This window comes from Hippopotamus amphibius, chromosome 17 (assembly GCF_030028045.1).
Source record: "Hippopotamus amphibius kiboko isolate mHipAmp2 chromosome 17, mHipAmp2.hap2, whole genome shotgun sequence".
NCBI classification, from domain to species: Eukaryota; Metazoa; Chordata; class Mammalia; order Artiodactyla; family Hippopotamidae; genus Hippopotamus; species Hippopotamus amphibius.
Window position 1 is genome coordinate 38,295,167 of NC_080202.1, and position 267,712 is coordinate 38,562,878.

At 49.4% G+C, this 267,712-nt stretch overlaps 9 protein-coding genes, 2 long non-coding RNA genes, 7 other non-coding genes and 3 pseudogenes across 37 annotated transcripts; 5 read left to right on the forward strand and 16 right to left on the reverse strand.

Moving 5' to 3' along the window:
• Positions 1-23,534: 23,534 nt before the first annotated feature.
• On the reverse strand, positions 23,535-93,324 carry LOC130839873 (uncharacterized). 2 transcript variants are annotated; one of them, XR_009049919.1, is made up of 3 exons: positions 93,279-93,301; positions 34,583-34,631; positions 23,535-23,829 (listed from the first exon to the last, which is right to left on the reverse strand). It is a non-coding gene; the product is annotated as an uncharacterized LOC130839873 (long non-coding RNA). The 2 variants fall into 2 exon arrangements; XR_009049918.1 differs by lacking the exons at positions 23,535-23,829; positions 34,583-34,631 and adding exons at positions 53,152-53,436; positions 87,228-87,396 and having other exon boundaries at positions 93,279-93,324.
• On the reverse strand, positions 26,090-26,516 carry LOC130839872 (mitochondrial pyruvate carrier 2-like; annotated as a pseudogene).
• Positions 37,444-37,516, reverse strand: TRNAR-UCU (transfer RNA arginine (anticodon UCU)). The gene has a single exon. It is a non-coding gene; the product is annotated as a tRNA-Arg (tRNA).
• On the reverse strand, positions 53,430-55,114 carry EPOP (elongin BC and polycomb repressive complex 2 associated protein). Its single transcript, XM_057714492.1, has one exon. The coding sequence runs from the start codon at positions 54,674-54,676 to the stop codon at positions 53,537-53,539; it is 1,140 nt and encodes a 379-aa protein (XP_057570475.1). The 5' UTR covers positions 54,677-55,114; the 3' UTR covers positions 53,430-53,536.
• LOC130839870 (protein AF-17) lies at positions 79,298-105,283 on the forward strand. 11 transcript variants are annotated; one of them, XR_009049917.1, is made up of 22 exons: positions 79,298-79,728; positions 80,957-81,036; positions 81,531-81,585; positions 81,837-81,946; positions 82,928-83,031; positions 83,287-83,380; positions 85,645-85,800; positions 86,447-86,545; positions 88,992-89,217; positions 89,758-90,372; positions 90,828-91,009; positions 91,240-91,348; positions 92,550-92,616; positions 92,811-92,956; positions 93,435-93,632; positions 93,737-93,825; positions 94,924-95,273; positions 95,708-95,798; positions 96,833-97,189; positions 102,710-102,745; positions 102,894-103,053; positions 103,296-103,415. XR_009049917.1 is itself a non-coding variant. In XM_057714484.1 (22 exons), exons 1-22 carry the CDS (start codon positions 79,620-79,622, stop codon positions 105,105-105,107), a joined length of 3,486 nt encoding a protein of 1,161 aa, XP_057570467.1. In that variant the 5' UTR covers positions 79,298-79,619; the 3' UTR covers positions 105,108-105,283. The 11 variants fall into 11 exon arrangements, 10 of the variants coding, with proteins under 10 accessions (XP_057570467.1, XP_057570468.1, XP_057570471.1 ...); XM_057714484.1 differs by lacking the exon at positions 102,894-103,053 and adding an exon at positions 104,928-105,283 and having other exon boundaries at positions 88,992-89,130; XM_057714483.1 differs by lacking the exon at positions 102,894-103,053 and adding an exon at positions 104,928-105,283 and having other exon boundaries at positions 79,299-79,728; positions 96,857-97,189.
• A 1,428-nt stretch (positions 105,284-106,711) lies between these two features.
• Positions 106,712-117,441, reverse strand: PCGF2 (polycomb group ring finger 2). Of its 6 annotated transcripts, none has more exons than XM_057716749.1 (10): positions 117,286-117,441; positions 110,892-111,041; positions 110,110-110,206; positions 109,754-109,809; positions 109,620-109,670; positions 109,279-109,387; positions 109,054-109,108; positions 108,867-108,962; positions 107,708-107,788; positions 106,712-107,255 (listed from the first exon to the last, which is right to left on the reverse strand). In XM_057716749.1, exons 2-10 carry the CDS (start codon positions 111,001-111,003, stop codon positions 106,878-106,880), a joined length of 1,035 nt encoding a protein of 344 aa, XP_057572732.1. In that variant the 5' UTR covers positions 111,004-111,041; positions 117,286-117,441; the 3' UTR covers positions 106,712-106,877. The 6 variants fall into 6 exon arrangements, with proteins under 6 accessions (XP_057572732.1, XP_057572728.1, XP_057572729.1 ...); XM_057716745.1 differs by having other exon boundaries at positions 108,867-108,965; XM_057716746.1 differs by lacking the exon at positions 117,286-117,441 and adding an exon at positions 116,964-117,123 and having other exon boundaries at positions 108,867-108,965.
• A 3,528-nt stretch (positions 117,442-120,969) lies between these two features.
• Positions 120,970-121,043, reverse strand: TRNAN-GUU (transfer RNA asparagine (anticodon GUU)). The gene has a single exon. It is a non-coding gene; the product is annotated as a tRNA-Asn (tRNA).
• Positions 121,044-121,834: 791 nt separating this feature from the next.
• Positions 121,835-131,521, forward strand: PSMB3 (proteasome 20S subunit beta 3). Its single transcript, XM_057716838.1, has 6 exons — positions 121,835-121,989; positions 122,318-122,502; positions 124,594-124,701; positions 128,616-128,793; positions 130,248-130,342; positions 131,428-131,521. Exons 1-6 carry the CDS (start codon positions 121,987-121,989, stop codon positions 131,474-131,476), a joined length of 618 nt encoding a protein of 205 aa, XP_057572821.1. The 5' UTR covers positions 121,835-121,986; the 3' UTR covers positions 131,477-131,521.
• A 1,139-nt stretch (positions 131,522-132,660) lies between these two features.
• Positions 132,661-136,619, reverse strand: LOC130840948 (uncharacterized). The gene is made up of 2 exons (XR_009050097.1): positions 134,613-136,619; positions 132,661-134,208 (listed from the first exon to the last, which is right to left on the reverse strand). It is a non-coding gene; the product is annotated as an uncharacterized LOC130840948 (long non-coding RNA).
• Positions 136,620-136,667: 48 nt separating this feature from the next.
• PIP4K2B (phosphatidylinositol-5-phosphate 4-kinase type 2 beta) lies at positions 136,668-159,459 on the reverse strand. 3 transcript variants are annotated; one of them, XM_057715632.1, is made up of 10 exons: positions 159,163-159,459; positions 149,213-149,310; positions 146,454-146,550; positions 144,184-144,336; positions 143,157-143,303; positions 142,094-142,132; positions 141,495-141,608; positions 138,014-138,272; positions 137,422-137,525; positions 136,668-136,829 (listed from the first exon to the last, which is right to left on the reverse strand). In XM_057715632.1, exons 1-10 carry the CDS (start codon positions 159,319-159,321, stop codon positions 136,749-136,751), a joined length of 1,251 nt encoding a protein of 416 aa, XP_057571615.1. In that variant the 5' UTR covers positions 159,322-159,459; the 3' UTR covers positions 136,668-136,748. The 3 variants fall into 3 exon arrangements, with proteins under 3 accessions (XP_057571615.1, XP_057571617.1, XP_057571616.1); XM_057715634.1 differs by lacking the exon at positions 159,163-159,459 and adding an exon at positions 152,192-152,230; XM_057715633.1 differs by lacking the exon at positions 159,163-159,459 and adding an exon at positions 149,398-149,572.
• A 922-nt stretch (positions 159,460-160,381) lies between these two features.
• Positions 160,382-184,580, reverse strand: CWC25 (CWC25 spliceosome associated protein homolog). Its single transcript, XM_057715631.1, has 10 exons — positions 184,369-184,580; positions 181,932-182,104; positions 172,869-173,105; positions 170,002-170,071; positions 169,176-169,303; positions 168,462-168,525; positions 167,298-167,509; positions 166,834-166,932; positions 162,344-162,505; positions 160,382-161,862 (listed from the first exon to the last, which is right to left on the reverse strand). Exons 1-10 carry the CDS (start codon positions 184,384-184,386, stop codon positions 161,748-161,750), a joined length of 1,278 nt encoding a protein of 425 aa, XP_057571614.1. The 5' UTR covers positions 184,387-184,580; the 3' UTR covers positions 160,382-161,747.
• Positions 165,457-165,604, reverse strand: LOC130841104 (U1 spliceosomal RNA; annotated as a pseudogene).
• On the forward strand, positions 173,939-175,222 carry LOC130840233 (mitochondrial import inner membrane translocase subunit Tim17-A-like; annotated as a pseudogene).
• A 15,793-nt stretch (positions 184,581-200,373) lies between the features above and the next one.
• TRNAC-GCA (transfer RNA cysteine (anticodon GCA)) lies at positions 200,374-200,445 on the reverse strand. The gene has a single exon. It is a non-coding gene; the product is annotated as a tRNA-Cys (tRNA).
• A 697-nt stretch (positions 200,446-201,142) lies between these two features.
• On the reverse strand, positions 201,143-203,946 carry SPMAP1 (sperm microtubule associated protein 1). 2 transcript variants are annotated; one of them, XM_057716774.1, is made up of 3 exons: positions 203,740-203,946; positions 202,260-202,359; positions 201,143-201,394 (listed from the first exon to the last, which is right to left on the reverse strand). In XM_057716774.1, exons 1-3 carry the CDS (start codon positions 203,944-203,946, stop codon positions 201,237-201,239), a joined length of 465 nt encoding a protein of 154 aa, XP_057572757.1. In that variant the 3' UTR covers positions 201,143-201,236. The 2 variants fall into 2 exon arrangements, with proteins under 2 accessions (XP_057572757.1, XP_057572758.1); XM_057716775.1 differs by lacking the exon at positions 203,740-203,946 and adding an exon at positions 202,811-203,186.
• A 2,646-nt stretch (positions 203,947-206,592) lies between these two features.
• Positions 206,593-211,244, reverse strand: RPL23 (ribosomal protein L23). The gene is made up of 5 exons (XM_057716776.1): positions 211,159-211,244; positions 210,487-210,570; positions 210,052-210,180; positions 206,834-206,947; positions 206,593-206,723 (listed from the first exon to the last, which is right to left on the reverse strand). The coding sequence occupies exons 1-5, from the start codon at positions 211,169-211,171 to the stop codon at positions 206,641-206,643; spliced, it is 423 nt and encodes a 140-aa protein (XP_057572759.1). The 5' UTR covers positions 211,172-211,244; the 3' UTR covers positions 206,593-206,640.
• LOC130841106 (small nucleolar RNA SNORA21) lies at positions 210,320-210,455 on the reverse strand. The gene has a single exon (XR_009050147.1). It is a non-coding gene; the product is annotated as a small nucleolar RNA SNORA21 (small nucleolar RNA).
• A 5,130-nt stretch (positions 211,245-216,374) lies between the features above and the next one.
• Positions 216,375-216,446, reverse strand: TRNAC-GCA (transfer RNA cysteine (anticodon GCA)). Its single transcript has one exon. It is a non-coding gene; the product is annotated as a tRNA-Cys (tRNA).
• A 3,225-nt stretch (positions 216,447-219,671) lies between these two features.
• Positions 219,672-219,743, forward strand: TRNAC-GCA (transfer RNA cysteine (anticodon GCA)). Its single transcript has one exon. It is a non-coding gene; the product is annotated as a tRNA-Cys (tRNA).
• Positions 219,744-221,404: 1,661 nt separating this feature from the next.
• Positions 221,405-221,476, reverse strand: TRNAC-GCA (transfer RNA cysteine (anticodon GCA)). The gene has a single exon. It is a non-coding gene; the product is annotated as a tRNA-Cys (tRNA).
• A 620-nt stretch (positions 221,477-222,096) lies between these two features.
• LASP1 (LIM and SH3 protein 1) lies at positions 222,097-262,348 on the forward strand. The gene is made up of 7 exons (XM_057715845.1): positions 222,097-222,417; positions 229,524-229,618; positions 238,357-238,441; positions 245,624-245,731; positions 255,762-255,906; positions 256,260-256,363; positions 259,275-262,348. Exons 1-7 carry the CDS (start codon positions 222,349-222,351, stop codon positions 259,446-259,448), a joined length of 780 nt encoding a protein of 259 aa, XP_057571828.1. The 5' UTR covers positions 222,097-222,348; the 3' UTR covers positions 259,449-262,348.
• The last annotated feature ends 5,364 nt before the right edge of the window (positions 262,349-267,712 follow it).

Sequence of the window (267,712 nt, forward strand, 5' to 3'; positions counted from 1 at the left end):
TGTTAAAGACAGATCCTAGACATTTCTGATCATCTTCATAGCAGGGAGCTCATTTGACCCCCTCCTCTTCTCAATGCAAGACAGTGGCCTCCATGGGTCCCATGGAAGGGTGAGAAGGGATACAGCTCCTGAACGGGAACAAAGACCCCTGAGGCCCAAGTTGAGCCAGAGGGCAGATGGCCTGACACCAGCGACCCTCGTTGACCCCACCTGAACCTCTGCCCCACTCACCAGGGAAAATAGGTGCCTCCTCCCCCTCCTATGGGATCTCAAAAGCCAAAGCTCCTGGCGTAGAGAGAAGGCTGAGGAAGCCATCCCCGCTGATCAGGGCGAGAGAAACACAGGTATTATTTCTCCAACCGAGAGACCAGAATTGCTCCTGGAAGCTGGCATGGTGCCCAGGCACAAGCAGTGTGCCAGCTGCCTCCACCTGAGACGCCTCAGGTGCCACCCCACCCCCACTCTCATTCCTCAACAGGTAACTTCCCTCTGGCCCTCCTCCCCTGAGTCTCTGGCATTCAACTTGGTTGGGAGGTGGCTGCTGGCTTGTTTGAGGGATTGGAACAGCAGACCGTAACCACCCACCTTGCCCTTCTCTCTCCACCCAGCCTGCTCTCCTTTTCCTGGGAGCCCGCAGGAGCAAGTTTATGAGGGAGCACCCTAGAGGTGAGAATTCTCAGCCTCACTGCTCCTTCCCCAAGGGTGTTTGGGACGGGGGTTGCACCTGGACAAACATCTGGGTAGGAAGAGGGAGAGGGGGCTGACCTCGGGTGGCCTTAGCCTGCAGTAGCTTGAAGCAAGATTTCAGTTCCCCAGCCAGAGACTGAAGTCAGGCTGCAGCAGTGAGAGCACTGAATCCTAGCCACTGGACCACCAGGGACCAGAGGCCAATGACAAGGCCTCTGGTCCTTTGATTTTGTAGATATGAATTTCCACAAAGATGGAAAGTAGTGAAACAAGTAAAGTGCTTATTAGGAGAAAAAGAGTACTTGTGGATAGACACACGGAAGGACTCAGAGAGAGAGTCGTACCCACATGGTAGTTTGAATCACTTATTAGGGGAATTTCTTCTGAGTTTCCTTTGGCCAGTCATCTTGTTTTGCCTGGTTCTGAGTTGTATTGTGTTTATCTCAGGGTCCTCCTATGTGTGTGTGCATCTCTTAGCCAAGATGGATTCTAGAGAAGAGGCCTATGGGTAGGTTGATAGAACTCCCTTTTCAACCTCCAAGGAGCCTTTCTGTGCATGTGTAGTCAGGAAGGTCTCCTTGACATCAAGAATGAGGAATACATGGTCTCTTAATCTCTTATCCGGGCAGGCCTCAGCTCTTCTCCTCTTCGTCTTAGAGTATCTGTCCACAGGGGACAAACTCCAGCTGCTCTGCCTGTCTGTCTCCCACCTCAGGGCCTGCGGTGGGCAGAGAGGTGCACATGGGCCTCTAGGGAAAGCCACAGGGGAAAAGGTGATGTGAAAATGATACTGGGATGCCCCAAACTGCTCACTCTGCCACCTTGGAGTCCCCCACCCCAGATCCTCGGGAAAGCATCCTACCAGGAGTGTTATTGTCTGGCTAGGGCATTTCATGAGCTCCATTTGGACCATCCACACTCCACCGAGGGTAGCCCAAAGGCAGTGAGGGGGCTGTGGAGGGCCCTCTTCCGCGGAGAGAGTGACCAGGGGCAGTGACCTGGCCTCTGGGGCTGCTTTGGGTTGGGGAGCTGAGGCGGTGGAGGCTGCTTCCCTCTGGCCCAGACCTGCAGACTTCTGACCACCGCCCTGAAGCCTCTCTTCTTGCATTCCTCACTCTCCCATTCCCCCTCCCCTGTGTAGGAGAGGAGTAAAAGGCAGCGCGTTCCCTGGCTTGTTATTGTAATGAATGCTAATGAAGCTCAATAATTGATGTCCTCATTAGCACATCAAACCCACTTTCTGAAGGATGGAGAGAAAAGGGGGAGGGGGTTCTCTGAGGTCCTAACTGCAGCCGGCCCCTCCAAAGAAACTCGTCCTGGTGCTTCCAGCAGGGGAGGGACCCCACTGGAGGGACTTGCATTGGGAAACTTCGATGTCCCCCTCTGATTGAGAATTTTCTGAGCACAGGGCTCTGCCTTCCCTGTCAGATAGCAAGCAAGGGTCTTGTCCCTCCCATCAGACTGAGAACACTGAGTCCCCCTCATTAACTAGGGCTCCGCCTCCGGGCAGGGCCGTGGTTCTTAAACCAAAGCAGGCATTAGAATCCCCTGGAGGCCTTGTGAAAACAGGGGTTGCTGGTTTCCAGCCCCCAAGTTTCTGATTCGTTAAGTTTGAGGAGGGGCCTGAGAATCTGCATTTCAACCAAGTTCTCAAGTGCTGCCGCTGCCGCTACTGCTGCTGGGCAAGAACCACACTTTGAGAACCAGTGGGGTAGGGACCACCTTCTTGCTTTCCCAGCTTCGGGCTTTGCCTGCTAGTGGGGCTCAATTGGCAAGTCACTGCAGGGCCTGGCACACAGGCAGTGTCCAGGAGAGCTTTGTGACACGGATGAACGTACCTCTCCTCTCCTTTCCTTAAACCACCACCAAAGCCAGTTCCTGCCACCACAAGTGCCCTGGTATCTCCTTCATCCACTAACCTTGACCTTTGAGGGCTGGAGATGGCCAGAACCGGATCTCCTTCTCCCCCAGTTGCCTGCCACTATGCTCAGTGCTGCAGATACCAGTGGGTCTCCTCTCCTGGGAGGAGGGAATAAAGGCTACAGAGAGGGTTCCCAGTATCCCACATCACTGTGAGTTGACCGCCCAGGGCCTAAGTGGGGAGAGGGGCTTGTGGATGTAGTCCATGAACATGCATGCAGCCCCCCACCTCCTTCCTTCCTACTCAGTCACCTAGGCATAGAAAGAAAAGAAAGATGAGGAGAAGGGGTAAAGCAGGGAGAAGGAAGGCAGTTTGTATTTATTCTTGAGAGGACATACTGTGAAACACTGGGGCCCAGGTGGACCACAAACCCAGTTCCGGCAGGACCACACCCCTCTTGGCTTTGAGGCTCTAGATCTCACCCTCTGATCCACTTGCTTTGGAAAAGAAAGGGAACACCCCCCCCCCCCCCCCGCCCCGCTGCAGCCAGCAGCCTTGCCAGGACTGCTCACCAGGCTTATAAGCCTATGGAGGGCAGTAGGGAAATGGAACAGGTATCATCCTCACCTATTTTATCCATGTTAGCACCTGGTAACCATCTCCTTGCCTTCCAGAGTCACAGCAATCACCTGTTTAATAATGAAAGTGGGTGGAGGACTTCCCTGGTGGTGCAGTGGTTAAGACTCCACCTGCCAATGCAGGGGACACAGGTTTGATCCCTGGTCCGGGAAGGTTCCACATGTCGTGGAGCAACTAAACCCATGTGCCACAACTACTGAGCCTGCGCTCTAGAGTCCACAAGCCACAACTACTGAGCCCACGTGCCACAACTACTTAAGCCCGCGCACGTAGAGCCCATGCTCTGCAACAAGAGAAGCCACTGCAATGAGAAGCCCACGCACTGCAACCAAGAGTAGCCCCCACTTGTCACAACTAGAGAAAGCGCGTGCAGCAACGAAGACCCAATGCAGCCAATGAACAAATAAATAAATTTATTTTTTTAAAAAAAGAAAGAAATTGGGTGGAACCCTCATCTATTGCTGGTGGGAATGTAAAATATTTCAGTAGCTGTGGGAAACAGTTTGGCAATTCCTCAAAAAGTTTAACATAGAATTACCCTATGACCCAACAGCCCAAATGTCCTTCAGTGGGTGAATAGACAAACAATTTGTGATATATCCATACAATGGAATACTATTCATCCATAAAAAGAATGAAGTACTAACACAAACTTCAACATGGATGAACCTCAGCATTGTGCGAAGTGAAAGAAGCCAGACACGAAAGGTCATGTGTTGTATGATTCCATTTATAGGAAACATCAAGAATTGGTAAATCCACAGAGATTTGCCTGGTGGGGGAGGAAGAAATGGGGAGCAATTGCTTAATGGGTATGGGGTTCCCTTTTGGGATGATGAAAATGTTTTGGAACTAGATGGAGGTGGTGGTTGCACAACATGGTGAATGCACTAAATGCCACTGAGTTGTTCACTTTATAATGGTTAATATCATGTTATGTGAATTTCACCTCAAAATTTAAAAAAAAGTAATAATGAAGTAGGCGTTTTCCAGGGAGTTGATTAAGTAGACCCATCTGCAGATTTCAGAATCTACTTTCTTTGGAAACAGGAGCTTGTGCCCACGTGAGTTACCACCACTCCTCATGGACTGGGGCACCAGGCACCCGCTCTGAACACTTGGAAGTTGCTCACAGGACCCCAGGATGCAGTTTTCTGGATCCAGACTGCACCCTGGCAGCCTCCTGTTATGCCTGGCTCCCATCCCAAGGGAGCCTCCCTTTCAGGTTCCTGCTTCCCGAGCAGGCAGCAGACACCCAATCAAGCGCTGAGGAGCTCAGCTTCCCATCTTCAGCTAACATGGTGCCATCTGCCCCAGCGGCAGGCCCCCCCCCCCCCACACCCCCGATCATCTTGCTCCAAACATAGCTTTAAAAAAGCCCTCTGGTTTTCTTTCCCACAGATTATTTTAATCACCCCCTAAGTGGGCCCCTTGCTTTCTGGAATCTCTCACTCCCCCCAATCCTTTCCCCCTGAGCTTAGCCCTGGGCTAGCTCCTCTGGGTGCAGGTGGGGAAGGGAGGACTCTCAGGATGAATCAGGCACATTTGTTGCTCCCCTCGACTCTAAAACCCCACTAAATCATTCCACTCAAAGACCTTCAATGACCACTCCCTACAGCAGAGGATTGTGTCCTTTGGAGACCTTGAAACCTTTGAGGTCCTGACAAAAGCTTTGCACCCTTTCCTAAACAAATGAACATACATGGCCAGCTGCAAGACATCTGTGGGCCTCCCTGATCTCCGCAGCCCACCCAAGGACCCCTAGAGCAAGGCTACTCAAAGTGTGGTCCACAAGATGAGTACAGAAATGAAGAGTCATCTTTGAGAAACCTTTATAGCAACTTGACATTGCCACACATTTCTGGGCATGGTCATTTTTGCTGTTTTTTATAAAAACAACATGGATTCACAATCAATTGCAAATTAAAAAAGAAAAAAAAAAGATTCTTTACCACAGAAAGTTTGAGAAGCACTGCCTTGAGGATCCAGTCACCTCAGGGGAGAATGCCTGAGCCACTCAACGAATTTGACGCCCTCCATCACCCTATCGCCCATCCTTCCAGCCTCATCTCTGGCTGCCTCCAGCAGCAACACACACACGTATACGCACATATACTCACACACATGCACCCTGTGTCTCCCCTTTACTCTCTGTGCCCTTGTCCATACTGTTCCCCACTTTGGGGTTGTCCTTTCCTTCCCCTGCACCTGTGGACACTGGACACTCACTTCCAGGCCCAGTTCACATCCCATGTCCTCAATAAAGCCTTCCCCAACTCCAGCCCTGCCCTCCTCACACACATGCACACAAATACATTCTAGCTGACGTTCCCTCTCCCCTGGGTTTTCTGAACACCCACTTAGCTTTATTTGTGACCATCTGTCTACTCCTAGCGGAGCAGAGCTTTCGTCCTCTTGGTCCCCGTCTTCTCCACTCTCCAGAGCATCTGTGCTTATAGATTTGGGGCCTTCTGCTACCCTGATTCTCCTGAGCCCTCCTGTGGCTGCTCCTCCACGCTCCCCTCTTCCATGCTGGGGGAGCTTCGAACATCTTCCCAACATAGGACCCAGGCCTCTATACCACTCCCTGCCCCATCCATCCTTGGCTTCACCCCCCTCACCCAAGTTCGGACCTTCTCAGTAATAACCACTGGTATATGATTGGAGCCAAAAATTAGTACATATAAGATTTTAAGGACTGGAAAAAATTAATGACTTATTTTTTAATAGGAAATTCCATTTGCATGTGATGCAAAATTCAAAGGCTGCAAAAGGGAAAATTTGGTTTCCCCATCACTGCTTCCGTTCCCGGCCACCCATGTCCAGCTCCAGAAGCAAACACCATTCCCAGGTTCTTTGGTCTTTCAGGGCTTGGCCATGTGTTCACAAGCATTTCCTTTGTGTTCTCTTACTCAAACGGCAGCATGTGATCAACATAAACTAGAGATTGCTTTGCAGCAGCACATATAAAGGTGCCCCGTTGATGGATGTTTAGGCTGTGGTACAAGAGGTATCCTGTTAGTTACTTTATTTTACACAGTATGAGTTTGTATGTAGAATAAAGTCCTAGAAGCAGAATAGCTGGATAAGGGGTACATGCATAATAAGTGTTTTAAATATGAACCATTATCTCTTTTTTTTTCTTTTGAAGAGTTTTATTGAGATATAATTGACATACAATAAACTGTATATATTTAAAGTGTACAGTTTGATTTTTTTTCTTATTAGTCATCTATTTTATACATATTAATGTATATATGGCAATCCCAGTCTCCCAATTCATCCCACCCCAACCCCTCCACCCTTCGCTTCCCCCCTTGGTGTCCATATGTTTGTTTTCTACATCTGTGTCTCTATTTCTGCCTTGCAAACCAGTTGATCTGTACCATATAGATTCCACATATATGCATTAATATACGATATTTGTTTTTCTCTTTCTGAGTTACTTCACTCTGTATGACAGTCTCTACATCCATCCATGTCTCTACAAATGACCCGATCTCATTCTGTTTTATGGCTAATATTCCATTGTATCTATGTGCCACATCTTCTTTATCCATTCATTTGTCGATGGGCATTTAGGTTGCTTCCATGACCTGGCTATTGTAAATAGTGCTGCAGTGAACATGAGCCATTACTTCTGGTTTTGCCCTGATCAGTGGCACCATAGCAACTGATTTTTCCCAATTTGGCCACTTATTTCTCTTGTGGTGTGCTAGCTGGGCAAACAGAGGCAGAGACATAGACAACCCCGACACCCCCATCCCACACCCCCCTGCCATTTGGAAGAATCTGAAGTTGGGCAAGGGACCTGTAAGCAGGAGGAAGTCCGGCTTCTCAGAGTTAGAAAAATGCCCCAAGGATCCTGCCCATCTTGAGAAACAGGGAAGGAGGGGATGCCTAGCCTAAAAAGGGAAAAACTAAAATAATGATCACCTCGTGTGAGAAGGAGGAGAACACTCAAGAGGTTCCACGTCAGCAAGAGAGACTGAAGTTAGGACTTCCGTGGCGGCGCAGTTGTTAAGAATCCACCTGCTAATGCAGGGGACACAGTTTCGATCCCAGGTCCAGGAAGACCCCACATGCTGTGAAGCAACTAAGCCTGTGTGCCACAACCACTGAGCCCACACGCCGCAACTACTGAAGCCCGTGCACCTGGAGCCCGTGCTCCGCAACAAGAGAAGCCACTGCACTGAGAAGCCTTCGCATCTCAACGAAGAGTAGTCCCTGCTTGATGCAACTAGAGAAAGCCATCGCGCATCAATGAAGACCCAATGCAGCCAACAAAAAAGAGAGAGACTGAAATTAACTCCCAGTGTGAATTTGCTGCCCAACACACAGTCCTGGCACCAGGCAAAAACTGTGGGTAACTCCCTACTCAGCGATCATTAAGCCAGGATTAAGGGTGGAGGCCTTGCCAGGCCTGCTGGGAGGCAGAAGGCTGGAGCAGGTGACCACTTAAGCCACCATGTGAGGGCACAGCCTAGCCAAGGTGAAAAGGCTTCGAAGTGGATTAAGGCAGGGCCCTTTACAGTCATCAAAGAAATCCTATAATCAAGTCTTTGAGGAGGACAAGCAAGGATTATGAGTAGCCCATTCTGCTTAGGAGAAAACTGAAGTCCAGAGAGGTGAAGAAACTTGCCCGAGGCTTCACAGGTGAACCAGGACTTGAATCCAAGCCTTCAGCACCCAACTCCAATGAGATGGCCTCCACTTCCCTGCCTCCTGGGCTGGAAGCTTCTCAAGATAGGACCCAGGCCTTGGTTCCTCCACCAAGCTCCCCAGGCCCCCTGCACCCCCACTCCTCCATGCCGCCTCCCCACCGACACCCTAAACACAAGGCCCCAGCACAGGGCGGAGATGGCTGGGAGAGGCTGCAAATCCCTCTCCTGTCTACCAACCGAGCTGAGGAAGGAAGAAGGAGGTGGGAACAGGTCCCAAGCTCCCATCTCACTCATCCTCGCCCGTCTCAGTCTCGGCCTCTCTCGTGATGGGAAAGTAGGCCAGTTTGGAATATGTCACGGATATTTTCAACATCCCCATCTGTACTATACAGCTTTGCACACAGCCAAGTGGGGTGGAGTCAGAGCCTTCCTGCCAGATGAGGGGTACACCTGCTACCTCTGGGCCTCAGAGCCCACGTGGGGGCTGGGGACCAGCACAGGATACTGTGGAGGGCACTGGGCAAGTGTTCAGCCACCTGGACAGGGTGGGACAGGAGGCCAGCTGTGTCTACCCTCTTCTCAGAGAAGCGGGAGCAGAACAGTTGTCATTGTCACCTGTGGACACCATCCCATGTCCCCATGAGCAGTGTGCTGGGGGTTGAGCAACTTCCTGCTGGGAAATGGGTCTGAAAAGCTTTATGGGAGAGGAGATTGATATTTGAGGTGGACCTTGAAAGGAGAGCAGGACTTTGCTGGGTGGAGAAGATGGGGGAGCGTGTTCCCAGCCAAGATGTGTGCTTGGGGTGGGGGGTAGGGGCATAGAGGGCTGAGCAGTGAGAGAGACTGGGCGGGGGTGGGCTAACATTGGAGAAGGAGCTATTAATGGTGAATGCCCAGCGAAGAAGCTTGGGGTGCGCCCTGCATGTACCCACGAGGCTTTCAAATGCCATGACTCAGAAAGAACCTGTAGCGGTGGTCAGGGAGGAGTCACCTGGGGAGCAGCAGGGGTGCAGGGGATGAGTGAGCATTCTCGTCCAGCTGCCAGCCACCCTGACCACGTCCTTCTCCAGTTTGCTGGCAGGGGCATCTCTCCTGACTGAGGGAGGGAAGACCAAAGTGAGAAATGGATGCAGAGCTGTTAGAGACTTGTCAGCTGAAAGGGGCCAAGCTCGGGGTGGGGGTTGCATTTCAAGAGATTCTCCTGGAAAGGCTGGTAGAGGGCAAAAATGGACACTGTGTTTATTAAGCAACTACTATGGGCACTCTGCAAGATGGCCTCGTTTAATCCTTACAGCAAGCCCAATAGGTTCCCCCCTTTTGACCAATGTGGAAACCAAATTTAAGTTTCAGTAATAAAGAAGTAAGGGGAAGTGTAAGCCCCTTCCCTAAGGTCCCATAGCGTGTAAGTGGAATAAGAACTGAGGTCTGTCTGTCCCCAAAGTCCATCCCCTTCACCTCTCACCACCTCCCAGGAAAGAGGCAAGGCTCCCTCCCAAAGAAATGACTCAGGCCCCAATCTTCAGCCCTCTCTCACTGCCTCCACCCAGGACCAGGCCTCCAGGGTCCCATACCAACCCCATGAGATGAGCCACTCTCAGATGAGAAAACTGAGGCTCAGAGGAGTTAAGTGACTTGCCCAAGGACACAAAGCACAGAGGCAGAATTCAGACCCAGATCCCTTCTCATACCTAATCACTCTGCCGTCTTCCTTTCTAAGCACTTAGCTTCTTTGGTCCCTGGTTTCATCTGTAAATGGGCCTGGGAGGATTAGAGAGAGCCTGCACAGATGTAAGCCACTTGGCACAGTGCCCAACAGTCCTTCAACGGTCAAGAAATATTTACTAAGCACCTACGAGGAGCAGGACCCTCTTCTAGACGTTGGGAGGTAGAGGAAACAGAAGCCAGCCTCTGCTCTCCCGAGGTGGATACCAAGGCAAGGGTTGAGAAAGGACTGAGCCATAGGTGCAGAGACCATGCTCCATAGTTGCTCCCACTAAGTGCTTGGGCAAGTCACTCTGAGGTTCTCTGCTTCTGGATCTAGAAAAAAGGACGAACGCAGAGGGGAGATGCTTCACACAGAGTAGCCAGCCATGTACTCTGTCACTGCCAGCCCCCTAGGTGAGCAACCCCTGTGAGACCAGCAAAGCCCCTTCCTCCCCCACCATGCCTGGCTCAGGCCAAACTGGTGGCCTGGAGGGCTCGCTTTGCCTCCTGCTCCCTCTCTTCCCAGGACCTGCAGCCTCTGCTCCTTGTCCTGCGGCAGGCTGAAAGTTGCTCAGCCTCCACCCAGGTCCAGCCCTAAATCTGACGCAAGTATCTTAGAGGTTGTAAGAGCCTGTGGTTCAGGGACCAGCGTCAAGGCCCTGAGGAATGTGGCCCAAGCTCTTCATTCTCAAGGGCTGAGGCAGATTCAGCTTGAGTCAGGAGTGAGTGGGCTTCTGGTCAAAATCAGGGAGCTCCTTGTAGGGAAACAGGGAAATCAGAGTGTAACCTGAGGCATATAAGATAATCATAGTTGGGACCATTCTTAAGTACTTAGGACATCATTTCATTTTATCCTCTGTGTATATAAAATCCCATTTAATTTTTTTCTTTTTTGGCTGTGCCACTCAGCTTGCAGGATCTTAGTTCCCCAACCAGGGATTGAACCTGTGCCCACTGCAATGGAAGAACTGAGTCCCAAACTCTGGACCTCCAGGGAATTCCCTAAAATCCCATTTTAGAGTTGGTAAAACTGAGGCTTAGAAAAATGAAGTGAGTCACCCAAGGAAAACCAAGGCCCCTGCTCTTCTCTACCTCCAGGCTGCTGGCTGGCTGAGCTCAGCCCTGTTGCCCCCGGGCTCTGAGTTAAGGTTGGACTTCAATCCCCAAGTGTAACCAGAGGTAGGAGAGCTGTGACCCAAGAAGTAGGGAGAAAGTCTTGCACCTCCCCTGGGTCATTGCTGGTCCTGTTACCCCTTCTTGGGCAGTCGCCCACTCAACTTCATCGCCAACCTCGGGGTCAGCAGGTAGGGCCAGGGTTGGGCGGTGGGGTCAGGTCCTTCCCAGCTCCCCATTGCTGCTTCCATTACTCTGTCACTTTCTTGCAAAAGGCCCACTCTATCCACCTGTGCCACCCTCTACCCCCCTCATTGGTGGTGTGCACTGACCTTGCCTTCCATTTTTTGAAGCCTTTTGGCATCCCACCCCCTAGTGCACCCTGGGTAACTCTAAAGTCCCAGCCTCTCTGTTCTACGACCTTCACATGTCTAATCACTTTCTCCTCTGCCCACACCCTAGTTCACATCCTGTACATTGTCATCACTTGTAAGTGCTTACATGTTCCTCTCTGATCTCATCTTCTGCTCCTTTTGTTCAATTATTCCTCAGACAACTGTTCTTCAATCCCTGTCAATTGACCCAGTGATGTTTTCCCCATCCATCAGCTCCATTCTGTCTTCATTCTCTTTCTTTTTGAGCCCAGTCTCTGCTTTAACAGATCATCTTAGTTCCCTATCCTCAGTCTTTTGTGGTTACCTGGCAAAACCCTAACACTGGACTTCTGATTCAGGAAGGCTACATATGTTTACCACACCAACCCAAAAAATCCCTCTGAAATGACAGAGAAAAAATATACTGGAGTTTTAAAGCAGATTACATTGTATTAATAGGAAAACCCAACAGAGAAGAGGACTCCAAGACCCCATAGAGGGAGCCACTCAAAGTGTGAATTTTCTTAAAAGGATCCTAGATTTCCTGCTAACATCAAGAACAAAGCAAGGATGTCACTCCCATCATCACAATTCAATATTGTACTGGAGGTTCTAGCCAATGTGCTAAGACAAGGGGGAAAAGGCATCTAGAACTGAAAGGAAGATGTAAAACTGTCTTTATGTGAAGACAGTGTGAATGTCCATGCAGAAAATCTGATGGAACCTAAAAAATAGCTACTAAAACTAATAGATGAGCTTAGCAAGACTGTAAGATATAAGATCGATATATGAAATCAATTATATTTCTATAGACTAGCAATGAACAATTGGAAATTGAAATTTTAAAAAATACCACATACAGTAGCATCAAAAAATACGAACTACTTAGAGATAAGTCTGACAAAGGATATATAAGACCTGTACACTGAAAACTACAAAACACTGCTTAGAGAAATTAAGGAAGACTCAATAATGCTAAGACATACCATGATCATGGATCAGAAGACTCCATACTGTTAAGATATCAATTCTCCCCCAGTCGATCTATAAATCAACAGAATCCCAGTCAAATTCCCAGCAGGTCTTTGTATAAATTGAAAAGCTGATTCTAAAATTCTTATGGAAGTACAAAGGACTTAGCTGAAACAACTTTGAAAAGGAAGGAGGGGAAAACATTGGAGAGGCCTTCCCCCTGGCTTGCAGCAAGGAAGCCACAGGGTGCCTGAAGTCACTATAAAACATGTGAACCAGCAGAAGTTCATCAGGTCTCTGGCAGCCTTCCTCAAAACGTCTGGGAAGCTGATCCCTGGTGGCACAGTGGTTAAGAATCTGCCTGCCAATGCAGGGGACACGGGTTCGAGCCCTGGGCTAGGAAGATCCCACATGTTGCAGAGCAACTAAGTCCGAGCGTCACAACTACTGAGCCTGCACTCTAGAGCCGGTGAGCCACAGCTATTGAGCTCACGTGCGGCAACTACTGAAGCCCGTGCGCCTAGAGCCTGAGCTCCACAACAAGAGAAGCCTGGAAGGGCTGAAAATGGTAGACAAGGACCAAGATATAGGGGTCGCAAGCAGACACCTCAGAGACAGAGAGATCTGGACAGAATTGTCAGATAGGTGGCATCTGCCAACAAGAAGCATTAGAATAAATGCTGGGTTAATAAATTGCCTCATTCTTTAAAACGAAAACAAAAACAAGTTGGAGGACTTACATTATGTAAACTCAAGGTTATTAGAAAACTATAGCACCAAGTCAGTGGGTGTTGGCATCAGAACAGACAAATAGACCAAGGGAAGAAAATACAAAGTCTATAAATAGACCCACACGTATATGGTCAATTGATTTTTAACAAAGATGCAAAGGCAGTCTAGGTGAAGAAGGATATACTTTTGAACAAATGGTCCTGGGAGAAATGGATATCCATATACAAAATAAATAAAATACACCATGTATAAAAATTAACTAAGGGGACTTCCCTGGTGCCACAGTGGTTAAGAATCTGCCTGCCAATGCAGGGGACATGGGTTTGATCTCTGGTCCAGGAAGATCCCACATGACGCCGAGCGACTAAGCCATGTGCCACAACTACTGAGCCTGCGCTATAGAGCCCTGGAACCACAACTATTGAGTGCATGTGCCACAAATACTGAAGCCTGCACGCCTAGACCTGAGCTCTGCAACAAGAGAAGCCACCGCAATGAGAAGCCCGTGCACCGCAACGGAGAGTAGCCCCGACTCGTCTCAACTAGAGAAAGCCCGTGTACAGCAATGAAGACACAAAGCAGCCAAAAATAAATAAATAAATATTTTAAAAAAATTAACTCAACCTGGATCCTAGATCTAAACATAAGCCTAAAAATATAAAATTTCTAGAAGAAAACATAGGAGAAAACCTTTGTGATCTTGGGGTAGGCAAAGATTTCTTAGATGAAATGCTTTAAAGGAAAAAGTTGAAAAATTGGACTTTATTAAAATTAAGGCTTTCTGCTATTTGAAAGACACTGCTGAAGGAATAAAAAGACAAGCCCCAGACTGGGAAAGAGTATTTGCAAAGCATGTATGTGATGAAGGACTTTTATCCAGAATATATAAAGAACTCTTGAAACAATAATAAGAAAACGAGCTAAGTTTTTTAAGGGCAAAAGATTTGAACAGACACTTCAACAAAGAAGATATACAGATGGCAAATAAGCATGTGGATGGATGCTCATCATCAGTCATCAAGGAAATGCAAATGAACCACATTAACCACAATGAGATATCAATACTGGAAAAGCTAAAAAAAAATTTGTGACTATAGCAAGTGTTGGTGAGAATGTGGAGCAAATGGAACTCTGGTATACTGCTGGGGGAAATGTACAATGATACAACCGCTTCGGAAATCTGTTTGCTACTGTCTTAAAGTGTTAAACAGACGCCTACCCTTATGACCAGCAATTCCACTCACAAGTTGTCTACCCAAGAGAAGTGAAAGCATATAACCACACAAAGCCTTGTATGGAAACATTCATAGCAGCTTTATTTGTAATAGCCAAGAACGGGAAACCCAAATGTCCATCAATAAGTGAAAGAATAAACAAATTATAATACCCATACAATGGAATACAACTCACCAATAAAAAGTAATGGACTATTGATACACACAACATAGATGAATCTCAAAATGATTACACTATGTGGAGGAATGCAGACAACAAAGAGTATACACTGTATGATTCCATATATATATATATATATATAACATCTAGAAAATGTAAACTAATCTATAGGGACAGATAACACATCCGCGGTTGCCTAGAGATGAGGGAAGGTGGTGGAGAAGAGTAGGAGCAAGAAATTATGAAGGGGAACTTTCCTGGTGGTCCAGCAGTTAAGACTCCACACTTCCAATGCAGGGGATGAAGGTTCGATCCCTCATTGGAGAACTAGGATCCCACATGCCATGTGGCACGGCCAAAAAATTAAAATAAAAGTAAAAATGAAAAGGGACACAAGGAATCTTCTAGGGGCAATAGATATGTTCATGATTTTGACTTTATTTCACAGGTGTACTCATATGTGAAAACGTATCAAATTGTACATTTTAAATACATGTAGTTTCTTGTGTCATCAATTATTCATCAGTAAAGCTACACAAAGGTCAATAAAAAGAAGCAATAATCAAATAAAACAAAAGAGTTAATCTAAAAAAAAGAAATGAGATATAGATATCGGAAAAAGAGTAAAATCATAACTATAAGCAGCTTATATTATTATCTACTTAGAAAAGTCAATGATTCAACTGAAGCCTTGTAGATCTTATCAGCAAGTTCAGTAAAATGACCAGTTAAAGGAAAAATTTAGAAAAATCAATAGCCTTCTTTTTTTACCAACAAAAACCAATTTTAAAATGTTAGAAAAAATGATTTTATTCATAACAGCAATTAAAGCTATGAAATACAGAAGAATAAATTTTACCGAGGACATACAAGAAGATGTGAATAAATGGAGAGATGTACGCCACTTGCTCACAATGGAAGACAACTTTGGTAAAGCTGTCAATTCTCTCCAAAGTGCTCTATAAATCCAATGCAACTCCAGTTTAAAATTCCAATTCCTTTGACAAAAACTAGAAAAGATAACTCTAAAATTCATCTGGAAGAGTAAATGAGTACCAAGAGAAAAAAATGCTTAAAAAAAAAAAATGAGGATAACGGGCTGGGTGCAAACTGCTTGCATCACCACTGATGCAAAGGTACCATAAAACAGTTGCTTTCACGGCAAGAATAGGATTTGTCTTCACCCATAGTAGGTCCTTCACAAACATTTGCAGCATTGATACCTACCAGGGTTCTTGGCTTCCTTAATCAATAGACATTGATTACAGGCCAGACAAGAAATTCAGGCAAGGCTTTACTGGGGCCCCTGCTGCAGCAGGCGGGGGAGTGAAAACAATTAACAGGTTCCTTTGCTCGCTCCCTGGATGGGAGAGGGGGCAGCTGGTTCCTTATATGGGGTGAGGGTAGGGGTGTCCAAGGATTGGGCTGGAGGGGTGGTTTCGGTGGTTTGCCCACCCCTTTGGTGGTGCTGAGTGCAGGGGGCATGCACAGTACCCTGCTTTTGCTTCCAGCTCTTCAAAAGCGGCAGTTGGGGCTTGTGGGGGTTTTTTGGGGGGTCTTTCTGTATCTTGTTATCCAGAATTTGCCCCAACTGTGCATGCCTGCAGTTATTTTTAGTCTTTTAATTTCTTTGTATTTTGTTGCTCGAGGAGACATTTGTCCAGGTGCAAGCACTGCAGCACTGCAGCAAAGGGTCCCAAGTCCCAGGTTCCAGCCTGTCTCAGAATGACCAAGTAAATGAAAAAGGTAAATAGATCAACAGAACAGTCCAGAAGCAGTCTGTGTATAGTGAATATTGTAATATAAAGGTATATCATGTATTCCTATTAAATATGTCCTCCATGTCCATGAGCACCTCAAGATAACATGCCCCAAATTGATGTAAGCACCTTACTCCCCTTCCCTGTTCCTGCTCCTCTTCCTACTTCACAGTTCCACACAATCACCCAGACAGGAAAAGTGGTCGCCCTGGACCCCTCTCTCCCTCTCCCTCTCATTCAGTTTACCTTCTGAAGTGTCTTTCAGTCTCCGCCTCCCACTGCATGGGAATTTAGCACAGGATAAAAACAGCATTCACACCAACAAGGAAAGGAGACAGTGCTAGAACAAGTGGCTATCACCAATGAGGGGATAAAAAGTGAAATCCATACATAAAAATGAATTCCAGGTGGATTAAATATCTGAGTGTGGAGAGTTAAACTATAAAAGCACCAGAAAGAAATACAGAAGGATGTTTTTTATAATTTGGGGATGGGAAGGACTTCTGTGAGACATGAAATTCATAAACCATAAAGAAAAATATCAACAGATTCGACTACAGTGAGAGGCACCACAAAGTTAAAAGTTGAATGCTAAGCTGGGAGTATTGGCAACATTTAAGGCATAGATTAGGTTAATTACTACCCTTAATATATAACAAGCTCCTATAAATCAGTAAGAAAAAGTTAGAAACTCAATTTTAAAAAAGGGCAAAAGTAATAAGACAATTTATAGAATAAATGCAAAAGGCTAATAAACATACAAAAAGTTGCTGACATTCACTAGCGTCAGGGAAATGCAGATTAGGACAATAACGAGCTACCATTTTTGTGCACTAAATTGGCAAAAAAAATTAATACAGCTGATAATGTTTAGGGTTCACATGAGTGAGGATAAAAAAGAACACTTACACGTTGTTGGTGGTGAGAATACAAACTGGTACAACTGTTTTGGAGGCAATTTATTAGTACTCATAAAATGTCAAATAAATCCTTTGAGAAAACTACTCCACTTTTCACGGAAATTTGTTGTTTCAGCACGTGTTACCCTTTCTTCTAGTAATAGCCCTCCCCCACCTCACATTCTCTGGAGAACCCCTACTCTCCTACTCACTGGCACCACAATTTGGTGGGGTTGGCCCCGCCTCCCAGCCGCAGGGCGAAGCATGTGACTTCAGCTTGATCAATCCATGTAGTCATCCTCCCTCAAGCAAATTGAATGGTTTAGGGCAGGGTGTGTGATCTGAATGAGGGTCAAATTAGAGAACACCCTGTGACTTTTCCAATCTCCTAGAAAGAAGAGCTGGTGGAGTGTGTCTGGAACTTCTATGGCCATCTTGACTTCACATGGAAGAGTTGATCTGAGAAGCCAAACAAAGGAAATCAAAGGCCATGTATTGGTGAAAGATTCATGAAGACAAAGTTTGGGCACCTGGACCCAAACATGCCTAAAGTCAGCTGTCCCTAGGAATTTAGTATGTGAATCAAAAAAACCCTCCCACCCATCTTTTTTAGCTGAAGCCAATTTGAATTACATTTCTGTCCCATGCAAACCAAAACAATTCTAATATTGAATTATCCTTTAAAATATTTATTCAGGGACTTCCCTGGTGGCACAGTGGTTAAGAATCCACCTGCCAATGCAGGGAACATGGGTTCAATCCCTGGTCTGGGAAGATCCCACATGCCACAGAGCAACTAAACCCATGTGCCACAACTACTGAAGCCTGTGCACCTAGAGCCCATGCTCCACAACAAGAGAAGCCACCGCAATGAGAAGCGCACCTCAACGAAGAGTAGACCCCGCTCGCTGCAACTAGAGAAAAGCCCGTGCACAGCAACAAAGACCCTATGCAGCCAACAAATAAATAAATTTAAATTAATTAATTAAATAAAATATTCACTCAACTGCCATTGGGGAGGGGGGAGTTTCAGAAAACTGTATAAATGTTCTGTTTTTAATTTTAAAATATATGTGTGCATATAAAAAGATCTGAAAGGACACATGCGCGCACACACACGCACATGATTGTAATCCCTGAGAAAGTGGCAATGAGAGCAGAGGGAATCCACTTTTAATCTTTAAGCACCTATTCTGACCGATCATTGTTCTAGGCTGGGGGTATAGCATTAAACAAACCAAACAAATCCCTGCTTTCGTAGTAAGTCGAGGCATCATTTTTAAAAAAAAATCTAAAAAATGAATGAATCCAACTCTGCTTGCCCTATGCCTATATCGAAGCAGCTGAGTATTACTGGAGAAAAATACACAGCTGAAAAGACAGGGACCAAAAAAAAGAGTAGTTTTTTTACGTCATATGCAGTCTGAACATGGCTTGACAATCCTCCTATTAACTAGCTCTCCTGATCTCTAAAAAAGTTTCAAAGTCTCGCACTTCTCTTCCTTAAACTTTTAGAAGAGTGATCGCAGTTGTCATTAAGGCAGTTCATCACTATTCTGTGTCTCTTCCTTCCTGGTACATGGTAAGATTCCACTGCCCTGCCCTCTGACATTAGGGATGGCCGTGTCACCTGCTTTGGCCAATGAAAGGTGGGTGGAAGTTATATGTATTACTTCCAGGTGGATGCTTTTAAGAACTGGTGCCCAGGGACTTCCCTGATGGCACAGTGGTTAAGAATCCGCCTGCCAATACAGAGCACACGGGTTCGATCTCTGGTCCAGGAAGATCCCACATGTCGAGGAGCAACAAAGCCTGTGTGCTAAAACTACTGAGCCTGTGCTCTAGAGCCCCCAAGCTGCAACTACTGAGCCCACGCAACACAGCTACTGAAGCCCACATGCCTAGAGCCCATGTTCAGCAACAAGAGAAGCCACTGCAATAAGAAGCCAACGCACCACAATGAAGAGTAGCCCCTGCTTGCGGCAACTAGAGAAAGCCCGCTCTCAGCAATGAAGACCCAATGCAGCCAATAAATAAATAAATAAACAAATCTTAAAAAACAAACAACAACAAAAAAACTGGTACCCAATTTGCCATGTTCCATTCCCCTTGCCAGAGTGACCATCAATAATCTAGCTGGTGGAGACTCCATTCAACCTGGGTTGATGTGAGGATGATGTGAAACAGAGCCTCATGTCGACCCATGATGGCCCTGTAGCCCAAGCAAGAAACAAGCCACGATGCTGTGGTAGTTTAGTTTCTCTAAAAAGCAGGGTTCTAGATAGGGTTAGAGGTCTGAGACATTTCTTGGGGCAAATGCCTGTGAAGGAGAAAGGGTTAGGAGCCAGAGTAGGCATGAAGAGCCATCAGACCACAAAGTCTGATACCTTGAGAAGAGAGAAGGAATGGGGAGGGTTGGGTAGGAAGACAAGCTTTCAGAAAGGCTGATGGAGGGACTTCCCCAGAGGTCCAGTGGTTAAGACTCCGCACTTCACTGCAGTTCATTCCCTGGTCGGGGAACTAAGATCCCATATGCCTCGTGGCCAAACAAAAAAGAAAGGCTGATGGAGATAGTCCCCAAGCCAAAATTACCCATTAGAAGAGTCCCAAGTTCCACAGGAATGGGCCAGCATTAGTACCCCAATGGCTGAGCAGCACAGGAGAAACATGGCCTCACCACAAATGCAATGAAGGATTCATAGGGGTGGCAGCTGGGGCTGTCGTTCATCTATGCTCCATGTGGCAGGTTTCCTTGAAGGAAATCTGAGCAGCATGTTTCAATGACCTTCAGAGTTCTTTAACCCAGGGGTCAGCAAACTACAGCCCACAGGCCAAGTCCACCCTGCTGCCTATTTTCTTAAATATAGGTTTGTTGGAACATAGCCACACCCTTTAGTTTACCGTTATTTATGACTACTTTTACATTAGATGGCTGAGTTGAGTGGCTGTGACAGAGACTATAGCCTGTGATAGTACTTGCAGCTTGCAAATCCTAAAATATTTACTAGCTGACCCTTGGCAGGAAAAGCTGCCAATTCCTGCTTTAACCTCCTGCAATTTGAGGGTGGTTTATTGCCTATTCTGACTGGTATAGTGATCTAAATGTATTTTCTTTCCTCAGCTCCCACTCCACAACCTACTCCAATCTGGTGCCACACCTCCCCTCCCCCGCAACTCTAATTAAACTACTCTTTCTAATGCTGTGACATATCTGTTTTAGATTTTTTTTTTTTTTTGGCCGTGCCTGGCGGCATACAGGATCTTAGTTCCCCAGCCAGGGACTGAACCCATGGCCCCTGCAGTGGAAGCGTGGAGTCTTAACCACTGGACTGCCCGGGAACTCCCCCGATTTAGTTCTTATCTAATTCGACCTCTCAGCAGCGTACAGCAGTTACCTATTTCCCCCTTCTCAAAATATACTCTCCTCCCAGTCTCTAGGACACTACACTTTCTTGGTTTTCCTTTTATTATCCCTTCAACCACTTTTCCTTAGTCTCCTTGGCTCAACCCAACTATTAGACACTCCTCAGGTTTTTGTTCTAGCCCTGCTTCTATCCTCACTCCCTAACATTCTATGCCTTTAATTACCATCCATATTCTACAGTTCCCAATTTAATATCTCCAGCTCAGATATAAACTCCAGTCCTATATGTTCAATTGCATATCAGGCCTCTCTCCACTAGGCTGTTGATTTTTTCAAAACTGATCTCGTCATCTTTTCCTTAGTTCTTGTTCTCCTCATGAATTTTTTAAATAAATGGTAGTATCATCCACCAAACTGCTTATACCAGAAATCTGAGCATCTTCTTTGATTCTTTATTCTTTCACCCCACACTCTAAATCCAATCACTAAGTTCTGTTTTTCCTACCTCTGAAAAGCTAATTTGTCCACATCTCTCTATCCTCATTGCCACGAATCTAATCCAAGCTGCCCTTTTTATTCACCCAAACAACTACTACAGTTTCTTAACTGGTATCCCTGTTTCTGTTCAAGTGTTTCTCTAATCAAATCCTCACACTGCAATCAGTGACCTTTGCTAGTAACAATACAGGAACAAATAGGAAACAAATAGAACATGGCAGATTTAAACCCAGCTATATTAATACTTATGTGAAATGCAAGTGGGCTAAATACTCCAATTAAAAGAGAGAGATGTCTGGGGGGGAGTCGAGGGAGGGAGGGAATACGGGAATATATATATAAAAACAGATGATTGAACTTGGTGTACCCCCAAAAAAATAATAAATTAAAAAAAAAAAGAGAGAGATGTCAAACTATAATAAATAATCCAATTACATGCTATTTACAAGAGTCATATCTTAAATATAAGAACACAGAGAAATTAAAGGATGAAAAAAGATACAATGCAAGTACTAATCAAAATGATGTTGGTGTAGCTATATTAATATCAGACAAAGTAAACTTTATGGCAAGAAGTACTACTAAAAACAAACAGGCACATTTTATGATGATAAAAGGGCCAATCCAACAGGAATACACAGCAGTCCTAAATTTATATGCACCTAACAATATAACCTCTAAATATATAAAGCAAAAACGGACAGAATTTAAGGAGAATTAGACAAAGCTTCAATTATAGTTTATATTTTTAACATATATCTCCCAGAAGCTGATAGAACAAGTCCACTCTTGCCACTACTATCCAACATAGTTCTGGAAGTCCTTGCCACAGCAACCAGAGAAGAAAAAGAAATAAAAGGAATCCAAATTGGAAAAGAAGAAGTGAAACTGTCACTGTTTGCAGATGACATGATATTATACATAGAAAATCCTAAAGATGCTACCAGAAAACTACTTGAGCTAATCAATGAATTCAGTAAAGTTGCAGGATACAAAATTAACACACAGAAATCGCTTGCATTTCTATACACTAACAATGAAAGATCAGAAAGAGAAATTAAGGAAACAATTCCATTCACCATTGCAAAAAAAGAATAAAATACCTAGGAATAAACCTAACCAAGGAGGTAAAAGACCTGTATTCAGAAAACTATGAGACACTAATGAAAGAAATCAAAGATGACACAAACAGATGGAGGGACATACCATGTTCTTGGATTGGAAGAATCAACATTGTGAAAATGACTGTACTACCCAAAGCAATTTACAGATTCAATGCAATCCCGATCAAATTACCAATGGCATTTTTCACAGAACTAGAACAAGAAATTTTACAATTTGTATGGAAACGCAAAAGACCCCGAATAGCCAAAGCAATCTTGAGAAGGAAAGGCGGAGTTGGTGGAATCAGACTTCCTGACTTCAAGCTATACTACAAGACTACAGCAATCAAGACAGTATGGTACTGGCATAAATACAGAAATATAGATCAATGGAACAGGATAGAAAGCCCAGAGATAAACTATGGTCAACTAATCTATGAGGCAAGGATATACAAAGGAGGCAAGGATATACAATGGAGAAAAGGCAGCCTCTTCAATAAGTGGTGCTGGGAAAACTGGACAGCTACATGTAAAAGAATGAAATTAGAACACTCCTTAATACCATACACAAAAATAAACTCAAAATGGATTAAAGACCTAAATGTAAGGCCAGACACTATACAACTCCTAGAGGAAAACACAGGAAGAACACTCTTTGATGTAAATAACAGCAAGATCTTTTTTGACCCACCTCCTAGAGTAATGGAAATAAAAACAAAAATAAATAAGTGGGACCTAATGAAACTTCAAAGCTTCTGCACAGCAAAGGCAACTATAAGCAAGACAAAAAGACAACCCTCAGAATGGGAGAAAATATTTGCAAATGAATCAACAGACAAAGGATTAATCTCCAAAACATATAAACAGTTCATCCAGCTCAATATCAGAAAACAAACAACCCAATCAAAAAATGGGCAGAAGACCTAAATAGGCATTTCTCCAAAGAAGACATACAGATGGTCAACAGACACATGAAAAGCTGCTCAACATCACTAATTATTAGAGAAATGCAAATCAAAACTACAATGAGGTATCACCTCACACTGGTTAGAATGGGCATCATCAGAACATCTACAAACAGTAAATGCTGGAGAGGGTGTGGAGACAAGGGAATGCTCTTGCACTGCTGGTGGGAATGTAAATTGATACCGCCACTGTGGAGAACAGTATGGCGGTTCCTTGCAAAACTAAAAATAGAACTACCATATGACCCAGCAATCCCACTGCTGGGCATATACCCAGAGAACAGCATCATTCAAAAAGATGCATGCACTCTAATGTTCACTGCAGCACTATTTACAATAGCCAGGACATGGAAGCAACCTAAATGTCCATCAACAGATGAATGGATAAAAAAGATGTGGTACATATATACAAAGGAATATTACTCAGCTGTAAAAAGCAATGAAACTGGGACATTTGTGGAGACATGGATGGACCTAGAGACTGACATACAGAGTGAAGTGAGTCAGAAAGAGAAAAACAAATATCGTATATTAACACATATATGTGGACTACAGAAAAGTGGTACAAGTCAACTGGTTTGCAAGGCAGAAATAGAGACACAGATGTAGAGAACAAACATATGGACACCAAGTGGGGAAAGCAGGGAGGGTTGGGGGGAATGTATTGGGAGATTGGGATACCAAACTGTACACTCTAAATATATGCAGTTTATTGTCTGTTAACTGTATCTCAATAAAAGTTCTTTTTTTAAAAAAATAAATTTACTTATTTATTTATTTTATTTATTTATTGGCTGCGTTGGATCTTCATTGCTGCACACGGACTTTCTCTAGTTGCTGAGAGCGGGGGCTGCTCTTCTTTGTGGTGCACAGGCTCCTCATTGTAGTGGCTTCTCTTGTTGTGGAGCATGGGCCCTAGGCGCATGGACTTCAATAGTTGTGGCACATGGACTCAGTAGTTGTGGCTCACGAGCTCTAGAGCACAGGCTTAATAGTTGTGGTGCACGGGCTTAGCTGCTCCGTGGCATGTGGATCTTCCCAGGGCAGGGCTCGAACCATGTCCCCTGCATTGGCAGGCGATTCTTTACCACTGCGCCACCTAGGAAGTCCAATAAAAGTTTTTTAAAAAAATCAGTAGAGAAATGGATGATTTGAACAACATAATTAATGAATTTTCCTAACTATTTATAGAATACTATAAAGGGGGGGGGAACTAGCTACAGAATGCACATTCTTCTCAAATATCAATTTTGACACTTAACAAAATTGCCCATATGTTGAGCCATAAAGCAAGTCTGAACAAATTTCAAGTTATTAAAATCATGCATAGTGTATTCTTTGAACTCAGTGAAAATGAAATCAGTAACTAAAAGATAACTAGAAATCCCCCTCCCCCAGAGTTTAGAAATTAATTAATAAGCCTCTAAATAACAAATGGGGCCAAAGAAGAAACCACAGTGGAAATTACAAAATACTTTGAACTGAATAATAATGGGATACAGCTAAAATCATACCTAAAGAGAAATATATAGACTTAAATTTATATATTAGGACAATATAAAAGAAAAAAATCAATGACTTAAGCATCCATTTAAAGAATTTTTAAAAAGAACAATTAACAACCCCTCCAAAAAAAAAAGCAGAGGGAAGGAAACAGTAAAGATAAGAGTAGAAATCAACAACATGGAAAAAAACACAATAAAGTCAACAAAGTCAAAAATTGGCTCTTTGGAAAGACCAATAAGATTGGTAAAAACCTAGAAAGAATAATAATGGGGGTGGGGGGGTGGCACAAATAAGTCATATTAGGAATAAAAATGGAAACATTACTACAGACCCTACAGGTGTTAAAAAATGATAAGAGAATATTACAAACAACTTCATGTCAACATTGGAAAAATTAGGTAATATGGGAAAATTCCTCTAAAAAAAACATGATTTGCCAAAAATGTCACAGGAATACCCAAAAATATCACAAAAATACTCTGAATTTTGAGTTCACAATAGGCCTATATTTGGTAAAGAAATTGAATGCTTCATTTAAAATCTTCCCACAGAGATAACTCCAGGCCCAGATGGCTTCTCTGGGGAATTCTTTCAAGCATTTAAGGAAGAAATATTACCACCTTACACAAACTTAGAAAATAGAGAAAAAAGGAACAATTCTCATCTCAGTTTATGAGACCTGAATAACCTTGATACCAAAACCCGACAAGCTGATTGATTACAAGACAGGCTAGTTATGGCTAATATCTCTCATAAACAGAGACACAAAAATCCTACACAGAAATACCAAATCAAATTCATATATATTTTTGTAAAGGTAATCCATAACAATGACCAAATGCAGTTTTGTCCAGCAATGCAGGTTTGCTATTCCAAAATCAACCTATGTAACTAACCATATTAACAAAATAAAGTAGGAAAACTACCTGACCATTTATAATAGGTGCAGAAAAAGCATTTGACAAAATTTAATACCCATTCATGACCTTTAAAACTCTCAGGTAACTAAAATAAAAGGGAATTTCCTCAATTTGAAAACTGTCTCAGAAAAAACCCTACAGGGACTTCCCTGGTGGCACAGCAGTTAAGAATCCATCTGCCAATGCAGGGGACATGGGTTCGAGCCCTGGTCTGGGAAGATGCCACATGCCACGAAGCAACTAAGCCCATGCGCCACAACTACTGAGCCCATGCACCGCAATTACTGAAGCCTGAGCGCGTAGAGCCCGTGCTCCACAATAAAAGAGGCCACCACACTGAGAAGGCTGTGTACCGCAACGTGGGATAGCCCCCACTTGCCACAACTAGAGAAAGCCTGAACACAGTAACAAAAACCCAACACAGCCAAAAATAAATAAATAAAATAATGAATAAATCTTTTAAAAAAAGAAAAAACCCTATAGGTGACATCATATTTAATGGTGCAGTATTGAGTGCTTTTTCCCTAATATTGGAAACAAATAAGGATATCTACTCTCATATCTTCTATCTCAACTTTATTCTAGCTAGCTCAATAAAGAAAGAAAACAACTTGAAGGTATAATGATTGGAAAGGAAGAAGTAAATCTGGACTTGTAAAAATGGTTGTGTACATATAAAATCCTAAGGAATCTACAAAAACTATTAGAGCAAACTTAGCAACAACATTGTCGACATACTAAAATCAATTGTCTTTTTTTTTATTAAAAGTTTATTTTTCTGTTGAATCAGGTACTGTTTCCCTGTTACAGTTGCATTTTATGCCTTACAAATGTTAGCACAGTTAGCATCAGCTCATCAACAACCGAATAATAAATCGAACTAGGTCCCAGTGGTTATGTCCACATCTAGGTTGTCAGGGTGATCAAGAACTCTTATTTGCTTGCTTTAGCTTTTACTTCTTGGTTATATCTCCAAATATGAAAGGACTGAGAGTCTCCTGCTGTCCTGACAAAGAAATGAACAGCAAACAGACTCCAGTTTGGGGGAATAATTACAAGTATCTTGACCAAATAAACCCTGTAGCCATCAAAACAGGAGACTGGGCTGTGCCGAGTTTTTCTGCAGGTCTGGCCATGTCAGCCAATCCAGCAACAACAACACCCATTTCATAATTAGAGCCCAGAAAAATACTGTTCTGGGACCTGCCAAGTGGTTGTACAACAGCCTCAACATCTCAGGCAGCAAGAGCTCCACTTTATCAAGGACCCGGTGGTAGGTGGCCCACAGGCCCTGGGCGCCGGCGGCTGACATTTCTGTGGGCAAGTGATTGTGGACAGCTGGGTGGAAGAGTGGCTGCATGCTCATCCCTGGCTGGCAATGAAGGGCAGCTCCTCACTTTCCCCTGCCTCAACGCCTCCCGCCCTTCTCTCCCCCAGGGTGCCCTTCCCACAGCTCAGCCTGCCCTCCTCTGTCTTTCTGTATATTGACAACAAACAACTGGAAAATTTAAATTTAAAAATACCATTGATGATGTCAAAAAGCCATAAAATACTAATAAATAAATTTCATGCAAAATGTGCAAGACCTCTATATCAAAAATACAAAACACTGCTTAAAGAAATAAAAGACAACTAGAGAGAGGCCTCATGTTCATAGATTGAAAGACACAACTTTGTTAAGATGTCATGGTTCCTATGTTGCTCAGTAGATTCAATGCCATCATAATCAAAATCTTGGCAGGTTTTTTAAAATAAAAATTTACAAGCTGATTCTATCATTTGTATGGAAATGCAAAGGACCGAAAATAGTCAAAACAACCTTGAAAATGAATAACAAACTTAAAAAACTTACACTATTAGATTTTGACTTACTACAAACATATAGCAATCAAGATAGTACAGTAGTGGGACTTCCCTGGTGGCTCAGGAGTTAAGAATCCACCTGCCAATGCAGGGGGCAGACCCCACATGCCTCAGAGCAACAAAGCCCATGTGCCACAACTACTGAGCCCATGTGCTGCAACTACTGAAGCCCACCCACCTAGAGCCCATGCTCTGCGCAATAAGAGAAGCCACCACAATGAAAAGCCTGTGCACCACAATGGAGATCAGCCTCCATTCACCCCACTAGAGAAAGCCCGTGCACAGTAACAAAGACCCAACGCAGTCAAAAAGATTAATTTTTTAAAAAAGCATAGTAGTGGTGTAAGATAGACAAATAGGTCAATGAAACGACATGTTCATAAACACACAATGACAATCAATTTTTGACAAGGCATGAAGGCACTCCAATGGGAAAATGAAAGTTTTGGTGCTGGAACAATGAGAGAAACCCCAGCCCTCACCTCACACCATGCACAAAGATTAATTCGAGATAGATCATTGACCTAAATATAAAAAGCTAAAATCATAATGCTTCTAAAAGAAAGCATAGGAGAATATCTTTGCAGCCTTGGGGTGGGAAAAATTTTCTTAGGACAAAAAAGTTCTAAGCATAAAAGTAGAAAATGATAAAATGGATTTCATTAAAATTTAAAACTTCTGCTCATCAAATGAGATCCTCATAAAATGAAAAAGTAAGCCACTGAGTGATGATATGATTATCAAAATAATCATAAATATATCTGATATACATTTCTATATATATAGGTTCTATATATATAGAATTTATATACAGAATAAGTAAATAAGTTCCATGGCTCAGTAACAGAAAGACAAACAACCCAATTTTTTAAATAGGCAGAAGTCTTGAAGAGACACTTCACAAAAGATACTGGAAAGGCTAATAAGCAAATGAAAAGATGTTTGATGTCCTCAGTCACCAGTGAAATTCAAACTAAAAGCACAACAGGATGCACATTAAAATAACTAAAATTGCAGTCTGAAAAATACTACATATTGAGACGATGCAAACAAGTAGAACTGCCCTACATGTAAAACTGTACAACCACTTTGGAAAACAGTTTGGCAAACAAACATACATCTACCCTATGACCCTGCACCCCTAGGTCTTACCCAAGAGGAATGAAAATATGTGTCTGCACAGAGACTTATGTAAGAATGATCATAGCACCTGTATTCATAATAGCTCCAAACTGGAAACAACCCAAAGGTTCATCAACAGGTAAGTGAATTAGTAAATAGTGATATATCCATATGATGGAAAACTACTCACCAATAAAAAGGTGATGCATGAAAGAATATGATAAATCTCAAAATATTATGATTAGTAAGGGAGCCAAACATAAAAGAGTACACATTGAATGATTCCATTTAAATGAAGTTCTAGAATAGGCAAATTTTAATCTATGGAGAGAGAAATAAGAACAGTGGTTGCCTCTGGAGATTAACCAGAAAGGGGCATGAGGGAACTTCCTGGGGTGATGGAAATGTTCTACATTTTAATGGGGGTAGTGGTATATATACAGGATATACTTTTGTCAAAACTATATACTTGAGGACTTCCTAGGTGGCACAGTGGTAAAGAATCAGCCTGTCAATGCAGGGGACATGGGCTCGAGCCCTGCCCTGGGAAGATTCCACGTGCCACGGAGCAACGAAGCCCGTGCGCCACAACTATTGAGCCTGTGCTCTAGAGCCCATGAGCCACAACTACTGAGTCCATGTGCCGCAACTATTGAAGCCCATGTGCCTAGGGCCCATGCTCCACAACAAGAGAAGCCACTACAATGAGGAGCCTGTGCACCACAAAGAAGAGTAGCCCCCGCTTGCTGCAACTAGAGAAAGCTCATGTGTAGCAACGAAGACCCAACACAGCCAATAAATTAATTAATTAAAATAAATAAATAAAATGGGAAATAGAGCCTCTTATAGAAACATGAGGTGTCAGAAGGCCAGCCTCTTTCTAACACCCCAGCCAGCATTATGTGTGTACAAAAACTTATACTTGCAAGTACCTACTTAATTGGGAAAGTTATACTAAGGGAAATCTCAACCTAAAATGACCAAATTGGGGTTCTTTTGAAATTCCAAAAAATATTTTTGCACGCACAGTTAGAAGGAAAAAAAAAAGCTGACAGTGAGATCAGACTGGATGGAATGCTTACTTTGATTGTCATATCTAGAACCTTCTAAAAGAGGAAACCAAAGAGTAACGTCTTTGCAGGAAACCCAACAATTAATTACTTGAAACTCTATCAGACCAACTTTTCAAAACCATTTTAAAAAAATAGCAAAAGGGGGTTATCTTTGAAAATTATGAACCTTCAATTGTATCAATTAAGTACACAATGCCAGTTGAAGATTTAATTGACCCCCATTTAATTCCCAACCAGTAGAAAAAGCTAGCTTGAAGAAAAAATTCTCTGTAGAATTCTGACCCTAAAGGAATAAGTCCTACTAGGGAGATCCTGATTTTCTCTCCCTCAGCCTTGAGACCAGAGCTCTCAGGAACAAATATCTTATCTAAACCATCTCTAATTCTTGAGATTGAAAAGGAAAAAAAACTGGAAGAAGCCCTTTAAAATTTTTTGTATTCAACTGTTTATAAACTAGTGAGTTTTTATATTGTGATATCTAATTCATGACTAAGTTTGGAAAATGAAGCTTTGAGATCTCTCGTCTGTCTGGATATATATATATATATATATATATATATATATATATATGTGTGTCTCAGTGTGTATCTTTGTCTTTGGATATTGATTATTGTTGAGGTTAATTTGTAAATGGGCTCTATTTGATTGGCTTAAGGAAAAACAGGTGCTTACAATTCTAAAGTACAAGAGAAATTAAGCTAATTTCAGGTTCATGTGAAAAAAAAATAGGGACCATAAAATTCCATAATATGAAATTCAATAATGGGGGGGATAAAAGAACAGAGAAAACAGATCCATGGTGGTAGAAGTCAGAAACATGATTACCTGTGGAAAGTGGTGGAGGGACATTGACTGGGAGGGCTTCTGGGGATTGGAAATGTTCTATTTCTTGATCTAGGATTGGTTATACCATATATTTAAGGAAAAATCCATCAGGCTGTAAGATGTGTGCACCTTGCTATGTGCATGTTACACCTCCATTAAAAAGTTTTAAAAAGATAATGAGCATGTTATTAATTACTAAATGATTAAATTTGCAAATTTGGAAGAAGTGAGAAAATTATTTAAAAGCACAACTTACCTAAACTGAAACAAGAATAAATTAAAAAATCTGTCCTGCTCCATATCTATTAAGGAAATTGAATCAATAATTGAAAGCCTTGTCGCAAAGAAAACCCCAGGCCCAGATGGCTTCACCAGTAAATTCTTCCAAATATTTAAAGGAGAAATATAAAACTTATACAAGAAACTCTTCCGAAATAAGAAAGAAAAGAAGCTCAATTCACTGTACAAGGCCATTATAACCTTGATACTGAAGCATGATAAGCGGATTTCCCTGGTGGTCCAGTGGTAAAGAATTCATCCTGCAATGCAGGGGACTTGGGTTCGATCCCTGGTTGGAGAACTAAGATCCCACATGCTGCGGCGCCACTGCCCTGGAGCCCACACGCCACAACTAGAGAGAAGCCCAAGAGCCACAGGGAAGAGCTCCGCATGCACCAATGCAGCCAAAAATAAAAAATAAACAAACAAATAAAATATTAGAAAAGGAAACCTGATAAGGATATTCCAAAGAAAATTACAAGTCAGTCTCTCTTGAACAGAAATGAAAAACAATTTAAACCAAATATTAGCATTTCTAATATAATAATATATAAAAAGAATAATATATAGCCACCAAATAATATATAAAAAGAATAATATATAGCCACCAAATTCCAGGAGTGTAAGATTTATTTAACATTAGAAAATCAGAGTTATTCATCTCTTTACCAGAATAAAGTACAAAACCCATATGATTATCTCAATAGGTGCAGAACTTGAAAAAATTTGACACCAATTCATGATTTTTAAAAAAGAAAACTCTTAGCAAAGTAGGAAGAGAAGCAAATTTCCTTAATCTGATAAATGCCAAACTATTGAAAGCCTTCCTCTGAGATAGAAAACAAGACAAAGAAGGTCTCTATCACCACTACTTAACATTGTACTAGAAATTCTAGTCAATGTAATAAAGCAAGAAAATTATATAAGTACAAGGATTAAAAAGGAAGAAATAATCATTATTTTTCACAGATAATATAACAGTGCACATAGAAGAAATACATATAATATGTATATGTACTATGTATATAGGTCAAAGTAGTTAATAGTATTGGTCAAACCTTCTACATTCTTACTGATTTTCTGTTTTCTTTTATCACTTGTTGAGAGAGGAGTGTTAAAATCTCTGATCATACTTGTGAATCTGTCTATTTCTATCAGTATTTGCTTTATGTATTTTGAAGCTTTGTGAATAAACCTTTAGAATTATGTCCTCTTCAGAAGACCTAAATAGACATTTCTCCAAAGAAGACATACAGATGGCCAACAGGCACATGAAAATATGCTCCACATCGCTAATTATTAGAGAAATGCAAATTAAAACTACAATGAGGCATCACCTCACACCAGTCAGAATGGCCATCATCAAAAAGTCTACAAACAGTAAATGCTGGAGAGGGTATGGAGAAAAGGGAATGCCCCCTCCAGACTGTTAGTGGGAATGTAAATTGGTGCAGCCACTATGGGAAGTAGTATGGAGGTTCCTTAAAAAAACTAAAAATAGAGTTACCATATAATCCAGCAATCTCACTCCTGGGCATATATCCAGAAAAGATGAAAACTAATTCACAAAGGTACACTGGGACTTCCCTGGTGATCCAGTGGGTAAGACTCCACGCTCCCAGTGCAGGGGGCCTGAGTTCGATCCCTGGTTGGGGAACTAGATCCTGCATGTCACAACTGAGAGTTCACGTACCACAACTAAGAGTCTGCATGTTGCAACTAAAAGACCCCTCATGCCACATCTAAAGATACTGTGTGCTTCAGCTAAGACCTGGTACAGACAAAATAAATATATATATATATATATATATATATATATATATTTAAAGTCCTTAAAAAAAAAATACAGCAATGTCCATAGCAGCACTATTTACAACAGCCAATACATGAAAGCAACCTAAATGTCCATCGGCAGGTGAATGGATAAAGAAGATGGGATATATACATATACAGTGGAATGTTACCCAGCCATAAAAAAGAATGAAATATTGCCACGTGTAGCAACATGGATGGACCTAGAGATTATCATACTAAGTGAAGTAAGTCAGACAGAGAGACAAATATTGTATGATATCACTTATATGTTGAATCTGAAAAAAAATAATACAAATCATCTTATTTACAAAACAGAAACAAACTCACAGACACAGAAAACAAACTTATGGTTACCAAAGGGGAAAGGGGAGGGGGAGGGATAAATTAGGAGTATGGGATTAATAGATACATTCCACTATATGTAAAATAGATAAACAAGAAGAATTTACTATATAGCACAAAGAACTATATTCAATATCTTGTAATAACCTATAGTGGAAAAGAATCTGAAGTTGAACACCTGAAACTAACACAATATTGGAAATGAACTATAGTTAACTTAAAAAAATTTTTTAAGTAAGAGAAAAAGAATTATGTTCTATTATGGAAATGACCTTATTATAAAACGGCCCTCTTTATCCTTTGTGATAATCTTTACTCTGAAATCTGTTTTGTCTGATATTAATATAGCCCTTTTGATTAGTGTTAGCATGACATATCCTATATTAATATAGCCACTCCAGCATTCTTTTGATTAGTGATAGCATGGTATAACTTTTTACTTTTTACCTACTTGTCTTTATTTTAGACAGCACGTAGTTGGGTCTTTCCTTTTTATCTGCCTTTTAATTAGGTTGTCTAGGCCATGTATATTGACTGCAATTATTGATATGGTTGAGTTTAAATCTACCATCTCGGGTGCACAACTGTATAAATTTTCTAAAACTCAGATAGACCACCAGGCTCTGCCTGAGTTACCCCTCCCTGTGCTGTGACCAGGAAACTCACTACAGGCAGTCGGCTGGAACAATTGTAGAGTTTATAGCTTTGTTTCTCTTCTCTCAGAGATCACTGTCCTATGCTGCCCGATTTCTAATGCCTGAATCTCATTGTTTCATATATTTTGTCTGGCTTTTTATTTTTTTTTTATTTTTTGGCTGTTTTCGGTCTTCGTTGCTGCACGCAGGCTTTCTGTAGTTGCAGCGAGCGGGGGCTACTCTTGGTTGTGGTGTGCAGGCTTCTCACTGTGGTGTCTTCTCTTGTTGCAGAGCATGGTTTCTAGGTGTGTGGGCTTCAGTAGTTGCAGCGTGTGGGCTCAGCAGTTGTGGCTCGTGGGCTTAGTTGCTCTGTGGCATGTGGGATTTTCCTGGAGAAGGGCTCGAACCAGTGTTCACTGCATTGGCAGGTGGATTCTTAACAACTGCGCCACAAGGGAAGCCCGTGCCCCGGCTTTTTAATTGTGTCAGATGGGAGAGTAAATCCATTCCCTGTTACTCCATCTTGGACCAAAGTAGAAGTTCAGATCATTCATTTCAGACACTCATGTCCCTCAATCCTGTGAAATTTTCTTGTATTAACTTTTTGTCATTTTCCTGCCCTCTTCTTTTCTGCCTTCTTTTTCTGGAACTCCTATTAGTCAAATATTGTACCTAAACATTTGGACTGGTCCAGCTAAATATTCAATACTTTTTTCCCACGTATTTCTCTTCTTGGGAACCTCTCTAGAGCAAGGGCTTTGTGAATATTGTCTGCTATTTATCATCAGATACTAGCACCTCGCACATAGTTGAGAGCTCAACAAATTTCATTTCTTTGTCTTTTCGTGCTGCTACTCTCCAAGTGATTTTTTTTTTGTTTTACTTCTCCAATCATTCTATTACCTATTTAATTAAAAAAAACCTCATTCTTCTATAGCTCACTCTTTTTTTCACTGCATTCTATTCTTTTAAAAATAACTATTAGAGGATATTAATTATCAGGAGGGGTGTGTTTAAGTTGTTCTTTTTTTTCCTGTGTCCTTTGCTTTTCTTCTACTTTTTTTTTTTATTTTGTCTTTCTCTTTCATGCTGGGATTGTAGCAGCCATGGAAATGCACCACCCAGATTCCACTTCAAGCAAGCATTTGTCATGAAGAGTGCTGTCAGCTGACAAACTTCAGCTTCCACAATTTCTGAATCAACTTCAGTGTTTGAACTGAGGACATACTTTCCCCAGGCAACTCCAGCCAATTACTAAGCATGGTGGGGGGTTTTACCACCCGGTCCTTTCAGCCCAGCAGGGTCTCCCCTAGTGGGCAATCATCGTCACTCTGAAGCTCTGGCTGAGACTCTTTGTACCACCGCATGGCAGACTAAAACTCATCCTCCTCAATCCTCCTTCCTTCCCCCTCTTCTTTCTCACATGTCAGTCCCGCATCACAATCTGAAGACTTTCCACCAGCATTACTCACAATATATCTCACGCCCTTCTAACTCCATTTGATGTCTGTTTCCCAGCATCTGAAATGACACAAGAGTTTTCTTCGTTTGTCAGGTGATCCTTGCTCAGCCATTTGCATTTAAGGAAAAGCATTAAGAAGCAGACTGGAAGTTCCACAGGCATGCGTGAGGATTCTTTACTGGTGGATTTTGCTTTGTCGTGATTGGGCAAAGAGCCAGCTGTTTCACTGGAAACTGCAGATATTACTATATGGAATTTTTCTTCAGAGATTTTCAGTTTCTCCAGGTAAGAAAATTCTAGTCTTCTGCCTTTCTGTGCAGGGCAGTCGTGGAGAAGGTCAACTGTTGGTCCAGTCCATGACTCACCCCTGCACCTCTACCTAATCTGATGCCTCCAAATCCCCTTTCCCCTTATTATCATGTCTTCCTCTGTCCTCATCACTAAATCTATGACTCTTCCTCAATCCACTTCTAATCTGCCAAAACATTGCCGAAACCCTTTACCTGCTGAGATATCATTGTCTCTGTCCTTATAGATTTATGCCTGCCTTCTTTCTTTACTACCGTTTTAGTGGGATCTTAAAAGGGAAAAGAGATGTAGTTCATCATCATTAACTAGAAGCCCTCACATGTGATTGTCCCACGGCCATGCTGGCTGCTTTGTGGAGAATGGATTGTAGAGGGACGTGAGTAGAAACAAGAAAGTCAGTCAGGAGGCCACTGTCACTGCTGAGGTGAGTGATGAGGGGGACTAGGACTGGGACGGTGGCAGTGGAGATGGAGGGAAGTAGATAATTCAAGATATATTTAGGTAGTGGTTTTAAAATATGCCCACAAATTCTTTGATATGCCTCCCTTCAAGAGATGGGACTTAATTCTCCTCCCCATGAACGCTCGGGCTGGACTTAATGACTCATATCTAACGAACAGAACATGGCAGGAGTAACAGCGTGAGACTTTCAAGACCAAATCAGGAAAGGGATTATGGCTTGCTCTGCTCTCTCTGGGATCACTCATTCTGGGGAAGTCAGCTGCCATATTATGAGGACACTCAAGCAGCTCTGTGATGTCCACAAGATAAGGAATGCAGGCTTCCTGCCAACCATCAGCACTAACTTAACAGGCTTGTGAATGAGTCCCCTTGGAAGCAGATCCTCCAGCCCAGGCAACCCTTTTAAATGACTGCATCCTCACTGACATCTTAACTGCAACCTCATGAGAGACCCTGAGCCCAGCTAAGTCACTTCCGGATTCCTGACCAAAAGAAGCATGTATTATGTAAATAGTAAATGCTTATCACTTTAAGCCACTAAACTTTGGGAATACTATGTTCCATAGCAAGAGATAACTAAAGCAGGGGGTGAGGGAGAGAGAAATCAAAGACTTATTCTGAGTTTTGGGGCTTGAGCAACTGGGTAGATGACAATACCATTTCCCTAAGTAGGGACACCTGGGAGAGGAAAAGAAATCACAACGTTGATTTTAAGATGCCTTTTGGACATCAAGTGGAGATATCAGGTAGGTGTGGATTATAAGTCTCCAGGCTGGAGAAATAATTGAGAGTCCCTGGCATGGGGCCAGTGGTTAAAGCCATGGACTCCCAGGGAGAAAAGGTGAGGGGTCCTGAGACCAAGCCCTGGGACTCTCAAAACTTTAGAAGTAGACAGAAGAGAAGGAATCAGACTAAGAAGGAGTGGCCAGCAAGCTGGAAGGAAATCCAGAAGACAGTGGCACCTCAAAGCCAAGAGCAGAGAGTTTCAAGAAGGAAAAAAGATCAGCTAAGGGAGGAGCAGCAGAGCAAGAATTTCAGGAAAGCAGCTCCTCCTGGTGACAGCTGCTTCAGAGAAACCAGACTTAACAGTAAGCACAACAGTTATCATTTCTTGAGTGCCTACCAGATACCTGGCACTTTAATAGATTTTCTTACTGAATCATCACTGTAGCTCCATCGTTACTCCCATTTCATAGATGAGGGAATTAAGGGGCAGAGAGATTAAATAACTCCTTAAGGTCATCCAGTTTGTGGAGCAGCAGAGGCCGAGTTGAAACTCAAGCATGTGGGACACCAAAGGCCAGAATCTAGACCACAAGATATGGGCAAAATGCAAGGGGTCTGCCTTTTTCTTTTTTTGCATCTCACCATGAATGGGTTTCCTAAGTTTTTTGTGCCAGGCCCTGGGAAAGCAAATGTGGGCCCAACAGGTGGATATTCCCCAGAAAGTGAGCCAAGAAAGAGTAGAGGGACGGAGCTGGGAAAGGCAGGACCAGGCCGGGAGATCTGTGCCTTTTGACTTTAAAGGAGCAGTATGCAAATCATATCCAAAGCAATATGCAAATGATATGTAAATTTCATTTTCAAATGATCATCTGTTCTTTTTGAGTCAACAGCTCAGGCACTTTTGGGTGAGCCCTCCCCAGCTTTCTCCCAGGGTTGCCCAGGGTCAGCATCCCTTGCAGGATCTATTAACTAAACTGAAGAAGTAGCATGTGCCTCCCCCAAGGCAAACCCAGCTCTGGACTGAAAGAAGAGGGCTGCCTACCATGTCCAGGTAAGTCATTTATTCATGCATTTACCTAACATACACTTGTAAAGCACCTACCCCACATAAAGTCCAGGGGCAGATGCAGTAGACAAGTAGAAGACTCATTATTTCCAACTTCTGGGAATATATTCTGGAGGGGGCAATAAATAGATACAGTAAAGATTCTGGTATCATCTAGAGTCTAGACCAAGTTTTCTCCCCCTCAGCACAACTGACATATTGTGCTGGGCAATTCTTTTTTTTTTTTAAGTGATTTTTTAATTTTTTATTTATATTTTAAAAATTTTTTTTTAAATTTTGGCCACCCCACGTGGCATGGGGGATCTCAGTTCCCTGACCAGGGATTGAACCTGTGCCCCTTGTGGTAGAAGCACAGAGTCCTAACCACTGGACCACCAGGGAAGTGGGCAATTCTTTATTGAGGGGGGACTGCCCTATGCATTACAGGATGTTTAGCAGCATCCCTGGTCTCTCTCTATCCCTTAGATGCTGCATCTAAGGGATAGCATCTCCCCAGTTGTGACAACCAAAAATATCCCCAGACATTGCCAAATGCTCCCTGGGGTGAGGGGGACCAAAATCACCCCAGCTGAGAACCACTGCTATGACTCTTTGAGTGAGTCAACGTGTTCCGTAAGTTCAGGGTTCACGTTCAAGGACCCAGGTTGTTTCATATTTTTGTATTTTAACCATGGTGAGGGCAGGCAGTCTTTCTCAAATTTCTCATCTAATTCCTTTCCACCAAGCATAGCCTTCCCTTGGTGTCTCAGGGCCCCACTCTGAGCATGAGTTCAGCCCCCGGAGATTCTTGAGGAGCATCGAGGACACCCCCAAACTAAATGGCCCCATCCTTGAGCCCTTCAGGCTTGCATATCTGCTTTTTAGCATCATTCTAACCTCTTCTTCCCTTGTCATCAAGCTGTCACCTGAGGGACTGTCACTTATACTCCTATCTCTGCTGGGCCCCATTCCCTTTGATTGGCAGCTTCCAGGAGTTAAGAAACTAGATTTTGCAGATCAGTGTTTTTCTAACGGTGCTCTGCCAGGTGCTGGGAGTCCTGCAGGAACTCTCTGAAGTCCCCAGGGGATGGCAGGAGGGGTTGGAAAGGTCTCCAAGGAGCAGAGCAGGAAGGTCTCCCTGGCCCTCCACCCCTGGCTTCCACTGCAGCAGCTTGACTTTCCTCAGTTTTGTTTCTCTTTGCTTCTGTGTGATATCCTCTGGACCAAAAGTCCCAGGGCTAAAAGGCATTTGCAAGCTGCTGACCTAAATGGGGGGCATTGTGAGCACAGGGGGCACCCTAACATGTGAAATGTCCATGCTTTGGTGTGCAGCTTGGTGGTGTCCATCGTGGTTGTTTGAAGGTCCTTTAAGCTTCCTTCCCAGTTCCTTATTAGTGGGTGGATGGTGGGGATGCTGACAGGAGGGTATCACTTTATGTAGAGGCCAAGCCCTCTAGGTATGTTGGGTATCCATACACAGAGAATGGACCAGAGAGGCAGACCAGGCCTCCAGGCTTCCATATCAGATCAGGATGCCTCTTCCTGGGTCGAGGATGTAGCACAAACCCCAGGAAGTAAGGGCTCTAATCCCACCCCCCATCCCTGCAGACAGCAAAACAGAGAGTAATTGCACTGAAGTGGCAGCAGGAAGAACTGAGGCAAGATACCAGGAAGAACTTTCCAGTGCAGCCCCTGGGGGAGGAGCAGTAGGGAGCAGCTGTGGAGCAGGCAGCTCTGGGGCAGAGGGGTGTCCCAGCTGCAGGCTGAGGGTCAATCTCACACACACACACACACACACACACACACACACTCCTTCCCGGGCCCTGCCCCCAACCGGGGCTGAGTCCTGCACAGATAAACCTCCAGGCCCCGCAACTTGGCAAGGGGTGGGGGAGCAGGGTCTGGGGCCACGCCCCATCCTCCCTTCTCTAAGAAGCCCTTTCTATCAGAGCCTTGCCAGACTGCACAGAATGTGTGGGGATCTTGTTCCCGAGGGGCTTAGGGGATGGAGCAGACTCTCCCTCCCCTCCCCACCATGTCCCGACCTTCAGGCCCCACTGAACCCTCAGGACACAGGCACAATCAGGCATTTCATGCCTCCCAAGGGTCAGAAAGAAAGGCCTGTGTCTGTCTGCTCTCCCCTCCCCCTCTTCCATCTTCAGATTTTTCCATCTGCCCTAGAGCCAGTGCCTCATCTTTCTCCCTCCTCTCCCCCTCCTGCCCACTAAGTTCTTTACAAATATCTGGGAACAGAAGGGATTGCTGTCAATATTCTGCGCTGCTTGCCACTAACTCAGATCTCCAACATGCCAGGGAGGGAAGGAAGATGCTGATGATTCTTCCCTGTCACTCACAGAAACCAGCCAGCTCAATGACACCCCAAGGTCACACAGCACTGGCCAGACCTGCTGTTCTCCTGCCTAGCTCCTCCCTCCCACTCTGTCCTCCTCCATGGTTTGCCCTGGGTATGGGGGAAACCAGGTAAGGGGAGGAGTTCCTCGCCACTTCCCCATGGAGCCAAAGGGCTTCGCCCCACTGGAAAATCCCCAGACACTGATATGGACTGAGACCTGGAAGAGTCATGAACTCAAAAAGCAAGTTCACATCAGAGGTCAATGGCTGTGCCCCAGGAGGGGGGGCTCTCTGTGCAGGCTGCAGCTGCCCATCTCTGATGTGTTCTCCCCACACCCATCCTGATACTGACGTCTAGACCAGCAGCCAGGAACTGGCGTCACCATCCTCCTGTCCCCCAGACACTCGTCTCACCGCCACCACCCGTGAGCAACCATTCCGGGGCCTGACATTCTGTCGGCTTCACACCAGCTCCCAGGGCCCAGCCAGGAGCGCTTCCTGGATAAAATATTAAACATGCAAATCTGAGACAGTGCCTTAACGAGCGACAGACTGCACGACCACAGCCTGGCAAAGGAGACGCACGCCGTCCGGGGGTGGGGGGGTGAGAAGTATATATAGATATAGACTTTGGATCTATCTGTGCAACGTGTGTATAAGGCAGAGAACAGCAGGGATGGAAAACTACAGCAGCAGCTTCCAGCTCGGGTGGCCTGAGGTCGGCAGAAGGCTGCTGGGGAGGGAGGGTCAGGAGGGAGGATCCCCAAAGCCCAGCTCAGAGTGGAGGATGACAAAAGCCCTTTGTGCTTTGATTCTGCGCAGAGGGGGCCAGAGACTCAGGGGAACAAGCATTTGGTTTTGGAGAAGGAAGTTGGCTAGAGGCAAGGTCTCAGGGAGGAAGTAAAGAAAGGTGAGAGACGGAGGAGGCAGAGGCCTGGGGAGTCACAGGGAGAACACCTCAACTCCCCCGTGGCACTGGGGGTTCTTTAATACACTGTGCACACTGGCCGTGGGGTCATGGAGCTCATACAGCATGGTGTCAACGTGGCTCCACCTTGATCTAGATGGACATGAACTTGACGATGGTGCTGCTCACACTTTAATGTGTATATGCATCAAAGGCCTTGTTAACAATGCAGATTCTGATTCAGAAGGTCTGGGTGAGGCCTGAGATTTTGCATTTCCAGCAAGTCTCAGGTGATGCCAGTGCTATTGGTCCACTGACCCCAACGGAACAGCCATGATCTACAAGGAATTAGAACGTCGAGCTCAAAGAACCCACAGGAGTCCCGAGGGGCCCAGGGTGCTGATGTAGATGGTGTCTGTCCACGGTGTCCAGCGGATCAAGGAATTAGAACCATGGGGCACCTGCCTGGGCCCAAGCTGCCATGGAACTCCCAGCCCAAAATGTCAGGGAGCCCATGGCAGCCCACACGAAGGTACCTACGGGGCCTGGAGTTGGCATGGAGCCCAGGGGTTCTTAAGCTAACTAATATAGGGCCCGCATTGCTCCAGAGTATCATGCAGCCCACGAGGAATCAGATGGAAGTGGAGCCCGCTTTGGCCCAGAGTGAGATGGAGCCCACAGTAGCCACAGGGGTCTGCACTGACTTGCAACCACAAAGGACTAAGGTGATGCCCTGGTGGCCCAGGGTGACATGGAGCTCACAAGGGCTTGGGCTGATGTGGCCCTCGAAACAGCCCCTGAGCTAAAGAGGGCTCCAGTGGGGGCCCCGGACAGAGCAGGGGGCTCTCCACAGCCTCTCCAGGATGCAGAAGGCAGGAAAGGAGGGGCTGCAGGAGGCAGCAGAGGGGAGGGGCAGGAGCCAAGGAGTATGCCAGCTCCCGGGCTGCTGTGAGCCTGCTTGCTGTGGGCTGGGTGGTACTTGGCTGGGCCCCGGGTTGGAAGGTGTCGAGAGAGAAGGTGCTGCTGCTGCTGCTGCAACAGCTCAGATGGAGGAGGAAGTGGGAAGCTGGAGGCAGGGCAGGCACGGGGCCCTGACACGGGGAGAGCACATCCTCCCTAGAAAGGCCTGGCATCGGGAAGGGCCCACTGCCCTCTCCAGGGCCCTGGCATTCAGACTCCCTGTTCCCATTATACCTGAGGACATGGGGGGTTCTGGGGTTAGGGCTTAGGGATCCCAGCTCAAGGGGTGTCTAGCACTAGGGGAGCAGATAAAAGAGCATCTCCCTGGTTTGGGGGAACTCTGGTCCCAGAGGAGTAAGAATTCTCACTCCGTGGGGTAAGAGACCCTTCCCATGCAGCCAGGCCCCTGGGCAGAGTGCCCTGATACTGTTGTGTCCTTGCCCAGTGTGAAAAAATGCCAGTTCCCCCTCCCCATGTCCCCAAAGACCCCTCAGCAGTATCTGGAGACAGATGCCCTCCATCTTTTTCTTAACCAAATCTAACTCTCGCTCTCCCATCTGATCAGACATCCCTCAGCCCTCTTCCCTACCCAGGTGAGGAACTACTCGGGGTCCACCTGCATCTGCTCTTTATGTCTAGGTGGAGGAGAGGAGGAAGGGATGGATGGAGGGGTGTTGCTATGGCATCTTGCTACAGCAGATCTCGTAGTATCAGGCAGGAGGAACACCAGGCTTTTTAACAAGGTTTTAGAGAGATTTTTCTTAACCAAAGCCCCACACACAGCTGGCTGCTACATGCAACCTCTGGCCCCCCCAACCCACCAGCCTCAGGCCAAGAGACCCCCAACATCCAACCTCTCCGCCTCTCTGCCTGCCTCCCCACCTCCATTCCCGGTCCCTGGGTGATAAGGTTCTCCACATCTCTCACTTCTTTCTTTGGCCCCCTCCCTCAAGGGCAGGTATTCTGAAGAGGCTGGGGGCTTTCAGGTCCAAGGGTACCTTTCCCTGCCCTCTCCGCCCCCTCCACCCCTGCCCCCTTTCCCCACTCAGCCTGTTACTGCTGAAAAATCGATCCCTAGCTCCACTCCCACCCACGCGCTGACCTAGTTTCTGCCTCGTTGCAGAGGAGACACGTCCTTACACGCTCCTGGACGCAGAGCCGTGCATGGCCGAGACGCACGCTCCACGCGCTCGGGATAGCCTGACGCAAGAACTTACGGCGCTGCTTCCCAAACACGCTCAGACTCACGCGCGTACGCGCGCACATCCATAGACCCCCCCTCCCCAACTCAGGAACCAGTCAGTGACCCACTCACAGACACACACACAGGACCAACGGACACATGTGGACAGACATACAGGCGCTCACAAGCCACAGACAATTCCCCACGGCAGGGGCACCCCACTGCCTCCACCTCCTGCTGCTGGGTCCCCATCCTCTAGGCCAAAATAACACCCAAGGGGGCTCCTGGCTGCCACAGCCACGAGATCGGGATCACCCCCACCCTGAGAATGTATCCTGTCTCCCCTCCTCCCTCCAGGGTGCCCACCTTCCGGAACTGTAGGTGCCTTATTTCCCTGTGACAGGACCCTGTACTTCCACGGCAGGGGCCAAAGGCGGGGGACACTCCCCATCTGTTTTCACAGCCACAAACAAGGTCCTGTGACCTGGGTCTGTGGAGATCACAGGTTGTGGGTAAGGCATCCCCTCTGTGGGGCCTTTAGAATCTTAATCCCTCTCAGCTGTTTCTCTTAAAACAAATGCTGAATTGCACAGGTAGGGAAATGAAAGGCTTTGTAAATGGTCAAGCTCCACGACATACATGTAAGAGGTCGTTGTTTATTCGGCCTGCTGATGTCTGTGTGCTGGGCAGAGGGAAGGCTCAGGCCGCCGTCCACCCTGCTTTTTCTGGGAGATCGCCCCGCCCACATCCCTCATATTTCAAAGACTCTGGCTCTTGGCTCCTAGAATGCCTCTCCAACCCAAGTCTTGCTGTCATCTTGGGCAGCTTTGGGGTCCCTGCAAAACCCAAAGAGTAGGCAGCCTCCATGGGCCAAGCTTCCCTTCTTCCAGGCCTCAGTCTCCCTGCTTCCACCGCCTCTGCTCTGTGCCCTCCTGACCCCTTCGCGCTCTCACACTTCTCAATTTTCTGCTGAGATCTTGCCCCGACCCCGCCTTCAACTTCGTTCCCCATCCAGCCCCTGGATCCACCCCTTCATACCCTCACTCCTGGACTCCCTCTGCCTGCAGTGGAAAGAACTCCCACCCTGGGCCCACCCACCTGCCTGCTGCACTCCTGGACCCCAGCCTTAGAGGCTAAGCTCAGCTGGAAAAAGCCCCTACACCCCAGAAGTTGGTACCTCCACCAATTCCCAGTTTCCAACTGTCTCTGTATTGTAGGCAGATTCCTTCTGTCAGCTTTACTTTCTCTGAGCAGCTCCATCCTCCACCCAACTCAACTAACTCTTCCCCGCCCCACACTGTGCCCCTCAACCTCGTCCTGCTTCTCAGAGAAAAGGGAAGCTCTCTAGAAAGGACTCCCTTCCTCTCCCACAGCTGCGAACACGCCTTGGAACACAGATTTCCTGCCCTGTCTACCTAGCTTTGGGTCCCAGCCCCTCCCCCTCCAAGGAGGCCTCACTCCCTCACTCATCATTTTTCCAGTGTCTTCAACCCCTCCCTCTCCCCCAGCTCCACTGTAATCATGCTTGATCCCGAGTCCCCTTCTAGATCCTTCCCCATCTCCTTCCTTTCCTTCACATCCAACTTCCTCAAGAGACGCCTACACTTGCTGAATCTACTTCTTTATGGCCCGTTTCACCCATCCATCCCCCCAGCCCACCCCCCCACTGCTGCCCTGGAAGAGCCACTAGAGTCACCAGTCACCTCCTAGTTACCAAGGCTGGTGGATGTTCTTCACCCCTTATTTTATCTGATCCTTATGCAACATTCAACGCAGCTCCCACTTTCTCTTAATACACTCTCCTCCCTTGCTTCTCATGCTAGTTAGGATAAGTGATATTGCATTCGTCAGGTTCACTTTTTATTTTATTGTATTTTAATTTTATGTTGTACCAGTTAAGTTAATAACTTTTATTAGGCTAATTAGTTACATTAGTTGGGTTAGGCTAAATTGTATTAGCTTAGCTGAGTTGTATTAATTAGGCTAAACTCCCATAACGAAGAGATCCAAAAAAGACAGCTGCTCAAAGAATATAAAGTTTCTTTCTCGTTCTGAGTGAACAGTCCAGGTCCATGAGGACCTCCCCTGCAGTCATTTGGATATCCAGGTTACCTCCGTGGTGTTGCTGTACTGCCCCCTAGGGCTTATCCGTGACTGAAAACCAAAGCTCGGGGACTGCCTTGTGGTGTTCCAGCCTTGGCAAGGGGAAAGGGAGTGTAGAGGGGATATACCTGGGGTCTTAAAGCCCAGGCGGAGAAGGCTTCACTCATCATTGGCAGGGCTCGCTTCGCCTTGGCTTCCCACTGCTGGGGATGAAAGCACACGGCCACATCTGGCAGTGGGGAGCTGGGAAGCGAGTTCACGCACAGGAGCGCAGATGCTGGGGGATGACCAGCAGGGCTCGCCAGAGCTTCGATGGCATGTCTCCGACCTCCCGGCCCTTACTCTCATCTTAGTTAATGTCCTGCAGGGTTCGATTCTTGGATCTCTTCCCACTAGACACACATTCCCTGATCATTCTTGTCCAGTCATATGCTGATGACTCCAAACGTTTCCATCCCCAGCCCAGATCTCCCTCTTGAACAGCAGACCCACCTGGGTACCAGGGTCAAAAGCTGGGATTCAAACTAGACTCCTCCCTGCCTTCACCCCACACTCCATCCCTCACCAAGGCCCGGCAATTCTGCTTTATAAAGGCCTCTCCTCTCCTTCTCCCTGCAGACTCCCTCGTTTTCTCTCACAGCCTCCAAACTCATCTCCTGGCCTCCGCCCACCCCACAATACTTCACACCATCCTCCAGTGATGCGTGGGGCTTCAAGGTCCAATCCTGACCCTCTTCTCGTCCCACTTCTTAGTCTTTCCCTGAGCCCCACATCCAGCCTCCCCACCTCCATTCCCAAGGACACCCAGGTAACTCACACAAGTACATCTCTGACTCCCCCCACTTCCCTGAGCATCAGACCCACTTGAATGCCTCAAGGGCACCTTGGACTCTACATGCCCAAATCTGAGCGCAGAAGGTTCCCCTTTCTCCCACCCAGCCAGTGTTTCCTGTCTCACTGCCGATCCAGCATCTAAAGCCAGAGTCCCAAGGCTTGCTCTTGTCACCTCCCTCTCCCTTATCCCCGCGATCTAACCCTCACTACATCTGGTCAATTGCACCTTCATCCCCTTTACTCGACATCTGCATCCCTGTCCCCCCCACCCCCCCGCCCAAGCCCCGCATTAATCCTCCCAGCCAGGCCACCATCACCTCTTGCCTGGACTCTGACAGTAGCCTCCTCACCAATCTCCCTACATCTGCCTTTGTCCCCGTTGTCCACACTGATGCCACAGTGATCCTCTCCAAATGCCATAAATTTGATTGTCACAGCCCTACTTAAAAGCCATCTCTGTCTTCCCATGCTGTCAGAACGGGTCACAGTCCTTCCCTTGGCCTACAAGACCATACAGGACCTGGCCCCACCTGGTCTCTCCCCTGACTGGGCTCTGGCCACACTAGGTTCTTTGCTGTGCCTCGCTCCCTTCAGCCCAGGAACCATTACCCACACTGTCCCCTCTGCCTGGAACACTCTTCCCCTCTCCTTGTTGTTATTCCAAGCTCATCTCAAGGATCATTTCCCCAGAGAAGCCTCTTCTGCTCTCCCTGACCAGGGTGAGCCCTCCTGGCACAGCCCCTGGCCCCTCGCACTTGTCTGCTTCACAAGCGTAGTCTCAGCTGTGTAATCATTGATGATGACCGGTCACACACACACACACACACACACACTCCACAAGAGGGTCGGGACCCTGCCCATTCTGCTCTCACTGTTGCCCTCATCTCTTGTCACATGCGCCCTGTGCTCCAGGCAATAGGATCTGTTCAAGAGGCCCACTCACACAAGTCACGAACGCCTCCCTACCTCTCAAGCCTCCACTCACATAACTCCTTCCTGACTTGCTCCATTGTCCCCTCAGCCGCACGAATCTCCATCTCCAGGCTGGTCATGCTGTCCTATGACTGCTCACTTGTCTCTCTCCCTTACTAAGCTGTGAGCTCTGGGGAGGGAAATATGAGGGTTTTGTCATTTCTTATCTCTAGCCCTTAGCCCATTGTCCAGGACAGTTAATGCCTGAGTAAATGTTAGCTTTCTTCACTGCCCCTCCCAATTCCTTTAAAAGCGTGCCACACAGCTTGATACTCAAAGCTAAAAACTGGAAATGACCCAAACATCCATCAACAGAATACATCAATTGTAGAATATTCATACAATGAAACCCTACTACATGGCAATGAAAAGAGTAAACTACTGGTACACACAACAGCATGATGAAGCCCAGATGCATAAGGTTGAACAAAAGAAGCCAGACTCCCAAAGTACCTTCCATTTCTACCAAGGTCAAAAACAGGCAAAAGAAATCTGTGGTGACTGAGGCAGTGTGGTGTTTATCTGGGGGCAGGGGGGGAGGTTGGAGGGGATTGACTGGGAGTGGTCCTGGCAAAGCTTCCCAGATGGCTGGAAATGTTGCTCACCTAGACCTGGGTGGTGATCACACAGGTATGTCCATATGTAAATTTTAATCAAGCTGGATTTTTTGTGCGCTTTAAAGTAGATAACTTTACCTCTTTTTTTAAATTGAAGAGGTAGGAATTTTTTTTTTTAAGAAAACTTTAGCTGTATTTATTATTTTGTGGCTGCGTTGGTCTTTGTTGCTGTGCATGGGCTTTCTCTAATTGTGGTGAGTGGGGGCTGTTCTTCATTGTGGTGGCTTCTCTTGTTGCAGAGCACGGGCTCTAGGTGCGCAGCTTCAGTAGTTGTGGCTCACAAGCTTAGTTGCTCCGAGCCATGTGGAATCCTCCCAGACCAGGGATTGAACCCGTGTCCCCTGCATTAGCAGGCAGACTCACAACCACTGGGCCACCAGGGAAGTCCCTACCTCTATTTTTTAAGTGCTATAATTTCACAACAAATCATGGATAACAGACTTCTTGTGTCTGACAGTCACTTCCTGGTACAGAGTCCCTTGATTTTAGGTGGTGATGGCTGAAGCTCAGAGAGGATAAACCATTTAGGTGGAGTCACCAAGCACATCTGTGGAAAGCCCATATCCAGAGGAGGGGTCTGCGCATGCAACCAAAGTCTCCTCAGGGGCAGGCTCTGTGTCTTTGTGTTTCTTGCACAGAGCTCTGTGGTCTCCAAATATTGGTGGGGGGCTACCCCCGGTCTGTAACTGGTTGCTACTGGGATGGTCAAACATGGCAGCAGTGTGGTCATTAAAAGCACCAACTCTAGGGACTTCCCTGGTGGCGCAGTGGTTAAGAATCTGCCTGCCAATGCAGGGGACAGGGGTTCGATCCCTGGTGCAGGAAGACCCCACATGCTGTGGAGCAACTAAGCCCATGTGTCACAACTACTGTGCTGAAGCCTGCGTGCCTAGAGCCCATGCTCCACAACAGGATAAGCCACTGCAATGAGAAGCCCATGCACCGCAATGAAGAGTCGCCCCCACTTGCCGCAACTACAGAAAGCCCATGTGCAGCAACAAAGACCCAATGTAGCCTAAATAAATAAATAAATTTTTAAAAAAAGAGCACAGACTCTAAGGGCACAATCCTGTAGTTGTGTGGGCTTAACCTCCCATACCTCAGTTTCCTCATCTGCAAAATGGGGATTATTATAGTACCTACTTCATGTTCTGAGGATTAGATGAGTGACTAAACGTAAAGCCCTTAGAACAGTGCCTGGCCCCAAGCCATGTAAGTGTTTGCTACGATAACCTCTATTAGGGGAAAACCCAGACAGACAGTCCAGAGTTAAGCTCTGCTCTGCCACTGGCTGTGCCACCTCAAGCAAGTGGATTAACCTCTCTGAGCTTCCATTTCCTCAATTATTAAACAGAGCTAATAATACCTATGTAATGTTACAAAAGCAAAATAATGTATGCAAAGCCCCCAGCTAAGTTCCTTGTGTGCAGGGATCATGTCTTACACATCCCTCTTCCCAAGCCCCAGCACTGGGAGGTGCTTAATTGCTTGGAAGAGTTATCCCTTCCCCACTCATCCTTCTCCTGCATCCATCCTCCTTCTGGCGCTAGCAGACAGCAACATCTAGTGGACAACTCTAGAACTTCATGCTGGCCAAGTTCCACTCGCCAAGCTGGGAGCAGTCCTTTAAATAAGCCTTTTAAAATATGCACTCTGCATTGGACAAGTATTCATTAGGCACTTGCTGTGTACAGGACATGGATCAGGACCTAAATAAAATGAAGCAAGAGATACAAGACGACTGTAGAGGGGTGCAAGAAAGAAAATCACACCCGATTATAACCCTATCATCAATACCCTAATTTTTTATCGTAAAGAAAATACATAGGGGGACTTGACACACTGAACAGTGTCTTCTCGGGAAGTTTTTGCATTTGCACTAATGATTTCCAAGTGGCTGCTTCATGTCAATGACTCTCAGTTAAGGCAAAAGCAATGAAATGAAAACTTAGGTCAGAAAGGTGATTCCCTTAGGGTAGCCTGACTAGCTTCCCAGGTTCTCCATGGAGAGGAGGAGTGGGAGTGTTTGGCTCCAAAGCCTGTATTCTTCCACCACACTTCACTACCCCTCCCTCAGACATAAAAGAGTGAAGGGGGTCTAGTGGTGACACAGATGACATCCAACCGCAGAAATCAAAGAAGACTTCACGGAGGAGATGGCATCTCACATGGGGAATGAAGGCAGAGAAAGGGTAGGTGACCTGGGAAGGAAGGGCATTCTGGTGTGATGGACCACACGGTATATAAAGTGAAGTAACAGGGAAAGCCTGGACAGGAGAGTTAGGTCCAAATCATAGAGGGCCCCAATGACAGGCCAAGGAGGCTGCATTTAATAAAATCAGGGGACCCACTGAATAAGAAGGTAACCTGATCCTAGGGGGTGGTCAGAGAAAAACCAGAGATCCAGAAACTAGTTAGGTAGCACTGCAAGAGTCCAGACCAGACTCGTGGGAGTTGCACCATGATGGAGAGAATAAGAGATACTGGTGAAACTAGAAGAAGGGGGAGGTTCAGAAATTGATAGTAGTAGGTCAAGTGGGAGAACCCAGGGGAGAATTCAAGGTGCTGAGTCTTGGGGAGGTGATAAGGAGAAAGGCACAGCTATACCTTGAATATGGACTTGACCAGGAAGGGACTGAGGTGAGCATGGGGTTGAGACAGCGAGCTGGGTCTTCAACAGGGACAATGTGAGTTGTGAAGACTTGGCATCAAAGTTCAGGGGAGGAGCTGGGCTGGAGGGAGAGGAGGCAGGTACAGTCATTTGGGAGTCATTTACCTATGCCTGTGCCAGCTGAAGACGGGAGAAGACAAAAGAAATCATGTGGGGAGTTATGGGGGCAGAGAGTAGACGCCACTTGGACATCATTGGTCTGCCTCTTTTTAAAGCTTCCTCGGGACAGAGGAAGATGAGGAGGCACCGAAGACAGAGGGAACTTTGGAGAGAAAACCAGGAGACACTGGTGCACACCCAGCAGTGTCACAGGTCATGGAGTGATTCAGGGGTCAGGGTGGCCGGGAGGCAACCATTGGATTTGTGGTTGGGGGTTGTCATGGGTGACCCTGGAAAGAACAGTTTCGGGGGCAGAAGTCAAGCCACAAGATTTAAGAGGCAAGAGGCAGAGGGTGTGGTGCAGCTGAGGCTCCCAGGAGGAGGAAAGTGATGGTGAGCAGAGCTGGATTAGGGGGAGGCAGGCGAGGTGCATTGGGAACAAAACTTAAGGAGGCTCTCCCTCTCAGGGTCCCCAGGTGGTCCTGATGAGGAGCGGCAGACACCTGGTCCCAGAGGTGTTGAGAGGTGGAGACCCTCTGAGACTAAAGGAACTGAGAACGCAGGAAGGGAACTTAGAGACCCAGACAGAACCTAAGATCGTCCGACCTCCACATCCAGGCAAAAACATAGTGACCAGTGGTAGAGCCTCGGAGGACATGAAGGGTGGGGGAAGGGAGGGATGGAAGGAGGATGCTCTGAGAATCTGGGATCAGGGGCTGGGAACACTGAGAGAGACACACAGAGTGGAGGAAACCAGGGAGGCAGGGAGAGCTTCCTCCGGACCCTCCTGGGGGGATTCCCCCTACCCTGCCTCCGTAAGTGTTAGGAGAGAGAGTCCCGGCATCCTGGAGTCAGCCTGAGGAAAGCAAGGGGTCCAACTCTACCTTTCCCCAGGCTGCTCCAACTCAGGGAGGCTTGTGGCCCCAGCTCAAGAGGGGCTGTACCCCACACCCACGCAGCACACCACAGTACATGCTTCCTTCCCCCAGGAAGTCTGAGCAAGTTCCTCCATCCTGGGACTTAGTTTCTGTAGTGGGCTGAATGGTGGCACCCAAAAAGAGAAGTCCCCTCCCTAACTCCACTGCCCCCAGAACCTGCGAATGTGACTTATTTGGAGAAAGGTCTTTGCAGATGTAATTAAATTAAGGTTGTTAAGATGAGATCATCCTGGATTATCCACGTGGGCCCTAAATCTAATGACAAGTGTCCTTATAGGAGACAGAAGAGGGGAAGGCCACGTGAAGTCGGAAGCAGAGATCAGAGTAAGGCAGCCACAACGCAAGGATACCTGGAGCCACCAGAAGCTGGAGGGAGGCAAGGGATTCTCCCCTAGAGCCTCTGGAGGGACCACAGCCCTGCAGTCACCTTGATTTCAGAGTTCTAGCCTCCAGAACTGTGAGAGAATAAATTTCTGCTGTTTCAAGCCACCAGGGTGTTAGCAGTTTGCTGTGGCAGCGCTGAGAAACTAATATAGTTCCCTATTCTGTAAAATGAGTAGAAAGATTCTAGGGACACCTCCAGCCCTAAGATTCTCCAAATTAAACCATTCAGCAAGGAGAGGAGTTCCAGGTCTGGCCAATAGGTGTGTTTTTTTTTAACTCACTGCCCAGCCCCCTTCCGGGTTGAGGATTAATACTTTGACTTGAAGGAGGAGGGAAGCCAAAGGAACTGCATCCCCTCCCACTCCTCAGAGAAGAAGGAAGAGTCCCAGAAGGGTATTTCATGACCCACCACTCCTCTCCTTCACCCAGAGCTCACGCCATCCCGCCCAGGCTCGTCGAACGGGCCAAAACTGACCCAACCAAAAGCAAGGAGCTCTTTAAAAACAGGAGTCTGTCTTTCTGAATTTCTCCTTGCAAACCTCGCCCTCTCTTCTCAGCGACTCTCTCCCCACCCCTCATGTCTGCCTTCTTCTTCGGCCTTCCCCATTCTTGGGGGGCAAGATAAGATGGATACCCCTGAAGCAGGGGAATGGAAGGCACTCCCCCACCCTCCTCCCTCCTCCCCATAACACAGCTGGAGGGGGAGGGGAGGTCAGCAGGGTTCATAAAGGCCAGATGTTGAGGAGAAAGAGAGCAGTGCCCAGCCCACCCCCACCCACCCCACCCCCACCCTCAGCAAAAGAAAAATTCAAAGAGACAGCTTTTAAAACAAACAAAACTTTTGTGCTTCAAAACAGTTTTTCTCAAGAATCTGCTCTATGCAAACATTAACAACTTTTTACAAAGCATTTTCACAGAAAAGGAGACAAGTCCTTCCCCAGGATCACATGTGGGAATTGTTCCTCCCTTGTCCTGTCCTGGGGAAAAGGGGACGATATTCACTAGTATGGGCAGAAGGGTCACTGGGTCCCGCAGTTGTTGTGCAGGTCGGCAACCCCCAGGTTCCCCTCACACCTAAACTTGGAATGTCCCTAAGAGCTAAACTCCCCAGACCTCACCTGGGTGGAGGAGAAAGCAATTCCACTCCCCTCTGACTCGCTCCCCTCCCCCAGGAAAACAGAACTTCTGACCTCAAAACTAATCCCCTGGCCCTGCCCCTTTCGGATCCATCAGGTCCCTGACAACTCCTAAACTGCCTGAAGTTGGGTGGGGGGAGGATGCTAAAGGTTCCTCAGCCCAGTTCCCATCCAAACCCAAACTGTGCACCTTCAAACCCCACTGGACCTTGGGGTTAGGCCAAGAGCCCTTTCATTTACCCTCTCCCCAAGGAGCAGCTTGTCTTGTTTCTAGCCTTGAAGGGGGCTGAGTTTGGGTGTCCAAAGCATGGACCCAGGCCTGCCCTCTACCTTCAAGTGGAGAGGACCTGGGAAGGCAACTTGTTTGGTCTGATTTTATTGATTACTTCCACCTTCCATTACTTTCCCTGGGATGGTCTCTGGCCCCTTCCCCAGGCAAAGTCTGCACTTTTGAAGGGGAGGAGGTCCCTCAGCCCTGTGCCTCCTCAAATGAGGAGTAAACCGGGGGAGGGGGCTGACTTATGGGGGTGAGGGCGAGTCCTTTTTTACCTATCAGACCTTATAACCTGAAAGCAAACGGGTAATATTGAAGAGGGTAACTCCAAAACTGGACAAAGGGAAAAGGTTGGTGGCTGAGAGTGAAGATCAGTAACTAGGGGTCACTTGACTTGGGGGTCCCTAGGAAAAGAACCGGAAGGGGGTAATCTTCCCCTTGCCTAAGCTGCTCCCTCCCCCATGAAGGCTGCAGTGGTGCTAGGAGACTAGGGAAGGCTTGAGGGGAGTGAAGGGTTAAAGGCCTGGGATGCCCCCAGGGAGCTGCCAATCACCTCCCCACCCCCACCCCAGCACCCCCCCCCCCCCCCCCAATCCCCAGGCTGGCCCACAGAAACAACCGGTTTGTCCATCACCAAGGTCTCTCTCCCTCTTTTTTGCCCCTTGTCTTTGAGCTGTAGCCTCCTCGGCTCCCCCTAGGGTGAAGGCCCTGCCCCCAAAGATCCGAAATGGAAGAGGGGAGAGATTGGAATCTATGTCTTTAAGCCTTTTTCGGTTAAGCTTTCTCCCTTGGTTCGTCTCCGAAGGATGAGGGGGAGGGGGTGTCACCCCAACCAGTTAGGTGCTTGAAGATCACTGTCATCTGAGGTCCCTCTGACCGCAGCCCATAAAACCTAAAGAGGACAGGCAAAGGTGAGAAATGAGGCTCCGTCCTCGACCCCGCAGTTTGGCTGTGGCCCCCACTTTTCCCCCTTGGCAGAAGAGGTCTCACGCTCAGAGTTGCTCCAGGTTGACCCCCCAGAACTTGAGGCCAGGGGGCTCAGGGACAGCGGGACCCCCTATCTGCCACCTCCACAGCGGGTGGGCAGGCGGGGGCTTAGAGTCTCCCTGGAGGCGAAGCGAAGAGGCCGGCCCTAAGTCTCCGTCCTCCCCTACCACCAGGGCCGGGGGGCAGGGGAAGCAGTCGAGGAGGCTGAAGGTGCTGGTGGTGGGGAGCGTCGGTGCAGGGCGGCGGGGCTGCGCGCTGCGTTGGGGGGGCGCGGGTCGCCGGCGTTTCTTGGCGGCTCCCCGGGCGGGCCCTTTGGCTGGGGGCCGCTCGGGCCCCCGGCGCAAACTCGGAGTGTCGAGGGCGAAGCCCTTCGCGTAACACCAAAGTTTCGAGCGGCGGATCAGACGATCGAAATGTTCCTGGCGGAGATCGCCGGGCGCGGCCGGAGCTTCGCCGGCCGTCGAGGGACTGGCGGCCGGTGCCTCGGGGGCGGCCTTCGGGGGGGTTTCATCGACCGCGGCGGTCTGGCCCGGCGGGGGCGGCTCTGGCGCGGTCCCCGGCGCCGCGGGCTCAGAGGAGAGGCCCGCAGGTGGCGGCGGAGGCCGGGAACCTGGTTCCTGATGCGGGCTGGCGGCGGGGCCAGGCTGGGAGTCGAGACCCCGGGCTGGCATAGGCGGAGCCGAGACGGAGCTGGTCGGAGATTCCCGAGGGCGCCGGGGCGCCGGGCAGCGGCCGGGAGGTACGCCGGAGCGAGCGCCGAAGTGCGGGAAACTGCCTCCGCCCTCTTCCTCCTCGCCGCGGCGCCGGCACACTGCGGCGTCGGCATCCTGGCGGGCCGGGGAGCTGGGATCGCTGGACCGCCCGGCCTGTCCCGCGAGGTGCTTCAGGCCATCCGGGGCCCAGCCGCCGGTGCACAGGGGGGCGTGAGGGCCCAGCAGCACCGGGGCCCGCGGCGCCAGCTCTCCAGGCCCCAGGCCCAGAGAGGACGCCCGGGGTTTGGCAAGGGCGCAGAAGGCAAGGGCACGCAGGCACAGCGGAGAGAACTCCTGGGTCCCCCGACGCGGCTTCCGGGGTGTGGGGGAGCAGGGCGACCCTCGCGGGGACGCCGGCACTGCGAGGCGGGGAGCGGGGCACAGAGTCTCCATGGCACCGCCCGGGGGGGTGCCCACGGCGGGGGCCCTGGTCCCAGCGGCGGGATGCCCTGGCTGCCCGAAGAGCCCACGGGCGAGGGGAACATCGCCCCCCCTCGACGGGGAGGTCTCTGCTCACGGGCGCCCCCGGCCCGCACCCCTGGGCCGCGGAGCTCTGGCCCTCTCTTCGATCTCGTCACGCGGCCCTCCCGGCGGCCGGACTCCTGGGTCCCTGCGAGTCCCGGCGCGGTCGGCCGCCCTTCCTGCCGCCACGATCCCTGTGCAGCCCAGGCGGGAGCCCCTCTTGAGTTGCCCAGAGCGCAGAGGCTGGGGAAACAAAGCGGCCGGCGGCCGCGGGAGGCGGGAAGGACCCCGGGCCCGGCACCCGGTGCCCGGGCCCAGGCGGCGGGGAGGGCGCCTTCCGCCCGCTCGGCTTCTTTCTTCCCCGCTGGCTCCCGGAGACCGCGTTATAGAGAACTGCCCCCTCGCTGCCCCAATACCAGCGCCGGGGCCGCGAGCCCGCCGCTGATTGGGCGACACTGCCTGTGACGTTGGCCTGGACCCCACCCCTTCAGCGGCGCCGCCCCCGTCCCCATTCCGCACACAGACACACACACGTGGACCCGGCGCGGCGGCGGCTGGGAGGGAGGAAAGGAGGGTGCGTGCGCGGGTGGGATCGCAACTGGCGAAATGCGCCGCTGCACGTGGCGCGGTGGCGTTCTGGTGTTTAGTCGCTGCAAAGCACTTCATTTTTCCCTTAGCAGTAATGGTTTTCGCATCCGTAAAATGGGAATGTTCATATCTACCCTCTTGGAGCAACGTGAATCAACATAGGTGAATCGCAAAGGCAAAGTTGAAAGAAAAGATGAGAGGAGGTTGTTTGAAAGCTTTGCACAGCAGGGACTCCCGCCTGCAGAGAGTGCTCCCTACCTCTCTGGTTCTGTCGCCTAGAACAGTGCCTGGCACACAGTGAGCTCAAAAAATGTTACATGAATAGTTAGGAATTCAGTGAGTGTGTGCAAAATGAAAAATAGGAAGAGATAAATTCGGAGAGGAGGAGTATTACTACACCCACGAAAGACGATAAATAGACTTTCTCAGTACCTGTTTCCATTTTTGACTTAGCTTCTAAATGGCCCCTGGAGCAAATTCTAAGGTGCTGGTTCTGCAGCCCCCCTCAAATCCCAAGACTCTGTCACGTCAGGCCTGAACTGCCAAAATGGGTTGACACCAGAGGAGGGGACACACAAACCCTCACTCATCTCCCCCAGAGAGCAAAGCAAAGAAAAAGTGAATTCCAGTAAAAAGCCTGATAATGGAGGACCATGTGCACTCAGCACATTCCATCCTCTTACCTTTATTTAGTTTCTGGAGATCCTACTATTATATGAAAATCTGTGAATGTATTTCTTCTTTGTTGTCTGTCTCTCCCGTTAGTCTGGAACTGAGCTGATGAAAACTTTGTCTTAATCACTTCTGCATCCTCACTGCCTAGAACACCTTAATAGGTGTTCAATATATATTTGTAAGTGAATGAATGAATCCCCAAAATATTTCTCTCTTAATAAAAATCAGGTTATTGGAATATAGCTGCTTCCCATCGCCAGAATGAAATATACAGAGAGATTGATATGATGACATGGAGTAAGAGTGTGTTTGTATGGGGGTGGGGAGGGGTGGTCACAGAGAGAAATACCTTATTCTGGAGCAGAGGTAAGAGAGGGTTTCTGTAAGAGGACAAATAATGCAGCTTGCACCCTGGTCCTCCTGGTGATGACAACAGAAGTATTGTTTCCCTACATGTCATCACGTAACATTTGGGAGGAAAGGGATCAGGAAGCTTTGCCTTCCCTACATCCCTTTTGCAGAGGCCAGAGGTAAAGACCCCGAGGTGGGGCTAGGGTTTGAGGAACAAGGGGGTGTCGTGTTCTGTTGCTCAAAATACTCACCCCCTAGAATCTACTGCAGAAGTCTTCAGGGAAGTTGTCATGAAGGGGGATCCTGCCAGGTCTAGACTCCAGGGTTCCTGAGCGCCAAGTGCTCTGCTCCCCCCAACCTCACACACACAGGGGAGGAAAGTTCTGGAAGCATAATGACCTTCACAGCTGTCTCTTCTGGGGGACAGTGCTGAAAACTTTCACCCTGAGACAGTAGTACCAGATTTCATTTGCTTATGGGGCAGGGAGCATGTGCTTCAGTCCGACTCTGCTCCAGACTCTTTGCAGCTAAGATGCCTGGGGAGTGGGCTTGGGCCCCACCTGCGGGAAGCTAGACTGGAAAACTCCTTTTATCCTCCTAGAGTCTCACTCATTTGCATCCTCGTGCCTAGCACAGTGTTGACACAAGGAGAGAACACTTGAAAACATTTGGCATGAATAAATGAATGAATCTTATATAACAATGCAGAAAGGGGCTCCTCTTTCTCCCACCCCGAAAGCCACCAGTCCCACAAATCTGAGTTTAGGGACTTTATTGGGTTTATTACTGAGAGTCCTTCCCTGAAGGAGGAATTCTCTCCACCTCCACTTTCCCTTTTTCCCCTTCCTTGATTCAGGCCCCCCAGAATACAGCCCGGATGTGAAAGCTCTTTGTGGGCACAGAAGCGCTATACGAACAGTAGGGATTAGTGTAACTCTCCAGCTGAAAGGACCTAGAGTCATTGAACCTCCACTGTCAGAGGGCTTGGACTGGAGGTGTCTGCTGCACGACCATGGGCAGATCACCTGGACGCTCTGAGTCTCAATGTCCCTATCAGTGAAATGGCACAACAGCAGTTTCCTCACAACGTTGTCAGGAGGGTGGAAACGATGAGAGCGGGCTGACCCAGCTGTTGCAATTCCCGTTGCCTACAGTAGAGGACACTCGACCCTGTCCTCAGCCTGCGGGTTGAGGAGGCAGCACCCTTTGCAGAAACCTCTCTTCCCCAGAGGAGAAAAAGAGGGATGACACTGGATGCTGGGTCCCATCTGACTCCTCCGGAATAAGGGACAGGAAGGGCCCCTCGAGACCTGAAAGCCAGGCTTCCCTTCCCGTGGCCCGTCTGTGTCTCACCCAGAAGGCCTGAGTTCAAGGATTTGGGAGCAGGGGACCTGCCCACTTTCCCCAGAAGAAGGCATAGCAGGGAACTGGCCCTAGTCCTCCAGCCCAATAATAATTTCTATAGTACTGACGGCATTCCCGTCTCTGTTCTAAGAGCTTTATGTTATTTAATCTCTATAATAATTCTATTAGGTACTTTTTTTTTTAGGTACTTTTTTTTCATTGAAGTATTGCTGATTTACAATGTTGTGTTAGTTTCTGGTGTTTAGCAAAGTGATTCAGTTACACATATATATGCATATTCTTTTTCATAGTCTTTTTCATTATGGTTTATTACACGATATTGAATATAGTTCCCTGTGCTAAATGGTAGGACCTTTATGTTTATTTTATATATAGTAGTTTGCATCTGCTAATCCCATACCCCTAATTTATCCCTCTTCCACCTCCTTTCCCTTTTGGTAACCATAAGTTTGTTTTCTATGTCTACGAATCTGTTTCTGTTTTGTAAGTTCATTTGTGTCATATTTTAGATTCCACATATAAGTGATATCATATGGTATTTGTCTTTCTCTTTCTGACTTATTTCACTTAGTATGATGCTTTCTAGGTCCATCCATGTTGCTGCAAATGGCATTATTTCATTCTTCTCTATAGCTGAGTAATATTCCATTGTATATATGTACCACATCTTCTTTATCCACTCATCTGTTGATGGGCATTTAGGTTGCTTCCATGTCCTGGCTATTGTAAACAGTGCTGCTGTGAACATTGGGGTGCATGTATCTTTCTGAATAATAGTTTTCTCTGGATGTATGCCCAGGAGTGGGATTGCTGAATCATATGGTAGCTCTATTTTTAGTTTTTTTAAGGAACCTCAATACTGTTTTCCATAGTGGCTGCACCAATTTATATTTCAACCAACAGTATAGGAGGATACCCTTTTCTCTACACCTTCTCCAGCATTTGTTATTTGTAGACTTTTTAATGCTGTTCATTCTGACAGTGTGAGGTAGAACCTATGAGGTAGATACTTTTAATTTTTAAAAATTTACATACTATCCAGAACCCATTTTAAGTGTCTAAGTCAATGATTTTTAGTAAATTTACAGAGTTATACAACCATCAGCACAATTCGATTTTAGAACATTTCCTGAGGAGCCCTCATCCCCACTTGCAATAACTCCCTGTTTCTACCCCAGGTGACTAAACTACTTTCTGTCTCTATAGATCTGCCTTTTCTAGACATTTCATAGAAATGGAAAGGCCATATGCGGTCTTTTGCATCTGGCTTCTTTTACAAAAAGATAATGTGTTGAGATTTATCAGTGTTGCAGCATATATTAGTAGTCTGTTCCTTTTTATTGCTGAAGTAGCCCATAGTATGGATATACCCCATTTTGTTTATCCAATCACATTTGGCTTGCTTCTACTTTTTGAATATTATAAATAATGTTATGAACTTTGGCATACAGGTCTTTATGTGGACATGCTTTTCATTTCTCTTGAATAGATAGTGAAGGGTGGGATTACAAGGCCATAGGGTAAATTCACGGTTAACTTTTAAAGAAAATGCCAAACTGTCTATTAATATCCATGTTACAGATGAGGCAAGTGAGGGACAGAGATTTTAAGTGACTTGCCAAGTTCACACTGCTAGCAAGCATCAGAATCAGCTGGGTCCCAAGGCCATGCTCATAACCATGGGTCTACCCTGAGCTGATGAATCTACGAGGGAAGCCATTTCTTGCCCCGCCACAACACAGCCACCACATTTTTGTCCATCTTGCTTCCAGAATTCCCTAAGTCAGGCTGTGCCAACCAAGAGGGCTGTATCATCCCTCAGCCAACAGCCATGCTTTGCTCTGGAAATTTGCTGAGGTTGATAGCTTAAGTTCTGAACTCAAATTGGTCTCTTCTTATTCCAGACTCCTCATTTTACCAGCAGTGTGATTGGGGACAAGTTGCTTAACCTCTGCCTTAGTTTCCTCATCTATAAAATAGAAAAAGCATCTTCCTTCATGCAATTTTAAAAAATGGTTTATTATGGAAACTTTCAAACCTATACAAAAGTAAACAGAGGAGTGTATGAACCTCCAGGTACCCAATGCTCAACTTCGGAAACATGTCAACTCAGGGCCAATCTTGTTTCATCCTATCCTCATCCATTTTCTTCCCTACTCCCATTTTTTAAAAACCAACTTTACTGAGGCACAATCTACATACAATAAAGTGCACATTTTAAGTGTACAGTCTGAATAGTTTTCACAAATGAATATATCCACACCAACCACAATTAAGATAGAGAACATACCCTATATTATCTTGAAGCAAATCCCAGATATCATATTATTTCATTCTGAAATATTTCAATACATATTGTTACAAGATAAGGACTCTTGAAAATAAACATAACCCCAACGCTATTATCAAACCTAACCAGTTAAGTCATCCTTTAACTTCAACAAAGAGCCAGTCAGTGTTCAAATTTCTAATTATTTTAAAATATTTTTTCTCTACAATTTATTCAGCTTATTTGAATTAGGATCCAAGGAAGGGTTTCAAGTGGTTGATATATCTCTTAATTCTCTTTTTAATCTATAAGTTCCTCCTTTTTTCTCTTTTTATTTTCTCCTTGCAACTTATTCATTCGTTGAAGATACCCCACTACCGTCTATATTTCCCACAGTCTAGAATTTACTGGTCACAATCCCACAGTGTCATTTAATCAAGCAACATTTATTCAACAATATTTATTAAGCATCTATTATGTATAGGATTGCCAAATTTAGCACAAAAAATACAGAACATACTTATACTAAAAAAATTATTTCTCTGTAATTCAAATTTAACTGAACAATCTATGTTTCATCTGACAGCCTTATCTATGTCATGTTGGAGGCACAGTGGTGAACAAGACAGACAAACCCCACCCCACCTCGAGGAGCTTACATTCTAGTAAACTAAAGGAAGGCAGGTAATATACCAGTAGACAACATTCCTCCTGGGGATACTGTGAGGATTAAAAGAGAAACCCATATGTTTAGCTCACGGTCCATAGAAGCCCTTGATAAATGAAGTGCTCTTAGCAGTAGCTTAGCCTTGTCCCCTTCTCCTGTTTCTTCCCTTTTCCATCCCTGCTCCACACATACATACACCCCCACCTGCCAGGGATTACTCTGGGTTTGCCCTCCTCCTGCTCTACTTCCTCTGCATGTCTGTAGTTAGTTCATTTATCTATTCACCCCACATTCCCGGAGCACCTCCCTTGTAGCAAGCCACAGACCAGACCCTGGGGACTCAGAGACAGTGGGGACACAGTCTGGCGGAAGAGATGGACATTCTAGGCTAATCTGAGAAGTACCAATAGAAGGATGACCATGGTCCTTGGAACAGTAGAGGCAGGGTGACAGTAAAAGCGGGAAGTCTTATCACAGAAGGTAATCTTCCTCTTAGGCTCTGAAGGATGGACAGAAGTACTCAGAGGAGGCATGGGAGAAGAATTCCAGCTGAGGAAACGGTAATGAGCAAGAAACATAGGCAAGCAAGTGCCTGCCTGTGTGCTGCCAACTACCAGCCGTCAACATCTTTCTCTCCTGCTAAGTAGAGGCGGCCCTGGCATTGGTCCTGTGCCATCTGCCCTCTGAGAGTCATCGCTTATTATTTCTCTTGCCAACCCCATCAGCATGTCTCGCCTATTAAAAAGCCAAATCTTCCCTTGACCCCACAGGCTCTAGCACCATCCCTCTCTTCTCCCCTTCACAGCCAAACTTCCCCCAAGAGCTGTCTACACACTGTCTTCCTTTTCACACTTCCCACTTCCTCCTCAACCCACTTCCATCTGCTTCCACCCCCACCTGCCACCGAAATAGCTCCTGTTGTGGTTCCAGTGGCCTCCATCTCATTAAAACTGGCAGGCTCTCGTCAGCCCTCCCGTCTTGACCTCTCAACAGTATCCCGCATGACTGGCCACTTCCTCTTTCTAGGAACTTTCTAGTCTCTCGCCTTCTGGGCACCTCACTTTCCTGGTGTCCTCCCGCCTCACTAGCTGCTCCCTCTTGGCCTCATTCTTCCCTCCTCAGCCCAAGCAAAGGTCAGGTTTCCTTAAGGCTCATCCAGAACTTCCCTCTTCTCTCTTGGGACACTCTTCTGTGTCTGCTGTGCAGGTACCATCCAGCCTCTCGGCTCTGACCAAGACACCCTGTGCCCTCTTGGCCTCCACCTCAGGCATTTCAAAAGCCCCACAAACCCAACCTATCTCAAACCATCAGCCTCCTCTGCCACATGTTCTGCTTTCAGGGAAACCTGTTCCAATGTGTGGCTCCTCCATCCACCTCCTCCCACAGCCAGAAACCCAGGCATCACCCTGTCACCTCCAGCCAATGCCTCAGTCAGTCACGTGGTCATTACATCCCATGCCTGCTTCTATTCAGAGCTCCACTGATTCATTCCTTCCTGGGAGAAAGCTGTTCCCCACCCCTCCAGACTGTGTGACCAGGTCAGCTTCCACCATCATCCCTCCTCGAGACCTGTGTATCTGGGACTTCCCTGGTGGTCCAGCGGTTAAGACTCTGCACTCCCAATGGTGGGGGTCTGAGTTTGATCCCTGGCCAGGGAACTAGATCCCTCATGCCACAACTAAGAGCCCACATGCTGCAACTAAAGAGCCTGCGCAGCCAAATAAATAAATTAATTTAAAAAAAAAAGACCCGTGTGCCTTTTTCTTCAAAGCATTCTCATCTGCTTGTCACTGTCCATTCTTAGTATGATTAGCAGATTATTTACCTCTCCCCTTGAAACATACCACACTCTATGTTTCAGGGGCCACATTAGATTTTGCCTTAGCTCAGTGACTAGCACATAATTGGCACTCAAATACTTTTTTTTTTCTGGCTGCATCAGGTCTTAGTTGCAGTACACGGGATCTTCATTGAGACATGCGGAATATTTCTTTGCAGCGGGCAAGCTCTTCATTGTGGCGCGTGGGCTTCTCTCTAGTTGTGGCACGTGGGTTTTCTCTTCTCTAGTTGTGGCTCACATGCTCCAGGCCACGTGGGCTCTGTAGTTGTGGCACTGGGCTTAGTTGCCTCACAGCATGTGGGATCTTAGTTCCCTGACTAGGGATCGACCTGCGTCCCCTGCATTGGAAGGCGAATTCTTTACCACTGGACCACCAGGGAAGTCCCACAAATACATTCTTAAAAATCTTTTTAATAATGCATATTTCAACCTAAAGAGAAGTAGGGAATAGTATAAAACGAACCCCTGTATACCTATTACCTAGATGAATAATTATGTTAGTAATTATTTAAAAACTTTTTTAGTTGTAGTTAATTTAAAATGTCTCACGGTGTCTTCTCTTGTTGCAGAGCACGGGCTCTAGGCGCATGGGCTTCAGTAGTTGTGGCACACGGGCTCAATAGTTGTGACTCACGGGCTCTAGAGCGTAGGCTCAATAGTTGTGGTACACAGGCTTAGTTGCTCCGTGGCACGTGGGATCTTCATGGAGCAGGGATTGAACCCGTGTCCCCTGCATTGGCAGGCAGATTCTTTTTTTTTTTTATTGGTAATTTATATCTTTTTATTATTGGAATATAATTGCTTACACTGTTGTGCCAGTTTTTGCTGTACAACAACATGCATGAATCAGCTGCATCTACACATATATCCCCATATCCCCTCCCTCTCATGACTACTTCCCTATCCCAGCCCTCTAACTCATCACCCATCATCAAGTTGATCTCCCTGTGCTATGCAGCAGCTTCCCACTAGCTATCTATTTTACAGTTGGTAGTGTATATATGTCAATGCTACTCTCTTACTTCGTCCCAGCTTCCCCTTTACAGCACCCACCCCCCAGCCCTGTGACCTCAAGTTCGCTCTCTACATCTGCATCTTTATTTTTGCCCGGTCACTGGGTTCATCAGTATCTTTTTTTTAGATTGCATATATATGAGTTAGCATACAGTATTTGTTTTTCTCTTTCTGGCTTATTTCACTCTGTATGACAGACTCTAGGTCCATCCACCTCACTACAAATAACTCAGTTTCATTCCTTTTTATGGCTGAGTAATATTCCATTGTATATATGTGTCACATCTTCTTTATCCATTCATCTGTTGAGGGGCATTTAGGTTGCTTCCATGTCCTGGCTATTATAAATAGTGCTGCAGTGAATATTATGGTATGTGTTTCTTTTTGGATTATGGTTTTCTCTGGGTATATTCCCAGTAGTGGGATTGCTGGGTCATATAGTAGTTCTATTTTTAGTTTTTTAAGGAACCTCCATACTGTTTTCCATAGTGGCTGTACCAATTTACATTCCCACCAACAGTACAGGAGTGTTCCCTTTTCTCCACACCCTCTCCAGCATTTATTGTTTCTAGATGTTTTGATGATAGCCATTCTGACTGGTGTGAGGTGATACCTCATTGTGGCTTTGACTTGCATTTCTCTAATGATTAGTGATGTTGAGCATCTTTTCATGTGTTTGTTAGCCATCTGCATGTCTTCTTTGGAGAAATGTCTACTTAGGCCTTCTGCCCATTTGTGTATTGGGTTATTTGTTTTTTTGGTATTAAGCTGCATGAGCTGCTTGTATCTTTTGGAGATTAATCCTTTGTCCGTTGCTTCATTGGCAAATATTTTCTCCCATTCTGAGGGTTGTCTTCTTGTCTTGTTTATGGTTTCTTTTGCTGTGCAAAAGCTTTAAAGTTTCATTAGGTCCCATTTGTTTATTTTTGATTTTACTTCCATTAATCTAGGAGGTGGGTTGGCAGGTAGATTCTTAACCACTGCACCACCTAGGAGGTCCCAGTTTACTTACTTTATATATGGTAGTGTATATATATTAACCCCAAACTCCTAATTTATCTCTCCCCCCTCCTCCCACTATCTCTTTTGGGATAAATTACCAAACCATAAGTTTGTTGTCTATGTCTGTGAGTCTATTTCTGTTTTGTAAATAAGTTCATTTCTATTATTTTTTTGGATTCCACATTTAAGTGATATCATATGGTATTTGTCTTTCTCTGTCTGACTTACTTCACTTAGTATAGGTCCATCCATGTTGCTGCAAGTGGCATCATTTCATTCTTTTTTATGACTGAGTAATATTCCTGTGTGTGTGTGTGTGGGGGGGGTGTATATGAAACAAGGCCTTTGGCCCTTTGAATTCTGGTTCCCGTCCTCACCACTGTGTGTGTGTGTGTGTGTGTGTGTGTGTGTGTGTGTGTGTGTCTCACATCTTCTTTATCCATTCATCTGTCAATGGACACTGAGGTTGTTCCCACGTCTTGGCTATTGTGAATAGTGCTGCTGTGAGCATAGGGGTGCATGTATCTTTTCAAATTAGAGTTTCTCCAGATATATGCCCAAGGGTAGGATTGCAGAATCATATGGGAACTCTGTTTTTAGCTTTTTAAGGAAACTCCACACTGTTCTCCATAGTGGCTGCTGTAATTATTAACATTTTAGTATATTTATCATTTTTGCTGAAATATTTTAAAGTGATTTCAAGTTTGCATGACAGTTTAACCCCTAAATACTTCAAGAAGTTTTCTTAGTATAATATTATAATCACCCCTTACAAAATTATAATAATTCCATATATCATCTAATACCCAGCCCATATTCAATTTTCCTTAGTTGTCCCCGCAAAATGCTTTTTGGTTTGTTCCATCCAGGATCTAAATAAGGTCTGTGTGTTGCATTTGGTTATGTCTCTCCCATCTCATTTAAATCTTGAGTAATCTTTATCCCCCTTATGCCACTGAGTTGTTGAATTGCTAAAGCATTTTAGGCAAATTTCAGACATCACGTCCCACCTTCTATATTTCTCTGATTGCGTCCTCGTGGTGGTGTTTACCCTGTATTTCCTGTAAACTGGAAATTAGATCTACAGGTTCCATTAGATTCAGGTTGACTGCACTGGCAAAAACACTTCCTGGGCCATGATGCTTTCTGCCTCACGCACTACATCAGGGTGTCCCCAGTGCCCGAGCTCTGCTCTTGGTGAGGAATGCAGCTGGTTGGTAGGTCCCACTGGGGACAGCCATCCCTTTATGGAGAAGTTGCATTTTTTTTCCTTTAGAGCCAGCATGTAATCTGTAGGACAACACTTTGGAATGATTGTGTTTTTAATCAATGAAGTAGGTCAGTGTGGCTGAACAGTGGTGAGGACAGGAACCAGAACTCAAAGGGCCAAAGGCCTTGGTAAGAAATGTGGACTCTATCCTGTAGGACGGGGTATTATGGACCACTTTCAAGCAAAGGAAATCACATGATCAGACATGGCAAGGGGGAGGGGGTGGGAAGGCATGAAGGGAATAGGAAAGTAGCATTTCCTGAATGCTCAGCTTGAACTGATCCTATGCTAGGTGCTTGGCATAAGTGAAACCTTCCCTGTATTTAAAAAACCTTCCCTGTGTTTAAAAGAAAAAGCCTATTTTACAGATGAGGAAAATGGAGGCTCTGACTCATTTGGTCACTCACCCAAGGTTGCAGCAAAGAGCCAGTAAATACCTAAAGGAAGGCAGTGGCCATGAGGGTGGACAGGTATTGAAGGCGAATCACTGGTACCTGCAACTAACTGGATGTGGGGAGGAGAGAAACTGGGAGCCCCGGCTGAAGCTGAGACTTCCTGCAGATTGTGGGTGGGATGCAGCAGGGGATGGAGCAGGTTGGAGGGGAAGATAATGAGGTCAGGCTCCCAGCTGCCCAGATGTCTCCAAGCCGCTCTCTTGAGAAATGGTGTTTATAACATGACAATGTCTATAATTTGGTTTCTGGCATGACTCGATAATTAGCTTAAGATAGCCCTCATTGGTGTTTCATTCAAAGCAAGGACATTCTTCCATTCCTCCTGACAAGGCCTCTTTTCCGTGAGTGTTAGAGGGTGAGTGTAAACGCAGAGCTGTGCTGTCTCTCTATAAACCCAAATGGGCCAGAGACTGACGTCAGGATGTACGTGGGCTGTCTACTTTCTCAGCCAGAGTCTGTCTGTCTCCAGAGCTTGGGGGTGTGGGCTCCCCCTCGGATAGGGAGTTGCCTGAGGGTGGGATCCTGGAACCTGCACATTCAATGCCCAGCAGGAGTGTGGTCCAGAGGCTGGTTCCAGGAACCATGTGGAGGGCACAGTGACGAGAAAGATGGTTCTCAGAGGTCAGTTGGGAGGCAGCTGCAGAGGTTGGCTACAAGGATGCTTGGAGCTGAAAAAGGGCTGTGTTTAGGGGAAACAAAGAAACTTTTCAATTTAAGAGGTGTAGACAAGGTAGATTTTATGGGACTTGGTGGCTGACTCAGAGAAGAAGGAAGAGAAAGAATTGAGAAGGACCCTTGGAGTTTTGTCTCAGGAGAGAAGGTGGAGGCTATTGACTAAGGGGGGACCTATAAGAGGAGGGGCAGGTCCAGGGATGGGGAGATGTTGAGTTCAGTTTGGGACTGAACCAGGAGACAAATCTAAATGGGTATGGTCTGCCGAGACCTGGGAAAGGCGGGCTGGGAATGGAGAGCCATCAGGACTAAGTCACAGAACCATGGGGCCAAGGGAGAAACTACAGGCATGAATAAGCATTTCCAGGGAAAGTCATATGGATCCAGGAGAGGACCCCCTTGCCCCCATCCCTGCCTCGGGACAGGGGAAAGGACCCCAGCAAAGGCGGCTGAGAAACGTGAGAAAGTGGCACACGCAGGGCAGTCATGGAGACCAAATGCCATGGAGAGGTTTCATAGGACAACGACGGAGGAGCTACTGGCCTTTGTGATTCTGAGATGAACCAATCAGGGGTCTGGGAAAACGACTTTGCCTTTTGAGCAAAAACAGAGAAGTGGGAGGGATCACCTGGAGGTAGAGCCCAAGAAGCAAAAAGCAGAGCTGTCTCTCAGCGGGAATGGGCACAGGACTTGCACGTCACACCCCCTGCCCCCTGCCAGCAGCCTCTGTTCTGGTCACTTGCTCCTCAGAGCAGAGCATGAAGGCCTCAGACTGGCGAGGGTGGATCACATGCCCACATCTCAGTTCCCAGGGTACCAAGACAGAGGCTGAGCGTTCCTTCCTTCAGTTCTTCCAGTAAATATTGATCGAGTGCCTGGTATGTGCCAGGCACAGCTCTAGGCCCCTGGATACAGCAACAAAATCCACAAAGGTCTTTGTCTTCATGGCACTGACATCAGAAGGGAAAAACTGACAACAAACAACAGGCATGGGACTTCCTAGGTGGCGCAATGGTTAAGAATCCACCTGCCAATGCAGGGGACATGGGTTTGATTCCGGCCTCAGGAAGATACCACATCCAGCGGAGCAACTAAGCCTGTGCGCCACAACTACTGAGCCCATGTGCCACAACTACTGAAGCCCACACACCTAGAGCCCGTGCTCCGCAACAAGAGAAGCCACGGCAATAAGGAGCCCACACATCATAATGAAGAGTAGCCCCCACTCTCTGCAACTAGAGAAAGCCTGTGTGCAGTAACAAAGACCCAAGGCAGCCAATAAAAATAAATAAACAAATAAATAAGTACATAAATTTTTTTAAAAAGTTAAAAAAAAAACAGGCATAAATATGTGACTAATATAGAAGGTGAAGGACAAAGAAAAAGTATAAGGAAGATTGGGAGTGATGGGGGAGGGTACTGAGTACAGTTGAATAAGGTGGTGAAGAGCCTAACTGGACTTCCCTGGTGACACATTGGTTAAGAATCCGCCTGCCAATGCAGGGGACATGGGTTTGAGCCCTGGTCCGGGAAGATCCCACATGCTGCAGAGCAACTAAGCCACTGAGCCTGTGCTCTAGAGCCCTCAAGCCACAACTACTGAGCCTGAGTGCCACAACTACTGAAGCCTGAGTGCCTAGAGCCCGCGCTCCAAAACAAGAGAAGCCACTTCAATGAGAAGCCTGCGCACTGCAACAAAGAGTAGCCCCCACTCACCACAACTAGAGGAAGCCTGCGCAGGACTGAAGACCCAACACAGCCAATAAAAAATAAATAAATAAAAATTTTTTTTAAAAGAGGAGAGCCTAACTGAGGAGGCAGGACGTGCCTGGTGTGCACAGGAAACAGCAAGGAAGCAGTGCAGCTGCAGCACATGAACAAGAGGAAGAGTGAAGATGAGGCTAGAGGGATGGAGGCAGCAGACCATTTAGGACCTTGTTGGCGCCTGTAAGGACCTGGGCTCGCTGAGCACAGTGGGAAGGACTTGGAGGACTTGGAGCCCAGGAGTGATCTGGTACAGTTTAAGGCGATCACTCTGGCCACTGTGTAGGGAACAGATGGTAGGGGCAAGGATGGAGGCAAGGAGACTGGTTAGGAAGCTACCGCAGTAATCCCGGGGAGAGAATAACAGTGGACATGGTGGGAAGTCATCGGCTTCTGCATGTACTGTGAAGGCAGTGCAGCAGGATCTGCTGACAGAGTGGATGTGGGAGAGGAATTGGAACTGATTCCAGGCTTTGGGCCTGAACAACTAGAAAGATCGAGTTGCCATCAATTGAGATGGAGAAGGCTGTGGGTGAAGCAGCTGGCACGGGTCTAGGGTGGATCACCCAATGGGGCGTCCCCTGAAATAGACAGGGGGATACTGCGCAGCCATGACCTCCAGAAAACATCCACGACAGGTGGTTACTGGTGACCTCTGGCCGAGTAACCTCAGCAGGAGCAAGGGGAAGCCAGAGAGTAAATGTAAGCTGTGTACGTGGAGACCGAGCCCAGGTCCAGCCTCCCGATTTACAAAGCAGAGCAGGGATGGGAGACAGAGGGACAGAGAGACAACGCCAAGGGGGTGGCCTCTCAGATGGAGATGGCCTGAGTCCATTTGGAGGCTGAGGGGAAAGAGGCAGCTAAAGAAGAGTTGCAGATAGGTTGAAGAATCTCCACAAGAGGGAGAGCAGAGGTTCAAGCTCAAGGGGCTAAGGGCCTGCACTGGGATCAACAAACAGGGAAGGATACCAGAGACGGTTCAGTTCTACAGACGAGGTGGCCGGCCAACAGCAGTTAAAGAGAAGGAGGCGACAGGCCTGACTCCAGGATTTTGAATCCCAACTCCCGCCATCCTAAAGGCCTTCCGTGTCTATCTCCATGTCTAGGCTTCCTCCTCTTCACACCACTCCAGCCCCCAGGCCACACCCTGCCCCTGCTATGACCAAGTTCTGCTGCACCACTGAATCCTCAGCGCCCTGAGCATAGCCTCATATTTGAACCCAAATCCACGTGGCTACTTTCCTCGATTCTGCCACAGTTGGGGGATACTGCCCACTTGCTGCCCCTCCCTTGCCTAGCCTTTCCATCCCCGGCCCCGGAGGGCTCCCTCTCCTGCTCTCCACCTGAGCCCCCAGCTCAGCAATGCCTTTGCTTCCTGTTTCAGAAAGAAAATACAGTATTGATCAAGAGAAGCTGAACACAGAAGAGAACATAGTCTAAGATTCCACTTTTATGAAGTTCTGGAATCAGCAAAATGAATCTATCGAGATCTGTTAGTGATAGAAATTGGATCAGTGTTGCCTGGGGCTGGGGGGATAACTGCCATGGGATATGAAGGAACTTTCTGGGGAGATGGAAATGTTCTATATTTTTATTGGGGTGGTGGTTACACGACTCTATACATTTGTCAAAGGTCATCACTTGTACACTTAAAATGTGTGCATTTTACTGTATGTAAATTATACCATAAAAAGCTGATTAAAATAGAAAACTAAAAAAAATTTTAAGAAAAAAATACATTATCAGCAGAAAAATACACACACACACACACACACACACACACACACACATCTGTTCCCATCTTTCACTCCCTTCTCTGGGGAAAGCAATGCGCCCCCTCTGGTCCACCTGAGCCCTCGTGCTGGAGACTGTCCAGTAAGCGGCAGGCCACACCTCCCTGACCTTGCATCCCCTGCTGTCCTATCTCCCTCCTGCTCCCAGCCCAACCCAGCCCTAGGAAGGATGTCTATGCTCACATGCTCTCTCTCTCCCTCCTCACCAAATCTGCTGACACCTCCTCCACCATGCTGGACCAGCCCCTCTCTGAAACACTTGCCCTGAGGGCCACTCCCTCCCTCCTTCTTCTCTCCTTCCTGGTTTCCACGACACCACTTTTTCTGGAGGTCCTCCTCCGTCTCTGGACATTCTGTCTCACGCTCCTTTCCTGGTTTCTCCCCCCTACCCCCTCCTAAATGCCGGTGTTCCCTGAGCCTCTGGTCTTGGCTTTCTGCTCTCTGTACCTGTGCAGCTTCCCAGCATGATCTCCCCCATATCAGGTCTTCAGTTACCATCTATTGCTGACAACGCTCAAAGATATCTCTGAATATTTTTTTCAGAGTATCAAGGATATGGCAGAAGAGGTAGGCAGAATATTACATATGCTTTAAAAGCATTTTACAAATGTTAAAGTGATATACATACCCAACCCTCTTCTGGGATGGTCCCCCAGACCTCAAATTCAGCAAGCCCAATCTGAACTCATCAACTCTCTTCCAATTCTGCTCCTCCTCCCTTCTTCAGGAGTCCAGTTTTTAAGACAGAAACCTGGGAGTCACCCTCCCACTCCATGACCACTAACCGTCAATTGCCCGCTTCTCTCAATTTCACCCCCTACACATTCCCTCTCACCATCCCCACCAACACTCCAGTCCAGGACCTCTTCCTCACTCCCAGAGATGTTCAAACACTCATCCATTCACCCATTCATTCATTCAACAAGTATTAACTGAGCACCTACTATGTGCCAGATACTGATCCAGGTGCTTGAGTTACATCAGTAAACACAACAGGTAAAAATCATTGCCCTACAGGAGACTAAAACAGACATTTCTCCAAAGAAGATATACAGATATGCCAATAGGCACATGAGAAAGTGTTAATTATTAGAGAAATGCAAATCAAAACCACAATGAGGTATCACTTCACATGGGTCGGAATGGCTATCATCAAAAAGTCTACAAATAATTTACAGAGGGAGAGGGTGTGGAGAAAAGGATACCCTCCTACACTGTTAGTGAGAATGTAAACTGGTGCAGCCACTATGGAAAACAGTATGGCGGTTCCTTAAAAAACTAAAAATAGAGCTACTATATGATCCAGCAATCCCACTCCTGGGCATATATCCAGAAAAGATGAAAACTCTAATTCAGGAAGATACATGCACCCCAAAATTCATAGCAGCACTCTGTACAATAGTTAAGACATGGAAACAACCCAAATGCCCATCAGCATATGATTGGTTTAAGGAGATGTGGCATAGATAGGTAGGTAGGCAGGCAGGCAGATAGATATAGATAGAGATATAGATACAGATACAGATACAGATACAGATACAGATAGATATAGATATAGATATTACTCAGCCATAAAAGAGAAAGAAATGTTGCCATTTGCAGCAACATGGATGGACCTAGAGAATACCATATTTAATGATGTAAGTCAGAGAAAGACGAATATTATATGATATCACTTACATGTGGAATACAAAGTATGACACAAATGAACTTATTTATGAAACAGAAACAGACTCACAGACATAAAAAACAAACTTATGGTTACCAAGTGGGAAAGGAGGGCAGAGGGATAAATTAGGAGCATGGGATTAACAGATACAAACTACTATACAAAAAATAGACAAGCAGCAGGGACCTACTGCACAGCACAGGAGCTACATTCGTTATCTTGCAATAATCTATAATGGAAAATAATCTGAAAAATATGTATCACTTTGCTGTACATTTGAAACTAACACAATATTGGCAATCAACTTACTTCAATAGAAGAAAATCACTGCCCTATGGAACTTACATTCTAGAACTTGCAATAATTTCAGAAGTCACTCTGTTTTCCACCTTTACCCCTCGGACCACCAACTCTGTTGTGGCTACTGAACTTTGCAACATGTGCATCTGCTCAGCACCTTCCACGGGACCTCCTGTCCCTGGGGTCAAGTCTGGGCACTGCTCCTTCATGGAACACTTGTACCCCTTGAACACAGCCGGGCTCTCACACCAGTAGGTACATTCGCTCATCCTTGGCCTGTGATGCTCTCCCTCGCCTGGCTATCCAGCAAACTCCTGGTCACCTTTAAGCCATAGCTCAGACCCTGGCTTCTCCAAGGAGCCTTGCCTGACTTCCCCAGGAAGATGCTGGGGTTTCTTCTCCAGGACTCCCTCTGTAAATGGTCCACCCCCCCATCATGACACCTATTGCACTGCATGGTATGGTTTGCCTGCCCACCAGCCAGCCTTCCCTCTCCACCCCGGGGCGCCTTGCAGGGCCGCAACCTGCTTTGATCCTTTCTGCATCACCAGTGTCTGGCCCATGATCTGGCATGTAGTAGGGGTCAACAAATGGTGGTGGATTAAATCAATGACAGTGAACCAGTAGCAGTGTGACAGATAGGGAGAGGCTTGGGGAGAAGGGGATAGTGAGTTCCGAGCTATCCTTATTGATCATTTGGACCAACCCCATGGTTAAAAGTAGTGTTCAGATCCTGCTTCCGCATCTTCTGGCTGTGTACTCGTTGTGCTCTGAGCTTGTTTCTTTCCCTGTAAAATGAGAACAGGAATCAAATCTATCTCAGTGCTGTTTGTAAGGAGCACGTTAGATGCTTAGCACCGTGCCTGGCCCATCAGCTCTCATCAAAAGTGAGCTGCTGCTGTTATCATGGCCACTGTCATCATCACATCACCACCACCATAGGGGTCCATCCTCGCCTCCTGACCTGCCCATCTCCCTAGTGCTGTTCTCTGCTATTTCCTCCTTTCTCACCCCCCAATCCATGTTTGACCCACTGTGGTCAGCCTTCATCCCCACTAGTGCCTGGAACTTTCCACGCAGAAGTCACCAAGGAGGGGCCTCTTCCTCACAGAACTGTTTCCTCCCTTGACCTCTCTGGCATGTGACCCTCAGTGGCATCACTTCCTCCTTCTTAAACGTCCCTCTCTGACTTCCATGATGTGAACTCCCTGCTTCTCAGGACAGCCTTCTGGCCCTCTCACTCCGGTTCTCTCCAGCCCAGACTGCTGATCCAGACCCAAACAATCAACTGCCGACCGAGCATCACCACCCCATGTGTCACAGACACCCAGTGTCAGCATGTCCAAAGCAGTTCCTTGCCAGCTCCACCACCACACCCCCACTCCTGAGTTCTACTGTGAGTGCAGAGATGAGCCCCAACCAGCAAATCCTCCAGGTTGCACCTCTGGGAGTCATCCTCCCAGTCTTGCCTTGCCAAACAGTCCCTGTCACGGTCTTAACATCCCACTTCTTTACATCCTCATACCCTGCCCTTCTCTCATCCCCTTTGCTTCTGCCAGAGTCAAACCCTCATCTCTCAGCTGGACCCTTACAAGTCTCCTACCACTTGCTATTCAAGTGTGCTCTTTGGAGCAGCAACACAGCCATCACCTGGGAGTTTGCTAAAAATGCTGGGTCTCAGACCCCTACCCCAGACCTACTGAATCACACTCTGCATTTAACAAGACCCGCAGGGGATTCACATGCACTTTAAAGGTTGAGAAGTGCTGTCCTACCAATCTAGCCTCCCCCCCTCCACCCTAACTAATCCCAGACTTAACAACCAGTGTGCAAATAAGGCTATGCACCCCTTACTTAAAAGCCCTTAAATAAATAAATAAATAAATAAATAAATAAATAAATAAATAAATAAATAAATAAAAGCCCTTACTGGATCCCCACTGCCCCCAGAATTAAATCCAAACTCCTTAGCAAAATAGCCTAGATCCTCTTAATCTGTTTTTTGCCTATCCCTCTAACCCTCCCTCCTGTTCTCCTACTACACATACCAGCATGGGGTGTCCACAGTGTACAACTTCAATACATACTTTGCTGGTTCCTACCTCTGGGTCTTTGAACATGCCCGGAAAGCTCTTCTGCCCCTCATCTGCCTGCAAACCCTCCTTCACTCACTTGGTCCCAGCTCAGGCTTTCCCTGACCCCGTAAACACAGTTATTTCCTTCCTGCCAGCGTCAGCACTGTTCTTAACACTATCACAGCCCTTATCATCTTGAAGTTGTTTCTCTATATATCTGTCATTCCCACCATCCCAGGGACTATCGTGTATCTCCTATGGCCTGCCCACGATGACTCAATTGTTTGCTGAAAGATGGAAAAATACAACTTTTTCCACTTCTGTCCTGATGGCAACTACAACAGGAGGAATGATTAGACTTCAGGAGGAACTAGTGGAAAAGAAGAACAGAACAGGGCAAATGTGCTATTTATCTGTCATCCCTCAGCCTGGAAATTTCCCCAAGAGCAAAATCATCAACGACAGAATGTTAATTCCAAGGGGATTTTCAAGATCCAGTCACCCAACCAAATGCCAGCGAGGGCAACTGCTTTGCCCAAGGTCATACAGCTGGTTAGGGGCAGGGCTGGAACTAGATTCCAAGTAGCTCTGGAAAAAGTTTGAGCAGATGGCTACCTCATCCCATGAACCTCTTCCCTTCCTACCCATTATAACTCCCTAAGAGGAGTACCTTATGTCCTAACATGGTCAAAGGGACCATGGGGGCACAGTCACAGCTCTTAAAACACCTTCTGGGACCTTGGCTGGCTGGAGTTGCCAAATGGAGGAGGGGATCCAATTACCCCCATTTTCCAGATTGGCAAACAGAGACAGTGAGACTCTGTGTTACACTGCTAGCTAATGGCAGAGGCAGGATTTGACACCAAGCACTGTGCTCTTCCTGTAGAAAGATCTGAAAAGCCAAAATTCCCACCACGGCAGAGTCACTACTTACAATAATCATGACGACTGGCCTCCTAACGCTTGGGGGAATCCCCTCTCTCCCACCAGTTCCTCTTTAGATCGAGCCTCAATCCCTTTTGCACAGGATGTCTGACTTAGGAAATAACCTGTTCACCCACCCTCACATCCCACCCAAGCCTAATGCAGAGTCATAACCTTTGATGGGGAAATCACCTTTCCCTGTGCCAGGCACTTCGACAGCGTCACTGCTCACATCAACCTTGAGGATGGTACTATGTCCACACATCTGAGATGGGGAAATTGAGGGTCCCAGATAAGGCATTACTAATCCATGGTCAAAGCCACTGAATGACTAGACTGGGTACCAAAGCCAGGTCTTTCTGACTCTAGCGCCCCTCTTTCTATTTGGCCATGCCAGGCTCTCCGGCCAGCAGGTAAACCACCTGAAGCCTCTTCCAGGCTGGGTTGCCGAGGGAAAGTAACTTAACCTCTCTGAACGCCTCTAAGGTCAGAAGATTTGCTTTCGGGGGAGAAAGTGATATGCAAACAAGACGCAAATAAAATGCAAACCCGCGGGCGCCGGCGCACTCCCTTCCCGGAGCCCGGGGTTTTCTAATAGGGAGGGCGCGCCCCCGGGACCGGCAAAACCAAGCGCCCGGCCAGCTAGCAGAAGCGAAACCTCAACACTCTTCAGCCTCCCCCGCTCGGTTCCGAGAACCAGCGAGCAAGGTTTCGTGGAAATGTGATCGGCGGCAGCCTCCTCGGATCCCGGGACCGCCCCGACCAGAGCCTGCAGTCCCGGGCCGGGAGGTGCGGGGGCCGGCGCGGTCGGGCCCGAGCAGCAGCGCGATGCGCGCTTCCGCCCCGCTCCGCTCCGGCGGCGGCCGCGGAGGCCCCACAATCCCCTTCTGGCTCCGGGGACGGGCGGGGCGGGGCGGGGCGGGGCGGGCCGAGCGGGCGGAAATAATTTTCTGTTTGGTCCTCTCTGCCCCAGTCCCTTAGCCGCGGGACGCGCCAGGCGGGCGAGCGTGCCGGAGGCGGGAAGCCGGAGCGGGAACGCGCTGCCCTGGCACGCTTAGAGGGGCGGAGAAGGGACGAGCAGGGATTGAGCGCCTACTGTGTGCGCTAGCGCTTTACAAAAGGATTTTCGTTAGATCTTCACTGCAGCCCTTGCCAGCGGGGGTTAACGCCCCATTTAAGAGGGACAAGCTGAGCCTCTGAGAGGTGAAGTCACTCTCCGAAAACTGCACAGCCAGGATCAGCCTGACACCCCAGATCAGTGCTCCTTTAAGCCAAGGAGAGCGCGATGAACTTGAACCACTTGTTGGCCGAGTCCTGCTCTTGCTCGTTTTTTCGTGGATCGGCACATAGTAGGTGCTCGGGAAGATGTTGGAAGATGGAGAAGGAGCTTGACAGCGCAGCCCTGGGAGTACCCCCTGCGAATCCAGCCCAGCCCGCGGGGCACCGGATTTCCCCAGACCTCGGAAGGGAACAGTTGCGATGGGCGGACTATACAAGTTCGACACAGACATTCGGCGAACACGTGGTAGCCCGAGCCCCAGCCCAGCAGAGGACAGACTGGGTTCAAATCCCCGCTCTGCCGCTTTCAGACAGTGTGACTTTGGGCAAGTCACTTCATTTGCCCGAACCTCAGTTGCTCCATCAATAAAATGGGGTATATTAACGTACACCCCAAAGGGTTGTGGGTGGCTTAAACGAAACAGTGTTCCTAGTACACTTAACGCACAAGTATAGCCACCCGTCCATCCCACAAGTTTCGGGCGGTGCACCCGCACGAGGACCCGAACAAAGGTTCCTCGGCCCCAGTCCACAAGTCGCCCACCTCTGGACGCAGGGACTGACGGGTCTTCGAGTGACCCTTCTCCAGCGAAACCCGAAACTACAGTCGGTCACCTCAGCCAAGGTCGGTCTCGAAAGCAAACATTCAAATATTCCCAGCCTGGCGCATGGCTAGGGCTGACATTCTTGCGTTTAATTTCCTTGATGTTTTACTCTTGTCAGTAAAGGTAATTCGTTAGAAACTTCTAAGTGAGATTTCTCGTCTGTGCCTTGTTTAACTTTTCGTATGAGCGAAGTTCACACAGCAGATCAAGATACCGGCGCGTGGCAGTCCTCACGAGGATCCCAGCCCTCGAACCGGCCCCCAACAATACCCTGCTTCTCAGTCCCCTCCGCCAGGCACGGAGGCGGCAGAGACAGGCCTCCCCCACCCCCCTGCCCCGCCGGTTTAGACAGAGCCTCTACGTCCTGGCAGCCCTCCGGATTCCCGTGCCCGAACTCCCGTGCAGGAGCAAGGGGAGGTGGGGACTGCAATCTAGAACTCAGCTTCCCCGACCTCCCCAAACTCCAGTCTTGTCGGGATTAAGGGAGTAAATCCGTGACGCCACAGACCAGGTCAAGGACAAGTTCTCCCTCGCCCTACTCCCCCCTCCTGGGCGGGGATTCACCCCCCTTTCCCGGATGAAAGGTACTAAATAGACGCGAAGGGAGGGGTGGTAGCGGGCCCCGGCCCCTTGATGTTCCGGTTGAACAGGTGCTGGTGAAAAGGAGGCGGTCCCAGCGGAAGAGTCGGCCTGGGGGGCCTGCGCCGAAGGGGGGGCAGCCTCCTCCACCCTCCGTCCTCCTGCCGGTTTTCCCCTCTCCTCTCCGTCTGCCCCTCCCCCGCAGGAAGCGTTCCCGGCCCCGACGTCTTTGAAGTGTCGCTGAAGCCCCCGGGGCTGCCTTCTCCCCTCCGCCACCCCACCTCACGCTGCGGGAGTCTGACCTTTGGTCCCTGCGGGCGTCCACCCCCCCTTTAGGAAGTAGGGGGGTCAGGTTTCGTGTCGCTTGCCCACACCGGTCTTGGGAATGAAGCCTTCGGCTGACGGCCCCTCACTTATTCCCCAGACCCAATTTCCTTTGGGGTGCTGTGTGTGAGTTTATGTTATGTGTTTGTATACATGCATCGAGCTCAAGTGTAAATGGGTTGTTCGTGAGCACTTCCGCAGCAGTGGCTCTCTAACTCGCGTGCGTCTCTAAGCCCGCCTGAGTGGCTGGACCTGGGGTTTGTGCCCCTCTGGGAGGGTGGGAGGGTAGGGTAGTGTGGCTGGATGAGGTTAAGAGTGAGTCTGTATGTCTGTGGGTGCCTCGGTGTGCTTCTGAGGGGTCTGAATCCTTCTGCGTGCTCGTGTGCCTGCGAGCTGGAACGGAAGTTCCCCGAGGGCAGGAGTACCCGTTTGTTCACCTCTATCCCAACGGCTGCACATAGTAAGCATTCAATAAATATTTGTTGAATGAACAAATGTCTGCGTGTAAGAGCATCTACCCTCCACACAGGCCTCCGAGGAAAGAGCCCACGAGCGGTCATCCAAAAAGATCCCTGGACACCGGGGTGGGGGGGTGAGCAGCTCACGTCCCTCCCGCTCCTTGTAGCGCCCCGTCCCCTGATCTCCAACTCCAAGTTTCTTTGGGGTTGAAGAACAGTCGCAGAGACGAAGACCTGGGCAGAATGGGCTGCCGAATCGGAGACCCGGGGCCGAGAGCGAAGGGCAGGTAGATGGAGGGCTCAGGAGCGCCAACCGAGAGCCATAGAAAGAAAAAGAAAGGGGCAGAATGAGCGCGGAGCGAGCGAGCGAAAAGCTCCCTACCAAGCCAGGCTTTGTTCCCTGAACCTAAGACTTTACCCGGCGGCGAGCGGCGGGCGGGCCGGGAGCGAGCGAGCGGAGGCGCGCGGCCATGGCTGCCGCGGCCGGGCAGGGGGGCCGGGGAGGCGGCGCGTGAGCGGGCGGCGCGGGGCGGGCGCGGGGCGGGCGCGGGGCGGGCGGGCGCCCGGGATGTGCCACTCGGCGCCTCCCCCGCCGGGCCCGGGCTGCGCGGCGGCGGGGCGGCCCTGGTAGCTGGGCGCGCGGCGCGGAGGGGGCGAGCCCGGAGCGCGGGTCTCATTGTTGGGGGGGGGGGGGGCCCGTCGGGGCATGAGGGCGAGAGCACGGCGGGGGGGGCGGCCAGACAGAGCGAGCGAGGAGGAGGAGGAGGAGGACGCCGAGGAGGAGGAAGGAGGAGGCAAAGAAAAGAAGCGGCGGCGGCGGAGGAGGAGGAGGAGGGAGCGAGGAGGCGCGCGGCCCCCCGCTCCCTCCCTCCCCCCCTGACCCCCGACCCCCGCCGGCCGGCCCCCCGCCCCAGCCCCGGAGGGAGCTCATGGGAGTATGAAGGAGATGGTAGGAGGCTGCTGCGTATGTTCGGACGAGAGGGGCTGGGCCGAGAACCCGCTGGTCTACTGTGATGGGCACGCGTGCAGCGTGGCTGTCCACCAAGGTACGGGGGTGGCCCGCGGGGGGCGGCGGGAGCCCGGGGGCGGCGTGGGCAGGGCACCCCCGGCCGCGCCCTCCGGAGACCTCCCGGGGCTCGGGCGCCCCTCCCCCACCCCACCTGAAGAGAAGGGAGGCGTCGGGGGACTCCCCCCGCCCGGTCCTGGAGGACCGGGTCAGGCATTGTTTTCTTGCCTATTGTTCCAGTCCCGCGCCCCCCACCCCAAGTTGAGGGAGTTTGGGGACAGTCTGGGGGCCATGAGTGCACTCTCCGCGCCCCACACCGCCTGTGTCGGGGCTGCTCGTAGAATGTTTACCTGCGAGGTGTCCCCTCCCGCCCGGTTATTTTGGTCCCGGCTCTGGGAGGGAGAGGTCAAGGGGGGGTCATCCTCCCCTCCTGCTTCCGGATACTGGGAGGAGCGGAATTGGGAAGGGAGGAGAAGGGTCCCAGGGGAGAGGGGACTCCTAAAATCCTCCGGGGAAGAGTTGTGGATGGGAGAGAGGTTGCGCAGGGGGCCGGGAATCCAGAAGAGGGAGGTTTGGAGTTTCCCCCAGCAGCACATGGTTCGGGAGTTAACTCCTTGAGGAATCTTGCCGAGGGCGCAGGCTGGCATCTCCCGCCTGTCTGGCACAGCCAGCTGGGCCCCCACTTCCTGGGACAGCCCTTAATCCTGTCGCTGTTGGCTCTTCCCGCCACTCTCCTATTGGTTACGGGCACTGCACCTGCCCTCGGCTTTGACTTTTGACCTGTACTTATTATAGTTAGAGGCAGAAGATGAGGTCCCTAGACCCCCGACTTCCCCGCCTCTTCCATTACTGGCCCTTTAAGAAATGCCCCCCCCCCCCCCCCAATAACAACAAAACGCGTTTGACTATCGTAAATGTTGTTGCTCTGATTTTCTCTGTTTCTGATGATGAGGACTGGTCCTGGCAGGAGCTGGGAAACAGAAAGCTGGGTACAGAAGGGGCATGAGGGGAGGATCTTCTAGAAGTTTAAGGTCAAGGACTCAGACTTCCCACTTCTGCTTGGAGTGCTTGGCTGTGTGGTTGAAAGCTGGCCGCATGCTGTTGGGCATTCCTTGTGGTCCTGCTGTCTAGTGAGTGACCGCCAGGCAGGGAACAGTTCCCTGGTTGGAACTGGCTCTAGTTCCTTAGAGTCACCCCCTTCCCCTAGTTGTTTTGGGAAAAGCCACTGGTGACTGATTGGGTTGGTGATTCTCCTCCCTCATCTCCAGCTTGTTATGGCATCGTCCAGGTGCCAACAGGACCCTGGTTCTGCAGGAAATGTGAATCTCAGGAGCGAGCAGCCAGGGTGGTGAGTTTGAGACTCCCCTCTCCCCTGCTATACACCTGAGCATCCCCTCCCTCCCCACAGAGCTTGGAGCTCGGGAGGCTGAGGCTGAGGCTGGGGTGGGACTGTCACACAGGACTTCCTGTTTCCTGCACACCTATCACCAACCCCATCTCTCCTTTAGCTTATCCGTCACTCTGCCCCACCTTCAGGCACCCGGCCTTTTATTTTTGTTTGCTTGTTTGTTTGAGGTTTTGATTGTGGAAAGTTTCCAACCTGTGCAGAAGTAGAGGAAATGCTATGATGAACCTTGTGTGAAGAGGCTCACCCATCTTCAACAATTATTATTCACGATCAATTCTGTCTTCTCTGTACCCCCACCAGTTCCTCCTTAGACATCTTATCATTACATCCCGGGGTCCTCTGAGTTTGCGCAGGGAGGGCCCAGCTCAGCAGATCCCCCACCACCTTTGGGAAAGCCCACTCCCCCAAACCCCTGTGCCCCCTTGTATTGGCAGAGGTGTGAGCTGTGCCCACACAAAGACGGGGCATTGAAGAGGACTGACAATGGAGGTGAGGGGGGCACTGAGCCCCAGGGCTCATCTGATGAGGTCAGCAAGGCCGCCTGAGCAGGGTCTGGGAAGGCAGGAGTGGTCTGTGGGTGGGGGCGGAATGCAGAGGCTGGGTTTCCCTCCCCTCCCCTGGCTGGCAGTGGAGTCTGATGGGAAGGCCATGGAGGAGGGTACCGTCTGCAGTATGGGGTTGTGAGGGGTCCGGGTCTCAGGCTCGCCATGGCACCTGAGGCCGGCCCCGCACCGCCCCAGGCTGGGCCCACGTGGTGTGTGCCCTCTACATCCCTGAGGTGCAGTTTGCCAACGTGCTCACCATGGAGCCCATCGTGCTGCAGTATGTGCCTCACGATCGCTTCAACAAGGTCAGTGGCCCCTGCCGTGCCCCATCCCAGTCCCCTCCCTAGCCAACCATTCTTGGGTTCCTCCAGCCCTATCCTCATCCAGTGTAATTTAATTCTGTGCAACCTACACTTTCAGGGAGCTCAGGAGGTGGGCACCTTCCACTGATAGATTCATGCTTGTGCTCTGGAACTCAAGTGAAACAGTAGGCTCCCTGCAGGAGTACTGCCTGAAGGTAGACCTTAGCAAGCAGCTCACTTATTCATTCACTGAGCACGTTTTACCGAGTCCCTTCTGTGTGCCAAAACTGGGGCAAGATGCTAGACACACAGTGTCTCGTATTGATCAAGACAGATGTGCTCCCTGCCCCACAGGACTCACACTCCTGTGTGGAGACTATAGATGTCAATAAACAGGCAAATAAAGTAAACGCGATTTGTGGTAAGTGCTGTGAAGAAAACAAACAGGGTCCTGAAATAAAGAATACCCGGTGGAGGGACTTACTTTAGATAAAGTAGGCAAGGAAGGAGACATTTTGGCTGAGAGCTGGGGGATGAGAAGGAGCCAGCCTTGATAAGAGGGGGAGAGTTCCAAGTTCCAGGTTCCAGGCAGAAGGAATACCATGTGCAGAGGCCCAGAGGTGGGGATGAGCTCACCGGTGAGGAAGGCAGACACAGTCCCTGGCCTCATAGGGCTCACCATCCAAGGTCTGCACTGTCCAGTGTAGGAGCCACTGGCCACGTGTGGCTATGTAAATGAGTTACAATTAAATACAGTTTAAAATTCAGTTCCTCAGTCACACTAGCCACACTTCCAGTGCTCAACAGCCCGTGCGGTTCATGGCTGCTGTATCGGACCGTGCAGTGTAGGACATTTCCGTCATCACAGAAAGTGCTGTTGGACAGCCCTGACCTAGGATCATGGGGAGAGGGTGGAACTGAGAGGGGAGTCAAAGGATCCCTCAGGTAGAAGGGAGGAGGGGACGATTGCACTGTGTCCTGCAGACATGTTACATCTGTGAGGAGCAGGGCCGGGAGAGCAAGGCAGCCTCCGGAGCCTGCATGACCTGTAACCGCCACGGATGTCGACAAGCTTTCCATGTCACCTGGTGAGACCCCTGCCTGCCCTGCCCCCACGCCGCAGGGTTCTCTGGGATCCCTGGCCAGCCGTACCAGCCCCCTCTGAGGTTGGCCCTGGGTGGCTGCCACACAGGCTCATCCCAGCTGCTGTCTCTTTGGAGATGGTGGCCGTGCTTTCCTTGGGCGGTCATGGCTTCACCCCAGCAGAGATCTAGGAGGGTGCGAGGGAGGTAGTTGATCTGGTTTGTGGTCACACCCTTCTCAGGCTGACCTGTCTCTGTTAGTGCCCAAATGGCAGGCCTGCTGTGTGAGGAAGAAGTGCTGGAGGTCGACAATGTCAAGTACTGTGGCTACTGCAAATACCACTTCAGCAAAATGGTGAGTCTTGTCTGGGCGTGAACTGGTCAGTCAGCCGTGGTTTAGAGGGTGTGGGCTCCAGGCCAGGCCGGTGCCTGGTGCTGGGAGGACAGACGTGAAAGGAACTGTGTCCCTGCCCTTGAGGAGCTCACCACTGGATGAGGAATAATTGAAGTACAGTTGAGGGGTGTGAATCAGAGCTGAACCAAGCAGTCCATCCAGAAGACAGAGCTCAGACCCTGTGTGTCAGAGGCTGGGAGGTTTCAAGGAAGAGGCAGCATTTAAGCTGAGCCAGCGTTTGAGAGCTGACAATGAGAGCCAGCATTGATGGGGTTACCGTGCCCCAGCTTCTGTACTAACCTCTTCATGTGTGTTTTTTGTGTGATCCTCCCAACAACCCTAAGAACTAGGTGTGCTACATCTTCCCATTTTCTGGATGAGTAAGCTGAGACTCAGTAAGGTTATGTTACTTATCTCACAGCTGGTGTGTGGGATTCAGAACAGACAGTCTGAAGCTCCTCAGGAGCCTGCCAAGCAAAGAGAGAGAGAAAGGAGTCCCAGACAGAGGGCCTGGCGTGGATAAAGTCCTGAGATGAGGAAGGGCGTTCGTGAGCAGCAGAGCAGGGTGTTTGGTAGGAACAAGGCAGGGGGCGAGGCGAAAAACTCAGGCAGGCCCAGAGCTGGATTTGCTTCTGCCCCAGGTTCAGGGGCCCAAGGAGAAGTGGGAGAAGGGGTGCTAGTCCATGTTTGTGGAGAGACCTGCATGTTCCAGAAGCCGTGGGGTGTCCCGGAGAGGTGTGCTGTGGCCTGACTGGGAAGGCAGCTTGGACTTCACCCCTAGGCCACAGGCTCGTAAGACTGCTTGTAAGCAAGAGGGTAACACGATCGGATTTGTTTTTTAGGAAGATTACCCTGGCAGCCGCTGGGAAGCCAGATCCGGAGGGCTGAGGCTGGCGGCTAGGAGACAGCTGCGAGAAGAGGGGGATGGAGGGACGAGGCTGGTTTCTAGAACCATTTCTAGATAGACTTGCCTACATGTGGGGGTGGCTGAGGAGGAGGAGTTGAGGGTGGCATATAGGATGCAGGCTCTCGATGCTGGGTGGGTGGGGCTTGAGCACCTGTGAACAGGCAGGGCCGTGGGCTTCTGTAGGGCGAGTGTATGTCCTGGGCTGCCCCGGAGAGTCCCAGTGTGTGCCTGTTGCCCTGGTGTAATTATTAATAGCCCCCCCCCCTTTCATTTTCAAAAGTGCCCTGGTTTGGATCATAAGTCATAGGGTCACCTTGGTGCAGGGTCTGATATCAACTTAAGACAAGGTAGGGAGTTCGGTTTGGTTTATAGGAGGTGCCAAGTGGGGATGTTCAGATTTGATGGCTGTGAGGCCCCAGGGAGGGTGGTCGTGGCAGCCCCAGGTGTATAAGGTTGGGGCTGGAATCCCCGGGTGCCCATCAGGGTAGGGGGGCTCAGGTGTGAAGAGAACCGTGAAGTGGGGAGTTTAGAGCTCAGCAGAGTAGAAGCAGTGCCTACCGCTGGGTAGTGATTGAGTCAGATGAGGCCTGAAATTAGTCCTTGGATTTGACAGTCGGGAGGTAGTGGGTGACTTAGAGGGAACAGTTATAAGTCTAGGACAGGTGAAGCCATCAGACCAGGCAGCAGGGAGTCCAAGGCCCTGGCTGGAAGGAATGGCAGCACAAGTGTTGTCTGGGTTTTTTTTACGGATGTTTACTTCCTCCCTTTTTAAGGGCAGCAGGTCCTTTGGGACAAAAGGAACCACTGTGTTTGGTGGAGGGCCAGGAACAAAGGAGAAGGGGTGATGGCTGGAGCGAAGTGTCTGGAGGAGAGGATGGGGTATGGAGTGCAGGGGAGCAGGGGCTCCCATGAGGGCTGCCCCATACATCCTCCACCCCAGGGAAGGAGGTGGAGGTGGGCCGTGGCCCAAGGCCTGAGGAGCCCAGAGGGCACCATGGATAGAGGTGAGTGGAGAGTGAGAGACCTGGGCCTGAGGCCTACCTCCATCCTTGCCTTGCTGGGGCTGAGACATCCCACCTCTTCTGGGCCTCAGTTGCCGAATCTGTGCACTGAATAAGCCAGCTGGGGAAACTCTAGGATTTTAGGCTCGGGAACACACGTCTGTTGAGCAGAACATCATCAGGGACACAGGGTCCTCTTAGTGACGGGCAGAGCGGGGGTGGGGGGGTGCTGGCCCCCAGGATCCCCTGATCTCCAGGAACCTGTCCCTAAGCCAGTGAGAGGAGGGTGTGGCAGTGCCTCTCGGTCCTCTCCCCAGAAGACATCCCGGCACAGCAGCGGGGGAGGCAGCGGAGGCGCAGGAGGCGGAGGGGGAGGCAGCAGCGGCTTCGTCGCAGGCCGGAGGAGCAGGTCGGCCTCGCCGTCCACCCAGCAGGAGAAGCACCCTTCCCACCACGAGAGGGGCCAGAAGAAGGTAAAGGTCTTCTCCTTCTCCCCTCCTGCCCACTCACAAACACCTGCTCCTGTCATGAAGCCACCCCAGGTATCCCGAAGGCTGTAGAGCCTACCCCCTGCCTTCCTCGGAGGCCACTGAAGGCAGCGAGGGGGCTGAGGAAGTGACATGTGAGGGCCACGGAGGGTGAGGGGAAGACCTGGCTTCCCTGGGGCTCTTTGTATCTGTGTGGTTCCTCCGTGTCCTCCCCACGACATGACAGTGTCCCTGCAATGTGCACACGTCGCCACAGTCTAGCCACGTGTCAGCCAAGTTCGTAAGTGCACGTGCCTGTGTCCCCTGGGGCCACACGTCGCAGTGTGCCCGGGTCCTGTCCCTCTGCACAGCTCCGTGTCCCAGGTGGACACCATTGCAGGTGTGTGCTCACGTGCGTGGTCCTCTGTGTCCGTGGCATGATAATGGGACAGGCTATTTTTAGCAGGCAGTGAGGAGGAGGGGGAGGGGCTGTTGGCTTTCAGAGGAACCCGTCTGGGCCACTCCTGTCCAGCCAACGTCCCCCAGTCCCTTTGTGGGAGATGGCACCCACAAAGTCTTGTCCCTGAGAGGACCCCACTCTCCACCCAGACTGTTCCCCAACCCCAGTGCCCGGTCCCTTCTTCTTCCCCAGAGTCGAAAGGACAAAGAACGCCTTAAACAGAAGCACAAGAAGCGGCCTGAGTCACCCCCCAGCATCCTCACCCCGCCTGTGGTCCCCACTGCGGACAAGGTACTGCCGCCTGCACCCAGGAGGGGTGGCCACCGCAGTGGGAGGGAGGCACGGTGTGAGGGGTCGCGGCGAGCACGCCTGAGGACCCCTGCAGCTTCAGGTTAACATGCCTCTGCTCCCCACGCCGCTCCTCAGCCCTGCCAATCACTGACCAACCGAGAGGCTGGGGAGGGGTGGGGGGCACCACCATGCCTGCTGGCTGCCAGATGTTCACATCTGCCTCTGTCCAGACAGAGGGCCTCAACACTGGGCTCCTGTCTGCAGGTACGGTACTCATGGTGGTTCTGGGGCCCATTTCCCCAGAGAGAGGCAGAGAGGACCCCCTCACTCTCACCCCTCCCCCACATCAGGAGGCCGCGCAGAGCCTGCTGCCTAACCAAAAGCCCAGTCCATGCAGGCTGGGGGGCCTGATAGTGTGGCCCCTGGTGCGGCAGGCCCGTGGACCACACCCTGAAACCCCCACTCATCCCACCTTCCCAGGAGGGGCATGGCAAGTCACCCCTGACTCCAGAAACGGGCAACATCTGGATAAGCAACCAGCAGGCCCTGCCCGAGGCCAGGGAGTCGCTAATCCAAGCCAGAGCAGCCCTCCCTGCCCCTCCTTCCTGCTCGTCCTCCCCATGGAAGGAGAACGGGGCCTGGAGACACTGTCTCTTCCTGTCGCCATTATTGCCTCACTCACCTCCACTGGCCTCAGGAGGTTGGCAGAGCTCTGGGCATCTTAGCGGGAGGCTCAGGTATCAGGTTTCCGGGGTGATGTTGCTGTGGCAGCTGTCCCAGTGACCCTCTCCCCTCCCTGCTGCGCAGGGCTCACCTGGAAAAGCGTGGCGTCTGTGCCCTCTGGTCCTTCCCTGGGGTGTGCAGGCAGGGGAAAGAGAGGGCCAGAGATCTAGGCGTCACCCCAGTAGCCGGGCATCCTTTTGGACGTGTTGGAGCATTCTGCCCATCCTCCTCTACCCACCCCAGCATTTCAGCCACCCCGCCCCCTGGGCCCTCTCCTTCCTTGCTCTCAGAACCACATCTGGCTCCCTTCAGAACTCCAGCTATTGAAAAGAACAAAGAAAAAGACAGAGACCAGGGCTCCGCCCAGGAAGGGGCAGCACAGGGTGGCTGTCATCCTCCTATCCATCCTCCCTCTGGCATTTGTTCATTTACTAAATACCTGGTCTCCGCCAGGAGGAAAAGCCATCTCTGGCAGTAATACAAAGCCCTAACTCAGTCACCGCGTGCCAGGCTGTCTTCTGGAACAGGGGTTGGAGGGGATGCATGGGGATTTGCTCATCTAATCCTCAAAATAATCCAATGAAGTAGGTTATTTTATTAACCCCACTTAATAAAGAAACTGAGGCACAGAGAAGTAAGTAATTTGCCTGAAAGCACATGGCTAAGAAGTGGTGGAGTCAAGATTTGAAGCCAGGCCATCTGGCTCGAAGGCCTGTTCTCTTCCCCAGCACAGGACACTGTCTCTGCAGCGTCGCAGCAGCAGCCACGCCATCAGAATCAGAATCATTATCGACCACGTACTATGTGTCTGGCATTATGTTCCTGGTAACTCCACAGACAGGCATAATTAGGCCCGTAAGGACACTGAAGCTCAGTGAGGTTGAGAGACCACACGACATAACTTGGTGGTAAACGGCAGAGCCCGCCAGGCTCACAGACCCCAGAGCCTCTGCTCTTCCAGCCACTGCTGCCGCCCTCAGACGTGGGGGACAGTGTCTCTCAGTACAGTGGTGGCACGTGATGGCTGATGTGGGTGGGTACATGGTGCCCTGGACGTAAGAGGACAGCATGATTTGTTCCACCTCAGGTAGCTATAGGGTGACTTCACGGAGGAGGGGGCTTCCGAGCTGGATTTTGAAGGAGACATTTCCCTGGAAGAGGAAGGCTAGGCTCTCTGGGCAGAGGGCTGGACACGGAAGCTCAGGTTGTCTAGGAAAGGCATGGAGTGGCCAGGGAGCGGGCTGTCAGCCAGGGGCTGCAGCTGGGGGTGAGCAGAGAGAGAGTGGCGGTGATTGGAGGGCCCAGGAATGGGGCCAGGGTGGCCCATTCTCTCTGGAGTCCCTCTTCCCTGCGTACACCACTTCCCAACACAAGTCCAGCCCACTTAGGCCTAAGTATTTCTTAAATGAATGACGAAGCAAATGCATACATCAGTACAGATTCTGGGGCTGTTTTCATCTCTCTCCTGCCTGAGGTGAAGGACAGACAGCTTCTTGGGTTCAGAGCTCCCAACGCTTCACAACCATAAGTTACAGAGCTGCCTCCCCATCTCCCTGGTCTAGGAGCTCCTGCCACTATCCGCTCACCCAAAAGTCCTTCCTAAAGCTAACCCTGGGCTTTCCCAGTAGAGCCCTAGGTCCTGTGTCCTGCTGCACTCCGAAGTCGGGGTGAGCCCAGACCCTGGGCGCTGGGCTCGAGCCTTCCTCTTTCCTCCCTCCCTCAGGTCTCCTCCTCAGCTTCCTCCTCCTCCCACCATGAGGCCAGCACTCAGGAGACTTCTGAAAGCAGCAGGGACTCAAAGGGGAAAAAGTCTTCCAGCCGTAGCCTGAGTCACAAGGGGAAGAAGCTGAGCAGTGGGAAAGGTGTGAGCGGCTTCACCTCTGCCTCCTCCTCTGCCTCCTCCTCTTCCTCCTCTTCCTCCTCCTCCGGGGGACCCTTCCAGCCTGCAGGTGAGTGTGGGCATCCTGGAGGAGGCTGTGAGTGGGGTAGTCTTTGGCCCTTAGCTTTTCTAGCAAGGCCCTTTGCATGTTGGTTTGCATCTCATTTGCTTCTTAGATTGGTTGCAGGGGGGCGGGGAGGGGGAGTCCCCCTCAAGTGACTCCTCTCCACACCCTCCCCTGAGCCCTCTCCTCTCGAGGTGGAACTCCCCTCCGGTCTCCCTCCGGGCCCAGCTCTCCAACCCCCATAACCATATTCATATTCCCTGCACTTATGCTGTCAGGTACCATTTTTAAAGCACCAACTCTCATCTCCTGTAATCTCTGTAGTCATGCAGTGAGGTGGAAATTATTCTCCTCCTACTGTATCACAGGTGGGAAAGCTGGAGGGCGGGGACACTCATCCTGGGAGACAGCGATGGCGGCAGAGCTGGGGCAGGAAACCCAGCTTCCCCATTCCCTGACCAGCGCGCTCTCTGCTAGTGCACACTGGGAGCGGAAGGGAGGCAGGGGATCTGGGGTCCGCCTGTAATTCCATTTCCCTCTCTGCAGTTTCGTCCCTGCAGAACTCCCCTGACTTCTCTGCATTCCCCAAGCTGGAGCAGCCGGAGGAAGACAAGTACTCCAAGCCCACAGCAGCTCCCCCTTCAGCCCCTCCCTCTCCCTCAGCCCCAGAGCCCCCCAAGGCTGACCTCTTTGAGCAGAAGGTGGTCTTCTCTGGCTTTGGGCCCATCATGCGCTTCTCCACCACCACTTCCAGCTCGGGCCGAGCCCGGGCCCCGTCCCCTGGGGACTATAAGTCTCCCCATGTCTCGGGGTCCGGCGCCTCTGCAGGCACCCACAAGCGGATGCCCACACTGAGTGCTGCCCCTGTGCCTGCTGAGGAGACCCCGGAGACAGGCCTGAAGGAGAAGAAGCACAAAGCCAGCAAGAGGAGTCGACACGGGCCAGGCCGTCCGAAGGGCAGCCGCAACAAGGAGGGCACCGGGGGCCCAGCCCTCCCCTCCCTGCCCGGTGCCCAGCTGGCTGGCTTTACGGCCACTGCGGCCTCACCCTTCTCTGGAGGTTCCCTTGTCAGCTCTGGCCTAGGTGGTCTGGCCTCCCGTACCTTTGGGCCTTCCGGGAGCCTGCCCAGCCTGAGCCTGGAGTCCCCCCTGCTGGGGGCAGGTTAGTGACCCTTGGGATGGAGGGTATCTCAGGGCCCAGCCAGTCTAGTGAGGGGAGAGAGGCATAAACATGCAGTTAGAAGGAAATGTGATAGAAACTGATCCAAAAGACAAAGGATGAAGGCGACAGTCACCTCTGAGACCCTCCCCCATACCCATCTCCTGCGTGGCTGCAGTGGGAGAGAATGCCAACAGGACTTAACCACGTTTGGGTTGGGGAATTAGAAAAGCTGGGAATTCTCCAGGCTTTATAGGGCAGTAGAATAAGCAGGCATGGTAAACAGATGTCACCCAGGCAAGAAGTGACATCTTTGCAGCAAGAGGGTGAGGCTGGTGTGTGGCCAGATCCAGTGGAGTATTCTCCTTGGGGAGAGGCGGCTGCAGCCACCTGACTGAGGAGGGGCCTGGGGGAGTGGTGACTCTGAGCTTCCCTCTATGCCCTTCTTGTGCCTATAGGCATCTACACCAGTAATAAGGACCCCATCTCCCACGGTGGCGGAATGCTGCGGGCTGTCTGCAGCACCCCCCTCTCCTCCAGCCTTCTAGGGCCCCCAGGGACCTCGGCCCTGCCCCGCCTCAGCCGCTCCCCATTCACCAGCACCCTCCCTTCCTCCTCTGCTTCTATCTCCACCACTCAGGTGAGGCCTTACTCCTGGGCTCCTCCATCTGTGGGCAGGTGGGGAACAGCCTGCTGAGGACCCCAGCTTTCCGTGGGAATTTGAGAGATTGGGCTTGATCACCGCCAGAACTTCCTCTCTCTGGTCCTCTCTCCTTCCCAGCACACCTGGTCCCCTCCACCCCGGTGCACACAGTTGTGCTCTAGATCCAAGAATAACCACCAGGCTGGACTCTACCTCCTTTCCCTCAGGTGTTTTCTCTGGCTGGCTCTACCTTTAGCCTCCCTTCTACCCACATCTTTGGAACCCCCATGGGTGCCGTTAACCCCCTCCTCACCCAAGCCGAGAGCAGCCACACAGGTATGTGAGTCTCTGACCCCATTCCCCTTTCTTCCCAAAGGCCTGAGGGGCACCCGTCACCTGCTCGTCACCCCAGACAGGATGGGAGGGCTTTCTGGCTTTCGCCACCCTCTGGCCATTGCCCACCCTGCAAAAAAAAAATTCCACACACAACAAACCAGGGTACACTTTCACATTAACACCCTGTGAGGGGGTAGGGCAGGACAGGGCAGAATTATTACTGCACCATCTCACAAAAGAAAAAGGCAAAGAGATGGATGACTTGCTCAAAGCAGTTGAAGTAGAGAAAGGCAGAGCAGCAGCTGAAATTCTGATATCCTGGCTCCGAGCCTGGTTCTCCTGCCGCTGTAACATAGCTCCCTGCTGGCCTTTTAGTTCTTGGGATCAGCATTTACAGAGATCCCCACCAGCTGGGCAACCGGCCTTCTGGGTATTTAGGAGTTAAGGGGGCGGGTCACAAGCGCCCCTCCCTCTCCCTGGAGAGTCAACCCAGCCTCAGAGAGCTGATTGGTGTATGGGTACCACCTGGTCGGCTGGGGGGCGGGGCTTACCAGTTCAGGTAAGCCTTAAAGGGCCCGAATCTGAACCCAGAATTAAGAACCCTACAGAGTAAGTGACTATATTCTCCAAAACCCAAATTGGAATTCAGTGGCCCAACAAAGGGTTTTGTGGGTGTATTAATATAAAAGTCATACAAAACTGATCATAATACCTACAATAATGAAAGGCTTGCTGCCTGTCAGCTAAACCGTGCAGCTTAACACTTCACATTGATTATTTTAATCCTCATAATGATCACTTCAGAGAGTTTAGTTTCAAGCCCACGGTCACACAGCAAGTAAGTACCAGATCCAACTCCAACTCAGGACTGTCTAGGCCCCAAGTTTCTATGAGTTTTAAGTAATAAATTTTCCAGGAAAAAAACTGGGAGGTGGATCTGAAAGTAGTCAGGCCGCAGGAGCCTTTCTGCCTAGAGAAGGAGGGAGAGACGAGATCTCATGGCTTTGCCTCACAAGGGGCTGGATTCCCAAGCCAGGGCTCCCAGCGCCTTAAGAACTAGAACTGCCTATCTGGGGTTGGGAGATCCTGGGGAAAGGGGTCTGCGGTAAGGTCCCAGATCCCACACCCACTTCCCAGGCGGGGACTGTGAGGCCGACGGCCCCTTTTCCTCGCTGATCCCTGCCCCCCTTCTCCTTCCAAGAGCCAGACCTGGAGGACTGCAGCTTCCGATGTCGGGGGACCTCCCCCCAGGAGAGTCTGTCTTCCATGTGAGGCAGAGGGTGGTGGCTTGGGGGAGGGGCTGGGAGCGGGGTGGAGGGACTGTTAGGGAGGAGAGGGCAGAGAGGGAGACGGTGGGATCCACAGGGAATGACTGAAACTCCTGAGGCGGGAGGAGGAGGACAGGGAGACTAGGGTGGGGGAGAGAGGTAAAGCTGAGCCAGGTTTTCCCTTCTGACCCCAGGTCCCCCATCAGCAGCCTCCCCGCACTCTTCGACCAGACAGCGTCTGCACCCTGTGGGGGCGGCCAGTTGGACCCAGCGGCCCCCGGAACGACGAACATGGAACAGCTTCTGGAGAAGCAGGGCGACGGCGAGGCCGGCGTCAACAGTGAGAAGGGGTGACGTCGGGCTGGATGACCTGTGCTAGGACCCCCAAGCTCCGTCACCTTTCTCTCCGAGATGCCCGAACGTCTTTAAGAGTCCGCCTGCGGCCCCGCCCCTGCCTTAACTCTGGCCAACCCCGGGCCTTACCTTTAACCCCCGCAGGGGCCTGCTCCTGGCCCCGCCTGCTCTTCGCCCGGCTTTTGGCCCTCGCGACCTCCTGGCCCTTATCTTACTAAGCCCCAACTTCCACCTGCCCCTTGCCTCCCTCCACCCCGAGCCTCAGGCCCCACCCGTGGTCCTCGCATCTCTGGCTCCCCAGGACTCACCTGAGGTTCTCGCTAGCCGGCGCCTTCTCTCGTAGGTCTCAGTCCGATTTCCTCCGCCAGGCCCCGCCCCCGGTCAGATGGCCCCGCCCCCAGCCTTCGCCCCGCCTTTCCAGGCCCGCGGGGCTCAGGCGCTCTCGCCCTCTCCTCTGTCTGCAGTCGTGGAGATGCTGAAGGCGCTGCATGCACTGCAGAAGGAAAACCAGCGGCTTCAGGAACAGATCCTGAGCCTCACGGCCAAGAAGGAGCGACTGCAGATTCTCAACGTGCAACTCTCTGTGCCCTTTGCCGCCCTGCCTGCCGCCCTGCCTGCCACCAACGGCCCTGTCCCTGGGCCCTATGGCCTGCCTCCCCAAGGTAAGGTGAATCCCACCCAGCCCGGGAATGGAGGCCTCTGCTCTGCGGTCAGAACTGGCCCTGACTCCAGCCTCTGGCTTCCTTCCCTGATCCCCCTTTCTCAGCCGGCAGCAGTGATTCCTTGAGCACCAGCAAGAGCCCTCCGGGGAAGAACAGTCTGGGCCTGGACAACTCGCTGTCCACGTCTTCCGAGGTGGGCGCCACGGGGAGGGGCACCAGGGGTGGGCAGGAGGTGGGGAGTGCAAGGACCTCCTAGTCACATCTCCACCTTGTGGCTCTTTGAGGCTGGACAATGAGGTGATTGGCTGAGTAATTGGTTGACTATCCCGTTCATTCTTTCATTAAACAAGTAACAATTACGAGGTGCCTACTTAGGGCCAGGCATTGGCTAAGAAATCAGTGAGCAAATCGGACACAGTCTTGCTCCTGGAGACAGGCTCAATCCAAGAAAATCAATAATTACAAATTGGGAAAAGTGTTAAAATGGAAATAATTTGAGAGCTATGAGAAAGAATGGAGAGTGGGGTTTTTCTCTGGATATAAGATGGTTAGGGAAAGCCTCTTTGAGAAGTGTTTGTGAAGCGTTTATTACAGTTGATTATAGCTGCACACAAAATAATCCTTATGTAATTGGTGGTGGTTGGGGTAGCAGAGGCTATTCTTATGTTGTGGTTATTATTGAAATCAAACAAAGTGGGTTCCTGTTCTCCCTGCTACTTACTAACTGTGTGACTTGGGCAATAATAATCATAATAATCACTGACATTAATTGCATACTTGCCCTTTGTCGTGTCTTCACAATAGCTTTATGGAATAGGTTCTCCTATTTTCCCCATGTTATGAGTGAAGAAACTAAGACAGAGACGCCACCCAAGCCATTGAATTGTGAACATGGGATCTGAGCCCAAGTCTCTCACTCCAGCTGCCTGCAGAGTTACTTAGCCTGTCTCAGAACCGATGATTTCACCTATAAAATAGCTGTAATGAGTTAGTCCAGGTCAAGCACTGAACCCTGGGTCTGGTTCACCAGGCGGTCACTACCGTCATCAATGTTCAGTGTTAAACAAGCATCCTGGGGGTGTTGGGCCCCCAGGAAGTGATTTGTGAAGACTGGGTTCTTAGCCTTTATCCCTGGGATTCTCAGCCTTGCTTCTTCCTGGGTGGCTCTGCCTGGGGGTAAGGTGGGGGTGGCCATGCTCTGTGAGAATGCTGGTGGGTGCTGGGCCGGGGGCCAGAAAGGTCATGCTGGCCCCCTGCCCCTCTGATCCCTCCCTTCCCCCTCCCTCCCCAGGACCCACACTCAGGCTGCCCAAGCCGCAGCAGCTCGTCGCTGTCCTTCCACAGCACGCCCCCACCGCTGCCCCTGCTCCAGCAGAGCCCTGCTACTCTGCCCCTGGCCCTGCCTGGGGGCCCTGCCCCACTCCCGCCCCAGCCACAGAACGGGCTAGGCCGGGCACCCGGGACAGCGGGGCTGGGGGCTGTGCCCATGGCTGAGGGGCTGTTGGGGGGGCTGGCGGGCAGCGGGGCCCTGCCCCTCAATGGGCTCCTGGGGGGGTTGAATGGGGCTGCGGCCCCCAACCCTGCGGGCTTGAGCCAGGCTGGCGGGGCCCCCGCGCTGCAGCTGCCAGGTTGTCTCAACAGGTGAGGGAGAGCTCAGCTTGGGGCAGGGAATGGGGAGGCTGGCTCTGGGAGGGACTCCCCCCAAACTCCCACAGTCCCTCAACAGGAAGGCTGTCCTCCAGTTTTACAGGGTCTAGAATCTAGTCATCTCTTGGCCCCGGGTTCTCCTTAGATGTTAGATGTGAGTGCCCTCTGGACGGTCGCTCTCCAGGGACAAACTCGTCTGTTCATTCCTCACACCCTAGCCTAGGTTTTCCTCCTGGGAAAGTTCTAACATCTAACGTGTCTTCCTCCCACTGTCCTCTCTGAGCTCAGTCTGTTTCTCTCTAGTCATCTAATACTGCACACCCCTGCCTCCCTCCACCTGGGTCTGAGGGAGTCTGGGAACCTCGTGGGGGAGGGGAGGAGTGTTTCCCTGTACCTTCCCATGGTCTGTGGTTTGTCCCCCGCCTCAGCCTAACCGAGCAGCAGCGACACCTCCTGCAGCAGCAAGAGCAACAGCTCCAGCAGCTCCAGCAGCTCCTGGCCTCCCCACAGCTGACCCCGGTAATGGCCCTCCCTTCACCGACCACCTCTCCTCACCCAGCCGTGCCAGAAGGGCCCGTCTGAGAGGGTCTGGGCCAGCCCAGGGAGGGCAGCCCCAGGCTGGGGTGAGATCGCACCTGTGGGACTGGGGTTGGCCCCTAAGGGTCATGTGGGGGCAGAGGGCATAAGGGTTCCTCTTGGGTGCCCCTGGACACTGGGGAAGGGAATCTGTAGCGGCCCCAGATCACGTCCTAGTGGGAGGATCTGGAGGATGGTGAGTCCTCAGTTACTGAGCATTTCCAGTTCCAGCCCCAAGGCTCTTCAGTGGGGAACTTCAGGGTCTGCGTAGAGAGGTGGCTGAGCCGGTGACAGACACCCCCTCAACCAGAGCAGTCCCTTTTAGGTCTTTCTTGTGTGTTGAGTTCTGCTAAGAATTCCTTTGGAGAAAAGGAATTCTTCCATTTAAAAAAGGAGTTGAAAAAATAGAAAAATATTCATTTTCATATAAAGAAACATGAGAAAGATACACAAGAAACCAGTTCAATTGGTTACCTACAGAGGCCAGATGGCAGCAGGGGTAAGAGCAAGATTTCTTAAGCATTGATAAATCATTTTGGGTTTTGGAACACTGAAAGTGCTTTGCCTATTTAAAGCAAAAAGAAATTAATCTTAAGTGAAAAAAACAAACAAAAAAGAGGGGAGTTGAGAACTATTGATCTCATTCAGTGTTTCTCAACTTGGGGTCATACCACCCCTGGGGACATTTGTGGTTGTCATAGCGAGTGAAAGAATTGATTTGGGGGTGGGGGGGTGGGACCAGGGATGTTAAACTTCCTGCACTTGGCCGGGAGTGCCCCAGCTGGCAAACACCGGTGGTGTGCAGCTGCTTGTCTAGATGGGGAGACTAAGGCCCAGAGTAGGGAGTTAGAGACAGAACCTTGACTGTCTCCCAGGTCTTTTGCCTCATGGTCCTAGTGTGATGGGATGGGGCCAGGTCAGTCAGGGCAAGGTGAGCCTGGGGACCTCCGGCCAGTAAGCGACCTGGCCCCCTGCAGGAACACCAGACTGTTGTCTACCAGATGATCCAGCAGGTCCAGCAGAAGCGGGAGCTGCAGCGGCTGCAGATGGCCGGGGGCTCCCAGCTGCCCATGGCCAGCCTGCTGGCCGGAAGCTCCACCCCGCTGCTGTCCGCGGGCACTCCCGGCCTGCTGCCCACAGCATCCGCACCACCTCTGCTGCCCGCCGGAGCCCTGGTGGCTCCCTCACTCGGCAACAACACAAGTCTCATGGCCGCGGCAGCTGCAGCTGCAGCGGTAGCGGCAGCAGGCGGACCTCCAGTCCTCACTGCCCAGACCAACCCCTTTCTCAGCCTGTCGGGGGCGGACGGCAGCGGCAGTGGCCCCAAAGGAGGGGTGAGTAAGGAGTCGGGCTTGGGGGAGGGGCTGGGAGTGGGACAGAGGGACCATCCTGTATTCCTTCTCCTGGATGGGCAGTGATGGAGCATTAGAAGGTACCTCCTTAGATGCATCACCGGAAGGAGGAAGGAGGCGACCCCTAAGGCAGCAGAATGCCCTGCTTTAGACCCCAGGGCCTCTGCCAGCACATGACTTCCCTCCTGCAGACCCAAGAAAGATACACTCTGCGCGTGGGCTAACAGCAAAAGGATCAATTAGAAAATGGTGTTCCTCTGGGGAGACCCATTAGAAGAGGCGGTTTCTTCTCTGATTGGACCATTTAGAAAAAGATGATGCTCTGGGTGGGCCATTTCAAGAAAGGTCCTCCCTCCTTCTTCTTAGGGCAAAGGGCCAGAGCCCCGGTGCTGCCCTCGACTGGCACATGCCTGCGTAGCTGGGGGCCCTGTGCAGGGCAACTCCTCCAGCACGTGTGTGCATGCGCGCGCACACACAAGTTGACCCTCGTGTGCAGCTGCCAAAGTGCAGGCTCTTACTGCATCCAACATCAGCTTTCTTGACCCAGGAAGCTATTCTCAACCAGGTGTTAGGTCCAGACATCTCCCAAACCCCCAGTCTCCCTTCCTCTTTTTCCAGACCGCTGACAAAGGAGCCTCAGCCAACCAGGAAAAAGGCTAATTAAATCCACCCACGCTCCTGCTGACCCCCCCAAGTGGAGGGGCAGATCCTGGTCTGAGGGGTCCCAGCCTGGAGCGGGCACCTGTGCCCAGACGCTGGAGAGCCCTGGCCCAGAGCATGTGCTGCGGCCTGGGGAGTGTGGGGTGCTCCTGGTGCCACGGACTGAGACCGAGAGGGGAGCCCCTTCCACCTGGCCCCCCTACCCCTCTGCGCTGGCCCCTTTGTGAGGGGCTCAGAAGGAAGACAGGCTCCAAGCCCGCCTAGGAGCCCCCACTCTCAGCGAGTGTTCTGAGGTTCCCCAGGGAGCAGAGTGGGCCATGGCGTAGTGGGGGGTGGTTGAACCCGCCACATAAAACAGATCAGCACTTGAGTGGGAGAAGTGGGGGGTGGGCCCTGGGCCGCCCCCTGCACGGAAGTCTTGTATGGAATAAGGGGTGGCCCTGCTTGACCTGCAGTTTCCTCCCAACTTGGGCAGATGGCAAGAGGGCTTCCTTGGATTGTTTCTTGCCGGGCCCCTTCCCCTGCCCCCCCACAGACTAGGGGGCCGAAGACGGGGTAGGATGGCATCAGATTGGGCCCAAGCCTCCCTGCCTCTGGGGGGTGGGCCCCAGTGATGGGCTGGGGGAGGGCAGGGGGTGGGCGGCCCAGCCCCTCGGTCCCGTGCCCCTTGTTTGCACTATTGGATTTAGGAGTGCCGAGGGTGGGGAGATGGAGCTGCCTGACTCAGAGAGCGTGTATGCGTGTGCGTGTGTCTGTCTGTCTGTCTGTCTGTCTGTCTCCCCCTGGACCCAAGGCGGCCGAGGGCAGGGACAGGAACAGTGCTCTGATGAGGCAGTATCGGAGGGGCGCTCCCAGCTCTTGTTTGCACCCTCTCACCTCACCAACTTTGGTCCCTTTCTGGGGCCCGAGTGGTTCACAAAAACCAGAACCTTACTCCAATACTGGAGAGTAACTGGGGGCTGGGGGCCTTGAATCAGGGTGATATCCTGCCTTTCCTCCCCCAGACTCCACATGGTCTCAGTGCTCCCCTTCCCCTCTGATGCTTGGTCCTGCTTCCCTGGCAAAGGGGAGCCCCAGGGATTGGGGGACAAGGCAAGGGGGGTAAAGTGCCACTCCTTTTAGTGAAACCTCCCTCCCAGAAACAGCCAGCCTGCCTCCCCGCACCCCACCCGCACCCCCACCAACCAGGGGAGACTTAAGCTAAAGCCGACCTAACAACTGCCCCTTCACCCACCAGCTATTTTCCCAGGGTGTAGTGGGCAATTCTCACCTTAAAGAGTCCCCACCTGCCCAGAGCCTTTGGTGGCCAAGGCTGAGAGCCGGTGGGACAGCCCGGAGAGGGGCAAGATGGAAGCCTGTGTCCGTGTCAGGTGCACTGGGGTCGGAGCCGGGAGGAGTATGGCCAGCTTCCCTGACGCCCACGTCTAGTCAGTCTCTTTGCACGTGTGGATTTGTGTGTGTGTGTGTTTCTGTTGTTGTTGTTGGTTTTGTTTGGTTTTGTTTTTAAATAAAGAAAAGAAGATGTGTATATTTTTGGCAATGACAGAAACGTAGTGCAGATATATTTTTGCCTGTGCTGCTCAACTGGTTTTTTTCTGATACTGAAAATAATATTAATATTCCTGTTGATAAGACTTTGTAAGATGTTAGGGAGCTGATAATGGAGGGGGGGTGGGAATCCTTCAGAAGCGATTTCTTAGGCACTTGCAAGGGCTTGGGGGGAGGGGGGGAGGCAGTTGTGATGACCTCAGAAATACTCACTTCTTATTCATGCTAAATATCAGTTAGAAAGAAAAGATAGAATTCAGCATTTTATTCATCTCCATCTACCAAGCTCTCTAACTCCCTGCCCCTGAAACACTGCAAAGAAAAATAACCTTCAGAGATTCTTAGAAGGGTTGCTCATTCACACCCACGCCCTTGCCTAAGGCCGGCCCACTTAGAGCCAAAGTCAGCTTCTGTTCCGGACGGCGAGGGAAATCAGTCCACCCCAAGGCCACTGTGGCAGAGAGTGAGAGGTCCAAGTGACGCAGTGCACTGGAACCAAGACCTCCCCTTCCCTGCAGCACCCAAGAGTCTGGGATTCTCATCTCTAAGAGTCTCTGTTTTCTGGCTTTCCCCAGGCCGGGGTGCAGTGGCAGGGAGGCAGGTTAGATTTGAAGAAGGGACCCAGGCTGGGTATGGATTGGTGCTGTCCCTCGATTTGGGGCAGGGGGACATGAGAGAGGTGGTGCATCTCCTCTTTCGTCTGGAGCGCTTCGAGACAGAGCAGGGTCCCAGGCAAGGGGTATGGCTATCGAGACCCCACCGTCTGCTCCCAGCCTCAGCCCCTTTTTCTAGGATGAATTTGGATGGAGAGTAGAGATGCAGATCTATAGATGGCTCTGTCTAGGGGAGGGGAAGGATGTGGTTTGCAGGGCGGAAGTGGAGTTTGAAAATGCAGTGTGGAGCTCAGTCTGTCATCCCCCTCAGCGCGGAGGTGTGAGGCGGTGTGCATGCAGAGCCGCTGTCTGGCCTTGCGGTCACGACTAGTGCATGAATGTCAGAGCTGGAAGGGACCTGTCTTTAGGGGTCTTTTGAGCCAGCTCCGTGCTTCACAGGTGATAGCTCCAAGCCTAGAAGGGGCAGAGGCTCGGGGCAGAGCCAGGACCAGCCCTCAGGACCCTGGCCTCCTGGTCCTCGGCTCTCCTGTCCCACTACACTGCCTCCGTATGGCTGTCCATCTGTCCCTGTGTGTGTGACGTGCAGTGTGCGTGCAGGGCTGTGCCCGGGGTGAGGCGTATCTGTGAAGCACTGACTGTCTTAAGCTCAGAGCGGATGGATCCTCTCCAGAGACAACGACACTTTAAAGATTGCCTTTTCTTCTCTAAATTTTTCTGATTTGTTTGTGAGTTTTCCGCCTCAGACTCCCAGGTCTGTTGCTGCCTCCAGGTGCCCTCGCCTTGAGGCTGACGAGAGCACCCCTGCCCACTCCCGTCCCGAGTTCCGGGGGCATACTCCTGGGAAGGCAGCCAGAGCCTGGGAAAGAGAAAGAGCCAGCTCTGAGAAAGGGTGACCACCTCCACACTGCCCTTTCCCAAACTGGAAATACAGACAAGTTTTCAAAGGCTCAGGCTCCCCCTGCCAGCCTCTGGCATCTTCCTTGGTGTGTGGTGGGCCAGAGTTAAGAGTGGGCAGCTTGTTCCCAGTTCTCCTTTATCCCAACTTATTTTCCTGGGGAGAAGTGCTGGAGGTATTAAGGTCACTTCCATTGGGAATTTGCAGGAAAGTGGGGCACAGTACCCTGACTCCCTCCAGTCACCTCAAACCAGATTAAAAGTGTGTCTGGCTCCCAACCACTTTGACTTGATCTACTGAAAAGCTGGGGACTGAGGGGGTCCCTTCATCGCCCCTTGTTCACGCCCTCCAGCCCAACTTGGGACTTAGGTGGTGGGACTGGAGACCCAAACCCTGGCTCCCGGCCTGGCCCCCTCTTTCCACCCCAGCCTGTCTCAATGTAGCAGACCCTTCCTAGGGGAGCAGGGAGGGGAAGCCACAGTTTGCAAACCCAGGGGCTCCTTTTTCATTCTTTCTAAAGCCTCCTTTATATCCTCAACCCAAAAGGCAGTGCCCCTCCCCTGCCACCTCCAAGTCTGGAATCGAGCATAACCCGGATCTTGTATCTTTGTATAACGGATGTTATTTGTACGAAGGGCAGTTCGTAAACAGCACTTGTTCTTTTAATAAAAGAATGTTTTACAAAAAAAAATCCGAAGAGACCCTGCTTTGTCTGGCTTTCCTGAAGGGAAAGGGAGGTGGAGTGCCAACTGTGGGAGCCTTGGGAAGGGCCGGGGTGGGGGGTGGGGGGATGGTCTCTCAACATTTCTTTAAGCCCTTGGAATAGTAGTTCGCATACTAAAATGCACAACGTGCCCCAGATACTCTGCATATTGAAAACTCACATACCTGTGCCCCACCCATAAGACTGTCATGTGTAGGCCTGGGCTAGGCAGGAATCTGATAAGAACACAAGCTCCCCAGGTGATGAGATGTATCCGCACCGCACTTCTAGAAGCACGGCCTTAAGGCTCCGCAAGAGAAAACGGTTCAGGGCAGGGTCCCCGCTCGCAAGGCGGGGCGCGGTGGGGGTGGGTGGGAGGGAGCCCGGGAGGCGCAGGCAAGGAAGTGGGCGGCGATGCTCGGCGCGGGTCACTCGCGGGCACGCGGGTTCCAAAGGGGGCGCCGGAGAGCCCTCCGCCCCCCGGGGCCCCCGAGGCGGCTGCGGGGCGGGCTCCTCGGCCCGACTTCCGGCGGCTGCGGCCGATCGGCTCGCGCAGGCCCGCGGCCCGCACCGCGCGAACCGCGCGGCGTCTTCCGGGCCGAGGCGGGGCCGGGCCGGCGGGAGGCGGGGAAGCGGGAAGGTGACCGGGGCGCGAGGCGGAGTCGGCGCGGCGGCGGCGGCGGCGGCGGAGCCGGCATGGGCGGCGTGGGGGCGCTGCTGCGGCCGGCGGCCTGGGTGAGCGCCCGCGGCCCCGCGCGGCCGGGCCCCCTCCCTCCCCTCCTCCCCGGAGCCCGCCCCGCCCCGCCCCGCCCCGCCCGGCCCCCGGCTCAGCGTCCCTCGAGCTGCTCCGTCGCTCGGGGCTTTGCAGCCCTCCCCGAGCGCCCGCTGGGTGCCAGCACCTCCCCCAGCACCTCCCGTTCCTCTCTTGGGACACCTTATTCTTACCCTGTGTTTCTCGCACGCTCCTAAGCACCGTCCTCCCTTGCCTCCCAGATGACTTCCCTCTGGAAGTCTTCCGCTTTTCATTGACTTTATTTTTCTGTTTCCAAATCACCGTCTCGCGATGCCTGCTTGCCTTGCAGAAGCTGAACCAAAGACGGGACATCACCTCCTGGCTGGTACGTACTACCCCCAACCCCTCCTCCATTTCTCCTCTCCGCCCTAGTCCCCCAGGCTCAGAGACTCCAAAGGTAGAGGCCAGAGGAGGGAACCAAAATGGGTCAGCCCTGCTTTGTAGACTCCAGCCTGAGACTGCCTTGTCTACAGCCACCTCCCGATGGCTCAGGGGAGACAGAGTGACCAGAGGGCACAGGGCAGGGAACAGGCTTCCGCCCTCGGAACAGCGGTGCCTGATAAACCGAGCCCCAGGTGCAGTTGGCCCCGCCTCACCTGGCAGGATCCGGGCCCTCCCCTCCCTGGCACCCAGGTGAGAGCCAGGGTTTGAACCCCAAAACCTATGTGCTTGAAACCCCTTCTCTACCTGGAACTCAGGAGCCTTACGGTGTCCTGGCGGGAGTGTCCTCCCTGGGGGAGGGTGGTATCAGATCAGCCTCCTGCAGGGGAAGCCTGTCATCAGCCAGGGCCCTTGGGAAACTGGACAAGGCCACAGGCAAGAAAGTGCTTTCAGGACGTGAGCTGACCCTGAGCCCCTCATCTTCTCTGCCACAGGCCCGATGGTTCCCCAGAACCCCAGCCAAGTCCGTGGTAGCCCTAAAAACACCTATCAAGGTGACGCTGGTGGCGGGGAAAACCTACAGGTGGTGTGTGTGTGGCCACAGCAAGAAGCAGGTGAGAGACCTGTATCCCCCTTCCCACTGACACCTGTGGTTGGAGATACCACGTGTCACCCAGGAACTCCCACTCCCACCCAAGACATTCCCCATTTTCCCACACATTCCCACACATTCATGAGGGACAACAGGGAGATTGGAGGGGGAGGGATACTCTCGGGCCAGCACCACCCACAGTCCTGAGCTCCCTGTTCTCTGCATCCACCCTTCAAGATGCAGCCAGAGAGACAGAAACTCAGTCCCAGGGCCAGGTGGGTGGAGCCAGGGTTCTGTCCTGCTTTTCCGGTGCTCCCTCCTTCTCAGAGGTTCTGGGCTCTGCCCTGAGAAGCTTGCCTATCTCTCTCTCCCCTCTCTCCTTCCTCCTCCCAGGAACCATGTGGGTCAAAGGTTCCCAAGCCTCAGACCCAACACTGGGAAGACTCTGCATAGCCTCTCTGTCCCCCGTGTGCCCCTTCCTGAAAAGCCTCCCTTTCTCAGTTACCGTGACTTTCCTGGCTTCTTGCTGTCTTGTCAGCCTGGCTGCCTGCTCCCAATTCCTCCTCTCTTCTGCCTCAGGAGCCTTTCATCCAATGGGAACCTGCCCCATATTCTTAGCCTCCGGGGTCCCTTTCCTTCTTGAGCTGGCTCTGACCTATGTTCCTTCAAGCGGCATGGTGTGGTGTCAGCAGCCCAGGGCCCCGAGTCCCATTCTGCCACTGATTTGCTGTGGACTTTGAGCAGGTCTTCGTGAGGGTGGCACCGTGCTGTCCACTGGTGAGGCCTGTAGCACAGGCAGGCCCTCTGTACTTCTCTGCCTCTTGCCCTCTGGGACAGGTTGCTGGTTTTTAACTGCGCACTTGTCTCATCCATTCTCCTATCCCACCCTGACTCCAAGGTCAAGAGGCCTTGGTTCCAGCTTTGCCACTAACTAGCAGACCACCTCTGTGGGCCTGTTTCGTTACCCAGGAACACCTTCCGGGCTGGAAGGGCGTCGATTCTCCCAGCAGGCAGCCAGTTTGCTGTGGGATGTCCCCTTTCTCCCTTCCCAGTTGTTTCCTGGAGCCAAACAAAATTGATAGCCCAGTCTTAAAGCCCACCCAGAGAAGTTTTTTATCCCAAGAACATGGGGAAGAAAATGAATTTCATGAGCCAATGGAGACTCAGAGCCATTAAAAAAACAAAACAAAACCCAAAAACCTATCGGTGTAAACACTGCTGATACTGAAGGGCCTGTTTCACCTTGAAAATTCTGTTCTTGTCTTGGCTCTCTAGGGCCCCCAGAAACTACCCCTGTAAAGACATACTTACTGAATACTTTCTACTGGCAAAGTGGATGATAACTGTTATGTATGTATTTTCTTGGGATAACTCTACTCATTACTGTCACATTACAGATGAGAAAGGTATGGTAGTGAACCCAAGCAGCGTCACCCAGGAGCCTGGGCACTGACCCCTGTGTGCTGCCCCTCCCAGCCCTGCCCCATCTCAGAAGGTGGGGTCTGGTTTCTAACTTCTTTCTTTCCCTCACCAGCCCTTCTGTGATGGGTCCCACTTCTTCAAACGCACTGGCCTATCCCCACTCAAGTTCAAGGCCCAGGAGACCCGCATGGTGGCACTCTGTACCTGCAAGGCCACGCAGAAGCCCCCGTACTGCGATGGCACCCACAGGAGTGAGCGGGTGCAGAAGGCAGAAGTGGGCTCCCCACTCTGAGGGGGGTGGCTACTGCCTGGCCCAGGAAGAGATCACCCCAGGGACCCCAGTACACGTAGCTGGCTTGTAAAGGACTTGCTCCTGTAACCTGAGGTCTTCAATCTGGGGCAGCTGGAAACAGGTCCCTGTCCCAGTGTCTGCTGGCAAAGATGGCATTAAATAGTTGTGCCAGCCCAGAGTGGCATTCTTGTGGTCACTGGTGTGAGGGGCATAACCTGTCCCCCTTCAGGATCTCTACCTGGGCTGGGGAAACCTGACTGGCATTCTTGTGGTCACTGGTGTGAGGGGCATAACCTGTCCCCCTTCAGGATCTCTACCTGGGCTGGGGACACCTGACTGGCCACAGGGAGGGCGCAGTTCAGGTTCATTCCATATGGGGTCTCCCAAGGCAGGCTGAGCCCAGAGACAAGAGGAGGCGGCCAGGGGACCACCCACCCTTTCCCTGTCCCGTCTATCCCAAAGAACTACAGGCTCTGGAGAGTATGCAGCATTTATTACAAAGCCAGAAGATACAAATGTCCCAGGGCAGGAGGAGGGTACAGCCACAGCACCTCAGACACAGGACAAGGTGCGAACACAGACAAACCCGTTGGGGGACACTGGACCCCAAACACATAGGTTGTGACAGCATCTTGCCTCCTCCCCTCCTCCTGATCTGATCTATGTTCACTGGAGGAGAGACAGGTGGGCAGGGGTCTGTTGGGGTCTGCCCCTCAGGGGGCAGACCACTTGACTTCTGAGGATGGAGCTGAGGTCAGATCTTACAGGTTTGTCTTCTTGTGCTTTTCGATGCCTCTGTTGCTCTTTCCTGACTTGGCCTCAGCTGGGGGTGGAAGGGACTGGAGAACTGTTTGCCTTCAGCATAACCTGGGGTCTGTGCTTATCTGAGGTCACCCCCGCCACCTCTCCACTCCAGGCCCCCGAGGGAGACGTTGCCACCGCCTTGCTCATGTGGGCTCCTGGGTGGGGGCGTGGGAGAAGGGGGTGAAGCGGTTCACAATGCTAACACCACAGTGGAAGTTCAAGGGCTGAGGCCTTCTGGGGCCTCAATCTTCTTTTCCACAAGATAAATGATGCAAAGGCCACACACATAGGGGGAGAAATGGCAGAACTATCTATTCTTTACACAAAGTTTCCACTGCAAGAGGAGACGGTAGGGGAGATGCCCTCTCCACTGCCCACTTGCTCCTCAGAACCAGGGGATAGGCTGCATTTGTAAAAGGCACTGTCTTAGCACTTCTCTGGACATTCAACAACGGGGTGGGGGTACTGGTCAGGGCAGGACAGCAGCCAAGATGCGGAGAGAAACAGGGTGGACCCCACACACAGCCAGTTAGAGCTGTGCCTAAAGCTTTGCGGACTGGTGGCGGCGCCTCCAACACCCCATATGCCTTGGGAAACAGGAGGAGGATGGGGCAGGGTTTCACCCAGCCTCAAGGGGCCCCTCCCATTCACCTCTAGGCACCCCCAAAAAGAGCAGAGCAAATTACACAGGACCCCCTAAAAATGAACACACCATCCCCCACACATACACACACACATAAAGTTTGTTTCCTGTGGCATTTAAATTAATCTGGTTGGTCCATAGAAAATAAGTATGTATATTTGGTTTTTCCTATGTACATATATATATAGATTTATTTATAAAACCCATCCCCCACCCCTAAGGGGGAAGGAGCTGGGGAAAGTAGAAGAGATGGAAAAGGGGGCCCAGAAAAAGTGGAGGGGTGGAGAGGCATGGCTGGAAAAGGAGGGAGAGGGTCCCTTTCCTCAAGTTAAGGGGGGCACAGGAGCTCCGTTGACAGTCATCTTGCGCCCCCTGCTGGTGGAAGGTGGTGTCTGCAGGCAGTTCGAGGTGCCCCCGTTGGCAGCTGCGGTGGCTCCCCCGGCTGTCGCAGGGGGAGTGGGGGAGGTAGGGTGGGGGGCTGAGGGGCCGTGGGAGCTGGGAGAGCCCTGGGAGGGGGTGGCTGGGCTGGGCAGGGAGGAGCAGGTGGCCGGCAGGGTGGCGGGGCTGGGAGCCTTGTCGCTGACTGACTCACACTCGGACGCCCCGCTGGTGTTGGTGCCCTCGGAGGGGGTGGGCGCTGTGGGCAAGGCGAGCCGCTTGCAGGCTGGCTGGACACGATACTTGAGGGGGAGAGGGCCATTCTGCAGGGAGAGGGGGAGGGGCGCGCGTCAGGAGAAGCGGCTGATGGGGCAGCCACCCGCCCTCACCCCACAGTGCCCAAACAGGGAGGAAGGGAAGGCCCCGGCCTCGGCGAGGAGAAAGACCGGCTGGAGGGCAGGAGACACACGAAGTGGGGCTGACCGAGCAAGGCCAGAGAGACAGAGGCACACAGAGACCCAGAGAGCAGAAGGCAAAAGTTTACTCCTCCACGGCCACCCGCATTGGGGCACGTGATCTGCCCAAGGATCCTTTCCTCCTTCTGAGTGTGGAAGGTCATCAGTGAGAGATGGTCCGGAGGCTGACCTGGTATGCCAGGCCACCCTGGACGTGCCCAGCTCATAAGACGAGGGAAGAACGGTCTGTGGTAAGAGCAGGGTGGCCCACGTGATGGCCCAGGGTCCCCTCTCAGCCCTGTCCACTGTCTCGTACTCACCCGCCGCCAGGGGTAGATGTAGGCAATGTCCATAAGGGTATAGTATTCCTTCAGCGGCTCGTCCTCATAGAGAACCTCAACCTGGAGGAGGAAAGGGGGGACAGCTCGAGCCTTCAGCTGTTTGGCAAAGAGGCTCCAAGCAGGGGGTTTCACAGTGGATTCAACTTCCCTGTAAGAGTTGTCCCAACATAACTCCTGACCAGCAGGTGGGAAGGGATCCAGAGAAGATACCCACGTCATCAACAACCCCAGCCCCAGCCCCCCACACAGTGGTCTGTGTCCCCTCCTATCTCTGGCATGTTCTCCAGAGGAGCCAGCAGGCAAAGAAAAGGCCCACGTGAGAAGGAACTTGTGCAGCAGTGGCTCTCACCCAGGCTGCACAGTGGAATCACACCAATGCTTGGGTTTCACTCCCAGAGATTGTTTGGACTGGTATGATGTGAACTGAGTTTTAATCTCGACAGGCAACCCCCCATGTAATTCTGACACATGGCAAAGTTTGGGATCCACTGTCCTAAGAGCCTCAATAGCCCACGGACCAGCAGCACTGGAAGCACCTGGGAGCTTGCCAGAAACGCGAAATCTACTCAACCAGAATCTGCATCTTGGAACTTCCCTCCCTGGTGGTCCAATGTTTAGGACTCTGTGCCTCCACCACAGGGGGCATGGGTTCCCTCCCTGGTGGGGGAACTAAGATCCCGCATGCCGTGTGGCACGCGCCCCACCCCCCCAAAAAAAAAAGAATCTGCATTTTAACAAGATCTCTAGAGGATCATATACATTTTCAAATTTGAGAAGCAGTGTCCTAAAGCTCCTTGGTAGTTTCAGACTAGCATTCCCACAGCCAGCTGGCCCCAGATGAGGCCCTGCGTTTTTACACACACACCTCTGCGACAGCTCTAAGCATGCAAGCACGTGTACACACACACACACCATCTTCGTCTCATGCACCTCTGCACACTGGCTTCAGCAGACGCAGACTGCCCCACCCGAATCTTGTTTTCAATTACCCTTTGACACGGACTCAATTACACAACCATGCAGGCCCTTGGTGACACCCAGCCAGCCCTCAACAATGGCTGAGACGCACAATTCGTCAGACACATCCACACACCTCTCTCACTGATGACACATTTTTCAAAAGGGCCCAGGGACTCACCTTGTACTTGCTGGGCACATCCATCTTGTTGCGGAGAAACTTGGCAAGATGCATAACAGTCATGGCTGCTGGGCATCGCAGGAAGCGCACCCCTGTCTGCTGAGGGAGAGGCACCCAAGGGCTGGAGTCCACCCCAAGCACTCTCTCCCAGCCCACACCCCGCTCCTGGGCAGGACCCAGCACTCACCTTCTCCTTGTCGCCATCCCCATTCTCCAGGGGGCCCTTCTTCTCTTCCCGGTCCCTGTAGGAGGAGAAGGAATGAAGCGAGGGAGACCCTGGACAGGCAGGATCTAACCGCACACATCTGGAAGGCCCTCCCAGAAGCACCCTTTCCTCCTGGGGAATGAGGACGGCATGGGAGAAGGGACCCAGCCTAGGACCCCAAAAGAACCAGGCACGGGTCAGACTTGCCTGACACCTTCATAGAACTCGATGGAGAGGCTGACGATCTCATCGTCACTCAGAGCCCCTTTCTCCTGCTCCAGAACCTCACCACGGTCCTCGTTGGAGCCGTTGGGGACTGCAGAAGGAGAGAGCTCTAAGGGGTGGGCCTAGGAGATGGGGGACAGGAGCCCTACCAAGGACCCAGGGATCTCAGAGCTCAGTGCAGTGAGCCCAGCTACCCCCCTGGGCTGGGGAGGCGGCGTGGTGGTGCCCACTGGCCCTGCATGCATCTGGTCCTTGTACCTGGGGCAGCGCCACGTGCGCGTACAAACCCACGCACGCGCACACACACACAGGTGAACACTCACCTTCTGTCAGGGGGTAGGCTGCATAGAAATCCCGGCGCCGTTTCATCTCATCTGGAAGAGAGGGAGCAGGCTGAGGGGGAAGCTACCGGCTCAGCAGTGGGGGGCGGTGGCAGGAAGATGAAGGGTGTAGATACCTTTAAAAAGCCCAGGGACCAATTTGTAGACAATGTCTTGAAGGGTTTTGTCAGATCTGGAAAAAAGCACACAGGGGCCTGTCAGCAACCACCTCACCCTGACTCTCCAGCCCGGGGGCCCCTCTTCCCACCACCTTTCCTGAGATCCAGGGCCCAGGCATGGGGGTCCCTATAGGCCTCGTCTCTACCTCTCTAGAATTTCTCAGCTGGATATATCCCCGAGGGAAGGAAGAGGACTTGGTCCATGCCTGGTGCTTCTCCCCCACCTGCTACCCTGGCTTTAGGAAGCAAGGAGGGCTGGGGACAGAGAGCAGCTGTCCCGGAGGATGGGTGGCGACAGAACGTGCTGGGCCCACCTGATGCTGAGCAGCGGCCGGGTTTTGTGGACCTGCACGTCGCACATGGGGCAGTACTTGTTGGTCTCCAGGTAGCGCACGATGCAGGTTTTGCAGACTTGGCGGGTGTGGAGAGAGGAAGAAGAGTCATAGTCCCCTTCAGAACCCAGGACCAGCCCCCATGCCCCCTGCTTGGGTTCAGGTATCCCCTCTCCTCCACCTTGTTCCCACAGCTCAAGCCCGTTCAAAGACCCAATGCAGTCCTGTTTTGCACAGATGGCAACTGCCCCTTATCATCCATCCTTGGGGGAGGACAGATCATGTGTGTGTGTGTGTGTGTGTGTGTGTGTGTGTGTGTGTGTGTGTGTGTGTGTGTAGCCAGTGTCAGGTACCACGCAGAAGGTGAGGACAGATCGTGTGTGTGTGTGTGTGTGTGTGTGTGTGTGTGTGTGTGTGTAGCCAGTGTCAGGTACCACGCAGAAGGTGAGCCCCAAGCCCCCCGCAAGGAGTACAAAACAACAACCAACCTATCAGACACCTCCCAGGGTCCCTGGCCCCTGGCCACAAGCCCGTGGTGCACACCAGGGCAGCTGCACCTTCAGGGAGTGCAAGTTTAGCCACAGAGATTCAGGGAGAGAACTGAGATTTCAGGTGAAGTCCCCCAAATGTACTTCTGGGCTCAACCCTCCAGTATCCCCTCCCAGGCAGCCTCTCAAAGACCTGGGACCCTCGCCAGACACACAGATTTGGTCTGTAGGGCAGAGGCCACCCACCCCGAGGAGCAGCCCCTCGACCCAACTCACAGGAATGCAAGCACTCCACGATGGTAGTGGCGTCGATGAAATACCCCCCACAGAGGGCACACATGAGGTGAGGGTTCAGCTCGGTGATTTTGATGCGTGTGGTCCGATGCATGATGCCGGGGTGGGGGCAGGGGACTGGGGAGCGTCACCCTGGGAGATAAACCTGGAATCAGGAACCCAGAGATCCAAGAGCCCCTCCCTTCTCTACTCCACCCGCCCAAGAAACATCTCTCCCGGAATGGGTCCATGCGTGGGGCTGGTTCTTTCTGACCCCCCCGCCCCACCCCCAAGTGTTCACTGGTTGCCGGGGGCTCTGGAGATTCCCGTGACCTTGAGCAACAAGGTCAGGTTCTATCTCAGGAGAAGCAGAAAGACAGAGGACCACAGGAAGTACTCCTCAACTCTCCAGAGGATGTGGGGAAGCAGGAAAATGGAAGAGAACAGAGTTTTAAAAAAATCTCCCTGGGACTTCCTAGGTGGTGCGGTGGTAAAGAATCCTCCTGCCAATGCAGCAGACACGAGTTCGATCCCTGCTCCAGGAAGATCCCACCAAGAGAAAAAAAAAAATCTCCCTGATGCCAGTTCACATTCACTCCAGTGAACTCACTCGGAGCTATGAGGAAACTCAGGCTCCTGACAGGGTCTTTCTATTCCATCCAACCTCCTTCCATCCCATCACTCCTTCTCCAGGAAGCCTTCCCTGGAAACACTGGGGGCATGACCGCCCTAAGTCTGAAGGGGGCACCCCATAACCTGTCCTTGCACTGCTGCATCCAGCCCCGGCCCAGGAGCAACTCCCTGGAAATGTACCATACACTGACCATGCTGGCCTGGTGCTCAAGCAGGAAATACTGAGGATGGTCCTTATGTGCCCAAAGTTGGGAACACACAGCTCCAGCCTGACCCCTGGCCCAGCCCTGGACTCTGCAGGTAACTGCAGAGAGTCTGGGCAAAAAGACTGCTACTGCCCCTTCCACAGGAAGGCCGCCACGTGCCCCGGCAGAGAGCCTGCTGCACGGTGCCCCTCCCAGGCACACGCAGGAATCTCCCCACATGGGCACTGCCACCCAGCTGCTGTCTCCCGTCCGCAACCTGGCCATAAGCTGTCCAGTGACAGACCACAGGCTCTCAGAGGTGCCTGCCAAAGCTGGGCAGAAAGTTCTCCCCACAGCCTGCCAAGCACCCAGCCAGGCCCTGGCAGGGTCTAGGGAGGACAGGCAAAGCCCAAGTCTGCACTGGCTGATGTGCTTACTTCTTGGTATAGAAATCCAACCTGCACCCAGAAGCGATGGCACCTCCCTCCTCTTTCCCAGAGTAAAAGCCCAAGGGGCAGGGCTTGGGAGGGCAGCCAAGCCCCAACAGCTCTTGTACAACATACATCCTTCTCTCCTTTCCAGAAAGATTTCTAAAGCCAACACATTGGGTTTTCTAGGACCCGAAATTCACAGCTGGGAATCGGCAGTTTCTATAGAGACCCCAGGATGACTTTGGCCAGGACCCAAACAGCCAACAGAAGCTGGCCAGAGCCCGAAAGAGATAGAGAGACACAAAGGCCACATGTGGGAGAGACACCAAGTTGCAGGGCAGACAGAGGGGAACAAGCACGCCGGGAGCCAGCGGAGATGCAGCAGCCAAGATCTGCAGACACGGCCCGAGGAAGGAAAGGGGTTCCCGCCCCCTTAGTCAGCTCTCCCTGCATGGGTCCCCTCTTCATAATTATGTAGAAGCCTTGCTGGCTACTACACTGTTTGGTCGTTCCCATAGTAACCTCTGGCAAGATGCCCAAATATTATTACAACCATCCAGAGGAGGGAACAAACTCCCTGGCTGACTTGCTGAGTGTGTGTAATATCCATCGGATGTATACATGCTGTTGGGCCTCCAAAGGTACTTCATGTGACTACTTGTCGTGTGTGTGTGTGTGTGTGTGTGTGTGTGTGTGTGTGTGTGTGTGTGTGTGTGTGTGTGTGTGTGTCTTGTCCAAATGAATCTAAGTGTGTGTGTGCATAGCCAGAAACAAAACATTCTGAAACAAAACATATGAGGGTCCTGGTTGCTACTGGCAAATCTCGTGCCCTCTTCTCTCTCTGTCTCTCTCTCTCACACACACACACACACACGTGGGCGCTTCACACTGCCTTAGCCACCTCATTCACGTACTCGCTGTGTTTTCAAAACAGACACTTGCTTTTAAGAACCCCCATCCCGTTCCTGCCAGACCAACTGTGGCCTCAACACACAGGAGCTCCTAAGCACATGGCTGTGACCCTCACCCTCTCACTTCTGCAAGCACTTGTGAGAATTCAGACCAGGACTACCCCTCAAGTTCCATTCTGGATGCATGGGTGAAGGCAAGAGCCATGCTGCTTATTGAGTGAAATGTTCCTCCTTCTCCCTTTGAGAAATGAGCCCCCTTGCCACACTCCCTGCTCCCCCCACCCCATCCCCAGGGGCCTCAGACTGTTACCTCTGGGGCTGGGGGTGGGGAGGAGCACTGATTGGCTCCTCACCTGATTGCCATGGTTACCTGCAGGGCCCTGCCAGCAGGTGCCAAGAACAACTGTAAACAGGAGCTCTGTTCCCTCACCCACTCACCGTCTCTCTCCCCCCACCAGGCCTCAGGGCCCCACACCTGATACCCGGTTCCTCCCCAGCTACAACTGGCTGGACCTCCAGCTCCCATCACCTTAGGGAAGAGCCTGAGGGTGAAGAAGAGGGAGACACAAGTCCCAAGAAGCAGAAAAAGGGAGACCAAGGGCCATTTGGAAGTGGCCCTGTAGAGCTCTGGGGGCTTTCACAGGTCAGTACTGACCACATCCCCACAGTGGACCTGAGCACTGCCTCTCCCCCCCCACCCCCCCGCAACACCTCCCCCAACCAGGGGCCAAGTCATTCCATATTTTCTGTCCCCAAACCACTGTCTGTGCAAGGGCATGATGGTGGAACAGCCCTTGCTCCTTGCCCCTGGGGCCCCAGATTTCAGCTATAGTGGCAGGAGAGGAGCTTGATCAGCACCCAGCTCCAAACCCCAACTCCTCTTGCCACTCCTCTCACTGTCAGCTGTTTTTTTTCATCTTTTTCCCCTGCAGAAATAGCTAGTCTCTGATAACCCAGAGGTTCCCTTCTGCTCCTTCAGATGCCCAGTCACAGCATTCTTTGCTCTGCTTTCTCTCCACGTGAAATTCACCCAACTCCCTCACTAGAAAATCTCCAAGTCTTGGGAAGAGTCACTCACAGTCACATCCAGACATCTAGAATTGCAGAAGCGGAAGGGATCTTAGAAAGCATCTTGTCCAGTCCTTTCATTTTACAGATGAAGAAACTCAGAAAGAAGTGACTTGTCTCAGGTCACGCAGTCACTCAGCGGCAGCTCTAGGACTAGATGCAGCCTGACTCCCATTCCAGGGCTCCTTATACACTGGCACCCAGGCCGGGCCTCCCACTCATCTAAGGAACCAGGAAGCCTGGCCTGACTCCATCCAGGCAGGCGGAAGGTAGAAGGACTCTAGGTTCCACAGAAGACCATTCAGTGAGCCTTCTGGGCCAAAACATAACCATCAGCACACATTCTCGCTTTGAAGCAGGAAGAGGGGGCAGAGGCTACCGGCCTCACCCAACTTCCCTGATATAGATAGGGAAGCAGGCTCTATGGAAGCTCATTGAGCCAGAATGTACTGGGTCCCAGGAGTTTGGGTTCAGCTGTGCAAGCATGTGCATTTGTGTGTTTGTGTAGGGAGGGTAGGGGGTGGAGGTCTGCCGAGGACACTGTCAAACTCTCAGTGTTCCCTGATCCTTGATCCTGGGTGGGGGATCTGCTCCTCCCACCAGCAGCATCAAAATAAGTCCTCTAGGGATTTCCCTGGTGGCCCAGTGGTTAAGAATCTGCCTGCCAATGCAGGGGACACAGGTCAGAGCCCTGGTCGGGGAAGATCCCACACGCCGCCAAGCAACTGAGCCCATGCACCACTAACTGAGCTTGCACTCTAGAGCCCACGAGCCACAACTACTGAGCCTGTAAGGCACAACTACTGAAGCCCACTTGCCTAGAGCCCGTGCTCCTCAACAAGAGAAGCCACCTCAATGAGAAGCCGTTGCACTGCAACGAGGAGTAGCCCCCACTCACCACAACTAGAGAAAGCCTGCAAGCAGCAACAAAGACCCAATGCAGCCAAAAATAAACAAATTTATTTTTAAAAAAAAGTCCTCTAGTCTCCTGAAGACAGGCTCACTCTACCCTCCCTCTCCACCTCTCAGCTTCCTAAGCTCAAAGACAAAAATCCAAAATATACACAATTATACACTGCCAGATATACACACACATATGCACACACAGTCAGACACACCCCCTTCATTTCTCTCTCACACTCACAACACACTAGGCCAGAGAGACACTACACACACACAGCCAGACAGACGCTTGGCCAGACACACACAGCCAGACAGACGCTTGGCCAGACACACACACAGACACACCTCATCACACACAGAGCCAGACCAGAGCCAGGCCCACGCCTGCCAGATGTACAAGCCACCCCCACCCACCCCAGGAGCACACAGTCCGACATCCCTGCCTGAAACCAGAGCTGCAAACACACACTAACCTTTTGTGCATTCCGGGTCTACCCAGGGTAAATCATAACATAAGTCTTCCGGCAACAAAGGCAGTGCAGCTCCCAGCCTCCCCTCTGGGGGCCAGAGCCTGGAGAAGTGGGGTGGGCATCCAACCTGCACAAAGATGTCACCTCTTCCTGTTCAGGCCCTCTCCATTCCCATAGCAACAGCTTCATCAACCAAGATCTCCCAGGGAAGACCAGAAGCAGCAGAGAGCACCCCCGACAAAGACTTCAACTTGAACCCCACCCAGCTATACTCTGTCTGGATCCCAAGTCCCAAGTCTCACCTCAGGCTTGTTTCCTGCCTCATTCCAAAGACATCTCTAAGACCTCAACCCCAACTCCAAACCAGGAACCCCCTGGGAAAACCTCCCCACCAAAAAGCTATAACAGAGCTGCCTTTATGCTCCTTCTCCAAGTACTAACACCTTGGAACAGAGTGGAGAGGGGGAGGAAAAAGAGAAATTAGAGTTTCAGGAACAGAACTGCAAGAAGCCCAGAGAAGGAGCCTTAAGAACGGAGTGGGAGACAGGCAGGAGACCACCTTCCCACCCCACCCCAGCGACAGGGAGCCCTGGAGACTGAGGCAGCGCGGCGGGGGTGGGGGGTCTCTGAGAGACAAAGACCAGGGGGAAGCGCGGGGCAACGCTTCCACAATATTTACAGGCAACTTCACCATCCCCGGGCCTCCTCCTTCCGCTCCTCAAGCCATCCGGAGCAATTCTGGGCAGATAGGGGCAGTGGGGGAGGGAGAGAGGCATGCCTGGACCCCCCGTAGGGACAGGAGGGGCAAGGGTGTCTGTTCGCCGAGGGGTCCCACCCCCTCGGAACGAGAAGCAAGAGGGCCTATGAAGGGAGGGGGCAGCCGGGCTCCCCAGTGTTAGAGGGGCCAGCCCGCGAGCCCCCTCCAGCCTCTGCGGGTGATGGGAAATATCGCGATAAATCTTCCCCATCTCCATTCTACCCCCTCCACCCCGGGCATCCCCAGGCGCCTGGGTCAGAGGGTCAGAGACCCCAGTAACCGGGTGGCCGCTCCTACCTTCCCTAGAGCCAAACTTTCGGCGGGGCCCAAAGAGGGGTGTTCGGGAGAAAGAGGCTCCGCTGAGGTGGTTCGGGGAGGGGGCGGGGCGCCCAGTCCCAGGATGGGGGGGGGGCGGGAAGGGACCGACCGGAGGAGGTGCCCGAGAGGACCGGGCCCGGCAGGGAAGAGCGCCCTCCCCCGACCCCGCAGCAGTCGAAACGCTCGCCCCCTTCCTCCCGGCCTCCAGTCCTCGCGCGTGCACGACGCCCCAGTGCCCACGGAAGAAACCGAGAGCGACCCCTCCCCAAACCGAAAGGAGTAGTGGGAGAGAGCCAGGGGCTGCTCCGGCTCGTGGGGAGGGCCGGGGGGGGGCAGAGATCCGCCCCAGCGTGGAACCCAAAAGCCCTTGTGGCTGCCTCGGACCCTCCCCCTCACTACCTCGGGAGCAGGGTGTAGGGGGGCTGCGGCACAAAGAGGTGGTGGTCGAGGGAGACGCCAGATCGTTAAAAGGGGGAATCCACTTCGGCCATCTTGGAAAGGAGGAAAAGGGGAGAGCAAAAAGGGAGAAAGGCGGACGGGGCGAGCCAGGATAGGGGCCGGCGGGGGTGGGGCGGGGACGCCAGACCAGGGCCGGCTCAGAGCCTCCCCCCGCAGGGGTTTGTAAAGAAGGATGTACCGGCCCCCCCCCCGCCCCCAGTCTCAGTCCCCAGATGGTTACGGGGTAGGAGATGGAGGGAGAGGGGAGTCCGTGTCCGCTTACCTGGGTTCGGGGTCCGGTGGGTCTCGGGGAGGGGGGATGGGAGGGAGGGAGGGAAGGGAGGGGAGGGGGGCCGCAGCCGTGTCGCTCGCTCGGGCGGCGGGAGGGGAGAAACCTACGGTAAGAAAGGAGTTTGTGAAAGCGGTTTGGGGTGGGAGGGACGGAGGGGAGGGGAGGGGACGGAGGGGGGAGGGGAGGGACCGGGGCTGGGGGGCGGGGGGAGACAAAATGGCTTTTTTTTCCTCCAGACAAGACTAGGTCCCGCCCACTACTCACCCACGTGACCTCATTCCTTCAGGGTGTTTGCGGAGAGGGGAGGAGGAGGGGGAGAGGCTAAAGCGGCTGTGCCCTTAGGTGCCCGGCCCCCCAAAACTAGACCACGACCTCACCCTTCCCAATCAGCCCCTGACCCTGGAGGATGAGTATTCTTCTCTGTTACCCTCCTCAACTGCCCCCTGCCCCCCAAATATGTGTGCGCCCCCCTACCCCCTGACCCTGCGATCCTCGCCCCTAGCTGGGGCGCCTGGAAAATGGTGAGATGAGGACTGGGCTGAAATGTGGCTCGCTCTGCAGCCCTCCACGCCTCGGCCTCGACCAAAGGGCGCTGTGCTTGGGCGGGGGACGCGACGTCTCTGGCCACGCGTCCGGGTTATTTTCCTTCACTCTAAGTGACACTCCCTTGAAATTAATAACTGCGTGGGTGAGAGCGAGCGTCTCCTCCCCACTCCCCTTGCCCCCTCGGCGGCTCGATTAGCGGCTCTAAAACGCCGCACCCGGGACCCAGCCCGGGCGCTTCGGGGGATCAAAACCGCCAGGAGCACGGAGGCAGAGGCCTGGGGAGACGTCTCGTGGCGGGGGCTTGGTTTGCTGTGGTGGAGGCTGGAGCCTCCCGCGTGCTTGGGCGAGAACGGAACGCAACCTGGGCCGGGAGGCAAGCTGAAGACGGCAGCGCAGGCTCCGGGCCCGGGACACACACAATAACCCGGCCGAAGGCGAGAGGCCCGACTGCACTCGAAAACGAGGCGCTGGGGCTCGGAATGGGGCCCGCGCTTTTTTCCAGCCGGGCACTGATTCCCGCATTTTTCGCCCGCGCGCCCGTTGCGCTCGGAGCTCTGCACAGTTGGTGCGCGTCTCTCGCCCGGGCGGCGGGAGGAGCCCGGCGAGCGCGGAGGCGGCCGGCCGACCGTCGCTCCGGGCTCCGGTGCCCAGTGGCTCCCGGCGGGAGGAAGGAACTAGGAGGGAGCTTGGAAAAGCTGGGAGCAGCCGCGGAGGCCGGCGCCGAGGAAGCCGATCGATACGACGTTGTGGAGACTACAGTGGGCCCGCCTCATTAGGACGGTGGATTCGCGTATTCGTTATTCAGGATTTATTAGGAATGGTCATTATGTCAGTCGCTCCAAAGATCTCGATTATCCGGCCAGGAGCGCCATTAAGCACGCTGGCGGTGGGTGGCTCAAGTTAGATAACTAGGAAACGACCGCCTGCCTCTTCCTCCTTCCCTCTTCTTTTGCAGCCCAGGCAGACCCGAAGCTGAGGCCGCTGGACTGAATGCTTTCTCCCTTTGGCTGGCGACCAGGAGACCTGCGGACACTGGCCGCCTCGTGACCCCAGCTTCAGTCTTTGGCCCACACGCACCAAGCGGGGGCGGGGAGGAAGAGGAAGGGCTGGAGAGATTTCCGCCCAGAGGGGGTGGCCTGAGAACCCGCCGGAGCAGGACCAGGGGAGGATTCGGTCACCTGCCCTCCTGTCCTTCCGTGCGTGGGGAGACCGGGAGTTCGTCGCCCTTCACCGAAAGCGTGCTCTTGGAGTGGACACGCCCACTGTCCCTAGGGCAAGCGTGTTGCCGGCATCCTGGACTTTGCCGGGGAAGGCTCGCGCATCCTCGGCGGTCCCCCAGTCACCCTGCGGGAAGGGAAGTGCAGCGGGGACTGCAGGTCGACCACTCCTTTCAGGCTAGAAGATCCCAGACAAGAGAAACCTGTAGGGGCTTCGCGAAGGTCTCGGTCTCACCCGTGATCCACAAGGGGCACCCAGGGGCTGCCCTGGATGAGGGTGGGAGGAAAGAAAAAGGCTGACGTCCCCCTGAGTCCCCACTGCAGCCCTTTAATCCTGGAGTGCTGCCCGAGGGGACGACCGTGCTCACTGGGAATCTGTTCATTTGTTCCTCAGACAGTTATTAAGCGCCAATCACGAGCAAACCACAAGACAGCAGGAGCATGCTGAGACCCACTGAAACTTAATTTTAATCACTTCCATCACTTTCCAGCCCCCACATCCCTGGCCCTTCTGGCTTTATCAGAAGAATATTCTGACCAAACCTTTCTCACTTCTGAAGTTCTCTGGTTTCCCGACAAAGGAGCACCTGCCACGTGCCATTGTCAAATACTGCACTAAGAACAGACGACATAAAGCTGATGAGCCGGGCTTTTGCTGCACAGGGCGCTCACAGGCCGATGGGGGCAAGCCGGAGAGTGACATAGCCTGTCCTGTTAGCTTCCATGGGCACTGTGTATCCCTCTGATTTGTCGCTACCACCCCCCCCATCCTCCCCCCTCCTCCCCCCACCCCAAGCTAGCCGTAAGCATGGGTGAGCACTGGGGAAGCCTCCTTTGAGCCCAATCTTGAGGAGAGACCAAATGTGGAAGGGAACTGCTTGATAAAGTCCTTAGCTTAGCTCTTCTGAAAAGTGGAGGCTACCACTCCCAGCCCAGGGATGCGCCTCTGGCAGACTTGAGATGCCAAAGCTTCCCCTCCATTGTGTTAGTTGTAGTATCTCAGGAGGTCACCTAGCTGACAAACTCTTTATCAGAAGAGTCACTGTGTCTGTCATAGACTAGAAGTTTTCAGAGGGCAGGAATGTAGGTAATTATTTCCAGCACATATACCAAGAGATACTGTGAGGATAAGATTTCCTGGAAGAGGATGACAATGGTAGGAGAGGGCAGCTCTTGTAGTGATTTTATGACCATCTTTACCTGTGTCCTTTACTCCTCCTCTCTCCCCAAAACAATGTCCTTTGTCAGATTCTGCTTCTATTTTCCCATCCTCTTCCCCACATCTCTATTATTTCTAGAAAAAACAAACAAACAAAAAAACAAAACCTGTTTCGTTGTTGTTGATTTCCTTTTTCTCATGCTTCTGGTATTAACTGCTTCTTTTCTCCCTCTTGCCATTTTTTCCGGGTCTTCCTTGCACTCACTCTTGCCTATTTCTCTGTCCGTCCCCTCTTTCTGTCTCCGTACATCACAGGTGTGTTCTCCCTTTCTCACCTTTCTCTTCATCCCTCAATTTGTCACTGCCTTTGTCTCTCGCACTACTTTCTTCCTTTCCAAATGTAATATTTCGAGATTGTAACATCGATTGAGGCAGACAACGGAAAACTGTCCAACCTTCACTGCAAATTCATTCTTAATCCTACGGAAAATGCAACCTTAAACGTATTGCAAGGTAAGACAAAAACCTCTCTGCCTTTCCTGCAATCCAGCTTGGGGGCGGGGTGGGGGTAGGCGACGGAGAGAAGTGCTGGAGAAATCATCCCGTCATTAACTGAACAACAACGAGTTTTCCATCACAATGACCCTCTGATTAGCTATAGAAAGTGTTGTCCCGGCTATTTCAATACAAAATTTGGTTTCTTAGCAGTTAAGAGAATAATGCTTTTTTAAAAGGGCGGGGAGAAAAAGGGAGCGTCCCTGGGTGGGCTCGAACCACCAACCTTTCGGTTAACAGCCGAACGCGCTAACCGATTGCGCCACAGAGACCGTGATAACTACTTCTGTGCCAGTGAGCCGAGTCAATGGGAGTAAGCCTGCGACAGCGTAGGACTCAACAGAAATTCCACAACCAAAAGAAAGAAGTCAGACCCCAAAAAAGGTCCGGATCTGGGGAGGGGAGCAGGCGGGACGTGCTCGCCTCCCCTCCATCGGTTCGGGGACGGCGTGGGGGAAATCGTCTGCTGCCTCCCCTGGATCTTAGACTTGGGGAAGCCCGGAACGTCCCTCTTTCGGATGATCTGAGACTGGGGATGCGTGAAGTCCACCTGCTGAGAGTCCCCCAAAGTAGAACCACCTTCGGCTTCCAAACATCCCCTTTGCAGCCCAACCCCTGCAACCGCAGAATACTCGCGACTCCCTCCCTGTGCCCCTCCGCCTCGCAACAGTAAATATGCACTTTATGGGCATCTCTTAAATACCGGGCACCGTTCTAATCCAGTGCATGTCCAGAGCCTAGCATAGTGCCGGGCATACAATAGATGTAAGGATTTCTGGAACGAATAAATGAAACAAGCTTCATGATTACTATGCGCGACCCACACAACGTGCTCTTAACCAACCCCGTGGACCTTCGCTGGAGCCAAAGTCTCTTATGTCGGATTTCACCAGCCCACGTGGGCGAAGGCTCCTGCCCGTGTCTCTGGAGCCCAGGGACTGGGTCCACAGCTATCCCAGCTTGCACCGCGACGCTGAGCTCTTCCGCACTCACAGTGACTTTTCACTTTGCGCTTTACTCGCCTCGGTTTTGGCTTCTCAACCAAACTCCTGTACTGATGACCGACAAAGATGCACAGCCAATAGGAAACGAAAACGTCCCGGAAAAGTCGGCCTCTCAGCCAATAGAGAGAAAGCAGCGAGAGTGGTTGCGCAGTGAGGCCCATAGCAGGATTGCCGGAATTGTGGCGATTGGGGGTCCTAATACACCGCAGTCATGGTGAGATGGGGAGCGAGGAGAAGGGACACGGGGTAGGGATTGCGGAATGGGGGGGGGGTCATGGGAAGTTTGGGAGGCGGAGATGCTTGGTGGTCGATTGGAAGAAGCAGCTGCAGGCTGAAGGGGGAGCAGACTGGTGAGGACCAAGGCGGGGAATGGGGCTCCTCGCAGCCGCACAGCGCTAATTTCAGAGCTGGAGTTCAGGGCATCCAGACGCCTCCACAGTGGAGGACGGTGCGTTACAGGAGCCTCCGAATCAGGAGCTGCGCCGGGGGCTATGGCCGCGTTTGGCCCCTCGCGCTGAGCATCTCCGCTCTCTCTGCTTCAGTCTATTATGTCCTATAACGGAGGGGCCGTCATGGCCATGAAGGGGAAGAACTGTGTGGCCATCGCTGCCGACAGGCGCTTCGGGATCCAGGCCCAGATGGTGACCACCGACTTCCAGAAGATCTTTCCCATGGGCGACCGGCTGTACATCGGCCTGGCCGGACTCGCCACCGACGTCCAGACAGTGTAAGTGTCAGGGGTCCTCACCCACACCCAGGCTTCTTCTTGGACCAGCCTTGCTTAGCGGCTTGAGTGGCCTGGGTATCAGTCATCTACTAAACAACATCAGTGAATGAGACTTTGCCGAACACAGTAAGCGATAGAGCGGTATCCTAACCAACTTCGCAGCATTTACTCTGTGCCAGACACTGTGGAAAGCACCTTATCTCCATGGACTTTAATCTTCTAACGACACTACCATGCTGCTGTCCCATTTTGCAGATCAGGAAACTGAGGATGACAGAGAGTGTATTGTCCAAGATGTAAGCTAATGAATGCCCCCCAGGATCCTAGTCTCTGAGGCCAAAGCCCACATGCAGTCTCTAAAGAACTTCAGGTCTTGTTGGGAGACAAGGCAGGCATACAGAAAGATAATTAACCCATAATGAGCTGGTGCATATTAACAGAATAGTTATCTAGTTGACAGTGGTTCTGTGAGAGAAGGGAGAGTCTGGGAGATGAAATAGGTGGCTCTTGTGATGGTCTGGTGTGAGGGTTGTGATCCTAATGGGGTGGTGTGGTGGTAAAGAAAAGGAAGGCATTACCGAGAGTTGTTGCTGACCAACCTTAGTGGCTACTTGGATATTGTGAGGCCAAGGAGTTATCCACTGAGGTCAGGGTTGGTGTCTTTTTTTATTTGTTGTTAGTATCTATTTTAGTACTTGGCATGTAGGCAATCCAGACATGTCTTAAAGATGATTTCTGTCTTGAGCATGTTGACTGAAATACAGGAATTGGGAAGACTGGTTTTAGGGGAAAGGTGATGACTTTGATTCTGATATCAATTTTGAAGGGACAAGGGAAGCCACGTAGAAGCATCTTGTGAGCAGTTGGGGTCTTGAGATTATACGTCAGGGCTGGATAGGCACTGGTGATCTGTTCAATCTATGGGAACAGATTCTGGAGAGACAGAGTGTATAAAGGGAAAAAATAAGCTGCAGCTCAAGAGCTGAGCTATATATTCAGCAGTTGGGGAATAAGAGATGCTAGAGGAGGAGAGTCAGGGTCAGAGTTTTATGACGGAAGATGTGGTCACAGGTGGCCTAAGGGACAGCAGTTAGTTCTGGACTTAGTTCTTAGAAGATTGATAGTTCACTAATGTGGGTGGAGCTTGTCAGAAAAATTTCTCTCTGATTTCCCTTAAACCTCCCTAAAGTCTCAAGAACACTTAACTTGGAAATTCTTCCTGAAATCTAACCCAACCAGCCTTTTTTCTCTAGCACTGGTGGAATCAGAGAATGATAGCTTAGTGTTCCTGCCAGTGTGAAGGCCCCTATCAGCCTTTCTCTCTCCAGTCACTGCTGTTCCCTCATACTATTTCCTTTTTTCAGGAGGCTCTTCTCCCCGAGTTTGCATGTTTGTGGGCAGTATTTGCTAATTTTGCTGGGCCTCAGTTTCCTCACCTGTATGACGAAGCTGAGGTCATGTCTAAGGCTCTTTGTTCTGGTGTCCTGTGACTCTTTGCTCTGCTCCCTGCAGGGCCTGTCCCTGGGCTCTGAGATGGCACTGGAGGAGGTGTGGCCTGCTTTTTTAGGCACCTTTCAGTCCCTTAGTGCAGCAGTCACTGCTTGTTAACACCCATACGTTATCTCACTGCCAGATGACTTACTTTGTCCCCATCTTAGGGATGGAAAAATTAAGTGGTAAGTTGAAGGCTTAGCCCAGGTCAGCGCTCTCAGTTCACTGCCCTTTCTACTATAAGTTTCCATCACTATGTCTGCAGGCAGACTCCTGCCCGCAGTGTACTGTATAAACTATTCCTCAGAAAAGTGGGCGGGAGGTGGGGGGGGAATCCACTTCTTAACTCCCATTTTCTTACCCTTAAAAAACTATGAGAAAAGAGTTTAGCAGAGTGGCATGTTTACAGGTAGAAGTGTTGGACAAGACCTAAAAGTGGACGTGAGGCTGGACTTCTGGTGAGAAAATCACTGGCAGGTGGGGAGGAGTCTTGTGGCAGGGGCTGGGATTGTGTATCCCCTTAGGCACCTCCTGACCTCTGTGAGGTGGACACCAGGGACATTCAGCAATGACTTACTCACTTTTCTCCTTCTACTACAGTGCCCAGCGCCTCAAGTTCCGGCTGAACCTGTATGAGCTAAAGGAAGGTCGGCAGATCAAGCCTTATACCCTCATGAGCATGGTGGCCAACCTCTTGTACGAGAAACGGTGAGTGGAAGTGTAGCCTGGGACTCAGGGAATGCAGAAAACTTTGATTGGCCAAGTAATATGGAGGTGGTACCCAGGAAGGAGATTCCTCCTCATTGACTCATTTCTTATTTGCAGGATAGTATCCTTATTTTCTGAGTCTGTTTTCTGTGGGCCTAAGAACCAAATAGGAAAGAAAGGGCTACTTCAGAAGAAGGCAGGAAATGCAAACAGCAAATGAACTTGCTCCTAGACAATAAAATTAACGCTCCCAAAGTGTGCCCTGGAGTCTCCCAGACAGGAGCCACCCTTACCGGAGAGCTCATTCTGTCATCAGTAGATTCTCTGGAATACACAGAACCTAGGAATTGGGTATGTTCATTTTTGACATTTGAGGACTTTGTGATGAGAAAAGAAGGAGCCCGTAACTGTAGAATTCAGTGCAGAAGCTGGGATGCAATTGAAGGGAGAATCCTGTAGGTACTTTCCCCACCCACCTCTGGGCAAAACTGGGGGGCAAGTGAGAATGTAAATTGATACAGCCGCTATGGAGAACAGTATGGAGGTTCCTTAAAAAACTAAAAATAGAACTACCATATGACCCAGCAATCCCACTCCTGGGCATATACCTGGAGAAAACCATAATTCAAAAAGATACGTGCACCCCAATGTTCATTGCAGCACTATTCACAATAGCCAAAACATGGAAACAACTTAAATGCCCATCAGCAGATGAATGGATAAAGAAGATGTGGTACATATATACAATGGAACGAAAGCCATAAGAGGGAACGAAATTGGGTCATTTGTAGAGATGTGGATGGACCTAGAGACTGTCATACAGAGTGAAGTAAGTCAGAAAGAGAAAAATATCGTATATTAATGCATATATGTGGAATCTAGAAAAACAGTACAGATGAACCTACTTGCAAAGCAGAAGTAGAGACACAGACGTAGAGAACAAATGTATGGACACCAAGCGGAGATGGGGGAGGAGGGGTGGGGTGGGGTGGGGGTGCTGAACTGGGAGATTAGCATTAACATATATACACTGCTATGTATAAAAATGTATAAAATAAATAACTAATGAGAACCTACTGTATAGCACAGGGAACTCTACTCAGTGCTCTGTGGTGACCTAAATGGGAAGGAAATTCAGAAAGGAGGGGATATATGATATATGTATATGGACAACCGATTCACTTTGCTATACAGCAGAAACTTAACACAGGATTGTAAAGCAGCCGTGCTCTAATAAGAAAAAAAAAAAGGCCATTAAGAAGACAGGTTAAGCTCTTTTTTTCCTTTCCTTTTTTTTAACTTTTTATTTTGAAATAATTTTAGACTTTATAGAAAAGTTGCAAAAGTACTCTTTAGCTTTCAAAACTAAGTTTTTGGGCTTCCTAGGTGGCACAGTGGTTAAGAATCCGCCTGCTGGTGCAGGGGACACGGGTTCAATCCCTGCTCCAGGAAGATCCCACATGCCACAGAGCAACTAAGCCCGTGAGCCACAGCTATTGAGCCCGTGTGCCGCAACTACTGAAGCCCATGCTCCTAGAGCCCGTACTCCACAACAAGAGAAGCCACCACAATGAGGAGCCCGCACACCACAATGAAGAGTAGCTCCCATTCACTACAACTAGAGAAAGCCTGTGCGCAGCAATGAAGACCCAACACAGCCAATAAATAAATAAATTCATAAAAAATAAAATAAAAGTTACCTTTTTTTAGGTTTATGTTAATATCGTCAGCTATGAATTATCTGCCGTATGTAGTAACATGTTTATCAAAGTCCCAAATTGAGAAAGGCTTAACAAAAGATTTTTTAAAACTGGTTTATAGGGGTGGGGGGAGAGGTCTTTCTTTTCTTTTTTTTTTAATTGGGGTGTACTTGATTTACAATATTATATTTGTTTCAGATGTATAGGGAGGAGAAGTCTTACAAAGTTGTACACATTAATTCACATTAACGTATACATTTAATGGCTCATGTTTACTCATAATAAAAATACAGGACCAGATGATTGAACCTGGTGTACCCCCAAAAAATAATAAAAAACAAAAAACAAACAAACAAACAAGCAAAAAATACAGGACATTGAGGCTGACTTGGAAAAGTCTAGATTCTTAGCTACTGTAACCAGGAGCTTTCTCTACAGGCCCAACTGAAATCATTGATTTTTCCAGCAGGATAGGCTAATGCAATGATTTGCAAAATTGAGCCATGTACAGACCTTTTTTAAAGTAAAATACTTCTCCTGGACCCCAGAGAATCCATCCAGGCACCTCTGCAAAACACTGCCAGTACAAAGTAAACACTGACCTTCAGGTGGTACCGCGGCATCAACGTGACTGGAAGTACAGATGCAGGCCCTGAGCCATGTTGTTGTATTTAGTTTTAAGGTTGTTACCCAGGTAACACAGGACATTCTTATATTAACTTTATTTTCAGTTTATTGAGAGGAAAATACAAAATTTAAAGTTTGTTAGAGAAATTGGATACCTAGGGATCTGTTTGAGAAATGCCAGATCAAATCTCCCTGCTCCAACCTCTTCCTCCACCTTACAGTTGTTATCTTTTTATTTAAAATTATTTTTTACAGAGTTGTAACTTAAGATCACGCCCATAGAAATTACTGAGAGCTGACATAAGACATGGATATTGTCTCTCTACCTACTGTTTCTATTGAGGATAGTGGCCATTACTTCTTGAGTATTTTCTGTTGTTCTATGTAAATATCCCTAGGCTTGATTCTTCTCAAAGCTCAGGGTCTAGAACAAGTTTCTGATGAGCTGTTACTTCCTGATGGCAGACAATGAAAATAACCCAGTTCACTGAGTATCCTTCTGTGCTTTGCCTGCTGGGAGACTCAGAACAAAACTTTGTGTTTAGTCTGAGTGTCTTGTGTTCTGTTTTGGGGGGAGGTTTTTTCAGTGGGTGCAGAGGAAGAACTTTTTTTTCTTTTTTAATTAATTGAAGTATAGTTGATTTACAGTATGTTAGTTTCTGGTACAGCAAAGTGATTCAGTATATATATTGTTTTTCATATTCTTTCCATTATTTTTTTAAGCTCTTTATTGGAATATAATTGCTTTACACTGTTGTGCCAGTTTTTGCTGTACAGCAAAGTGAATCAGCTGTATTTATGCATATATCCCCATATCCCCTCCCTCCCATATCCCCATATCCTCCCCACCTTCCCTATCCCAGCCCTCTAAGTCATCACCCATCATCAAGCTGGTCTCCCTGTTCCATTTTGGTTTATTACAGGATATTAAATATAGTTCCCTGTGGCCTCCAGTAGGACTTTGTTTATTTTATATACAGTAGTGTGTATCTGCTAATCCCAAACTCCTAATTCATCCCTCCCCACTCCCTTTCCTCTTTGGTAACCATAAGTTTGTTTTCTGTGTCTGTGAGTCTGTCTCTGTTTTGTAAATAAGTTCATTTGTGTCATATTTTAGATTCCACATAAGTGACATCATACGGTATTTGTCTTTCTCCTTCTGACTTACTTCACTTAGTATGATAATCTCTAGGTCCATCCATGTTGCTGTAAATGGCATTATGTTTTAGTGCTTTGGTTTTATTTTTCAGTGTTGTTTCTACAAACTGCTTCAAATCCTTTTTTGAAAAGAGTTAAGGTATTCAATAGAAGATTGAATGGTGATAGGACCTGGATGAGAACTGGGAAGAGTAGGTTAAAAAAAAAAACACACCAGAGTTCCCAAAGAAAGCAAGAGGAAGAGAGGGTCAGGGGTGAGGAGGATATGAAATTGTGTTAGAGAAAAGAAGAAAAAGTCTTAGAGCGTTGCTAGATGCCAGGAGAAAGGGAAAGGGGATTGTCCCAAATGGGCCCTCCACTTTCCTCCCTGGGTCTGTAAAGTGAATTTTCTTGAATTCCACTTTCTCTCTCTGCTCGTGGTCCCCACAGGTTTGGGCCCTACTACACTGAGCCGGTCATTGCCGGATTAGACCCGAAGACCTTTAAGCCCTTCATTTGCTCTCTAGACCTTATCGGCTGCCCCATGGTGACTGATGACTTTGTAGTCAGTGGTACCTGCACAGAACAAATGTACGGGATGTGCGAGTCCCTGTGGGAGCCCAACATGGTGAGTTGGTGGCATGGAGTGGGGCGGGGTTCTGAGGTGCCCACCCCTCGGCCATCAAGGGAAAATGTGTTTACCTGGCAGGAAATGGGGAGCATGGTGCAGGTAGGAGAGAAAGCCACAGCTGCTGAGCCTTGGAAGGGTGTCCAGAAACTCTGTCTGCCGGGGCCTTAGCTCCCAGGGAGAGCACCTTCCGTGAGGAGACCTTAGATATTTGCTACAACAACCAATAGTTCTTCACACTGGGTTCATGGGGGTCTCGTATCCATTCATTGAACAAACATTTAACAAGGTGTAGGGTTGGAGGCAGCTCAGCAGGGTGGGCTGTGGAGCCGGCTTGCCTGGGTTGGAAACCCGGACCCACCTGCCAGCTCATGAGGTGTGTTCTCGGGTAAGTCACCTCACTTCTCTGTGCACCCACTTCCTTAGCTGTGAAATGGGGATAACGATGGAATCTGTCTTACGAGTGCTGGTGTGAGGAAATCACCTGGAAAGACTGGAACAGCGCCTGACAGGATTGGCTGTTGTGCCAGCTCTGCCAGGCTCCAGGGAAACCAGATAGTCTGTCCTCAAGGGCTTATTGCAGCCTAATGAAGCAAGGCGGACACCCAGATACCTGTTAAAATGAAGTCTGCCAGGAAGAGGAGGAAAGAAAGGGCCTGGCTGGCAGAAGGAACAGCCTGTGCAAAGGTCAGAGGTACAGGAGGGGCCCAGTGTGTTTAGTGACTGGAGAGAGCTTGCCGTGGCTGCTGGAGTGTGGGCAGAATGCGGGCCAAGAGACAGAATGTGGGGCGAGAGAAAGGTGGAAAGTGGAATCAGGATGAGCCTTGGAAACGCCTCGGATGCCATGCCAAGGAGTTGGAACTTTTTCTTCTGATGTGGTGTCAGAGGTGGTAAGAGACCTGAGGAGCCGGAGGCCTGCAGGTCGGTGCGGCACGGAGGTCCTGGGCAAGGAGAGTGGCAGTAGGGGAGCGGGGCAGCCAGAGTCTAGAGGACTTGGTCACTTAAAACAGAAGTGAGGGAGGTGGAGATGCGGAGGACTCTTGAGTTTTCTAGCTGAACTAACTGAGATAGAGGATGTAGGGGACAGAACAGGTTTGGGGGAAAATGGGTGCATGGTTGGACAGGTTGAGTTTTGCGGTACTTCTGAGCCACCCAGGAGGAAGGTCCATGAGACAGCTGGTAAAGCACATAGGAGCCCTGGGGATTCTTCTCCCCATTTTACAGAACAGGAATTGAGGCTTAGTGAAGGGACCTGGACTTGCTCCAGGTAACACTGCTGGTTAGCGGAGGAAGTTTAGGGCTTGAAGTACATCATACACAACCCTGCTTCCTTCTGAGAAGTAGCTGAGGGGGCTTCTCTGGGCACCTTGAGCCTAGAGAAAAGAGAGTTAAGGAGCCAGACCAAGTGAGGGTCCAAGGTTCTGGGGTCTGAAAGGCTTCTGCTCTGTCGGCAGGATCCAGAACACCTGTTTGAAACTATCTCACAAGCCATGCTGAATGCGGTGGACAGGGATGCAGTGTCGGGCATGGGAGTCATCGTCCACATCATGTGAGTATGCGTTGGGAGAAGTCTAGAAGCTTCGCAGAAACGTGCCTCTCCCCTCCTGCACAAACACCCCATCTTCCCAGTCAGGTGAGAGATAAGAAAGGTGCTTGCAGCAGGCATGGCATAGCAGAAAGCCATGCTTCCTTCCTAAGGGTGGCAGCTAAGGCACAAGCCTATGCAGATTCCCCTGGCCTCTGTCCAGTGAGACTCTGTGACCCCAAGTCGCCTCCCCTTGTTCACAGTAGACATTTCTTTCCTTCCTGAATAGTGTCCCCAGAGTCTCAGGAACCTGTGTGGGGATGAGCCACAGCAGAGTTACTGCGGGTTGATAAATACATCCTGGCTGGCTCCTCTCCTCTCCCGGCTCACACCAGCGTGGAACCCACAACTGTGTGGCGTACTGAGCCCTGGGAACATGTTCCAACCCCACAGCCAGATTCCTAACTGCCAGCCCCTGTCCCTCTTACTTGTTTGGGGCTGTCACCAGGAGCCTGATTGGATGAAGCTGAAGGTATCCTCCCAAAAACTTTCCTTGGGAACCTCCCAGAATAAGCATTTGGACCCTTTTTTTAATGGGATAACCTGCTTAATTACTGTGAAAAACAGATTGGGGCTGATGCAGAGAATTTACCACCCCAAGGATCTTTTCCCTTCACTGGAGTGAAACACCTCACACCTCCTTCCTAAGTTACTTGTCCTTGGGGCTTGGGGAGCTCGCTTCCTGCTGTGGCGCGCTTCACCCTCCGGCCTGAATCACCCCAGCTCTGGAAGGCTCCACCTACGGACATTTCTCCATTCTCCCCTTCCTCATCACAAGCAAAGGAAACAAACTAGCTTCCTAGGTGGCACAGTGGTTAAGAATCCGCCTGCCAGTGCAGGGGACACAGGTTCAATCCCTGCTCCAGGAAGATCCCACATGCCACGAAGATCCCACGAAGCCTGTGTGCCCAAAAAACAAACAAGGAAACAAACTAACCTAGTATAACATGGGCAAAACAGTTAACCCCAGAGTTAGGACAGCTGTTTGTTCTAGTGTGTTCTGCAGTCTAGATGGGTTTTAGATGTTCTGTGACTTTCTCCCTTTGCAGTGAGAAGGACAAAATCACCACGAGGACACTGAAGGCCCGAATGGACTAACTGTTCTTCCCAGAGACCACTTTTTTAATAAAAGATTTTCTTTCACTCCCGCTTCTTTGTCTTTGAGTGTTTTACCACAGCTCTCTGTGCCCAGCTGGGCAGAGCTCCTCGGGGTAGAGCTCAGCCCTCAGATTTTCATGGCTTGCAGCGTGCTCCAGTGGTCCACCAGCAGGGACAGTGTCTACAAATCACTTGTTTTGCCTGCTATGTGCTAGGCCCTGCACAAAGTGCTTTACACATTCTAGAATTTAATCATCCTGTTGACTCAGGGTAATATATGTTAATTATCCTTGTTTAATGACAGTTAAGTAACTTGCCCGGGGCCACTTTGTGGTGGGGCAAAGATGTAAACTCATGTTCCGTTTGACTCCAAAGCCTAGATTCCTTTTTACTCAACTCTTGGAAAACCCTTAAATCTTTGTTTCAGGTAGAAATTTGGCCAAGTATCCGTAAATAATATCCTTGCACATCAGTGTTTCTTAAACTTGGCTGCACATTAGTCATGTAGGGAGCTTCTAAAACACATTTTGATCCCATCCCTGATTTATTTGGCCTTTTACAGGGGCCTGGGCCCCTCTTTTTTTCTAAAAGTTCCCCAAATGATGCAAGCTTGCAACCTGTAGCAGATGCCCTAATAAACAGGTAAGTTCCTAAACTTTAGCCTCCATTATAATCATCTGGAGGGCTTGTTAAAGCAGTTTCTGATCCAGAGCTGCAGAGGGCCCTGAGAATTTATGATTCCCAGGTGCTGGTCCAGGACCACACTTTGAGAACCACTAGATTTTAAGCTAAAAGTCTAGATGGAGAACCAGAGGCACACGGAGGTGACTTGTTGAAAGTCAGCAATGTAGCTGCTCAAGGGAGAGCTGGGACAGTTGTGTTGGGTGTGTGGCTCCCAGCCAAGTGTTGGTTCTATGCAGCCGGAGAAGTGAGGGGCAGTTGGTCCATTCCGCAGCGAGTGTGGTAATGGCAGCTGACAGGCAGATGCTCTGGTGCCTGTGCTCTTAACCACTGCCTATTAACTGCGTCTTAGAGTGGGTGACCAAAGTCATTGACTGTTCTTTCTCCAGACTCAAGCCATACCCTGATTTAGCCCAAGCAGCCACTAAAACTGGGACCAAAACCTTTTAATTACGAAAAAGACAAAAGGCTTATTTCCAAAGGACTCACATATAACAGGTGTGTACACAAAGCTTTTTTGAGTTTTATTTTTTTCCTCGGGTTGGAGATTCATCTTAACATGCATGCATCTTAAAACAGTAACAGGGTCTCGAATTGTTCCGAGCAGACATTAGACAAGCACAGGGGGTTGAAAATTCCTATTTAAAAAAATGGAGATTGCAGTGGGAAATGGAGAAGTCACACACATATGGTGGGGTGGCAGTTTACCCTGCTCCCCCAAAAGCTGAATCTAAACTTCATTCACATTTTTTGATCACAATGGCCTGACCTGATGCTTGGGTGTGCTGAGCTGCACCAGGCCATCCCCCAAAGGTGGTTCCCACTTCCTCCCAAAACGGCTCTGAGCAAGGGGAAGGGGCTCCTCTGGAAGTTTCGTCCCCAGCCAGCCTCCAGAGGATCGCCAGGGACAGCCGATGCTCCTCTTCCCTCTGGAGACACTCTCCATAAGTGGCACATTTCAGAAGAAGGCCAGGGCTGTGTCACAGAGCCCCCTGCAGATGGCTGGTAGATTTGGGGGCCGTTTGAATGTGTTTTCCCTTTGATTCCTGTGCTCAGGCTGGAGCCCCCTCCCCACATTTCTGTCAGAAAAAAAGCGAGCTCCCTGGAACTGGGGGAGCCACAGGTCTACGGCCAGAGCTTTCTAAGGGTTGTTTTGAACACTGTCCCTTCTGGCCCCTAACACTTGAGTAGCTCAAATGCTGGGGACTGCTGACAATTTTTTCTCTCTCCCAACTTGAACTGGTAAAAAAAACAATTAGGAGGGTGGGACTGGCTACTGAGGAACGTCCTGGGTCTTTGGTCCACCTCCCTGGGGCAGGCCCTGGCAGGCCATGAAGAGGGGAAAGTCAGTAGGGCAAGAGTGTGCAGTCCCAAGCCCTAAGCGCTACCAGGGAACCTGTTTGAGGCCTAAACCACAGGCAAGAGAAACGGAAGCAGGAAGAGGAGAAGGGATGATGAGCTGCCCGTGGTGGGAACCGAGGGAGCGCCACCGAGAGCAGCCACGGGGCGACTCGCAGCACATGCCACAGACCCGTCACCCCTGAGCTAGGTAAGGAGACATGGAGCACTGCCTCGGGCTGTGCTCCCGGGACTGCTGGCTCTCTGGCCTGCCCAGTCGCCCCCAAACTGCAGGACACAGGGAAGGAACTTGCACTGGGGGACAAAGACTCAGTGGTTCATTAAGAGGAACAAGGGCCAGAGGCCTTCTTCTAGTGGTCGAGGTGGAGATTTCAGAGAGCCCCTTGCTTTGGTGGGGAGACCTGGGAGACTAGAGTTTTCTCAGCTGTAGACTTTCAGAAGAGGGGCAGGATGGGAGAAGCTGTGACTGGTTAAATGGTAGAGGGAAAGAATGGAGAGGAATTCTGCCCTTGTCCCCATCCAGGCCTCACCCAGTCAGCCATGTCTTATTCTTGTGCCTTTGTTCTTGGGAGACCCCAAATTATTACAGGATACCATAAGACCACTCAGCTTTTCCTCATGGTTCCAAAGAGTGATGGTGAGGGTAGTCGCTTCCCCTTGGACACCTTCTGCCCAGAGACGGCATGGTGGGACTTGGAGAAAAGAGGGGGCAGACAAAAGTTTGGGGATCACTTCACTTTCTCTACATTCAGACTGCAAACCAAATTTAACATCTTCATCATGACAAAAAGAAGAGAAAAAACTTGTATAAATCAAGATAAATAGCTTTTAAACATTTGAATGCCAAAAGAATTAAAGGACCAAACCCAAGGTTTTGAAGATAGCACAGAGAATGACCTTTAAACAAAATTTAAAATCCACCAAACCACAGCTTAAATGTTTTGACCCAGTCAACAATACTGTCAGAAAAACAAAAAGAGCATTTAAAACAGAATGCTACCTCTCAAAATGTAAACAATATACAAAAAATAAACATAAAAAACAACCCCCCCCCCCCAAACTCAATGTTAAAGAAGTTAGATATCTGGTAGCTCACCTTTAACTTATAACAATTGGTTACAATTTTCGTACACATTATGGCGACATGATCAGCAGACCAAATGTAGGAAGCCGGAGGGAGCCCAAGGCTGTGGAGGCTACGAGAGGACAACCTGCCAAGCTTGGGAGATGCTGGGCCCAACTAGGAGCAGATCCAAATTTTCATTCTTGATTAGGAGGAGGTGGGGAAATCAAGTCCAAACATTATTCCTACTAATCCCTTCCGAAGTCAAATTTGTCTTCTCCGTGAGCTACCTAGTTCTTCCCCAAGTCACTCCGTGGTCTTGCTGCTGACATTCAGAGCTACCTACAGCCCCTTCCTGGGGCCAGGGCAGTTGTTTGGCCCGTTTGCCTCTTCCAGAAAGGTTCCGACAGCCCCAGTAGAGTCCAAGAATGCGGTCTCCATTCCTCCCTGACCTAAATGCTGTGGGTCGGGCACAGAGCTGGTGCTCATTCCTGCTCCAGAAGCTGAGCTTGGCCAGGTTTGAAGGGAGCCAAGGAAACCAATCCATTCATTCAAAACGGTTCCACAAACTTTCTTCCCATTTGCGGAGTTATCTACAAGTTTTACCATATCTCATCCCAAGTCCCCAGTTCCTGGTGAGGAGGTGAGAAGACGCAGGAATGTACCTCCCCCAGCACAGGGCTGTTTTCTCTTCTTGCCAGACCAGACTGCTCTGATGGCATCGCAGAAGGACACAATTCTGAGGCCTGGGGAGCAGGCTCAGAAGGTGGGTAGAGATCCTGAAGGAAGCTGCAGGATGCCACTCCTGAGGAGGCTTGTGGGTGGCAGATCTGCACAAAGTCTAGAGGGCCATCAAGAAAAAACAGCTCCAAGGTTGAGGCCAGGTCGAATCTCACATCAAGCCTCCAAATTGGATTTCCCGGGTCAGATCCTCAAGCGGCTCAGAAGCAACCTCAGGCCTGGGTGCCACACTCCGAGGTGGGGGCACCACGCCCTGCTGGCCACAACCATCCAGGTGACAAACCACAGGCACAGGGAGTCAGATTACCTACATGGCAGCCCTGGGGCTTGAAGAGGTATCTCTGCAAGGAGCACCCCAGGCACGTGGAGATCTGCCCCCAACGAAAAGCTCACCTACAAATGCAAGTGCCTGGGAGAAGGTCAGGAGGAAGCAAACAGATGAAGGGCACAAGACTTCACGTGACGCGCGTCAGCGTTTCTGGGGCTCTCCCAAGGGGAAATACCCACTGAAGCACGAGGGTCCTGTGTTAGCCAGAGGTGCTTTCTAGTTCCCCTTGACGCGGTGGGAGACAGGCTTTGGAGAGAAGACGTCCGAACTCCAGGGGCCGAGAGCGCCCAGGGGCTCGGGTGATGACCACGGGGTTCTCTGAGAACCAGCTGTCCGAGAGCCCAGCAGCCCCCCACCCCTTACCATCCCATGAGGATGAACCCACCCCCCTCTGAGACCTCTGATTCTGGTCTGAGATGCCCGATGTTGACCTGGAGTGTTCCTTCGGGAGGGACAGCATTTAGGTGGCGGAATCGTGTAACATTTCACTGGGAGCCGAGGCTGAGGAGGTGGAGGGAGCTGTGCACAACACTCCATGAAATTACCCGTTCGTCTAGACAAGAGCAAACGCAGCAGGGCGGAGGAGGCTACCTCCTCTCCGGCACCGGGGCACTCTGCTCTGACAGGACCCTTTGCTGGGTCTGTGGGTGCTGCTTTAATGGAAGGGAAGTGAGAGCAGGGCAGGGATGGGGAGGGTGGGTAGGGCGATGACAGACATCGTTATAAACAGCAAATCTGGCGCAACCACACTTCAGACACGAAACCCAAATAAACCCACAAAGTCATCTCTAGCCCCAAGGTATCTTAAAAGGTTACAAGGTAACAAAAAGGAAACCCCTTTTTAACCTGGGTCAGACGGGGGGAAACAAGGGTAAGCAGGTGAGGCTACATCCTGTGAGCACGCGACACACAGCGCATCCCCTCCTCTCCAGCTACGGTCTCTTCCAGTGTCACAGGCTGCAGTCGCACGGCTAAAGCCCTCCCCTACCCCCCACCGCCCCGCTCCCCGCCCTCCCATCTAGCCCAGATAACACCCTCTCCCTCTTCCAATCCCCGACCCCACATCCAGCACTCTGGCTCTGGCTGAAGGTAGAAGGTAACTACGTCAGGATGTTGGACATGAACTCGTTGAAGCGTTTGGAGTACTGCTCAGGGTTCACAGTCGAGATCTCGGCCCCTGCCTATAACACACAGAGGCCCGCATCAGGAGGCTGCCAGGGCGGGGCCTGGGCATTCAGGAGCCTCTTGCTCCCCATTAGAGCTGAATACCACCCCCGCCCCCGACTGCGCAGGCCACCTTGAGACACGGCTGCCACGTCTCAGAAGTGCCCTGGCCCCACTCCTCTGGTTCACAGTCCCAGGGCTGTGCCCATGGAAGCGAGAACAAGACAGTGGGGAGGCAGCAGAGAGGCTCCAGAGCTCTGGTGGCCGCTGTGTGGAGAACAGTAGCTTGAGGCCCATGGGGAAACAAGCCTCTGGGGAGCAGCGTGGGCATGTAAACAAAGCTATTACTGGCGGTCAACAAGAGGCACGACATGCCCAGCAGCCCTGGGAAAAGGAGCCCAAGAACTAGGAGAAAACAAGTTGGGCACATGAGCCAGCCACGGGGAGGGGATGGGGCACGATGGCGGAGAGAGCGCACAAGGCGCCGGGGCAGGCGGCTCTTCCCGCCGCCTGCCCTTGGAGGAGGGCAGCAGAGTGTCCCTTAGAGCAGGACGCCTCCTGGGGTCCGAGGGCCCACCCCGGGCCTGGATGGGGGCAGGGAGAACTCACCCCATGTTTCACTGTTTTGGCAGCATGTGCAGCTTTCTTCTTCGCGTCATATGGCGTGAGGATATCAATGATGGCCATGAAGTAAACCTCCTTCTTGGGGGCACCTGAAGCGGGGGGGAAGCAGGAAAGGAGGAAGAGGCAGAGAGAAGAGCAGAAAGCAGCTGGGTCCACACCCTTCAGGTTCATCCCTACCATTCTGAATCTGAGAGAAGGAATGACCCATGGAGTCCTTCTTAGAAGCTTTCATAGCTCTTATCTTATTTGCTCTTCACAGCCACCCTGTGGGGTTGATGTGACACTATTTAGGAGATTTTGTCCCTCCCATGAATCAGAGCTAAACCAGACCTCAGCTATCCAGGACAAGCAAAGCCGTGAAGGCAGGCCTGACAGAGAAGGACCCCAGGGCCCCAGAAGACAGAGTTACTGGTGGTGACTCAGGAGGGCAGCCTGAGGCAGAAAGAGGCCAAAGTCAGCAGTTAATAAGGTGGAGGCCCAGACACCCACAGGGCACCTAAACAACAGGCCTGAAGGCAGGTGTGCAGGATGAGGGCCGGGGAGTGGGGGAGGCAGGCAGGCACGGGCTCCTACTTACTTTCATGGCTTTTCATGGCATAGACGTCTACAGAGGGATCAAACTCCCCAGGACCAAAGAAGCGGGGAAAGCTGAGGAGGTTGCCAGGGCTGTCCGGAGGCGTGCCGTAGGAGCAGAGCAGGCTGCCGCCCACCCCGTCGTTCTCGCACTCCTCATCCTCTGCCCGCTCCTCCACCTCCATCTCCTCCTGCTCCGCCCGGTCCACGTCGTGGATGCCCACCAGCAGGCTGTAGTCCATGATCTTCAGCTGGGCCAGGAACTGGTGGGGGGGAGAAGGCGAGATGGAAAGAAGAGGTTACATGGGACCTCTGGAGAGGCAGAGTGGCATCTGGAAAGGGGAGAAAAGGCATTCCTTTCAACTTAATCCTCCCACTCTGAAATACAGCAGAGAATAAGACATCAGAGCCTCTGCCCTCAACGAGCTCAATGTCTAACGGAGAAGACAGTCATTCCACAAGGGTGAGGAGCGGTGGGAGTCCAGAGCAGGGGGGAAAGGGCCTCCCTGAGGAAAGGAGTCGAGACTGACCCAGGGAATGAAGAAAAGTCAGGCAGGCAGGGGCTGCGGGAGTGAAAGTAGAAGGAGCACTGCGGGAAGAGGGAGCTGCCGATCCCATCTGGAACCAAGAGCGGCACGGTGAGGGGAGGAAAGAAAGAAGGGAACACCGCACTGCGGATGTCTCATCCATGTAACCAGTGCTGGGAGCAGGACGGTGCCTGAGTCTCCAGAGCTGAGACTCCGTGACTCGGCAAAGAGCAAAGAGCGTGGGGGGGCACAGGGCGGGGACAGCCAGCTGGCCTCCCAGTCTAACTCGTGAGGCCAGAGCCACTGGTCCAAGTCCTCTGTGAACTAGCCAGCAGCCGCCAGCAGCCACGTGCCAGGCACTCTGCCATGGTCCCAAATGAACCTGCAGCACTGCAAGAACTGTCCGGCTGACCACTGTGACTACAGAACTAGACGCAGCACCATAACAGGACCAGAGCGGCTGTATGCACAGGCCCAGAAGACCACTAAAAGCCTAAGAAGCCCCAGTGGCAGGAAATCACCAGAATCTCCTCAGGAGAGAAAGGTGAGGGGCACCACTGCAAGCAGCCCTGGACAAAGCCCTCTCAAGGTCAAGGGAGAAGGGACCAGGGTTCCAGAAAAGAGCGACTCTGTGAGCCGCACGCCCTGCTATCCACCTGCAGACATTTACAGAGCGACAAGCAAGTGAAAACAAATGAACTGTGTAAACTGCCTTAATCTTGGAGGGAGAAAAGCAGGAAAAGGAGGAGAGAGACTCTGGACAAACTGAATGTCAGAATAAAGGAACAAACACAGTAGAGGGTGGTTCAGGTAAAGCTTCCTAGCAAAAAGACGTCTGTAAGACCCATGTTCACAGGGGCATTACTCACAATGAAGCAACCCAAGTGTGGTATTTAGTTTTATGTGTCAACTTGACTGGGCTACCGGGTACCCAGAAATTTGGTCAAATATTATTCTGGATGTGTCTGTGGAGGTGTTTATGGATGAGATTAACATTTAAACTGGTAAACTGAATAAAGCAGACTGCTCTCCCTGAAGGAGGTGGGCCTCACCCAATCAGTTGAAGGGCTGAGAAGAACAAAAAGGCTGACTCTCCTGTGAGTAAAAGGGAACTCCTCCTGCCTAACCGCCTCTGAGCTGGGACATCAGTATTTTCCTGCCTTCAGACGCAGACTGAAACATCAGTTCTTCCTGGGTCTTGAGCCTGCTGGCCTCTGGACTAAAACTGGCCTCTCGCTGGCCAACTGCAGATCTTGGGACTTGTCAGTCTCCATAACTGTGTAAGCCAATTCCATATAATTAACATCTATCTATCTATCTACACCCTATTCTGTTTCTCTGGAGACTCTTAATATTAATAAATTAATTAACCTTAACTAGACACCAAGTGTCCACCAATGGATGAATGGGCAAACAAAATGTGGTATACACATACAATGGAATATTATTCAGCCTCAAAAAGGAAGGACAGTCTGACACATAGCACAGCGTGAATGGTCCTTGAAGACATTATGGTAAGTGAAATAAGCCAGACACAAAAGACACTGTATGATCCACATGAGATTCCTAGAGTAGTCAACTTCATAGAGACACAAATAGAATGGTGGTTGCCAGGGCCAATGGAGAAGGAGGAATGGGGAATTAGTGTTTCTTGGCTACAGAATTTTTGTTTGAGAAGATGAAAAAGTTCTGGAGATGGATGGTGGGAATGGTTGCACAACAATGTGAATGTACTTAATGCCATTCAACTTCAAAATGGTTATGATAGGGACTTCCCTGGTGGCGCAGTGGTTAAGAATCCACCTGCCAATGCAGGGGACACAGGTTCAAGCCCTGGTGCAGGAAGATTCTACATGCCACGGAGCAACTGAGCCCCATGCACCACAACTACTGAGCCTGCACTCTAGAGCCTGTGAGCCACAACTACTGAGCCTGCATCCTACAACTACTGAAGCCCACACCTAGAGCCTGTGCTCCGCAACAAGAGAAGCCACCGCACTGTGAAGCCCAGGCACCACAACAAAGAGGAGCCCCTGCTCTCTGCAACTAGAGAAAGCCCACTCACAGCAATGAAGACCCAATGCAGCCAATTAATTAATTAATTAATTTAAAAAAATCACCTTTGTAAATTTTATGTTATGCATATTTTACCACAATAAAAAAATAAAACATTTGTTAAAGTTTATACGGTTTGGTTTTAATGAACAAGCTTCTAATTTATTAAAATAGGAGACACTGGGTCTTCCCTCGTGGTCCAGTGGCTAAGACTCCATGCTCCCAATGCAGGGGGCCTGGGTTTGATCACTGGTCAGGGAACTAGATCCCACAGGCTGCAACTAAAGACCCCACATGCCTCAACTAAAGACCCCACACGAGGAAATGAAAATCTCACGTGCCTCAACAAACACCCACCAAACAAATATTTAAAAAAAAAAAAAAAAAAAAGGAGACACTGAGTTAGCAAATGGTGCAGATATCACATTCATTATTTAGCACCTGTCATCCCCAAAGGAACTTCTCCACAGGAAGTCCCATTCCAACCAGAAGGATGCGAGGTAAGTGGAGAATCAGAGCCAGAGAAAGGTGTGGTTGGCGGATTTTAACAGCTGGCTTCCTGTCACTCTGACAGCTAGATACCCCTTCCACTATGGGGACACAACCAGAAAGGAAGTTTGAAGAGGAGTTTGAAAAAGGGGTTGGAACAGACCAGAGAAGAGATGAGGGAAAGCACTCCAGACTGAGTTACACAGGTTCTACTGACAAACTCCAGATGGAATGTACATTTGCACTAGCTTTAGACGCAAATAACTACCCACATGGCTCAAATCACCACCCTTCCTCTTGTCCACACTCCTGGAGGGTGGTGAATTCAATTTTTCTTAAGGTTAAAGAGGCTCCTGCTCTGGGGACAAGAGGGAGTCCGGCTCAACCAAAGAAGAAACAAGGGTAAATACATACCTCTACATCCCGTTTCAGTTTTTCCAGGAAGTTCTTTTTACTCTCTTCTCCCACGTGCAGCTTCTGCCCTTCGTTGAGAAAGTCATTGTCTTTGTAGGTTGGCAAGTCCTTGGCCTGAGAGAGCAACAGCAGTGTTAGCCTGGTGGCCTGATTTGTTCACCCCAAGGAGTCCTCTGCAGGGGACAATGGTGCAGGAAAGGAAATGGTCCTCAGCACAAAGACGGCCAACCTGCCAAATCAACAGCCCAGTCCAGGAGTCTACAGTCCCAGCGTCCGGCAGGCAGGGATGGCAAATGCGTGGCACGAGTCAGACAATGAGGACTGACCAAAGGACTTCCTGCTGAGCCTGGACTACCTCAGGGCTCAGGCAGCCACTCACTGACTCAGGCTGAACTGAGACAGACGCTGCCAGCCCTCCAGGCCTAGGCCAAGGGTGAGGACAGACACAAGCTTAGTGACACAGCGTTTCCCATCAACAGACTGCATGTCTGGGAACTAGGCTGGGGTGGCAGCAGAGGAAGGGACAGGATGGCCGACAGAAGGTGTTTCTGGTTCCAAGCAACCCATTCCACGAGTGAGCAGCACGGGACCCCGCATACCTTCTCCTTGTCACTCGCTTCTCTGGCAACAGTAGAACCCTGAAAGGATAAGAGCCGTCAGGAGAAGTCCAGCTGAGGCAAATTCCACTGAGCAAAAAAACATGCACCAGTCTTTAGGGAGAGGCAGCAGGTAAACTCAAGTAGGCTGGTTAGACTCCTAAAGGGGCCAGGAGGCAGCAACTTGTTCACTTCCTCTGTCACAGACTGTTTCCAGAGCTCTGACCATACCAGACACATGCTCAGAAAACAGGGCTGAACTGAGAGACTCAGTGCCTGCCCTTAAGGAACTCTCCTTCTAAGAGGGGAGACAGACAGTAAACAGAATTAATTAGTGCATTAATTACAATGGTGCTGAGTGGTAAAGGGGAGAAGGCAGGACCCCCTGAGAGCATGTAGTACAGGGGCAGGGTCCAGACTAGGGAGGGGTAGTGGCCAAAGCCTGCTTCCTAGAAGAAGTGCTATTTGAGCTGAGCTCTGAAGGCTAGGTAGGAAGGGATTAGGTGGGCGAAGGTGGAGGGAGGGGAAAGCTCGCAGACAGCCTATGTGAGACCCTGCGGAGGTGGAGAGCACAGGCACTGCAGGAACGGAAAGGAAACCAGTGCAGCTGCAGCAGAGAGAGGCAGAGTGGAGTGAGGCGCCAGGAGTCAGGAAGCCAGGTTCAGGAACAACGGGGCGCTGTGGTTCACAGGCACAAATGTGTTTTTTGTGTGTGTCTAGAAATGTGCCTGTGCTGTCAGTCCACGGGCCGCCAGGGTGTGTGCCTCAGCACAGCCTGTCCTGGCACTGCTGCCCTCGGTGTGCACACCCCCTTGACAGGAGCTGAAGAATATCAACTGTTCCATAAATATGGTACATCTGGGGCTTCAATAAGCTCTTGTCACTGTCACCTGGACTTGAGACAGCCGCTGGCTCACAACAATAGGCATGTCAACTCCAGAGCCACTTGTCCATTCCAAAACCTACACACGCTCCGGCTTTCTCACTATGGGGAAGAGGGAGTCGTGGTCCCTCCAAGCCTCTGTGAGAGGGCGGCCACGGAACTGGGAAACACAGAGCCCCTCACCTTGAGGTCATACTTGCGGTGTACAGTGAGCCGATGGCTGAACACATTCCTGGTGACCACCATGTAGGTCTCCACGCCGTCCACGGTCAGACGGTACATGCCCAGGAACTGTGGCAGAAGGGTATTGCCGTGACACTCCACTATGAACTAGGAAGGAAGGGAGGAGAGGAACCGGTGAAGGTGCCAGGATGGACAGGGCTCTTCCCAGGCTAACATGCTCCCTGGGATTCTAGCCTCTAGACCAGTGGTTTTCAAACTGGATTCTGTGAAGTCACAGGGGTTCCTCAGACTTACGACAGGCAACAGCCAGCCCCACCCCCAACCGCCAAGGCAGAGTGAGAGGCTGAGTGGGCAGTGCGGAGCCCCGCTGGTTTCATGCGATCGGGATTCTGCAGGAAAGTCCCTGATCTAGGCCTTGCATCTTCTCTGTCAGCCTGAATGGGAAAGCCAAAGGGCAGAGAGAGGATGCAGGGCACAGCTATGATATGGCCGTCTGGGACAACAGAACAGCTCTGTACCCAAAGCTCTTGCCCATGCCAGGCCCCAGGATTTTCTGCTCTAACTCCCAAAACACCAAAAGTCCTTTTCACCACCTCTCAGGTGCCCAGAGAGAAGCCAGCTTTCCCTGAAGACCCATGCAGGATTCGGACGGGCACTCCCTGCTTCACTCACGGGCAGGTTCCAGATGGGAGGAGAGGGGCAAGGGGAGAGCAGCAGCCCTGCGGAGCCGACAGGGCCTCGTTCAGAAGAAATGAGGCAGCTGCCAGAGTGTGAAAACGTCCCAACTCTGACGAGAAACAGCTGTTCAACTGGGACTGTGTCCATAACATGCCTTCATTTCTTTTTTCTTTTTCTCCAGTAGTCATTTCACCTCACGGAAACACGGCCCCGGGGGAGGGCAAGTGTTTGGTTATCAAGGCACCTGCCATTACCAGAGAGGACCAAGCCCTCTCCAAGAAGCTCTGCCAGGGGCTCCTCTCCCTGTCCCAACCCATCCTCTGCTGTTGAGGCTCGCAACTCACCATACCTGGTGGTACTTCTTTAAGATGTTGTGCATCTCAGCCACATCCTCACTTGACACAGTCTTGATCACAAAGCGCCGGTCATAGGTAGTGAGGAAACGTGTGCCACATCGGCCCTGGCTGTCACTGTTGATGGGGGCGCTGCGCGTCACTGAATTCTGATGGACCAAGACAAAAGCTGGTCTTGGGAAGGGAATGAGGACTGACTTTTACTCTCAGTCTTCTCTTATGGGCCAGAATGCTCTAAAGCCAACAACACTGAGACAGATGGGACCTTACCCTCCCCTTTTCTCATGGGAAATTCACATCTTTGCCAGAGTCTTCCTTAAGAGAGACAAAAGTTGTTCCTTACCACCTGCTCCTAACCCTTGACTGGGATGGGAAGAGGACCAACTGTGAAATATTTCTTTTCATTCTGATCCTAGAGAGCTGCTCTAGGAACTAAAACTCGGCCGCAGATGTTATGGGCCTGGGCTCGAGTCCTGATGCTCACGTGTAGTATGACTTTGGGTGAGCCACTGAACCTCTCTCTCCTCCTGAGTATCCTCACCTGGAACACAAGCAGGCGGACCTAGAGGATTTTCCCAGTCTCTTGGAGGTGCTGAAGACAAAGCTTAGGAAATATTCAAGCAGTCAAGCATAAAGAAGGAGTGGTCTTTATGTCCTGTATGGACCCTCATGTTGGAAAACCCTTCCCAAAGCAGGAAGCTGGTCCTCCCCGCTCTGCCTAACACCCCTCCCCTCATCTCAAACTCCTGCTTGTCTGTGCAGAGCTCCGAGGCAGCTCTGGGGAGCTTTTCTGGCTCTGTCCCTGTTCCTCCTCGGAGCCCCATTCCCATTAGGATCAGAAGGCAGGAGAAGCCTCAAGCGGGGAGGGAGTAGGGGAAGGTGTGAGTCAACCACACAGATGTGTTCCCCAAGCAGATGCTGGGAAAAGACCTTCGCGAGGTCAGAAGACAGAGGGCTGACAAGCATAGTTCTACCCCTGCCTCATTTCCTGGCAGCACTTCCTGCCACTCTAAGTCACGGGTAGTCTAAGAGCAGAGAGTCCCCTCCCTGAATACCATCTTTCCTGCCCCTATCTCAGTCTCGAGCACAATTATTTGCCCACAAAGCTATTAGAGAAAAAAACAGGATGTGGCTAGATGGCCAAGGGGACGGGAAAGAGCCACCGTGGAAGGAAGATACCCGAGCAACCTGGGGTTGCAATAATGGCATGAAGTTTTCCGAAAGCATCAGGGCATGACTTAGTTCAGGGTTTGGTCCCAATGGGAGGGGCTGGAGGACCTCCAGGCACCTCATGGACACGGCTGTTCCTGACTGCTCAGGTCCCTGGCATCTCTTCCTCCTCTCATGTGCCCTCACACTCCTCTTCAGGAGGCCCCCTAGAGTGGGGGGATAGAGGGAAGGGAGACTCTGCTTCTCATGATCTACTCTGTGAAAGACTTCCTGCGAGTGGGGTGGGAGGAATGACAGTATTTTACAAGATGTGGGCGTCCATTTTAGATTTCACTCTGCTATACACTCCTTTTTTGCCCCCAACAGACAACTGAAAATCAGCTGTATTTCTTACTGCTCCACAAGTGAAGTGGAAAATTCTCCCACCTTCACCACCAGGCTGTTTGCCAGGGGAAGTAGCCCAAGGAAGGTGCTAGGTGGAGAAGGAACAGAAGCCACAGACTATGAGTCAGACCAGAATGTCCCCGATGCTGGGATTGATTCCTCCCAACAGGCCAAGGCCGCTGCGACATGACCACCCCCTGAAGGGGGCGGCTGCCCTGCCACGCCTAGCCCCCCTCCCAGCGTCAGGACGGGGACAAGTTCAGGAGGGGGCACGCGTACCTGGCAAGAAGTTACACTACCCTTGAAGTCTTCCTTTTCTAATCTGTCTTATCTGCTTTAAGAGGCCTCATCTCCCGTTGGCAACAATTCTCTCTCTTTTAAGTCAAACTACGAAGGAGAAGGGTTCTTCAGCCTAGACTGGGAATGTCAGACTAAAATGAAGCAGCTTCCGTAGACCCCCTCTCCCTCCCACGGTGCTTCCTCCCAGGGAGAGGAGCCTGAGCCTGTGGGGCATCACCAGGAGCACTTCTAAGGCCCTCAGCCCTCCAAGAGCCCACCAACACTGGGGAAAGACTGCCTGGGCTGGAGCAAGACATGACAGGAAGACGCAGCACAAGAACAGTAGACATGTTTTTGTTCCTCTACTTGTCCTGTGGCTTCCTGACCCCCCTCCACTCCCTAACCCCTCCGATTTTGCAAAGACACTTCATACCTGGTAATCCTGATCATCAATCCCAAACCTCTCCCGGAGATTTCGGAACACCATAGGGCAGTACTCCTTAAACTTAAAGCGGCTGGGGAGGTTCTCTCTGGGGAAAAGCAGAGACATGTTTTTATGAACTTCTTGCTCCTCTAACTCATACAGCAGGACTTCTCAAAGTGTGGTCCATCTCAACGTGTAGATCAGAACCATCTGCAGTGCTTAAAATGTAGGTTGCTAAGCCCCCAACATTCTGGAGGTGAGTCTGGAAATCTGCATTTTAAAAACACACCCCAGGTGACCCTGGGCATGTAAAAGTTTAAAAACTTCACATTCCTTGTGTACATTTTATAAAAAGTGATCTAGCTGTATTCTTATGATTTGTATACTTTTTCTGAGTATATGCTATCTTGCAATAAAATTTACATTAAACAGGGAAAAAAACCTTACCTGCAGAGAAGTGAGACTGAGTGTTGGCCCTACGTCACAAGTGCTGTACTTGCTACAGGTGGGTGGCCACATGTGAACAGCTGCTGTGAGGTAAATGTCAGTCTGACTGCTAAAGGGAAGGGCTTTTCTCACCAAAGGACCCCTCTCCTTTGGGGATGCTCCAATCAATACATCCTGAAGATGGTTACACCCAGGAAGTCCTGCCCTTGGTTTCTACTGGGATGGAAGGGGAACGTGCTTTAGATTGAAGAGGTTCTCAGCCAACTGACTAGGATGCCATCTTCTCATGAGCCTTGTTTGCTGGCTGCTGGCACCAATCTACACCCTCCCCACTCCTTCAATCCTCAGACTCCCAGGAGGGAAGAGAATCACCTTGAAGGAAGGCCTCCTCCAAATCCTCCATCTTGACAAAAGTCACCCTGCTTGGGAACTCTCTTTCAGAAATATGTCCTTCTGTTCTCATCACAAGGAAAAAAATTTTTTTCTATTTCTTGAATTCTATATCTATATGAGGTGATGGATGTTCACTAAGCTTATTATGACAATCATTTCATGATGTATGTAAGTCAAATCATTATGCTGCACACCGTAAACTTATACAGTGCTATACGTCAATTATAGCTCAGTAAAACTGAGGGGGGAAAAAAAAGAAATATGTCCCTGTGGCTATTCCAGGACGGCAGACTTCAAAGAAATAAAAAGCAGTGGCTTCTCATGGAGGCAAGGGCCTGGTCTTCTAGTAAACGGCAATGCAGTCTAATAACTAGCACGTAGCCAGTTGTTGAAAGGACAAATGGAATCAAGAAAGATGAAAAAACAAATAAAGATATTGGATGTCAATGTGGTGGACACCATGGACCCTGGTACAATGTCTACACCTGAGCCCTGGCCTCTGGCACAGAACAACCCCCTTTCCTGCCTCAGAGGCTAGGGCTGTCCCTCCTTCCTTAGGCAGTGTGATACTGGATATAATAACAAATATAGTTGTAGTCTTTGTCCCTGTTTCTGGCACAGAGCTCCTAAAATCTTTGGAATTTCCTAAGTGGTAAGAGCAATAAGGGAGTCTTGTTATTTGTAACAAACCCCTCTTCAATCACACCTGAATTTATGTTAATGAGCTGACTTCTGTTAAGCCTCTGAGGATGGGTGCTCTTTGCCACAGGAACCAACCAGGACTAGAGGGTTGGAACTTTCAGTCCTACACCCCTGACTTCCAGGGAGGGGAGGGGGCTGGAGGCCGAATCAATTGCCAGTGGCCAAGGACTTTATCATGCTGTCATAAAAAAGTCCCCATAAAAATCCAAAAGAACAGGGTGAGACCTGATGCTAAGTCCAGGTTGACAGTGTCAGAACTGAATTGAATTGTAGGATACCTCGCTAGTGTCCTACAGAATTGCTTGATGTGTGGGAAACGCACACATTTGGTATTAGAAGTGAGCAGCAGTGTGAGAGTAGAGGAGAAACAGTTTTTCTTCTGTACCGGTGGCCACTTAGCAAGTAGCAGCTATGAAGACAAACAGCTTCTAGAAGATGATGTTATTACTTACTATGGCAGAGAGAGGCCACTAATGGATGTTTTCAAATCAAGCTTCTCCTCTGGGCTAACAGTCTGGGAATGGTGGGGTGACAGAGCCCAGCTGGTGAGGTGGTGGAGACTGTGGGACAATGGAGAGTGGAACCAGGATTCAAATGTAGAAACGGAGAGAGTGTGAGCAGCAAACAATTCCTCGGGTGACCCAGAGGAGGGTGAGAGGGCGAGGCCTCTAAAGGGCTTAGGGCAGGCGCCACACCGTCCCAGGTGAGACGGCTGCTCCATCCAAGTCTGGGACAAAGACACCGGTGTTACCCCAAGGAGCCACAATGAGCAAAATGGGAAGAATGATTTTAGACAGCGCCCCTGGGCACCACGCTCAGCCTGCTGTTCACACACTAGCTGGAAAGAAAGAAGCTTGGCTGCATCCCAGGCCAGGAACATGCCTGGCAGCTTCTTGCCTCAGACTAAGACCGAGATACGGCCCCTGCTGCCAGCCACGCGCTAGCTACCTCGGCTTCCAGCAGCTCACTGTTACCTACACTGGCCCTAGATGAATCACCCTGAGCCGAGCCACAAGCCCTGAGGGACACTGGAGGCAGGCTGATAAAGGGGAGAGTCGCAGAGTGAGTGCACTTTCCCAGCCAGTTGTTCAACTCTCTGATCCAGGTGTGGCTGTCACACCCTGCTAGGTGCTAGCTTGTCCTCACCATGGTGAGGTTTGGGAGGCCCTCTGCTTGGAGGGAAAGAACTGCCCACAAAACCTGAGCCCGCTCAGCAGGCAACTTACTTATTGAAGAGATGATTGTCCACCTTGATCTTGCTGTATGCTTTGAAGTCATCTGGCATTAGCATGACAGGGACAGGGACATTGCTCAGCTCATTGATCTGCAAAGGAAAGGGAAAGTGAGGTTCTCAGCCAGGCCACCTGCCTCAGAGAGACAATATGCTACACCGTGGATGCCACCATCTCACCAGACACATGTCCATGGATCCCCTCCTTGTCTTTATTTCTGTTCTTCTCTTGAAGTAAGTCCCTAACTTCATCTCTACCTACTGAAATTCTCCCCACGTGATAAGGTCCAGCTCAAAAGACACCTCCTCTAGGAAGCTTTTCATGATTCTCTAGACCATAAATGTTCTTTCCCATCTCGGAATCCCTGAAGCATTGTTAATGTCCATCTTGGGGCCATCGCACAGCCTCCCTCACATTGCAGTTAATGCTTATAAACCTCACAAGCCTGCCTGACTATAAGCTAGGCAAGATCATTAACACTGACCTTTGTAAGCAAAGATCACCTAACTGATCCTCGGAGGCTCCACACATGGTACTTGGCACCACGATCTGCATATGGCAGGTACTATATAAGTATTTATCAAATGCAATAATAAGTGGATCAGTGACTAAATATCACCCAACCTATGTGAGTATTAACTGAGGCCTCTGAACCTCTTCATACGAATTGAGGGTCACTCAAGAAATCAGCCTGGGACAAGAAAAAAGCTGGATAGGTTTACATGGGTGTATAACTCTTATCTCCAAAGTAAAGGATTAAATTTAAAGTGAGCAGAATAGGTAGACATCTGGCCACTGGCTCATTCTTACTCTCTTGGAAAAAGCAAAGCCAGCTCCCAAGGCCATGTCTTGCCTTGCGCTGAACTGGGGGAGATGCAGAAGGGTGCCTTGCCCCCACTGCAAACAAATCTTCTCATTGTCTTTCATCCCCCTTCAAGGAGCTGGAGGCTGCACAGGGAACGGGCTTCCCATTGGTGCAGAGCTGAGAGGGCAGCTCCTGCCCTTCCCCATCGCCAGTTTAGCCAATTAGTGGTCTAATTAGCCACAGATGTCCTCTCCCATTACAGCAGCGTATTTGACATTTGACCCTCAACCCAGTTGCCACTAATGCATTCAGGATTTAGAGAGGAAACCTTAGTCCTGACTTAATGGATAGGGGGCAGGGGGAACACAGTCTTGTGTCTCCTGGATACCTCCCTTGCAAATCCTATTATCTCAATGAGGCCCCATGTGGCAGTGAGGAATAACCTAGTCATTAGGACTCCTCCAGGAGCATAAATGGGGGGAAAAACCATTTAATTTGCTGCCCCTTTCATGTTCCAAACCTTTTTTATTTAGAAATGTCAGAGGATGGATGAAGTTCAAGTTAATGCAGTAACTGAGCTGGGGAAACCATACCTTCCTAGAGTTGGTGAAAAACCCAATTTACTCATGGGGAAGTGAAAGAAGGCATAGGAGTATACGTGGGGAGGGGGCCACAGGGTAGTAGTGTAAGTTGGCAGTGGGACAGAGACAATAAACTGCTGGCAAAACTGACTGGCATAGACATAAAATACATCCTATGTGATTCCATTTATATGAAATTTTAGCATCTATAGGGAGAGAAATCCAATAAGAGGCTGCCTAGGTTGGCGGGGGGTGGGGGCTGTGGTTGACTGTAAAGGGACATAAGAGGTGCAATTCTAGGATGTTAGAAATGTTCTATATGTTTAGGGTGATGATTACATGCGTATATACATTTGTCGAAACTCATCAAACTGTACACTTAAAATTCCCAGCATCCAGGTCTGAGATGCCCACCATTAGCTAAAGAGCCACACAAAAAAGCCCTGCCAGTTACCATTCCAGAGGTGCTCACCAGACAACCTGATTGTTCAGTGTGTGCCTGCAGAGGAAACCATTCCACTTCTTGTTTTTCTGCCAGTACAAACAATTCATGGTAGCAGTCCCACTTCCTTTTTCCTGGCATAGTAAGCCTGGCTCTGAGATTTTTTAAAAGTTAAGTTCATGGCTCTTATACAATTCTGCCTTTTCTAGCTTAGACCTCCATGAAAGAACATACCTAGAAAGGTCATACCACCGGCTCAAAGAGTATGGTTTTATACCAAAAGGTTCTAGTATCTGCTGCTGACTGATTCTGGGTTAGTCTAAAATCCAGACTCTATGCCATGGCCAGGGCTTGTTACTGGGAGAACTAGAAATGACTAAAACACTTGCTTGCGAGGGGTCAATTGCCCCTCAGCTAGGATAAATTATTCTAACGAGCTATTCAGAGATGCTCCATTCATTAATTTTGTGTAACTCTAAGGGCAGCATAGTTTGAATAGTTGTAAGATGGTCAGTTTTTAGTTCTCAATTCATCTCTATCCTTGACTATACAACCCAACAGCAGGAAATTTCTAACAGATAATATATTGCTGAACAATCCACAGAGCTGAACTATGTAGACTCACCCTCTTTTCCACTGGGCCACATGGAGATCATTCACTCTAGGGATTAGCTGTACTATTTTTTTTAAGTTGTGCTAAATTTTGTATTCCCAGAGAGTTCTATTCAATTTCAATTGAACAAGCACTTACTGAAATACATACTACATGCTTCATTTCATGTTAGGCAGGAGGGGGTGTGCAGCAAGGAAAGCGTCGTGTGCAGGGTGCACACAAAAGTGGGAGGCTTATCCTCTTATTGGGGAGATGAGACAATCCCATGATACAGTAAAATTTGAAGTCAAGGCGCATTTTAAGTAAGTGAGAACACAGGGGCGGTGAACAGAACAGCAGAGTTTCAGAGGAGGGTGAGGTTAATATGGTCAGAGTCAGGCTAGAAATGGAACCTAAATGCCCCTCCTGGTATTGTCAAGAGCACTTGACCCTGGAAGAACCTACAAGATCATGTTACACCCGGCTTAAAAATCTTTCCATGGCTCCTCACCAGCCTCAGGGTGAAGTTGTAATCCCTTAGCCTAGCATTTACCGTCTTTCTTGATCTGGCTCAGACTGCCAAACTTCTACTCAGTTTACTTCTACTCAGTGTAGCCTTACTATGTGCCAGAAGCTGCGGATACAGAAGTGAAAAGATATGGTCTCTGTTTAGCTGTGAAGACAGACAACAAATAACAAATACAATGTGATGAGTGCTACAGAGTTATGAATAAAGGGAGATGGAAAAGCAGATTAAGAAATGACTGGGGCTTCCTAGGTGGCGCATTGGTTAAGAATCCGCTTGCCAATGCAAGGGACACGGGTTCGATCTCTGCTCCAGGAAGATCCCACATGCCGCGGAGCAACTAAGCCCGTGTGCCAAAAAAAAAAAAAAAAGAAATGACTGATTCTGCCTGGGAGTGGAACAGCTGGTTGCTAGAGGAAGCTACAGAGAAATAACACGTGAGAAAGGCCTAGGAGGGTAGATCTCAAGAAACAAAAAACGAACACACAAAAACACCCGAGGATGGGAATCCCAGCTGTGGGAACAGTCAGAAATAAGCCTGAGAGCTGTAAAAGTGTATTGCCCATTTTAGGTATGGGGGAGGCAGGGGGGGAGAGTGGCAGGGTAGGACAGAGGTGATAAAGAGTGGCGGGAGACAGTGCAGCAAAGATAGGTGAACAGCCTCACATATTATCAATATTAGTAAATAACAGCTGCTTCTATTCATGGAATGTCTGTAAGTGGCCAGTACTTTATATTATTGTATATTATCTATCATATATCTCACATATATATCCTATTCTGTATTTCTAATATTTAATAGTCACATGAAATATTATTAACCTGATTTTACCTTTTGCAAAAGGTTCAAGGTACCTCCCTCAAGATCACAGACAGTATGTGTAGAGTCAGGATTTGCTCCCAGGTCTGCTGGTGCCAAAACCTGGGCTCTTTACACTGTGCTGTGCAATCCTTCTTATGGGCAGCTACCATGACTAAGGTAGTGTTTTCCATTCCTTTCCTCTGTCCTAATAATCTGCAAGGAAAGCGTTATGCTCATTTTATAGAAAAGGAAAATGAAGCTCAGAGAGAAAAATTACTACTCCAAAGCTATACTAAGGGACATAGTCTAAATGTGAACTTATTTTGCCCACTATATGATAAATTTGGACTTAACTACGTCGGCAATGGGAAGTCCTCTCAGTTTAAATCTGGGAATTCACATAATCAGATGGGTGATACAGAAAGGTAACTTTGGGGGACTTCCCTGGTGCTGCAGTGGTTGAGAATCCGTCTTGCAATGCAGGGAACACCAGTTTGTTCCCTGGTCGGGGAACCAAGATTCCCCATGCAGCTGGGCAAATGAGCCCACATGCCACAACTAGAGAAAAGCCCATGCACCACAACAAAGAGCCTGTGCACTGCAATGGAAGACCCTGTGTGCTGCAACTAAGACCTGGCGCAGCCAAAATATAAAAATAAATAAATAAGAAAGGCAATTTAGGAATCAAATTCAAGTAAGGATTGGAAAGGGCAAAGATAAGAAGCAGCGAGACCTTCTTCTATTGTAATGGGGCTGTTACAATAGTTCAGGTGATAGACTACAGCAGCAAGAACGGAAGGAGTAAAGCTAGGAGAATCATCCAAGATCTGACTAAATATTCTGTGAAAGCTTCCCTGTCTTCCCCTGGTTGAACTAGTTACTCACTCCTCTGTGCATCTTTATATCCTAAATATCACATTTGCTTGGTTAATTGTTTACATGTTTGATTTCTCCACTAGACTGTGAGCCCCTAGAAGGAAAAGACAATCTTATCCATTTTTATGTCCCTAGCACAATGGCTGGCACATAGTAGTTACACAATAAATGCTGGATGGAGGGATGGATGGCTAGAAAAGGGGGACTGCAAGTTGGCTAACACTAGGATAAAGAGAAAAAGAGATAGCAAAGCCTGTGAGACCCTGTCAAAAGTTCATGGCCTGAGGACTTCCCTGGTGGCACAGTGGTTAAGAATCCACCTGCCAATGCAGGGTTCGATCCCTGCTCCAGGAAGATCCCACATGCCGTGGAGCAACTAAGCCCATGTGCCACAACTACTGAGCCTGAGCTCCAGAGCCTGTGAGCCACAACTATTGAGCCCGTGTGCTGCAACTACTTAAGTCCACGTGCCTAGAGCCTGTGCTCCACAATGAGAAGCCACCGCAATGAGGAGCCTTTGCACCACTATGAAAAGTAGCCCCTGTTTGCCACAACTAGAGAAAGCCCGTGTGCAGCAACGAAGACCCAACACAGCCAATTAATTAATTAATTAATTTTAAAAAAAACTTCATGGCCTGGAGGATTGGAAAGATGATTAAGGTTAGCTGTTGAGGATATGACCAGAGTCTTAAATGCTAGGGAGAGAAGAATAAACTTTACTTGGTAGACAAAAGAGAGTGACTAAAAGCTTCGAAGCGTGAAAGGTTGTGACTAAAGGAATGTTTCAGGAAGCTATGACTTTACTATCTAGCACGTTTCTGGGCCAACCTCTTTCACCTTCAGCAGAAGTGCACTCACAGAACACAAACTCATTTGAGCAGCACAATAAAACAGAACGTATTAGGATGGTTACGTCTGTTGTCTCTCACAGCATGTAAGTGGTTTTTGGATTATCCACACAACTAACTCTATGAGCCATCAGCATAAATAATGAGGAGGCTAAACAAGCTGAGTGAGAAACAACTTAGCAGCAGAGAGTTCACTCTGCTGATCCTATTGGACATGAAAATTCAGTCACTAGTTCTAGTCTGGTGAACTTCTGATCCCAGGAGCCTCCACTTCCCTGTGTGACCTTCATAGGAACTGCTACCCAGGTGGCGTGTGCTGGGTATGCAGGCTTCCTGACATGTCCCAGGGTTCTGGGGTGGTTCACCAATAGGCTGGCCACCACTGACAATCATGTTACCTGCCACCATCAGAAAACATGGCGTGTTTGGAAACACATTCCCGAGACCAGGAGGTCCAAGCGAGATTTGAAACTCCAGAAAGGAAAAGGGCAAGAACATAGAGCCACAGGTGCCAACAAATCCACCCCTGGGTTTATTCCTCCTTTTTACACCTTGGTTTTTCTCCTCTTATTTGAGTCCCAGTGTTCTCTGTGAGGTGGGAAGGTGTGCTGATGGACGAATTCATCCAAAGGCTTCACTAGAGCAGAAATATTTTCTAGAGATTTTTTTTTTTTTGGCCATGCTGCACAGCATGTGGGATCTTAGTTCCCCCACCAGGGACTGAACCCATGCCCCCTGCATTGGAAGTGCAGACTCTTAACCACTGGACCGCCTGGGAAGTCCCTATTTACTAAAGATTTTTAAAGTAGCCGGAAAAGAGAATAAAGCAGGGAAAGGAGGTTCTGGGTCTGCATTAAGCAAAGAAAATGTGTGGACAGAATGGGGGTAGAATGTGGGAGAGAACTGAGCCGACTTAAGAATAAATTTGTTCCTCACACCATTCACAAAAATTAACTCAAAATGGATTACAGATCTAAATGTAAGAGCTAAAACTAAAAGAGCTTTTCTTAGAAGACTCTGAGTTTTTCTTAGAAGAAAATATAGGAGTAAATCCTCATGATCTTGGGTTAGGCAAAGCCTTCTTAGATACACCAAAAGTACAAACAACCAAAGGAAAATAGACAATTGAACTTTATCAAAATTTAAAACGTGAGCTTCAAAAGATACCATCAAGAAAGTAAAAAAGATAACCCAAAGAATAGGATAAAACATTTGCAAATCATATATCTGATAAGAGACTTGCATCTATAATATATAACAAACTCTTAGGAGTTAATACTAAAAAGACAAATAGCCCAATTTAAAAATAGGCAAAAAGTAATTGGCAAAGGATCTTAATAGATATGTCACCAGTGAAAATGAACTGGGCAAAAGGCACATGAAAAGATGTTCATCATTAGCTACCTAGGAAATGCAAATTAAAATCATGGGATACGACTTCAAAACCACTAAGGTGGCTATAAGAAAAGAGACAATAACAAGTGTTGTCAGGATGTGGAGAAACTGGAACTCATACACACTGCCGGTAGAAATGTAAAATGATGCAATCACTTTGAAGAACCAGTCTGGCAGCTTTCCAAATTGTTAAACATAGTTACCATCACCTCCCCTATTCCTTCCCATCACTGGGGTAAGGCTTCATACATACGCAGTTCCTAAAATGGCCAACAGGTTATCAAGCCAGGTCTGCCTCCTCTGGTTTCTACACCCGTCTCCCAGGCCACCTCTTCCCTAACTCCAGACCCTCTAAACTGTAATTCATCCACTAAAACACTTCTCCCTGACAGATCCAAAGTCTTCTGATTTTTTTCTCCCTGTTCCCTACACAGTCTTCTTCCTCCACAAAGTCCAGGGTATGCATCTCGTGTCCGCGAGAGGAGCTCTGGTTACAACACTGTGTTCAAAGGCCTGTTTTTCCACCCAGAAGTAACCTGACCACCTCATGGGAGAGTATGTAACTGACTTGTGCTATAAATAAAGATATATCCATCCTTCATATCTCATACACCATCAACCACAGACACATCATGGCTTAAATGCTTAAATGGGTGAGAAATTAAAGAATCAAAGAAAAGGTGATATCTGAAAACTTAGACTGCAAAAAGTTGCAACAGTGGGCTTCTGAAGGAAGGTAACCGCCAAGAAAGGCTATCAATCCACCAAAACAGTGTGGTCCTGACCCCCCTGAGAACTGCAAGATTTTATAGTCTTCTGGGGAGATGCTCCATTTCCCATGGGGACTCTCAGAGTCCTAGACCTTACTGCAGGCCAAGAGGAAGCAACAAAACTTTTCACTAACTGATCTCCAAAGTTCGGCCCCTCCAGGGCAGTGGTGCCCAGGGCATTTCCTCTCAGGTGCTTGCTCATTATGCCCAGAGGCATGGGTCTTGCTTGAAGTCAATGCCTTCCCAGCTAGCTCTCAAGCAAACTTTCTTAAAAGTTAGCAGAAAAAGAGGGTGACTGCCTAGTCAAAGAGAGCAGGAATCACAGATACCTCTTCATCTGCCAGAGACTCATTGCCTGCCTATCAGAAAACCAAGCACCACACACACTCCTGGGAACTGGCAGGGGCAGGCACACACACCTGAGCGTGCATTCAGGTTCTCTAACAAGACCGTAATTCCCATCTGTCCTGGCACTTGGATGAGAGGCAGGACAAGGAACAGGAGGCAAAGAAAATGAGACCTCCCACTCAAGCACCACCACCATCCATCAAAGCCCATGGCACTGGACAATGAGCTGTGTCTTTTGCTGTGACCACAAGTGACCTAATCCTCCATCCAGGGCCTTCATTTCTTCAAGTATAAAATAAGGGACCCAAAGTCCCTTCTGACTAGCTGTAATATTCCTGACTCTCAGACCTCTACCAACTCTCCACACAGACAGGATGCTTTCTAGTGAGAAGCAAGCTGCACAACAAAATCAAGGATTGATTTCCAGGCAGGGACACAGAGTTCACGTTTTGATGACCCAGTTTTCCTTGCAATATTGTCAGATGACCCCTCAGGCAGCATGAAGTAGGAGCAGCAGACTCTGCTGGACTACTGAATCAAAGCAGCTCCCAGAGGTCTAGGCTTTAAACTAGCAGTCCTCCCTATCCTAGCCAGGATGTTCACCTCAGTGAGGTTATTGAAAACAGCACCCTGCCCAAAGCCAAGAAACCAACCAAGACCTCACTGTACACATGTGCACTTGTGTATCACAGGTAAAGATCTAAAATCCGGGCTCAGACTATGGTTCATCCATCTCCAGCCAGAGGCTCTTCTAGAAAAGCAAAGCAAAAAGTCCTGCTGGCCCTGAACCCCTTTGTCATCGTTAGGTCTTATGGGCAATTTCAAGTGCTCAGAAAAGTCGGGGAGCCTAAAGAACTGATAGTCAAAGGAAACTCAAACCATTAGCTTCATTTTCCTCATTCCAAACTTTTAGTTGGTGAGGCTGGCATTTCTGGTCTTTTTACTTCCTCTGCTCATTTCTGCTGTCAGGACTCAATGAAATGATCAGAAAGCAAGGAACAAGTGGTTGAAAGAGAAAGAAGAAAGACCCCAAACAAAGAGGACACAAACAAAGTCCTCCAGCTCAAACACTGTGTGGGGCTCCAACTTCCTAACAGGAGCTGTTGGCCAATCTCAAAGCATCCCGAGGATCCAGGAAACCTGTCTCTCATCCTAATCACCATCCATGATCACATCTTCATGACCATACAATAGAAAGCTCAATAACTGAGAAGTCAACATCTTTGACATGAACACCATAGAATTCAGGAAGACACATCGTCTCTGCTATGAATGGTCCTCATAAGCAGGCCTCACCTTCCCTCAAATGGCTGCATTCTCCCTTTTCCCTAAACTGGGAAGACCCTGATAAAGTGTCTGTGGTCCAAGGGAGCCTGTGCTTCTCCAGTTGATACATCTTGTTCAAGAAGGAAAAAAGGAAACCCAGGAAGGATTTCCAGTCAGTGGTCAGGAGGTCTGGAGGTTGGGGAAACTCTGAGTAGCCACACCAACCAAACGACCAGAAATAGAGGAATACTCAGGCAGGCCAATGCCACTTGCCCTGTCAACTGGACAGTGAGCTAGATAGCCGACTATGAGGAACAACGGGGAAAAGAAATGCAACAAACGGGGTGAGGTGAGAAGAGAGGAAGAGGGGAATGAAAGCCATTCCACCCCACCCAGAGGCCTTCCCTCTGCGCTCCAGGGGCTGCCCAAAGCCAGACGCAGGAAGCGTGAGGGGCTGGAGGAAAGGGGAGGACGCGACGGCATGCCACCGTCGGTGACACCAGGCCTCGCGTGGCGCGCGGGGAGGCACACCCGGCCGGACGGCGTGCAAGGGTGGGGTGGGCGTGCAACTGGCTTGGAGAGGGGGCTGCAGGCGTCACTGGCGGGGCCCGCCGGGCGAGGGCCCGGGGCTGCGGGGGGCGTGAGCACGCGCGGGGCCGCGCTCGGAGGGGCGCGCGCTGGGGAGCTGGTTACCGTGTGGTTCACCCCCCACATCAGGACGCTGAGGATCGGCTCGCTGGCCCGGAATAGCTTCACTTTCTGGCACACGAAATGCTTCTTCTTGGTCTTGGTCTTGCTGGCGCTGAGCGGCGCCACCGCCACCGCCGTGGTGCTGGTGCAGTTGGACGACATGCCCGGGGCGGCGGCGGCGGCGGCGGCGGCAGCAGCAGCGAAAGGGGGGGCGGCCGAGACGGCGCACAAGCCAGCGGTCCCAAGCCTCCCCCGGACCGATCCCCACCCCCGCTCCCTCACCGCGCCATGGTCGCGCCCGTCCCGTTACCTCCCCACCCCGCCCCGGTGGTTCCGTCCGCCCCACGCTCCGCCCTTCCCGCCCCGCCCCGCCCCAGGGAGCCTGGCGGCCCGCTCCACACCCCGCCCCCGGGCGGTGCCGCGACCCCGCCGTCACCGGGCTCTTTCCTCCCCGCCTGGGTGGTACCGCCCGTTTCGGGGCGGCAGCGGTTGCCCTGCCCACTCCTCCTCCCCGGGCCTGACAGGAGCCAAGCCGGCCTCCGCGGGCCTCAGAGCCCTGCGTCCCAGCAGGGAGGGGAGGAGGGCTGGGTAGGTCTCGCTGTCTACCGCGGGAGGGTCTCCCTGTCCGGGCCCCCAAAGCTAGGGTTTGGCTCCTTCCTCAACCTGACGTGCCAAGATGGCGGCGGCGCCACGGCTCCAGAGGGGAGGTGGGGCGGGAATGCGAGGAGGGTGGGACGTACCACCCCCACCCCGGGGGAGAGAGGAACACAGCGAGGGAAAAGGAAGTCCTGCCGGGAAAAACAAGAAACGCCCCCTCGCTCCACCCAGGCGTGGATCTTCCCACTCCCCTTGGCCGGGGGCGCGCTCCACCCGCGGGACACGCCCCCTCCCCCCAGGGCCAATGAGAGGAGCCAGCCGGGAGCCCTGGGTTTTATGAATGGGTCCCGCTCCCACCCACCGGCTGCCGGCCTCCTCCCGCCAAAAGGTCCAGCTAAGGGACAGGCCGGCACCTTAAGACACCTTATCCTACGGCAGAGAATTATAATCGTCTTACTCTCTGGCTCCCTCGATGAAATCTTTGAGTAAACTGCCCACGCTTTGTTACATAATTCCTCTCCGACTAAGGCTCTCCATTTTATATTGGACACAAATTGCAGATCAATGTTGTTCTGTATGGGAATTCGGGAATTCGGCACTCAGCACAGGTGGCTCTTTACACAGTTACAAAAATAAATGTAGACTTTATTGCCAAGTAATAAAAGACAAAATTAACCCTAGTATAGGGAAGCAGGATAAGGTGATTAAATGAATAACAAGTGTGTGTTACTTTCTCTCTGAGGAAAGACTGGGTTTTAAAGCATAACAGTGTCTGGCATCATAAGTGCTCAAAAATACAAATCCAAATTCGTTGTAAGCAGAATTAGGAATTAGCAGAACAAGGAACTAGCCCAGCTAATGTGTGGGTCAACAGTGCCTAGGACTTCCTGGGTCGGATGAGGGCTTCTGGTAAAAGAGCAGAGAAAGAGGTAAACAGGAGATTGACCCCACCAGTCTGAGGGTTTTTTTGTTTTGTTTTGTTTTGTTTAATACCTCACTAAAAAATAATAGCAAACAACTCCTGAAAATCTAGAATTGTAATAAGATTACTACATGATAAAAAGGAAGCCATGAAATAAACAGCTTCCATTATATTTTCTTTTAAGAGCCAGGGAGCATACTGGTAGTTTGGTCCTGACTCCTCTAAAATCATTTGACTTCAGCATTGCACTGCCCACATCAGAGACTCTAAGCAGTGTAAAAGGATAGATACTCTAGATCCTATCAATAAACCCAGGCCCATCCAAAACTAGCCAGATTCCGAAAGGAAAGAAAAGCTGACCTGCCTTATTGTGTTACTGGATAACAAGATACAATGTGGTTCTATTACACAGTAAAGTCACTTACCAAACAAGATATTCTCACAAAGCTACCTTCTTTTTTTAAAAGCATGTAAAAATTATACATTTGTACATATACACACTATACTTTCCAGTTTGAAAGATAGTCCAACAGTTCATTTGGGGGTTTTTTTGCATTGTTTTCACTTCCAGATTCTTTGTCACTCCCATGGCTCTGCCCTAATAATCTGACATCATTCTGTCACATTATCTACTAAATCAAGTAAATGTTCATTTACCCTGGTAAGCACAATCTATCTGGGTGCCTCTGGGAAGAGAGGTTTCTGAAAGGTTCAGTCTATACTGAGGTGGTAAAATAGGTCTGTTCACATAGGTGGAGGGAAGGGGCATAAGGGAGCCTCCTTCCAGAGCACTATGAGTGCTCACACCTACATGTTCCAGTGCCCACCCATTTAAAAACTGTTAAAACCTTCTCTGCACCCAGCAAGTTACCGAGGATCCCATAGAGCAAGTCCCACTGGTTCTCAAAAGAAGTGGGCTGTTTTTGGAATCCATGGAGGAGAGTCACTTTGAACAGTGGTGATTTGACATCTGTGGAAGAAGCCATTTGAACTCTTATAAAGAGAATTTTTAAGGGATCAGCAGCCTCCCTGGAAATTTCAGGGAAACCAGCAAAAGAGGGGGTGGCTTTCATCTTTTCATAAAGTTCTTCTCCAGAGCTACTGATGTTCTCTGTAGAGAGTGAATATTCCGCTTCACCCGATCTTCCAGAGAGGACGTAGATGTGCTCTCTAACTTCATGCGGCTGGGAAGAGAAGACAGGTGAAAGTTAAGTAACAAGCATTTGTCAACTGGTCAACTATCTGGCAGAATTAGAAGAAACAGGTTGCTGGCCATAAAGCAGCTGTAGAAACACAAGCTCTCTTAAGCCTACGTAGATAACTTTTGAGTGATTCCATCTGGAACTCAATTTTTTATAAATTTATAAGGGAAAATTTATCTATTTTGGAAAATAAGTCCAAGCTTCATTTGGAAAAGTCTTCCTGAGCCATGAGTTCTTAGAAGGCCAAGGAGATTCAGTGAAAACACCAATTCACTTCTCCTCCCCTCAAATGAAAAACATCCCACTGTCTGGTCAGAAGCTGGGAGCAGTAACTATGGTATCTGGGGGCTGAGCTCCGCACAGACACAGAAACACTGGGAACACAATGAATAAGCCAGCTGCCCAACTGCCTCCTTGCGACTATTGCCATGAAAGCTGTGAGGCAAGAAAAGGATGCACTCACTGGATAAACTTCCCATCCCGGGAGTCTAGCTTCTCCAGCCTCTGCTCCCGTTCGTCGTCCTTAGCGTGCCTCTTGAGGATGTTCAGTCTCTCTTCCTCTCGCCACTTGGCGTTTTCCATCATCTCTTGCCGTTTTCGCTCTAGCTCCTCTGAGGAGAGCTTTCTGTTGAACACAGAAATCACCCTAAGGTCTGCTTCTCTCCAGCAAAAAAACAAAAAAACCAAACAAACAAACACCACAGGGAGACGAGAAACCAGGTAGGATCCCAGGTTCTCCAGCCCATGGCTCTCTTCCCTTGGAAATGCCCAGCCCAGTGCCACGCTCAGCATGACCTTCCTTCCTTCCTAACGTCTTGGTCAGGTGGTTTCCCTCAAATTTCAAAGACTTTTAGTGAAGGATTCCATACTCTCACTCAACAATCTCTGGAGTAATTATTCTGAAACAATAAATACAAAAAATAAATTGAGAACTAATCAGGAGCCTCAATCTATGACAATTATATTCCAGTTGTTTGCTCAACAACTTCAAGAACAGGGGACTAAGTTTATCCGTGTGACGGTTGACATCTACCATCTACCCACTAGAGATGCTTAGAAATTCATGGACATAGTGCATGAGTATACCACTTTAGGACTAAGCTAGAAGCAAGATGCCTGAAGATTGCAACTTAGCCTCAGACAGTAACAGGTAGGTCTTTCCTGGAACTCACTGCAAATGAAGAGCAAGAAGAGGAGATGATGAACCAGCTCGTTCACTATTTACCAATATCTGACATCTAAATCCATTGCTTCTCAAATTGGTGTGATGTACAGATCCCCCTTTAAAAGGAAAAGTAATTATCGGAGTCCCATAAGGGAGTGGGAGCCCAATTTTGAGAAATCAAATTAAGATACCAAAATTTGACATTTAGTTATCTATGGGGTTCTTCTTCAAAAAACCCACTAACTTAAATACATAAAAGCACAAAGAAAATGGAAGAGGAGATAACACTAGATAAGAGATGTGAACAAACTGTCAGAAGATGGCAGTGGACCAAGGAGTGGTAATCACTTTAACAGATTAGAGGAAACTGAATCCTAAATGCTGTTACTGATCAGAAGCTAGAGATGCAGGAAAAGTTCAGGGATTATAGGCACCAAGTACTTTGGAGGGTGGCACACAGGGCTGAAAACAAAGGGACTAATTCAAAGCATGTATAAGGAGAAATTAAGACATCCTGGAGTCCTCATGCCTGCCTCAGGGAAGCCAGTGACTGCTCTCCCAAACATCTACAGGAGACCTCCCAGAGGTAGACCCTCCGGTAGCTTCTGGAGAAACTGAACCACACAGGAGAACCACACCAGACAGCTACATGTAAAAGAATGAAAGTAGAACATTTTCTCACACCACATACAAAAATAAACTCAAAATGGATTAAGACCTAAATGTAAGATCGGAAACCATAAAACTCCTTTAAGAAACATAGGCTGAACATTCTTTAACGTTAAGACATAACAATTATTTTTTTATTTTTTTTTATTTTTTGGGGGGGTACACCAAGTTCAATCATCTGTTTTTATACACATATCCCCGTATTCCCTCCCTTCCTTGACTCCCCCCCGCCTCGAGTCCCCCCCACCCTCCCTGCCCCAGTCCTCTAAGGCATCTTCCATCCTCGAGTTGGACTCCCTTTGTTATACAACAACTTCCCGCTGACTATCTATTTTACAGTTGGTAGTATATATATGTCTGTGCTACTCTCTCGCTTCGTCTCAGTTTCCCCTTTACTCCCCGCCCCCTCCCATACCTCGAGTTCTCCAGTCCATTCTCTGTATCTGCATCCTTGTTCTTGTCACTGAGTTCATCAGTACCATTTTTAGATTCCGTATATGTGAGTTAGCATACAATATTTGTCCTTCTCTTTGAGACATAACAATTATTTTTTTGGACCTATCTCCTCAGGCAAAGGAAACAAATGGCACCTGATTAAACTTGAAAACTTTTGCACAGCAAAGGAAATCATCAACAAAACAAAACCTACTGAATGGGAAAAATATATCTGCAAATGATATGACTGACAAAGAGTTAATATCCAAATTATATAAACAGCTCAAACAACTCAATATCGGAACAAACAACTCAATTAAAAAATGAGCAGACCTGAGGAGACATTTTTCCAAAGAAGATATACAGCTAGTCAACATGTACATGAAAAGATGTCACTCCACAAGAGAAGCCCGTGCATCGCAATGAAGAGCAGCCCTTGCTCTCTGCAACTAGAGAAAGCCAATGTGAGCAACGAAGACCCAACACAGCCAATAAATAAATTTATAAAAAAAAAACGATGCAAATCAACTATACTTGAATAAAACAGTTTTTTTAAAAAAGTACTGTGTTGACTGTAAGACATTTAAGAAGCACTGAAAGCAATGGAAAAATAATGTGGAATCCCCCAGGCCCCCAAAAAAAACTTAAGAGAAAAAAGTCTTAGTCTATAGAAATTGCTTTAAATTGAGAACCTCACTGCAAAAGAGAAGCTTCATCTTTCCAACTGACAAGAAAGTTGTTTTAGATCACTAATTAAAACCAAACATACACGCAAAAGAGAACTAAAAAAATTTTTAATTCTTACAGAACTCTCAGGCCCTTGGGGAAATATCCAGTGACTCTCAATCTGAGAAACAGTATAAATAGTGCTAAGAAAGGTTTTACAGCTGTAATGTTTCTTTTGTCTCAATTCAGCACCATCTTGGTTACATCTTTGGTGTTCAACTACCTGGAACACCAAATCAACACAGAGATATCACAAAATCCATGCTTTCACGTTTCTGTGTTTCCATTGCTGGAAAACAGAGGTCTTGAGGGCTCTAATTCATTTTATTTATTTCTTAAAATTTTATTGAAGTAGTGGTCTATTGGTCCTACACAGTAGGTCCTTGTTGTTTATTCTAACTCATTTTATTTTATTTTTGTGTGTGTGTGTGTGGCACACGGGCTTAGTTGCTCCGTGGCATGTGGAATCTTCCCAGGGCAGGGCTCGAACCCGTGTCCCCTGCATTGGCAGGCGGAGTCTTTACCACTGCGCCACCTAGGAAGTCCTATTCTAACTCATTTTTTTTTTTTTTTTTTTTTTTCGCAGTCCCCCACTACCACAAATTATGCAGCCGAGTTTCCCACATTTGGGGAAATCGCAGAGGTCAGCACACCCGCAGTGCAATGGGTGAGCCTCGCCCTGGGAAAACCACCTTCGTGATCATGGTATCTCCCCTGCCAGGTAAGTATCTAACTCATTTTAAATCACAAAATTCAACAAAGATTCTAAGGGCAATAAGGAAAGGCCGACAAAGTAAGACAAATTCAAGTGGTGGCAGATGGCAAAAGAGACAGAAAAACAAAGCAGGATCTGAAAAAGCAGACCTTGTGCTGACCAAGTGCCTTAAAATATATTAAAAAAATACACACACTCATGAGCATCCATCTCTAAGAACAGCCTGAATTACAGCACAGCTGAAGAACTGACCCAGTGTCACCATATACCCTTCCTCTCTGGGAAGGCAGGGAAATATGTAACGTATTTTGGGAAGTTGCCAATCAAAATTAAACCTTAAACTTAGAGAATCAGGCAATTAAGAGTTAAAAGGGACCTTAGGGTCTGCCTCTCTTCTAACAACATAGTGAATAAAAGAGGTTGTTATGATCTCTCAGTGGTTCTCAGGGCTCGTTGTGCATTGGAATTACTGGGGTGCTTTAAAAATACTGATGCCTGGGCCCACCCCCAGAGATTATGACGTAATAGGGTTCGGGTGCAGCCAGGCATTGGGATTTTGGTTTTTCTTTAAGCTTTCCAGGTGATTCTAATGTGCAGCCAATGGGGGGAGGCAGTTAAAGGAAGTACACAAAAGTTGCCCAACTCATTAAGCTTTTTTTTTTTTTTTTTGCGGGATCTTCGTTCCTCAACCAGGGATTAAAACCCGAGCTCACAGCAGTGAAAGCGCAGAGTCCTAACCACTGGACCACCAGGGAATTCCCTCACCTACACGTCTAAGGGCAATCGAGACCCCTAGGAACAGCCTTTCAAGGGCACAGTCAACTCCCCTCAGTTCCCGAGACTGCACACGCGCGCTCTGTCTGGCCACGCCACACCCAGCTCAAACACAGAGCTCATCTCAGGGTGTCTGCCCTCAAGGAGACCACCCTCCTGCTTGCTGCCTCGTGAAAGCAGCACACTCTTAACAAAAGCTTCCTGCGGAAATCTCTGTGAGAATAACATGTTTACAGATGTTGAGAGAGAGACCCTTAGTGAATCTGTCATTAGTTCAATAGTTCAAAAGTGTTTACTTTGTCCTTTCAATGTGACTCGTGGGTGGGGGGCAGATGGTTAAAAGTTGACAAGATGAATACAAGAGGGGTGGGCAAAAAAGGTGACACAGATTATCCACTTGCCCTGATCTGAGCCACTCCTAGACTCCGGCCTGCGAGCCTGAAGTTAACCTACAGGGCTCTTGACTCACCTGGTGTACCCAGGAGCATGCCGCCTTTGGTAGACCTCTTTTTTAGGTGATGGGCTCTTACTTCGGCCTCTGTCTTTCCTATTTACCTTCGAGGTGTGCCTGTAACAGATACAGAGGGCAGAGAGGAGAGAGCTTTTTCAATACAGGGACTTTTATCATGTCCCTCAAATGATGGAAGAAAAGCTAACAGTTTTAGGATTATAATCCAAATTGAAGAAAATAGAGGGAAGAAACGGAAGAAAAACAAAGGCATAAGGATACATAAGATTTAATATGAATCTCACTCCAGAGATTCCACATATATAAATGTGTAGTTCTGGGGGTCTGAGCTTTACATTAAAAAAAATAAAAACAAAGCAAAGACATTTGGAAAAGTTATTGAACAGATATCACTAAAAGCAAACACCAGCTGTGACCAGGCCCCCACATACACAGGTTATTTCCCACTGAATTCACACACTCACGGTTTGCTTGGTCTTGGGGACCGTGATCTTCTGTCCGGGGATCGGGACCTCCTGTCCCGGGCCCCTGCTTCTCTGGTGCTCTTCTTGCTGGCATGTCTGGGAGGTGAAGGAGAGGAGCTTCTGGACCTGGAGTAATTCTTCAACCCACGTACTCCCTTTTGCTCAGCTGTCAGAGGACCCTGTGGTCCCTGGCTATGGTCAGAGTTCCTGACCTATATCATCAAGGAAAGGAAGAAAAGCTATTCATAGGAAAATCCAGCAGCTCAGGAGACGATGCAGTGAAACAAGAGAATGAATAAGCACTGAGGTTCTATAAGGAGCCAACTGGGTGTACCAATCCCATTACACAGTTATCAGTGAGAGCTGTACAAACTTAGGCAAGTTATCCTCAGAATGCCCTGAAAGGATGTATCACCCAACCACCTAAACTGTCTTTGCTACAGCCTAAGGCGGAGCAGGAGGCAGAACATGGAGGACAGGACCTAAGGTTAAACACATTGAGGGGAAAAAAGGAATCCAGAGGGACGTACATTTATCAAAAAGTCATCAACCCGTACACTTAAAATGTGCACATTTCATGTAAATCACCTGCAGAGGGATGGGTGGAATGCCTAAATGCCCACTGGTGGTTTAGCCTCTCTGCTCAGAGGGCCCTCAGCCATAGTCAGAGGCTCACTGATAAGGAGTGGGCCTGGGACTTCCCTGGTGGCACAGCAGTAGGGAGTCTGCCTGCCAATGCAGGGCACATGGGTTCAAGCTCTGGTCCGGGGGATCCCACATGCCGTGGAGGGAGCCACAACTACGGATCCCATGAACGGCAACTGCTGAGGCCTGCATGCCTGGAGCACGTGCTCCACAATGGTAGAGGCCCCCGCACTGAGAGGCCCAAGCACCACGGCAAGGAGTGGCCCCTGCTCACCACAACTAGACAAGGCCCTCACACAGCAACGAAGACCCAACACAGCCAAAAATAAACAAAAATAATTAAAAAAAAAAAAGGAATGGGCCTGTTCCCCTGCAACCCTAGTCTTCGCTGCCCAAACTCCCTTCTTTCTGCATATTTGATTGGCTGCTAAAAATGCTCTATATCCAAAAAGGCTGCCAGGTTGGCACGCTCCACAGTCCCACAGTCACTCCCTTTGAGAAGCCCGTACGTATCCTTACCTGTAAGCCATATCCAGGGACTTTGGACAAAATGGGGGAAGAATTTGCTATCTTCTTTTGCGATCTAAGAGATTAAAACACATACTCGTTGAAAAACAAAATGCCTAAAGGTCCAGTTTACAGTTCTTGCGCCGAAACATGCTTCCTGTTTCAAACATGCCCTCTCCCACCTCCTGGCTCTCACGTGGGAGGGTGTTTCTCTATCTTTGCTGGAAGATGCATCAGCACAGTCATGTTTTTCCTGTGAAAAACCGTGGGTCTCGCTTTTCAGCGCCAGCACCCGAGCACATTCTTCTCTCACCGCGTGCTGCTATTCTAGGGACTACGAGTGAGTCAGCAGCGACGGTGCTGGCGGCTACCACAGAGAAGACACACACAACGGGCCTAGATGGGCCCATTAATGCATGAAAAAAAAGAAAGCCTCCATAAAACCCACTTCAGTCTTGGAGGAATCAAGAGCTGAGATGAAAGTCATATCCAAGACGTCTGACCTAAGACGGACACAGCTATAGCCAGCTCTGCTGGGGGTCTGGCCAATACCTCCGGGAACTCTAGTGCTAGCCAGCAAGCTCTGGGGACGGAGGGCCGGTGTGCGAGTGTTCTCCACTGAACCCCCAGAACCGGGTTCCCGGCCCGGAGCAGGCATCCAGTTGGCATGTGTGGGATGAATGAGTGAGTGAACCGGTGGTGCCGGAGGCCACTCCACACACTCACCTGCCCCGGCCGCGCTCCTCCTCACTGCTGCAACGATCGCTGCCGGAGCTTCTGTGCTTATGTTTCTTGTGCTTCTTCTTCTTCTCCTTCTTTTTCTTCTTCTCCTTTTTTTCCAGACTCATTTGCAACTAGAAAATGCCCAGAACATAATCATACAAGATTACTGCGACCCCTGTCAGTCCCTCTGAGGGGACGGGGTCATGCATAAACTACCAGCTTCCAGGTCTCTGGGTCTACAGCGGTCCAGGACAGGATCAGACATCCCCTGTCAACAAGAGTGGAGGGTCTGGACCCTGGTTGTGCACAAACACCCCCTAGACTACTGAATAGTCCAGACTCTCTGGTGGGTGGGGCTGGGAATCTGTGTTCTGAAACAGTCCCCGGAACCACTGCCTAGGAATTCCCATTCTGTCAAAAGAATCCAACTCTGCTGAAAGTAATCAAGGACTGCAAGGTCAATCTTTAAATCTTCCTTACCAACTGCTCCGAGAACAATCACATGTTATGTGAATGATGAATGGGCCCTAAATGCCTGATACCGCCTGATCTCCTGAACACATCGTATGATCGTGCTTTCCACAGGCGTATCCTAACACCCCTCTTTTCCTGGAAGAATGATATGACATGCTGCTTTTCCAATCAAAAGACAGAAAGAGAAAATCAAGCATAATTAAGCTGGATATATTAAGATTGCAGCAAGTCACCAGGAGAAGGTCTCTAAAAGACAAAAATGTGTAAAGCCATTCTGTTTTCCCTCTTGTGAAAGTAAATGGAGACAAGTTCTTACGTTAAGTAGCTCTTGATGCTTATTTGATGCACTACTTACCAATTCTTTGATTTTCTTCATTTTCACAGGATTATTCAATACCTCTCTTTTTTTCTCCTCCTCTTTCTTCCTAAAGAGAAGTTATAAAAATCATGATTATTTCTTTCAGAAAGGGGATGAAATCATCCATTCTACTATCTATAATTCTATGCAGCAATCTTTTTTCTAAATGCAGGCAGACAGGCCACATGGTGCAATCTGCATGACTGTGTGGAAGACAGAAATCTTCCCCAGATCTGCTAAGGGATTAGATATTGTGGGGAAAGTTCACACTGGTTCCCTATTGTGCAAGAAAGTAAGTCTGCTCTGTTGCTTATTAAGCTTCATGCCCAGGGCTTCCCAACTGGTCAAGTAAATGTATGTCATCTTGTGTATCAAATGTATGCAACATTTCAGTACCACCTCCACGGTTTAGCATGATAACCCCCTGGGAAATAAAGAGAAAGGATTCCTCTTTCAAGAAGTATTACTCTCACTATTCTGTATGAATATATGTATGAATTTGCTGCTACTCAAGACTAAAATTTTTCTTTCACATTATTGCTGGAATCTAGGAAACTGTGTAAGAATTAAAAAATAAATGTGCTTGTTTTATTCATTTCCATTAAAAAAAGAAAAGAAGAAATCTTACTCTCATATTTGGTTCACAGGAGGGTAAACTGGTCAACCTTCCCGGAGAACAACTTGGCAACACCTTTTACAGCCTTTACATACTCACAAACTCTTTAATCTTACAAATGCTCCCTCAAGAATTTGTTACTGAAAGGATATAACCAAGGACGGTCACTAAAAAGTTGTTCACATTATAACAATGAAAACTTGGAAACAAGTTAGGGATCCGAAGGAGCATATTAATAAATTATGGTATATCCATACAATATAGATAGTCAAGATGATGTTAGAGCAGCACAGTCAGCAGCATAGAGGGACGTCCCACATACATGATTAGGTGAAAAAAAGGAGTTTATAAAGTAATATGCACAATATTTGTACACCAATTGCTCATAGCAGCAGTATTCACAATAGCCAAAAGGTGGAAATAACCCAAATGCGCATGACAGAAGAATGGACTAAAAAATGTGATATACACATGCAACGGAATACTACTCAGCCTTAAACAGGAAGGAAATTCTGAAACGTGCTACAACATGGATGAACCTTGAAGACATTATGCTATGTAAAATAAGCCAGTCACAAAGAAATGAATGTTGAATGATTTCAACTTGTATGCGGTTCAAAAGAGTCCAACTCATAGAAATGGATAGTACAATAGCGGTTCCCAGGGGCTGGGAGGAAGAGGAAATGAAGAGTTGCTGTTTAATGGATATAGAGTTTCAGTTATGCAAGATGAAAAACTTCTGGAGATTGGTTACACAACAATTTGGATACCCTTACTACTGGACTACAAACTTAAAATGGTTAAAATGGTAAATTTTATGTCATGTGTATTTTACCACAATTTTTAAAAAGAAGGAAATTCTGACACATGCTATAATACAAATGAACCTTGATGACATTATGCTGAGTGAAACAGGCCAGTCACAAAAGGACAAATACCATATGATTCCACTTATATGGGTAACTAGAGTAGTTATATTCATAGAGACAGAAAGTAGAAGTGGTTGCCAGGAGCTGGGAAGAGGAGAGAATGGGGACTTATTGTCTAATGAGTATAAGGTTTCAGTTGTGAAGATGAAAAAGATCTGGAGAAGGGTGGGTGGGGTGATGGCTGCACAGCAACGTGAATATACTTACTGTCACTGAACCGTATACTTAAAAATAGTTAAGATGGTACATTTTAGGTTATGTATATTTTACCACAATTAATTAATTAAAGATGCTAACAAAATGGGAGAAAATATTTACATATAAATATTTATGTGTAACATATAGGTAACTTTAAGAAAATTTTCAAAAGACATGTAAATAAGAAATAAACATCTTTTAATGTTCAACTTTACACACTTGAAATAAAAGAACAAAAATTAAAACAAAAACAAAAAAATAAACGCACTGCATGATTTCATTTAACACCCAATATGCAGCTCCACTTTGATCTGTTACATATTAGGGCTTCCAGTAAAATTCTAAAGTTCCTTTCCAAAGGGTTCCACTGCAAAAAACAAACAAAAGGGAGGGGAAGAAGGGAGGGAAAAAAGTCTATTCACCCCCCTTAGCCAACTCAACACATATCCCCAAGTTTCTAAAAGACTGCCAGTCTTTCTCACCTTGCTTCTACCTCTTACTTTTGTTTAGAAGCCAAAGGTAAATGAATAAATCTGGTCTGGTCTGGTCCATTTACTAATCTCTTCCCATACAGCCTAGTTCAGGCACCCTTTTTTTTTTTTTTAATAAATTTATTTATTTATTTTATTGGCTGTGTTGGGTCTTTTTTTTTTTTTTTTTTTGCTGTGCGCAGGCTTTCTTTAGTTGCGGTGAGTGGGGGCTACTCTTCGTTGTGGTGCGCGGGCTCCTCACTGCCATGGCTTCTCTTGTTGCGGAGCACGGGCTCTAGGCGCGTGGGCTTCAGTAGTTGTAGCACATGGGCTCAATAGTTGTGACTCACGGGCTCTAGCGCTCAGGCTCAGTAGTTGTGGCACACGGGCTTAGTTGCTCCGCGGCATGTGGGATCTTCCTGGAGCAGGGATCCCTGAATTGGCAGGAGGATTCTTAACCACTGCGCCACCTAGGAAGTCCCCAGGCACCCTTAATAGAGCCTCCTTCTCAACATCAGAAACCAAATGGAAACAAATCCTTTTACATGGCAGATAAAAGCCAACAGGAAACCAACTGTGAAGCAAGAAGTGAGATAACATCTCTGCTAAGCATCTCTGTAATAAAACCCCCTTCCCAGCCCCTCCGCGTACCTGATGATGAAGAGTGGATCCTCCCGGATTTTGCTGGCCATGTCAAGCAGGGAATTGGCACCTGATGGGGCAAAGATAGAGCCTGGGAGGAGTCCTGTCTCAGAAGAACAGCCTGCCTCCTTTTCCTCCATCTTCTCAAAAACGTATTTGTCAATGGGGCGCCCCAGCAAGTACTCATCACGGTTCACCATCCCACCAGGACCCTGGTACATCCAGTCCAATTTTTCTTCCTTTTTCCTAGTTTAAGGGAAAAAAAAAAAAAGCAGTCAAAGAAAATGTAGACTCCTGCAAACCTACACACAAAACCTGAACACGAGGGATAGATAATCACAGCTGGAGGAATTCCCTGGCGGTTCAGCAGTTAGGAGTCCATGCTTTCACTGCGGAGGGTGTGGGTTCAATCATCCCTGGTTGGGGAACTAGCATCCCGCAGGCCGCAAGATGTGGCCAAACATGAAAGAAAGAAAGAGAGAGAGGGAGGGAGGGAGGGCAGGAGGGAGGGAGAGAGAGAGAGAGAGAGAGAAAGAAAAAAGAAAAAGAAAGAAAGAAAGAAAGAAAGAAAGAAAGAAAGAAAGAAAGAAAGAAAGAAAGAAAGAAAGAAAAAGAAAGAAAGAAAGAAAGAAAGAAAGAAAGAAAGAAAGAAAGAAAGAAAGAAAGGGAAAGAAAGAAAAGAAAGGAAAGAAAGAAAGAAAGAAAGAAAGAAAGAAAGAAAGAAAAAGAAAGAAAGAACGAAAGAAAGAAAGAAAAGAAAGGAAGGAAGGAAGAAAGAAAGGAAGGAAGAAAGAAAGAAAGAAAGAAAGAAAAAAGAAAGAGAGAGAGAAAGAGAGAGAACAGGACTCATTCTATAGGCTCCTTAGCAAGGGCTAAACACCACAGTCCATGGGGCACTTGGCAAGAAACGGTACTAGCTGTCATGCAGTTTACATTTTAGCGGGGAGGTCACTCCCACACGCCTAAACCAACTTATGAGGGGAAAAAAAAAACTCAGCCTAGGGCATGAGTCTTTGCAAAGTCTCCTTTACAAAGTCTTTATATTGTGCTTTCATTTCGCTGCAGCTGAAACAGCTAGCATGCATACTCTGGATAAGCTCATCACCAAGAACAACTTCAGTGACCAGCTGCGCGCGCCTACTGTGTGCTTTGGTGTTTACCGTCACCTTGGCATCAGTGGGAATACTACATTCAAGGGGATAAAAAGAAAAGACCAGCAATAACAAGTTATGCTTTCAAGCCAAAAGAGGGAAGTCAAATTATGTCACAGTAGCATGCCAAACATTTCCCTGTGGTTCTAACAGAAAAAAAATGGTTAGAAAATTGAGCCCTCACACGACAGACAGTAAAGGTGTGCTGAATTCATAAGAGCATGTATTGGAACAGCCAACATCACATTCACACTGCAAGTAACAAAGGAGTTGCATTAAAACAGTATTATCTATAATATTAGATTCAATGTTTGTTTGTTTAAAGCTCTTTATTGGAATATAAGTGCCTTACACTTCTGTACCAGCTTTTGAGGTACACCAAAGTAAATCAGCTGTATTTATACACATATCCCCATATTCCCTCCCTCCTGTGACTCCCTCTCACCCTCCCTATTCAATGGTTTTTGAACATGACTTTTTTTTATTTTGTATATTTATTTTTGTTTAAGATTATATAACAACTATGACCATAATAATATCTTCCTAGTTATATCTTTGCACATTTTTAATACAAATAATTTAAACCAGTAACAGAGGGTCTAACTCTTTAGATTTCTTTCCCTATTAAAAGGATTGGTTTGAGAAACACTGTAGTCTATGATTAAGAATTGATTGTGGGCCACTGGGGTCAAGATGGAGGAGTAAGAGTGAGAGCCATACCCTGGAGAACTGTGTGGAAGACTATGGTGGGGAATTTATGGTGGGTACCACAGGTAGTGGTGTCTTTTACGCAATTAAAGGGTTTTGCCATTCTCCAGTGGGAATAAACCAGAGACTACAAGGGAGTCTGACAGCTATTAAAACCAGGCCTCCACAGTTGGGAGGTAGCTTTGCACTTTGGGGAGGTGTTTCCCATGATTCTCTGCTGGATGGTGCATGTTAGAGAGAAAGACCTTTGGAATTTCGTCACAAGTGCTGCCTTCACAGAAGCCCCACTAGGAGCAAAAAATGGGCCAGTGGCCACGGCTGCTGGGTCAGCCAGCCATGACTGGTGGCATTCTCCTAGGGTTAATTGGAGAAGCTGGTATCTTATTTACAAGATCTGCCTCTGGGTAGTTTCCCAACAGTCCTCGGTCTGCTGAAGATCCCTCCCAGGTGTCTTTAACTCAGTTACCACCCTCACCTTTGGGAGACTATCAACAATATCAATGACTTCTTTCCCAGAATTTCTTTAACAGAATAACCTGTAATTCAAGGATTTTGGAAGATCAAGATACAATGTGTTTTTAAATCACAGGTGAGACAACCATGGCCAAATAGGCTATTAAAAGATATTTAGCACTTTTTTTAGTTAAAGGAACATGGGAGAAAGGTGTAAAAAGACAATACATTTATTTATTCACACTTGGCTTATATTTATAATCAAAATACATGTCTAACAGCATTAAAAGAAACTGTAATAAGTGCTTAGGGACTTCCCTGGTGGCGCAGTTGGTTAAGAATCTGCCTGTTAATACAGGGGATATGGGTTCAATCCCTGGTCCAGGAAGATCCCACATGCCACAGAGCAACTAAGCCCATGTGCCAAAACTACTGAGCCTGCGTGCTGCAACTACTGAAGTCCGCTCGCCTAGAGCCCGTGCTCCACAACAAGGGAAGGCACCACAATGAGAAGCCTGTGCACCTCAACAGAAAGTAGCCCCCACTCACCACAACTAGAGAAAGCCTGTGCATGGCAACGAAGACCGAATGCAGCCCCCCATCCCCCCCCCCCAAAAAGTGCTTAGACGATGAAGAACCAAGCAGCAAGTAACAGCGAAACACAACCATCATTTCATTTCCTTGGAGAATTCTCTGCCTGGTTTTGTGTATTCTATTACTGAAATAATAGAAAACTCCTGGGGGGTTGGAGGGAATTGACTGTGAAGGGCAGACTACGTAAGAGCTTAAAGAGGTCTAAGCAAGAAGAGCAGTGGTGACTAGAATATTCTGGCAAGCTCACTTTCCTGAAAGGCAGTATAACATAATGGTTAAGACCACAAGCTCTGGACTCAGGCAACATGGATTTGAATCCTGGCTCTAAAGCCAAGCAACTCATCTGAGCACTGGTGTCCTCACCTGTAAAATGGGGATAAAACAGTACCTACCTCACAGGGTTGTTGGGGATTAAATAAGTCAATGAAATTTTAAGGTGTTCAGAAGAGTGCATGGCACAAAGTAAATACTAAATAAACACTAGCTAGTCTTTTTTATTTTGTTTTGTTTTTGAGTTCAAGGGCAACTAATCAACTAGGAGAAGAAATATAAATGTATTAAAGAGATAAAAAGGACCTCCCTGGTGGCGCAGTGGTTAAGAATCTGGCTGCCAATGCAGGTGACATGGGTTCGATCCCTGGTCCAGGAAGACTCCCACATGCCATGGAGCAACTATGCCCGTGTGCCACAACTCTAGAGCCGGTGAGTGACAACTACTGAGCCCACGCACCACAACTATTGAAGCCTGCATACCCTAGGGCCCACGAGCTGCAACTACTGAAGCCTGCACGCCTAGAGCCTGAGCTCAGCAACAAGAGAAGCCACCGTAATGAGAAGCCTGAGCACCAAAATGAAGAGTAGCCCCCACTCGCCATAACTAGAGAAAGCCCGCGCAGAGCAATGAAGACCCAATGCAGCCAAAAGAAGAGAGATAAAATATGTATTTCATAATTTCTTTGCCCCCCCAACCCATAACCTACCTTTTAGTTCTGTCGTCTTCTTACCCTGGGCATAAATCACTGATGTTCCCACTAGCTTGTCTTTTTATTCTCTATGTATGTGTTTTGTATTTCCCACCAGGTTTTTTTTAAATTCTCAGATGGCTGGGACTACAGTTTACTCACCTGTGAACCCCAGACAGTCGCCCAATGTGTACAGTGTTTTGACATTTTATGGGCAACGGGTCTGGAGCTGGGAAGTACTTTTTGAATGAAAAGCAGGTGTCAGTGATTGAGCAGGGGGGATTCTAAGAGGACATGTCAAAGATGACTCCAGGGACCATGCCTATGCATGCCTGACATGAACACAGATGGGGAAGCTGGAAATAAATATTTGTTTACTCATTTGTAAACACTGACTCAGCATACTTCCTGTGTGCCAGGCAGAGGTGAAAGGTCAGAAAGATGACAAGGATTCAGGTAGATGAGTTGCTCACAGCCTACCAGATAAGGCACAGAGGTCAACAAATTACCAAACGGTGCTGCTGAGAGCTAAGTATGTGATGAGGTGACTGTGGGACACTTGAAGCAGAACTGCCCGAATATACAGAGATACAAGAGTTAGTGTGGGATAAATGTGGGAGTTGTCAGCATGAAGGCTGGTACCAGAGGAATGAAGGGAGAAGAGCGGTGAGCCTGGGGGAGCAGGAGCAGTTACGGGATGAGGGAAACGAAGCTAAGTAAGTGAAGAAAAGAGAAGAGATATGAAGAGGTAGGAAGGCCAGCAATCTGCAAGCAAAGGAGCAAAACATACCCAGAAGAAAGGATGAAGACAGATACTTCTATAAAGTAGTATTTTCAGGGCTCCAGCTAGTCTTAAAAGGAATCAGCTAATATCAGTCCTACTCAGGCCCTCCAGTAAGAGAACATGTTGTGTTGCTGAGATCTTGTGCCACTGGACTTGGCCTGGTTCTACCACTGCCCCACTGGGTAACTGTGCAAGTTACTTCTGTGCACTTCCATAGCCTCATGTCTAAAATGGAACCAGTGGGACTTCCTAGTGGTGCAGTGGTTAAGACTCCGCCTGCCAATGCAGGGGACACGGGTTCGAGCCCTGCTCCAGGAAGATCCCACATGCCACGGAGCAACTAAGCCCATGGGCCACAACTATTGAGCCTGCGCTTTAGAGCCGGTGAGCCACAACTACTGAGCCCATGTGCCACAACTACTGAAGCCCACGTGCCTAGAGCCTGCGCTCCCCAACAAGAGAAACCACGGCAATGAGGAACCCGTGCACCACAATGAAGAGTAGCCCCCGTTCACCACAACTAGACAAAATACATGTGCAGCAATGAAGACCCAACAAAGCCATAAATAAATAAAATGTTTTTTTAAAAAAATGGAGCTACTAACTGCCATCTCTCATTGTTTCAATTTTTTTATTTTTATTTCTTTATTTATTGGCTGAATAAAAATTTCAAAATAATTTTTTATTTTTGGTTAGTGGAAAAGGAAACTCTTATGACTAATGGATATTCTGTCTAAAATTGACATCTGTTTTTTTTTTTAAGCTCTTTATTGGAATATAATTGCTTTACACTCTTGCACCAGTTTTTGAGGTACACCAAAGTGAATCAGCTGTATTTATACATATATCCCCATATCCCCTCCCTCCCAAGACTCCCTGTCCTGGCCCTCTAAAGCATCACCCATCATCGACTTGATCTCCCTTTGTTATACAGCAGCTTCCCACTAGCTCTCTATTTTACATTTGGTAGTGTATCTATGTCTATGCTACTCTCTCACTTCGTCCCAGCTTCCCCTTCAAAACCCCACCCCCTGCAACCCCGTGTCCTCAAGTCCATTCTCTACATCTGCATCTCCATTCTTGCCCTGTCACTGGGTTCATCAGCACCATTTTTTTAGATTCCATATATATGAGTTAGCATACAGTATTTGTTTTTCTCTTTCTCGCTTACTTCGCTCTGTATGACAGACTCTAGGTCTATCCACCTCACTACATATAGTTCAATTTCATTCCTTTTTATGGCTGAGTAATATTCTATTGTTGGAATAGAATAGAGAACTCAGAAGTAAACCCAAATACATATGGGCACCTTATCTTTGACAAAGGAGGCACGAATATACAATGGAGAAAAGACAGCCTCTTCAATAAGTGGTGCTGGGAAAATTGGACAGCAACATGTAAAAGAATGAAATTAGAACACTTCCTAACACCATACACAAAAATAAACTCCAAATGGATTAAAGACCTACATGTAAGGCCAGACACTATAAAACTCCTAGAGGAAAACATAGGCAGAACACTCTATGACATACATCAAAGTAAGATCCTTTTTGACCCACCTCCTAGAATCATGGAAATAAAATCAAGAATAAACAAATAGGACCTCATGAAACTTAAAAGCTTTTGCACAGCGAAAGAAACCATAAACAAGACTAAAAGGCGACCCTCAGAATGGGAAAAAATAGTTGCCTATGAAACAACGGACAAAGGATTAACCTCCAAAATATACAAGCAGCTCATGCAGCTTAATACCAAAAAAGCAAATACCCAATCCGTGAATGGGCGGAAGACCTAAATAGACACTTCTCCAAAGAAGACATACAAGTGGCCAACAAACACATGAAAAGATGCTCAACATCACTAATCATCAGAGAAATGCAAGTCAAAGCCACAATGAGGTATCACCTCACACCAATCAGAATGGCCATCATCACAAAATCTGGAAACAACAAATGTTGGAGAAGGTGTGGAGAAAAGGGAAGTCTCCTGCACTGTTGGTGGGAATGAAAGCTGGTCCAGCCACTATGGAAAACAATTTGGAGGTTCCTAAAAAACTACAAATAGAACTACCATATGATCCGGTAATCCCACTACTGGGCATATACCCAAAGAAAACCATAATCCCAAAAGAAACATGTACCATAATGTTTATTGCAGCACTATTTACAATAGCCAGGACACGGAAGCAACCTAAATGCCCATCAACAAATGAATGGATAAAGAAGATGTGGAATATTACTCAGCTATAAAAAGGGATGAGATGGAGCTATATGTAATGAGGTGGATAGAACTACAGTCTGTCATACAGAGTGAAGTAAGTCAGAAAGAGAAAGACAAATATTGTATGCTAACTCACATATATGGAGTCTAAAAATGGTACTGATGAACTCAGTGACAAGAACAAGGACGCAGGTGCAGAGAATGGACTGGAGAACTTGAGGTTTGGGAGGGGGCGGGGGGTGAAGGGGAAACTGAGACGAAGCAAGAGAGTAGCACAGACATATATATACTAGCAACTGTAAAACAGATAGCCAGTGGGAAGTTGTTGTATAACAAAGGGAGTTCAACTCGAGGATGAAAGATGCCTTAGAGGACTGGGACGGGGAGGGCGGGGGGGACTCAAGGGAGGGTGGGGGGGAGTCAAGGGAGGGAGGGAATATGGGGATATGTGTATAAAAACAGATGATTAAACTTGGTGTACCCCCCAAAAAATAATAAATAAATAAATAAAATTTTAAAAAATTAAAAAAAAAATTCTATTGTATATATGTGCCACATCTTCTTTATCCATTCATCTGTTGATGGGCATCTAGGTTGCTTTCATGTCCTGGCTATTGTAAATAGTGCTGCAATGAACATTATGGTACATGTTTCTTTTTGGATTATGGTTTTCTCTGGGTATATGCCCAGTAGTGGGATTGCTGGGTCATATGGTAGTTCCATTTTTAGTTTTTTAAGGAACTGCCAAACTGTTTTCCATAGTGGCTGGACCAGCTTACATTCCCACCAACAGTGCAGGAGACTTCCCTTTTCTCCACACCCTCTCCAACATTTATTGTTTCTAGATGTTTTGATGATGGCCATTCTGACCAGTGTGAGGTGATACCTCATTGTGGCTTTGACTTGCATTTCTCTGATGATTAGTGATGCTGAGCATCTTTTCATGTGTTTGTTAGCCATGTGCATGTCTTCTTTGGAGAAATAAAACTGACATTTGTTTTAAAATCAAGGGTTCACAAAATCTCAAACTTCACATACAGAAATGTCATATAAGCTGCCCAGGAATTAATTCAAGTATGTGAAATTTATTTAAATTATAAAGAATATAATTTATACAAAGTATTTAAAGTAAAATAATTTAATGTGTATGGTTAAAAAAAACTTGTATCATTTTCTTACCTCATTTTATATATTAATGCCCTAAATATATTGTGTTGTACTTTAAAAATTCCAAAACTCCATTTATTTTAAAACATCTCAAATTATATACTTAAGTTAGAATGCCCTTCTGCCAATCCTGAAAGAATGTAATTGTTATCCTGCCTAAATTCCATAATGCCATTTCCATGAATTGAAACTCTCTCTCCCTCTCTCTCTCACTCACACACCCCTAAATGTGACAAATCCTCCTGTTATGAAATTACTAAGGAAAAGCCCTGGATATGCAATGGGGGAAGTATGTCACATGTCACCCTGGAGACTTGTTGGCTAGGATATGAATAAGAGATAGTACAGATTACTCAATTTTAGTCTATCTGGAGTTTTTATTCAATTCTGATTTAGGAATGCACTGCATATTTTATGCTTTTTATTTTTCTCAGAACACATTTATTCCATCCCCTTTTATGAGATGGGTAGAGTGATTATTGTCTGTTACTCTTATCCTATATTATACAAGAGGAAACTGAAATTGGGGAAAATCAAATGAGACTGTCCACAGTAACAGAGCTTTTACTGACAGATACACCATCTACCTCCTTCCATGGGACCTCACTGCCCCCCTAAAATGAGCCTGCAATCCATAAATAAACAAAAGTAGGACGGAGGCCTCAACACATACTGAGAAGCAGGGTACAGGCATTCTTCCTCAGTCACAGTTATTTGGCAATCATCTACCATGGACTTGGTCTACACTAAGACCTTTACATGTCATCTAATTTGATCCACAACAAACCGTAGGAGTTGGGTACTCTCACTCCCCCGGTTCTACTGAGGTAACCAAGGCTCCCAAACTTGCTCACACTTACATGGCTAGGCTAGTCCATGCAAAGCCAGCCTTAGAATCTAGGACACTCTGATTTCAAACTCACGCTCTTAACCAGCTATTATGCAACAACTGGATGCTGCACCTGCAGGCAGTCCGGCAATTCCCCACGCTCCAAGACACCCCCAGCCCAAATCGCCCCGGCTCCTCACGTACTTGACAGCCCCGACATCCTCTGCGTAGCGCTGCATCTCCTCCCGGGCCCTCTCCTCCCGCAGCTCGCGCTGCAGCTCCTCAATCTTTTTCCGTTCAGCCTCATGCTTCTGCTCAGCTTTCCACACTTTCTCCACATTGCGGAGGGTCTGCGGGTGCCAGCTTTTCTTCAAATTCTGTGGTAAATAAAAGGAGGGAGAAAACAATGCAGGCAGTGAGTGGGTGGTCAGCATAACTGGCCCTGCCTTACCCACCCCTATATTCATGGCAAGGCAGGCATGTAAGGGCAAGATGTCTTTAACAGTGGCAAGGTTGGCACCCAGTAATCTCACCCATGGGGGATGGGAGGGAGGTTGTTCAAGTACATAAAGCCTCAGGATAAAACAGGCCCCGCCTAGATTCCCTTCAAATACTTCCATCCTGAAATGTATCAGTCTGACTTTCACTGGCCATGCCTGAAGTGAGGGTTGGTGATGACAATACAGGAGGGATGCAGTAGGGAAGCGGGAAGGTATAGACTCTGAAAGGCAAAAGAATTCAAGCGCCTTTGGCACTGGACATTCATTCTTATGAACACAACCTTCTTTTCCTGGACTCCACTTAACCTGCCTTAAACTTGCATGGTTTACAATCCCACCTAGTACCTCTTTCAACCTTCCTTCCCAAGAATCTCCTCCTGGTTCTGATCTTCCCTTTCACCCTCAAGGAATGCTTCTCCTCTCCCTCCTCATCATGAGCCTACTTTGGTTCAGCTTCCCAAGCAGGGAAGGTTTCCTAGAGGAAGTGACATCTAAGGATAATTACAAATTAGCTGGTGACATAGGAAGCAGGGAGGAGTGGGGGTAGATTTCCACACAGAAGTAACAGCACACACAACAGCAGGCCCATTGGTGAGAAAGAACAAATAACTCAGCATGCCTGGAGAGGGGAGAGCAAGCTAATGGGAAGGTGCTCAAGATGAAGCCAACTAAGAAAGCAACAGATTAAGGGCCTTACAAGCCACGTTAAGGGATTGGATTTTATACTGTTGACAGCAGAAAACACTAAACACTCATATGCAGTTGAGAGGCATGATCAGCCTAGTATGTAAAAGATTGGAGAGGATCAGGATTGAAAACCAGGACACCAGTGAAGAAACCTAAATGAGGGACTTTCCTGGCCACCCGTGGTTAGGACCCAACACTGCCACAGTAGGGGGCAGGGGGTTGATCCCTGGTCAGGGAACTAAGATCCTACATGCCACGTGGTGCGGCCAAAATAAATAATTTTTTTTTTTTGGACAAAATGAGGGCTTCCTTTCTCTCTCTCGTCTTCCCTTTCCCCTCATCAGGTCGTTCAGTCCTTCCTCACTTCCTCCCCAACCCTCCACCTTGTTCTAATGGTCCTCCTCTCTTGCCTTCAATATGGTTGATTTTCCCTCCCAGGGAACACTTGGCAATGTCTGTAGACATTTTTGGTTGTCACAACTGAAGGAGAAAGGTGCTACTAGCTAGAGGCCAGGGATGCTGCTAAACATTCTACATGCACAGGACCACACACACAACAAAGAATTAACCAGCCCAAAATGTCAACAGCGCTGAGGTTGTGAAACTGCGTTAGAGCTTTCCTGTCCCTAAATGCAGTTACTTGAAGACACTAAATCAGATGAACCTTGATGGTATGTTGGAACTCATTCTAATTGATAACACCTGACAAACTCTAATATAGCTACTGGATAGGTAGGTGGTCAAAGGGATCTATTTGCTGGTTCAATTAGCTACACTTTTGGGATATTAGCATTTTTTTGCACCATGCTCTTATGGGTACATTTGCCCAATTTGGAGGCTTAGCCCCCTACAAATGAGCTGTACGGTTTAAGAGAAATAGCCACATAACTTATGTTAAGTGCTATGAATTCAGAACAAAGTTCTGCCACTACAGATCAGAATGCAGCACTGAAGGAGGAGTGGAAGTCAGAAAGGTGAACATGAGGAAGATCTTCCGTGACCCCAGGACACGGCTCAGGGACGAGGAGAATGGAGGCACAAATCAACCCTACTAAAGCCCAGGGCATGACTGAACTCTTAGCCGAGAAAAGGAGGTGTATCCCGAGACAAGACATAGCAAAGAAAGTCTGCGTGACACTTCCTCCACGCCTGCCTCCTTTCCTAGCCACGGTTCCAACCGCCCCCGAGCCTTCCAGAATTTCTAGCCAGAAGGGCTCCCTGTCAACAAACACCACCTGCCATCCTTGGCGACCACCTCACACACCTTCCTAAGTCTCTGTCCGATCCCTCCATGGCCTTAGTGATCCGTCCCCTGTCCAAGGCTACAGCTCCCTCTCTCCGAAAAAACGCCTGCGCTGTCAAGAATACCCACTGCCACGCCCGCCAATTTCCATACCCAGCCCCAGTCGGTCTCCGGCCTCAGTCCTCCCGCAGCCCTGGGCTCCCTCACTTACCAGGTCTCCGCCCCCCATGATGGTAGAGACGTTTTCTCACTACGCGGACCTGGAAGACTCAGTAAGGATCGAGGAGAAACGTAGAGAAATAGTTCAGCTACGACCTCCCGAGATCTGGTCCCAGGGCCAACCAGCTACCACTTTCACTGCCCGATCCAGAGCCCACTTCCGGGAGAGCGTTCTATTAGGGCGACGACGTCGCGGGATCCTGACGTTTAATACTCGCTGTCGCGCTGCGTGGCGGTAGCGTCACATGCAGTTTCGTAGGTTGCGGCCGTGGTATCGCGGGATCTGTGGTTTCGTTTTGGTCGCGTCGGGTTGGCTCCTCCCCTGATTTCCTGAATGGTGTGTTAAAACGCCGCGGTGCTGTCTGCTTGTAGTTAGTCCTGGACCTCGCGCGTGGCTCTGTTTCTGTGCAACGCACCGCGGTGTTCCCCGCCCCGGAGCTCCACTCCGGGTCTCCCTCGCGAGGCCCCAGCGTGGGCCAGCTTAGGCCACCCAGAATTTCTAAACGGCTTTTGAAATCCGCACTCCTCTCAAACCTCTACTCACAGCCAACCCCCTTACTCCAGGCCTATTTTACAGAGTTAAATAGAAACCATCGAACCGAAATTCCATCAGCTTCCCTGCCTCAAACCTTTAGAATCTGCCAGCTCCCCTCTTTCCTTTCCCTTCGTTTACGGTGGAAGAGGCATCCCGCCTAACCTAAGATGCGGTGGTTCTCCTGCTCGGATCCCAGCCCTCACATCTGGTATTACTCAATTCCTCCCTCTCTCCTCTATCTCCCTAAGTATTGGCTCTTTGTCACCATCATTTTAGATACACTCAGTTGATCCTTGAAAAAGAAAAAAGCTAATGTCTTTCCCCCTGCTGCTGCACTCGCCTCTCGGTCTTTGAGTTGTATCCACTTCGGCGATGTGATGTTTCCACTTCGGCGACGAGATGTTTCCGCTTCATCTTATGCTTAACCTAAACCCTCCGCTCAACCATTCTTCCCATGATCTTCAGTAATCTCCCTGTATTTAATTCAAGTAACACATTCCACCCTCATCTGGACCACCCCTAGCCTTTTAGTATTGAGGACCACTCTCTCCTTACCGAAGCGCTTTTCACTTCTTCCCATCGCTCTCCAAATTTTCCTGCTCTAGATCCTTCTCAGGGAACTTTTTTTTCTTCCTCATCCATTCTGGCTTCTGCCTTTTCACAGTAGGTGCTCTTCTTGGGTGATCTCACCTACTTACAGGGCTTCAGTTACCTCTACGTGCTAATGAATCCCAGATTCATTATCTTCAGCCGCAGCCCTCTTTCAAGTTCCAAGGTTTTAAGCCTGACTATCAGGCACTTGCATTTGGGCATCTGGAAGGCACTTAAACTAAATGCATTATCTGACCTGTATCCACTCCCCCAATCCCTTACTAGCACCACTTCTCCATCTGGACAACATTCTAGATCTCCCCCTCACCTCCAACATCCAATCAACAAGATTCTAAGTGCTCAACATCTCTCAAATCTGTCTACCTCACCATGACCATTCACCACCTGCCTGGTTCAGGCCACCATCATCCCTCCTCACCTGGTGGAAGTCCAGTCCCTCTTTCAGTTTTATTCCTTACAGATCTATGCACCCTTTTATAGCTAAGAGTGATCTAAGATGCAGATGTGATTGTATCAACCCACTGCTTTAAAACGTTTCATAGCTCCCCGTTATTCATACTGTAAAACCTACACTTTAAAAATGTCAAGTCCTGGGAATTCCCTGGCTGTCCAGTGGTTAGGATTCTGTGCTTTCACTGTCGAGGGACCAGATTCAAACCCTGGTTGGGGAACTAAGATCCCACAAGCTGTGCTTTGTGGCCAAGTCAAGTTCTTTCTTGACCTGACTCTTCTTAACTTCTCCAGGCTCTTAAGACTTCCCACTTCTCACTCACTATGCTAGAGCTAAACTTTTCTCTAGCCAAACGCTCTTAACAAAAACATTTTTTAATGGGTAATACATTGTAAATATGTTTTAAAAGATGCTGACAAAAGTCAACACAGTAGGGACTTCCCTGGTGGTCCAGTGGTTAAGAATCAGGCTTCCACTGCAGGAGTTGAGGGTTTGATTCCTGGTGGGAGAAGTAAGTTCCCCACATGCCAAGTGGTGTGGGCAAGAAAAAAAAAAGTCAGTGTAGTAGAAACTTCCTGTTATCCTTATATCCTCCTCAATCAGCATTCATGTATGCCATGTTTCCCTTAGGTCCTTTATAATTTTATATTAAATATTTAATTTGGAATTTATTTTTTAAATTATTTTTTAAAGTCTTCATTGAATTTGTTACAATATTCCTTCTGGGTTTTGTTTTGTTTATGTTTTGGCTTTTTGCCCATGAAGCATGTGGGATCTTAGCTCCCCGACCAGGGTTCGAAGCCATACCCCCTGCATTGAAAGGAGAAGTCTTAACCACTGGACCTCCAGGGAATTCCCATTATGAATGTTCCTATATAGGTCTTTTGTGAGCATATGTTTTATTTATCTTGAGTAAAATCCTGGAAATGGAATTGCTGGGCAGTAGGTCAATATATTTTATTTTTATACAAACTGCAAGATCTTTTCCCAAAATGATATATACCATTTTATATTCCCACTAATTTGCTTGAGAGCTGATATCTGGTGTTGTCAATCTTTTTAATTTTAGACATTCTGATACATGTGGAGTGTCACAATGTGATTTTAATTTGCATTTTTCTGATGACTGATGATATTAAATACTTTTTCATGGGTTTATTGGCTATTTATTTGTATCTTTTTGTGAAATGTCTTTTCGAATCTTCATTTCTTAATTGGATTGCTTACAGTCTTTTTACTTTCAGGTTGTAAGAGTTCTTTACATATGCTAGACGCCAGTTCTTTGTCAGGTATATATTTTGCAAATAACTTCTCCTAGTCTAGACTTGCCCATTCATTTTCTTAACAGTGTCTTTTGATAAGCAGGCACTTTAAATTTTAATGAAGCCTAATTTATCACTATTTTCTTTTATGCTTTTTGTGTCTTCTTGTTAAAGGAAAAATTATTTGTGACACTTGTTGAATAATGTTATTTAAGGATGGGGCCAGTAGGGACCACAGCAATTGGGTCTTACAGTGGGGAAAAGAGATTGGGCTCAACTCTGAATAAAACATGGCAAGAGGGAATTTATAGCCAAACAGCGGCGCAGGGGTTGGTGGATGGAAAATTACTCAGAAAAAATATCAGGGGCAGGGGTAGGATTCTGGTTAAACCAAACTAAAGGCCGGCCAGAGTGATCACACATCACCTGCAGGATGGTGGGAGATGAGGGACCAGGTCAGATATGGGAGATGGGGAATTCTGATTCTGGCTAAACTGACTTAGCAAGATTCTTGCTAAAATTGGACAACACAGAGAGAAACACAGAAGTCCAGGAGTCAAGGCCTAGCTGAAAAAGAACTCAGAAGAACCTGCCTAAGTTGGCTCATGAAGAGACTCCCAGTCATGCACTCAGAAAGCTTTGCCTACCCTAAAATCAGAGAGATATTTTCCTATGTTTTCTTTTAACAGCTTTAGGTCTATGATCTTTCCAGAATTAATTTTTTTGGAGACAATCATTTATTTACTGGACAGGACAAGGTCATTTAAAAGGGGGGACATCATAGAAAAGTGTTTAGCTTGGGTTTGCAAGCAGCAATGCTCACAACTCCAATGAAAATAGGCCACAAATAACCAGGAAGCTGTTGACATGCCACTCAAAAACAAACCACAATGTTGAGGAAACAATTAGAGAGTGTTAAAAAAAATAAACAACATGCCCCCAAATGGAGTCACTTGTGCTAAGTCCCACATCAGCAAACCAAGATTTAATACCTAACATAACTGCAGTTTCAGCTTCTCCCAGAAATGTGACCACTCAGCCTGGAATTATCTGGTCAACACTAGTGAGGTAATCTCCTTGAGAGACCCCTAAATCCTCCACAAAGAAAGCTGCCTTTGCCTGAAACAATCCATTCTTTGCTAAAATAATTTCCTTGCTCTGCCTCCTTCTGCCTAGAAAAGTTTTCCATTTTTGGTACAGCTCCTCAGAGCTCCTTTTAATTTGCTAGATGGGATGCTACCCGATTTATGAATTGTTGTATAAAACCAATTAGATCTTCAAATTTACTCAGTTGAATTTTGCTTTTTAACAGGAGACACAGAGCATAATAATAGTCTCCAATCTACCAATCTGCATTTTCTGTGGCTGGTCCATTAGCCCATAGCATTTGTCTGGTTCTGTGGCTATTAAGAAGGAGATTTCCTGTATTCTAGAGAGGCTTGAAGAGTACACACTTCTGAATGTCACTGAAATTATAGTCAACTCTAGGCTTAACTAGCTCACATCACTAAATTTTGGGTCTACCCTAGGTAGTAATGAGCCATCTCTGGAATTTATTTTTGTGTATGGTATGAGATTCATCTTCTTCCATATGGTTATCCAGTTATTATAGCATGTGTTTTTGAAAAGACTTTTTCTCCGCATTGAACTATTTTGGTGCCTTGTCAAAAATCAAATGATCATATAAGTGGGATCTATTTCTAGGCTCTTGATTCTCCACCACTGATCTATTTGTCAATCCTTATGCCAGTACCATCTGTGTTGATTACTGGAGCTTTATATAAAGTATGGAGAGCAAGCAGTATTATCATTCAATTTTTTTCCTTTCTTTGAAGATGACTTTGGATATTCCAGGACTTTTGTATTTCCATATAAATTTTAGAGTCAGCTTGATGACTTAAAAATGCTGGAATTTGATTGGGATTGTGCTGTGTCTGTGGGTCTGGAGAATTGACATCCCCTATCATTGCTGAGTCATTGTGTGAACATGATATATTCTTTTACTTATTTGGGTGTTCTTTAATTTCAGCAGTGTTTTGTAATTTTCAGAATAGAGGTCTTGCACATCTTTTGTTAAATTTATTCCTAACTATTTTTTTAAATATTTATTTATTTATTTGGCTGCACTGGGTCTTAGTTGTGGCACGCACGATCTAGTTGCCTGACGAGGGATCGAACCCCAGGCCCTCTGCATTGGAGGCGTGGAGTCTTAACCACTGTACCACCAGAGAAGTCCCAGTATTTGTGTGTGTGTGTGATGCTATTTTATTTAAAAATTTTGATCATCTGAGGTGTTTTTATTTCATTTTTATTCTTTTTTTAGCAAGAAAAAATTTATTAAAATAATAGTAAAGTGGTTAGGACTCAGCATAGCTTGGCCAAAAAAAAAATAATAGTAATAAATGAAGACTTACAGGTATTGAAAACAAACTTATGGTTACCAAAGGGAAAACGTGGTGGGGGGAGGATAAATCAGGAGCTTGGGAGAAACACACACACATTACTATATGTAAGATAGATAACCAACAAGGACCTACTGCATAGCACAGGGAATTCTACTCAATATTCTGTGATAACCTACATGAGAAAAGAATCTAAAAAAGAATGAATATATGTATATGTATAACTGAGTCACTTTACACCTGAAACTAACACAACATTGTAAATCAACTATACTCCAATAAAATTTTTTTAAAAAGTGGAAATGATTCATATGTCCATTAATAGAATGGGTAAATAAACTATGATACAGTCAGACAATGAAAGATGACAACGGAAAAAAAACCACTGATAGAAACGACATAAATATATCTCACAGACGTAATATTGAGTAAAAGGACCAGAGAGTATATACTGAGCATGTGCTGTTTATTTCCACGTATGTGAAGTTCAGAAACATGCAAATCTATGGTGTTCATGTCAGGACATTGGTAACCGTTAGTGGCAGAGGGACCGCAAGGGCACCTGGGGAGGGATGCTGCATGCTGGTTACCCAGGTGTGCTCGGGGTGGGATGTTCATTGAGCTGCACACTTTTGATTTGTTCTCTTTTGTCCACGTATGCATCAGTGAAAATCACACAGAAAGAAATCATCACAGAGCCACTCCGTAGGGCAAATGTCACCAGTAAGTGCTGAAAAAGCAGGTTTGGGGTAGGTCCAGGCATGCTTCCCAAACCTGGCACAGAACTTGAACAAGCACATCTCTGTTGCTGTCGCTGAGCACTAAATGCAGCTGTTTGCTTGGGGATGCCTCTGCCTGGGTTATGCCCTTATCATGACCTGACATTGGATTATTTATGCATTTGTTTATTTTCTGTCTCTCCAACTAGGGTGTGATCTCACTGCTGGCACATAGTAAATACATGACAAATATTTTTTTTTATTCTTTTTAATTTTTATTTTATATTGGAATATAGTTGACCAACAATGCTGTGTTAGTTTCAGGTATACAACAAAGTGATTCAGTTATATGTACACACATAATCCCATCTACTCTTTACCCAGTTTCTCCCAGTGCTAACATCTTGCAAAACCATAGCACAATCTCACACCAGGATGCTGGCATCAAAACAGTCAAAATACAGACCATTTCCAGCACCACAAGGATTCCTCACGTTGCCCTTTTATAGTCACTCCCACTCCCCGCGTGACTCTTCCCCTCTTCTTAACCCCTGGCCCCCTCATTTGTTCACCATTTCTACAATTTTGTCATTTCAAGAATGCTATATAAATGGATTCATACACTAATATACATGACAAATATTTATTGGATGTATTTGCCTCTATATCCTTCATTAACTGAGCAGAATTTGCCTTATGCATTCTTTCACCTATGTTCTTTTTTTCAAACATCCATCATCTTATATAGATACAAAATAGAAGAAATAGAATTTTTCCCTATGATGAGAACTCAGGATTTCCTCTCTTAACTACTTTCAAATATAACATACAACAGTGTGAACTATATTAATCATGTTGTACATTACATCCCTAGCACTTACTTATTTTATAGCTGGAATTTTGTACTTTTGACCACCTTCGTCTGATTCCCCCTCACCCTGCCTCTGGTAACCACAAATTTGCTCTCTTTTTTTATGAGTTTGTTTTTGAAGTATAATTGACCTACAACACTATGTCAGTCGCTGGTGCACAATATAGTGATTCAATATTTCTATACATTTCAAAATGATCACCACTGTGAAGCTATTTTATATTATCATTATTATTAATTTCTTTTGCCCAGGCCGCACGCCTGTGGAATCTTAATTCCCCTACCAGGGATCAAACCCAGGCCCTGGCAGTGAAAGCACTGAGTCTCAACACTGGGCCACCAGGGACTTCCTTATGATGCTATTTTAAATAGAATTGTTTTTGAAATTTCACTTTCCAATTGTTTGCTGCTAGTATATGGTGCTATTGTGATGTAATAAGAAATATAAATATTTGGTATTCATCCCTTGGCTGGAGCTCTTAAACCACTCCTAATTCCCTGAGGGACAACAGCAATAAAGATAAAAGGAGCTTTTTTTGTTATTCATAACAAGCCCCTTTCAACTATACCTATTAAAGGGGTGACTTTTGCAAAGCCCTACAGGATAACTGGCTGCCAGAGGGTTGGAAATCTGAGCCCCATCCCCTGACTGCAGGGGAGAGGAAAAGGACTGGAAAGGAAAAGGAAAATCGCCTGTGGCCAATGATTTAATCAGCCGTGCCAATGTAATGAAGTGTCCATTTAAAAAGTCCTAACTAAAAGGGTTCAAGAGCTTCCTAGTTGGTAAACACATGGAGGTGCAGGGAGGGTGGCCCATCCAGAAAGGGCATGGAAGCCCAGTGCTCCTTCCCACATACCTGCCTTATACCTCTCTTCCATTTGGCTGTTTCTGAGTTGCATCCTTTTATAGCAAACTGTTAATTTAGTAAGTAAACTGTTTTCCTGAGTTCTGTGAGCTGTTCTAGCAAATCATCAAACCCAAAGAAGAGGTCATGGGAATCTATGATATATAGCTGGTTGGTCAGAAGTACAGGTGATGGGGGACTTCTCTGCCAGTCCAGTGGTTAAGGATCTGCCTTCCGGTCTTCCCTGGTGGCGCAGTGGTTAAGAATCCACCTGCCAATGCAGGGCACATGGGTTCAAGCCCTGGTCCGGGAAGATCCCACATGCTGCAGAGCAACTGAACCAGTGCACCACAACTACTGAGCCCACATGCCACAGCTGCTGAGGCCCACGTGCCTAGAGCCCGTGCTCCATAATGGGAGAGGCCACCGCAGTAAGAAGCCTGCACACTGCGATGAAGAGTGGCCCCTGCTCTCTGCAGCTACAGAAAGCCTGTGCGCAACTACAGAAAGCCTGTGCACAGCAACGAAGACCCAACGCAGCCACTAAAAATAAGTTTAAAAAATCTGCCTTCCAACGCAGAGGACCCATGGAGGAACCAATTCCACATGCCGCGGGGCAAATGGGTCCAAGCACTGCAGCGAAAGATGCTGCAATGAAGATCCTGTGTGCTACAACTAAGACTGGACAGTCTTGTGGGAATGAGCCCTTCAACCTGTGGAATCTGGTTTTACCTCTAGGGTAGAAAGTGTCAAAATTGAAGTAAATTGAATATAGGACACCCAGTTGATATCCAGAGACATAAATATATATATGTATATAATTTTTGTAATTTAATCTTACCTCTTATAACCTTACTAAATTTACTTAGTCTTTTTGTTTGTTTGTTGATTTTTTTTTTTTTCTTTTTGGCCACTCATTATGGCTTGCAGGTGCTTCCCTGACCAGGGATTGAACCCAGGGCCACAGCTGTGAAACTGTCGAGTCCTAACCACTGGATTGCCAGGGAATTCCTCACTTATCAGTCCTTGTAGCTGTTGTATAGGTAGTCAATATTTACTTAAGTTTATTTGAAAAAGAAACTTTAAAAGAAAATCAACCCTTTGGGAAACAACTTAGCAGTTCCTCAAAAGGTGAAACATATTTACTGAAATGGAGCAGGACGCTATGGTCCTTCCCCGCCATGTCCTCTGCCTGCATTTTGTCAGTGGAAAAACTGTAGCCAAAGAATAAGTTTAATCAGAGAAATGAGAAAATGCAAAAGCAAACAAAAACAGTCCAACAAGACTAAATAATAATAGTTTAGTCATTGAGCAGAGTCAAGGACCTTTAGTTCCTTCTCAAGGGCTATAGATAATATTGTGAGCCATACCCTGTGAGCTGTCTTATAGATACTGAAACCCCCACCAGGTGGGAGACGTAAACTACATGATGACCAGACTATAGCCATGATATAAGCTGCCACAGTTCCAAGAACTGGCCTCAAGGAAATAGCAACACACTGATCCTGGAACTGAAGATTAACTGTATTTAAAACAATCAAGATGATACTGGTCAGACCATCCTGTGACCAATTTCAAGATGACTGTCAGAGCTTTCTGCATGTAGCCCCCTCCCTCCGTCTATAAAAGCTCTTGCCCACAGATTGTCAGTGGGGAGAGTCAGCCTTTGGACAGGAGTCTGCCCTCACCCCAGGTGCCAGCATCCAAAATAAAGCAAATTTTCCTTTCCACCAACCTTGCCTCTGTATTGGCTTTTGAGCGGTGAGCAGCCGGACCCCACTTTCAGTAACATCACCATATGACCCAACAAGTCCACTCCTGAGTGTATGCGTAGGTTACATGGCAACACATATCCATACAAAAACTTGTACATGAATATTCATAGTGATGAAATAAAACTCATATTTTATAGCAAGATGAGAAAAGATTAAACATAAAACTTTTCTTTGCCCATTTGGGCCTGCTGCCCTCCCCTTTAGTGTGCATTGTGCATCTGCATTACCCAGATCTCTTTAGAGATAACATTCCTTCTTAATCTCATCAAGGGTCACAACTCCTTAGGAGATAACGTTCCCTCTTAATCTTGTGATCAGTGACCCACCCACTACTTGCTTTGTACTTGTAGACCTGGATTGTGTAAATTGTCGTTTAACGTACTGGCCTCAGTCTCAAAACCCTATATAACTGTGCTTTGACCTCTAATGGGCAGAGGAGTTCTCAGCTTTCTTGGAGGCTGTTCCTGGGTTTTAATGCTTGATTTGACTTGAATAGAGTTTTCCATTTCTTTCTGAGATCAAAGGACTAATTTTTTTCTTTGACAACAACAGCATTATTCATAAGAGCCAACATATGTAAACAACCCAAATATCCATCAAATGATGAGTGGCTAGATAAGTGGTACATCCATGCAATGGAATATTATATGGCCATAAAAAAGAGTGAAGTCCTGATACCTGCTACAACATGAATGAACCTTGAAAACCAGTACACTGAGTCAAAGAAGCCAGTCACAAAAGAGCACGTTATATGATTCAATTTATATGAAATGTCTAGAATAGGCAAATCTATAGAGACAGGGGTTTCCCTGGTGGTCCAGTGGTAAAGAATCTGCCTTACTTTCCAGGGGACTCAAGTTCCATCCCTGGTCAGGGAACAAAGACCCCACATGCTGCGGGGCAACTAAGCCTGCGTGCCACAACTTCTGAGCTCACGCACTTCAACTAGAGAGACTGTGTGCCACAAACTACAGAGGCCATGCTCCCTGGAGCCTGCATGCCACAACTAGAGAGAGAAAAAAGCTGCACGCCACAACAAAAGAGAAGCCCCGTGCGTTGCAGTGAAGAGCCCACATGCCTCAATGAAGGTCCCACATGCCGCAACTAAGACCTGATGCAACCGAAAATAAAATACATAAATAATAGATATTTTAAAAAAATCTATACAGACAAAAAGTAGATCAGTGGTTGCCTAGTGATGGATAGGTTGGAGGAAATGGGGAGTGATTGTTAATGGGTATGGGGTTTCTTTTGAGGGTGATGAAAATATTCTACAATTGCTTGTGGTGATGGTTGCACAGCTCTATAAATATACTGAAAACAATTGAATTGTGCATGTTTGATAGGTAAATTGTATCAAATATGAATTATACCAATAAAGATGTCATTACAAAAAGAAAATCAGTATCACTTGCCATAAATAGAAAGGAAAATCAAATACAATATTATTAAACACTAGCTAGGGAATTCTGTGGCAGTCCAGTGGTTAGGATGTCATGCTTTCATGGCCAAGAGTCTGCCTCATGGTGCAGCCAAAACAAAAAAAACAAAAAAGCAAACAAACAAAAAAACCACTAGCTAGATAGTTACATCTGCTCTCTTTGATTAAAAAAAGAGAGGATTCAGAAGTGTTAGCTGACACCAAATAAAACTTTTCCCTTAAGTTACTCAGGAACAAACAAGAATTGAAAAGGGAATCATTTTTTCACTCTGTGGTTCAGTGCTTTTTGTGACCTGTCATCTAGTTGCTCTCAAAGTGTACATACCTGTACACCCATCCCACCCTTGGTGCAAACTGAGGTACAAGATTTGAAGCTAAAATACAGCACTGAGTGTGTGGCACAGACTCCATCCACTTAAGCAATTCTTACTAAGTGGCAAAGGAAGGGACATAAAAGCATTTCAGTTACCAATCTACAAACAAGCCTCTAAAAGTGATGCCAATTGGGTTTAAGTTGTCTCTCAGAAATAGAGGGGGGCTGGTATTTCTCGGGAAGAAAACAAAATTGAAATAGGGACCAGCTGCGTCGTGGTCAAATACTCCACCATGGAGTTCTGACCCGCACCAGTGCGTTGCATCATCCAGTAACAGACATTCCTTCTGAATGTTATAAGGCAGTACTCTCTGGGGCCCTGAGAGAGCAAAAGGAGGGGACAGCAGGTCCCTTCTTCTACACTTTGATCATTAATTAATTAATTAAGGCCAGTTTCAGTTGACCTTTCTCAAAAACTTCCTCAGCAACACTGGGTAGAATTGGACCCGAAGCCACCACGTTTCCTGGAAACTGTGAAGAGACAGAAAAGGTGTAGTGATTGTATAGCGAACAGTAGGACTTGAGGTTGGGCCTCCTGCTGGGTAATGAAAGGTTCTGGTCCTGCCGTAAGAAGTCCAAATTCTATTGTGTTGCAACACTTAATTGAAAGGGTGGCCTTTTAATGAGTAAGGTTAAAAGGTGGAGATGGCTAGGTGTGTTGAAAGCTACTTTGAATATTGTCCTGGCATGTATCAAAACAAAGAGACAACGGAAAGGGCAAGCAACTGAAGACAGCCTTCATCTGACCAAATATATATGTTGGTAGAGTTATGCCTGTTGTTTGCCAACAACTGCTGTCCTACATGGAGCACCCAGCGTGTGCCTAGCATGCAGTAGGTGTTCTATACTGTGGCTACATGAACAAAGGAATGAATGAATGAATGGGAGCAGGGAAAAAAACTGTTTCCTGGCCACTGCAAAGAGAGCACAAGCACAGCAAAGTGGTTGCTCCTAAGGAATTTCAACTCAAGAGATAGGTCACATGCACACACACTGAAAAATCCATTTAAAAATAATGATCATAGAGAAACAAACATGTAACATGTGCCTTTAGCTCCACTCCCTCCCAAAACTCTGCCAAAATAATAGCATGTATAACCTGACAAGGACAAAGAGAACTGGAGAGGGAACAGAAGAGCTGTGTCCGTTTTCGAAGATGGAAAGCGGTGGCTGGAGTAGGGGGTGTGATGTAGCAGAGAAGAGGAAGCTGAAACCTAAATGGCGGCTCTGGCGATGCGTCTCCATCTTGAGTGCACATTAAAGTGACCTGGGAGGTAAAGAAACAAATCTGGAGGCCTGGGTCCCACTAGGCATCAATAGTTTAAAAATAGCTCTAGGTATATGGCAGCTCCTCAAAAAATCAAATATAGAATTACCATATGACCCAACAATTCCACGTCAGAATATATACTCCAAAGAATTTGAAGGCGCGCAAATAGATATTTGTACATTCTGTTCCTACTGTTCACAGTAGCATTACACACAGCAGCAAAAGAGGGAAGCAACGCAAGTGTCCATTGATGGATGGATAAACAAAGGGTTCATATATATATATATATAATTCACCCTTAGAAAGGAATGAAATTCTGACACCTGACACAACATGGAATAATCTTAAAGACTTTATGCTAAGTGAAATAAGCCAGACACAAAAGACAAATACTGTATGATTCCACTTATGTGAGGTACTAGAGTACTCAAATTCATACAGACAGAAAGTGGAATGGTGGTTTCCACTGTGGAGAGGGACAGAGAAAAGGACTGATTGATACTTGAGGAATCCTGGGAAAGCTAGGACCTTGTCACCACCAGGTAAACTGCAAATAGGGAATTTTGGTGAAAGTCTGTATAAAGAGCAGTTAAGATCCTTAATCTCTATTCCCAGTCCCAAATGTGAAAGATTTGTTGGAACGACTGAACCTGTGAGACCCCTTCACTTCCAGCCCTTGGTGGCCAATGGCTTTCAGAATGGCAGTAGGAATTAAGTGAAAGTATGCTTATTAAAAACTGGGGCCACTAATTCTCCTCCTCCTCCTTGTTCTACTCCCCAGATACCAGCATCAAGGTTGTATATCCCAGGCAGGAGTTCTCAGAATTTTTCTGTGGAGAAACTAAATGACCCAAGGAATAGGGGATGGTGATCCACAGCTACAGACATTTGGAAGTTCCCAAATGAAAAGGCTGGCTCACGCTGGAGTCCCCACAAGGAAGTCCACCAGTCAGCAAGCCCTACTCAAGAACACAGAGCTTCCAGTGGCCATTACCCTATGGAGTGCCAGTTATTTGGTGAATGCTCTCAATACAAGAATCCCAAACCAAAGGAAACAGCAGCAAAAAGGACACTGAGGAAAAATAGAGAATACTTGGAGAAGAAAAATACTTCAGAAACAACCATAATTTTAAAGAAACAAGAGAATAACCTGTATGTATAAAATTAGAACAGAATGTAATAACAAAGTAGCAACTGGAACTATGTGAAAACTGAAATCAAAGAGCTAACAAAAAAGGGGAAGATAATATGAGGAAATCTCCTAGAAAGTATAACAAAAAGACAGTAGGGGGAAAAAAAGAGAGCGACAAAGGAACAGTAGGAGAGAAAAGATAAGTCCCCAAATGAGCAAACAATGGAGAATAAAAGTATCAAAGAAATAATAAAACTGAAGACAGGATTTGAATCTCAGATAGAAAGGGACCACCAGGGCTTCCCTGGTGGCACAGTGGTTAAGAATCTGCCTGCCAATGCAGGGGACAGGGGTTCAAGCCCTGGTCCGGGAAGATCCCACATGCCACGGAGCAACTAAGCCTGTGCGCCACAACTACTGAGTCCATGTGCTGCAACTACTGAAGCCCGCGCAGCCTAGAGCCTGTGCTCTGCAACAAGAGAAGCTACCACAATGAGATGCCTGCACACAGCAATGAAGAGTAGCCCCCACTCTCCACAACTAGAGAAAGCCCACACACAGCAACAAAGACCCATCACAGCCAATAAATAAATAAATGAATTTAAAAAAAAAAAGAAAGGGACCACCAAATACATCACTGGAGAACTTCAGAACCTCAGGAAAAAAGATTCTAAGATTTTACAGAGAGAAACAGTCACATATGGAAATAAGAATGACATCAAACCTAGCAAGAGAAGCTAGAAGACAATGATTTTCAAGCTTCTGGGAAAAAAATTTCTCAGCAATAATTTTATTCCCAAACTATCTCTCAGGTGTTTAAGTAAAATAAAAATATTTTCAAACATGCCAGGACTCAAGAATTTTGCCTCCCATATAATTTTTCTCAGGAAGCTCCTAGGGGGTATTTTCCACCATACAAAGAAGGAAACTAAGAAAAAGGAAGACATTGGCCAGGAAACAGTGAGAATCCAACACACAGGAAAGGGAATGGGAATTCCCAAGGCTCCCCAAGCTGTGTGGGAAGTCTAAACAGGCTGAAACAGAAGGATGGAGGGGGTCAGGAGGACTGCCTTGAGAAATTAATTTGGTAGGTTTGAACCAGGTGAGTAATTGTACTGTGAGGCTGTTGAAGTTCAAATTACCAACAGGCACAAAGAAAAATACGCAAATGAGAAAAGGAGGTAATTTTCTTCAGAAAAGTTTTCAAGAAAAGAAATTCTATCACAGTATACATGGATGGACTCAACAGTAAATTGTATTTACATGATCATGATAAAATGTGAACAGGATGTAATACAAAATTGAGATTTAGTTTTAGCAAATGGGAGATAAAGGGGTATGAGAAAGCAAACCCTTGACTGCCAGGACTGAAATTCATAACTTATCATGCTCTCTCCTTACAGTGGCTTCTTCAAGGAGGAAAAAAGGCACAGCAGTGATGCATTCATTTTTACATCCAAACACCCCTTCGGTTTGGGGTAATACCTTGTGTTGTCAACCTTGGTGAGGCAATCACCTTCTCCCCTTCCTGGAGGAAAATCACATGCATGTCAGACCACGGCTCAGCCAATCAAATGCTTCCACTTGGCATTTTCAAACTCAAGGAATTGTCCTGAAGATGTGCCTAGGGTTGGTGGCACCAGCAGTGGAGACGTCTAGGGACAAGACTGAGCTGGGTTTCTAAATTATATCTAGAAAAAGTGGATATGTCTTTTTAAAGATTTCTTTAGCCACACAGCACGTGGGATCTTCGGTCTCCCACAAGGGATCAAACCCACAACTCCCTACACTGGGGACACAGAGCCTTAACCACTGGACCACCAGGGAAGTCCCTTTGATAGGTCTTTTTGAAAGATATCTCTTTCTTGAGCTGCAAGAAAAGAGGAAGTGCTCTTCCTCTGAGGGCTGTGTGTGAATGTGTCAATTTCCACTAGACCGAAAGCTCCCTGAGGACAACTGGCCTCTTTCATCTTTTAATTCACCACAGCCTTGCGCGTACTACGCTCTCAACAATACATGCTGTACTAACACCTTTATCTTTACTCTGTCATACATCATATTGCTAAATTGTGTTCACAGTGCTCAGATCTTAGATTAAGAACTTCCTTATGGACTTCATCTTAATTGAAAGCCCAATGGAGTCCTCCAGGGATCTGTTCTCAGTGGTTGTTTTGGAGTGGGGGAGTAAGTAGTATTTCTGGACAAGAATCTGTTGAGAATTCTTGTCTTCCTCCTCTAGTAACCCTGGGGCTGGGGGTGGAGAAGTATTTACTCACTTCCACTTAATGAAAGTAAAAGTTAAAGGGAGAAGGGGGCACCCGGATTTGAACCGGGGACCTCTTGATCTGCAGTCAAATGCTCTGCCCCTGAGCTATACCCCCATGACCTATATGGAGTCTCTTCCTTGTCTACTTATGGTGACTCAATACAAACAGGTTCCACCCACTCTAGAATTCCAGTAAGTTTTGTATTCTAAAGCCCCACCTTCTTTTGTATCCATCATCTGCTTTGGCTTTTCTCTTGGCCACCAATAAACTGGGTGGGAGCACTTGAAAAATGACACGCTGGAAACTCGCTGAAAAGGAAACTGACATAGCATTAGTAGAGAAAGCTCCCACAAACACCACATTACTGTGTCAGAATCCTCAGCCCCAGGCATCATCCTGCGCATCCCCTGCCTTTTGATGAATTCAGGGTGGGAAGGAGAAGGAAGATGTCAGTTCTTTTGGATGGGATGACTCAGGAAAATTAGCAACTCCTTCTCAGGCCGACTGACGCCAATCCCTGTGGCTGCACTGCCTGCTCCCTTCTTGATGGAAACAGTAGCCAGCTTTCTGCCCTGGGCCCTGCTGATGCCTGGGGAGGAGCTTGGATGAGGGCTTAAGTAGTGTGGTTCCTCCTCATCACAGCGGCAGGGGAGATCTAAGGCCTCTCCTTTCAAGCCTGGCACTCAGTTTGCATGGAGTTTAAGGGCACAGCCTGTGATGCCCTTCCTCCTACCACCTCCTCCATAGGGTGGTGAAACTAGCTTGCCCCCTACCCCAGCCTCAGGGAAGAAACAGCACACTTGGAGGCACACACACAAAAGTTTTAATATAAAATAACAATGAGAGTTCACATACACATCTGTCTTAGAAATTCAGGTCGAGGAGTGTGAAGAGAAGAGCTGCTGTTAGAAGAGAGGGAACTGGGTGACCTCTCCAAAGACAGATGGGTGCTGGCGGAGGGCTGGGGTGTTCCGGCGATAGCCAAACCGACCATTGAACCCCTGGGTGGCTTTCAGATTGGCATTATAGTGGTCATGCCCGGTCACCTCCTGGAGGGAATGCCCTTGAGGGACAGAGAGAGGGCCCTGAGCCTGTATTCAACCCCCACTTGCTTTCCCCACTCCCATGGGGCTGGTATAGGAGGGCCAAGCCAGGTATAGTCACTGTGCTCCCATGTCCCAGCTGAACCCTCAATCCTGAAAAGCCAAGGGTTGGTGAGGTAGAGGAGACAGATGGCATCCTGGAAACCAAACCTTATACTAGGAATAGCATGCAGGAATAGCATGAATGATACGTGCTGGGATGGGAAGGCCCAGAAAATTCTGGGCTTGGCTGAACTTGCCTTGCTCCCAGGAGAACTCAGAAAATTTCACGCCTGCATCTGACCCATCTGGAGAAAATGGATGAGCTCAATTTGGCCAATGGCACAAGGGGTCTTGTGACTAGAATGTGGCCAAAGGGTGGTGGAGTTAGGGTGGGAGGAGGAGGGCTCACGCTGCCAGAAAAACAGCTCTCAACTCTCCCTTTTCCTCCTGTTGCTAAATTGGGCCTGGAGAGTGAGCAGGACACAACCAGCTCTGGGAGCAGTGAGAAGAACACAGGCTTTTGTTGGAAAGAGTGGAATTCCAATCCCAGCTCAGCCCTTCTTAGCAAATCATTTGAACTCCCTAAAGCTCAGTTTCCCTGGCAGTAACCTGAGGATACTCTGAGGGTAAAAAGCATCTGACATACAGTGGGTGCCCAGTAACTATTAGGGAGCACTGTGACACCATCTGCTCGTGTGTGAGAAGAAAAGCTGGAGGATCCAGTCACACCCTGGGTCTCTTCCCCCCACCAGGTCTCTTTATGGCTCAGTTTCTCTCTCTGGAAGGCACACCACTCTTCCTAGGTGGGACCATGGTGACACTGGAAAGGGAGGTGGCACTTGCCTGCCCCGGCCCAGTTTCTCCTGTTGAGGTATCTCTGTCCTTGCCCGAAGATATGGAAATAATCCACCATCCAGCCATCCCGTCCTGTACCGCCATGATCCTGAGAGTGAGGGAGAAAATGCAGAAGACTGTCAGCCCTGGTGCAGAGAGATGCATAGTCCAGCTCCTGCCTCCTGGCTTGTTGGGGGGAGGGAGAGGTCACAGCCAGGGGTAACAGGCCCAGACAGATTAAATATACTTAGTGACCTATTGCCTTTCAGGGAGAGGCAGTGTAGCTTGGCAGTTAAGAGCTCAATGTCTGATGCCAGAGAGACTGGTTCTAATTCCAGCTCTGCCCCTAACAAGTTGTGTGACCTTAGGTCAATGACACAGCTTTTTTGGACCCCAATTTCCTCACCAGTAAAAGGGGAGTTGCTTTGAAATTTAAGTGAGATATAAAGGGCTTTCAAATAAAGGGCCTGGCATACTAAAGTTTCAATAAACATGATCTTCATTTAAACGAAAATAATACCTACCACAAATGGTGGGTATGACGCTTAAAGAATACTTACCAAACTGCACACACAAAGTGTGTGCACCATACTATTTTTCAAGCTTTTAAACTCTTGAGTTTTCCCCCAGATTCTGGCTCCTTCTGCTACAAACATTACACGAGTAGACAGCACACACACACAAACACGGCACGCACGGATGCGAACGTCCATACGCATGTACTGAACCCATACGCACACACACAAACACCCGAGACCACAAAAACTCCCAAGATGTGTTCACAGAATAACCTGCATTAAGTCCTCCCCTCCCCATGTCACTGACATGTATTATAGACACAAAAATTGGAAGCAAAAGTGTTGAAAAAAAATTGCAGCTGTCAGCCTATGATAGCCTGAGAATCTTTGATCCTGGGGAAGTGCTCTGTGGGGGAGGGGCAACACCGACGAGGGAAAAGGCCTGCGGAGTAAGCGAGGGCCGCGAAGGTTTGGGAGGTTTCCTTCCAGTTGACTCATGGAAGGTTGCCCCGCGAGCCAGCCCCCCCCCCCCCCCGTGAACTATGACGTCAGCGGACCGAGGGCACCTCGCCTGGGGGCCTCCGCCGTTCTTTATCTTGCTCGCTGATGGTCGGGCTTTTAGAGAACTTGCGGCGGGAGGTCACCCCAAACGGTGGATCCGTGACGCCAAAAAGGACAACGAAATCCATTTGCTTGGCAGAGTCTTGCAGAAACCCAAAATGAGACCATTGTCAAGTCCAGGTGTGAAGCGCGGTTCTGTGAGTTCAGTGAGCCAGTGCTCAACACCTGTCCCCCGCCTCCACCAGTTCCAGGGTTTCATTCAGAAAACTGAGAGGGTGCGAGTTGGGGAGCCTCCCTGGTGGGGAGGGCGCTGGCGGGAGACGCCCGGATCTGGGAAGTCTGCCCCGCCACCAGGGCCAGGCTCTGCGGGCACCGACAGTTGGGGTGCTCCGGGGCGCTCCTGTCTGTACCTGATCATTTTTCCTCAAGATGGGCGGAACCACGCGGCTCCGGAAGTACCGGCGGGCGTGGTAGTCCTGCTGCGCGTTGTAGGGCGGAATCGCCGACCAGAGCTTGGGCCTCACGTGCTCATAGGTGCGAGCCATGCTGCTCACGGCCACCCCATCCAAGATGAAGCCCTTCTCCAGCCGCAAAGGGCACGCGCAAAAGTGCGCCATCCTAACCACCGCAGCCTCAGAGGGCTTTTCTGGCGGGAGCGGAGGGTCCAAGGTGGGGGCTTCCCCGCGCATTGTTACGTGATGTAAAAGACCCCTGTGACACAAACCCTATTGTCCCCATCCTACGGGGTGGCCTCTCAGGGCTGTGCGGGAACCACGTTTTCCTTTTAAGAGCAAAGTTCTCTCTCCCACTTCATTATATACATTTCCCAAACCCAGTTCCCTTGAAAAGCTTGTACCCAGAATGGGTCAGAAAGAGTTCAGATAGCACCTACTTCCAACTCTCATTTTAAAGAGCTGGAAGTTGAAGCTCAGAAATGCTGGAATATTCCCTAAATCCATTTAGTGGCCGATCCAGAAACAAAATTCAGATCTCCCGATTTCCAGTAAATCCACTTAAAGCACATCTCCCCTCCCCACCCAATTCTTTTCAGCTAATATTCCTCCTCCCGTTAAATTTAAAAAACCAACAAAACAGTAAGTTGACACACATTACCATACTTTTTCCCTCTGGCTAATCTTATGTATATATGATAGGATACAGCAAAACTTGACCAATGATTTTCTCTAGTTATTGTTGTTACAAGTGAATTTTCTTTCCTTCTTTATATTTTTTACTTCCCAAATTGTCCCCTTGAATAATAAACCCTTATATAGATGCTTTATAGATGTTCTGCATATCAAAGTGCCTTATACAAATTCCTCTGCTCTTCACACGAACTCTGAGGTGCTATTATTTTACAGGAATTCTTTTATGTTACTAGTACTGCTATTAAACAAAGGCACATGTATTAATTAGAAAAAGGCTGGGGCTTCCTAGGTGGTGCAGTGGTTGAGAGTCCGCCTGCCAATGCAGAGGTCACGGGTTCGATCCCAACTCCAGGAAGATCCCACATGCCGCGGAGCAACTAAGCCCGTGTGCCAAAAAAAGAGAGAGAAAAAGGCTGCATTATACCTACACATAATCACCAATCCTGGAATCTCAATACTTAGCATATATAATCTTTCTACACTATGACAGGCAAGCTCCTATTAAATCAAATTTGAAATTATAAGGAAGTCTATAGTTTGATCCCATTCTTTTAATTATTTACTTTTATTTATTGGCTGCGTTCCATCTTCATTGCTGCGCAGGGGCTACTTTTCGTTGTGTTGCGCAGGCTCATTACAAGTGGCTTCTCCTTGTTGAGGAGCACAGGGTCTAGTGTAGGCTTCAGTAGTTGCAGAGCATGGACTCACTAGCCGTGGCTCGCAGACTCTACAGCACGGCTCAGTAATTGTGGTGCGCAGGCTTAGTTGCTCCGCGGCATCTTCCTGGGCTAGGGATTGAACCCATGTCCCCTGCATTAGCAGGCAGATTCTTAACCATTGTGCTACCAGGGAAGGCCCAAGGCCATTCTATTAAAATGTGAAAAGAACCTGGAAAGAACATTGGAGGACTTAAAGGGGCAGGGCGGGGCGACGTGAGCAGGTGGGGATGATAGCCCAGTTCTCACATCTCACATTTGAAGTAGGAAGGTGAGAAATTTCATAGAACACAATAGGATAGAGTACCTGGGGACTTCATATCACACTTGCAATCCACCAGCCTGGAGGACGGGGTATGGGAGGAACACAGATCTATTTTACACTTCTGGATTTAATAATTCCTAAAACCAAGACTGACTCAGACTAGACAGAGGACTGGTCCTTGATCTTGGCTGCACCTTGGAATCTCTTGGGGAGACTTTAAAAGTCCTGATGCCTGGGTCCCACCTCCACAGGTACATTCTATCTGAAGGACAAAAGGGAAGTTATCTCCCAAAGTGACTATGTGCTAGGGTCTTTACACATACCCTACCTTTCATTGTACCCAATCTTACACATAAAACAAATTTCAGATACTAGATATGTGAACAAACTTTAATGTAAAAATCCTCTTCCAAAATTGTTAGGCCACACTATTGATCCAAACCAGCTGAGGGGCCATTTTCCCCAGACCCTGAATGTCACCTAAATTAACTCTCATGGCTTGGAAAGAAAGGTACAGTGTTCAGTACCTTCAGGCAGAATTTGCTAGGGTTCATGCCTGCTGTACTAGCATTCCAACATCTTTTATTCTCAAACTAGGGTTTGGCAGATATATGACCACTGTGTTGAAAATATTCTGATAGCAAAAAATTGCAGATACTAACAACTTAGTCATCTTCCATGAGAGTAATTACCATGTGTTAGGTTTTACAAATATAAACTCATTTCTGTGCTAACTTACCCAAAGAAAACCTGTAACTGCAAAAGCACATCTATATACATGTATGTACCTGGTTCCTACGCAGGTCACTCCTTGAACTCCATGAGTGTTCAGGACCTGACCATACACTCTACCTTATTTCAAATACCTTTCTCACTACAGGGTAGTTACCTGGTGTAACCTGTCACCAAGCAGTATCCACCACCTGCAATTTATTTCAAGAACTAAGAAACTCAAGTTTTTTACAGTAGAAATCACAAAGTACCCAAAGTCTGCACATTGACAAGTGCAAGGACTGTTTATCTTCTTTTACACATGCCCACAGAAGTCTGCACTGGGTAGTTTTATTTTACAAAGGGGGTAAGGGCTAGATGGTGTCAAGAAGAGTGACGCAGAAATAAACAGGAAGGCAAGCATCGCGAGCAAATACTTTTTATTATTTTGTTTACAAATACCCTGAAGAATCATGCAATGCTGCCAGCATTGGATGCAATCCTGGGCCACAAGTCTGCACATTCCTTTGCAACTGGTCCTGTGATGGCAGAACCTGCAGAAAAGAATGAAGTGACAAACAAGCTCAAAGGGCCCTTTCCTTGCACTCCTTAAGTAAAATCATCCAATCTCAAAAGCCTAACAACAATGTGGATTCTTTCCTACCTTTCATCTCGCCTTTATTGTTTACTATGACCCCTGCGTTATCTTCAAAATAAAGAAACACACCATCTTTTCTCCGGTATGACTTTCGTTGTCGAATTACCACTGCTGGATGTACTGGGAAGGGGAAAAAAAAAAACAGCTGTCATTTAACATGTCAGGTCCCAGTACTACGAGAAAGCAATTTATACCTTGTCTAGCTCTCCAACATTTCCCATTTGGACAGAATGCATACTCATTAGCTTTTCATTTCCTAAAATCAAGTGTGAGAGACACGTAAACACCAATCACCCCTTAAGGAAAGACTTACCCTTTTCAAGTCCAAACTGCCTGCATTTCCTTGCAAGTCTAGGACAATTAGCAACACACCAGCAGGAAACTTGCTAAGCACTTTCAATACTTTTCCCCACTTCACTCAAGAGGTAGGAACTGTTAAGATCCTAATGTCATAGAATTGGGAATAGGACCCTCCTCACACTGAATGAGTGGAGAGACCAAGCTATTAACTCCTCATTATGCAATATTCCATCCCAATTTATAGCAAAACCTCTAACTACATACCTTGATCTAAAGATTAGCACTTCATGTCTTTCTAACTGCAGGACACATGCTGTTTTACAGCAAAACCTGGACTTAAAACCTAAATATCTCATGGCACAGGCACAGAACAGAATCATTTAAAATGAAATGTACTTCTGTAATTTTTTTTATACGCAAGACACTCTTCTGTGAAGGAAAAAAGGGTTACGGGAAGGTAATGGTCCCATTTATGCTGGAAAACAGGAGATACAACAAAATACTAAAAAATGATCACCTCTCAGAGGTCTAAGAGTTGTGTAACTGAAATTCAACTTGTATTTCTTATTTAATCAACTCTATTTTTAACTTTTTGAGGAACTGTTTTCCAGGATCATAAGTAGCTTTTTAAAACCTACCTGCTCTAAAGTGAACACTTCCCCAGACATTCAAAGCAAAGCATCTACTGCACTTGAAAGAACTAGAGTCAGACAAACTTGGATTTAAATCCTCATTGATAACAGCTTGGATACCTTGAACAAGTTACTTAGTCTGCTGGAGTTCAAGTTTTCCTCTTGTAAAACAGGAATGATAGTTACATTTCCATATTTAAGATCAGACACTGGAAATAGAGGATTTCCTAAGGACATGGATCTTGGCTATCCTTGAAGCAAGAACTATCCATGTACACAGATAGAGTTTTTAACAATGGGAAACACACTGAGTGACAGGTAATACTGAGTGAGAACCTCCTCCACTGGCCCCTCATCTACTTATAACAATTCTGATAAATGAATCTGGTGAATAAATAAGGCCACATGAATCCAGGATTCTAGATCTCCAGTCCTGCCCCTTCCCACATCGCTGCAGGTTATAATTAAGTCTAAGGCCAGGAGATGTAGTTGATCCTTGAAAAATGGAAGGGTTAGGGGTGGCAGCCCTCTGTGCAGTCTAAAATCCACGTGTAACGTATAGCTGACCCTCTGCATCTGCTGATTCAACCAACCTCAGATACTGTAGTACAGTAATATATATTTGGTGGGGAAAAAACATCTGTATAAGTGGACACATGCAGTTCAAACCCATGTTGTTCGTTGTTCAAGGGTCAATTGTATTCATTTAGAAGAAACAAGGACCAAATAAGAAATTAAGAGTTGGGGGCTTCCTATGTGGCGCAGTGGTTAAGAATCCGCCTGCCAACGCAAAGGTCACGGGTTCGATCCCAGCTCCAGGAAGATCCCACATGCCACAGAGCAACTAAGCCCATGTGCCAAAAGGAAAAAAAAAAAAAAAAGAAGTTAAGAGTTGGAAAGTCAGAACTATTTTTAAAACCATGAAGTGTTCTCTGGTCTGTCCCACAACTGATTGAGACAGACAGCACATCTTGCTGCCACCTCACCCACAGCGATGGACAATTGTTCTGCCCTTCCCTGACAGCTCCCCAGGTCACAGATCAGACCCAGCAAGTGTTCTAAGAGGAAAAGCCTGTCCAGTTGCACGCTGATCCCAATCAACACACTGATTTATCAATGCTTAACTACAATGCTATTCCTTGCCTACCAAGCCCCCAAGTGAATATTGGAGGTCAAAGATTTCTGACCAAAAGGCTAAAAACCTAGGTATGGGGTGGGACGCAGGCCTTCAAGGAGTAACTGTGATACATGGCTGAGACCTGTCACACGTGTACCGTGTATCAAGAGGACCTCTCAGGAAAGGCAAAACATCCCCAGCCAGAGACAAACTAAGCAGGCACAGGAGAAAAGTTCAGGAGCTGCAAAGTCAAGTGCACTGAGTATCAGAAGCCCTAAAGCAGGACAAGTCAGAAGTGTCTGAGGCTCCCTCTCTAATCCATACAGCCAGTGGGAAAACTTGGGGGGCAGTCCACGATTAAGCAACGAGAAGCTGTTTTAGTTTCTATCAGAAGACGTGTAGAAGCAACCATTTGACAAGTCACAACCCTGAGTTAATCTCATCTACATCTAATTATTCCCTTTCAAATTAGTGGCTCCTGAAAAGGAAACTTGCCTGAGATGAGTCTTAAGGTTGTGATCTCACCTGTTACCACCATGTTCATTTGTAGCCAAGGAATCAGCAACTAACTAAAGACCATTACCTGCTCTCATAGAAGAGACAACCCTAAATGTCACAGACAAAAATTACCACCTGGATTAAAGGAGAGAAGAGGAGAGAATGGGGCAAGGAGAGGTGTCAACAAGGAAATGAGCTGAAGATGCCTGGAATTAGAATATTCCAGGTGGGGGCACAGCAAGAAATCAGAAGCACAAAGGAAGAGATATAAGTTGGAACAAAAAACTCAAGAGCTAAAAGGAGAGAGCTGGGGAAGGAACCATACTGATGGACTGTAAATCCCAGAAGGACAGGGCTTTTGTTTCTGTAGGTGTAGGTATGTGAGGTGGCTGGATTTGCTGGGGGAAATGGCAGGGTAAATATATGAAGTAGGGGAGTGATAGGATTTACATTTTAAAAGATGGACCCTGGTTCAGTGTGACAAATACACTCAAGGAATAAAGGGCAAGAATAAAGGATGGTCTCTAAGCAAGAAGAGAACTTCAATTGCAGATCATTTCACACAGCCTCTCCAAGGAAATCAAGCTTTAAGAGAATGGTAAAACTATTATTCCATTTTCCAATAAAGGGAGAAGTCCCTCCACAGACCCAAAAGAGGATTTGGTCTCTCTACTCACCCTTCTTTCTGAGCTCTGGTTTGCCTTTCTTGACTGTGGCCATCACCATGTCACCCACACCAGCAGCAGGAAGTCTATTCAGTCGTCCCTTGATCCCCTTCACAGAGATGATATACAGATTTTTGGCTCCTATAAAAGGACATAAACAAAAATGGTTTTTGGTGGTTTTCTTTTGAGGCCCTATCAGGCAGTTCTGCACTTCCCCAACACCTCCAAGGCCTCCCCCTCCACTCACATTTCCCAGCAGTTAGTCCTCCCCCAGGTTGAACCCTGTCACACCACCGATTGAAGCAAAACAACACAACATGTTGCTGCTTCACCCAAAAGCGGTGTTTTCACTCTGCCCTTTCTTGACGGCTCAGTGGGTCATTAGCAAAAGGCCCATTGAGTGCTTTTAAAAGGGGGAATTTGGCAGAGTGCAGCCGAGGGTCTCACCTGTGTTGTCAGCGCAGTTGATCACGGCTCCAACCGGAAGACCCAAGGAAATCCGGAATTTCGCACCAGAGGACCCACCACGTCCTGTAAGTAGGAAGGGAGCCAGGAGAGGTCACTGCCCAGTCATGGTTCGGAGGTCCCCTCACATTCTTAAGCTATAAATTCATTCGCCATGTGCTTTGGGAAACGGTACACTGTAGGTTCGCTCTCTCTAGGACTCCACTTACCCCCTCCCCATGTGTCACCCAGTTCTCAAGGCAAGGTGCCAATTCCTCACTATTACCATATTACATTGAGATTACGGGGCGTGGACGACTCAATTCTCGATCCAACTTCTGCACCACGTAGTTTTTCCTGCAAGGCGGGAGACCGCACAAGTCGCCCACCCTGGGGCTTAAGCCAGTCCAACTCCAACCCCATTACTGCAGCGCTAGGCACGGAGAGAACCCGCGGGATTCGATCAAGAATCACGACTGGATCCTGCCAACTCAACCCTCCATCCCCCCCCCGTCACTTTCGGGAGCTCTCCCAGTGCTCTCGCGGTGTCCCTCCACTCCCTCTCTGGCCCGGAGCACAGCAAAGCGCCCCAGCTGCCCATGGCCGTCGCTCCCGGCGAGGCCAGCAGCCACCTCGCAACAGATGGAGAACGATCTCCCAAAGCCAAAACCTCACCTCGCTTCGACATCTTGAACTCCGGAAAGGGACTAAAAGGAAGTAGGTATAAAGGACCCTGGGATATGAACTCCGACTCCCCGCCCAATCCGGTCACGTGACCCAGTCCTCGCGCAATCCGCCTCTTCCCCAAGGCCGCTGTCTTATTACGTCATAAATCCGGGACGTCGCTAAGAGTCTCGCTGTGGAGTGGGCGGGGGAGGGGTTGAACGCTGCAGAAGCGAATGATGCGCAGAGTGCTCTGAATACGAGCTTGAAAGTAGTTGTTTGGCACACAGAAATATTCATTTAATTTATCGGACAACCTCTCTGAGCACTATGTGCCAGGGACTTCCATGGACGCTAGATGTTCAGAAATGATTAAAAGGTCTGTGCTGTATAGGGGCTCCCAAAGAGCACGGCGTCAGGGGCTAGGGGGAAATAGCTGGAAATGGTTTCGTTAGGAAGTGATACAACTGTGAAGTGCCGTTATAACGCTACAGATAATTCCACGTGTGTGCTTGGTCCCATACCCATCTGTATTTTAGATAGCTTGCTTTATTACTCCGTTCACTGCTTCAGCCTCTCTCGTTCTTCGGACTTCTTTCTGTCGGTATATTCATTCAAGTATTTATTAAACGACTACTTTATGCCAGATTCTGTCCTGGGCATAAGCTAGACTACATCAGAGAACAAAACAGCAACATTTTTGCCCCTGTGGAGCTTACATTCAGCCAGGGTGGCCGTGAAGGTGGATATTAGATACTAAACCATAGACGCAGTAATTGCAGTATATAGTATGTTAGATGGTGATAAGTACTATGAACACAAAAGTAGAAAAAAGTAAGAGGGATTTGAAGTGGGAGGAGGGGCAGACTGCAATTCAAAATAGAATGATCAGTGTGGGCTTCATGGAAGAAGTTGACATTAGCACGGAGATTTTTAAGGTGAGGTCGAGTTAGCAATTCGATTGCCTAGGGAAGATCAGTCCAGATAGAATCATCAACCAATGAAAGACCCTAAAATGGAATTGTGCCTGAACAATGTGAGGACCAACAAGGAAGCCAGGAGTGACGGGACAGAGTAAGTGAAGAGAAGAGTAGTCGGACAGAAGGTCAGAAGTAATGGAATTGATTCATTAGGGCTTTGTACAATGCTATGGACTTTGACGTTTACAGAGTGAAATGGGAAACCATTAAGTCATAAGCAGAGGAGGGGCATGATCTGACTAATATGTCAGAAGGATCTCTCGGAGACTAGACTGTGGGAAGGAACACAAAAATACAAATAAGGTGATCTATTGAGAAGCTCTTGCAGTAACTCAGGAGAGAAATGATGGTGGTTTAGACTCGAGCAGTAGCAGTAGAAGTAATGTGATGTGATCAGATTCTGGTTATGTTTTGGAGATAGAGCCAACAAAATGTGGGGTGCAAAAGAAAGAGAAGAAAATGTTTCTACGGCTTTAGGTCTGAGCAAGTGGAAGATGGCGTTGCCATCAACTGAGATGGAGAAAGCTATGGGAGGAACAGGTTTGGGGGTAAGAGTATGAATTCATTTTGGACATGTTGAGTTAGATGTCTGTTAGACAAGCAAAAGAGATTTAAATAGCAAGTTGGACATATTAGCCTGGAGTTCCAGAAAGAGGGAGATATAAATTTGGGAGTTGTCAGCATATAAATATGTTTAAAGCCTTGATAGTGGATGAGTTCACAAAGAAGTAAGGGTAAATAAAAAAGACCATGGGCTCAGCTCTGGGTCACTTCAACATTAAGAGGTCTATAAATCTATATGTTTATAAATCTCTTTTATCACTCTTCAATCCTTCTTTTGCTCCTGTCAGTTTCTCTAGCTACCAGTTTTTCTCTCTCCTTGTCTTCTCAACCAAGTTCCTTGTGTTTCTGAATGTATGATTTCATTATTGTATTTTTCCCTCTTGATACATGAAACCACCATCCAGGACTCATTCACTATCATGGCTTTAAATATACTTATATGCTGACAAGTCCTGAATTTATATCTCCCTCTTTCTGGAACTCCCGGCTAATATGTCCATCCAGGTGTCCCTCTGAGATTCCTGTCCAATTTCTCTTCAGTCTGCCTTCTCAGTGTCTCTTGAATATATCCACTTGTCTCCATCTCCTATACTAACACTCTGGTCCAAGTCACCTCCATCTCTTGCCTAAACTATTTCTGAAGTGTCCTAACATGTCTCCTGGCCTCTATTTCTCCCCGTTCCATCCACTCACTCTTCATACAATGGCCAGAAATAATTTTTCAGAAATGTAAATATTACTATGTCACTCTCCTGAAAATCCTTCCATGGTTTCTATACTCTTAGAATCAAAGTTAAAATCCATGTCATGGCCTACTAGGCCTTAACCTGGCATTGTCCTGTGTCTTAACCTCATCTTGTACCCTGCTCTCTCTCGTTCTACAGGGTTGGCATTTTGGTGCCAGATACCACCCATGTTTCTGAATACCCACAGGCCTCATGAATGATTGGAATACTCTACCCTGCCTACCTGTAATCATGTAGTTCACATTTACTGATTTTTCAGATCTCAGCTTAGATATCTTTTTCTTAGAGAAGTTCTACCCTGACCTCTCTTAGGTAGTATTTTTCCTTCATACTCTTTTTTTTTAAATTAATTAATTAATTTCATTGGCTGTGTTGGGTCTTTTTTGCTGTGCGCGGGCTTTCTTTTAGTTGCGGTGAGTGGGGGGTTACTCTTCGTTGTGGTGCGTGGGCTCCTCATTGCCATGGCTTCTCTTGTTGTGGAGTATGGGCACGGGCTCTAGGCACGTGGGCTTCAGTAGCTGCAGCACATGGGCTCAATAGTTGTGGCTCACAGGCGTAGTTGCTCCGCGGCATGTGGGATCTTCCTGGAGCAGGGATCAAACCCGTGTCCCCTGAATTGGCAGGCGGATTCTCAACCACTGCACCACCTGGGAAGCCCCTCCTTCATACTCTTTATTTCAATTTTTAAATATATATTTGATGACTTTGTTGAATGACCCCCCCACTCAACTAGTCTGTATGCTCCATTAAAGGCTGAGTTCATGTCCTTCTTTTTGTTCAACAGTATATCCCCAGCATTCAGCGTAGGGCCTGGCTCAATAAATACCTGATGAATGCTGAATAAATGAAGAAGTCTACTTCAGTGGTCTCCATATGTCAGCATCCTTATGTGAAGGAATTTTCATTCATCTATGGCAACATTAGAAATATTTGGAAAACATAGTGTTTCTTATAAAGCTCCATTTGCTCAATTTAAAGGACTGCCTATTATTCTGGGGTTATCTTCTTTCATCTTTCTTGTTAAAAATGTTCCTTTCAATTCTATGTCAACTTTCCACCATCCCAACACTGCCTTTTGTCTGTTCGTTTGTTTTTGTAATTTCAGTGGTCCATGAAAACCAAAGGTCTGGGAATGATCACTCTCTACTCCTTACTTCCTGCATGCACACGTTCCTTGAAACCCTGTAGTCTAGTTTATGTCCTCAATTTCTAGAAATTATATATACTGAAAAATTATACGACAAAGGTCACCATGAACTACTCTCTCCAAAATTCAGGGGCCCTCCTCAGTCTTTACCTTACTTGTCCTCACAATGTTTCACACTGGTACTCTTCGCATCTTCTTAACACTCTTCACCCATGGTTTCCATGATGCCAATAATAATAGAAGTTACTATTTTTGGAGTGTTATTAAGTACCAGTCATTGAGTTAAGCATTTTACAGGAATGTGACTTCTTGAATCCTCCCCACAACCCTGTGACTCAGATATTATTATTCTCATTTTACAGATGAGAACACTGAGAAATAGAAAGGTTAAGCCATGTGTCCAAGAATACACAGATCATGAAAGGTAGAGATGGAATGGGACCCAGAGTCTGGCTGATTCCAAAGCACAGGCTCTAAGCCACTGTGTTATATTGGTCTCTCCTCCCTACTCACTGTCCCTTCTCAGTGTATTTCCCTGAGTGATCACACCATCCAGTATCTTCCATTACCGTCAATATGCTGTTCATTCCCAAGTCTGTATGTCCATCCCAGACATTTCTGCTTAGCTTTAGTCAATACATGGAACCAATGATTGGGACACGTCCATCCCACAGGCACTTCAAACCTGATGTCCAAAACTGAAATCATGATTTTCCCAGAAATTTTGCTTTCCTGCCTATATTAGTTGTCTTGGTTACTGCTACTAATTTTTCTATCCATGCATCTAAAAGTCTGCCCTTAGTTCAAGGCAGCAGCCTCCTCCAAGTGGTCTGACCATAACCTCTGGTTGCTTAAAAGCCTGTACTGGCCCTCTAGTGCTTATGGAATGAAGTCCAAGCTCCTTAGCATGGCATTGGAATCTCTTCCTGAAATGGCTTACCTTTACCCTGGACTCCTCTCCCATCACGTTGCTTCTTACGCTTCACACTCCAGCAACAACAAACTGCTTAGGATTTCGGGACTCTTTCCTGCTTTATCCACTATATGGTCTTCAAAACTTTTTTCAATGTCATGTCATTTTGAACCTGCCATCTCTTCCCTGTGCCATTTCACAACCCCAGCATGCTCTCCCCCAAACTACCTCTTTACTTAAAGCAGCCATTCTCAGATATTTTCTTCTGAAGATCCTTCACATTCTTAAATTATTGAAGGCTCCAAAGAGGTTTTGTTTATATAGTTATATCTGTTGACATTTACCAGATGAGAAATTTAAATTGTGAAATGTTTAAGATAATAAATCTATTACCTGTTAAAAAACATAACATTTTAAAATGAAAAAGAACTGTATTTAAAAATAATGAGAAGAGTAGCTTTGCTTTCATTCTTTTAGAAATCCCTTTAATATCTGGCTTAATGAAAGAGCTGAATTTTCATGTTTCCATATTTAGTCTGTAGTGGCAGCATGCAACCTCTGGAAAGCGCCACCGCACTCATGAATGGACAAGAATGAAACAGGTAAGTAACGAAGTACTTAATAAATTATTTTTTCCTGTGAGACGTAGAACCAGTCTCACAGGCAGACCTCCAAGAATGCAGCTCCCAAACCACAGATTCAGAAGCTTTGACGTAGAGAACACCGGAAATTCCTTTCCTCGCTATTAGAATGTGAAACCTATGGTGCCGTAGTTGATTACTTTCTATATTCCCAGAAAACAGTCACGAACGACCAAATACTTACTACCTTTATTTCCTACCATCTTTAGAATGATAGGTTTTAAAAGGGAGACTTCCAGGGGGCACCCGGATTTGAACCGGGGACCTCTTGATCTGCAGTCAAATGCTCTACCCCTGAGCTATACCCCCTCTGCCGGTAAAACGGAGATTACAGCTTATTTGTAGCGTTGATTGACCAGGCAATGCCTCGGTGAGTAACAATAATCTCACATGTGTGACCAACTGCTCCGGGTTTCCCAGGGTGATGCTAAGGTACCAAGAGAAAGGCAATTCAGACCCAAGTGGTAGGAGGGGAGGGCGAAGTCTGGTCTGCCCCAGGCTTGAAGGTCCCGTGGGGTGTGCTATGGGATTTCTCTCCTCCAACAACTACATCCTCTTCTACCTCTCCCTGCCTGCAACCCCAGCTGCACTGGCTCCCTAGCCTGTGCTTTGCACACGAGAGGAAGTGTGTCCGTCGTCCTTCCCAGGACCCTCCCTGCTCTTATACCAGACATGTCCCCAGTATCTCCATTCTCTCCAGCATCTTCAGTCTCTTCCACTGGCTTGGCTCCTTCAAACATCAACAGTTTCAGGTTTCCCCTAGGTTGGAAAATCCTCCCTTTAGCTGTGATCACCTGTTCATTTCTTCATCACCAGCCATTTTTAAGAAAGTCTGTGACTTCATTTCTCATTATCAACAAGCTGTCTCCGTGGTTCTACTTCTCTCTACATTTACTTTCTCCACTATCAGGTGTTTTCTCCCCTTAGAGTATGTATCTTGTTTCTGCAACTAAACTGTAAGTTCCTTGAGGCCAGGGATCATGTTGCATTCTTTTTGTATTCCTCACAGTAGTTGGCACAGTGTCTAGTTCACTATATGCCCTGGGTGGTACCTGTCAGCCAAACCTAATTAAACTCAACTTTGGCATTACACCACGCTTGCACCCAAGCAGCATAGTGTTGTTAGAGGAGAGCTCAGCAGTCTGGGTCACTCCACCAGTCTCAAACAGGCTCCCTGTTTATTACTCCTCCACCACTGACTGACTAGGTTCACTTTCTCACTCTCTAAAATGACTATTTCATATACGTTCTCCACTCTCAAACCTTCTACACCTTATCTTTCCTTCTCAGAGAGCGCTGAAGAGCTGGCCTCTTCCTTTTTGGAGAAAATCAGAATCAGTCAGAAGCGGGGTTGTGTTGATAAATAGCTAATAACTGGCTCCGAGGGACCTGATTTGTAGCATTTGCCAATTCCGATAGTGCAAATACGCCCACCTGCTAATTTCAAGTGAAGTCAATTGACTTTAAAATTCCTGAAAATTTAACAATTGGCTCTCACGAGCCAGTATGAGTCGAATCTAGCACACTTCTGGGGTCGACTCTCTCTTTCACCAGCTACCAACTGTACACTGACAACTCCCCAAATTCTATTTCCAACCAGACATTTCCCTGAACTTCAGAATTAACTGGATCTCCAACTACATACTTAACATCTCCTCTTAAATGTCTATAGGGCACCTCAGACTTAGCATATTGACCTCATACTGGAATGTGAAGTCTATAAGGATAGGGGGCTGTACTTTATTACTTTCTGTTTCAGAGTTAAAAAGAAACTCGCGGTTTTTTGTTTGTTTGATTGTTTTCTCCTAAACGTATTCCTTTCTCAGTGTTCTTTATCTCAGGAAACCACATCCACCCAGATAGTGAAGACAAAAAAGAAGCCATTTTAAAAAAAATTTTGTTTTATTAAAGTAAGAACTGTAAGGTTAAATATACACTTGTACTGTTTTAAGCAAATAAGTATGTGGTAATTTGTTACAGCAGAAACAGGAAACTAATACATCACTAGTCTCAGATATTGGATATTGCTACTATCTCTCACTTGCACTATTGCGATAGAATCCTCCCTAACCTCGCTCTCTTTTTAAAAATTTTATTGTGCCCGCTTTTCTTCTTTTATTGTTGTAAAAACACTTAACATGAGATCTACCCTCTTAACAGATTTTTTTTTTTTTTTTTTAGGCACACGGGCTTAGTTGCTCCGCCGCATGTGGGATCTTTCTGGAGCAGGGATCGAACCTGTGCCAGCAGACAGATTCTTAACCACTGCACCACCTAGGAAGCCCTTAACAGATCCTTAAGTGTACAGTACAATATCGTTAACTATAGGCACAACAGGCAGCTCTCTAGAACATATTCATCTTGTGTAACTGGAACTTTACATGCATTGATTCGCAGCTCCCAGTTTCTCTCTCCTCATCCCTGGCAACCATCATTCTACTCTGCTTCTATGAGTTTGATTGTTTTAGATACCTCATGTACGTAGAATCATGTGGTATTTGTCCTTCTATGATGGGCTTATTTCACTTAGCATAATGTCCCCTGTTGTCACATATTGCAAAATTTCCTTCTTTTTAAAGGCTGAATAATATTCCTTTGTATGTATTCTCTATTTCTATTCTTGACTCCCTATAAATCTCCCCCACAACAGTGTGAATGATGATTTCCAATCCCTCTGCTCAAAACTGTCCAATGGCTGGCTTTTCATCCATTTGGAATAAAATCCAAACTTCTTACATTATAAGGCTCTCTGGCTACTTTTCCAGCTCTCTTGAATCACTCTTCCCTGGTTCATCTTCCTCCAGCCACTCTGGCCCTACAGCCTTTGCAGTGGCCATTTCTTTTAGCTGGAATGCCTGCCCTGACAGATGGGCAAATGGCTGTCTGTTTCACGTCATTTGCATCTTAACTCCAAAATCACCTGCGAAGAAAGGTTTTCCATGACTATCAGCCTTGAAATACTCCCTCTTACCTTCCTAACACACCATCTTGTTTTTTATTTTAGTCATTTCCCTTATTATTACTGGGCATTTCCTTGTTTAATCATTTGTGCATTTGTTTCTATTGTCTCCACTAGATTTTAAACTCAGTGAGACTGAGAACCTTTGTGTCTTTTTACTGAAAGTACGTTCTGCACTTAGAGTGGGGCACATAGTAGTTGCTCCATAAAAAGAGAGAGGGCCCACTAGAGTATACAGCCAGGGAAAGTCTCTCAGTGAAGATGTCTGTTCAGCTGGTGTTTGCGTTCTTTTCAGAGAGATGGGGGGAAAGATTCCCTATTCAGTTTTGCCAGAAGCTGTTCTCTGACTTCTTAGAGTGAAGAGATGAGTGGGATTGTGGATAAAGAATTGAACCTGGAAAAGACAGATTGGTACCTAAGTTCACATGTTTTCAAAATTCCATGTTTTTAGTTGATCTTTTAAACTCGTTATTTCTAAATTCAATATCATGTAACAGGAAACTAATTTTGAATGGTTTCAGAAAGTAAAATTTGGAATGTATTTGAAAAGAATTTCTCAAATGTCTGCCAGCAGAGGGGGTATAGCTCAGTGGTAGAGCATTTGACTGCAGATCAGGAGGTCCCCGGTTCAAATCCGGGTGCCCCCTGGCCTAAAATTCTGCTTTTTTCACAGCCACTCAGGTTAACCCAGAATAACTCAACAGTCTGAGGTTTCTGAATACAAAACTCCCTGGAGATCCTGTTGCACCTGGTGAATTTTCTCTCTTCCCAGAGGTCTCACAGGGGTGACTCTCCCATGTTTCAGCTCAATACCCAGACTCACTGGCAAGAAGTCCACCTGTACTCTCAGCAGGCAGAAAGAAAACAGACCATTCCAATCTCTGAGACCCTTCGAGATTTACTGGTTTAAAGTTAATTATAGTTTCTTTGTGGGGGAGAAATGGAATGTTGGGGCGGGGCAATATTATTTTGCCTAGTTCATACTCTGACCAGGAAGGCTAGAGCACAAGCCAAGTTCACAAAGTTTATATAGTGGCAAGGTTTAACGGGATACAGCATAGATGTAAGATGGAGGATGAAAAGTGGACAGCTTTCTCCTTCTTTATTAGCTCAACTGCAGGGCTTTGACCCGGTAAAACTACAGGTGGTGAGTTTGAGGCCTGGTGTCCAGGAAAGGGGTGAAAAATTAGTTATTTCTCGGGTCTGGGCTTCGCACCGCACAGCAGCTCTATTTAATCGCCATGTGCAGCATTCGCGATGCATCTCACAGTAATGGGAGCCGTGGGGAAAAATGCATTTGAGTAGTATTCCCCTGGGGCCCCGAGGGATGACACAACCAAATTCCGAGTTTAAAATATCACAACTGCCCCCTGACTGAAGGAGCATGCCTCTCCCACTATTCTTTCTTTTTCCTTTTTTTGGGCAAAACCTAGTCGAGAGGGAGGTCTTTGCTCCCTTATCGTTTTCCTCCTATCCGACAGTGATACTGTCAGTCACGCAGCCAATAGATATCTGTCCCCATCCTTAGGTTATGAAACTCGATGGCCTTGTATTACTTGTTCAGTGGTTCTCAAAGTGTGGTCCAGTAGCATCAGCATTCCCTGGGAACTTGTTAAAAATGCAAATTCTCGGGGTCTCACTCCAGAACAAGAGAATCAGAAACTGGGGGGGAGGGGGGTCAGGGTGGGGGGGGGTGTTTTAACAAACTCTCCAGGTAATTCTGACGCACGCTCAATTTTGAGAGCCACTACATTCGTTTGTATCAGTTTACATCAGGACGTAACTTTATTTTTGTAAATTAAATGAGCTCTCGGGTCGGCATGGGCCATTTCGACGTTCTCGAAGTGCTTTCACTCTGCCAGGGTCATGAACAATAGGGAAAGGTGAACACGGCATGCGCTTGTCACCGGTAATAAAGAAAGTTGAAGTTGGAGAAAGTCTGTCTGTGGGTTTCTTTCCCACCCCCACCCGAAACTGAACACCAACTTGGAGGAGTCTTGTCTCCAGAACCAGCGCCTGTAACTGCCTGACACCGCTGACGCTACCCGCGGTGACCGCAAAAATCCCGATACCTCTGGCGTGGGTAGTGGGGACCTGCCTGCAGCTTTTGTACCTGACTTGTGCCTGTACCCACCCCCTCCTCCTGCTGAGCACGAAGTAAAACTGAAAGCTTACCGTTACGGTTGGAAAATGAGGAAGGAATTTTTAAATAGCTTTTCTTTGTTTTCTTTAACCTATATCCGAGGTTAAAATATGAGTCAAGAAAGAATTATTCTCGTTACCTAAGTTAGGGGGAAAAAACGCACCAAGGGGGCACCCGGATTTGAACCAGGGACCTCTTGATCTGCAGTCAAATGCTCTACCACTGAGCTATACCCCCACACCGCTCCACAGCTTGGATATAGCTCTTTTGGGTGTTAAGACACTGCTACACCAACGGTGCAGAGTAAGGATAAAGAGAAAGGAACGAAAGAGAAAAAGGGACCAAGCGGAAAGCAGAAGGTCCCCGGATCCGGGGAACCGCGGGAAAGCTGCACGACAGGGGCGCAGGGAGGGAAGACCTAACCCGGGCTGCGAGGCGCTGAATCCTGGCGGAAAGGAGGGGTTCCGCCCTGCAAAAGTGGGAAAGGATGTTGTGGGAGAATGCTAAAGGAGGCCGAGCAAGGGGGTTCCCGTTCGATCCGCAGGTTCTCGCCAGGTACCGACGGGTACAAAGGAAATCCCCAAATCTGGCGAATCTGGTTTGGTGTTCGGGTGGGCTCGAACCTCACCCTGTACGGGTGAGAGGGCTTTGCCCGCCTCCTGCAGCCCGGGCGCCCAGATGTGCGCCCAAATCGGCTCCGCCCCTCCTCCAGCACCGGAAGGGCCCTGGGCAAGGTCTTCTGTCTGTGCCTGGCCTCCGGGCGCATCTCTCCAGGGCCCCTTCAGCTTGGAAGCGCACCTAGGCGCAGACCGCGGGGCCCGCAGTCCTCCCCGGGACCCGCCCCCACGCAGCCCCAGGTCGCCCGGGGAGCGCGCCTCGCCGCGCGCGCCCCTGCCCGCGCCCGCGGCGCGTCCCCGCCCCGGTACAGCCCCTCCTCCCCGCTGTGTTTATTAGGGGAAGGAGGGCGGAGGCGGAGGCCAGTTCCCTAGCTCCAGCCGCCGTCGCCGTCGCCTGTGCAGTCGCAGCTGCGGCCGTCTCCCGCCAGCTCGCTCCGGGGAAAGAGAACGCGCGCGAGCTCGGGCGTCTCCGCCCCAGCCTTTCCCAGAGCCATGAATCCCAACTGCGCCCGGTGCGGCAAGATCGTGTACCCCACGGAGAAGGTGAACTGTCTGGATAAGGTGAGACGCGGGACCCGGAGACGCGTCTTTGCAGTCCCCGAGCAGTGCTCCAGATCCCGGGAGCAGAGCGGGGCTGGGTCTGTGCCGCCTCATCCCCGCCATCCCGGGAGGAGGGAGGGAGGGAGGGAGGTGTCACGGGGTGCGGGGACAGACCCCAGTCTGGAAACCGGGAGACCCGGGGCGAGGCAAGGAGACCACGCGTGGCGGGCAGCTACTTCTGGAGAAGAGTAGGCTCTGTGCCCCGGGGTTGGGAGGACGCGAGTGGAGCAGCGAAGCCAGGCCCCGGAGTGGGGGTGGGGGGAGTGAGAGAAGGTTAGGGGTGCAGTCCCGCCCCCTAGGGCCGGCGGAGTGAGAGGAGACGGCCGCTCCCTCTCCCCGCCTCGCCGAGCGCCAAGTAGGCGGAAGCGCGGGGCGCTGGGGGAGGGGGCGGCGGGGGGGGCGGGGCAGAGGTGGGGGGCCCCTGCGAAACCGTCCGCTCGGGCGGCGACTGGCCGGGCTTCCTGGCCTGGAGACCGGGGCCGGGGGCTATCAGCCGGGGGGTGTTGCATCGGGTGAACTGGCCCTCGGATGAGGACCCGAGCCCCGCTGCGAGACCCCTCTTTTTTGGACGACCTGCAGCCCTCTTGGTGGTTGGCTCAGCGGTTCGTGGACTAGCAGACGTCCTCCGTAGCTTCCCAGCCCCCAACCTCGAATTAGAAAGCCAACTCCCAGTGCTGGTCCGCCCAACCGGACCGGGGCGGGGTCGCGTGCCGGCGTAGGGTGGGTGGGGGTTGCTTCACAGAAATCTCCTGAAATTGTGCACAGGGGCTGAGTCCAGCTTGTAGAACAAAGAGCTAACTTTTCAAAGCAGGTTTCGCCAATGGAGGGTGGGGTTGGCTGAGTTCAGGGGAAGCCTAGAGGAGGGGGAGGTGTTAGGGAGAAGGGAAGGTGGCCTTCTGGAAATTCACTGTCTGTCCCCTGGGGGCCCTTATGCGTTTTCCTACCCCCCCCCCCCCCCCCGGCGTGCTGGACTCGTTCATCTGGTTGTTATTACACTTTTGGAGGGGGGTGGAGAGTAGAACTGGGTATTTCCAGCAGTTTGGGGTAGGATCCGGGCCTCTTTTAATCTCCCTAAGATCCTAAGGCAAAAGCCACCTCCTCTCTGCATCCCCTTCCCAGTCTGGAGGAGAGGCCTCTGAGATTTTGTCCTCCTCTTCATCGTGCCTTTCATCCACCTCCTAAAGCTGGCTCCAAGTCCAAAGATTCCCTCCTTCCCGTCTGGACTGGCAGGGCTTGAGGGGTATGGGATGGAAGAGGGGTGCAGAGCCCACCTGGAGCCAGGTTTTGTTTGGTAAAAGGTAGTTCATTGGATACTTTTATCTTTACCCTCCCCCTTAGGGCTGGCGCTTCCTCAGTGACCTTTGGCCCCTGAGTCAGGGTGAGGGGGTGGGGTTCCAAGATTCTGAGATACTTTTGAAATTGCTCTTGGAGGAAGGGGGCATATGGGGCTGCTGCTGCTTCAGTCTCTCTCCTGGGCCTGGCTGGGCAGGAGGAGAGGAAGGCCATTTTATGGGTACAAGGGATGTGGGTGCTGACCTTCCCAATGACCGTGCTGGAGGGCAGGACTTGAGCCTGGAGGCAGGAGCTGAGAGCTCTCGGTCCTTGCACACTGGGGGTTTTGCCCTTCCCCAATGGTAGGGATTTTGGTCTCTGCATCTTGAGTTCCCTGCACCCTCTTTCTTCTGTACGATCATGAATTGGGAAGAGGCTGTGGCCATTTTCCACCCACATAAGGCAGAAGCAATGTATGATGGAGGGATTGCTAGCCAGGGAGTTGGGAGACTTGGTCCTAGTTCCAGGTCTGCACCTGCCAGCTCTATGAATGGCTCTAGGCCTCAGTATTCACCATCTATCAGATGGGTATGATGATGTCATTTCCTTGAAGGTGAGGAAGTGCACTAAAATGCCTGTCAAACTGTCTGGAAGGGGATGTGGTGTAGGCTGTGCCCTCCCTACCTTTTTAGGGTACTCTGTCCATCCCTACACCTTTGGAGTCAGAGGGGAGGGGTGCAGAGACCCTCAAGGTGGCCTCCCCAGCTGTTCTCTTGCCCTCACAGGAAGAGAACATTTAAGTGGAGGTTGCCCTGGGAAGTGAGAGTTGGTGATTCCTCTCTCTTTTTAGATCTCTCCTTACAGGAGGTGGCCCTGGGGAGACCTCACCCCTACACTGAGCAGGAGGCCTGGAACATCCAGGTATCAGACCTATTCCTCCCAACCCCCTTCAGGCAGTAAGGACAGGCACTTGGAATGGGTCCTGGTACCTGGAGGACTGAGACCTGAGGGGGAACCTTCAGTCCCATAGACACAGTTGCTAACCAACTTCCCCAGGCTTCCCATTTACAAATTAGAGTCAAATTAGACTCACCTGTTTCACTGCAATTTCCCTACGACACGACATGACCCAGAGCACAAGCTACGTCCTTGGTGTTAGCCTTTTCTCCTCCTTGAGCCTTATCTCCCAAAGGCTTAGGTGGGTAAAGGCCATGTCACCTCTGATGGCCACCCTGCCCTCAACCTGCTGTACCTACCGTGCTCTGTGTGCTGAATAAATGTGTATTGCGGGCGATGGTGTTTAAGGTTGAGATTTACTTCCCCAGAGGACTTATGGGATCAGAGTTGGAGAAACAGGGTGATGTCACTCGCTCATTCATTCAACAAATATTTATGGAGCAACTACTTTGTGCCAGGCTGCTGGAGGGCCTTTGGGGAGGGAGAAGGGGCTGTGTCTCACGACATCCTCTGCATTTTGAGAGAGGTGGAGTTTTGTCCCAGACCCTATTAGGAAGCAGTGGTATCTGGGGACCTGTGTTGTCAAGAGTCTTGCCATGTCCCTCTGCCCTGGCTTGCTTTCGCTGGGCTCCTGAACACAGGGGGAGGCATTTGGGAAGAATAGAGGATCCCTCGTTCCCATGGACTCCCCCATTGGGAGGGCTCTCTGCCTCTGGTTGTCTGAACCACCCTCCCCTAACCCCCAACATGGGGCAGCAAGGTAGAAGGAAGCTGGGCTGGACACAGAAAAGGAAAAAAGGAACCCTGGTGCCTCGTTTCCTAGCTGAGAGCAGCCCGCCATCATCCCCTGACCGTCCATTAATAGTAGCTACGACTCGTGGGAATGTGCCAGGCTCAGTCTTCACAGGAGCCTCACAAAGCAGATGTGATCGCTCCTGTAAGTTATGAAGCCCATAATCTGAGGCTCAGACAGGTCCTGCGGCTCACTCCCCTCTCAGCCAGAGCTGGAATTCGCGTCGTAAGTTCCTCGTGCTCAGCTCTTCTGCCTGTTGTGTTTGCAAAAAGTACTTTTATGTACACTATCTCACTAATGTCCGTAGTGGTCCCTCCCTTTCCTGACCCCGGCCTGAGGAAGGGCCTGGACTCTTAAACCAGGAATAATACTCCCTGGGAATTTGTGGCGGTGCAGCCACGGTCTATGCCTTGAAGCCAGCCTCCCAGGTGGCCAGATGAGCTAGGCTGGTGACTGGGCCAGGGTGGGGCTCGTGTTGCCCCTGGAGGAGTGAGAAACTGTAACCCTGGGTGACAGGAAGCGAGGGAGAGGTCTCATACTCCAACCCTGACTCATAGGCAGCCTGGGTGCAGAGGGCAAGATACCAGGCTGCAGGCACAGCGACCCGACCCGACGTTGACCCGAAGTTCACCGCATCCCCCTCACCCAAAGCTATGAGCAGCCACTTTCCCTGCCTCCACGGTGGTGATTCCAGAGAGATAGGGCTGGCCCAAACTGCATGCAGAGTGCGGGGGATCTTGCTTCTGCCCCCATCAGACTCTGCCTTTCTTTGGAGTGGGTTGCAGCTTTGGAGCTGCAGGCAAGGGAGAGTTGAGGGCAGTGCTGGAGCCTAGGAGATGGGCTGAGAGGCTTCCAACAGGCACCAGGGGGCTGGTTTTTGGTGAATAAGGAAACAGTGGACTTCCAGGGCAGCAGGGAGGATTCGAGTCGCTTGCCTAGAGGTAACTTTGCCCCCTGAGTCCTGGGAATGCATCTCTGAAATCTTCTTACCTGTGGCCTCTAAGAAAGAGGGGACTCGGACTTTGCTGGTGGTCCAGTACTTAAGCCTCTGTGCTTCCAGTGCAGAGGGCATGGGTTTGATCCCTGGTTAGGGAACTAAAATCCCACATGCTGCGTGGCATGGCCAAAAAATAAAAAAAGATTAAAAAAAAATTAAAAAGAAAGAGGGGACTCTTGGTCTGAGGTGGGGCTGATGCAGCAAAGGAAAGAGGCAGACAGAGGCTCATTGTGGGGTTGTATTGACTTATTTCCCTGTGTCCTTCACCAGACCCAACTGATACAGGGATGGGGTTGTTTTTTCATTTGGGGTCCCCTCGGGGTGCCTGGCCCAGGCTTGGCCCACAGGGGATGTTGAATGACTTGTCATTTTCTGCCCCTGCTCCCCTCACTTTCCTACCCCAGGACACAGTGGCAGGAGCTGCTGGATTTTCTTGAACCTTGGAGCCCTCCTCCAGAGCAGGGAGGGAAGTGATGAGAAGCAGCTAGTGGTCCCAGACTTGGAGGCTCTGTCATCTCCTCCTACCACGTCTGTGGGACCAGGGTTTTAACTCCACTTTACAGATGCAGAGACTGAGTTCCATAGTTACCCTGAAGGCACTCAGTCCTCTCTTGTTTTCATTTTTCTGTTCCTGGACCCCCTGTAAGAGAACAAGTGACCACTGCCCAGCCTCTAACACGTCTAGCTGAGAGCAAGGGGAAGAGCTACCGATGGAAATGGGCACCATTCCCTCGTATGGGGCTCCCATTCCTCCCGGTGGCAGCTGCTGGTGGTGGTGGTGGTGGGGGTCTTGTGGAACCCCTGGATTGGCTGTTGGCCCTGTACCCCAGCTTGGTCAGTATACTGTGCCCCCTTCCCTAGGGGCTTGGCTCCAGGGTGGGGACCTAGCCATCTGCTAGGGTGGAGGTGTCTGTGTCTCTCTCTGTCTCCCCGAGGCAGTCAGGGGGCAGCTTTGGAGGTCCCCAAGCCTAGGACAGTGCGGATTCCTGCCTGTGTGTGTGTGAAAGTGGGTCATGGTCTGGATTCCAGAGAATGTTTTTCCTGGCAGGCCCCTGCGGGGGTGGGGGGAGGGGGGGCCCAGGCAGGGGCATGTGCCGCTAAGCAGGCAGAGGCCAGCAGACTGGGTGGTGACAGGGCTGGGGCAGGCTGCCAGCGCCTCCCAGGCATTGGGGGAGGGAGAGGGGCTTTCACTTCGGGGGCTGGTGGGGGCAGGTGGGGGCAGGGATTACCCTGTTCTAGTTTTCCCGTGGGTTGTCTGTGTTTGTCTGTGTTGGGTTTTGCTCTGGGAGGAGTCTGCACTGGGCTCTGGGTTGGGCCTGGCGTGGCGTGGGGGCCCAACTTACACCACCCATCCCTTGGCTTCCAGACTTCCCGCTGGCCTTCTTCCCAAAGAGCAGTTCTCCTGACACTTCGTTTACTATTCCACCACTGGAGAGTCCTTTGGGTCTCCTTGATAGGGAAAGTACCCTATCAGAAGGTGATTACCCCCCAAATTACCCCGTGGCCTCTGGTTGAAGTGGGCCAGGATGAGGGAGGTGTTATCTCAACTTCTCAGCTTCCTTTTTTCTGTCCCCTTCTCCAGAGTGTCCCAGAAGCACCCCTTGGCTGGGAAACATTTTGAAAAGCACCGCCTTGGGGGAATTTCTTGACAGGTGGCCAAGAACCAGGCGTGTGCTGGGCTCCTCGAAAGTCTCCCTGTGCCCTTCCCTGGCTTCTGGCCTCTTTCTTTGGAGTGTCTCCCTTGGCTGCTGGGAAATGGGGCAGGGACAGGCCAGCTGGGTCACCCCGGCAGCCCAGATGCTGGCGTCCTGGAAGCTGGACTCCTGGTGGTGCCGGCCCGGGGCCTCGTCCTGGGCTACCGGGGCAGATTTCTCTCTCGTTCCCGTGGGTTTGCCTGAGTATCAGTGTTTCTCAGGATGGGGTCACCTCTGTTGCATCCGTTCCCCTGCCCTCATGGTCTTTGACTCTTCCCCTGCCCCAGCCGCCCCGGATCCATCCTTGTTCTGTTCGGGTCCCTGGGCGTCCCTGGAGTCTTCCCTGTCACTCATTCTCACTCACCTGCGTTGTAGCTGCGGTTGGGCACAGAAGAGCCCCACCTACCCCCAGCATACTCACACCTCCCGCTGAGGCCCTGAGCCCCCACCTCTGAGGGTCATCTCTGCTGCGCCCAGCACCGGACATTCAAGTACTTAGAGGTGCCAGGTGCTTTACTGAGGGCTTTGTAGGTGATTTCTCATTTAAACCTCAACAATCCCAAGAGAGATGTGTTTTATGATTTCCATTCTACAGACCCAGAAATGGCTCAGAGGTGTGGGTCCTGACCAACGTCGCACAGCTAGTTAGGGTGGGGCTTTGATGCCCACTATGGGGGGGGAGGGGGGCCCACCTCCAATTAGAGCTCCTTAGGGCCTCAGAGGGAGGCCAGCTGAGGGGTGGGAGAGGGTGAGGGAGGGGTGGGAGGGGTGTGGGTGTGGTGGCTAGAGCCTGGGGCACCCACCCCCACTCTGGGCAGGGGCTGCTCAGGAAGGGGAGACATTGGGGCTGGTGCATGGCCCAGGCTCAGGTGTGTCTGGAGGCTCAGGTGTGTCTGGAGGGCCTGGTGTGGGAGCTGGGAGGGCCTGGGTGTGTGGGGGCTGGGCCCTCCTCCTCTTGTCTAGGCCTTGTCAAGGCTGAGGAGCTGCCCCTCAGCCTTGCTCAGCAGCGGCTTCTTAGCAACCCTGGCGCAGCTTTGCATAAGCAATGAGGCTGCTTCTGCCCAGGCAGAGGGAGTGGTCTGGGGGCGGTGGAGCAGACCTTCTGGGGGCTGCTCGCCACTGTTAGAACTGGCCTGTTCCCCACTCACCCTTGTGTCTGCCCTTCTCCCCCTCCGAGCAGCTCCAGTGGGACAGGGAGGGCGATGTCATCAGCTGCCTGAGCCTGTGAGCTGAGATGCTCACCTGGGGTGTGTCTGTGTTCCAGTCCCCGGGATGGAACACTCCTTCTTGGGGCCTGAGCCCATTGCTGCATCCTGGTGTCTGACGGATGTCCTCCCTCTGCCTCTGTCCCCAGTTCTGGCATAAAGCATGCTTCCACTGCGAGACCTGCAAGATGACACTCAACATGAAGAACTACAAGGGCTATGAGAAGACGCCCTACTGCAACGCGTGAGTCCTGCTGTGGGCAGGGGCTGGGCGGGCACTCCCTCTCAGTGCTTCCTTCCATTCAGATACCCACAAAGCGCCAGGGCCCTGCACTTCCACAGTCTGCTCCATAGTTTAACCACCGTTTAGCCCTCCTCACCACAGCTGGATGAAGTCAGGGCTGTTAATATGCCCATTTTACAGAGAAGGAAACTGAGGCTTGAGGAAGGGAAGGGGCTTTCCCAAAATGAATGAGAGGCTCTGGTGAGAGGCTAGTTCAAACCCAGTAGAGCAAGCTTGTTCTTTCCACTGCGCTCTGCTGCGAGAGAGGGATCCAGTGCGGTCTTTCAAGAAAACGTCCTGTTTCTGCCCAGTTGTGTTCTCTCGCTTTGCCTTCCACATTTCTCTCCCCGTGACAGCAGCTGACTGTCTCCTCTCCCCTGCCCCCTACCAGAGGGTCTGGGCACTAAGCCTGGGGGCTCCTGGCTGCGGCCCTTCCTGGTGGTCATTTCTTGAGAAGTGGGGGCAGCATAAAGGGAGAGGCCTGGCCTCTGGCAGAGCTCTTCCCTGCCTGGTGAGGGAGGTGGAGACCTTCATGTCTTTTCCAGCGGCGTTTGCTCTGGTCTGCTGTGGGGGTACCCCCATCCCATCCCACGCAGTTTCAGAGAGTGCAGTCGCATGCAGGTCAGGGCTCATGTAGGACCTCACAGCCATGCTACTCGGTGGGGGCTTCAGAAGGTCAAGTTACTTGAAGTAGGCGGCAGGATCAGTGTTTGAAAAAATTCAGGATCTGACTTGAATCCTTTGTATTTTTTCATTTTTTTGTTTTTAAATTCTCAGTCAGGAGGCTTTCTGCCCCTGAAGTTCACCAAGGAGGGGAACTTTGGGACTTGTGTAAAAGTCCCTTAGATTTAAACCCCTTTGAAAGGCTGTCTCCCCCTTACTGCCCTTCCCTTTCCTGCTCATAGCACAGCCGCCACCAGGCACTCACTGTCTGCTGGCTGCCAGATGCCAACCTGTGCCAGGTGCTGGGAAAACAGATTTACTGATAAAATCTCAAGCCCAAGAAACCCCGTGAATCTCCTCCCTTCTGGGAGGGATTGGGGCACTGGGCACACTGCCTGGGTTAGAGGGAGGGTCACAGCTCTGTCCCCTTCTCCTCTATGAGCTTCCACGGGTCCTCTTCCCCCTACCGACCCCTCCCACCCCCCCAAGGGAAATGGGACATTCTTCAAATTCTTAAAAGCTCACACAAGCCCTGATTCTCTGCCACTTCCTCCCTCTGTTGGGGAGTGGGGTGGGGTTCAGCAAAACCAGAGGCCGGGGCAGTTAACCCCTTGATTGCTGGCTCGCTGCAGGCTAGATTCTGGGCACCCAAGCTCCTTTGGGGGCAGCTTCTGAGCCTCAGCCCCTCCAGGCAGCAGTCTGGCTGAGCCTGGAGCCCAGTGGATGGCCGGGACTAAGGCTTCTGCACGTCTCTTCCTAAGACTCCGGTAGCCTAGAATTCAGCGAGCACTGGGAGTTGGAGAGAGAAATCGGAGGCTTGTCCTTGTTTTCTCTGTCTGTTCTCAGTCTAGTGCCAAAGTCCCAGCTTACTTTTCTCACCCTCTTCTAGGGAGGCTACAGCAAATAGGGGCGGGGAGCTCCTGCAGGGGTTGAGGGGCTCCAGGGAAGTCAGAAGGTGAAACACCCATCCTGGGATGCTGCTTCCACTCTGCCGAGGGTGAGGTTCCCCCATCTCTCTCCTGGTCTCCAGCCAGAGAAGCAGGCTGACCCCTCTCTGTCCCCCCAGGCTTTACAGCCCTTATTCTTCCGTGCCCAGCTCACCTTTGGCCCAGCTGGGATGTTACCTGGGAAGGACTCTGGATGGCCAAAGACGTGGGGGGTTTGTGGCCCAGCGATGTTTCACTGAGCTGTGGTAGCACCTTGCCTGAGGCAGCCACACTCCCTCAGCTGGCATCTGCTGAGTGGCTGGTCTGTGTCAGCGAGCCAGACATGGGGATTCCGGGGTAACCTGGCTTGCTAGGGGTGCCCTCTGGACCTGTCTGGGCCTATTTTCCCATAGTTAAAAATTCCTACCCAGGGATGCTGGATCCTGGACCAAAGGTTTTATGGAGCACCTGCGATGTGCTAGGCACTTTGCTGAGCATTCACTCTTATCCCTTCCTGTTTTCTTCCTGCCTTTGGCTCCATCCCCTAGTGAATCCTAGGGTTTCCAGGATAAGGCCGGCCTGACTTTGCTTTGTGAAGCTGAGGGGCAGGTCACTCCTGGCCCTTTGCGGGGGAGTTGAGCCCACCCAGGGAGGGAGTGTGAGAGCTGGGTGTGCAGGGGAGCCTCTACGGTCTGCCAATCTCTGGTTAGTCCCTGAGCCAGGGTCTTGCAGGAGGGTGGCCAAGAGAAAGAAGAAAACTGTCTGTCTCTCCCTGTGGCTTCTGAAGACTGAGATTTAAGTTCTGGAAAGTGACTGAAAGCAGCAAAAAGCCCTCTTCTATTTCTCTCTTTTGCCCCAGACTTGTCTGGGGTGAGGCCGGCCGGGGAGAGAACACAGGCCAGAGCCCACAGCCGGCCTTCTGGGTGGTAGCGGACCCCAAGGACGTGCATTTACACACGTGCCCGTGCATAATGCAGACACACACGCCACCGGCTGTGGGGCCACCCCGGCTGTGGGGCCGGGTAGGGCCGCCAGGGCATCAGGCTGAATAGGCTGCATTTGTGTTCACACGTCCCGGGCCACAGGCACTCAGCATTGCTCTGACAAGGTAGAGGGAGCATGCCTGTTTTTGCATAATAGCCAGCAGTGGAAGAACCGCTGTTAATCGAATTCTTTCTTGAAGCTTCTGGGTAGGTGGAGTGAGCCTGTTCCAGCGGTTAGAGGAATATTTATGCCCTCATTTATGATTTGTTTTGTAAACTACTTTTTCTGAAAGTGGGGCAGATCTGTCCACAGGTACAAACCTGGTCCTTTGTCTCCATGCAGATAGTTGAGGGCCTGGAGGGTGGGGGTGGGGTGGGGTGGGGTGGGGTGGGGGTGGGGTGGGATGGGGGTGGGGTGGGGGTGGGGAGGAATGTGCTTGTTGCTTCCTCCTTGGGGGCCATGAGTCAGTGGAGGCTGCAGACCTGAGGCAGAGTCGCAGGCCAGGGGAACCAACGTTCGGGGTGTCAGGTAGGGGATGGACATGGGCTGGGGAAGAAAGAGGGGATGTTTAATTGTACCTTTCCCCTCCTCACTGACTGCAGATATATGGTATCTGTCCTTCAGTTGCCTTGAGATGTGGGCTGAGGGGCTGAGGAGAATGGAGGTGTCCCTGGTTCTGGGGAACAAGGAGCTGTGGTCCTGCTCCTTCTCCCAGGCCTCAGAGAGTGTGGGGCTTGAAGTATCTCTAGGTTCTAGCAAACTCTCTTGAATCCCAGCTGCTCTTAGGGGATGAGGCAGCAGTGGGCAAATCCAGGACTGGGGCCTGGGGCTTTCCCACCTCCCCAGAGTTCTCTGCCTCTGACTGGGAAAAATGGGGGAGAAGGGTGTGCGCTGCGTTTGGGAGGGGGGAGTCCGAAGGGGCATCCACAGTGAGCAGCGTGGCCTCCAAGCAGCCTCCGCCTCACTCTCACCCCGAGCTCCTTACACTCAGATGCCGGGGCCACAAGGAACCTCAGGGATCGCTTTGCTTCCTAACAGCCCATTGTATAGATGAGGAAACTGAGGCCCAGTGTTTCCATGCCTTTCCTGACTTGGCAGAATCATTTCTCTTTGTGTATTGCCACCAGCTCTGATTACTCATTTTGTCTAGAACCCCTGAGGGCTGCTAAGGTCTTCCTCATGTCTAGCCTTGATCTTTTTGGCTGCTCATTTTCTTCCTCTGGTCACACAATGCCTCCTTGTTGCTTCCTTTCCCCACCATTTCAGCCCCTTCGGCCTGGGGGACTGGTGAGAAAACTGGGTTAGAAGGGAGCCCTGCCGGGCGGCCCGTGGGCAGTGTTCCCAGCAGGGGACTCAGCGGCTCCTTCCAGAGGCAGGATGTAGGGGCTGTGGGGTTCTCCCCCTCTTTTGGTGAAACCAAAGGCTCCTTGTTGCTTTTGTTGATGTATTTTTGTTCCTCCTTGAACAAAAAGCTGTGGTTTTTGAAGGGATCCAAGGCTGGAAGGGGAGGTTGCCTGTAGAAAGGGGGAGCTGGGCTTCCAGGATATCTGGTCTGTTCTTGTTCTGCCTCTGGAACGCAGCTGATGGCAGACTGGGAGTGGGGCTCTGCCCTACAAGCGATCCCTGTCACCAGTAAGCCCATAGCAGGAGCCCTACAGCTTCTCAGCATCCTCCCTGTCCTCATCGTCCCTCCAAGCAGGAAGGTGACTCAGAGGTCCTCTGGGGTAAGCCCCCTTCTCCTGCATCCCCAAAGGTCATTGTCTGGACTCTTGAGACACTTGCTTTAGAATTGTCATAAGGAGTAGGTGGCTTCTGGCTGGGGGTGGCTAAGAGATTCCAGAGGGTTCTCTCAAAATAGCCAAGCTTGGAAACTGGTTGAGTTTAAAAGAGGAGGTTCTCCACCCACCCAGCCAAGCTGGAAATGCGCTGGTGTTCACCTAGGGGAGAGATGTCAGCCTCCCTTAGCTGGCTGGGCAGGTGTGGTATGAGGGAGAGCGCATCGGGCCAGATTTCTGCCCTTGGCACTGAGCCTCAGTTTCTTTATCTGTAAAATGGGCACAGTGGTAACGCCTGCCCTTTTTTTTTTTAGCCCAAAGCCTTGTGACAGGTTTCAAGAGAGAATGTGCATGGGGTACAATGTATCCAGAAGTCATTCTATGTGACCCTAAGTTCTCCTAGAGGCCTGGGCTGCTGCCAACAGCTGCCTCATTATCATCCCATCCCTGTTCTTGTCCTCATGGATGCTAGATCCCTTCCCCTGCCCCCCAGGCTTCCTGTCCTAGTGGGCTCTCTCCACGCCTCTTTCTTTCCCAGAGCAGCTGACACTGCTGTCGAGGGCGGGGAGGGACATCGGCAGAGGGCCCACCGTTTGGAATGATTCACAAGGGGCCGGGTGCAGGCTGGCCCACAGAAGGGACAAAGAGCAGCTGTGCTCCGGACCCAGCACCAGGCCAGGGTCGGGATGCCCCGTTCTCCCCACGCTGGCCTCTCGTTCCCTCACCATGGCCCAGACTGTTGGTGGGGCTGGGGTTCCAGTGGGGTCACTAGCTGGGGCGGGGGACCCCCCTCTGCCTGAGCGCCTGCATTGGGATACACGCACATCCATTTGTCTGGACTGGGATCCGAGGGTAATGGGTGGGAGGAGCTTCAACCTGAGGATAGAGAAAGAGAGGGAAAAGGTAAAATTCCCGGCAGGTGTTTCTGGAAGGAGGTCAAATCGGTTGTAACCCTCTTGGAAGGCAGTCATGTTGGTGGGGGAGGGGCACAGCACTGGCGTTCTTGCATCCTCCCTTCTAAAAGCAAACCCGTGGCACCTGTCTTCCTTCCCCTAAATTGTCTACAAGAATCCTGCAGACACAGCCTCCTAGTTTTGCCCTCATGGGTTCCTCTGCAGTTGAGGACACCCTGGCTGTCTGTGTCTCTTCCCCCACCCCCACAGACTCTCTCTGTCTGCCTGTGCTCGCTGCTCTCCTGCCTGGAGCTGAGGATGAGGTTGCCATGGGAACCTGAAGCGCAGTGAGCAGGGGACGGGAAAGGCAGAGTTGTCTCACTAGGGCTGGGGGTGTGGGGAGGGCACAGGGTTGACCCAGCAGGAGAAATATAGTCCGTGCTCATGTCTGCCTGCCTTTTTCTGGCCTGGGGTTGGGGTTTAGGAGGCAGCAGTAAGAGACTGGAGGCTCTGGAGCCCCTCGTTAATCTGTCTTAATCTGATACAGGCTTAAAATCCCCCTCCTCCTCCCACCAGATTAAGCTGAGTCAACGACGTCTAGGCTGGTCCCCCTTTCCCTTCTGATGGGATTAGTGTTCTGGCTGTGGGGGGCTGGAACTGGGGGGTCATGATGGCTTCAAAGAGAGGATGAAAGACCTGCCAGCCCCATCCAGAGGCACCTGCTGCATGTTGGGGGGTCTCCTGGGACCCTTCTGGTGGCGTGAAGGAGGTGTGTGAATGTGGACCTGCTGGCCTCGGTGTCTAGGAGACGTGCATCGCTGCGGAGGGCCTGTCTAGATATTCATCAAATGTGAGAAATAACACAGAGTGCACAGGGGCCGTGGAATTGCGGAGTGGGGGGTGCGTCTGGCTGACCTTGGGCCACTGGACCTGGCACTCCCTGTACATTCAGGCAAATGGGAAGCCCCAGGTTTGCAGACTGGCTCCCGTGCATATGCGTTTGCCAAGCTGGCCAGACATCCTTCCCCCCCAAATGCTAGCCAGCGCCATCTTGTCAGAATTGACCCTTAAAGTTCTGGGTCAGAGCTACCCTGAAGGTCTTCTCCGTGGCCCCGCTTCAGGACCTAACCTCCATCCTGTGCTCATGAGCCTCTGCTCACAGATGCTGTCCTCATCACACCCCCACCCTTGACACCTTCGTAATGGCTCTGATTTGGTGGGAGGGTCGTCTCCAAGGCCCTCCCTCCTGGGACCTCAGGGCCAGCCAGTTCTGCTAGAGATCTTACTTAGATCCCTCCTGCTGTTCTCTTTCTAGTCTCCGTGAACAGACTCCCAGTTGATCCTCCCTTTCCCTGGGACTGCTCAGGAGTTTTGAATGGAGCGCCTCAGCTGTGGGCGGCCCTGGCTTCATGGGCTGGACCCACAGCCCTAGCCCCACATTCATCTGTGGGCCACTTCTGTTGCTGGCTGCATGCACCTGTGCTTGCGTGTTAGCCTCTTCCCTCGCTCTTCCCTCTGCTCGGGGAGCCATGGTCCTGGGCTGACCTAGCAGGCAGGGCAGTGGAGGCTAGGGGTTGGGGCACAGCTAGAATCGCCTTGCTGTGATTCTAGGTCCAAGATAGTGAAGCCAGCTCAGAGGGAAAAAAGATTTGCCCAAGTCACCCTGTGAGACCATGGCAGAGCCAGCGTCTGGCACTGTACCCCTTCTAACCACCCCCCCTCCCCCCCACATTTAGTTGAGTTCTCCAGCCCCCAAGTTCTACCCTTGATGCGGGGAAGTTGTGTGATTACCAATAGCTTGGGCTCAGGATAGGCCGGGTGGCTGGAGAACATGCCAGGCTTGGGGAAACACACAGAGGTGGAGGGCTGCTGGTGTCCAGTTCCAGGGCACGTCAGCCAACCTGGCTGGCTGGAAGACAGCGATCCATCTCTTACTTGGGGACAGCCTGCAAGTCGGGCATCAGCCGGTGGTCACAGTCGTGGTAGAGTGTGGTCACCCAGGCTAAGGATGGCCAGCCCTTGGCTCCAGCTCAGAGAGGCCACCCGCCGGTCCCTGCAATCACTGGGGCCTCTGTAGACCCCCGGCCCTTTCACGTACAGCACCTGCGCACAGACCACAGTGACTCAGGGCTGCCTCTCCTCTAGCTGGTTTGCTGGGGGACTTTGTGATGACCCAAGGGTGTGGAGGAGACTCGAGTTCTAGTCCTGGTGCAGCTTCAATACCTGGTAGGACATTTGTTTATTCAACAAATATTTATTGAACGCCAGGTATTATTTGGGGAGCTTGGGATAAACCAATGAAGAAAAGACACCAAGAATCCCCTCTGGGCTTCCTAGGTGGCGCAGTGGTTAAGAATCTGCCTGCCAATGCAGAGGACACGGGGTCAATCCCTGCTCCAGGAAGATCCCACATGCTGCGGAGCAACTAAGTCCGTGTGCAAAAAAAAAAAAAAAGAATCCCCTCACTTCATAGAGAACTAGTGGAGAGGGAAAATAGTAAACCGATGTGAAAATAATTATGAAGTCAGCTAAGTGCTAAGCGCCTGGCTCCAGCACATGACTTCCTCCTCTGGGAAATGAGGGGGTTGGACCGGATGGTCCTGGAGGTTCCCTGCAGGCTTGGTTCTGAAGGCTGCCCTGGCTCCTGCTACCTCCAAGCCAGGCCTCTTTCTGGGGGATAGGACCCTGGTCTCTCCTGTGTCTGGAGATGGGAGGGTTTGGTTCAGGGTGTTGGGTCCTAGGTGACTGGATACAAATCTGGATGCCTCCGGTTACTGGCCGTGTGCCTCAGACACATGGTTTAACCTTTCCAAGCCGCTGTTCTCCCATCTGTCAGAGGGACAATAAGGCAGTTGTAAGAGGTTGATGAAGTAAGGCATGTACACCCTTAATACAAGGAAACATCAACCGTTGTTAACAGTGTTGTTATCTGTTACCCGTGGTGACCTCTTCTCTTGGCCTCAAGTTGATCTCTCAACTACTCTCTGGTTGAATTGGACCTTGTTAGCCCTTTGAAACACCACTCTGGACGTGTGCATTTTTTCTGCCTTTTCCAGGAAGCCCCCCTGGATGTTTCTGTGCCTTTCCCCTTGACTTCTGTCTCTGTATCCCTCCCACCCTTCCTCTGCTTCATTGGTCTCCATTTCTGGTCTCAGAAAGAAAGCTTTGTCCTGACCCCATGAGCATCTTCTCCGCAGCCTGGCTAGGTCCTCCTGGGTGCCTGGCCCCTTGACCTCCCTGTGCAGTAGACACGGATGACTTGGGTGATCTGAAACCCTAAGAGAGTGTCCCCATGGCCTCCCTTTGGAGTTCTTGGTGGCCAGCCAGCCACTCAGACCTGATGTGTCTTCCCAGTGGGGCAGGGGCAGGGGCCGCCCAACGGTACGAGGATGAGAAGCCCAGAGGTTCCCGCTCCTTCCCCCAGAATGAACCCCGCTGTGTGTTTTTCTGTCCTGCAGACACTACCCCAAGCAGTCCTTCACCATGGTGGCCGACACCCCGGAAAACCTCCGCCTCAAGCAACAGAGTGAGCTCCAGAGTCAGGTGAGGGGGCGGGGCCAGCGCTGGGGCCTGGCCGGGGGGCGGGGCAAGCCCCGGGTTTGGCAAGGGCTCCTTCCCTCTGTGGTTACTCGGCAAGGCCAAGGTGCTGAAATCCTACCACTTGCCTAGTGTCCCTGCCCCCACCCCGCCCCGTTACTTCACATTTCCTGACGCGGTCAGAGACGTGGGTGAGAGCGCGCCCCCGCTTCCTCCCTGAAGTGGGCTGGAGGGGTGTGGGCACAGGATTCTTTCTGCTCCAGGAATTTTGTGGGGGGCCCCTAGAGCCTGCCTCCTCCAGGAAGCTGGTCCCTTCCCCCTCCTCTCCAGTCACACCCACCCTCAGAGGGCAGGCTGCGGAAGGGGGCCTTGCCCCAGGCGCCTGTCCTGCCTGTGTCTCCTGGGCCTGATTTTGCTGAGCGCCCTGCTGGGTGGGGAGCAGTGCGCGCCCCTGCAGTGGGGGTGGAGACAGGGTTGCTGCACCAGGGAGAACTTGCTCTTTAGGAGACCGTGAGGGATAAGCAAAAGGTCCAGAACCTTTAGACCCTGCCTGGGGGCCTGGACGGTGGGGTGAAGTGGGGCAGGGCGGGGCTTCATCAGAGACCCCGTGGGGAACGTAACCAAGTGGGCAGGGTGCCCCGGGCCGGGAGAATGTCTTGGAGGGTCTGCCAGGGCCTCAGAGGGGGATCTCTCCTGACCCCTCCAGAGTGGGGCTCCTGCTGCCTCATCTTGATGTGACTTCTCTGGTCACATGAGGAAGAATCAGCCCTGGGCCGTCTGCATGCATTCTCTCACTGAGTCCTCTGAGCAGTCCTGCAAGGAAGCTGCTGATTTCCCATTGTCCAGATGAGGAAACTGAGACTCAGAGGCTGTAAGGGGCTTGCTAAGATCATGTAGGTAGCAGTAGAGGTAATAACCATATTAATAGCTAATGTATGGAGTGCTTAGGGCTCTAGGCATATTAGCGTTCGGTCCTCACAACAGCCCTGTGCAGTTGGCAGGTTTGGTCTCATTTTACGGAAGAGGAAATAGATGCTGATAACTTTGAATGCCAGTTTGTCTAACTCTGAGACTTATGTTCTTTCCAGTTTTCCACCCAATTCCCTAAGGAGAACTATTTCTACCTTGATAATAAACACGATAGTTCCTCATGCTGATGAGAACTTTTGTAGCTTAGCAAGCAGTTTAGTTACTTCACCTCCTTTATCCTTGACCTGACTCCAGGGGTCAGACAGGGAACCAGGGTTCTGAGAGGCACTGTAGTTTGCCTGTTGACATGCACTCTCAGTGAGATTTCAGGATCTGGGCTCTGTTTTAGTCACTCCTGAGTACAGCGACCTTGACCGTGTGCCCCCCTTGTACAGCCCTGGTGAGGCCAGAGGTTCAGGCCTCCCGCGTGTCCCACAGTGATGGGGAGCGGCTAGGGGAAGCTGATTCGTCCCTCAGCAGCAGCTCACATCTGCCAGCACAGACCCCGCCCTCACTGGGGTGTGAAAGCCACAGTCACTGGGGGAGCCTCTTTGGGTGTCAGAGCCCAGCCAACTGAGGAGGGCTGTAGCGCAGCTGGCAGGAAGAAGGCTTGAGACAGCGCTGGGGCCTGGGCCTTATCTGCACAGGGAAGTCCCTAGCCCGGCCCTGACAACTGCCCTGGACTCCCCGTCCAACAGGACTCCCCATCCTGTCGGGAGCCCACTGGGGCCAGAGGTGGAAGGGGCTTCATGGGGTGGGCAGGCCAGAGCATCGTGGGGTAACCGATACTCATGCCACAGCTTGAGAGGAGGTGGGAGTGTATATACACATTCAGACAGAAACAAGGCGCACACACACAGACACACACACACACACAGACACACACACACCTACCCTGCTAATTCCCTCAGCCTTTGTTGGCCCCACAAAGGCTAAGCTGCAGCTCTTTTTGCCCCTGGAACTCGATCCCTGAGGGGCAGGGTCTAGAGGAGGAAGCACCCCCCTGCCCAGGGTCTGAAGGCTCTTCTGACCCCCCTGTGCCCCCTGTCCCCCAGGGGCCTGGCGCGCTGCCTGCCTCCTGGGTCCTGGGCTCCTGCTCTCGGCGGGGCTGGGGAAGTCATGAGAATGGCAGTCACTCTTCATAGGTCCTCACTCTTCATAGGACATCATTGAATCCTCACCGCCACCTGATGCTGGAAGGAATCTTGTCCCCGTGGTGCAGGTGGGGCACAGGTTAGAGAGGCCGTGCCCCTTGCCAGAGGCCTGTGATAGAGGCAGAAGTCAAGCCCTTTGCTTTTAGCCCCTCCGCAGCCTGCTGTGGCACCCAGCCCCGTGCGCTAATGCCCAAGATGCACCAGTCCCCAGTGGGGTCAGGGTGGGGGTGGGGGGCTTTTCAGAATGCAGAGTCCTAGGCCCCACCCAAAGGGCTTTTGTTTGGTGGTTCTGGGCAGGGCCCAGGAGTCTGCATTTTGGCGGCCCTGGTGACTCTGATGAGGGATTTTGGTCCCACAGACATGCTCTGAGAGGCTTAGAGCCGGGCTGTGGGGGGTGTGAGTTAGGGCTTTGCATTGAGGCCCCTGCTCTAATCTCCTGCAGTCGGGCTCTTGGGGGCTGGGATAGGAAGAGGGTGGAGACTCTCTGTGAGCCTGGTTCTGTCTCCTACATCCCCCCCACCCCCGACCCGTGTGGTCTGAGTGTTTTTTTTTTTTTTTTTTTTTTTGGCACACGGGCTTAGTTGCTCCGTGGCATGTGGGATCTTCCTGGAGCAGGGATCAAACCCGTGTCCCCTGCATTGGCAGGCGGACTCTCAACCACTGCGCCACCTAGGAAGCCCCTGAGTTTTTTTTTTTTTTCCTGCCCGGTAAAATGGGGACAGCACACCCCGTTACCTAGAGATTGCGGGCTGGCCTCTGAGGCTTGGGAGGGCTGAGCGGGCCTGACTGGGGGCTGTGATGGGTTCTGGTTCCCGTGGCCGCTGTGGGGGCAGGGCCGGCTTTCGTGGCCTGTGACCGGCGGGAAGGGAAGTGGGAGCCTCCTCTACCTCCCTGCCACACCCCACCAGGATGTCAGCTGGGCCCTTCCTGGGCCTGCGCCGGTGTCTCTCGTCTCAGTCTCTGGAAAGCTGCCTGTGCTATTTCCACTTTATTTGTTTTCCTGTCTCTAGGTTCGTTCCCAAAGTGGTACTTTGGGACACCTGGAGCCTCCCCTGTGGGGGCGGCAGCCACAGAGCTCACCAGAAAGGACCCTCTGGGTAGCCCTGCGCAGGCCTGGCTGAGGCAGGGCACTGGGGGCTGGGGCCTAGCAGTCCCCCACCCCTGTGGGCAGCTGTCCCGCCCCAGCCCTGGGCTGAGTAGGGACAGCAGCTTTGGGGTGGGGCTGTGCGGCCCCCTGAGCCAAGTGCAAGGAAAAGGACTCTTTCATTTTCCCTTCATCATCCATGGTGCCGCACGTAGGAAATGCCCCAGAGCCCTCTGCCCTGCCGTGGGCAGGGTTCCCACTGTTTTATCTTGACTCTTGCAACCCGCAAGGCAGGCAGCACACCCGCGTCACTCTCACCAGAGCCGGCTGAAGGTCGAGTCCTAGATCTGCCATCACTAGCTGTGTGACCTTGGGCTAGTTATTTTGCCTCTCTGAGCCTTAGAGCCTTTATCTGTTAAATACGGATTACCTCTCTCCGGAGGTTATTGTGAGGATGTTAGTATGTGTTAGGCCTCTAAAACAGTTCCTGGCATACAGTCAGTACTCAATAAATGTTCACAAGTACTGTTCTGGAAAGGAGAGGAAATGGAACTCGAGTACAATAAAGCTGAGGAATACTAGACCTTTTGATGATTGCTTTCAGAATTGACCTTTTTCACTAGCTCTCCTCCCCATCTGTGTGTGTTTAATTTTAAAACGATTTCTTTTTTGTTAGAAGGGGGTGGGTTACATAGTATGTGAGTCCAGCACACAGTAGGTGCATAATAAGTGGAAATTGTTGGTGTCATTGTTTTTTCTTTTTTCTTTTTTTTAAGTCATGATCTTTCCTCTTATGTTGGGTCAACAAGGTGGTTCTTTTTCAAACTATGCTGCCTGTTTGGAGATTTTATGTCTGCATTCGATTCATTCATTATTTACCCAGCAAATTCTTGTTGTACCTACTGTTTGCTAGGATAAGTGATGAACAAGATAGATGTTGGGAGAATAAGGAGTAAATCTACATATTAAAAAGTAGAGTTTCTTGGGCCCTGGTTCTTCAGGCCTGAGAGGCCTCAGGCTTCATTCCTAGCCCTGCCTTGGGAGTTTCCAGGATGGTAGGCCCAGGCAGCATCTAGGCAGGAGTCACCCAGCTGCAGTGCTGTATCCTGACTCTACCAGCAAAGCAGGCTGAGTGACCTTGGGCAGGTAACTTCCCTCCTAGAGCCCCCTGTCACTGGTGAGCCATCCCAGATGAGGGCAAACACTCCTGCTTGGGTGATGAGCGAGGCTGCAGGCAGGGACCTCCCCACGCTTCTGGCTGCCCACCTTTTACCTCTGTGACCCACTCCAGCTCCAAACAGCCTCTCAGAGAATCTTCCCCACCTTGATTCTCCATAGTCAGGGCCTGCAGGTGCTTAAATATGGTCACAAACTCCAGAGCTGGGAGGGCTTTTAGAGATCAGCTGGCCAGCCCCTCTCAGGGGAGCCCAAGAGGCAGACTGACGTGCCCAGGAACACACAGCAAAGTAGTGCGGAGCCCAGGCCTCCTTTTCTTGGGTCCCCACTCCTCCCAGCCCCGCCCTTTCTGGGCTGCCTGTGCCAAGACTGAACTGAATTATCCTTCCCCTGCAGTGAGGGAGAGGCAGTTCCTGAGCCTGGGAACCAGCTGATGTCATTGTAGTGTCACCATGGCAATTATTCCCCTGGATTAGGGGCCTGACCCTCCGGAGGCCAGGAAGTAGAGGAAGGAGTGGGGGACAGATTTTGTTTAGAACTTTAACGTTGGCAGAACACTTTCACACTTACCCTTATCAATGCGCAGTGACCCCTGCTGTGTGCTCCGCTGTGTGTTTGCTGCTTCAGAGCCACTGTCTATAATCTGCACCGTTGATTGAAATGGGTGTATCATGATCCCCATTTTACAGATGTGGAAACTGAGGCCCGAGAGGTTAGGTCAGTTGCCTGAAATCACTTAGCAGGTGGGAGACAGCCTGTGTTCATACCAGCTCCCTCTGGCTCTTTGCCCATGCTTGGTGATAGAAAGCCCGCTCCCTATATTTTAACTGAGCTGTGAGACAACCCTCTTATAGGTGAGGAAACCAAGGCCAGAGACCTTGGATCTGGGCTTCTGCATCCGGAGCTACGTAGTTTTGACTCTTAAGTGCCTTAGCTTTCTTGATGCCCCCTTCTGGCAGGTTCTCCCCAGCCCCTACCCCCAACACTAAGAGTTGCCGTGCTGGCCCAGGCCTTCCTGAAAGAGCTGATGCTGGGCAGTTCTGGGCCCTTGGGGTGGGTTGGTACTCGTACCCACTGTGTCAGCTTCCGGTCTGAGGGGAAGTAGCACATCCAGGTCTTTGTTTTTAGTCTGAATCAGCACAAAGGAGGTTCTGGAACCTTTTAGGAACAAGAACACCATGGATGGGTGAGCTGGGGCTCCAGAGACAAACAGGGACCCCAGTCCCTGGGGGATGTGCAAATGAACTGACAGGTATGTGTTGTCAGTCGGGTCACGGTGCAGCTCTTCCCTGTGGCCAGATGACTGCACACCGGGGATCTGCCTGGAAATTCCCAAGGTCCTGGGCCTTGTGTCCTGGGCTGACCCGCCTCCAGGACCGTGCAGCCCCCATGGAGAAAGTCCAGGCAGCTGGTGGGGTTTGGAACAGCTGGCTGTCGAGGTGGACAGTGAAGCCTCAGAAAGCCAAGGAACAGTTCTCTGCCCCAGCCTCCATGCTGTTTTCCAAAACCCCCAGGGGAGGACAGGATAGTTTTCATATTTCAGTTCCTTTCGTGCTTGGGAGGTCCTTTCTGAGTCTAAGTCCCTCTAGTACTCAGGATTCCATGGAATTCTCAGAAGAGGGAGGCAGGGGAGGGATGGGGGGCTGTAGGGGGCCTTCCCAGGAGCTTGGAAACCTGTCCTGAAGTGCTGTCTATCCCCTGTCAATTTTTTTTTTTAATTTTTAAAATTTATTTAGTTAAGCTGCATTGGGTCTGTTGATGCGCTCAGGCTTTTCTCTAGCTGCGGCAAGCGGGGGCTACTCTTCGTTGCGGTGTGTGGGCTTCTCATTGCGGTGGCTTCTCTTGTTGTGGAGCACCAGCTTTAGGCACGTGGGCTTCAGTAGTTGCGGTGCCTGGGCTCCAGTAGTTGCGGTGCCTGGGCTCGGTAGTTGTGGCTCGTGAGCTCCAGAGCACAGGCTCAGTAGTTACGGCACTCGGGCTTAGTTGCTCTACGGCATGTGAGATCTTCCCAGACCAGGGATCAGACCCGTGTCCCCTGCATTGGCAGGCGGATTCTTAACCGCTGCACCAGCAGGGAAGTCCTTCCCCCGCCAATTTCATCCCCTCCTGTGGCGTTGACCTCAGAAGCCAGCCTGGCAGGCTCCGGGAAGCCGCTGGGGCCTGTCAAAGGCTCATTGATTGAGTCTTCCGAGTGGCTGTCTTACGGCCCTCCTTTCTGGGCACCAACTTTGTCCCTTGGCACAGCCCTCACTTAGCTGGTCACTTAGAAACTCCCCCGGGCTCTCGGTGGGTAGGACCACATCCTGGCTAGGGTAAGGGCTGGAACAGTCTTTGGAGCTCTGGAAAGAACCTTCTTCCTTTAGCTTTCAGGCAGGATGGGCCAGTGGGGAAGGGTCAGGAGTCAGGCAGGTGAGGGTTTCATCCTGGTGGCTCTGGACATGTGCTGCTAAGCTGTTGTGACCTTGGGCATGGGACTTTGCCTCTCTGTGGCTCAGTTTCCTAGTCTGTAAAATGGAGCTAATGATAGTATATAGCAAGACTTAAATGAGATGGTTTATATAAAGCACTTGGCACTCAGGATACACTGAATTACATGTTAATGGTTTATTACCACTAGTCTAATACTTTTTGACCAAGGCTTCATTCTGCTTTGAGTTGGGGGGTCGGGGTGGATGTCACGGCAGGGGGGTTTCTGGTCAGGGTCTCTCTCCTGGCTGGCTGCTGCCTTAGAGGCGGCTGCAGGCTGGGGCCCTCTCTGCTCCCCCTGCCTCGACTCCAGTCCCTGTCCGCCCTTTGGTCCTCCAGGTGCGCTACAAGGAGGAGTTTGAGAAGAACAAGGGCAAAGGCTTCAGCGTGGTGGCAGACACACCTGAACTCCAGAGAATCAAGAAGACCCAGGACCAGATCAGTAACGTACGTTCCCCTGCTCCCCGGGGCGCCACACGGACCCCCTGCCCTCCCTTCTTGTCCCCGCCCCGCCCACCTGGCAGGCATGCACGAAGCCGATTCTCTGCTGCCCCTGCTCTCCTGGGCGGGCCTGGCTGGCGGCTGCTCGAGCAGAGGGAGGGGAAGGGATTCCCAGATGCCTCTCCTCTGTGCACCCCCAAGTTCCCCCTTTGATACCCTCTGCCCACGTATTATTTCCGCCTTGAAAGGACTGGACGTTGGGGGGGGGGTGTGCAGGGAGGGCCTTTATGCTAAACCCCCCCCCCCCAACCCCTACTCTCTGAAATTGTTTTTCTTTTCCCCCTTGGCTGTGGTGAGTGCCAGGGTCCAGACCGGCTGTTTTGTCTGGGCACAAAGGTCGAAACGGGGTGGCAGAGGTGGGGGGGGGCCGGCCTCCCCCGTCTGCTTCTGGGTGCTGACACTGCAGTCATTTCCGCCCTCCCTCGGCCTCCTCCCCCGCCTCGGCTTGCTCTTCCTTCCTGTGTAAAAACCCCAGCCGGCTTTGCCCACTGGCCCTGCACCGCCTGGCCTGGCCCTGCTGGGCCCAGGGCAGCTGCCCATGTCTGGCCGGGGCTGGGCTGGGTGTGGAGCGTGGGCAGTGGATCGACCTGCCTCAGGGCGCCTGTGGCCGCCGGACAGGCCTCCCTTCCCTGCTGGGTGGAGCCATGGCCCAGCAGCCTGTGTGGCTCTAGGCTTGTGGGGAGGCTGCCTGGGCGGCTTCGGGCAACGCGGGGCAGTGCTGGGGCGTCGTCACTGGGAGCCGCTAAGCGCAGGCGTGGGCCGCGGTCCTGTGTCACACAAGGCCCCACCAAGGGCTAGGCAAGCAGTCGTCTTCGTGTCTGGAACAGGAAGGGTTGGCAAGTTGCCCAGGGTCGCTGTGGGCTGAGGGACTGGGGAGAGAGGCTGCAGAGGGCCTGGGTGTTAGGCGGTCCACCCGGCATCCAGCCCGCAGCCCTCCACCAGACCTCCTTGGTCGGGCGCTCCTTCTAGAAGTTGGCTGGACCATGCTTCGGGTGGACTCCGGCAGTGGCTCAGGTAGATATGCGAAGCCAGGGCCCAAGCCAGTCAGAACCTGCCAGGCCCAAGACCATGGTTTTTACACTTTGATGGCAACCTGCAGTATGAGGTACATTTCATATCGTAACCCCTGAACAGGCCTGTTGATTTATTTAAGAGGAACAGAATCAAAACTTCCAGGAAAGAGTGCTTTACCTCTTAAAGGGCATTCGGATATTTTCTGTTCTGTTTTAGTTTGTTAAAGACACTGGTTACAGACTTAACTAAATGGGTTTCGCAACTAGGTTGACCGGCAGCTTGACATTCGTGACTTGAGGAAATGGAGTTCTTCCCTTGGGCTAGGATGCCTCTGAAGGCAGTAATCCCTGTGCCCCCCCCTCCCCCCAAAGGCCTATCTCAGTTGCACCCTTATAAGCCTGGGCTTGGCCTCACGCCCTAGAGCTTCCACTGCCAGTCCGTGCCCAGACCTCCAAAGGGTAAAGCAGGAGGAAAGAAGATGTGGGTCTCAGCTTTCCACAAGGAAAATGGGAGGGAGGGGAAGCCTTGGGTAACGGGGAAGGAAGACCCAGATGGTTCACAAAGCTGGAATCTTGAGTCTTAAGCCTCTGCAGCTTTTCACTGTGAAGACTCTGTTATCTTGAACATCTCCTCCCTGCCTACAACCCAACCCCCAGCACATTCACTCATTGCTTCCAGCCTGTGGCTTTCAGAAGAGGGGAGACAAGCCCAGTCATCCTTGCCTCCCTTTCTGGAAGGCTTCCAGAATACTCCACACCCAGCCTATTGCACTGGCACCCCCCGTCCCCCCCACACTGTGCCCCCCAAGCGTTGTTGGAGGTGTTAGTGTCTGAGGAGCCCTGGTAACAGAACTCACTCTGGCCAAGTCGCTCACACCTGAGGAGATAACCATCTTATCAGTAACCACAGGGCTGCAATTAGCTGATTGTCCTCTGCTCTGGGGTGGGGGAGGTGACTTGAGCCTGACCCGGTTCTGCTTTTGCAGCTTCAGCTGGAACTTTGATGTGTGACCACAAAGCTGGAAGACTCTTAGTTTTAGTGAGTGCAGTTAGTCTGTCAACGGTGGGCCTCCAACCAGCTGTACTAGAATCACTTGAAAAGGTTGATTGAAAATGCAGGCTCACAGGCCTCCTCCCCAGACTACCTGGGAGCAGAACCCAGGAACCAGCATTTTCTCTCTCTTTATTTTTAGGAACCAGCATTTTATTTTTAAAATTATTTTTGTTGTTGTTGCTTTTTATTTTTCCTTCGATTTTTATTGAGCTGTCATTGACATACTGCACTATACGTTTAAGGTGTCCGACATAATGACTTGCCCTACGCATCATGAAATGATTGTCACGGTAAGGTTAGCCAACAGCCATCATCTCATAGACACAAAATTACAGAGAGAGAAAATAAAATTCCTTTTTCAGGAACCAGCAATTTTTAACACATTCCCGGGGTTACCTGCAGTTGAGAACCATCACCAAGAGTCTGAAAAAGCTTCATCAGAGGTGCCAGGCCTGGCCACATCCCAGGACCCGCAGGGAACTTCAAAACACGTTGTTCACTTGTCCCTCCTCTAGAGGAGCTCCAGGAAAGATGGTGTTTAGAGCCACACCTTTTGTTTTGTATCCAAAATAGCTTGTCATTCACGTCCCAGGTTAGTGTCAAATGACTCATTTGCGAGGACAGTGTCAAGCACTTAGCGAGTGATGGATGTTGTCAGTTGCTATTAATTTAAAGACAGACTTGTCTGCTTTCTACATTGCGGCTAAAGAAGGGACGTGGACTAAAGTTGGCTGAAAAGTCGGGCCATTGTCTAGTGCTGAGAATGTCTGGAACATTGAGGGGCAGGGTGCTTGTAAGTTAGGCATCTGTGGTGAGTAATTGTGTCTTTTTTGATTGAAGTGCAGTTGATTTACAATGTTGTGTTGATTACAGCTGAACAGCAGAGTGATTCAGGTATACATATGTAGACATTCGCCATTTTTTTTATATTCTTTTCCGTTATGGGTTAACATAGGATATTGACTATAGTTCTCTGTGCTGTATACAGGAGGACCTTGTTGTTTAGTAATTGTGTCTTCATTGAAGGCATCTGAAGGGGTGAGAGGCCAGGGCTGCAGGCTGCGAGCTGAAGTTTATCCTGGCCTTTGGTCACCAGCTCTGATGGCTGTAATGGAGGGGAGTCTTTAAATGCTGAGTCCCCTTCATGGCAGCCACTGCCTTCAAGCGGAGAAGCTTTCCTTTATCTACATATCTACTTACGTGTTGATTTTCTGTATGCAATTTTGGGTCTTTTAATTTTCCTTTTCCTGTGAAGTGTAACACAGAAACACCTGTGTGTGTACTCACCATGCAAGTCAAGAAGCAGAGCATGACAACACCCTGTCAAAATAGAGTTTTCAAAGTGTTTAAAAAAAAAAAGTAACTCATATAGCGAATACCTATCATATAATTATCTTAATTATGAGGAACCAGCTGGAGCATCTGACAGGGAGAGGTGATGCCTAGTCTGTGAAAGAAAGCACTGGATATAATTAGATACAGAACGGGTTAGTGTTCTGCCATTAGCTACAGAACTAGTTAGTGTCCTCCAGGACTGTAAAACCATATGCTTTGTAGATATCCTTGCTATAGGCATAAATTAGCAGTTTATATTCCTTAAACTAGCTTCAGTCCTTAGAGTCTGGGCATAATCAGTAGTAAATAGTAAAGTCAAAGAAAATTCTAGCTCCAGAGTCAAATGTTCCAGAGGTAGGCTTGTTGGACAACCCTGTAGTTTAATTTTTGAATGCGTGTGCTAGTCTTTATAATGTAGCTGTGTTTTTTTTTAAGAATGTAATTTTTTTTCTTTTTTTTTCAGTTGAAGTATAGTTGGTTTACAATGTTGTGTTAGTTTCAGGTGTACAGCAAAGTGATTCAGTTTATATATATATATAACATATATATATATATATGTTTATTTTTTTTCAAATTCTTTTCCTTTATAGTTTATTACAAGATATTGAGTATAGTTCCTTGTGCTATACAGTAGGTCCTTGTTGGTTATCTCTTTTATATTTCGTAGTGTATATATGTATCCCAGACTTAATTTATCCCTCCCCCCATAACTGTGCATTTCTGAATACTGTAGTTTTGTTTTTTCCCAGTTTTGAACACATAGCATCTATTTTGTGTCTTGCCTCCTTTGGGCAACATTGGGTTTAAAGAATCATGTACACGTTTGCATGTAGCTGTAGTTTATTCTTTTTTGTTGTTGTATAGTATTCCATTTAAAATGCTTATACCACATTTTATTGACTCTGGTGTTGATGGGCATTTGGATTGCTTCCATGGCTGTGGACAGCTTCATGCCTACTTCCTAGTGTTAATGTGGAATGGAATTGCCAGATCTCAGAGTGTATGTCCCTTCAGCCTTACCAGATAACGCTGAACTACTTTTCAAGTGGTGGTATTGATTTACCCTCTCACCAGCAGTGATGAGAGTTTCCATTGCTCTACATCCTTAGACTTGTTCGTTTTAGCCATTTTGATTGTGTGTAGTGGTGTCTCATGGTTTTAATTTGCATTTCTCTGATAACTAATGAAATCAAGCACAGATTTACATTTGTTTAAAAAACAATAGTGTTAGTCTCTCATAGGGAGCATAGTATCACATGGTGATTGAGAACTAAGGAGCTGCTGTTAGGGCTCACGCACCCCTTACCCACCTCCTGAACCTTGATTTCCCCATCTGTAAAATGGGGATGACAGTGATACATTGTTCTTGGGTTGGCTGAGAAAAGGAAATGAGTAATGCATATAAGGGCACCACAGAGGGCTGCAACAAATGGAAACATTGTTAGAAAAAAACAGACCCTGGCTGGTGAGTTGATTATTCCATTCAAAGCCTGATGTTCCCTTCTTGGTCATGATGTGGAATCATGTGGGAGCAAGTGTGGAGTCAGACCTTTGTTTTCCACCACAATCAGGAGAGCAGGGGTTCAGAAAACAGAACATCAGCTAGCAGAGAAAATGCATTTTCCTTAGCTTCGGGATCAACCCTCAACTAGTCATTCTGGAGTCCTGGCTGGCAGGACCCTGGATGAGTGGGAAGGGTCCTTAGGCCTGGGCACCTCCACCCACGTGCACTTGGATCTCATGGACACAGTTACACCCTGGTGTCCTTCTATGGGGTCCCAGGACAGTTTTTAAGCCGGGGCTCTACTGCCGTTTCTGAGCTTATGGTGACCCTTTTCAGGACACTTAGATGATTAGAACTTTGCTGAGCTTGGAACAGGGAGGAATCAGCCAGGGCCTTGACCTCTGAAAAATGTTAATTTCCCTTTTGAATGTGCTAACACCCTTTAAGGTGCCTCCTTGCTTCTCAAACCATTAGGTCAATCAGCAAAGTGATAACAGTTTCCTCCTTTGCTGGACAAGGGAGGGAGAGGAAGTTGAGAGAACTGAAATCAGGTGGGCCCGGGCGGAAGGGAGCTGCAGCCTCACTCTTTGCAGTTCATTTCCCCTCTGTGCTGCAGCTCCTGGCTTCAGTGCTGGAGCCCCTTCTCTCAAAGTTAGGGTGACCTTGTGAGTATCATCCCTTTTGAGAGTGAAAGGGAGTGCTATTCATATTTATTCCAGAAGACATGAACTGGGACTAGGGACAGACTTGGGCATGTGGTCACCATGCCCCAGGAAAGGGCCTGTCCAGCTGTGGCTTTGTCCTTGTGTCACCCTCAGCCCTGACTGAGTAATGAAAGTCATTTAACATCTGAGCCTCATTTAACTTCTGTAAAATGGGAACTAAAGTGTACCTATCTGCCTTATCTTTTCAGGCTGATTATCATCAGGGCCAGGGGAGATTATGTGCAGAGAACTCAATGGGAAGAGCTGAGCAAACGTGAAGGTTATTACTATTACAGTGAAGAGGTGGTTCCTGAGTTGGTGGTGGGGCGGGTTCTTTTGTGCTCAGGCAGCTGCTACTCTGTCCACCTGGATCAGCTGGCCCTAATTTTATAAACATTTACCTATGTAGAGTGGCTTTTTAAGGAGCAAGACAGATCCTATCAGCCACTTGTCGAAACACACACATGTCCGTACTTGCTTTCAGCTCTAGAGTTTGGCTAGATTCCTAGAGGTAGTTGGGCACCTCAGGATCACATGGGAGCAGGTAGTGCCATGGCCTCTTTTTTTTATATATATAAATTTATTTATTTATTTATTTTACTTATTTATTTTATTGGCTGTGTTGGGTCTTCGTTGCTGCACATGGGCTTTCTCCAGTTGTGGTGAGCGGGGGCTACTCTTCGTTGTGGTGCGCGGGCTTCTCATTGCAGTGGCCTCTCGTTGCAGAGCATGAGCTCTAGGTGCATGGGCTTCAGTAGTTGCGGCACATGGGCTCAATAGTTGTGGCTCACGGGCTCTAGAGCGCAGGTTCAATAGTTGCGACGCACGGGCTTAGTTGCTCCGCGGCACGTGGGATCTTCCTGGGGCAGGGATCGAACCCGTGTCCCCTGCATTGACAGGCAGATTCTTACCCACTGCGCCACCTAGGAAGTCCCCATGGCCTCTTTTTAAGATGAGGAAACTCAGGCCCAGAGGGGTGGGACTCTTCCAAGTTCACATGAGCAAGTGACAGGCTGACTCCGGGGATGAGGTGTGGGAGGGACACTGCAGCTCTTGATGAAGGACTGAGTCTGTAGGACACGACAGGGGATGGCACCAGGCCTGGGACCCAGACGTGCCTTCTTCCTCAGATAGTCGCCCCGTCACTAATACAGACAGAGCCGCACCCGGAGAAGTGGGCCGTCGGCCAGGGTAGCTGGGCCCCGGCATCAGGGACACACCTGCTCCTCGGCTCACCTCCTGGCTCCCTCAGGGCCTGGTGCAGGCCTCTGTCCGTCCGCCTCCACCTGTGCACTTTCCCTCCCTTGGCTCCTGGCTCCTGGGGTCAGGCCTCTTTTCATTAACAGAAAGTAAACACGGGAAGCTGACCTTTCCCACCGCCCAGGACAAAAGTCGGATGGGCAGTTGCCTTGGGAGCCTAGAGGCCTCTCCTTGTCCCCACCCCCGACTCCTTGCCAGAGGATGGGGTCACTGAGGAAGGGGGGCTAAGGGAGACTCACCTTTTGCCCTTGTCTTGGGAATCCGAAAGCAGGACACTGGCCCTGTGTCTTTGAACTTCACTCCTGGGTGCTCTTCCTTGTGGGAGTTCGGGGTCTGGTGGGTCTTCAGCCTGACCAGGGCCGGCTGCCTCCCCTTCAGGTTCGGGCTCAGTTTATTTCACCATTTGGGTGTGGGTCCCTACGTGGGCGTGAAGGGGAGGGGCAGGGGGAGGAGGGGGCTGATCCTGGCCCAAACCCCTCCGTGAGGCACCCCCCGCCCCCAGACGGGGCCCATCCTGGGCTTCGCTGCTGCCCCACCAGCTCTCCCAGCCCGGCCTGCAGTGGGTCACCTTCATTCAGCCGCAGAAATGCAGCAGAGCAGTGTGGGTGGTCCTGGTGGACCACCCCTGCGGACCTTTAGCCCAGCTACTCCTGTGTGAGACCTGCCTGGCCGAGTGTTAACTCTTGCCCTCCTTGCACAGTGGATGCAAGAAGGCAGCAAAGACGTGGGAGGGGGTGGCCCACAGGAGCTCCTGGGCCGGGGTTTCCGGGGCGCAGGATCGCTCGTTCCTTCTGCTCCTGGAAACAGGGCAGGCTTCACCCCCATCCTTTCCCCATCCCCTCACCCCATCCCCTTTGTCACTGGGAGAAGCACGGGGCAGGATCCTCACGAATGGGAAGTGAGAACCAGCTTCCAGTCGGGTGGTCTAGGCCTGGAGAGAATTCAAGCCTAGGTCTGCTCAGGACAGGACCAGTTTTCTGTGTCCTGCTTTCCAAGTTTCCTCTGGGAGGTGAGGGGGAGCTGTTCGATCACTCTCTGTCCCACTTCCTCCCCCAGCCCAGTGCTGCCGGAACACACAAACTGTGGGCCTTCCACCTCTTCTTGGTTGTTTCCTCCCCACCAGTGTCCTCTCTGAAAAGTGAACAGACCCCACTAGGGGTCCTCAGGGTGGAGTGAAGGCAACATGCCACTGGGAGTACAGGGAGAAAACCCTAGAACTCCTGGCTGTGATTCTTGTTCATCTCATCCTTTGTTTGATTCATATTTTTGGTGTAAGTTTTACAGTAGACATTCCATATTTGTAAAGCAATACTTGTATGTAATTTATAAAATAAATGTAATTTGGGAGGTTTGTGCTAAAGCAGATTTTACCAACAGAAATATGCAGTCAACACACTTGGGCAAGCAGGGGTCAGCAAGCTTTCTCTGTAAAGGGCCAGATTGTAAATATTTTAGGCTTTGCGGGCCGAAGGGCCTCTGTCGAAGCTACTCAGCTCTGCAGTGAAAGCAACCATAGATAATAGGGAAATGAATGGTGTGACTGTGTTCCAGTAAAACTTTTATTTCTGGACACTGAAATTTGAATTTCAAGAAGTTTCATGTGTTATCCATCTTACTACTCTTAATTCTCCCCCCACGGCCCCATCCCCAGCCTCCAAACATTACAAAATGTAGAAACAGTTCTTAGCTTGTAGGCCATGAGCAAACAGGCTGCAGGCCCACGGACCAGAGTTTGCCAACCTCTGCTCTAGGCTGCTGGTTCTCAAACTTCAGTCTGCTTCAGACTCACCTGGGGGAGCTTTTAAAAGTGCATATCTTCCCCCCCCCCAAAAAAAAAGAATAAAAGTATATATTCCAAAACCCCAGCCCTGATTTTGTAGATTCTGTGGACAGTCCTGGAACCTTCATTCTAAGCAGCAGCTCAGGTGGCTTGGAAGCAGGTAGTCTGAAGACCAGACTTTAAAAAACGCAGCTCTGGGTCCCGGTAGTTCAGTTCAGCCGGCCCTTACGGAGGCCCTGGGGTGTGTGACTTCTCCAGGCCTCTTTTTGCCCATTTTTGGAATCTGAGGAGAGAAGGAACTTATCTTCCAGATACCGACCTGCCCTCGAGGGAGGGCCCGGCATTTCTTGCTCCCGTCCGGCTGGGGTCCTCAGCAGAGGTCTGTGAGGTCATGCCCATAAGAGGCAGAATTGCTTGCAGGTTAAGAGCACAGGCTTTGGACTCTCCATGAGCATCCGTAACTCACTCTGCTGTCCGTGCCTTAGTTTCCTTCTTGTCTGTTAAATGGGGACTATACTCTGTTTTAGGTGCTAACAAGGTAAAATGAGCCCGTGTTGCAAAACACCTGGCACAGTGCCTGGCACCTAGTAGGTGCTCAATAAACAGGAGTTGCCGCTGTTGCTGCTGTGAGCCAGGGTAGAAGCAGGGCAGCCCCAGCCCCAGCCATAAGCACATAAAAATGACCACTTACGTTTGTCTGGTGCTTTAGTTCACATGGCCCTTTTATATCCATTATCTCATTGCATCCTCCAGCAACCCCTTTAAAGTGGAAGTGGAGGCTTAGCAAGGTTGTTTCTTTTTTTTTTTTTTTTTAATAAATTTATTTATTTATTTGTTGGCTGCTTTGGGTCTTTGTTGCTGTGCATGGGCTTTCTCTAGTTGCAGAGAGTGGGGGCTACTCTTCACTGTGGTGTGCAGGCTTCTCATTGTGGTGGCTTCTCTTGTGGAGCACGGGCTCTAGGCGTGTGGGCTTCAGTAGTTGTGGCACACAGGCTCAGCAGTTGTGGCTCGCGGGCTCTAGAGCGTAGGCTCAGTAGTTGTGGCGCATGGGCTTAGTTGCTCCGTGGCATGTGGGCTCTTCCCGGACCAGGGATCGAACTCGTGTACCCTGCATTGGCAGGTGGATTCTTAACTACTGCACCACCAGGGAAGCCCTTAGCAAGGTTAAGTGCTTGTTCAAGCGCACATAGCTGGTACGCCCCCAACAAGAACCCCACCTGGAGACCCCCAGGAGTCTCTCTCATTCCAGGATCTGGGGTGGCAATGGAAGGGGAGCTTTGGTTGGTTTGCTGTGGGTCCTTCACCCAGCACGTTCTGCCCCTGCAGATAAAATACCACGAGGAGTTTGAGAAGAGCCGCATGGGCCCCAGCGGGGGTGAGGGCCTGGAGCCGGAGCGCCGAGATCCCCAGGACGCCAGCTATCGGCGGCCCCAGGAGCAGCAGCCCCACCACATCCCGACCAGCACCCCAGGTGAGCGGGAGGCCTGTGGGGGCGGAGGACCTGAGGCCGCTCCGGAGGGCCACAGGGTGGGGAGGAGGTGAGAGGGAAGCCTCATGTGTACACACAGCCTCAGGTTGCATCCCTACCGAGGGCACAAGCACCAGGGTCAGGGCCTGTGCTGGGCTCCCAGCTCGATGAGGGGAGACACAGCCCCTGCTGCAGAACACGCGACCCCAGCAAGTGTGTACACACAGACGCCTTTGAGAAGTGGGGGCTGAGTGAGGTGGTGGGCGGTGGAAATACGTGACATGGGCTTCATGGAGGAAGGGAGGGAGCTGGGTTTCACAAGACAGTTTCTGAGCCCATCTCCTGCCGGCTTCCAGTTTACCAGCAGCCCCAGCAGCCGCAGGCAGCCCAGTCCTATGGTGGCTACAAAGAGCCGGCAGCCCCTGTCTCCATACAGCGCAGCGCCCCAGGCGGGGGCGGGGTGAGTAGCGCTGGGTGCCGGGAGGGCGGGTGTGGGAGGTGAGTGAGCCTAGGGAAGACTTCCTGCATGGGGTTTGTTTTTTTTCTTCTTCTTAAATTTTATTTATTTTATTGGCTGTGTTGGGTCTTTTGCTGTGCGCGGGCTTTTTTTTAATTGTGGTGAGTGGGAACTACTCTTTGTTGTGGTGCACAGGCTCCTCACTGCCGTGGCTTCTCTTGTTGCGGAACTCGGGCTCTAGGCGCGTGGGCTTCAGTAGTTGCAGCACATGAGCTCAATAGTTGTGGCTCACGGGCTTAGTTGCTCCGCAGCATGTGGGATCTTCCTGGAGCAGGGATTGAACCTGTGTCCCCTGCATTGGCAGCCAGATTCTCAACCACTGCGCCACCTGAGAAGCCCCTGCACAGAGTTCTTGGACTCTCCTTAGAAAACCCACCCAGGCGGCCTGGCCTCCCCTGACCTTTGACCTGAGCTCCTTTGCCATCTGCAGATAATAGGGGTCTCAGCCTCTTGAGCAGAGAGGAAGTGTGGTATAGAGGGCAGAGCCCTGGGCTGAGACTGGGGCCCTGTGTTCCAGCTACAGTTGTACCTTGAGCGAGTCTCATCCCCCCAGCTCCTGGCCCGTGTTTCCTTACTCCAGCTACCTGGGAGCACACGAAGCACCTTTCTGCTTGGGACCTTCCAGCCTGGGCCCTGCTTCCCAGTCTTCATGGGGACGACCTACCATGTCCTTCAGACCTCAGCTTGCCCCACCTGTGAGGGGCCCTCCCACACCACCCTGTGTTGAGTGGGTCTCCCCTGACATTTCTATCCCTCCACCCCACTGGTTTCCTTCAGAGTACTTTCTCCACCTTAAACCGTTCTCTGGGTCTGCCATCTTCTGTCTGTGTCCCCCGCTGGACTTGATGCTCCGTGTGGGCAGGGCAGTGTCCCTTTGGTTCACCTACTCTGAGCCAGGCACAGAGCGGGCACTCAACAATTTGGTGAATAAATGAACCAGCAAAGTGGGAGGTGGGGTGCGATCAGGTTTACCAGCCCTCAGACTTGAAGTTCAGTCATGAAGTCCTGCTGCTTATCCCACTGATAAGCTTGGGTGCAGCCAAGCTCAGCTCCTGTGTGCTGGGCACCTTGGCATTCAGAGTAGCTCATGTAGCAGGAAGGACAATACTCAGAGAAATAAAGTAGCCTGAGATAAGTGGCCTGCTCGGGCCTCAGGCTCTGGACACACAGAGGAGGGAATGAATGTCAGTGCTCTCTGGGGTGTCAGGCGGGCTGAGAGGTCATCTAAAGGGTAAGGTTCCAGGTAGACCAGCCCGTCCTTCAAATACTCACTAAGCCTGTTCTGGACAGGAGGAACTTGGCTCTGAATAAAAGCCCACGGTTCCTGCCCTCTTGGGGCTTACATTCCAGTCAGGACTAGATAAGTAGGTTTGTATACAACAAAAGGTCATAGATAAGCTGTGAAGAAAAGACAGCAGAGTGAGGAGGAGAGAGAGCAGCAGAGTTGTCAGTAAAGTAAAGGAATGAGTGATGGAGGAGATTAGCAAGTGCAAAGGCCCTGAGGCCTTTCCCTTTCTAGGAAAGTTCAGGGATCAGCAGGAAGGCCAAGGTGACCAGAGAGGGGAAGAGGGTAGGGGATGAGGTCTGATCATGCAGGGACTTGTAGGCTGCAGGAAGGCCTTTCTGACTGGTGAGCTGTGCAGAGTAAGGGGTCTGACTTGTGTTTTTGAAAGATGGCTGTAGCAGCTGTGTCGAGAAGCGGCAATAGAAGGTTGAGGGTGGACGTAGGGAGATGAGTTGGGTGGCTGTTTCCGGATGCAGGCTTAGAGGGGGGTGATGTGGCCCAAGAGAGTAAAGGCAGGGTTGGTGACAAGAGACCAAGGTCACGTCAGGCATTTTGTGAAGGTTGTGACCTCTTACTCCATAGCCTTTGGGGCTGATGAAGCCGGTTTCTGCCGCAGGAAAAAAAAAGTTTGTCATCTTGTGCTACAGAGGATAGGGGGCCTCTGAAGGATTTGAATCCAAGGGGTGGTATCATCAGGTTTGCATTTTGGAAGGTTCCCCCTGAGATCACCACGCATGAACAGCTGGAGGCGGCAGAGCAGAGGCTGGAAACAGAAGGTCTGAACAGGGGTGCTGGAGCTGGGGTGGGGCCGTAGGGGCAGATCGCGGAGGTTTCTAATGGGCTCACCAGCCCCAGACCCACACTGATCCCAGGGCTTGGCCTGGGGGACCGTGACGTCTGAGCTGACCCCTGGAGACAGGTTGATATCAAGGGCACTGAGGGTCAGAGTATGTTAGAGTCTTGCCTGCTTCCAAGGTCACAGTTAGGTTTCATGTGTGTTTCCTGGAGATTTCCTAGAACTGGAGCTTAAGCACAAGACTTTGGCTGAGGTTGGAAGGTGGGACCTCTTGTGTCACCTAGAGGCTTTTCTCCCAGGAATTGGTCTTTGTGCTGAACTTGGGAACCAGATTCATCATCAGCTTCAAAAGAAGAAGAAGGACTGGTGCTTATGATAATACAGATAGGCATTTCCCTGGCGGTTAAGACTCTGCCCTTCCCCTGCAGGGGGCCCAGGCTCAGGCTCTGGTTGGGGAACTAAGATCCCCCGTGCCGCGTGAAGCGTCCAAACAAGCAACAGACGATAGCACACCGGGCGTGTCATATTTTTAAACTCTACCCGGCATGGTGTCCGTGGGAACTACTGTAACCTCCATCCGCTGTTTGTGCCTGGCCCTTAGTAGATGCCAGATACGTTGTTAGAAAGGTGATCCCTCTCAGAACGTGCGACACGGAGGTGAGAAAATTCATGGCAGAGCCCAGCCCTTCCTTGTCTCCTAGCTCCTGGTCCACTCTACTCTGGGGTCCCAAAGAGTTAGGCGCCCCTGACTGACTGTACCCCAACCCCTGCAGAAGCGGTACCGCGCCGTGTATGACTACAGTGCTGCCGACGAGGACGAAGTCTCCTTCCAGGATGGGGACACCATCGTCAACGTGCAGCAGATCGACGACGGCTGGATGTACGGGACCGTGGAGCGCACCGGCGACACGGGGATGCTGCCGGCCAACTATGTGGAGGCCATCTGAGCCCGTCGGGCACCGCCCGCCCCCATCTGTCTTCAGTGCATTCCACGGCATCGCATCCGTCCTGGGTGTGACCTGTCCACCCTTCGGTGTCTCTTTTTTTTTAAAATCTGCGAAAGCTTGTTTATTCTCTCCCTCTTCCAGCTTCTTTTGCCAACCGAAGCCTTGTTCTGCCACTTTCGCGGCTCCTTCCTCTGGCAGGTTTTCCCCTTGACCAACGTCTTGATTTTCTCTATGGATGGAACAGGTGTGGACCGCTCTGGGGGAGGCCAGGGCCCGTGGGGCTGGACCCGTCGGCTCCTGGGCCTCTGCCTTCTCTCTTTTCTGCCCCCTCAGCCACTCCTGCCCACCTCCTCACACACCCAAACATTCCAGGGTTGGGGTGATCCCCAGACCCCTAGGACTCCCAGGGGAGGGGCTCCACACATTCCCTTCCCGAGGTACCGCACCGCCCTTGCCTCCAGAATGGGGATGGGGATGGAGAGCGTGCTGCCGTTGTGCAGGAACCGGTGAGATGGGCTTTGCCTCTGCTTCTCTAAGATGGGGCTGCTGGCCCTCCAAGGGGTCCCCTCACCACCCCCTGCCCCACTCAAGGGCAACAGAGGAGGGTAAAGTTCCTGCGTTGGGATTCATTCTTCCCTCCCCACATGGTTCCTTTCCACACTGTGATTTTGCTCTCCTGCCCACCCAGGCGTGGTGTGGGCGAGGAGCTCCCCAGAAGCTCCGCTTGGGTCCGGTTCTCGCCTTTCTTACTTTAGGGACAGCTGCAGGAAGGAGGGGAACGGGGTGTTCTCTCCACAGCCCCTTGCCCTCACGCCCACCCCAGTCTCCAGGATCCCTGGTTTGCCTCCCTGTGAAAGGCGGGGCCAGGAAGCCCCGAGCCTCTCGGCCCGTGCAGCCCAGCCCCTGAGATCTGGTGAGACGGGCCGCTCCTCCCGGGAAGGTGTCTCTGGGCCTTCTGTGGCCTCTCCCCCACCCCACCCCATCCCACCCCAGGTGGACTGGACTGTGCGAAGCCTCAGGCCCCTCTGTGTCTCCAGGACGTCGTTGGAGGAGAAGGAGCGTGTGTCTGTGTCAGGCGCGTGTGAGTGTGAGTGCAAGAGAAGCGGGCAGGGTGCAGGCTTACGTTAGGCTGCACCGCGCTGTCCTCCCCGATATTGTCCTCAAAACCCGCCGTGAGCGGGGAGAACCCTGGGGGAGAGGTGGTCCTTATGTTTTCTTTGGAGTGAAAATCTCTCCTTTCCTTCTGTCCCCCCATGGAGGAAGCCCACCATCGCCCTTTCCAGGGTGCCAGGCTTAAGTAAGGGGGATGTGTGTACTCGGTGGCGGTTGATGTGGGGGCCTGTAGCTTGCTGGGGGAGAGGTGGGGAGAAGGCTTCATGGCTCCAGGCATCTTCTCTTCCCCCATCTCTGTGTCCTGTCCCGTTGCTGAGTAAGGGGCCAGGGGACCCTGTGTCACCCGCACTGTATTCTCTGCCCCGAGGCGCGCTCCTCGTTTACCTAAAGTCTTCTTGAAGCAGGGGGAGAGGGTCCCAGGGCTACAAAACTGGAAGCACAGACCCGGGTTGAGGAAGGGAAAGATGGTGCTATCTCCAAGTCCCTTCTCTCGCTCGTTGGTGGCTGTGACGACCCTTGCCTGGACTTTCATCTCTGGACTTTCTTGTCACCCTTCTGGGTCTCCCCCTCCCATCTTCACCCCGAGCCCACTGACTCAGGCCACTCTGTTGACATCTTTGCATCCTGATGCCCTGCAGGCATATGTAACATCAAGTCCTCACTGCTTGTGAGTTGACTTGGGAATATTTACCCCAAATCAGAGGCTTGAGCCCCTGCCTGACCAATCCCTTTCCCTCCTTGGCTGCAGCCGAGGTGAGGACAGGTGGAGTGTCTTATATTGGGCAGCTTGGGGGATGAGGGAGGCAGAGAGGGAACAATTTTGGGAGCCTGCGAGTCGGCACTGGTCCATCCTGTTTCCTCTTGATCTCAAAGCACAATGTAGATTCTGGGGCCAAATGTCAGAGACACATCCTGTTGGAGAACCTGCGGTTGGCAGGGTGGTGAGAGTGTGGGAGGAGGGCCTGCAGGAGCAAGGAGTGGCCTGTTTTCATTCAGCTTAATTTTCCTTCCAAAACAAGGCAAGCCAGCCACTGGAATCTTGCTGTCAGTCCTCTGCTCCTCCCATCCTAAAAATAAGGGACCTTTTCTTACACACCCCCAGAGAGAGGAGGGACTGTCACACTGGTGCTGAGGGACCTGGGACTGCTGGGAGTCCTTATTCCTTTCCAGAACCATCCATCCCTAGACGAGCACAGAACCTGAAGCTGGGCCGAGTCCCTGGTCTTTTCTTACAGTTCACAGAGGGTTTTTTTTAGCCAATCTAATCCCGGGAAAGAAGATGCAGCAAAGCTAGAATGTGAATATAACTTTAGTGGACCAGTAATGAAATGCAAGAAGCCCAATGGTGAGAAAGGTGAATTCTTTCAATATTGCTTCCTGTTTTCTTCCTCCTGTCCCTCCAGGGAAAACTACTTTACTGCTTAATTTCTGCCTTTTTCCCCTCACATATGCACTTTTGGGCCTTTTTTTTAATAGCTGGAAAAAAAAATACCACCCCACAAAGCTGTATTTAAAAAGAAACAGAAATGACCATGTGAAATTTGCCTCTGTCCAAACATTTCATCCGTGTGTGTGTGTGTGTGAGAGAGAGAGAGAGAGAGAAAAGCCATCCGTTCATCTTTTTACATGGGGTGATTGTCTTTTCTTGGTCTGTTTTGGTCCCCTCCCTCATGGGCTTGTGCTTGGGATCAAATCTTTCTGGCCTGTTATGATTTTAAACATTTGACTTGGACCACAAGTGAATCCTTCTCCTGGTGACTCAAATAAAAGTATAATTTTTACCTGCAGACTTGGTTATCTCTCTGGCTCTGAGGTTCTGTGTGTGTGTGTATGAGTGTGTGTGTGTGTGTCCCGTCTGCTTGGGGGCATTGGCCCATCACCCTTCTGGGAGCCCTGCCGCCCATCAGGGGGAGAATGGCCAGCCTGGAAGCTGTCACACTGGGAGGAAGGGAGCAGCAGTGTGTCTGCTCTGATTGGGGCCTCGGCACCTCCTTCCTTTTTGTGGAGGACTCCTCCCCAGCCTGCTCCTGGCTACATCCCTCTGCCCAGCTGGGTGACACTCCAAGAAGCTTCCTTGAGCTCCCATGTTCTCTTAACTGTCTTCCTTTGTTCTGCACCTGTCTCCCTGCAGCCAGTGCACTGGCAGGGCAGGTAATGAAGGCTAATTCATCTTTCCAACTCCGCTGCCTGCCCAGGGCTGGGCACACAGCTGCTCAATAAATGTGTGTTGAGTTAAGGAGGGAGCTCAGCTTGGGGGTGGGGGTGGGGGTGCAGTTTTGGCTCTGCCTGGTACATAGGAGGAGCTCAGCACATGTTTGAGGAATGAATGACAGAGGGCCTGGGACTGCAGGGGCATGACGAGGGTGAAGCCGTCCACAAGCTGGTCTGGCAACCTGAAGCAGCACTCACAGAGGCCTGATGAGTGGATCTTAAACACATGTTTTTCCCTTTGACCTTATTAACAACCCTGTGAGAGAAGTAATTACTGTGATGTCCATCTTACAGTTGGGATTCCCTGCAGCCTAGAAAGGCAGTGGTTGGTGGGAGTCACACAGCTAGTGGTAGAGCTGGAGTGCTTAGGACCCTGATGTATGCTCCCAGCCTCCCGCCATGACCTTGCCAGAGCAGCCCTGCATCCAAGCCCTTTGCCCCTCTCCCAGCAGTATCTCCCATGCTCCAATCTTTGCTCCAGGTGCCCTGGATCTGACCTCCGACCAGGCCCAGGCAGCCAGCCTCCCCTCTTCTGCAGGGTTGGGAAAGGGACAGTGGTAGAGAAGGGATCCAGATCCTTTGTCCCCAGCTCAGGGCCACCAGTCAGCCTCGTGCCGCGGCTCTGTGGAGAGGGGCGTGTCTCGCTTCGGGCACAGAATTAAGGCTTTCCCTGGCTTCAGGATGCAGCAGGGTGGAGAGGAAAGGGCTTTCCCCAAAGGGAGTCTTTGTAATCAGGGGATGACGCGGCTGCCTCCGCCGCGGTGGAGTGGTGCAGGGGGTGGTGAGGCAGCCGTGGGGGGGATAATTAAAGACAGTACTGACACCTGCTCCCCCTCGGAAAGCGCAGGTGACCTAACATTGCCCCAAGAGCAGGAAATGAGTTGGCAAATCTTGCCTCCATTCACCTGGCCCCTGTTGTCTGCAGAGCTGCGGCCCCCACCTGCCAGGAGGCTTCATTCACCTCCGGAGCGATTTCGGGACAGTCTGCTTGGCAGGGAACCCGTGCCAAGTCCTCTGTGCCCTGCCTCCCTGCACGAGCCCATGCGAGGAGCTTCTAGACCCCTTCTAGAAATGGCCTAAGTTCCTGAGGCTTAGTATGATGAAGGGTTTGCTAATGCCCTCATCCTGGGCCCTTCAGAAGAACTAGGTGTGGTGGAGCCAAGGACACTAGGCCTCAGGGGTGTCACAGGGAGTTGTGGTTTTTTGTTTGTTTGTTTTAATTTAATAGGAAATAAGACAAAAGGCATAACACAAGATATAACCCACTACCCGCCATCCAGCTTAAACTATAAAACATCAATTCTCCTTTCCCCTCAGAAGAAGCCACTTGAAGAACAGGAAAAAGAATATATATATATGTATAACTGAGTCACTTTGCTGCACACCAGAAATTAACACAGCATAGTGAATCAACTGTACTTCAATTAAAAAAAGAAAAGGTCACTTGAGTTGCATTTCTAGACACCTACTGCACAGGGATGGACCTAACAGAGTTCTTTAGTGCCCTCTCTGGGTGGAACACTGCAGTGAGTTCTGAGGAGGACATAAGAGGGGACAAGAATGTGGGAAATGACCACAAAGAGGTGAGGAATCACTGGAGGAGAGACCTCCGGTGCTCACACTGTATGTAATCAGAGCAAAATGCATTGCAGACTGAGCAGTGGTGGGGCTGAGGGGCCATTTCAGACTAACAGGGTGGGCTAGTCTGGGGCCAGAGAAGAATATGGACTCCGGAGTAGACAAGCCTAGTTTTGAATCTTGCTCTCTGCCCTTTCCAATGAAACATTAGGCAAGTTCCTGACCATCTCTGAGCCTTGTCTACAAAAGACTTGTAGGGAGGTTGAGGTTACACCACGTGTGCAATATCTGACACAGTGTAGGAGTCCTGTAAGTGTTAGCTCCATCCCCAGAGATGTCATCTGAGACTCATGTGAGACCTTTGTCCATGTCCCTCCATAATGTGATTTTACGACATGCCAGTGGCCCACCCAACTCCCAACCATTATTTTCTGAGCTCATTTGCCAAAGATGCATTAGAGGGAAAAGGGAGAAGACAGGCACTCAGGAGGATTCATTCCTTGGGCACCTGGATACGGATCAGATCTCTTGCTACTTCCATAACATGCAGACTCCATTTAGATACAAAGGGGTAGGATTGGGTTCCTGGGGAGAAATTGAGCCTCTTCAATTCTGCCTGGTCTAAATCGAGCAGTTCCTTGGTTACCCGCTCTCGGGCTTTGTGATTGGTTAGCTGTTGGCGGGCGGGCGGGCGGGGGTGGGGTGGGGCGGGGGGTAGCTGCTGATGGAGCTGCAGCATCCCTTAGTCTCAGGCCCTCTGAGGGGGAGGGGAAAGGAGGGCTGAGCAGTGAAGGGAATGGGGAGCCATTTCTCTCCACTGACTGCAAGCTCCGTGCTCACAGCTCACGTTTCCCGGGAACCCAGAGGTCTCTTCGGCTAAGAACTCCACAATGCTGGATATTTTCATCCTGATGTTCTTTGCCATCATAGGCCTGGTCATTCTGTCCTACATTATCTATCTGCTCTAGGAGCCCGCAGCGGCGGCATGGAGCCCACAGCTCAGGGGGGAAGGATGAAGCTGACTGGCGGAGCACCCTGCTTGCTGACTCACCGGTGGATTTTTGCTTCTGGTCATTATTTCGGGTATTGATTCAAAAACAAAATTACAAGAGATCTTGTTTTCCTATTTTTTCCTCAGCTGCATTGATGTAGCATTTCCCAGACGACTCTGAAAAGAATAAGAAATGCCAACTTTTTTCCTTGAGACCAATTTAAAATAACGATTTTAAAAATGGAAATTAAAGCCCACAACGCGAGGGATTTTTAGGTAGAATGGGTTGGGAGTGGTGTGCATGGTGGGAGGGACTATTATTTCCTAGTTTTTTCTTCAAGTTAGGTGCTCAAACTCCAATTTGTCCATTTTCTCCTGGTAATTAAAGGTAAAAAGCATCTTTATATGTCAGCAGAGTGGATTACGCTTATGCTTGCATAATTGCAGTAATTAACTAGTGACATTCTAATTTGAGGATGAGATAGCAAATCAAATTTACTTGGGAGTGGGGTTTGGGGGGAGATGTCAATTCTTTCCCAACTGTGAGGTTTGGCGGAGAGGAGAGAGGAGCTGCTAATTCTTGTCTTAGTCCATGACCGGTATCGGGAGCTGATACCTTCGCCGCTATTCCCGTCTGAGCCTTGCTGTTTCTGGGTTTCCCACAGCTCCTGGACTCCAGTCCAACAAGAGGCCTCTTATCAACAGCAGTCCTGCTGCCCAGCAGACCTCTTCCAGAGCCTTCCAGATATGGTTAACCCCTGTCAAGCAAGGAGCTTTTGGAGCTCAGAGGCAGAGGCACTCGGCTGGGACATCAGGAATCCACGGGCATGGCTAGCAGCTGCTGCGTGCGTTTAAGCCATAGACAGAGGGTGTTGAGAACATAGAGAGCTGAAATGTAGACTCTTAATTTACCGTGGAGAACTGCTCAAAAATTTATTTTGATAGTCTTTCCTTAGGTCTAAATGCAACTGCCTATTATGCTAAAGTTATGTTCTTTCCTTTCTCACACGAAGGGGTTCCCTTGTAAGTCCAAGAGTAGCTTGTCTGTCTTCATCTATGAAGTAGTCACTTTATCACTGTCTTTAGAGATTGCACAATCTGAGGTTGTGTGGTTTCCCGTGTCTCACTGTCTAGAAGGAACTTATCATTTGAGTTTTTAAGATTGATCTTAAAAACTTCCCCACTCCATACCCCTTGCGCTTCTCATTTAAAGAGAGAAAGTTATATAGTCCGCATTCTTTCTGCGTAGCTGAATTATAAATTATTGAAACAAGATGGCTACACTTGTCTTCCTTGCTTTTTGGGAAAAATCTCTCTTACCCTCAAATAAATGTTTTTTTATATTGTCAAATGTTCCTTTTCTAAAAAACAAAACAAAAAACTTTCAACATATTTCTCTAAGTTGGGTTGAAGAAACCATATATTTGAGGGTCCAGAGTAGATTTGGGCCCCAAATCTGTGGTATCTATTCCTTTGAAAAGTCCATCATGATTGTTCTACATGTAATTTCTCTTTCTCACTTAAAAATAAACAAGGAGAAAGATTAACTTAATAGTTTTTGTTTATTACATTGTGTTCAATTTGCATGTTTTGAAAAGGAAGAAAATTGAAGCGGTATAATGTGCCACAGTTAAAATGGAAAACTTGCATTTTAAAATTCTGGCCAGCTTATCTAGGCAACAAGTTATGTGACCTTCAATAAGTCATTTAACCTTCAGGGTTCCAGTTTATTCTGACAAATGAAATGGTTGGACTAGAAGATTGTTAATGTCCCTTTCCATTTCAAAATTCTATAATTCTAGGATGGAAACTACATCTTTGAAAACAGGATTCCCACAGAACAAACTCTTAATAGTTACCAGTCGTCTGCTTCTTTGCACTCCCCAAATGACATTTTATAATGAAAACTCAACTGCAAAACTCTTTTGGGGTACCAACAGCCACATGTGAGGAGAAAATGAAAATATTTATTTACTCCAAACATCTATCAGTGATCCCTAAGCTGTTTAGGGAATATTAACAAGTACAATACTACATTGTGGTATGTAACAAAAAGAGGTAATCTGACAGACACACTAATGCAAGCAGCATGGCTCTGAACAGTACTACATTCAGGGATCTTTAGTTACCTGCAGAGTCCCTGACATAACATTTCCCACTAAAACATTCCTCTCTTTGGCATAACTTGTGTTTCAAACTAAAATTTTGTACTTAGTCAAGAGAGCAGCTCTATATCCTTACCTAGGTGATTAGGACAAGTGTCAGTATTTTGGGGGAGTCCAAGTTACATAGTTAATTACGGTGGTGTAGATCTTCATGGTTTAGTCTGTAACCAAGCCCCCTCTGAAGCCTTTTATGAGATCAAGTCTCT

Bases quoted from the DNA above. Each gene is read 5' to 3' on its own strand.
- EPOP (XM_057714492.1), bottom strand. From the start codon at position 54,676: ATGGAGACTCTGTGCCCCGCTCCCCGCCTCGCAGTGCCGGCGTCCCCG.
- LOC130839870 (XM_057714481.1), top strand. From the start codon at position 79,620: ATGAAGGAGATGGTAGGAGGCTGCTGCGTATGTTCGGACGAGAGGGGC. The intron at 90,373-90,827 runs GTTAGTGACCCT...TTGTGCCTATAG, and splicing joins GTCCCCCCTGCTGGGGGCAG to GCATCTACACCAGTAATAAG. The intron at 91,349-92,549 runs GTATGTGAGTCT...TCTCCTTCCAAG, and splicing joins AGCCGAGAGCAGCCACACAG to AGCCAGACCTGGAGGACTGC.
- PCGF2 (XM_057716745.1), bottom strand. From the start codon at position 111,003: ATGCATCGGACCACACGCATCAAAATCACCGAGCTGAACCCTCACCTC. The intron at 110,207-110,891 runs GTGAGTTGGGTC...ACACCCGCCAAG, and splicing joins CGTGGAGTGCTTGCATTCCT to TCTGCAAAACCTGCATCGTG. The intron at 107,256-107,707 runs GTGAGTACGAGA...CTCTCCCTGCAG, and splicing joins ACATCTACCCCTGGCGGCGG to AATGGCCCTCTCCCCCTCAA.
- PSMB3 (XM_057716838.1), top strand. The intron at 122,503-124,593 runs GTAAGTGTCAGG...CTTCTACTACAG, and splicing joins GCCACCGACGTCCAGACAGT to TGCCCAGCGCCTCAAGTTCC. The intron at 130,343-131,427 runs GTGAGTATGCGT...CTCCCTTTGCAG, and splicing joins GGAGTCATCGTCCACATCAT to TGAGAAGGACAAAATCACCA.
- PIP4K2B (XM_057715632.1), bottom strand. From the start codon at position 159,321: ATGTCGTCCAACTGCACCAGCACCACGGCGGTGGCGGTGGCGCCGCTC. The intron at 146,551-149,212 runs GTAAGTTGCCTG...GCTTTTCCCCAG, and splicing joins GACAATCATCTCTTCAATAA to AGAGAACCTCCCCAGCCGCT. The intron at 142,133-143,156 runs GTGAGGGGCTCT...TTATCCTTTCAG, and splicing joins ACCGCAAGTATGACCTCAAG to GGTTCTACTGTTGCCAGAGA.
- CWC25 (XM_057715631.1), bottom strand. The intron at 168,526-169,175 runs GTGAGTGTGTGG...TTAATCTCTTAG, and splicing joins GAGGAGCGCGGCCGGGGCAG to ATCGCAAAAGAAGATAGCAA. The intron at 167,510-168,461 runs GTAAGGATACGT...TTGATGATATAG, and splicing joins TCCCTGGATATGGCTTACAG to GTCAGGAACTCTGACCATAG.
- SPMAP1 (XM_057716774.1), bottom strand. From the start codon at position 203,946: ATGGCGCACTTTTGCGCGTGCCCTTTGCGGCTGGAGAAGGGCTTCATC. The intron at 202,360-203,739 runs GTACAGACAGGA...CCTCACTCTCAG, and splicing joins TCTTGAGGAAAAATGATCAG to GATCATGGCGGTACAGGACG. The intron at 201,395-202,259 runs GCAAGTGCCACC...CTGTCCCTCAAG, and splicing joins GAGAAACTGGGCCGGGGCAG to GGCATTCCCTCCAGGAGGTG.
- RPL23 (XM_057716776.1), bottom strand. The intron at 210,181-210,486 runs GTGAGACCCTCG...GTCCTTTTATAG, and splicing joins CAACTGCGCTGACAACACAG to GAGCCAAAAATCTGTATATC. The intron at 206,948-210,051 runs GTGAGTAGAGAG...TCCCCTTCCCAG, and splicing joins ACCAGAGCTCAGAAAGAAGG to TACATCCAGCAGTGGTAATT.
- LASP1 (XM_057715845.1), top strand. From the start codon at position 222,349: ATGAATCCCAACTGCGCCCGGTGCGGCAAGATCGTGTACCCCACGGAG. The intron at 229,619-238,356 runs GTGAGTCCTGCT...TCTGTCCTGCAG, and splicing joins AAGACGCCCTACTGCAACGC to ACACTACCCCAAGCAGTCCT. The intron at 245,732-255,761 runs GTACGTTCCCCT...CTGCCCCTGCAG, and splicing joins CCCAGGACCAGATCAGTAAC to ATAAAATACCACGAGGAGTT.